The 265,530-nt window shown below is 44.2% G+C and overlaps 6 protein-coding genes and 1 long non-coding RNA gene across 13 annotated transcripts; 2 read left to right on the forward strand and 5 right to left on the reverse strand.

The window, feature by feature from the left end:
• Positions 1-4,187: 4,187 nt before the first annotated feature.
• On the reverse strand, positions 4,188-14,031 carry SFXN4 (sideroflexin 4). The gene is made up of 14 exons (XM_032695302.1): positions 13,941-14,031; positions 13,780-13,845; positions 13,406-13,480; positions 13,030-13,056; positions 12,886-12,940; positions 12,071-12,096; positions 10,604-10,654; positions 10,453-10,518; positions 10,299-10,367; positions 8,932-9,022; positions 7,899-8,014; positions 6,854-6,939; positions 5,666-5,780; positions 4,188-4,570 (listed from the first exon to the last, which is right to left on the reverse strand). The coding sequence occupies exons 1-14, from the start codon at positions 13,977-13,979 to the stop codon at positions 4,493-4,495; spliced, it is 960 nt and encodes a 319-aa protein (XP_032551193.1). The 5' UTR covers positions 13,980-14,031; the 3' UTR covers positions 4,188-4,492.
• Positions 14,032-15,270: 1,239 nt separating this feature from the next.
• On the reverse strand, positions 15,271-21,060 carry PRDX3 (peroxiredoxin 3). The gene is made up of 7 exons (XM_032695179.1): positions 21,010-21,060; positions 20,861-20,939; positions 20,634-20,775; positions 19,765-19,900; positions 17,533-17,636; positions 16,529-16,694; positions 15,271-16,056 (listed from the first exon to the last, which is right to left on the reverse strand). The coding sequence occupies exons 1-7, from the start codon at positions 21,043-21,045 to the stop codon at positions 16,003-16,005; spliced, it is 717 nt and encodes a 238-aa protein (XP_032551070.1). The 5' UTR covers positions 21,046-21,060; the 3' UTR covers positions 15,271-16,002.
• Positions 21,061-21,099: 39 nt separating this feature from the next.
• LOC116790324 lies at positions 21,100-27,418 on the forward strand. Its single transcript, XR_004358312.1, has 3 exons — positions 21,100-21,149; positions 26,162-26,215; positions 26,448-27,418. It is a non-coding gene; the product is annotated as an uncharacterized LOC116790324 (long non-coding RNA).
• A 1,659-nt stretch (positions 27,419-29,077) lies between these two features.
• Positions 29,078-185,966, forward strand: GRK5 (G protein-coupled receptor kinase 5). Of its 3 annotated transcripts, XR_004358258.1 has the most exons (17): positions 29,078-29,258; positions 93,940-94,035; positions 127,518-127,630; positions 136,014-136,091; positions 153,949-154,049; positions 156,851-156,943; positions 159,067-159,130; positions 159,666-159,806; positions 160,906-161,096; positions 165,479-165,516; positions 166,364-166,453; positions 167,802-168,010; positions 175,470-175,607; positions 177,904-178,041; positions 178,861-178,992; positions 179,565-179,655; positions 179,815-179,930. XR_004358258.1 is itself a non-coding variant. In XM_032694742.1 (16 exons), exons 1-16 carry the CDS (start codon positions 29,207-29,209, stop codon positions 179,911-179,913), a joined length of 1,773 nt encoding a protein of 590 aa, XP_032550633.1. In that variant the 5' UTR covers positions 29,078-29,206; the 3' UTR covers positions 179,914-185,966. The 3 variants fall into 3 exon arrangements, 2 of the variants coding, with proteins under 2 accessions (XP_032550633.1, XP_032550634.1); XM_032694742.1 differs by lacking the exon at positions 179,565-179,655 and having other exon boundaries at positions 179,815-185,966; XM_032694743.1 differs by lacking the exons at positions 29,078-29,258; positions 93,940-94,035; positions 127,518-127,630; positions 136,014-136,091; positions 179,565-179,655 and having other exon boundaries at positions 156,847-156,943; positions 179,815-185,966.
• A 2,986-nt stretch (positions 185,967-188,952) lies between these two features.
• LOC116790243 lies at positions 188,953-192,791 on the reverse strand. Its single transcript, XM_032695026.1, has 2 exons — positions 192,109-192,791; positions 188,953-190,429 (listed from the first exon to the last, which is right to left on the reverse strand). Exons 1-2 carry the CDS (start codon positions 192,322-192,324, stop codon positions 189,923-189,925), a joined length of 723 nt encoding a protein of 240 aa, XP_032550917.1. The 5' UTR covers positions 192,325-192,791; the 3' UTR covers positions 188,953-189,922.
• Positions 192,792-203,714: 10,923 nt separating this feature from the next.
• Positions 203,715-223,791, reverse strand: RGS10 (regulator of G protein signaling 10). Of its 2 annotated transcripts, none has more exons than XM_032694297.1 (5): positions 223,701-223,791; positions 217,854-217,972; positions 216,353-216,439; positions 210,717-210,860; positions 203,715-207,087 (listed from the first exon to the last, which is right to left on the reverse strand). In XM_032694297.1, exons 1-5 carry the CDS (start codon positions 223,747-223,749, stop codon positions 206,941-206,943), a joined length of 546 nt encoding a protein of 181 aa, XP_032550188.1. In that variant the 5' UTR covers positions 223,750-223,791; the 3' UTR covers positions 203,715-206,940. The 2 variants fall into 2 exon arrangements, with proteins under 2 accessions (XP_032550188.1, XP_032550189.1); XM_032694298.1 differs by lacking the exon at positions 223,701-223,791 and adding an exon at positions 222,684-223,427.
• Positions 223,792-233,710: 9,919 nt separating this feature from the next.
• On the reverse strand, positions 233,711-252,922 carry TIAL1 (TIA1 cytotoxic granule associated RNA binding protein like 1). 4 transcript variants are annotated; one of them, XM_032694294.1, is made up of 12 exons: positions 252,700-252,922; positions 246,145-246,241; positions 242,789-242,887; positions 242,440-242,494; positions 242,041-242,128; positions 240,066-240,141; positions 237,644-237,752; positions 237,264-237,359; positions 237,093-237,177; positions 236,678-236,801; positions 236,063-236,202; positions 233,711-235,324 (listed from the first exon to the last, which is right to left on the reverse strand). In XM_032694294.1, exons 1-12 carry the CDS (start codon positions 252,726-252,728, stop codon positions 235,207-235,209), a joined length of 1,116 nt encoding a protein of 371 aa, XP_032550185.1. In that variant the 5' UTR covers positions 252,729-252,922; the 3' UTR covers positions 233,711-235,206. The 4 variants fall into 4 exon arrangements, with proteins under 4 accessions (XP_032550185.1, XP_032550184.1, XP_032550186.1 ...); XM_032694293.1 differs by having other exon boundaries at positions 242,789-242,938; positions 252,700-252,915; XM_032694295.1 differs by lacking the exon at positions 252,700-252,922 and adding an exon at positions 240,609-240,981 and having other exon boundaries at positions 246,145-246,212.
• Between the last annotated feature and the right edge of the window lie 12,608 nt (positions 252,923-265,530).

The following is a 265,530-nucleotide window of genomic DNA, read 5'->3' on the forward strand; positions in this document are numbered from 1 at the left end:
TGCAGTTGCTGGTTTTGCAGTTAGATGACATCCTTTCTTCCTCCTAGAAGCAGAGACCATGTAAAATGAAATTTGTATCTTCTCATCTTCCTGCCTTCCTGTTCTGGGTTAAATATAAAATGGTGAATGGTTCCTGTGGCACAACATCTCCACTACGTCTGCAGAGATTGGAAGGCAGATAGTGAACAGACAGAGGCTTGCAAAGGGGAGCAGGGTCAGCACTCAGTGCCTTCAGTTGAGATTTTGCTGAGGAAATTGGGTTACTTGCTTTCAAGCTTTCACCCCTGGGGTTTTAGTCCCTGGTATGACCTGCCCTGCCCTGTTTCCCCCCCAGGCAAGTGTGGGGGAGAATGTTCTGATGGAGAGCAACATAGTGCTTTGTAACCTGGAAAAACTCGACACAGGACATGTGGCAGCATCCATCTTCAAACTTCTGGCTGCTTCTGCTTTTAACCTCTGACTGCCACTGAAATGGCTACTGGGGGTTTGTTAATGGTGTGTTGTGAGATGTCAGTGGAAGCAGCTACATTTCTAGACAAAAAACAAGCCGTAAAGCTCAGTGGAGGAAGGTCACAGCTGCCTCACGCTGCTGCACACCCTTCCCTGGGGTGTAAGGAAGCTGTACCCCCTTCCCTGGGCAGCTGTCTGGCTGGATCTGAGTCAGAGGCATCTCTGGCCAGGTGAGGTCATTCTTTGTAGCTGCGAATGATGTGAGACTCACTCCGGAGGAGACTCCCAAGAGTGGCAGCAGCCCCTTCCCCAGTGTCACTGCAGCACATGGCACAGTGTTTGCTGTCTGAGGGGGAAGGAGCTGCAGTGCAGGACTCTGTCCCTGCCTGCATCCTTCCTTCCTCCACCCCAGGGCCTGTGTGGAAAAGCAGCATGGCCGTGTTACAGGCCTGGGGGTAAAGCAGGGGCACAGCTCTGGCTGGGAAAGCCTTTGATCTCAGTATTTCCTAATAGGGGAGTGGCTGAAGTTTTTTGTTTTGTTTTGTTTTAAGCTACATTAAAGGGACCTGGAAGTCTCATTGTATATTCCTAAATTTCAAGAAGACAAGCTGAGTAGGTGGGGCACAGATAGCATATTGTGCTGTACTGAGACTTAGTTTTCCTTGAAGCAGGAAGCTTCCATCTGTTGTCATTCACCACACCTTAAACTGGTTCCACCACTCATGCACTGTCACTTCACACAAGGGTCAGCACTAAGGCAGGAGACAGACCTGCCTTGGGCTGGTATGTTGTTAATCTATTCCAGGTTAGGAAGGGGAAGGTTTCCTGCAGTTGCTGACTCTCCTCCCAGGTCCCTCACCCATGATGCTTTGCTGCTTGTCCCAGTCTTGTTCCCCTCACTTGTACCTCTGGACTAGGAGTCTGGTCCTGGCAGTTCCAGTCTCAGTGACTTTAGTTCAAGACTGAGAACACTGGGGCCTTTTTAGGGTATTTTCCCAGCCCTGACTTGGGAAGCAGCTGAATCACCCAGGCTGACAATTTAAATGGCAGGCCCTGCCCTTCTCTTCTGGAAAATTCTGGTTAGGGCAATAGAAACATTTATGGGAAGGGGGGAAAGAGATATTTAATAATCCTGAGGGAGCTGTGTTTAATATGGCAAATTTCAACTAAGTATTCAGTAAGAAGCTGGTAGGGTCTGAGAAGGGGCAGCTGTAATAACAGACACTGTTACCAGACCTATTCCAGAAGCCTTACTCACAGAGCTGTAATGACATCAATTTGCTTAAAACATGCAAGTGTGGTGCCAGTGAATTTATAGCTTGTCTAGTTACCATGACGACTCAAAGTTCACCAATATATTATCTTCTATTTGTTGGCTTGGCTCTGCTGTTAGGTTTTGGGCTTTTTTCCTTGTTCCCACTGTGGTTCATGTAACTAGCATTTACTTTAGCCATTCCTAAATTAAGTTTAAAAAAGATGTGAGGAGAGGTGCAGGTCTTCATTGTAGTGCTAATTAATGTTTACTGAGAGTGGAATTAGACCCCATCTGCATTTACCTTCGGTATGTGACTGAAATAGGATTAACAGAGGAACAGGGAAACGGGTTTAGAGAATTTAACTGTAGGATTTTGGCTGTGCCTCCACTCTTAAAAGTTTGGAAGGAAATAAAAACCTTCACTGGGAGAGGCAGGCTGAGGCTTAAGCCTGTTCTGCCTGACCCTGTGGTACCTAAAGAGCAGGGCCAGCCTCCTCCCCAGCATCCTCCCAGCTCAGGAGAGCTGAGGGTGATGTGATCCGGCCAACTTGTGTCTCCTGTTGGCTGCTGTCAGAGATAGAAGCATAGAACAGAATCGTGGAATGGCTTGGAAGGGACCTTAAAGATCATCTAGTTCCCACCCCATGCCACAGGCAGATGACATTTGGCTCAGCAGACCCTGTGTTCTGACACAGTACCTTCTGTTGTTGACTTTGATGGGATTTTACAATGTGCTGAAGAACATAACCCACAGAGGCAGGGCTAAGTGAGCCCTGTGGAGCTCAGCAGGTGGGAATGATCCTTTACCTTTAAAAAAATCACTCCAGTGCAGTAGTGCAAACTCTTTGACACTTAGGGTTGCAACTTGCAGACAGTATCCATATGGTCTTCCTGGAACAGCCTTACAGCATGCTCCCCTCAAGTTCCAGGGCCTTAGGATGTGCTGTCCCTGTCCTCTTCCCTTGCCTGACCTTTCCCTGCAGTAAGTTGTTAAAGGCTCAAAAAAAGGCAGAACTCAAACAAGAAACGAAACTCAACCCCCACCTTCCTGCTTTTGTTCAGAGCCAAAAGCACAGAAGGAATCCTTTTCCTGCAAGAGACCAGGCCTGCTATTTTTCCTTACTTTGTTCTGTGCTGCTGCCTTCCTGTAGGATAGATTGGATTGGGAAACCATTGGTTCCCCCACACCATGAAAAGAACTCCAATCCCCCAGCAATAGGAGAGCAGTGACCTGTGCATTGCACCCTAAGGAAGTTACATTATGGCAGGGTTTGGAGGCTGCACTTGTGATAATCACTGTCACAGAAATAATTTGACATTATTTAGTGCATTTTTCCATCCTTGTCACACACAGCTTTAGCAGCACCTCACGTAAGTATAGGCAGGGGTCAGAGAAGAGACAGCTCAAAGATCACTGAAGATGTCACAGAGTCTTCTGCCACATTTATGGAGCTTCTTTCCACCTTGTTCCTCCAGGAGAAGGTATGACCTGGATTTTGGGGCAGGTCACCAAACCAGAGGAAAGCAGCTGTACTGGACCAGATCAAAGATCTGTTCAGCCAAATGTCATATCCCAGTGGCCACCAAAGGCAGGCACAAGAGGCTGAGAGCAGGTAAATAAGCTCTTTATTCCTTCTACTCACCCACACTACAGAGCTTATGAACTTCTGCTGCTGTGGTTTCCATGAACTTAGTATCCTTCAATGGATTCCTCTGATGGAAATGTCCAGTTTCCTCTTAAACTCATGTTGGCTTTTAGTACCCAAATGTCCTTTTAAGTTCAACTGTGTGTTGAGCTGCTTGCCACCACCTTAATTCCACTCCTGGTGTTAACAATCAGCTCACATTCATTACTTTTCACTCAGCCATGTGGTGTTTACCCTGGGTTTACATGTGGTACTATAAGCTCTTTCTGCAGCTCTTCCCAGACAGCTGTAGGCCCCTGAACAATGTTGTAGGATCAGCAAAACGTGTCACTGCAGTGATCAACAGGGTAACCCTTATGCCACATATCAAAAGAGCTTTCTTTTGTTTGGATGAACACTGTCAACCTGCAAAAGTGGGAATTCCTCACTGTCCACAAGGTCAGAAAGATATGGGATTTCCCAACGGCTTCAGTGTGAAAAAACCAAGTTGTAAAGCTCAAAGGGCATCAGGCCTCACAGCTCCTTCCAGGATGTTGAGAAAGCCAGGAATTAATTGGTAGTCAAGTTTGACACCCATTTCCTGAACACTTCTTAAACAACTAAATTTAGCCAATATTACATTGCCATCAGGGTTGCTTTTCCTTAGTATCACTTTAAGGGCTGCCTCACTCATGTCTCATCCTTGAAATGGGTGTTGTTAAATACACTGAAACACACAAAGTGTTCTGAGAAGAACCAGCTTGATTTTACCCAAAGGAGTGTTGTTAAAGCCTTCCCCAGCTGTGTTCCTGGAAAGCAATGTGCCAAAACCTGCAGCAGCAACAGGACAAACTTGGGTACTCAACAGTCTTTTAATGAAGGAATCAATCACCTGAGGAAGCACAGAACACAGGCTGTGACAAACACTGTGTTATGGTGCTTTCTGGTACAAATGCCACTTCCAGCATCAAGTGATGGGTGTGTTTCTGCCCCCAGGATGGGGCTTGCAAAGCCCTGGTGCCAAGTTCTGCCTCATCATACACCAAATCTGGTACATAGGCCACCACAGATCCACCACTCGGTCCCAAATGCCAGTGGGGTTTGTTGGTGCATCCATCACTCCCTTCAGTCAGAGCAGATGTTCAGAAAGGAAAGCCAATCTCTAAATCCCCCTGTTGTAGAACAGCTCTGTTTCTTCTGTAGATGACAGAATCTCTGGCTCAAGGTCTGCTCTCTTTATCTGCAATGGACAGGAGAAGGGAATCAACACCACCACAGCCTGGTAAACATATGTGAAGTATATGTTAAGCCCTGGTTACTGCATTGCACCTTGCACAAATTCAGTATCTGGGATTGGGGCTCTTTGTTTATTTGAGGGATTTTGTTGGTTTGGGGTTTGTTTTTTTTTTTGCTTCTCCAGCATTTTCTACATGTGCACACATAAGGGAAAAAATACCTTTTATTTATGAATAGTGACATTATCTCCACTTACTATAGAATCATGGAATCATTTAACATTGGAAAAGACCTTTAAGATCACCCAGTCCAGCCATAAATACATTTGGGTGACAGCCAGAAGAACTTCTGCTGTGGGCTGAGTAATTGGGAAGCCCAAAGGGAACCAACCAACCAACACTATCAGTACATCATTTCTCACAAGTCCTCTCATTTATGTTCTGTTTACCCTTACTGTTGTAAGAAATTAAGAAATCTTAAAAAAAAAATTTAACTGCCAGAAACTTTAGGCAAATAAAAGAAACCTGTGAAAATTGCAAGGCCCCAGTCTGTGATTTTCTGAGAATGTTCACACAGTGCTGATAAGAGGGAGGAAATAAATGCTTAAGGAACCCCAGGCTCCTCTTTCCCAGGGAACAGATTACACTTCCCATTTGAACAAGGCAGAGTGAACAGATTCACAGGTGAGTTAATTTACCTCTCCACTGAGTTCATACTGACTCTGCATGAAAGAAAAAATTCTCATCTACATCCTTCCTTTCTCCTGCAGGACTGAACAAAGTGCTGGAAGAGCCTTGGCTTAAATCTTCAAGACAGTCCTCCTGACCTTGCTTGCTTCAGACTGTTGTGAAAGTCTGTTAAATCTACATTGAAAAGTGTAAATATAAATAACACACAATGCAACTCAGAGCTAGAAGGTCCTGTGAGCCTCTGCCTAGTACATGGACCTTCTCAAGCAGCCTTTCCACTGCCCATTTTAGATGTACCACATCAATCCTGTGGATTTTTCCATACGTGGCCCTCAGGCTGCTGGCCATAGCTCTGGAAGGACTATTTAATACCACAATAATCCTAAATCAATTCCTATGAAAGGACTTACCTCCCCACACTGTGGGAACATACTGAGTGAGACTGGCACCATCCCTGCTAGGACTGATGTAATCAGAACCATTCTCACTGCAGCCAAAGCATGAGGATTTTTCACCAGTTTTGCTCTGTCCAAGACATTGAAAGAGTATGTCAGTTTGGGCTTGAAAAATAATCTGACAGTGACACAAAGAGCATTAGCCACTATTTTACTGGTTGAAATTGCACTGGAAGTAGTAATAACCTATGCTTCAGATCCTAAAGATGTTTCCTTACTTCACTTCCTATGTTCTTATTCCTAACTTCCTGTGCTTTCCCCTTGTTTTGTATTTGGCTGCAGCGTTTTCCAAACCCAGACTGTCAAAATTAAGAAATAAGCAAGACCAAAGTGAAGAAAAGGAGAGAAGGTGCATTAGTGCTTTGAAGTGTCTCAGTCCTTTGATTAAGAGTTTTCTTGCATTACCCTCTTTCCTTTCACATTTAGCTCCTGTGGGCAATCCTACTTTGCTTTGTGCAAAAATTTATTACCTGACATATATTTAAAATTTTATCTTACATCTCTATTAATGTCTTTTGCTAACAGGAGTCTCATAAGGTAAAAAAGGGGATAGGGAATCAATTCAGGCAATACCAAATTATATGCCATAGATGATCCCTACCTGCACTATTTACACCACAGAGATTATCCCTACCAAAAGCTCATGGCAGGCTAGGAATTTTCTCAGAAAGCATACAATGTATTCTTCTTAGAATACAGGGGTTTAAAATGTTGCAAAAGCAAGAAGTGTTCTACAACGTACGGAAAACATTTTGAAAGTTGAAATCCAGCTTTAGCTGGATCAAGTGCCACACTACCTCTTCAAAAATACAAATCTGAGCTACGTGCTGGGAACAACCTTGACACAGACACTGGGACTCAGACCAAGGTAGGGAATGTAGGTGCTGGGAAACAGCCTGTCAGGAGGGCACAAACATGTTCCCTGCATGGGAACAGAGAGGAAAACCTCACAGTCTGGCACAACCTCCTGCACACCCTCAAAGCACAGATGCAAACATAACCAGATTCACTTGCTGATCTAAAAGAACCACAGCAGCTGAGCAGAACTTCCCAGGCAATCCCTTCTACCAGGGCACACAGGAATACTGCAAACCCAAGGAAAAACTGAGCAGGCACCCCCAGCCCCTCTGCAGTGCCTCTTACCTTTGCACAAAGTGCACAAGCACTTCTGGCAGGAAGAATGTTGTCCCAAACAAGACTGCTCTGGACAGGGCTGTTTCCCTAACAGCCTTCAGGGAGAGAGAAACACAAATACTGTTAAAGCTCTCTGCAGCTTCAAACACTGCCTGCTTCTGGGAGCACCTTTTTATCTAATACCTTGGAGTTCCAAACAGCTGAATGGGGGATAAAAACATTTATTACAGGAATTCTTCCTTAAATGGAAACTAAGTGGCAAATACTCCACTTATGACTAAGAAATACCTTAAAAGGCAGGTAAAACTATTGGTGCCATAATGAGTTTTCTTGCTGTGATAATAATTTTGCTGAGACTTGCTTTTTTAAGTTATGCTGAACTTCACACAATTGGTTATACCTTCTGGGCATCCTAACTAGCCTGTGTCAAATCTGAAGTTCTCTCTCCAGCTGTCCACAAATCTTTATGGTCATGCAGTTGTTTCCTCCCCTCTGGAAAGCACCATAGAAAAGGAGGGTCACTGACAGCATCTAAAACGTGTCTCCTTGCTCTAATTCCTGTGCCAGACTGTAGTGGATGTTGATGAGCAAAGCAAGGAGCAAATACAGAGTCAGCAACTGCAGCCCAAAGATAAAATGCAGTATCACACTGTAGATCAGAGCATTCCCCTTAGGGAGGCACAGCTTTTATTCCCACTGTAGAAGGTGCACATGATGTGCACAGTACAGGGCTTTTCTCTGAGGTCTCCCATCAGAAGAAGGTCCAAGAGTCTTGTCTTCTTCTGAGGTGACCAGGGAAAGCAAAAGTGCCTGTGCCAGCATGACCGTGGCTCAACTCTGGCACTCAGTACATTGGTCTGGGAGGCTGCCAACCCTTGAAGACAAAAAGGTTGTGGAACCTGGTTCCAGAGACCTAGTCCATGCCTGCCCAAAGGTTCAGCACCTGATCTGGGATTCCTCATTTCAATATATCCAACTCTTCTCTACTCTCAGCATCACATTCCATTCTCAGCAGGGAATGGAAGCAAGCCCAGGGAGCCCTCCACCCCCTTACCTTCTCACCAGCATTCCGTGACACTCCTACAACCTTGCCATTCCTGTCCATCACTTCTATTCCATTCTCAAATTCTGGGCTTCTCACCACTGCTGCAGTAAATGCACTCATCAGACCTGCAGGGTTAAAGAGGACTTTGCTTTAAAAGATCCAAAAGGACTTTCTTGATAGTAACATTCATAACTATGTGCATTTTACATTTCCAGTTCAACTGTTCACAACTGAATAACCTGGTAGCTTAAGAGACTGCCCAGGAAAAATCTACTTGGGATCTTAGTCTTTGTTTCAGAAGCTTGAGCGAGATTGTAAGGCCCCAAGCCTAAAAGGTGCTTTGGAAAACTCTGGGTGGACATCTCATATAAGTCAGAACAGAGGAGATGACATGTTTCAATTTTCCCAATTTCCCCCCCCCCATGAAAGGCCAAAAATTTTTTTAATGCCAATAGAAACATAATAAATGACATCAAACAGTTAAACTTGCCCTGGTGCAGTTTCACCATGGCAGCTGAGCTGTCCCAGTAATGAACCGAGTCCCACTTCTTTGCAAGGTTAATGATATTCTGGTGTTACACCTCTCCCTTTCTGCACTCTCAGCAGTTTTGCAGCCCCAGCCTGAGTCAGGAACTCTGCCCCCTCTACCCAGGCCTGTGTCACACTCCGGTGTCACCACACCAGGTCATGGCAGTGCCAGTGCTACTGCCCTCCTGGCAGTCCCGATGATTTCAGGTGTATGTGCGAGCCAAAGAAACATTCGAAGTGCATCCCTGGGGATCTCTGGAGAAACAGTGGCATGTCATGTGTGCAAAGGTCACGAGGGGGCTCTGCAGCTCTGAAACTGAAACCAGCAAGACTCAAACGAGGTCAGCAACACTGTTCAGTGAGCATTAACCTGCACGGAAAGGAGGGGGCCCAGCAAAGGCAGCCAGAGAAGAAACAGCAAGACCACCCCTGTTCCAGGGCAAGATAACTCTACAGTCAGGTGGGCAAATGGCCCTCAGACCAGCTGCACAACGCACAGTTTCTTTCTACTCACCAAACAGAGGAGCAGGTAGAAGTTTTCTGACGATTAGTTGTGTCAATGGACTCTTCAACGTGTAACGATTCATGAAAACAAGAGGGAGAGCCTAAGGCACAGGGAGGAAACAGGACCTTTATTAAAAATGTGCAGCATTTCAGTATGTGCAACAGGTCAGGAAAATAAATCTGTGACTTAGTACATAGTTACCACCTATGAAAATAAACAAATGCCCTGGTTGAACATTCCGACAAAATACACACATGTTCTCTAGTTACTGAAGGTGCTTGTAATCACTCTTTAGATAAGAATACAACATATTATAATAAAAACAGCATTAAACATTATTATGTAGAGGACAGCAGCAGTGGGAACACAAAAAGAGAAAAAAGAAAACAGTTACCTCTGACTAATATTCTTTGGACATTTGTCCAACTGCCTCGTGTCGCATATTGCTCTCTCCCTCAAACAGGAAACCTGGCTTGCTTCTGTATTTTTCCTGATTCTCTGCAGTTTCAGCCCAATTCTATAATCCCATAATACAGTTGCAGAAAGTTTCATTTAGGAATGAATGGCCAGGACACCAGCTGCCCCTCAGAGCCTCCCTTGGAGGACAAAGGGAAGAACTCCCACCATCACCCAGGGCACAGCTGCCTCCCCAGACCTCTGTAACCCTGAGCTCTGCTGGCCCAACTGCTTTGCCCAGTGGACAGAGGTGAAAATCTTTCTACCAGAAGCAGGAACAGTTGCATTTTTCTGCCAGAAGGCTTATGAAAAATCACTGCTGCGTGTGGAGAGTGAGGGGGGGCATTACAGGGGCATCTACACTTGTGATGAGTGTCAGGAGGATACCAGAGTTCATTCTGATGTAGCAAACTCCAGAAACCACAAATTCCTATTCTGGCAGAGAGCACAGCCCTCAGCTACCTAACCCTCCTGGAAGGCCAATTTAGCTGCATCCAGTGCAGTATTTTCACAGCTATGCTGCTGCTGGGATCTGAGCAAACTCTACCCAATACAGATGCCTGCAGATTTCACCACATTTAGAGCAAGACAGATCTCTTCCACCACATCAAAAATCAACTACAACAACCCAGTGGCTTACTCTGTTTTTGTCAACCCTGGCCAGTTCCTCTCACCACCTGTTTGCTAAGCTTGCTGAGTAATAAAGAAAATGATATAAGAGAAAGCAGCAGAAGAAGCCAATCAAGATCTTGGCTGATAGATGATCAGAAAAAATTCTCGTTTGGAACAGTTCTGTGGCAGGACATCACAATAGAGCATCAGAGCATGATTCTGAAGGGCATCTGGCAGTGTGATTACCCCAGTGCCTGCTCCTTCTCAGGAGAGCTTATTAGGAAAGCAATCATTGAGCAAATACATACCCCAACACAGGCTGCATAGGAGATGGCTCCCAAGCCAGAGAACATCTGCTTTTGGTGAAGTGAGTACTCCTAAGGAGGGCAGAAAAAACACACTGCATAAGTACATCTGCAAAACACTTGTAAATCAAGTTCCAAACCAAAAATTGACACATACTTCAGCCTTTGGGGTTCCATTTCCATTCAACAGGGTGAATGCTGTGGTATATGTGTGAAACACGAACTGCAGAAACAAGAGATTATAAAGAAAAATGAATTCAGCACTGAGACCAGAAGACTCATAAAAGTAAAAAGAAAGAGGCAATTACCTGGAAAACGAAAGTTGACTTTGCCTCACGCTGAAGAGATGAAAAAATGACCTAAGAGGAAAACGCCACAAGAAAATTAGGTTTGATGAATGCAGAAGTTTTTGGTGCAGAAGCACCAAGGGAACTGCTGTGGTACCATTGGCAGCAGTGTCTAAGGCTTCAGTCAGTGCCCAAAGGCATTTGCTTTGATTCTAGGCAATGTTTTCTTGTTACAGTGGTGACATGCTCACTTTTTCTGTCTAATATAAAACACAGAAACCTATATAAAACACAGAGAGACAGTTGTTAAAACACTATGTGTAAGAATATTTGAGCAAGATGCCTTCTTACCCAAAATAAAAAATGTATTTGTAGCCATGAAGCTTAAATAGATGCAAATAAAATAACTCAGGTAATAAAAGTGTAGTTAAAAAACAGAATGACAAAGGGTCAGCTTGGTTTTGGTGGGACTATAAATACTAGACCTAACTGCTCTAAGAGCAAAGATTTTAGCAGTTACTTGCCAACTCCTTCTCAAATTCAGACAGTGAATAAGAATTCAGTTTTAATAAACTACAGCCTTTCTTGAGTTCTGACCTACCAAGCTCAAGGTGTGGAGCACTCAGAGAGTCAATCAAGATAAAGCAAATATTGAATAACAGGAAAGCAGAGAATCTCCAAAGCCTCAGAGGAGCATCAGCAATTCATTTAATATTAGTGGATCAACTGTCTTTATTATTAGTACCACCACTGAATCCAACCATACCTATGAAGGAGCATTAAGCTGTAAACATCATAAAGAAGTATTTCTGTTAATTTTATTACTGCTCTTAATGAATTTATCAGCCATGAATACTTTCATTATACTTCCTAGCAGCAGCATGTAAGTTCCTGCTGTAATCTCTACATGGACTGATGTATCTCAGTATCTATATCATTGTCCAAACCCAAAGACATCTGAATGAATAAACATGCATATCACTCCAGCTACAAGTTTTATGAAACAAAATGGTGCAATTTTTGAGCACAGCAACAGGAGTTTATTTTTATATCTTTGGTAATTTATTGACAACACCATTTCCTACTTGCAAATGCACGAGCTGCATAAGAAAAAACTCGTATTCTGGGCCTGAAACACAGAAACACGAGGCACCAAGTCCTTCCTACTGCAGTTCCAGATTTTTGAGTTTAAACAGACCAAAACTAGGCCTTTCCCTCGATGCTGAATGGTTTCACCTTGCATCAGGTGAACAATCTCTTGGAATGCTGCTGAAGGAAGGCAGCTCACAGGTTTGGACAAGGAGGATTCTTTAAGGGCTCAATTTCCAGGTTACTCAGCACTTCTCATAAAACAGATGTATTTTAAACAGCTTGTCCTGAAAGTACAGTGAAGCAGCCCAAAACCTTCCACTCCCTCCCTCCAACCCCTGGCTATGGAAAAATATAAGCCTTGCCAGATGCACACTGGCCTCTGTCATGGTTACTCACCCACGGAAGAGCTACGGGCACGAAAGCTGAAAATTAAAAAAAAAAAAAACAAAGGAAACTTTATTTCAGTAAAAATAACTGCTGTGAGTCTAGATGGATGGTCTTGAGCAGAACATTCCCCTAACTTCCCTCTCTAGTTTCAGTTCCAAGTAAAACCCTGCCCACAAACCCAAGCATCAGCATGAACTTCAGTCCTAACCTTTGTCTCTCATTCAAGAAGCCCCAACACCTGCTCACAGCTTACAGCCAAAAGGAGCCCCCAGGAACTCCACTTCCATGGCTACTTGGAAACTAAAGAACTGAACAGAAGTTCAACTTTCTGCTCAGAGAGAGAGAGAGGTGGCCACAAAGGCTGCCCCAGCTGTGAGAGGTTATAGGAGATAATGAGTAAATAGCCTAAGTATGGTTGTATCTGATTAACAACCTGTGCTGCCTTGGCTCCCTAAACAACACCCCAAGCACATTTGATCTGCCCCCACAGCAAGTAAAGTCATCAAGCAGCCACATCCATCAAGGGAAAACCTACTTTATAGTACACTGTTATGTGTGGAGGGGTTTGGGAACTCATTCCTGACAAGAAACAGAGACTGGTCAGACCATTTCCATCTAGATGGGCAGATAAATCATGAGAAAAATTCCTCAAGAGGAACACAGGAATAAATAAATCTTCCACAGATATGACAAAAGTCTACAAGTCTACTTGCTCTTCTATATGGAGAAGAGTATCTCTGTAGCATCACAGCAGCTATTTACTACAAGCTATTCCCCCTTGAAGCTTCAGTCACATACACAAAACTTCATTTAAGGGAATTTACCTGGAGGTCTAAACAAAACAGGAATTATGTCGTTGGTATCAGGATGTACACTGGACTTCAAAAAAAAAAAAAAGGCAAATTAGAACACCTTTGCCATACTTGAATAAGGAAAAAAAAAATTTTCTAAATATTTTGTAAACTTACCAGGCTTAGCAAGAAGGCTTGTCTTGTCTAAACAATTTGAAAATTCGGTTAATAATCAAATTTTAGAAGAGACTGCATAAAAACTTCTTTCTACATTTATTATATCTCTTTTTCTAATAACTTGCTTTTATATGAAGTGCTGTACCTTGGTACATTTAATTATTTTTTACCTAAAATTTCTCTCCATATACTCCTTGTTGAACATAAGATACTCACACCCTGTGTGCTGTGTGACAGCACCAAAGCACACACTATGGTAGAACAGAAGGTTAATTTTAAAAACTTTAACTAATAGGTATTTTAAAACAAAACCCAATTTAAATATGGCTAAAACCCTAAGCATTTATGTTAAGACTTTAACTGCACTCCAAAATACCTGATTATTGTCTATGGGCTCACTTAGGGTCTTCTCCTTCATCTGTAGTAATAACCTGGCTCTTTTTATTTCATCCTGCATTTGAGAGAAAAATCAGAACAAACAAAAAATACCTCAGGTTTCAATATTCTGAAGTGCACTGTATCAGTTTGAAACCGCTCCCCCTTGTCCAATCACTCCGTGCCCTTGTCCAAAGTCCCGCTCCAGTTGCCCCGCAGCCCCTCCAGGCACCGAACATCCCCTTTCCCGACACATTTCCCACACTTCACCTGCCCTCAGCAGGCTCCGCAGTGACGCGGTTGGCCGGCCCAGCACAGCGCGCTCCGCCGGGTCGGTCCCTCATGCCCAGCACGTTCCGGGCCCCCGCTACTCACCGAGGACTTCAGGAGCAGCAGGGGATCCAACACATCCAACCAGAGGAGAAACCTCTGGAAGAAAGACTGAGGGAGACACGGTCGGGAAAGACAAGGCGTTGTTTAGAGACAGCCCGGCCCCTCCATCCCCCCCGTCCCTGACCCGTGCCCCCGTTCCCGACCTGTCCCTCGGCCCTCCACAGCCGCAAGTTGGCGTCCATGGAGCCGCCGCACCGGAAGGGGGCGGCCGGGCCGGTCCGCCCGCTGCACGCTCCGCCCGGGCACGGAGCCGCGATCCCCGCGCCCGGCCGGGCCCCGAGCGGGGCCGGGGAAGGATGGATCGCCTTTTCCCAGTCCAGCGGTTTCCCCTGGCAAGGCAGAGCCAAGGCGCAGCGCTGCAGGGAAAGCGCCCCGCGTCCTCCGCGATGCGCTGGGGTGAGCGAGGCAGCGGGAGGACACGGCCAGGCGAAACCGGCGTGTGGCTGCCCCGCGGTCTCGCAGGCACAAACCGGCCCCCGGCACCTCCAGGGCTGGATTTGGGTCCCTGGACTCTGCACGGAGTTAATTACAGATACTGGAGAGCCAGAATCACAGAATCAATTGATTGGAAAAGGTTGGAAAAGACCTCTGAGATCATCCAGTCCAACCCATGACCCAACACCACCTTGTCACCCAGACCATGGCAATGAGGGCCACGTCCAGTCTTCCTGGGCAGCCCATTCCAATGTCTAATTTCTGTGGAGAAATTCCTCCTCATGTGCAACCTAAACCTCCCCAGGTGCAGCTTGAGGCCGTTTCCTCTTGTCCTGTCCCTTGTTCCCTGGGAGCAGAGCCAGACCCCCACCTGGCTAAACCCTCCTGTCAGGGAGTTGTAGAGAGCAAAAAAGCCTCCCCTGAGCCTCCTTTTATCCCGACTAAACGCCCCCAGCTCCCTCAGCTTCTCATCATGGGACTCGTGCTCCAGACCCTTCACCAGCTCCACTGCCCTTCTGTGGATTTGCTCCAGCTCCTCAATGTCCTTCCTGCACTTAGGGGCCCAAAAGTGGGCACAGCACTTGAGGTGCAACGAGTATCAGGTTTATTGGAAAAATTACATGGTTACATTTTACCAAACAACCAAACACTAGGATTGAAAACAGATTTGCCTTGGAGCATCACCAGGAACTGCACCACATCATTTTCCCATCCTTTGTCACATTGCAGCATCAATATCCATTACAAAACTAACTTAGGACAAAACCCCTTGGCCAAGGTGGTTCCCTTGTGCTTCTTTGCTCAAAAGGATAAAGATGAAAAGCAGACACCCACTGAGCCTGGTACTGATTTATCCAGCCCTCCAGCAGCACACCTACTACTGACTGTCTATGGCCTGCTCCCCACAGGCAGCTGTGAATTGCTGGCTGTGAACAAACAGCAATACAGGAGAGTTCCTAAGGCAATGCAACGCATTCAAAATAGAGAAACAGGACTCTTAGGGGGGAAAGTGAAAGAAAAGCGAAGCAACACACCTGCTGCTAGTCAGTGTTAAGATTATTTTATTATAGCTAGAGATAGGCTACATTGGTTTCAAGCAATATAAGAGTCAAGCAAATTCAAATGAGAGGAGTTGCCATTAAGCTCCAATAAGGACACTATGGGGTTTCAAGTTTTTACCATCTCCCAAACAAATGAAAGTTCTTCATGCTTCCTGTGTAGCTGCACAGCATTTTTTACTATATGCAGGATTAAAATGGCATATATTTACATTCATGTTTTAGTGCATTTATACACAAACCCAATGATTTAGTACCTTGTTACATTCATCTCCTTCTCTGCAAAATTCATTAAAAACAAACCATGCATCAAAATTTTATCTTCTGTTTTGTCCATATTGTTTCAAACCCTTGTTACAGAACTTAACGTCATGTGAGAAAAGGAAATGCAGGACACTTTCTGGTCCAAAGCTAGATAAGGAAAGAGGAAAAGCCAGTGTAAGGTAACTGTACTTTGTGTATTCATCACATTGAGGAAGATGACTAGTGGTCACAGAAATTCATGAAGCTGAAGCTGCAAAGTGGGGGGAGAGCCTTAGTTTTTACCCTTCTGTTTAAAGCAAGACAAGGGAGTCAGTAGATATTTCAGCATTTAATTTCTTCATAAACATGAGAAAATAAGAACTTTTATTTTTAATTTTTACAATCACAGCTGCTTTCCTAATGTCTTCAGTTTATGGTAACTAAGAGCTTTGTCCACATATTTAAGTGCTTATGTATGCACCTTCTCAAAATATTCTTTAGAACCTTCTGGGCTTGGTTTGATCTGGAAAGAAAAGAAAACTTAATTATTATTTGCTACAGAGAAGATTAAAAAAATCACAGACTTGACACTTCACCCAAGAAAATCCATGCATATTTTACAAAAAATAATAGGCTGTTTCTGCATTTGGTTGAAAGATGAAAGCCTAAATGATATACAAGCTGCTATTTGAAAATTTAAAGTAAATAACACATTTTTCCAGTTGAATTACAAGGCATTAAATCAGTAAAAAATCTGACGTCAGCGGAGAGTGCAAGTCAAATTTAGAGTTTTAAATACAATTTGCATCTCCTAAACGGAAACCAGTGATTTTCATCGCCGAAATCCCACATTTAGTACCGTGCAGGCAGACTGAACCTCAAGTTTAGCCACAGACTGAGTGAAGCCCCCGTGCTGCAGCAGCTCCCAGCCCTGCAGACATGCACACAGGGGCCAGTGTCAGTGTTCAGAGCAGGGGGATTCAGCAGGCACTTACCGTCGGGGAGTCTGGAGTCCAGTTTGCCGGGCAAACCTCTCCGTGCGTTTCCACGAACTGGAATGCCTTCACCAGCCGCAGGGTCTCCTCCACGCTGCGCCCCACGGGCAGGTCGTTGATGCTCAGGTGCTTGACGACCCCGTTGGGATCAATGATGAAGAGACCTCTGCAATCGAGCGGGAATTTAGGGAACGCGAGGCACATCCCGAGCCCGAGTACAAGCAAACGGATGGGCTATTCCAGCAAGGTGGTTATTCCTAGGTATCACTTAAGAGCAGCAATACAGCATTTGGTATCTTGTTTGTCAGTGACCAACAGCCAGGAACCAGCCAACTGCTGTGGTACTGTGAAATCACAAAGTATGCATAAAGACCACTCAATCGAGACAGATGTACAGCAAAGGCAGAACTCGTAACTCCACCTGTACTTCAAAACTGGTACCTGGCATCCTTCCCATGTCTTTCTGATCAAATCTGAAGGTGTTCAGCAAAGAGCTGATTATGCATTAAGCTACTAAATTAAATCCTGTTGCATATAAGCACTTGTGAAAACCAAAGTCCCAATCTTACCATACTATTTAACTTAATAGGTCAGCAAACAAATGTCAGGAGTTCCTGATCCAAAGATGGAATCAGGAACTGAAAGTCCCCAGAAGACTGCTACCTAACCCATTGTTTCTTGGGGACTACTATTGAAAAAACTTTAAGAAACTGCTTTTCTGTGCTACTCTTGTTTTCCTTAGAGCCATGGAGTTCTCCCCCTCTCTCAGAACTGTCTTTCCCCTGCATGCACTGTCAGAGAGGCTGAAACCACTCTGAGCTTCATGGCCATAATGGCCACATGCCCTTTTCCTAGGGAGGGCTCCAGCAGCTCTGCAGCAAAAGTGACATCTGTGGGTCTTCATTTGATCCTTGTGCTGTTTCCCACACAGGAGGGGACTGGGCAGCTTTCCTTGGTTTAGACTGGGCTGCGTCATAACAGAGTTCTTGGAACTCATGCCTTACCTTAGTGCTATGCCAGGTCCTTCTAGCAGCACTCCATAGTCACGGGAGATTTGTTTGGTGAGGTCTGACAGAACTGGAATATTCATTTTGCCCAGACCGCCGCTCTGGAGGAGAGTAAGATTCCATTTGGTTACACAACACTTGGATACTCTTTAGGGTAAACTCACTCAAAACACAATCATTCCATTTGCTCCATGAAAGGAACCAGGAGCGTGTGTTGTTGTTTGGGTTTGGTTTGTTTGTTTTAAAGTAGTCAGAAACATTTGGTTTCTTTGCAACATGAAAACCTGTTTCGCACTGAGCATTTTAGAGCTGAATATTTTGGTGGTAAAAGGCAACCAATGGCAACAGACACAAATTTTCAGAAAAATTTCCATTGTACTCTAATCAGAAGCTTTCAATACAAAAATTTCTACTGCATATTTAAATGTTCAGAATTAAATAAGATGAATATGGTGGGGAGGGAAGGGAAAAGTGCATATTGTGAACAAACATATGTTGAAGCACAAGTCTTTGGGCACAGGTTTTACAAGGAATGGCTGAAGGAGCTGGGGCTGTTTATCCTGGAGAAAAGGAAACTCAGGGGGACCCTGTCACTCCTTAAAATTCCCTGACAGGAGACTGTAGTGAGGTGGGGGCCAGTTTCTTCTCCCAGGTAGCAAGTGACAGGACAAGAGGAAATGGCCTCAAGTTGCACTAAGGGAGATTCAGATTGGATATTAGGAAAAATTTCTTCCCAGACAGGGTTGTCAAGCATTGGAACAGACTGCCCAGGGCAGTGGTGGAGTCACCACCCCTGGAAGTGTTCAAAATCCATGAGGATGTGGCACTTGAGCACATGGTTAGTGGTGAACATGGTGGTGGTGCAAGGTTGATGGCTGGACTTTATAATCCTAGAAGTTTATTCCAACCTTAACGATTTTATGATTCTAAGTACACATGCTTGGTATGTCAGAGTTCTGCTGCTCTATTCAGTGCATGCAATTTTTTTCTTCTCCTCCCACAAATCAATTTAAATACTATTTGGAGAGTCAAACAAGATTTCTTTCAGTTTTGCTACATACTGGAACTGCAAGAGAAATAAGCTCTCTAACCTTGAAACAAGGCTGGAGTTTGTTAGCTTTGCTATTCCTGGCATCCCCAGTGAATCACTCTGTAATCTCAGTCACTCAGACCCTGATCCTGAAAACACTTGTCTGCAACAGAGTTCTCACAGGCAGAGCTTTGAGCACAGATGTCAGAGAAACCAAGGCCTCAGCTTCTCTGGGTGTCAGCTTCCCTTCAGCACCCTCATGGAATTCCTTCCCCCCTGTGCAGGGTGTTTTGCTACACATGCACTGAGCAGCACGGCCGGCACACACTGAGCAGCTTTCCAATAAACCCATGAAGTCAGTCCACACAACCACATTTTAGAGCTTCGAACAAAGCATTCAGAAAATAAACATTCTCGATAGGCTCAGCCAAGCTGTATTAAATCCAGCAAACTTTCCTGGCCCCCCTGCATGTCACAGCAGCACCTGAAGGCACCCAGCCTGTGAGCACTCCTGCACACTGCTGCCCACACGGGTCGTGGCTGATGGCACAGCCTGCACCTTCCTGTGACACTTCTGATTCTCTGCAACCAACTCAGCTGGTGAGGTCCTTTATGCAATTAAGAGCATGTATTTCATATACATCTGAAAGAGGCTTCTCTCCAGTTCAAGGCTGTTTTATCACTTTCTTTCCCTGATGAAAGCCAAAACCCTCCATTTACACTGCAAGAGCAGAACCCTTTCAGCAGGTGAGAGTTAATAATACAAGTGCTCCAATAAACTGGTGGTTCTTCTGCTTCCCTTCTGAAGCCACCACTGTTAGGTACTGCATAACAATAACAACTAGACAGCTGCTGTTCATTTTCTGGGATAGTTTCTGTGCACTATCAGCTGTAACAGACACCTTAGGGCTGTGACATGTACACTGAGCATTTGTTTTTTGAGATAAATGTACAAGAACAAGCATTACTATCAACAGAGCAAAACATGTTAAAAAAAACCAAGTAATTAAGAAAAAGAGAAAGAAAACAAAGATTGATGTCAGAATTATGTCAATAAATGTAGAAGTTAATCACATACCACTTTAGGCAGTCTATTAAAAAATCAGTGTTGGCACAATTATTTATTCAATTCCTCTGGAGCTCTTGTGAAAAGAAACCAAACCAACAGAAAAAGCCTGAGACAGATGGTTGATTCATACCTTTCGTGGTGTATTTATCCAGGCCAGATGACAAAAATGAGAGTCCACCGAAACTGCCACCACTTCACAGTTCACATCACGAAATTCATTTGCTTTGTTGCTGAAAGCCACGATTTCCGTGGGGCAGACAAAGGTGCTGGGTGGGAGGAGAGATCAGGCTGTAAATGGTTCTACAATCCTTTCCGGGAATTTTTTAGAAAAGACTCTCATGTCTGTTTCTAGGCACTAACGCAGCAGAGCGTTTTCTGTAGCCCGGTAATTTTAACCATGTTTCCTGTTCAAGATTAGTTTCAGTCTCAAAGCAACACTCATAGCTGTGGAGCTGGCGTGCCAGTTTCCATAACAGATTCTTTGCAAAGATGGAGAAACTGCCTCTGCTAGGCACTCCCTAAACAGAGAGATTCTGGAAACTATAGCAGGAAGAACTGCGGGTTAAACCCTCCCCCGTGTGCCTACCAGGATGCTCTTCGAGATTTAAGTCTTCTGACAGACTTAACTCCATCGGGTCACATTTTGCCTCGCAGCCATGAAGCTGCAGTTCTGCTGCTGTCGAAAGGAGAGTCTCCAAGGCAGCCCCAAATGCCCTCAAATCAAACACCCTCACCCCCGGGGTCTGACCGTAAGAGGAACCACATCCACCTCCTGAGGCAGTCCCTGCAGGCAGAAGATGCTCTCCTGCCACCATATCCACTGCTTTAACACACAGTGGCCATTTGTCCCCAGTCTAATCACCCACGCTCTAGAAACAGGCACATCTGCCTCGCAAGACCGGCCCAAATCGGGTAAAACCAGCGACGACCCGCCGCGCCTGCGATGACCTTCAGCAGGGCGGGAGGCCCACCGGGACGGGGAGAAACCCGCACACTCACAAGTCCAGCGGGTAGAAGAAGAGAACCAGGTATTTCCCCTTGAAATCATCCAGGCTCAGCTCCTTGAACTCTCCGTTCACCACGGCCGTTCCCTTGAAGAACGGGGCGTGCTGTGTCACGGCGGGGCCGAGCCGCGCGGCGCCTGCGGGGCAGAGCAGGGAGCTGGGGCTGGGGCCGGGCCCGGCAGCGCCGCGGGGCGCGCCCGCCGCTCAGCCCGCAGCACTTACCGGCGCTCAGGGCGCGGCGGGCGCAGGGCGGGGGCAGCGCCGGCACCCTCCTCCCGGCGGCGGCGGCAGCGACGGGCACCTGCGGGGGACAGGGGTCAGAGCCGGGCCGGGCCGCGCCGGGCAGGGCCCGCGGGCGGGCGGGCACTCACCGCGGCCCGCAGGAGCCTCCCCAGCGCGGCGGCCATGTCGAGCGGCGGGCGGGACGGAGGGACTGGCACGATGGAGGGACGGGCGGGCGGGACGGAGGGACGAGGGGGCGGGGAGAACCCGGGATCGCGGGAGCGGTTGGGTGAGAAGGGGCCTCCGAGGGCGGCAAGGCCAGACTGTGACCGAGCGCTGCCTTGTCAGGGCACCAAGCGCCGCTTCCAGTCTTGCCTTGAATAACGGTGACTCCACCACCTCCCTGGGCAGCCCATTCCAATGTCTAATCACCTTTGATGAGAAGAAATTCTTCCTTATGTCCAACCTAAACCTCCCCTGGCGCAGCTTGTGGTCATTTCCTTCTCGTCCTGGGAGCAGAGCCCGACCCCACCCCCGGCTTCCCCCTCCTGTCAGGGAGTTGTAGAGAGTGATGAAGTTCCCCTGGAGCCTCCTTTCATTCAGACTAAACAGCCCCAGCTCCCTCAGCCGCTCCTCACGGGATGTGTTCTCCAGACCCTCCACCTGCTCCATTGCCTTTCTCTGGACTCGCTCCAGCCCCCCAATCTCCTTCCTGCACCGAGGGACCCAGAACTGGATGCAGCACTCAAGGTGTGCCCTCACCATTTCCAAGTGTACCTGGTGCTGTACCCGGGCTGAGCCCCCCAGCCACGCAGGCTGTGCTCAGGTGCTGGTGGTGGTGCTTGCTCAGGGACCTGGGTTTGGGTTTTGTGCTGGTACGGGCTGGCTTGTGCCAAGAAGCCTTCCAGATACAGACTTTACAAATGCAGTTGGCTCAGACCTCGCTGAACTCACTCAGATTATAGTTACAGAATCACACAATATTCTGAGTTGGAAAGGACCCACAAGGCTCATGGAAGTCCAACTCCTGGCCCTTCACGGGACACTCCAACAATCCCACAATGTGCCTGAGACATTGTCCAAACACTTTTAACTATGACAGGCTTGGTGCCGTGACCACTTCCCTGGGTCCTGATATCCAACCTAAACCTCCTCTGGCTCAGCCTCATGACATTCCCTCAGGTCCTGTCTCTGGTCACCAGAGAGAAGAGACTGGTGCTGCTTCTCCTCTTCCCCTCCCAAGGAAGTTGTAGACTGGAGTGAGGTCTCCCCTCAGCCTCCTCCAGGCTGAACAGACCAAGTGACCTCAGCCGCTCCTCATATGGCTTCCCCTCGAGGCCCTTCACCATCTTCATAGCCCCTAGTTGTTTAATCATAATTGAACAATTACAGTGAGCCAGCCACGTGCCTGCTCATCTTCTCTGGGCTGTGAGCTGATGCAAACCCGAGCCACTGTCTCATTTCCCTCACAGGCACTTGCAGATCAGCAGCACCTCTGTGTTAACCTGAACGCGTGTCTGTGTTTGCCTTGGGGATTGTCCCAGTTCAGTTGGCTGCATGGACCATCCCTGTGAAGCCACACGGGTCCATCCCTAGGAAGAGCAGTCTGGGTGTGTGTTACCTCTGCAAGATGTAAGAGAGTCACAAATTCCCATTGCAGGCTTCCCACCTCCTGCCAGGGAAAGCAGTGCGGGGAAGGTGTATGGCTTGTGGAAGGGACCACACCTGACATGTGTAAGACTTCATTTCCTTGCAGCTGTGGTTTTCAGAGAGTCTGCTGTTGAAGCCCAGCCCTCCACAACTCTTACTAAATGAGCAACTTGAACAGAGTCACTTGGGCAGTACGAGGTTTTCTCAGGCTGTTTTTGTTGAATGCCTGATGGTGGCAGCACCAGAGATCATCTTCATGAAGAAGTGCCAACTGCTTTCCTGTTTTAGGCCATGTACTTTGGAGCAGCACCAGCAATGTGCACAGCCCAGAATACTGAAAATCACTTTCCAAAAGTCCATTTTTCTTTACTTAGCTTCTTTCTGTGTGTTCTTTCATCTAAATAGTCAAACTGAGTTGAATCCAATTTCCTTTCTTATAGCCAGAGTGAGATGAGAGGGAAGAAAATGTGGACACCACAGGATATGGATACCCCAGCGTGGGCTCCACCTGTGTAGTAGTATAACTGCTTCCTGCATCCATTGGTTTCCTTGAATTCAAGTAGACATCACAGTTGCTTTTGATTTTGAGGCTGTTCCCTTCAGGCTCAACACCTGCTGTCAGGCTCTGAGTGTGTATTTGAACATGTGTGCACAAGTGCAGCACTGGGTCAGTGAACTACCAGGCTTTGAGTTAAGGAGCCTTCTGTACTCCTTGCTTCTCATTAGTGCTTCATTAAGGGACATCTGAAGGTCTGTGAGAGAGAAGTTCAGTTTTGTCTCTTGCTGATAAACCAGGGCTGCTGAAAAGTGCCAGCTGGATTGGGACTCTGCTGGGAAGGTCACTGGCTGAACAAGGAGAATTGGCTGGCTGAGCTACTCAGTTTAATTGCACATATGTTGCCTAAAATTTAGGGGCATTCTTGCTTAAAAACTCCTCAAAACCCAAAAGTGGAAGCAAGTAAACTATTTGTACATTAGAAAGTATGTCAGACAGACTGTGGGTGAGCTGTGCCATAGGATGGAGATGTGCCATGGATTTGGAGAGGAAAGGAGCAATTATGGAAAGTCATGACCACGGCAGAGGTGTTGGAGATCTTTGTGCCGCTGCTGAGGGCTGAAAGTGGAGCAGTGAGCAGTGAAGCTGGGTCAGGACACCTGTGGAGCAGTGCCTGTAGATAGAGAGCAGCAAAAACATCAGCCATTCCTTGGGCCATTTCCTTAAAGGGCAGTGCAGGATGGCATGTCTGCGTTCAACCCTGCACACCGGGACATCACTCCGATGAACAGACGTGCTCACCCAGACGAGTCCCCCGGGGCTGGGCAGCAAATTGTGTGCCCAGGGGTGGCTGGGCCTCAGTGGTTGCTTTCCCTCAGCTGTGGGAGCTGCATTGTGGCAGCAAGAAAAGGGTTATTGCTCGGATTTCCTGAGGATGGCTGTCTCATCCACACATGATTATTCACAACTTCTAAGTTAACGTATTCTAAACCGATGTCCTTCCCCCCTCCCCGGAAAGTTATATTTGTTTAAAACTCTTTGTTTAAACACTTGGCTTGCAGGTGGGGAAATATTGCTCATGCTTTGTTATGAAGGCAGTGTAATTCAGCTTCTCAGGCCTCTGTGCAAAAGCTTGAACTACTGCCATTTAGCAGGGGGGATTTTCCACTTTGCTCTTTACTGAGCATCTCTACAGTCTGAAGATGGACCTTGTCACTGCCAAAGCGCACCTGGTAAAAGCTGATATTTTTCCCTCAGCTCTGGGTCTGGCATGGGCTAAAGCAGCTGCTAAACCTGGTTCTTCTTGACATCAGAAGTTCAAAATAAATCTCCCGAGTGATACCATACGCACCTCTTTTTCCAAATCTTGTTGGTTGTCTCCTTTGCTGTCTTTAAGCCTGATTCAAATGGAGACATCTGAAGCTGGGGAAAGAGTCTCCAGGGGTTTTAGCAGGCTTTAGGGAGAAGTTGATGTACAAGGTGGATAAGGCACCTGAATGGGAGATGTAATTGTTATCTTTGGTTTAGGATACTTGTGCTTCTCCTTTCCTATCCGGAAATAATTAACTATGTCTTTCTCGTGAAAAACTTCAAGATCTCTTGATACAAAGTACTAGAGAATTCTTGTGTGTTGTTACCATTATTGATTTGTGAGAGATTTTAAAGAGATCTTTGGAAGATCATCATTAACACAACAAAATATTGGGGGAAAAGTAGCTCCTTCTCTCCAACCTTGATGAAAGGGGTAAGCAAATCCCCAATCAGATCTGCTGCTATGGGTCACTGAATGGCAGAGTCTGAGAAGAGTATGGGATGCATGTGTCTGCTTGTTTAAAAAATTAAAATCCACTCATCTTCTAGAAGGTTTTTTTATCCCTGGGCTCAAATGCTATAGCAATCATTTGTGATCTACCTCGAGGAAACACACAACTGAAAAACAGGTTCGGAAATTGAAAGAAACAACAGAGGGATAAACAATTTTTATCTAAACCAAAGCAAAAAGTTTTCCTTAGACAACACGGTGCATCACCCCGTGGCTGTTGGTAGATGGCAGCCTCTGTCCTTGCACACAGAGGCGCTGGAAAATATTCCAGCTGCCTGCAAATGCTCTCACAGGCCTGTGTGCTCCCACCTGCTGATACCAAAGCTCAGCAGGAGGAGAAAGAATTTGCCCGTTTGTAGCAATAAGTTTCAGAAGCAATTCCAAACACAATGCAGCTTAGAGCTAATCATGAACGGGCTTGACTGCATTAATTGAGTGTGTTATAGCATGGATTTAGGAGATAGGGTATGTTAGGGTATGTTTCCAGTTGATAAGTATAGGCAAAAGCCTTGCTGACATCTGGTTCACCGGGGGTCTTATCCTGGCATTTCGAGCAGGCTGTGCTGAGGCCAAGTGGTTTTTCTTTGGTGGCAGGATAAAACTGGGTGTGTTGCTGCTGTGTTTCTGGCTGGAGCTGTGCGAGCCCACCCTGCTGATGACTCATCCTTCGAGTGGCTCAGAATATCAGACTGCCTCGCTGCCTCCCTGTTCCTATTGCACTGATGCATTTGGGTCTCGCACGGTGTTGGCGTTTCATTTACAAACCTCTCTTTTCCCATAAAGGAAAGATGGCTGCCAGCCCTTCTTTATCCTGATGTTCAGCACTTTCAGGTGTTTTTCTGAGCCTTTCCTGAATGACTTCAGATGGAGATTTAAAAGCAGAACAACCAGACACATTAAGCACCTTAGAAAGCACATTTTTCAGAATTTAATTGGGATTTTTTTGGTAGCTTGTCTTTTTTTTTTTTTTCCCTTCTAAAATTGGCTGCTTCTGCACATGATTCAGACTAAAATTTCCCTTTTCTCCCGGCAAGCACTGAATCAGGAGCTTTAGGCCAGCAAAAGGGACCTGTGTTCCTTCCCTGCCACCCTGTTTTTGAGTCCATGCATTTCAGCACCGGAGTTTATAACAGTAAATGGAATAAGATAAGCACTGAAACAGATTTATAGGTCTCCTGTTTCCCTCTCCCTCACTCACAGAAAACCTGACGGTTCCCCACTTAATCAGGTGTGGACATGCCTTGAAGTTAAAGGACTGTGTTGTCACAAAAGAAAATGGATATAAATAAATCTACCTCTTCCTAATTTTTTTTTGGTTGCTTTTGTGAACCAGATGTTCCAGGTGACACAAAAATGAAGATACCAACAGCTATGAAGAAGTCACGAGGTAAGACACCAAAAGCTGCAGTGGGTCTTGCAAAGACCAACTGATGGACTTTTAGGCAAGAAGGTCTGTGCACTGGCACTTGCTCTGGCAGCACATGGGGGGCCACATCAAGAAAGGGGCCATCCATCTCAGGCCAGTGCTGGAAGCAGACCCTTGTCATGTGTCAGCTTAAAAAACTGCAGTAGAAAAGAGAGAGGCAGTGAGGACTGATCATCTTGATTTTGTTTTTCAGAGCAGTGCTGGTGAGTGCTGGTGAACACACCTCCTTCCATGTCTTGGTTGTACCACATCGACTCGGACTTACTAGAAACGAGTTTCATTTTGTTAAGTAACATAAGAATCATGAAGAAAACCCTCTCCATTGTTCTTACCAATAAACGTGGGGTCAGAATCGCTGCTCTTAGTGTAACTGAGACAATCATATTATTGCAGAACCTCAGCAGTCCGGGAGCAGAGCTCAGCCTTCCACTCCCTGCACTGAGCCACATTTAAGTTCTGGGACTCCATTTCAATGCAGTGTCACCCAGCTGAGCTGAAATAACCCCTGTGGCAGCAGCACACACAGAGGTTGATTGCTGCCCCTGTTTCTGTGTAACTGTGCCTTTTGGTTGCCAGGATCATGGAGAGCTCTGGAGCTGCCCCGTTCATGAGCACTGGGTAGCTCCGTGGGATTCTCGAACTCCGGAGAGATCTGTCGTAACTCTTTCGATAAATATATTTACCCTTTCAAGAAGTAAATATTTGAAAGCATACAGGACAACATCAGCATGCTGGAGTCATACTTTTGTCCCAGGGGTGACACTGCAGATGGCTCCGTGCATTTAGAGGTACACAGAGATATCAGATAAAAGAGGAGCAGCAGAGCTGTCAGGGGCACATGCTGAATTCCAAGTGCAGCTCAGACTGGAGACCTGCAAGATCTGTCATCTTCATTCAGGCACCTCTGTAAAAGTTATTCACCAAACACAGTCAGTGCTCCCTGTGGAGTCTCCCATGAAGGTCAATCCCTCCCCACTGGGCAGCCTCATCCTGAGATGTGTCAGACACAGTGATGCCCCATTGCTGTCAGCAGAAGTTGAACTTGCTGCTGCAGTGAGTGGTGCTCCACAAAATGGGCACTTAGACACGTGCCTTCATTTTTCCTATGGAAAGAGGAGTTTCTTGTAGCAGTTAAAAACATTCTGTATAATAAAAATTGTCTTCCAGCATCGGCCATGTTGTGATGTTGGTGTTGTCCTTGTGCTGACCATCAGTGGGAGGCTGGGCAGGATTGTGAGATGCACTTACAACCTGAGCATAATTTTCTGTGTACAAGCAAGCACCAGTGCTTGCACAGAAGTGTCCAAACAACAGGCAGGGCAGATGGTCCTTAGGAGCCTCCTCTCTGTGCTAAGGCTCTGGTTTCCAGGAAGCAATTTCTCCCTCAAGAATTATTTAATCAGAGAAAAATCTTCCGGTACTTACAGACACAACTGCTGCTGTATAGAACTTGGCATTACAGAGAAAGTAAGCACAACATGGCACAGCTCTGGAGGCCAAACATTTTCTGAAGCAAAAGGAGAGAGATGTGGAGGACTGTACATAGCAGTGCTGCCCGCTATGCACAGTAACTTTCAAAGTTCAAACCTCTGGCACTTAATCAGGTACAAAAGGCATTTATTATAGCAATTTTACCCTAATGCCCTAGGTATTATTCATGAAATGCATTTCCCATTTATTTCCTATATTCAGAAAATGTGTTCTAGACAGTCTGCAAGTTATGCTATTGCAAGTCATTTCTGCCTGACTGTGGAAATGGATCGGTACAATAAAAAAAGAAGAAAAAAGTAGTGTCTATGCTCCACTTACAAGAAGGTGCACATTAATTTGATTTACTTCATGGGGATTTAATCAATGCAAATACAGATGGGGGAAGAGTGTCAGTGGGAGTAATGGGTCGTTTTTATCCTCTTTCTTTGCTTGACCTGCTGAATCGATCTACCCCGTTGCTAGGAAAATCAGAATCAAGCTGACACGAGCATCTGTGCTACACAGACAGAAGAGAATTTATGTTGTAATCCAGCGCTTAAAATTCACAAACTTTCCACAAGTGGCTGATGTCTCACACAGCTGCTTGCAACAGTGAAAACAATGGTGCAGCAGAAGAGATGGGATTCCCTCGGGTACTTCCCGGGGGGACTTTTGAGATCCCAGGAAAGCCGAGAAGCCCGTGCCCCGGCCCGAGGAGAAGGGCGGGGGCAGGAGGAAGTCTGCGGGTGTCGGCGACCCCTTCCCATGGGAACGAGCATTTGCGGGGCGGTGACGAGCACGAAGACCCGGGCGGGGGAGCCCTGGGGACCCCGGGCAGGGCAGGGGAGCCCCGGGCAGGGCAGGGACCGCCGCCACCGGGTGGCGTCCGGCAGCAGGGCTGCGGCGGGACCGGGGCCGCGGGGAGCTCCGCGGGGAGCTCCGCACATCGCTCCGCACATCGCTCCGCACATCGCTCCGCACATCCAGCGCATCCCGCGCATCCCCAGCGCCCGACACCCACCCGCGCCCGCTCTGTCCGGCCCCTGTCCGAGCCCCTGCAAGCGCTCTCGCCCTCCCCGTCCCCGGGGACACTCCGCGGGTGCGGAGCCGGTGCGGGGTGCGGCGGGGCCGCCCCAGGACTACAGGTCCCGGCGTGCCCGGCCCCGCGGAGCCGGCGGCGGGGCGGGGGCCGGCGCCTGCGCGGGGCTGCGGGGCCGCTCCGCGGTGCCACACCCCCGGGGGAGGGAGGCAGGAGCGCCCGAGCCCTCAAACCACCGGGGGAGCCGGCGGGGCGGAGGATGGAGTAGCGGGGCGCGGCGGTGCGGGGAGCGCCGCCTCCGCCCGGGGAGCGGGGAGGCAGGCGGGGATGATGCGCGGGGGGATAACGCGCTAGGGGCAGGAGGCGGGTGGTCGCCCGGAGACTCCGCACCTCGGAGTGACGTCCTGCTGCAGTGCCGCTGCCTGCGCTGCCCGAGCTCGTCAATGGAGCTGGAAAACATCGTTGCCAACACCGTTTTGCTGAAAGCCAGGGAAGGTGAGAGAGCGGCGGGAGGGGAGAGGGGGCTGGAGCATCCTTGTCGCAGTCGCCCCTCCGCGGAGCGGTGCCCGCGGGATGCGGGCGGGCACCGGCGGGGATGCGCGCCGGTCCTGCCGGCGGCGGCTTTCGGGGTGCCATGTGGCTGTGCCGGTGTTAGAAACGGCTTGTTGGAGACAGAGTCGCGGTGGAAAGGAAAATACCGCTTTTTCCCTGTGCGCCGGGGTTTGGGAAAGGAAGTGAATGAGATTGCAGAGATTACAATATTCACCCATCTCTTCCTTCCCCCTTCCCGCCCCCCCCCCCCCTCAAATCTGGTCCCACAGATTGTGCTATTTCAGCGTCTATTGTTAAAGGTCAGCTGCAGATGCATTCATTCAAAAGGGTTTAGCAAATCTGCAAATAGCTTTCCGCGCCGTGTGGTGAGACCGGCAGGATCGTATCGCTTCCCCGTGCAGTCATTGCCTTATTCGGCGCTATTAGGTGAGATCATGTTGCTGCAAACATGCCCATTGTTGAGAGCCTGTTTGTCCCCAGCCGGAGCCGGGCAGAGGGGCTGGGGGGCTCAGCGGGTGCCCCGGAGAACCGGGGGGTGGCCGGGCGAGGGTTGTGCCCGGCGGCAGCCGCCGCGCTCGGGCAGCGGGATGGGATGGAATAGGACGGAATGGGATGGGATGCTCCGGGCGACGCCGGAGCCGCCGCCGTTCGGCGCCCTGAAAACACGCTGGGGTGCCGGCTGCGGGCTCCGCGAGCATCCCCGTCCTGCCCCCGAGCTCCCGCAGAGCCGATGCCCAGTGACCGCCGGCGGATCGGGCTCACGGGGCTCTTTCCTCCCCGGTCGGGAGCGGACCTGGTCTCCTCTCCCCGCGCAGGCGGGTGTCTCCCCGCGGCTGCGGGGCGCTGGGCACGGCGGGGCCGGGGGCTCAGGGCTCGCCCCGGCTCCCCGCGGAACCCCCGTCCGCCTGGGAGCATCCCTCGGGCTGGAGGGGGAGCGCCACGCATAAGCAACACGTCCTACGGATGCGGCATCGCTGCCAAGACGCGAGCGCTTTCTGTCTGTTCCAACCCGGTTTTCTGTTTGTATTTATTTACTTGCTTACTGCTTAAAATAAGGCATTTTTCCAAGCCCTTGCTCAGGCTTTCTTCTCTGAAAGCACTTGCTAGACTGGGCGATTTGAGGTGCGGTACAACCTGCAGCCTGTTTTCCGCTGTCCTCCCGAGCGCTGGAGCTGCCTGCGAGCGTGGCTGGGCACGGCTCGGGTGGGCTTTAAGCTTCGGTCGCTCCTGAAGCTGTGGAAGTACGAGTAAGGCAACATTCATTTCGTAGAAGAGATCGCTCAGATGGTCCTCCCCTGGAGTGCTCCTTTTGCTGGGAAAATAGTTCAAATTGTAAAATAATGTTTATATAACTCCTGGGCTGTTGAACTTGCGAGGCTTAGCTAAAGAGTAAAGTCCTGAGATCCTCCCAAAGAAGCTCTACAGATATTAAGGGCAAAGGTGTTATCCCATTCAGCAGATTGGTGAATTATACCTTTCTGACTTCTGATGGAGAGTTTTTATCTTCTGTTGTAATTTTTAATACTGTTTAGGATGCAGTTGTTGCTACCAGCCATACAGCACTGGTTTGGATTTCAGTAGACTTTAGGAATACTTTAAAGGACTGGTATTAATTACAGTTATTGTGTGTTATTTACAGAGAGACAATATTTTGCAAGTAATTTTAAATGTGCCACTCGGTTTTACAGTCTTTTTCTACCACCCTCAGGAAGATGGTTACAGTAATGTAGTCTTATTATGTTAAAGTCTTATTAAAGAAGCCGTCAGCTATAATCCAAAAGGCAGAAATTTATCAAGATTTACTCCAAACTGCATTCCAACTGTTCTTTAAACCATGTATGAACCTCCAACAACATTTTTTGGAGGCCTGGTGCTAATTTATTTTTAAAGCTTTTTTAGAGGGGATGAGAAATTTTTTTAAAGGAAGAACAAAGGGCAAGTGCTGTACCTGACATCAGAGCCACAAGTGTTATACCTGCATTGAGTGTGTTGCCACACTTTTAGTTATTGTTGCCAGCTGCTGTGAGTAAAGTGGTTTTAAAATTTGCAGGGGGTAATGTAGGTGGTTGTCATTGCAGATGAAGAAGACAGACAGCATATGGAAGACCAGGAGTAAAAGCAAGTTAATATATTGAGGATTATGGTATCCAAAAATAAGTTTGTTCCAGGTCCTGCAGACTCCATCAATAGATTTAGCTGGGTGAACATGTAGCCAAAGCCAAGTATGTGCATGTGTGTTTCCACTTGTTAAGTCAAAAGTCAAAGCTCAACTGCTTGGTGCTTAATGTCAGAAGAAGGAAAATGGTGGGACCTACTCTGCAAATGTTAGTAAAAGCAGAAGTTTTGTCACAATTGCAAGGGGAGCACAAAGCCATTGTCAGCAGCAAAAGGGAAATTTCAGGTTGGTTTCAAAAGGACATTCAGGTAGACCTGCAGTGTAAAGTCCAGCAGTGGGGACGTTTATGAGGGAATCAGAAGGAGGGCTGAATGACCATTACAAATGTTTTATAGCAAATATTGGTTTAAATTTTGCAACTCCTTTGCTCTGGCCTTGGTAGCGACTTTCCCAACCCCCCCCTCCCCGTGGTCTCTTTTGTAAGTTCCTTCACCCCTGATGAAAAGTGAGCTTTTTAGCTGAAATACCAGGAGGCAAGTTTTATAACTATTATGCAAATACTTGCACTTGAATCTGATGATCACAATGAGAAGCACACCCAGAATTAAATGATGCCATGTCATACATGAGTAATCTTATTAGAGCAACAAAAAGAGTAAATGCAGTTCACATACAAAAAATGTATTTCAGTGAATAATTTTGAGCAGAGAATAAATTTCAGGAAATTTTAATGGTTTTGCAGAATATGAGGCTTTTGACACAAAATTACAGATAATTTACTGAGAAGCCTGCCAGTCTGAACATGTAAAAAATGGAGTTTTATTGCATTTGAAAGTTCATTCATTATTTATTAAGCTTGAATTTATGCTGTTTCTTCAATTATAATTTCTCATTTCTTGAATGCAAAATCCCATTTCACAAATCACTACTCTCTTTTTGGACTGACTAGAAAATACATCTGGTTTAATTATAGGAACCAAATAGGTATTTGGGAACTATCTCGTGTTGCCTGGGGAAAAGAATAAGCAGAGAAGGAAGACAAGAAAAATGAGAGTCATAAAAAGAAAATCAAAATAATAACAATTGCAGTCATTTGGGGTTGAGTAAGAATCCCAAATTATGAGGTGGTGAAACATTTATCTGGATCTTCATAGAATCAGAGAACAGTTTGGGTTGGAAAGGACCTTAAAGCTCATCTTATTCCACTCCCCTGCCGTGGGCAGGGACCCCTCTCACTGTCCCAAGTTGCTCCAAACCCCATCCAACCTGGCCTTGGACACTCCCAGGGATGGAGCAGCCACAGCTTCTCTGGGCAACCTGTGCCAGGGCCTGACCACCCTCACAGGGAAGATTTTCTTCCTAATATCCCCCTAAACCTGCCCTCTGTCAATGTAAAGCCATTTCATTGGCCTTCCTGTTCATTAGCCTTCTTATTCCTGAGTCTCAGCAGCAGTGCCTGAGCCCCAGGATCATCTCTCCAGGAATAATGGAGATACACCACACTGCCAGCTGGGAATCCAGGTTGGGGAATGAGTCCCAGTCCGTTTTCCCAGTTTATGGTTGTTTGACAGAGGGCATCATCAGAAACAAAGAACCAGGAGAGACCAAGAACTGAGTCTCCCAACATTTCAGAGGAACTTTAACAGCCCTAATCCAGAGAAGCTTTAAATCATATCCACAGGGTCATGAATCTCCCCTTGTGTGTCAAAACCAATAAAAAGACAAGCCTTTCAAAGAGGCTGGTGATTAAACTGTGATGTTTGTATGAGAAATAAACAACATGGTCAGAAAAGCCTGACCAAGGTGTGGTGATTACCTGGATACTCTTCCTCAGGAGCCATTCCTTCCTAGCCATAAGATCAGCCTTCCCTCCTCTTACCTGCAGCTTCTGGGGGTGTGAGCTTTCTCAGACAACCTGAAACACATTTCAAAACACAAATACAGCTTGACTCTGAAATTGCAAAATCCTTTACAAGTTTGTACAAACAGACAGACAATTGTCACCACTTAAAAGTTTTAATAGGAACTGTGATGCCTAATTTAGTTACTAGTTTTAAAGCAGCCAATTTGGAAGATAAACAATTGTTTTTCTCAGACTTGGGGTTTCTATAGCTCAAAGTTTACCATGTAAAAGGAAAAAAATCCTCCAACCAGTAAAACACAATGCAAATGCTTTTTTTTCCTTTTTAGGTAGACTGGAATTCTAAAATAAGCTTATTTATGGTACCCAAGCAGAGCCTTTGATTGGCCTGGCCAAAAGGAGAGACCTTCTTTTGTACTGTCAGAATTTTTTGATGAGGACACACTGATGCTATATAACATGCAAAATGTGCCTGTTCATAAATTGCTGTATTTTTAGCTTGCTTTTCCAGGATGATCAGAGGAGAGATTTGTGTGTGTCCTTATTGGCAAAAGACTAGCAATAAATCCTAAACAAGAAGCGTGATTGCTTTCCAAGAACTTGGCTGCAGAGCAATTGGAAAAAGGGCAGTAGAACAATGAAAAGCATATTTTGAAGGAAAGAAGGTGTCTGTAGTGACAGCCAAAACCCCATGGAGAATATGATTATGGCAACTTCATTAACCAGTGCATTGAATGCAGAATATAAGGTCCTCTCCTCCATCCCTTGACATAAAAACAAAGTGCTTTGTAAGGAAAACATTGTCTCTGTAAGCAGAGGAAGTATGCATGTGGTGTCTCAGTTTAATTTTCTTTTTAGAGCTCAAGAAAAGCTCACCACTGTAATAGCTTTAAAAATGATTTCAAGAATGGGCTCAGCCATTGCTTCAGATATGCCACGCTGCTTTCAAGCAGCAGTTTAAAAAAATTAGATTCCTTTTCAAGCCTGTAATCATTTCTTTCTGGGGGGGGGAAAGCATCCAGAGGAGTCAAGAATATTTCATTGTATTTTAATCAAGGAAATTCAGAAAAGAGGATTTTTCAGGCCTTGGTGAAAAGAATGTGTAAGTTCGAAAGACTTCAAAATCTGTTTTTACGGAAGGAAGTTAGTTCTGTAGCCATACCTGGCTTAGAGAAAATGGGTGTGTGTGTAGAGCTGGCTTGAAATCTCTTTCCTTGTGGTTGTTTTTTTTGTACAGAAGACCAAGTTAGAGGTCCTGTAGCTGTGTCCTTGGTGGACTCTCTGTTCTGGGGTTGTCCCTGTAGCCGGTTTGCAGCTGTGGGCACATCTTGGGGTGTGGCAATGCTGGAGAAACCAAGAGCTCTTCCACCTGAATGTTATTACTGGAGATGGGACTAGACCCCTTCATGTGTGCAGTGGAACTGTTATGGCCTAATTTCTCTCTACCTTGTTGGGTTTGTAGGCATTTGAAAAATACTGAGCAGTGAGCCATGATGATCTCTCAGGTTATTAACACACTGAAGCTATTAGGTAGTAAAACTTTCAGTACAAATGTTAACTGTGGAGGTTTGAGTAGAGCTACTTACATCTGTTCCATTAATCTCGTGGGATTGCTTTCCTCAAGTGCAACATAATAAATCTGGGAAGAGACTGCCTGTCTTCATTATCAGTATGTTCTTTTTCTGAGAATGTCTTAACTTGGTGTTGCTGAAATTGTCCATCACAAAAGAATTTTCTGTATTTATGGGCATAACTTTGTGACTCTATCTAGCTTTTTTTTGTATTAATTAAGAATATTCTGAGATAACTTAGTCAAAAACATCTTAGTCAAAAAAGAGGTGGTTTTAGGGGTGCTCTACTGAGGGTGTTACCAGAGCAGCAGCACTTGGACAGAACTAACAGCTCCAGAATGAAAACCTCAACCACAGTCTCACCCTGAAACAGGCCCTAGCACAGGTGTCCTTGCCTCTGTCCCCAGGGAGCTGGTGGATGGGGCTGTGCTACCCCATTTTGAAGGCAATGAAGAAGAAACAGCTTAAGAGGAATTCAGCAGCTCTGACCTGGCTGTTTTTAGGCCCTGGGGGTATGTTATACCTGTTTGGTGGCTGGAATTATTTCCTTCTTCCTTTGTGCCTGTGGACAGTACAATGGGTTACTGCTGGAAAAAAACCTCTCAACAAACTCCTCACACCTGCATTGTTTGGTTTGACTTCTTGGCAGATGAGACCCTTTCCAGGTCCTGCTTTTCTAGCTGGAATCTGCTCAGGATCTCTCCTTCCCCAACTCAAAAGGTGAAGACCTGTGTGCTGAGGACTTTGATACTTGCAGAGAAGGGTCTGAAGCCCAGGTTGAGAATTGAGACTTAATGCAGATGTGCTCTGATCCCCATAAACTGACTGCTAGGATGTGGGCAGGGTCCTCTTGCATATGTTGAGACATATTTTTGTTGCTTGGCTGACCTTACATACTAAGGCATGTGACTGATTCTTCTCTCCACTGTTTTTCCAGTGTTACTCTGTGAATGACTTCTGGTTTGTATTGCTCCAAAGAAAGCTGCTGAAGCTCTTGTTTCAGTGCAAGTAGTGGTGCTAAAGCCAGTGGAATTATTTCCATGGCTAAAATATCCACAAAATCACATCAGGATCCAGAGTGTTGCACTGAAAAAGTTTAAAAGCAAATTGTTTTATGAAAGCAGTTACCATCTTTATAAAATATTAATCAAATCCTACCAAATAAACAAGGGTTCTGGGTAGAAAACTGAGAGCTAAGGTTTTCTAACTCGTGCTCATCTGTGAGGTCTTCCCCTGCATCTCTATTTTGAAAATGTTCTGTATGCTGTATGAGTTTTCTGTGTGGCAGTGGGTAAGAAGAGAATCAGTTGTTCCTTATTTTTACTGGCACGTGATCTAAACAATAACAAGATGATATAATCCTAATATTTCTTTGAGACCACAGGACGTGAAATTAAATTAAAAGGCCAGAAAAACAAAGAACCCTGCAGTTTGATTACACTCAGCTGGATTATCTTTGTAATTATTTTCCTTGGAAGATGTAAAAATGCATACAGCTTTGTGAGAAAAGATTAAGCAGGGAAATCAAAATTAAAGTAAACATTCTAAAGAAAATATTGCAAAGCTGATGGGCATTTTACTTAATTAAAAAAACTGCATCAAGTTGCCTGTTAAAAATGAAAGGATGGAAGAAAGCACAGGTGAGGGGGAAGATGGATGAGGCTGTGAAGTCTGTACAATTGGCTCAGCTGCTTCTGGTTCATATAATGTCTCTTTGGGTGTAGTTAAGAAACTGTCAGAAGCATTTATCCAGGGAAGAAGGGCAGACTAAAAGGAGCAGGAACTCACACACAGGTGCTCTGGGTGGGTGTCTGTGAAACAGCCACTCGCAGCCAACTGCTCCGTGGCACAGCCCGGGCTGAAAAATTTCTGTATCCATAATTTGCAGCCCCTAGGGATGCGTTTGCTATGCCTGAGTAGTCCCATGGAGTTCACAGGGGGAGTGCTGTGGGTTGGGAATGCAGCCTGTGTGTGCTGGGGGATCAGCCAGCCCTCACTGCAGCAGTGCTGCTCCAGACAGCAAAGCCACACAGGCAGAACTAAAGGGAACCTACTGGAAGCCACTGGGAAAGGCCTACTGCATCATCTTCTCCCTTGTCTGCCATGTACTTTTTAAGGTAGGAAACGGTTTTGGTGTAAAAATTACTCCACTTATTGTCTCTCTAGAATTTTTTTTTTATGAGCCCAAGAAATTTTGATTTTTCTCCTGGTGAAATTTTCCTTACTCAAATCTCCTTTACTCATGTAATCCCTTTTGTACAGTTTTCATTTTTTTTTTTTTGTCAGGTACTTTCTGATCCTCATCAGTTATAATCTCGCCAAGTTTAGCAGGTTCTGTTCTTTCCTTCTGTCAGCTTGGATGGCACACCCGAGGTTTTGTGCAGCCAGTCCTCAGGACAAGTTCCTTCCTCGTGGTGGGTACCTCAGGATGGACTTGGCTTTGCCATCTGAGCCAACTCCTCACCCTGCCCCACCTCAAAATCAGCCAAAATAGCTGCTCAGGTGGGGAGGGGCCCTGGGGAAGAGGCAGCACCCCAGAGGGGATTTCATCAGGGTATTTTTGAGTACTTTCCAGCAGTGAGGTTGCTCGTGGGGCTCCCTGTTGTCCTGAGGATGTTAATAAGCTGCAGCAGCTATTTTTTGCCTTGGTTGAATATTCTCTTGGGCCCCGTTGAATGCATGATTTCACTATGAGCCTGGCTTTTCCTGGTAGGCTGAGGTTGTGTTACAAGTTCTAGAAGTTACCATATTTTTGGTACAATATCTCTTTTTCTTTGCTGCTCAGGGAGCCAATCTTTATCTTGTGTGGGTGTGTAGAACAATGACTTCCTGGATGTTGTTTACCAGCTCCCAAAGCTCCTGGACCAATCCCTTTTTCCTAGCATCGTTCTCCCAGTGAATAAATCTGGATGATTTTGTTTCCTCTCTTTGTTGCAGCAGTCTAAACTCTTCTAGACCAAAATTCCCATATTTTGTTCTTCCCACTTTTCTAATCTGTCTCATTTATTTTCCTTGCCCTCTGTTTCTGACACCACCTTTGAATTTGAGAAGTCTTTGATGTGCTGTTTAAAACACACTTAATTAGTTTGGATTAAATGTCGCTTTCCTGGCCACATGTGAGGCTGTGTGTGTTTTCACTCTTGTATTATCCTCGGTTGCTCTTTAGTCAGTGTTTAGTCTGTGTGACAAGGCTCTTCTTTTCCCCCCTCTGTGCATGTGTTATGGGAGACCTACATGACTCTATAAGAAGTCTGTACCTCCAATGAAAGCTTTAGGCTCTGCCTGCCTCAGTGTGCTCCCCCAATTCTATCTATCCTTCTAGTGTGTCCCAGGAAAGGGATTACCTGCCAGGAGAATGGAGACACTCTGTGACATCACAGTTGTGTTCACTTGGCAGCATCTGCAGAAGGCACTGATGGAGGATCTTATCTTGTGGGGGGAAAAAAGGTAAAAAAAAAAAAGAGAAATGCAGCTGAAAGAAGAGGAGATCCAAAAACAAAGGGAAAATGTCAGTGATGCCAAGTGAAAACAGCACCAGCGAGTCCTCTGTGACACTTCTGTCAAAATATTCCTGTAGGCAGTGCAAGGGAACTGACACCTTTAACAAGCAGATGAGTTGGAAAGAATGGATGCCAGGCTAAATCATCATTTAGCCAAGGTTGCCAGAATATCTGTTGAGGATATATATCCATATCTATTTGTACTGGTGCTGTTTAATGCTTTCCATTCAATTGTGTTGTAGGTTTCTGCTGATTTCATCTTCCCATTGCTTTCCTTCCTGTTCCCTCTTAGATTTTGTTTCTTCCTGGGGATAAAGGTTACGTTGGTAATTTCTTTCAGCCAATGTGCCTTCTTCCATGTTCTTTAGTTTTGGTTGTTATAGAGTTTATTTATTTATTTTCCCAGTGCTCAGGGTCTCTATGAAGGAGGAGAGATAAGCACTCTGGAAATCAATAGGGTTGCTTTCTGTAGGGGAGATCTTGCTGCTTGCATGGCAAACCTTTCTCCAGCAGAAATCAGTGGAACAACCTACCCCTCCTCTTTTGTTGCATGGTGCAAAAATGCCACTACTCACCCTGTGCAAGCTTTACAGAGGAGATTTTACTTGGCTAAGAGTTACGGAAAATTAAGAGAATCTGGACACACAGCTTTAATCTTCTTACTGTGAGAGGAAGAGCTGTTGCCCAGTGCAACATTTGGAAGCAGTGAAAAAAGCTTACAAATACAGGAGTTGGGACTAATCTATGAATAAACCCTTTCTGTCTCCCTCCTTAGAAATTCCACATCCACATTCCATCTTTGAATCATGATTTTGTGTTTTCTGAGGGTGCCAAATTTATAAATCATACGTTGACTGAGAATTCCTCATGAAGCTCACATCTGGGAAAGTTTGTGCTTTGTTTATTCCACCAGCAGCAGAGCTTTAGGAAGAACTATCCAGCTGACTTAAAATGATAGAGGGTTCTCTCCAGATTACCACACACCTGTCCAGGGAGCCTTGTCATTCAGGGTGCATCTCCTTTCACTCTTTGCTGAATGAGAGACATAGGAATGGTTCAGGGATCAAAAAAAAACCCCAAAACTTTATCTCCCTGGTTTGGAGAGCTGGTAAAAGAACAGAAAAGCAATTGAAGTAAAGGTCCTTCTTGTCACATGTCATTGATGGACACTGAGGAGCAGCAGGTGCCTGTGGAAAGGCGTGGATAGAACAATCCTTCCCCGAGCTGATCTCCTGGGACTTCCTGAGCAGAAGGTGGCTTTCCCCTTTTCCCCCTGGTACTTAATAGAGGGATCTATCCCTTATGAATTTATTTAATCCATTTTTTGGACCACATTTCTGATTTTGGCCTGAGCAGCTCCCTGTGGCCATGAGTTGCATCACGGAACAAAGGCATGCAGCTTCCTCACATGTGTACTTCATGAGGGACTCTGGGTCCACGTATGACTTGTGTTCTGGCAACCTCAGAAAGCAGTCTTTGTGAAGATGTGGACGTGTCTTTGAGGGGAAAGAAAGGGAATCATCTGTAAATCAATCAAATACTTCTGATTTTTTGTTATGTTGGTTCGGTTTTTATTTTTTTTAACACGTTAATATTGTTGCTTCTGCCCTAATTTCTGTTAGACCATCCATAGTTTATCCTTTATCACATCCTCTAAATAGGTCCAAGTCTCCCTCTGTCCCTTTGCATCTCTAACTCTGTGTCCTTTTTGGAATGGGTGACCAAAGCTACATGGTGGGTCAGCCATGCTGACCACTGCGTCCTTTATTCTGTTCACCATCTTAACTTGATGTTTGTTTGCTTTTTTCCCCTACTGCCACAAGTATTCATTACTGGGCCTACCAACAGTGACCTCAGAAATTTGTCTCCTGAGCTGTAATGTTTAATTTGGAGCCCACTGTTTGGTGAATATAGCAAGAGTTGTTTTCCTTCATGTGCAATACTGTGCTGTCTAACAGAGAATAGAGCATTTTTTGCCTCCTAACTTCTAAGTGATTCAATACTGCAACATACTCCTGCAACTCTTCACAGGCTTTTTTTTGTTACAGCTGTCCTGAAGAAATTCATCTTGGCAGCAGATGCCATCTTGCTATTTATCTCTTTTCCAGACCATTTATAAATACACTGAATAGTCTGAGTCCTGTTGCAGATATCTGTGGCACCCTACAAGCAGCCTTGCTCCACTGGCAAATCCTTATCCCTGATTTTCCATCTTATCAACTGCTGCTGGCTCACAACAAGGTCTCCTCTCCAGAAACAGTTTAGATTCTTAAGAATTGTTGGTGAAGGTTGCTGCCAAAAACCCCCAATGTTCAAAAGGGTCAAAATCCACCTGCCCAGGCAGCTTTGACTACAACCAATTCCTTCCAGAGGTGGAGAGGCAAAGGGAAAACCTGTGAATGAGAGATGTAGGAATTTGCCAGCTGATGGCAGTGTTTGAAGGAGCCATTCCCGAGACAACTGAGGATTGGCAAAGAAATCAGGGTTGCACCAAGGGCTGAAGGATGAGGTCCCAGGTGAACACCGTTAAAATGGGCACTGCTTGAATTTACCCATCACACCTTTGACCATCTGGGGCTGTTGTAAGGTCAGTGATCACTTCTAATGCCCAGAGCAGCGTGGTACCTGCCAGTAGACCACTGGTCACTGGTACATTAAAAATAAGCCCAATCCAAATCTTCCATCCTGCCCCCAAACCCTGCCAATCCTGGGACCAAAAAAAAAAAAAAAAAAAAAAAAAAAAAAAGAAAAAAAGGTACTTTCAGGTAATTATCCTTAAGGACCTGAACAGTAAATATTCTCCTCTGTCCACACATGCATGCACAGGATGAACCCCTTTCATGAGGCAGCCTAGTCTGAAATCCCTAGCAGGTCTCAGGACATTTGTTATTCTGGCTCACGCAGACCTCCAGCTGCAAAATGTTTATTTGGCTGTGAAAAGTCTATGAAGTAACAATCTTTGATGGATCCAGCATATTGTTTTCCCTTCCTTTTTTGGGATGCTGTTTGCCTCCAGCCCTCACGGGGAACATGTCTCTCTTTTCTGTGTGTCATAAATACCAGAGGCTGTGAAGGGCTGCCAGTTGTGTGTGGCACAGGTAGAGCCCTGCTGTGCTTGCAGCCTGCACTGCACACAGGTTGCCCAAAAAGTGATGGTGTAATATGCCTGCACAACATGTCAATGTTTAACCTTGCCATGGTTTCAGGTTGCTAATAATTGATCCTTGCTTATTAGCAGCTCACGGGTTGATTAATGCACTGGGATTGTTGGTGGAGTCAAGTGAAGGAAGCAAACTCTGCCTCCATGAGCATAATTGGGAAAGCAGATAGGGAAATATATTATTTCTTGGGTGACCTCTCTAAGACCTCCGTGTGGTGGGTTGGTATAAACAAACTGGTAATTGCAAAGGTTGAAACAAGCAGAAGGCAGCTTTTTACAATTTATGGATGTGCTATGTAAATGACCCTGCCCAGCCAAAGCCCAAGTCTATATGTTACAAATCCTTTGCAGAGGGATTGTTGGAATATATTTTTAAGCAAACGTTTACCAGCTGTGTGAAGGCATGAAGCTTGTGTAAAAGCCCAGAAATATTTTACAAGGTGAGGACAGAGCATGCTTTTGTTCAGAATCCGTGGCCTAAATTTTCAAACAATCTTAGTGAATTCTTTTTTTTTTTTTAAATATATTTCAGTTCTTAGATACAATGAGTTGAGAAGGAAATAAAATAGGGAGTTAAACATTGGACACTAAGCTCTGTTAAAATGCATATTCTCTGCAGGGAAGAGCCAAATGTGAGAGGTCTGGCATTTTTCTAGGGCCAGATACTGAGGAGGGCAGGCAGCAGAGCTTTGATCTCTGCCCTTTGCTCATCTGCATGCTCAGTTATCGCTCAGATGTTGGATGCAGCATCACATCTTGGACGAGGGAATGTGGAAGGCTGCAGTGCTGCCTGGGTGAATCTCCTGGTGCAGGTGTCAGCTGAAGATGCCATCCTACAGACACTGGAGCAAAGAGTAAATTTCAGACATGAATAGTCCCATAAGGTGAGCAGTTTGTTGACAGAGGCAATTTGAGCACTTGTTCATCAGTGAAAGTAAATGCTTCGCTTCCCAGCCTCTCGTCTGCTTGTGTAAAGAAAGTCACATTTTGTATAAGCACTTAGAGGACCCGACGCCTAATTCCAGCAGATAATTGTTGGAAGACTGTTTTTTAAGGAGGTTTTGCTTGTTTCATTAAAAATGTGATGAGATCTGCAGATGCTTCTCTAGCATAGACCTGCATATTGCCATTATCTTTTCATCTGGATGGATTGCAAATCACAGTGACCATGTTTTAAAAAACACAACAAGTGATGTACTAACTCCTCTAATATCTCACTGCAGATGAAGTTTCATTTATCTTAGTAGATGAAGTCCAGCTGGAGGACAAAGCTAATTTTTAGGATTGCATAATCTTACACAGAAGTGAATTTTGCTTTTCATAAATCTTACTGTTCTCCTCCAGGGAGGGGGAAGAGGGAGAGATAGCTTGACAGGAATTGGTTGTTTTGATTTAGGAGAATGTGAGGAAATGGTGTCTTCCAATAAATACACTTTTTATTAAAGTTGAATACTGTGACAAATAGTTTAGACTTAGAACATCAGATTTGGTATGTAAGCAGAGCAACTCCACTGAGATTTGAGTGCATTGCTAAGATTAATGAAATATACTTTGTAAAGAAGGGCAATGATTCACTGAGTAAAAATAGGCAGCATCTTAAAGACTTTGTAAACACAGCTATTAATTTTACGACTAGGATCTCACACTCTTTGTCTTAGTCTGAGAATAATGCCACTGCACTCCATGACACTATTCAGTGGGTACAAATTCAGCTCTTAAACAGATTTTAAAAGTGGCCACAGTTGCATTTGTGTTTGCATGTTTTGTCCATACTTTGGCATATCTTCGTGACACTCTTACTGTATAAAATATTAATCTCTTTTATTTTAAGCCATCACCCACACCACAAATCCTGCTTGATATACTTGCTGCAGTCAGCAATAACAATACAAAAGGAGCCACAACTGACGTGCCCCTCCTTTTCTACCAGCTTGTTTCAGGGGGTTGCACTCTAGAAAGTACTCCTTGGTGTGAGGCACTAACTCCATCCCCCAGTTTTGATTGTGCTGAATGCTTGGTTTGATGCTGTACTTCACCTTTGATTTGAGGGAAGGGGAATGAATTCCCCCTTCTTCCTGTAACCTCAGGTCTTTTGATTTTTAGTCATTCTTTTCGGCATCAGAAGGAAGCTTGCTTTGGCTTGATGCAGCTTTATGGTGATCTTCCCAACAGCTCCTGTCTTATTCCACTGGCTTGATCTTCTGCATGAAGCATATATTTGTTTTCTTTCAAAAGAAGGAAGCTTCAAAATTTGGGCAGGAGCCAAAGTCTCAATTCATGCTCAGTGGTATTAATTTTTTCTTTAATGGAACATGGCAAAATCACCATCATTTTCTATTGAACCCACTGGCCATGAGTTTCTTTGTTTTCTTCCAGCTAAAAGCACAAGAAAACCTATTTAGGTGCCAGCTCCTTTCACTTTGGACAAATAAGCCAAAGGCCAAGCTTATTGCTTATGCAGGAATATTGGTAATCACTTTGTATCAATGGGGTGAGCATAGACATCACAAACACTAAAACACCAAATATATCTGTTTGTTTTCCTTCAGAAAGCGGGTAAATACAACCTGAGCTGCAGAACTGTAGGGTTCCTTTAATTTGCTCCTCACCTTTTCTATTTACTGTTTTTACCATTCTTGCAGGGTCCCGAACCTCTGTTTTTTAGACTAAATAAAAGAATCCAGTAACTCATCTCCATACAGCAACATGCCTCCAGGAAGAATCAGTCCAGTTGAGCAGACTGGTATCTGGATATTTATAACATAATCAAATACTTAGACTTCCATGTCAACCTGTAACAACTGGCACAGACCTAATGGTAATTTGTGCTCTGACTGTACCTCGTTTTTAAAAATGAAGGAGTGTTATTTGACAAGCAGCTCCTTTCCTGGCCAGGGTTACCCACAGAGCAACGCTTACAATGTGGTGAGAAGTGATGGGATGTGACCTGTGATGGTGAAGGTGCTGTCATTTATAAATGTCCTGTCTGTAGCTATCTGTGTCTGCCTGTGGGCTGACTGGACATGTTTTTCATGAAGACATAATAATGCCGTGTATCTTCTGGCATTGCAGAGGCCCTTTGCTATGCCTGGCTGTGATCTGTTTGGAAATTGTTTGGAAATGGTCTTTGGTAACTATTTAGTTGGAATTGGAACTCTGATCCCATTGCTGTGCAGCTGTGCAGGGGCTGTAAGTGCTGTGGACTCGTCACCTCTGCAGTGCCTTGTCCAGTGCAGGTAACTCACTGCCCTGCCTCCACAGGGCAGAGAAAACAGAATTTCACATGGGCCACTCTGGCTGACACAGGGGTTAGCAAAGACCAGGCTGTGATTTGGAGCTTGTCCTCCTCTGCAGCAGCTCCACAGCCCCTGCCCCTTCCTCTGGCTGCACATTGCAGTTGTAATCCAGCCCCTGGTGGATCGAACTCCTGTTCCTTTGTCCCAGCTTTGCCTGCAAGGGGGTTGTCCACTGCCTTGACTTGTTTGGATGTTTGCAGCCTGCTGCAATTTTTAAGTAAAGCCCCCTGAGAGGATGCTGTAGCTGGGCTTTGGGCAGGGTCAGTGGTGGAAGTTACTTTCCCTCTGCTGTGTCCCAGCTGTTGTGCAGTGCCACGGGGCTTGGCCCCTTCCCTGGCAGCCAAGGCACTGCCAGCCTGGCAAGGGGAGGGGAGGGCTCAGGGCATGGCCCCTTTGTCCAGCCCCTGAGAACAAGAAACTTTCAGGCCTGGGAGACGTATCAGGGGCTTGCAGCTGTTTAAGAGGGGCTGGGATCAGTTAGAAAGTGAGCAGTTTCTCTAACTGTGAATAAATCCTGCACCTGGAAAGAGAAGAGGACTCAGGAGACTGAAAGTGGGGTGGAGCAGGCCACCAAGTACCATTCTGAGTTGTGTATCCCAGCACTGGCATCCAAAACTGTGGTTTTGTGTCTTGTAAGTCATGACAGATGAGGCTGGAGAACAGGAGAATGGTCTCTACCACCAGTCAGCTTTATGCATCTGAGTCAACTGTTTAATCTTTCATGGTCAAAATCTCTTCTGCGAGAGATTCTGTAAAGCAGCTGAACTTAAGGATCTAATAAAGGGGGATATTAATGCAGGTGTCTCTGTTACATGGAAAACAGACTATGCAATGACGTTCCCTTCTTCTGTGGAACTGCATGTGGTTTTTATTTTCTGTGTATAAAACAGCATATTTTAATTGTTTTGTAGTAATTTGTGATACATGGATCATTGTATTCTGCAGTAACTTACCCTAATTATTCAGGAATTGTCCCCTATTTAATTGTTATGGCTAATTTTTCAGCCTGATTCCTCAATTAACTGTGCCATATAAGCAAGTAAAAAAAAAAATAAAAATGCATGTCATCATTAATTGGGATGTCTTATGGAGGAATCATGATTAATGCCACAATAATGTCCAAGCAGATCAAGGAACATTGCTATAGCTGACATTCAGGGGACTTTCTCTTTGAAGATTCTCTTTGGCTGATTGAAAACCTCAGGACTGTGTCCATATTCGTCTTTTTTCTCAAAATTCTGTAAACCAGATGAATTCCTTCTGCTAATATTTTCTGATGATGTTTTGTTTTGGAGAATTCTTTCTGCTGATATTTTTCTGATGATATTTAGTTTTGGAGATGACTGCATGTCATGTTCTTTCTGAGTCACTGAAACCAAGCATGCCTCACATTTTCTTAAGTATCCTTATTTGACCATCAAAATTTATTGGAATGGCTTAATTAAATTCCTGAAAGTTTTCTGAAAGCTTTTGAAAATCCTGGTTTGCTTTCTCAGTTTTGGGCTGCTCTTTGCTGACATGTGAAAGGGAGTGTGTACATACCTTAAAGTTGATAACATTCCTCCTACAAAGTCTATAACCTCACAGTGAGCTCACACAGGTTGCATTCTGCAGTAGTTAAAAGCATAGAGGGTATGCTGAAGTCTTATGTAGGCACTTAACCATTTCTCATGAAGTTAGTTGCTAGCAGCTGTGTTGACAGCTCAGTGATTTCACAGAAGTAACCATCAGTGTTTCCTGTCCTCCTTATGAACTCTAAAAGTATTAATTGTTTACCTCTGGTGATAGTAGCACTGCAGATGCAGAGCCCTTTAGTGCTGCTCGGTATTGGCAAGCACAGGGAAAGATGATGCAGCCTCTCCTCTGAGCCACACAAAGGTTGACTAATCCATGGGCCCAGGTGGGCAGAGCACCAGGGTGAGGAGCAGCACCTCGCCTGTGGAGCCCAGGGAGGTTCTGGGCAAGCAGAAGGCAGGTCCCTGGAGACTGTCAAGCATTGCACTCACAAATCTCAGCTCCCCACTGTAGGCATTTGCAGCCCATGAGGTTAATTCACGTTATTTCACCTCACCTCTTGACTATAACCTGCAGGGAAAGTTGTCCTCTCGTGCAGCAAACTTCTGCTTGCTTGGATTCTTGCAAATATTTCTGCAGTTGTCAAAGTGTCTCACCATGGTTGCCGTGGGATGATGATGATGATGTAGGGAAAGAAGTGTGCGTTGGTTGTAGAGCTGCTCATTTCCTACAAACAATTTACCCAGGCTGATTAAGATCTGAGATTTTCCCAAGCACAAGTGCAGTAAAATACAGTGGAAACCAAGAGCTCCTGCTCTAGTGTAGCTGCCTATTAAACTCACAACTGAATGGAGATGGAACATGCTGGCTGCCCCACATGAGAGCAGTGGGATTCAAATCTCGGTTTTCATCAACGAACTCGTTTACATTAAAAACAAAAGAACTGCTCTGAAAAGCGTTGAAGAAATAACTGTTGTATGGGAACACACAGCTTCCCATGACCCCTTTTTTTTCCTTTATTTCCTCTTATCCACACCTAAAAATTTATCCATACCATTCATCAGTGATAGTATGCTCCAAACTATAAAGCTCTTTCCTCCCATTGAACTAAGATTAAATATTTTGGTTCTGTTGGAAACATACAGGTAAAATGTTAACTTTATAAAAAGAGTATCTCAACTTTATTACAGAGGTAACAGAAACAAGTACTGTGTTGAGACACTGTTGCAAGTGGGAAGGTCTGCTGAAATGTCACACCCTCCCTCCAGCCAAACAAAAAAACCCCAAACCAACCAAACCCAACCAACCAAAACAAACAAAAGATCAGTGTTTTTAGCGTGTTTAAAAGAGTCAATTGTTTAAAACAAATGGTTTCAAAGCTGAACTTAATAATTTAATGTTGTGCATGAGTTCCAGCAGCACAGGAGTCACTATGAAATAGCAACGTGGGCTTTCACCATCAGCTGGTTTAAAATGCCTAGAGCTTAAGTTGTGTTCATGCTGCATTTTTCAGGTGCATTTGAAGGTGCATTTGAAGCTTGTGATCAAAAAGCTTGGCGGCAAATGAAGATTAACAATGCAAAAGTGAATAATAATTGTGACAGGGTTTTTTTTACTCTCACTGATGTCTCTCCTGGTCACAGCAAATGGCCACTGGCTCAAAGTGCTCGTACTGAGCTTGGGAGTGACCCCTTGCATCAGACACAGGGGGAAATGAAGAACAGGTTGGTCCATTAACAGCCTCATTTCTCACAAGGGATCTTTGGAAAAAACCAGAGCTCTGTGAATCCCGAGGGAAAGGTTATGGACAAACAACATGATCTCTGCCATAGCTGACTCAAAGCATGATAATGAGTTCTGCACTTCCATCAGGCATTATGTTGTTTTACAGGGTCTGCAGAGTAATGACCATGCTGCTGGTCGTGCACTTACAGGATGTTTAAAACCTAGTGAAGGTGGGCTGTGATGCCAAATGTGGTCAGGATCTCCTGATCCATGATGCCAGGCTTTTGCCTTCTCATGCAGTGGGATGTATGGCACAGAGCCATTGCCCTGAGCTTCTCTCCTCATGTTGTGTGCTGGTCTGTGAGCATGGACAGTGCCAGCATTTACTGCAGAGAGCCACAACTTCTCCTCTGCTCCCTGGCACAGGGCTGGAGCAAAGCCTGGCCAACAGGGGGGTCGGTGATGGCCTTTGGGGCAGCTGGGAGAGGAACAGGTGAAGGTTGGAGGGTAGGAGGTCTCATCCCCTGGGCTTTGAGGAAGGCAACCTAAGTCTCCCAGTTTCTTGTGTGCTGCAGTTTCTGCTGTGCAGTGAAGTCCCTGCAAGGAGGGGTCACAGCCCCCCAAGGGGATCAGACTGCCCAGGTCGGGGGGAAGGAGTACAAAGCAGGAAGAGAAACCCTTGGGACCTTTGCTCTCAAAACTGAAGACTCCACTGGTTCCCTGTCTGGGAGGTTTAACAGTGTCACAGTATCAGTGGGTTGTTCCAGTGCTCAGAGCAGTGAGGGGGTTCCCTCTGGGTAAGAACAGCTCCAGCTCATTCCCAGTTACAGCTCACTGCCACGCTGCCTTCCCCGAGGCTCGACCAAATGCATGTACTGAAAAAAACAGTGCTGATAGTAAGTTTTATTTGCAACCCGCTCTTTTAAACGAGGTGAAGGTTTTCAGGCAGTTTAGCAATGTTAGGTCTGGCTGAGCTTTACATCCATACAGGTGCCTGCCTGTGATCTGTAGAGGCTGTGAGTGAATGGCTCCCAGCAATAGTTGGTGCTAGTGAAATGTGGAACTAATAAATGTCTGCAGTTAGTTGCAAACTGGAGAACATATTTTAAATAGTAAGAATAGTGTTTGAACTCCCATAAGTGTAACAACGTGTAGCTGTAGACTTTGTTAATAAATAATTACTGTGTAAAATCAAGCATATGGAAAATGTTTCCATTTCTGTTTTCTGATTTATAACTTACCTTAAACGCTTGGGGACAACGTTCTTTCCTGCAAAGGAAAATTACTGGTGTATGGACAGATTATTAAAGATATTTGGTTTTTCACCTGTGGATATGACTTTATTCCCCAAATCCTTATACCTGAGGAAATGTGTATGGATATGAATGGTTCACCTTGCTTCAAAGTAGAGCACATGTGACTTCAGAGTCTACCTCTGGTGGGTGACTTACAAACAAAACCTACAAGAGTTTCATGAATTCATCTTAAATTGTTGTACCATGAGGCAATCATCCCCAAGTCAGTCTGCTTTAAGGTCTAGTCTGGGACCTGTTTCCAAAGTATATGAACACCAGTAGGTTTTGCCAGTTGGCAGCCTGGGATCTGAAATATGTTATTACTTAGTGCAAGAACACCATGCTACAGACTGTGATTTAGAAGGCTGGTGTTTGCAAATCATTTATGAAAACTTTCTTTTGTTTCATCTTGTAAAACTTTGTAATTCAGCTGCTGACCAGGGTGTTTTTTAGCTCGAAGGTATTAAGTGCTGCAATGTCTCTGTTTTTAAATCACAGTTTTTATGCATTTTGGGAGTTTTGAACTCCAAAAGCATTCTCAGAACATGGAACATTTCTCATTACCAAAACTGGTGCTGAAATAAACTGTATTTTTTTTCCAAAAGTAAGTAACCCAGCTCAGTCTGTGGTGTTCTATAAAACCTTTCCAGTTGAGGGATGGAGTGTGCAAGTAACAGGCTTCCAAGCTTAGGACAAAATGTTTTGATGCTGCTGCTGAAGAGGCAATTCTTTCTTAAATACTTCAACTTCAGTTTAACTGGCATTCTGGCATCACTACTTTACATCACTCCACATCAAGTCAGGGTATTATTTTATTTGGTTTAATATATGTGCTTGTGCAGGTCACTGCTCCTCCTATTTATGAATGATACCAAGACTGAGTTTCTCAGCCTAAGTGTGGCTAAGACAAGTACCAGTGGAATCTGATGGAAAATGTACAGCCTTAATAGATGTGCTGGTGTGCCCTGTTGAATTTTGTTGTTGTATTTATTTTGCTCAGAAAGAGAAAACAAGTAATTAGCCAAGAAAGCTCACAGCTGCATAGCATACTCCCTTCTCTCCTATACACACACAGTCTATGGGTATATACAAAACCAGCACTAATGAAACATAAATAGATCCTTTTCCTGTATGGAAAAGACTTATAGCACTGAAAGGGAATGAAAGCAATGAGATTCCTTGGAAATCCCAGTTATTTGGGTTCCCTGTTTGGATTTTAGGCTCTAAAGCCTTTTGCAGTTCCATATGTGGTGCAATGTCCTCCTGGGTTTCTTATTTTTTGTTGGTTTGGTTTGGTTTTTTTCATTTTGATGTTGTTGTTTTGGTTTGGTTTTGTTTGTTTGGCTGGTTTTTTGTTTGTGTGGATTTTTTATGTGTTTGTTTAAACCCACTGGGAGATGAGCTCCTGCTTCTGGATTTCTAGAGCCACATCATTTCCTGCTTCCAGCAACCACCAGTTTTTCTGGAATCCAAGCTCCTCTTCCTCCCAACAGCCGTGGAACCTCCATCTGTCAATCATGACTTTCACCCCTAAGATAACAACTAGCTCCCAGCTTCTTTTATTGTTATCTGACTCCCATTTTAACTTCTTGCCTCAGGTCCTAAAAACAGCCTTGTGTAAGAGGCTTGGCAGGCTCCAACCCGTGCTGTTCACACCCTGCTATCGGCCCTGCTCTCCTCCACAGCACCTACACCTCTCTCTTTCTCCAGCTAAAATAGACACCCACTTGCAGATCTGGCTGCACACCAGCTCTTGGCCACTGGCAGTCACGTCTATTCTGAGCTCTGAGAAAAATGCCATCACATCCTCTGTCTTTTCTTCACCTGTGGTTACTCTCTGGTTTATTGTTTTGAGCAACTAAGCAGCAGTGCAGTGAAGTCGTGGCATTTATCTTTCTGCCTCCATAACATCTCTGGTCAGACATGCCCTGTGTTCCAGGAATGGGAGGGTCTTCAGCACGGTGAAGAGCACCTGTGCTCTTCGAGACTTTGAATAAAAGTCAAATAGGCTTTCTGCATTTTATTTTAAAAGGGGGGAAGGCGATTTGGCCTCAGAAAAGACAGGATGGATTGACTTACACAGACTGCACGAAACATAGCAGGATCCTACCCTTCAAAAACCTCCTTGTAGGAACAAGCTAATGAATTCCCCATTACTGTTCTCAGAGCAACTCAGAAGACAGTTTTCTAGTTTAGTGAAACACATTTCCTGTCTAGTTCTTCTGTGCTTTTTTGACAATTACTTTTCTGTTCAGGCAGTCCCTTGACATCAGTAGAAAACCTTGTCTTTGTACACCTTTGAGAAGTTCATGCAAGTGATTAGGGAAGTCCTAGCCCAAGCTCAACCCCAGCTTTCCTGTTATCTAGCAGAAACCCCACCTTCAGACTTTCTGCACGTTGTGTGGAATTTCCTCTTCTGTCTGGCTGAATTTTTGGAGAGCCTTAAACATTGGCAGTGGCTCTGCAAAATTTTTCTGGGGAACTTGGTAGGAGCTGAGCTGAAATGGTGAATTATAATGAAAGCAAAGAACGTAACATCACATCGTTCCCTGGGAGACTTGGTTTCTGCTGTTGCTTGTGGCTCTGTGTGCATACCTGGGGCTGCTGGACCCCCAGCTCTGCAGAGCTGCTCTCAGTGAGTCCCTCAAGGTTTGGGCTCTCGAGGCTTAAAAAAACCTCACGCTTGTCTCAGAAAACCTTCCTTTTCCAGGACTGCATCAGGGAGGTGGGGGGAAGCTTATAGACAATGATAAATTTTTAAGGGGTTTCTTCTTCCTATAGGCAGGGGTTTGTATACAGGAATCATTAAACTGCCCCCCCCCCCAACTGTTTGCATTTTGTGGTGACAAATCTGAAATGTACCAGTGACTAAGTTAGATAAACTTTTTGAAATGCCTAATTGTTCTGTTTTCCAAACGCGCCCTCACAGTACTGTTCAGTGCTTTAATAACAGTTTCCTTAGAAAGTTCAAAATGTTTTGTATGTCACGATGCCAGAAAAATTAGCTCGTAGGGAAACAAAACAAATATGCAATTCTTAATGGGAAAGGTCACTTTTCTATCCCTTCCTCCTACCGTCTGAAAAGAGTTATTTAACCGTGTGCGTTTGGCCATTTGAAGCGGTGCCCCCTCCCACACCCTTTCTGTCTGCGTCCCCCTTTTGGCTCGGGGGAGTTCAGTCTCTTATCACAGCCCTGGGTTCCTTTGTGATGTGGAAACAGCTGTTGCCACACGTTTATCGTGCAGCCACGGAGCAGGGGAAGCCTCTCTGGCCGTGCCCGGAGCAGCGCCCCGAGGGCATCGCGGGCGCGCCGGTCCCCGCACGGCTCGGGGACCTTATCTGCCCGCGGCTCTCGCTTTGTTTTCCCTCCTCAGAGGGCTCCTGTCCCCGCCAAAACTGCGGGCTCAAAGTGCAGAGGGCGGTCACGTCAGAAAAAACATCAGGGAAATGCCGGAGCGGGGATAGGAGGAGGACGGAGGCTGGTGATGGGATGTGCATTGTGCGTGCTTGGCAAGCTGATAAGGTGGCTGAGCCTAATCAGAGACCGGCCCGTCGGCTGTTCGGGGGACAATCGGTGTGTCCCCGGGACACAGTGGGAGGGGAACTACGTCCTCGCACGCACACAGAGAGAGGAAGCCTCCACTTGACAGAGTGGATATTTTTGCATGTAGTTATTTTGTCCAGTTTCGTCACTGCATGTTGGCAGAGAGGCTGCAGATCCCTTCAGAAGCAGTCAGAGGAAGTGAAGTTACAAAAAAGAATTAAAATGGCTAAGCACTGAATAACTGTGTTTCCATGCTGTCTTTGTGTGACACATGCTTCATACACACACACCCAGAAACGTGCAGTCACCTGTGCAACACGGAGTTGCAGAGAATTAGTGCCCTTGCACTACTGGCTGAAACCACTCAAAATTCCCTGTGGAGTAGCCAGTGATTCCTTCCTAGCTGTGATTCCTTTCCCTTTGCTGCAGCCTTTCTTGGCACTCTCAGCTGGCCTCTCTGCAGTAAAGTCTGGTTCTTTCTTTTTTATCTCAAGGTCCACAAGCTGTTCTGCCAGTGCCATCACCTCTTGTTTGCCTCACAGTAGGGTCTGGTGTGTACATAATATTCTTCTTTGCCTTGTGCCGTTTGAAACACTCGATTCCCATACAAAATCCCTCTCTCCTCATTTCCTCACTGGGGTCTCTGCAGGGAACATTGTCTTTTCTGCCGCTTGATATCTTCACAGTTTAAAAAAAAAAATTAAAAATTGATGTTTTGCAGAATGCTACAAAAGCCCATACAGCTTTAGGACCTCTTGTAACTGTTTTATGATAAATACTACTCAGCAGCCTTTTGAGCACACCTGCACTACATCTGGCTCTCCAGTGAAGGCTTAACTTGTTTGCCTGAATTATTTTACTTTTTAATTACATATATAGTTTGGACTGTTTATGTGCTGTATTAGGCACATAAGAATTGCAGGCAATTGTGCCTGAAACAAAGTCACATCTTGGACCATACTATTGGTCTCTGCAGTCTGGATTTTTTTGGTGACAAGGACTAGTTCCATATGACTGAGGAAGGCATAATGATTTGACTGTCCCATGATAAAATATTTGGGAAAGGTTTTTTTGTTGGGCTAGCCAGGCATCACTGGACAGCTGAAGTCTGATGTTTGGCACTGATTTTTGATGTATTTTGCCCAAACACCCACACATGCTTTCACATTCTTCATAATAATTTGCTGGAGATCCAGCCCAGTCGTGTCATCCCTCTGAGCAGCCACACCAAGTGATTTTCTGCAGGCACCTGGACAAAGTAGTTAGAGAAGCAGCTAATCCTATTCTTAGCTCGGCATGCTGGTTATCTGTAAGAGGACAGTCTGCCAGAAATGTCTGGTGACATATTTGTCCAAGGGAGGGAGGTTTGTGCCAAGATGCTGTGGGTGCTGCTGTATGGAGCTGAGTTTAGAACGAGAAAAATCTGTGAAATGTGAATTCAAAAACACAGCTGTTGTTAAAGAAACAAGGAGCTGTTCCCAGCAACACAGATATATTCAAGACACAGATATTTTTGAAAAATTATTTTTTAAGTATCAGGAAATTAAACAGTAAATGCTGCGGTGTCAGCCAAAGTTAACTCTACCTAATACTTTTGGCTTAGCCACCAGAGGTGGTAGCAGGCTGTATGTGCAGTTAAATGCTGGTTTTATTTCATTTCATTTTAAACTTAAAGCCCTTTATGCAGGTCAAACATTCTGGGACGTGTGCTTGACTGTCCCCCAGCAGTTTTGGCCGTGTGTGCGTACCCCGGCGGTGAGTCCGTGTTACAGTCCTCCCTCTGTGCCTGGCCTGGAGCAGTTATAAATTTGTTAACAGCTTCAGGAGGAGAGCCTGGCTGCACAGCTTGCCCAGAGGCAGCCTGGGCTCGAGGGTCGTCCTGCAGTGCCTGTGCTGGCTTAGGGTGGCAGCTGCTTATGGATGCCCATCAGATTTCTGGAAGCACTAAGGAAAAAACCAAATCAGCCCTTTAAGAGCAATTGCAGTACCTGGCAAACAGCTGCTCTCTGTTGTCTGAAATCAGGGCTGCTCCACTGCGGGGCATCCAGTCTGCTCCAGGCTCTGCCAGGCGTCCAGGAGGTCCTTTGAAGCACCCATGTGCAGGCACCCACCCCACACCGCCGGGGATCCCTGTTCCAGGAACTCCCCGACGGCAAATGCAGCTTGTTTGCTCCGTGTGTGTCCAATGACTCCTAAGTCAGATGCTTAAATGAGGTGATGTGAAGCCTCCCCTGAGGTGCCTGAGCCCATTTCTGCCCAACTCCCTTTGGCTGGGTTCGGGGGAACTCTAATGTCAGAGCTTTCTCTGCTCCCCTCCTTCCCTGGGGAGAGAGCTCTCCAGTGATAACTCCACAACATGGGTGGGAATTTTTTCTCTCCTATATTTTTTAGCAGTGGATGCCAGTCAGGCTTTAGGCTAAGGCTGTAGTGGTCAGGATGACCCTGGTGGGCACTGGAGGGGATTTGGCTCTGGGAATCCCTCAGTGGCAGCACTGTCTGGGCTGGGGCTGATGCTGCCAGGATCTCCTCCTGGAGGACCTCAGTCCTCCAGTGCTTGAGCTTGAAAACTTCAGGTCCTGCTGCTGCTGCAAACTAATTGGGATTCTGGTGCCAAGGGTGACACAGCTATTTAGGTTGTGGTGCCCTCTGAAAGGACATCAGCGTGGAGACAAGAGGGACTGTGGCTTCTGCATTGTTTGCTCTAACCATGAGCAAAGGTGGAAGCTGATCCCTGTGGACAGGTTTCAGCTGTGCTCATCTGTGCCCTGAAGAATGAACTGCTTTGAGTTCCTAAAGCCATGAATTTCATGTGTGGATATAATATAAAAAGTCACTTTAGTTCAGCAGAAAAATATTTGGACCCACGAGGCAAGGAATTGTTTTTTATTATCTGCATCTTGGGTAACAAATCCGTTCTGATAAATGCAGACAATATCAAGTCCATTGTTGTTGGCACCCAAAAATAATAGATAAGTTGTCTTGGGCAGTTCTAGTGGATGATGTCCAAAGATGACAGGCTTTTGCTGCTGATAAGTTCAAAGTAAATGTAGTTCTTTAGGTATATTGGAGAATTGTTGTTACCTCTGGGTACTGAGTGTTCCTAGTCTGGTTACGTAAGAACAAACAGTGACGAAGTTGGCTTGGAGCCTTCTTCAAGGTTTATTTGGATCAGAAAGAGAGTTCCCTACTCTGTAAAGAGAGAAAACTGGGTTGATTTCACACTTGAAACCATTCACTATGAATGTCTGTAGCAACACCTGGCAGAGGTCCCACTATCACAGAATGAAGGCACCAAACTGTGTATCAAAAATGCGAGAAGAGCAAAGCAGCCAGGCAGGACATCTCTGTCAAGGAAAATGATGCCCCATTCATTCAGCCCTACAGTATGTTTTTCTTAGACATCCTGTGCCTCCTTCAGGGCTTTGAAATGAACCATAACAACTTGTTCTGGTGGACAGAATCTGGTACTCATTTGTACTTGCCAGGTCAAGCTCTTCGCTTGCATGAGGGCAGAGACCCTCCACTGAATCAGCTTTGCAAGTGAAAGCAAGATTAAAGAATTGCAGTCCTGTTGATGCATAAAAATGAAATTAAATGGCAAGTGGCTAGGCTGTAGAAGTCATGGTTTGTGCTTGTTGGGGTGATAAATTTTCAGGCAGCTGACATTTCTGTGGTTTGCCTGTATTATAGCGAGGTCTCATCTAGGGCAGTAATGGTGGTACACAGGGAAGGGGCTGGGGAGAGGCACAGTTCTGCTTCATTCCCAAGCTCCATCAGTGTCCTGCTGAGCCTGGAGCAAGGCATCTTGTCACCTTGGCTGCTGTTTCTGTTGATAAATGACAATGAGCCCGGATTCTTACCAGGATGAATGCATCATCAGATATTTTGGATGGGCTTTAAGATCTTCATAGGCAAGCTTTATTCTAACAGAGCAATGAAAGGTATTTACTTCCGTGTGTTGCTGTGATACATTCTTCAGCTTTGTCTACCTTTCTCATGCTTTTTACAGCAATCCCTGCTCATGGCTGCTTCTCCTGTTTTATGTCCCTGCAGGAAACAGGGCCATTCCATGCTTGACAGTCATTCCCTTCACCCAGGAGTTTATATGCAATTTAATTCAAATTCAATTCAATTGTGTATGATCTTCGCTTCCTTCCACTCAGTTTTGGTGAGGCAGTGGGAGATGAATGGAAGGTGTCTTCATCTGCATACATGTATGAATGGAAACTTCTGAAAGCAGGTGGCTAAAAGCGATGGGGTCAGGAGCAGGTTTCAGCACCACAGTAGCATGAAGGTTCTTTGTGACACCTCAACAACAGTACTTAATAGGCATTTTTGCTCCAGCCTTTGAATTTGCTTGCCTAGGGTGCAGGTACTGCTTCTCTGATGTGCTGTGTAAGTGCTGCAGTATTTGTGGCCAGTTCTGGTATCCACAGCATCATCCCTCGTTCCAGCATTGTGAACATTTTCGGTGATTAACTGGCAGAGGGAGCCCTGGCTGGCCTCAGAGCTTTCCCTTGCTGTTTACTATCATTATAATAAGATATTTGACCCATACAATAACAGCATTAGTGTTGAGTACAAACCAAAATCTTTGGATTGAAAAAGCTCTAAACTTCGGGAAATGGTCAGATCCAAATTTTGTGGCTTGGCACAAGCTCTGAATGAAATGAAACCAAACATGCCTAGGATTAAAACTCCTTTAGACTCAGAAGCTTTACTTTCTTTTGAAAGAGTTTAATGTTTTTAATCTCTGTTGTTTGAAGTGTTTCTTAGACTTTGGAAACGCAAGTCAGATTTCTCTACAGATTGTTTTCCCCAAATCCTTTCATATTTGTGGATTATTTTCATGGATTTCTAGTACAGAGGAAGCTGATATCTTGTCCTTTGATTTTTTTTTGTTATGTTTTCATCTCTGTAGCAAGAGGAAAAATTAACACAGTTGCAGACTTGATGTTTATAAGCTTCAAGCCTTTTTTTGGTGCTGCATAGGTAGATGTACACTTTTATATGCCATACTTGGAAAAATACTGGTGATGTGATTTTAATTTTAAATTGGTCTAACATCTGAAGCTGAAAATCTTAATTGTCCATCTAATGCTTTCCCTTTGGAGACCTGTGTGCTATTAAATCTTTGATACTCAAGGTCCATTGCCTGCCAGACTCTGTATGCTACAGAGAAATCCTTGCTTCCTGTGCAATGTTTAGGGAAAGCCTTAACTGGAGAAAGACTTGAGGACCCTGGGTTGAACTCTTCTGTTTTGACACTAGTTTGTTACTTGACAGATGACAGCCTGATTTGCCTGACTGTTTATTTTTGAAAGGAGCGCGAGCATTTTCAGCGCTCCTCTCAGCAACTCGCTGCTGCCTTCCCAAAAAGCCAGATCCCAGGCGTTTCTCTTAACTTTTCTGTTTACTCCTTTTATAAACAAAGATTAAGGGGACCTCCCTGGGAAGTTGATGTTTAAATCCTTTGAGGACCTCAGCGCCTGGACCTGCCCGAGGGGGAGGTGGGATGTGCTTGCACGTCTCAGGGACGCTGGAGGCTGGCATTGGCAAAGAAATGTGGAGTTGATTTTCCTCTCTCCTCCTGGGTCTGCAGCGCTGCTCGTGGCTCTCCTTCTCCCTGCCAAGACCCTTCCCATCAGCCTGCCTGTCCACGCAGCCGTGCACAGCCTGTACCTCAATTTTGGCGTTCCCCTTTGCTGCCCCTGCTCAGCATCGGGGTGGTGAGCACAGCACCCAGCCCCGAGGTGGGCTCTGCTCTGCTCTGCCAGCCCAGCTGCCTCTCCACCATCCCCTCTGGGGTGGCACAGAGCTCAGCAGAGAGTCTGGAGAATGCTCCGTGGTGAGGGGAGACCGCGGAGCTGCAGCTGGAGGCTTGTGGGTTGGACCTGCCCCGCCTGGCTCTGTGCCTTTTCCTTGGAGAGGATGGGGAACGGGAGCTTGGGCACAGCAACCCCACTGCTGCTTATTTGCAGCAGCTGAAGACCTGGCCTGGGGAACTGAAAGGAACACAACACATTCCTGAGCCTGGCAGGGTTCCATAGCCAAATCTTGGGAATAGGATCCTCTCCATAGCCTTTACTTCGGTGTTTGTGAGGTTCATATTTGTATTTACTTCAGAGGGACGTCAGGAGAGAGCCAGATCAGCTCATGGAGAGTGTGGTTAGTGCTTCTTATAATGCTGAATCCAAGTGCTCCAGCTTCTTGACATTATCACCACTGAAAAAAAAGGAAAAATAGGGAAAAAACCAGGGTTTAGTACATTGTGTTGATAATATGAGCGTGGTAGACATCCACAGGCATACCTTTATATGTCGTGCCTGAGGGGAAAATGATTGCACAAGTGTGCTTCCTAATGCATCATCCAAACCTTACAGTCTGAACAAAACAGCAAAGGCTCACTCAACTAATCTTCTCCTAGAGATAATACCATGATATTTCACGCCTTTTTGGGGTGTTTTTTCTAGCAAGATTTGTATGCATTTGTCAGCGTTAAAAGGCTAAGGTAAATTATTTTCCTCCAGAAATGCCAGCTGCAATAAATCCTCCCTCCTTGCCACTCCTGTAATGGAGGGCTTGGCATTTTAAAGCCCTGAGCTGTTGACTCACCTTGCTTGCAGAAGTGCCCTTCCTGCCAGCTCACCTTCCCAGTCACCAGCACCTCTGCTGCTCTCCATCGATGGTTCTTGGCTGCTTCACCAGGGACCCTTCCTGAGCCTTCACATGGGGCTGTGTTCCCATCCTGTATTCTCCAGGTGATCCTTGCCAGCACACAGCTATTCAGGGACCCAAACTAGCAGCTGTCCCGTTAAACTCCTCTCTCATTGTCTGCAGCCCCTGGAAACCCTTCTTTCAGCTGACTGACCCATATGTTAGGTGCAGGCCGTGCCCTGTGAGTGCACGGGGTGTGTGTGTACTTTGTGGTGTGTGCTGGTTGAGCTCTGCACGGCTGCTCTCTGATACTGCTTTATGACATTAGAAATATTTGCTTGTGTGTAGTGTCATGTCCTCAGTGTCGTGTTTGTTCTGTGGCCAGCACTGCCAGTGGGATTCAGGCTGTACCTACAGAAGTGCTTTGTGCATCTGTACATTTTAAGAACCAAGTGCACATGGCTGTTTGTCCTTGTCCCGAGGTCTCTGCCCAGGTCTCAGTGGCTGGAGCTCCCTTACACCAAGCTGCCTGCCAATCAAATCTCATATTCTTTCTCCAGACTGGAAACAAAATTCCCAACTCCTTTTTTTTTGAGCTACTTGCCTGATTTCTGTTGCTGCAGTGGGTGAGGGCTCGGTAGTGCTTCATGGACTCACCCTTCCAGCTGTGGCTGGTGCGGGCGCTTCACTATTATTTAAAATAAAAAAGAGTGGGAGTAAGACATCCAAGTTCTGCAGTGAGGCTGCACGGACAGTTTGAAGTGCTTATTTGTGCTGTATTCTGTGTTACCACTGGCAAATGAAAATGTGAGGGCGGAGGAGGGCACAGCCTTGTTCAGCGGCACCGCCCCTGTGCAGGCTCCCGGCTCGAGGGGTGGATCCAGCCTGGCTCTGCTGTGGTTGAGCTGCTGGGTGCAAGTGTGGCTTGGCCACCACCAGCCCTACATTATGGAAAGGTTGTCTGGCCCAGGGATAATTCTATTGCTACCAGACTTGAGCGAAAGTAAATGAGCAAAACGTTATATAACCCGAGGGGGAGAAGGAGGATGGAGGTTATGGTGCCCAGAGATCGAGTGGGGAGAGTTATGGGTGTTGGTAATGAGTAATTTAGGACATCTGGAGACTTTTTATTATTACATTTTATTTTTTTTTAGTGTTTTCCACTTCCCTGCTTTGTGGCAGTGCCTTTTTTAAAAGACCAGAAGGCAATGTCGTATCCGGCCATAGGTGAATTTAAAGGCTTGGATGCCTTTCATTTATGTTCATGCTGAGATCCAGTGCTGAGAACAAAATTTTGCTTGAATAATCTCCATTTGCCATGTCTATGTTCCCAAGGAAACTTACCCTGCCTCTTCCCAACACCCCTCTTCCTTGTGTTCCCCCAAACTGGGGTGTGTGTGTAGGGAGAGACCTGCCATTTCCCACATCAGCATTGTGGGGCTGGTGAGGTGGTGTGTGTTCCTCTGTGGGGGAACCACAGTGCAGTCACCAGGGTGGACACACCTTCTACAAGCTGGTGTATCAGCTCTGCCTTTGAGTGTGGTCATGCAAAGACCCCCAACCTCACTCTCTGCTGACACTTTCCCCCTCCATCCCCACAAGCGCAGTAACATCAGTAGCACTTACAGTGTCCTTTCCATCCAGGAGAGTTTGAGGATTTTTTAGGAAAGCTGTAGCGTAGCAGATCTACCCTGCTTGGGACAGGGCCAGCTGGACCTAGTTAATATTAAGCTTTCTTTTTTTTTTATTTTTCTTTTTCAAGAACTGATGTGTATGAGATATTTGAGTGTTTCATTCCTTTGTTATATTTCAAGAGAGGAGATATTTCTTCTTCCACATTCTCAGTTTAATCAGAAGGCTGAATATAGGTATTTGGGGATTCCACTATTATTTATTTTTCCCTATTAGGAAGTGAGTCATGAGTTAGTGACAATACTGTCTCCAATCAGAGGGAGTCAGAGCTTATGGATGCCAAGGATTCATCTGCTAATGATGACTTTTAACTGCAGCCGTTCTCTGAACCTTACCCTGTTGCTTTTGGCTTTTCTTATTTTTCTCCCCAGCAAACTGAAAAGGGCATTTCACTCTTTGTCAGCGAGCACACATCCTGAGAGGTCCTGAGTGCTTTTTCATCCCAGTAAATGGAGGGGGTGTCGCAGACGGTCAGCATTGCTCGGCTCTCCCTCCATCAAATACATCACAGAAGCATCTGTTGGCAGAAGCACTCACGAAATTACCCATCAATATCTCTGCATTTCAGCTGTCACACACTCACTGCACTGATAGAAAGTCACGTGTGTGGGCCAGGCTGGGATGGCTTTACTGGAAAGATGGCTAAAAAGGCATTTCTCTTCCCTGGGAGACAGGGAGTGCTTAGAATATTCTGCTTCATGCCAGTGCCACAGAGCCAGATCTTTGAGTCCTGTTCAGTTTTAACATCCCTCTCAAGATGTATACCAAGTGCTGCCTTAAGATCCTACTTATTAGAATTGAATGTAAAAAAATCAGCTCCTAGGTTTTATTTGTTGCTCAGGACCTTTACTTCAGTGCTATAGTCCTTTTTGTTATGGCATTGCTCTGATATGAAGTCATTTGTTCTCTCTTCAGTTCTACAAATTATTTTTTAAGAGCAGAATGAACTTTATGCTAAAAGATGTTTGCCTTCTGCATTAAAAGGTGTAACTGACACTAATACTAGGGGAAAATTATGTTGGTTTTAAGGGAAAAGAAAGGTAATTACAAATAACTGTATGCAAAGCCAGATGAGATTGGCTGGATTTTTAGGAAAATGTATCTTAATCCCTTGATCTGACAGTGGCCTGGCAGTCAGATCAGGAAAAGAAAGTCACTGGGCTTTTTTTCCCATCTCCGTGAGGTGGGAAATACACATCCTACTGCAGGGCTGGAAAATGAACTAATAAGTCTGCTGGGCAGCATGACAATCACACACACATTCTTTTCCTGAGAAATGGCACACGGTCAGGATATTCTTGGTTTCTGGTGATAGGAATATCACAGGCTCTGCCTGAGTCTCCCCTGGATCTCACACGTGTGTTTACAGGAGTGCTGTGGTACTGGATTGTGGAGGGGTTTGTTTTGTGCAGTGTGTTCATCAGAGCTGTCACTCCGAACCCTAAACAAAACTGGAGCCTTGCCATCCTGCTGCTGTGGAAAAAACAGGACTAAAATGTTTATGAGCAAATAGTTTGAAGTCTGAGGCAATAAGAAAATAATCAGTGGAGGAGAGGGGTAGAATCTGTCCAAGCATCTATAGGTCTGTGCTTTATGTGTATATGGGCATGCTTTGTTTGCACAGAGGAGGAGCAGATGCATTGTAAATATCATCTCTTTCCTATTTTTTATTTATTTTTTAATGTTCTTATAATTCAATGGCTTGAAACCGTGGCAGAGCAAGGTGTACATTGTCCTCTCTTCTTTTCAAATCTCAAGGCATTCCTTACCATTCTTGTTTTGGACCAGAGTTTCTTCCTCACCCTCCCTGGCCCCCAAACAGGGAATGGAATTGCATTTCCCCAGTTGTAGGCTACAGGCACTTCCAGATCCTGGAGAGCTTCCCCAGAATTAACAAATCCATGTGTGTCTTGGGGCTACAGAGCTAATTGCCACTTTCTAAAGCTTCGCTTCCTCTTGTAAAGAGCGAGGCTGTGGTCAGGCTGTAAAACAGCAGCTTGAACAAACATGTTTGAAGCTTCTGATGTGCACAAGAGTTGCCTATAGAAACACACTTGAGGAAGACACAGGTTTACAAAAATCAGGGTAGTTTATTCGGAATCCTTTCTCAACTCTAACCCAGCAAGATTGGCACTGGTGACCCCTCAGCCCTGAACAACTTCCCTGTGGTCAGTTCAAAAAAGGCAGACCTGGAGATGGACAAAACTGGTTTTATGGATAACAAAGATGTGGCATCTAGCACACATGAAAGCCATCATATATAGTAAATGCAGATATAATGTGGAGCTACAGACCAGTGAAGAAAGAGTGAAGGTATAAAAGCATGTCAGCAAACATATAAAAATGACCCCAAGTGCTTCCCAGCATGAGGAAGAAAACATCAATATGAACATTGCCTTTCTTTGGAGGGGGGGACTCTGGGACTCTGGGTGTTGGGGATTCACTGGAACATCCCCAAATGCCAGAATGAAACCTCTGACCTTGGGACACAGGCTGAGAAAGGGAGAGGATAGCACCAGGAAACAGAGTAGAAACTAAGTGTGTATTTAGCAGTTCTCACCATGCTAATAATAATAACTTTTCTGTAAGTAAAATAAAAAAAAATAGATCCTGACTAATACTGGTTAGAGTCTTAAGGCTTCAGTTACTCTAACAATAAATACTTGGCCTTTTATATATATATATGAATATATACACATACATTTATATATATGGTGTACTTCCTCCTTACTGATAAAACAAGATCTTCAGTATAAAGAAATAATCATTAATTGTGTGACATCACCTTTCAAATTAAGGCTTGGGCTGTAGCCTTACAGCCTAGAGATGATAAAGGTCCACAGTTTAGTGTGACACACATCCCACCTAAATGATTCACATGCCCTTGAGCCTGGCCTTGGCTGCCCTCAGACCCCTGGCTGTGAATGCACACGTCGGGTCTCGGTCCAGGAATTTGTGTGTGTACAGTGGGGGAAGTGTGGAAACAAAAGACCCTTGAGAGGCTTCCAAGGAGGCCCTGGGACCACGCTAGGGAAGTCTTTGTGCTAAGACAGAGTAAGGGGCCTTTTCCCCAAGTGACATCTAGATGATGTGTTGAAGTTTCTCGTCTCGTGGCGATCAGAATAAAAACCAGTGTGTTCTGCTGGTAGGTGTGAGCTGGGCAATCTGCTTGTGCTCTCACACCAGATGGGTTGAGTGTTCCCCACCCTAAGGGCTGTTTTTCACAAGGTCAGGTGGCACAGGAGGGGAGGGAGGCATGACAGCCACGGAAAACACATGTGTTGTGAAATGGAGATGTGTCCACGCTTGCTGTCCATGGCTCTGCTGTGCCTCAGGTTCTGGCTGTTCTCACTTTCTCACCAAGTCTCCTGCAGCTAAACAGAAAGTGGCTCAGGCTGGGAGTCAAGAAGTGGTTCTCCTTCAGCAGCATCAGGTTTCTATGCTGCAGGCAGGTGAGGATTGCAAAGCCAGCTCTCTTTGGAACACCTATGAATTGGTCACATTTTTGTAACTCCTTCTCTAATGAATCTTGTGTCATTGCAGTTGTGGGTGAGAGAGGTGGAGATGGCATCTCACACATTTGATCCCGAGGAGACTATCTGCATCCTCTTAGGCAGCAGAATAGGACAGGTGGAACTTGACCACGGTGGTGGGGTTTTCTGGGAGAGCAGGTCAGACAAGAACCAACCCCCTTCCAAAGCAGCTGAAGGGTTCCCTTTGGCTTCAATACACATTCATCTCACCTCTTCAGAGCAGGCCTCCTCTCTGAGGGCAGCCTGATGCTCATCTTCAGGACAATCTGAAGTGCCTTAGCAAAGTGCTTGAGTAAACCTGTAACAGGATATTCTCTGTTACAGGTTTCTTCCATTCCTCCAACTGAACAGAACAGGGAAACTCCCGCTGTAGTCTGTGCAGGGACAACACCAGTGCAGCTTCTTAAAGTTCCCTGAGGTCTTTACTTGGCTCAGGTCTTGTCCTGGACGGCCATAAAATTGTGATGTTTGGTTTTAGGACTTTTGCTGCATCCTGCACTGCCAGACATTGAGGCCCACAGTGACTTGTCTTCACTTACAATGTTGAATGTTAAAAGGAAATAACAATTCCTGTACTTCAGGCTTTAAAACAGCCTTTAATGCAGGAGGAGAACCTCGGGTACGTTTAATGCATTTCATCTACAAGAAGTGCTTTTAAATGATGACAACATTAAAAATGTCTCCTAAAAATAAGGTAGAGAGCACTGGATACTTATCAACAAATAAAACTGCAGATGAAAGAGGTGGCTGGTTTGAGGTTTATCTCTGAAAATTACTGAAGTGTTTAGAGAAAGGTTTTGTCAGGTAATTTGCATATTCATGAGTAGTTTCTCCAGTTGCTGTATTTAGGTGATAATGCCTTTTCTAATACTGTAATTAAAAATTTTTGATCTAGGTTATACTTCAGTTGTTTGCTCAGGTGCACCAAAACAATTGGTGTTTTGTTTACTTGTTGTTTTAAATACAGCTATTACATGTAAAACATTTCCATACCTGACAAATTTCTGGAAGGATCCCCTGGTTAGTTAGACTCTTGACACTGTCCTTTGAGAACCCCACAGCTAAAGAGATGCTTAGCCCAGACCAATGTAGGCACTCACAAAACTTAGTGGAGAAAACAGTATTGAAGCAAATGGGATTCCAATTTAGAACAAGTATAGAAAGCTGTGAAATTTCCCATGTGCAATTTCTTTTTAGAAAAGGTTTCTCTTTTCTCACATATTAGTTATTATTTCAGTGAAATATTTTACTGAGACTCAGATATTTAGCTTTCCACCTGTATCAGCTGGTGTCAAGTTATATGACTTTATGATAATGTAGAAATCTAAGTGATGAAGCTAAGATGATGCATTTTGACCTTATCACATTGCAGTATTCCAGACCAGTCAAGTCTGAATTACCATTTTTAGTGAAAATGTTGACAAATTGTGTACCTTCTCATGGAACACTTGAGTTTAATGGAAGCATCATTTCCCAGTGGGAAAATATGCCATCAAACAAAATGTCAACAGCTGCTGGGCTGGAGAACATGCTAGTGGACAATGGGAGGAGAGGGGAAAAAAAAGACACGTGTCATTGACACAAACATACACAGTTGATGAAACCAATTTCAATTTACTCAAGTTGCTCTAGCATCACTTTGAATTACATATGCCAAGGAGAAAGCTGCAGCATCCAGCTGTGGGAATCAACAAGACAATTGCACGGCAGTCGTGAAAAGAACAGTCAGCAGAGGAATGATTTGCATTTGTTTTTCTTGACAGCTGATATTTTCCTGATAAATTGCTGCCCTTTGTTGTTCCAGTTGCTTTGAAGAATCAACCCACTCAAGGGGGTGGTAGCTGTGCCTGCATTCCTGGCTTTCCATCAGCTGGCACAGGTTGGGGAGGAAAACAGGAGACTGAGAGAGGAGGAGGAGGTTGGAGACCATGTAGTAGAGATGAAGTTGGCACAGTAATTAAAGATGTCCTGTGGACAGGGTGCTGCTCCAATGATGGGGCTGTCTAGAGCCGTGAGTGCTTAGGATCATTCATGATCAGTGCATTCAGGGCAGATTGATGGTAGGAAAGACACTTCCATGGCTTGAAATAAGGTGGTGGCCATGAAAACAAGTAGGCCTGCAAGGCTGCAGGCTGCTGAGGGAGACAGAGGGACCATGAAGTTAGATATCATCTGCCTGTGGGGGGTGGGCTTGTGCCAGGGAGAAAGGAGGACGAGAGACTGTCCAGGCAATTCCCATTTAAACTCTAAACAGCATCTGCAGCTCTGCCCTGGGATTTCTGTCCTTAGCGAGCCCCAGGAAGGAGGAGGTAGAGGGAAACTTTGGCAGCAAGAGATGCAAAAGGTGCCCGTATCAAACATGCAAAATTGTTCCCCCGGGATTTCCCTTCAGTGGGGTCATATTGTTGTTAAATGGATTGTTAAATAGGATTTAAATAGCTTATTAAATGAGGTCCCCAGCTGGGTGGCTCTTAGTGGGCAGACTGTTCCAATTATTCTGGGTTTGCCCTCTTCCTGCAGCAGCCCTGCCCTTTCTAATGCCAATAATTCAGCAAAATTCATTTTTGCAAGAATGTTATTCCAGCCTAGGATCTGGGCCAGGCCTTTATTTCTGTTAATTACAGATCAGTCATTCTTTTTCTTTCCTAAATGTTGAAAAAATGTGTTTTATGTGCAAGAATGGCTGATAAGTGATACACCCACAGGAACATTATATTTTTCTAACATCCTCCTCTGTGCTCCTTCTCTAATTTGCCTGCCACTGTCTTTGTAGAGGATCTGTCTCCTTCCCCTAACGCCCTTCCCTGCCTTTTAGATATTTCCTTTTTCTTCGACCGCCCTTAATTCCTACCACTGACACGTCACAGTTTGTTGGGTTTTAGTGATTTATCAGTTTGTGAGTGTGAGTTTTCTCTTTATTTCAGGCATTCTTTGTAAATCTTCACTAGATCCTTAATGGTAAGACCTCCACCCCCCTTTCTACTTCATGAGTGGGCTCCTGGAGAGTAATGGTGATCCTGGTGGGACCAGGGCAGTGCCAACAGTGACAGACCAGGAGTACCAAAAGTACCATCCAGCCCCTTTCAGTAGGTGATCCTATTCTTAAAGCCTGGTTAGGGTGCTTTTTATGTAGCATCTTCAGGATGTCTCCTGTTTATTTCAAAATAACATCTTTGGCCATTGAATAAGACTTTTATGAAAGCAAATTTTCCCCTCAGGCCCAGGATTGGAAGCAGATCTGGAGGGAGCTGGGGCACTGGGTGCAGCTTGTCACAGTTGAACTTTACATGTGGGAACACCACTTTGCTCCTCAGGCTTACCAGGCCAGCAGAAGGGATGTTCCTTGCCCAAGATGACTGTTTAGGAACACTGTAATAACTTGTTTTCTTCGATCTTGTGCCTGGAGCCTTTGTATGCCAACAACATTTCCCTTCAAAACGACCCCTGTAACCTCGGGGTGGTAATCTCATCCTGCCTGAGGGGCCAAATTCCTTGGGTTTGGCAGGTTGAGCTGGTCCATCTTTGCTCTGTGTGCTCCACTTCTTCATAATCAGCCCGAAACCTCCCCAGAGAAGGTCCACCTGCATTCACCCTGCCTACCATTTCAGACCTGAGGCTTCACTGGTTTTTCCGAGTCCCATGTTTGAAAATCTCCTATTGCCTGGGAGGTCTGAAGACACATCATTCCATGGGATGACATGTTTGCTGCACACGTGTGGGAGAAGGGGCATCACTGTGCTGTGCCATGAACAAGAGCAGTCACATCCACCCTGGCATGCCTGGCCAGGGAAGGGCCTGAAGCCAGCTCCTGAGCAGGCACCTTGCTGTTCTTGACAGCAGGCCTCAGCACAGGCTGCCAAAAAACCACTGAGGAGTGTGAATTCTGTTTTCTGGGGAAAGAGCTCACACCTGGGGCTCGAAACACAGCTCTCCTTCCCATTCTCTTGGAGCTGTGGCCCATCACATGTCTGCCTGAACTTGCTGCTGTCCAGCAGTGCCTGTGCCAGTCACTTCTTCTCTCTCCTGGTTTATCTGTGCTGCCGAGGGGAACTGTCACAAATTCTCCACAAGGCTCTTTGAGCCTGCTGTGGGCAGCCTCCCTTGTGTCTGGTGGCAGTGAGTGCAGTGTGGTGATCAACAGTGTGGAAAACTACTGAGAGCTTCTCAGGGTGTCCTGGCAAGGTGGGTTAAGAGAATCCTTGGGAGTACTCAACACAAGCATATTTGATTCTGTACACAGGTACATCTTGAAGTGCTGTAACTCCCATTTCCTGAGGCAGTTATTTCTTGGCTGCACAGTGCTACACTTCACTGTTTGATTTACAGCAACAGGAGAGAATGAGTCTGAATGAGTCTGAATTTCAACATCTGTCTTTTGGAGGCCTGAGAAACTCGTGTGATTCACAGAGAGGATTTTCACGATCAATACCTGCTAATCCCTGAGCAGGGTCGAGGGGCCAGCTTTGCATTTTGAAACTTTATCTCCTCTGTAGTGGCTGTTCAAACATGGCCTTCACTCTGCAGTGGGCATGTTCCATGGCACTGGCCAACGTGTCAGGAGAGAAGCTGGGGGAGCCCTGTGAGGAACCTGCTGCTCTGCCAGGAGTTGCAGTGCTTGCAATGCAAAGACAAGGGCACTGGAGTACAAAGAGTGTAACCAATCAAGTTAATTATGGGAATTATTTAAATCAAGGAGGAACCCATTTTACCCACTGTCCCTCCAGCTGTCACTGTCTGCAACTGTCATGTCCTTGGGAAACAGGACCTCACCTATGGCTGAGGGGTCTTTAGAGCAGAAAGAAAATGTGGAGATGGTTACAAGGGTGATGATGCTGCGCTGGTGTGAAAGCTCTGTGTCCTCCTGAGGTCTCCATAGGTGAATCTCTATAGGTGAGGTAGATTTTTCCACTACAAGGCAATCCAGCTTTTGGGCAGCTTCTTCCCATGCCGTGGTGCACACACTGCCCTCCTTCAGGGGCTGGGCTGGCCCTGGGTTTTTAAACGTTGAAAACATTCGTCTTTTATTTCTGTCGCTGTTCAATATTATGGGAAAAGATGTTATCACAGCTAATCCGTGCGGTGTCTGTGGAATTTCTTGGCCTGGGAGGGTTTATATTGCATTCATGTATTCCATGAATTGGGCACAGGTTTTGCTTCCGACAGCAGGAGTTTTTTTCAAGGGCATCCCAATAAGATGAAAGTGTGGTCGCTGACAGAAACCACAGTGTCAGACTACGGGCTTGAGGATGTTTTGAATGGCTCTATATTTTAATTCTTGATTTCCCCTGGCATTTAGACAACCAGCAATTTATTTGAAATCCTAAGGGGAGGGAAAAAAAGTAGGAGAACGGGAGGAAATGCCTTAATTTAATTTATCGAAATATTTTGGAAATTCACATGTGGCCTATTTTTTAAAAAAAAGAGGTAACTAGAGAATAGAAAAAATACTACATAAAATCATACTGAAGCCTTAGCATAATATTTTTCCTTGTTGTTTTGGGCCTTCTAATTATATTCCAATATGCAGAAAAGAACAAAATGATACTTATTGGTTGAAAAAAATAGTGCATAAGGGCAGTCAACCTGGGGAACTCACTGCTGCAGCTTTTGGACAGGGAGTCACATTTCTTGTAGGAAGACTTTGAAAATCCTTGGTACTATCACGATTTATAAAGTTTGTGGTTTTGTGTAGGACGAGTAAGAAAACAAAGACAAGATCTTGTGCATCAGGATATGATGTATCCTTTGTCTCTTCCCCAGCTTCATATTAAACACTTCAGTAGGCATTTTCAAAGGTGGCTGGACGGAGTATCAAGCAGAAACAATGGCCAAATGTGATGATCGAGGCTGAGAAACCCTAACCAGCAACTTGCAGCTGTGCATGGGAGTTATCTGCAAACCACATCAGCATTGTCTTATGTATATCAAAGCTGATCATTTCCTATGTTGTTCTAACACACCTGCCCTGGTCTGTTGAGGCTGGAGGAAAACAGGAAAGGAGGAGGCTCTTGGCTGTAAATGAGTATCTTGTTCCTTCCTGTGAGATGCCAAAACATTTATGAATGAGCTTTGACCCTGAGGTAGGCTGAGCTGGTAAGGAACTTCATAAGTTTCTGTCCATTCATGTTTCATTCATGTTGTTTACCTTTTGTTTAAACAAGGGATTTTTTATTTTTTTTTCTGCTTTGTGGAGTATGATCCACCTGTGAGCCCAAACCAGCCCTTCTTCATGGTCCTTCCAGCCTTTGACAGCACATGAGAGGTGAATTGTGCTGGTGTCTAACAGGAGAAGGTCTGAGAGGTCACATTGAAGATTCACTCAGGCTTAAAGTGTACAGTCACTAATATTTCTAAATTCTGTAACGTGATACACCATCTGCACAGATGGGCATCACTTTCTTCAGAGGTCCCACCTAGACCTCATGTACAGAAGCCCCAAGTACAATGTTCCACCAGGTATAACAGTCCAGCCATGATAATCACTGGCTTCATTGCTCACATACTGACAGCATTCCTTTCCCTCCAGATTTGGCATTTAGCTATTTTAAATGCATCTCTTCAAACCTATGTTGTCTCTTGCTTGGGACCAGAACTTGCTGTTGGTGTGCAGCCATCATTATTTTACAGCTACAGCAGGGCAAAGGTGGCACATGATAAATGAAGGTAAAGCATACTGTACCAATCCACTGCAAAAAAACCATAAAAATAAGAATTAAGCAGCATTGTGCGTGAGAGTAGAGGAAAGCTTACACACAAATGTGACTTCAGATAATCCTGGTTAAATGTACCCCGTGGTGTAATCAGACCGTGCTGCTGGTTTGTGTTGCTGTAATGGTATTTGCAATAAGCAGCTTTTCTCCAAAGCCTGGTGTCTCTGTGCAGAGTGCTGCACTCCCTGGCTGTGTTTCTGAGGGTGCTGGGGTGTGTCTAAGCCAGGCAACTCAAGGTTGCTTCTCAGTTCTTGTGTCCCAGAGGACCCAGCAAAGCGAGGCGGGGACGCTCTGCCGCAGAGGCAAAGCCGGTGGCAGGCGAGGCTGTCGGCCCTTTGCTGACCGTGGGAATGCCTTCACATGGAACAGAGCAGGATCCAGAGGTCCCTGACCCCGCGCAGTCCAGGTTTGCTGCAGACATGCAAACAGCAGTGCCACGTCGGGGTGGCATTGTGCCCAGGCCAACCAGCAGGGGCTCTCAACTAACCCTGCTCCTGGGGAGCCTTCCCAGGGAGCCAGCTCTGCCCCGCACTGCCCTACCTGCTTTGGCCACTGGCTCAAAGAGAGCTCCTCTGTGGCACTATGCTGAGCCCGACGGACATCCCCGGTTTTTCTCTCAGGAAAGGAATGCATAAAACTGAGTATAAACCTCCCTAATTTAACCCACAGGTCCGTATTGCTTAAAATCTGCACCACAAGCAGGATGGATGCAGGTTTTCTGAGCGCTCCTCAGAGCTCACAGGTGTGAGATGCCATACAGAGAGCTGTCTGTGACTCCCCCTCTGGCACAGCCCTTTCTACGTCTGACCTGCTTTTTGCAGATAACGGTGGGTTTTGTCTCGCATGAGCAGTCAGGGTGGGTTAACAGCAGAGAGCCCTGCGTGCGACAGATTTCCAATAGCCGGGACTCGGCAGCTGAATTTTTGAAATAATCCCACCGGCTTTAATCGAGAGAGGAGACTGCTTGTAAATTCCTCCAGCAAAATTCCCGTTCCCGAGGCAGATCCTGCCTCCAATACGCTTATCTCCCTCCCTGTGTGTGCAGAGCCCTTGACGTCAATGGAAGATTCGCTCTCTCGGGGAGAGCAGCAGGCTGAGGTCACGCTCCGCCCTGCAAACAGCGCAGCGATGGCCCTGGCGCTGAGGAGAGAAGGCTGCATGCTTTTGCACAAAAAGCAGAAAGACTCGAAACAATGGCATGCCTAGAAATATGAAAAGGTAGACTGAAGGCAGGGGAGATGTTTGGAGCTGTACCAGCAGGCTGTAGGAGGATGCGGCTCTCGGTTGCGTTTAAGGATGTGCTGCTTGGCAGCCATGAATGGCGAGGAGGCTTTTCATTCATTCATCCCCTTTCCAGGCCTGGGAAGGGACATCTGTCAGCGCTGAACCCGAGCAGCAGCACGCTGTGCTCATAGCCCAGCACATTTAAATCAGCAGCTTAGAGGTTAAACTCCACGGCTCGGGCACCGGTGGCCTCAGTGATATTTATAGATTGCATTACACTTACTGCAGCTTTTATGAGCAAAAGGTACTCTGCCTGGTTAAATTATCAGAGGTTAAGTGTGACCAGTTGTAATTAACCTGATGATGGATGTTGCTATTTTGATTTTTTTTTTTCCCTCGTATTTAAGAGGGCTGAGTAAATGGGTTTAAGGACCTCTGAAGAAAATATTAGATTTATTGTTATTATAAAATTCCATTTATAAAGCTGCTTTTGTCGAGGAAGTGCTTTGCAGAAATTAACATTTTACCTAGCTTAAACTTTGGAATAGCATCCAGCTCATAAATTAAATGCTACCATTTCCCTCAAAGAACTGTTTATTTCTTCTCTGCAGTAAGGGAAGTGAGTTCCTAACTCTGCGGGAAACTTATCGCTCTGCAGATGAGGTCTGTAGTTGCACAGAAATGCAGCATAGTTCACCGAGGCCAAAAGCCAACTGAGGTGACCAAGGCCAGGAGAGGTGTCCCTGGGTGCTCCCCGTGGTGCTGTGGGGGAGGATGTCTCCTGCAGGACGGTTCCTCCTGGGGCTGGAAGTCAATCAGCACGTGGCTCACGCCGTGAAGCCGGGAGCGTAAACGGGGAGTTTGTGTTGCTTTCATCCCGTCTCATGTTGCTGCCAAGGCTGTTATTATTCACCATTTACCTTCTCAAAATATTGAGCCAATTAGAAAAGCAAATCTCTCTTTTGGTGAATGCCCAAGGGTGAAGCTGTAACGATGTGTGCTCTCCGCAAGCCCTAATTGCGGGTGTCGCAGCTGCGCCTGGGACTGCCGGGCTGAGCGAAACCAAATTCCTCTCTGATATATTTTACACCTCGGCCAAGCCACACTGAGTGGCTGCTTTTGTCCAGCTTCATAAACCGAGTGGCTGAGGCTGGGCAGCACTGGGATGGGAAAAGCAGCAAGAGGGAAGGAAGGGATGGTGCTTGGAGAACATCACCCCGAGCGGATGGCAAGCGAAGGTCCTGGGTGTTGGGTCAGACTCTGTTGCTTTACAGACTGTAAACTGCTCTAGTGCATTTATTGAAATGGTGGCTGTAACTCTGAGTGTGAGATACAGAGAGAGGTTTCTGGGTTTTTTCCTTGTTAATTATCATACAGGTGGGTTGTGAGCATTATTAAGAATAATTAAGACAGGACTGTGTGCCATCAGTTAGATTAGATATGAATCTGAGGTCCTGGTGTTAAAATCCTATGCTTTTATTGCTTATGTTTTCTTTATTTGTGGTGAATTAAGTAACATACTCTCAAGGTTTGCATGCATGAAGCTATACATGCTGATTGTGAGATTTGAAGCATATGAAGGTTTTAGTATCAGAAGTCCAAAAAGCTGCTATACTTCCATTTACATGCCAGGATTTTTGACCCCCTGCATAATGAGAGCACAGTGCTAACTTAGTGAAGCCCTTTATTGAACTCATCTGATGGCTCAGGCTGCCTGCCATTAGTACTGTTTCATATGTGGTAAGTGGTATTGCTGAGCCTTCTAAAATGAGTATAACAATCTAACCGGTGCCCAATGGGATATCCATCTTGTGTCTGACTACAAGGAATAAATTGTGCTCTCACACTGATAATTGCTTGTGCCTGGGTTCGAGGATTACAGTCCTGTGATGCTGATGATTAGAACTGGTCTCTGTCTCTGTGCACAGATGCTCCCTGTGATCCACTTCAGCATCTGCCTCAGCTTCTCCAAGGTGATTGCTCTTTGCAAAAGGAGGAAGGAACAATTCTGCAAAAGCCTTGCAGGCAGCTAGGACCTGATTTAAATTCTGTACGAGATGGGTACTGGAGAATATAACTTCTGGTGTCTTCTAGAAAGTTTAAAGAGGTATTCTTGGACATTTTTGTGGTTCTGAAAACTGGGTGGGTCATAGAAAAACAGCATTCAGAAAGAAATAGTTTCAGAAAATTCTGAGGTATTTAAAAAGAACTGTAAAAGTTCACATAAAGTTAAGTCTATTCTGATTGGAAGAGATAGAGATAACGACGAATTTTTTTTCTCCTTAAAATAATTTCCTTGAGCTCCTTCACAAGAATGGTGACAAAGCAACGCACGAAGTTGTGCTCTACGCTTCACTGCCTATTTTCTCACCCTCAGCTTAAAAATAACAGCTCTGTAGCACCTTCTGTTTTCTCGTGACGTCTACACACACTTCATGAATAATCTGTAGGGGGAACGCTGCGCTTGATCTCTGATTGGGATTTTCCCGTCTTAGCCGGTGTTGACTTAACCCTGCTTCCAAGGAGTCAGGAGTAAAACGCCCATTGATTTGGGTGCGAGCAGATTTTGACTTTTCAGAAATGCTCAGCCATATGTGTTCTCCTTTTGGAAGTATCATGTGGTTGCATTTGGCCCATGTCGTGTTTTAGTCACTCAGAAAGAACACGCAGAGTTCCAGCCTGTCCTCACCTGCCCTCAGCACTGCAAGAGCTCAGGGCCTTAGGGAGGCTTCGAGGGCCAAAGGTTTTGCTCTTGTCCTGTTTTGGGGTTTTGCTTGTTTGTTTGTTTTTTCTTCCCAAATTTCAAGAAAACATTCCCTTCTTCTAAGACAAAGGGAATACAAACATTTCTAATGTGCTGTGAAAACGAAATCTGAGAAAAAAAAGTGCTTGAACTCAGCCTATATGTTTCATTTGGGGATAAATTATTTTATTCCTTGTGAAATAATGCAGTATTTTAAAAGGAGTAAAAATAGTTTGGAATCAAAAGTTGAAACACTGTTTTAACCTTATTGAAGACCTTCTGAATTTCCTTCATTTAAAAATAAAATGTCAGAAGTGACACATCTGTGAAACATTTACTTTTGGCTGATTGGTATTTTCTGAGGGAAAAAATGTTTCACTGAAAATTTCTATCTGGCTTTAGGGTTTTTCAGTCTTTAGTGTATTTACACCCATCAGTATCAAAGGGAAGCTTAGGAAATCCTCTTGGTTCATGTGGCTAGGAGCTGATTGAGGGCAAGATGAAGGGCTTGCCTTGAGGTGGTGTGTAGCTTTAGTGAGGATGTGTACCTGCAGGCATGGTTTAGAGCCTGATGTGACATATGAGTCTCAGCAGCTGTGAATTAAGAGCACAGCCCATTAAATCTGATGTTCTCCAACGGTAATAGTCCCTGGCAGAGGGGCTGGGTGAACAAACCCATATCTGCTTCAGCCATCTCACCCAAGTCTGTCTGTGATCATGAGCCTGAGTTTCACAAGGTATTTACGCAGCCTGACTCTTTGCCTAAAATAACGTCAGAAATCTGTGCCAGATGAAGGACTTAAAAACTAATCCTCCCTGGGTCCAAGGTTAACATCCTTTCCTCTGGATTGTCTTTACTGGTAGCATGTCTGCTTAGTCATCTGTAAGGTGAGCTGAGCATGCTGGGGAGAGCCCTTCTCCAGCCAGGGGTATAAGCAAATTAAAAAGACACAAATGCAGTTAATCTGTGCTTTCTCCCACATTCCTTGTGTCGTGGCCTACTGTCCCCGTGTGTTCTCCACTGTAGTCAAAGAGGGATTTGCACTGGACATGGCACAGCCTTTAAGCACGTTTCCTGATCAGGATCTGCTGCTTAAAGGATTTTCTGTCCCCCTCGTAACCGCACGTGCCATCAAGGTTTTCCATGACTTTGTGAAAAATTAAATGCTGCCTTCGTGTTGAACGGTTGTCCTGCTTTAAAAACACTGGTTTGAGCAATATGAGTTGGAAGGGGAGTCAGCTTGTGACTTTGGAAATGTTTAAATCACCCACAAGAAATTTGTCTCAGACGTTTTTATGGTATTTCAGCTGAAGTTCCGTGAAAAGTACAAAAAATAACACTTCGCCTAAAAACAAAGTCCCAAAACAAACAAACCCATAATAAATAAATGCTTGCCAAGAGTCATAAAAGCCTTAAACTGTGATTTAATATCCTGTCTTTCTTTTGTCTTAGTGGAAAAGGTCATATAGATGAAAGACATCTGCTGTTTTATCTTGGATTTCAGGACAAGACCGAAGCCCTATTCTTGGCTTTTTTTTGTGTGACAAAATTGCCATGAATTCCTTCTATTCTGTTTTTTAATATGTCAGCTTTTGAAGAGGATGAATAGGCCTGTGGCCAGTGATTTCAGATGCCAGGGTGCCCCCCCTGTATTTTATTCTTCAGAGGGATGCGTGGCTCCGTCAGCGCTGGGTGAAGGACATCCAGGTATGACTGGGTTCATCGGTGTCACAGGGAGGTTCTGGCCAGAGCCAAGGCCTGGTGGCAGCTCATGGTGAAGCTTTGGCCATGATCAAGTCGGCCAACATAGGATTTCTTCTGTATAGCACAGAGGACATGTCCTAGTGAGCTAAGTAGAGCCAGAGCAGGAGGGTTGAGTGCTGGCACACAGCTGACACACAACTGTTTGGACAGTTTTTTGCTCAGGTTTGGCCTACACCAGGTCTGAAGAGGACTTAGGCACAACTTGGTGCAGGGACTTCTTGATACAGGCCAGGAACTGTTTCCAAACCCCCCTTACTCATGTATCCTAATTGATGGCCCCCACGCAGCAAACATGGGAGATACCTTTACCCTGATGGGATACCTACATGTCCTAGACATGATGTCTGGTTGGTCTGGTGGTGCTGGTAATGAGGGTTTCCAGCTTGCTGAAGGTGTGCAAGCATGCAGGAGAGAATTTAGAGCTCGTGGAGCAGAGAAACAGAGAACAAGTGAGAGGGAGCAGGACACTGCAGTCTACTCTAGGAATAGTCTGAAATGAAGGAAGAGAAGAGCAAGAGGCTCCAAGCCCCTGTTCCTAGGGTTGCTTTCAAGAGTCAGAAGGATGTGGAGGTGCAGCAGTGCAGTTTGCAACAGGTCAGAGACAGAAGGTGGCATTGAAGGCTCATGAATGCTGATAGTAAACAGGAGGTGAAAAGAGGAGAAACTTGGAACACAGAAATAAGTGGTCAATGCTTGAAATGATAGAGATAGGCAGAACTGAGGAAGACAGAAAGACAAGAGATGTCAGGGAGAAAGTGAAGGAAAACACCTGGTCTGACTTGTTCTTCAATGTTCTTTCCATCTTTATGTTTTTATTGAATCTGTTTGAAACACAGTCAGTTCTGGACAACAGTGCATTTACAGTCCTTGATTGTTCCTGGCAACTTTCAATGTTTTTTCAGTAATACCACCCCTTTTTGAAATATGGGCCTTCCTCAGAAAGCAATTGTGTTGATGAGTGGGAAAACTGTGACCCTCTGAAGCCTCAGGGGATGAAATCCTAACCCTTGCTGAAGGCAAAGGCAGCATCCCCAGTGACAACAACGGGTTCAGGATGTCGAGGGGAGTGATTTTGGCTGCCCTACTGTGAGCTGGAAACTCTTCAGGGATGGGATCTGTGTTCGTGCATGGCCTTGTACAAAGGGGTCCTGAATTTGTTGGCCTCCAGGCACTGCAGAAAAGCAAATGCTAATTGTCCTGTGAGCAGTGGAAGTAATGAAACATCTGTGCCATTGGGTCCTTTGGTGTCTGGCGAAGGGCAAGTATCGGCCTTTTTTCAGCAGCCCTTTTTGCTCTCTCCAGCTGCTTGTTCCCTCAACAACAGGCAGGTGATGTGCAGCCCCCTGACCTGCCATTTGGAGTTGGTGGAGGGGATCCACACCACACCTGTACGTGCATGGTGCACCCAGCAACACCCTGTGCTCCCTCTCTCTGGAGCTGGGCTGCTTAAAACACTCAGAGTAAAGAGAAATTGAAGAATACTTTTCCCTCCAGTATCTAGCAACATTAATTTTCTTAGGTCCTCTGACAATATCAACTAGAAAAATTACCAAGAAGGATGGGTCTGGTTTTATTTTGATTTTTTCTTTTTTTTTTTTTTTTTTGTTTTGTTTTGGTTTTTTTTCTAATTAAAGCCGTGCATTTAAGCTGCATGTGATAACTTCTTTTCCCAGTTGCACATGTGGAGTGTCTCAACAGGACTGTAAAAGTCATGCTATTTTATGTGAGGGCAAAATTCATCTTCGAGCTGGAAAAGCTTTTGCTATTTTTGATTGCAAAAGTGCTTTTAGGTCTTTAAGTAGAGGGCACTGCTGAAAAGCTAAGGGATGTGTTGGTTTTATTATTTTTATTAATATACTTTAAAAGCAACGCTGAAATATTTTGATATCTGAAGCCAAGGCAGCAAAGTGCAAACCACTTTGTCATCTACTAACGTGGAAAATGTGAAACAAAGTAGATGTACCTTCTACTGTTTTTCTTTCCCCTGTCTTTGTTTATCTACTTCTGGGAGATAAACATTTCTTTTTTTAATAATTTAGAACACTGCCTTTTTTGGCATAAAATACAAATATTTTATATTTATTTTTGCTATCACTGTAAGCACTCTTCCACATCTCCCATGTTATTCTCCCATGAAAAACTTCCTTACCAGGAAGCCTTGGAAAACAGTGCTTCTCCAGAAACACCCTGCATTTATAATTTTGTGCAGAGGGGACTCTTCAGTTAGGGTCCTTTTCTCCCCGTCTCTCAAGGGCCTTGCTGAAGGGCTTGTTGGCATGTGTGGTTCCCAAAGAAATCAGCTGAAATTGTAGCTTGACATAGCTGGGCTCGAGGCTGTTATGGTTGAGAACTAGTTCTGCTCTTGAGACACTGGTCAGGCTGTAGGGCAATCATTGCCTGCTTTTCAAGAGGATTAAATATAGAAAAGCATGGAAAATAACTGAAATTCCTGGTATGGTAAGACTGACCAGTGACAGGAGCTGAGGGAATAGCTTGAAGTTGTGTCAGGGGTGTTTAGGTTGGGTATTGGAAAAAGGTTCTTCCCCCAGAGGGTGGCTGGGCACTGCCCAGGCTCCCCAGGGCAGTGGGCACAGCCCCAAGGCTGCCAGAGCTCCAGGAGGGTTTGGATGATGCTCTCAGGGACAGGGTGTGACTCCTGAGGATGGGCCTGTGCAGGGCCAGGAGCTGGACTGGATGATCCTTGTGGGTCCCTTCCAACTCGATATATTCTGTGACACTAGGATTCTGTGAAAGGTGAACCTTCAGGTTGAAAAAAACCCCCACGTCTTCGTGCATATGAGCCACTCGTATATTTGCTGGAGGTTGTTAACCCCAGTCATTCCATTAAGGGTGGAAAGCACTACCAGGACAATCCTGCTTCCCCCTGCTGGCACCCCGTGCCCCCTGTTGCTGTGGCAGAGGCTGAGCATGGCTCTGTGCTGTGCAAGGTCCGTGCATGCCCACGGGCAGCTGGCGAGCCTGTGCCCAGGAGCGGAGGGCAGCCAGAGCTCCGGGCTTCCTGCCTCCTCTTGTTCCTCCATGTCTCTCCAATGAGCACTGTTTTCAGCTGGGGTCCTGTTTGTGTTGTGTCTTAAAACATCATTAGGAATGTTACCTTCAGCCAGCTGAAACTATTTCCTTTTTTGCCCCCTTACGGAGAGGGTTTATAAATATTGAGTTACGCAGGAAGCAAATTCTCCCGTTATCAGATTGTTCTGCAGTCACTTTTCCTCAAAAGCATAATGGTGACCTTTATCAGTGCTCAGTCATTTGTTTCCTATTAAACACAAGTGATTAAGATACTGTTTGGCTCACTGGGAAGAGTTGCTGACCTGTTTTGTCTGTAAATGTATCTTTAAATTAGGAGACACCTGAAACTGGTAGGAAACGGGCATTAACTGGGTTCGAGTTCCATAAGCACAGCTTGCAGTTTCCCAGTGGGATGTGGTTAAATAGCCATCACCAAGATAATATTAATTACATTATCTCCCAGAGTGGTCCCCAGAGGTGCTAAAATAGCACATGTGCCGCCTGGGCTTAGATGCTTAGACATGAAGATCAGCGTTTGCTGCGTCATGGGGGGAAGTTGGATGAGATAAGGAGGCTTGGATTTTCTGGGTAGTTGCTTGGAGTTTTGCTCTCGTGAGTTTAAAAATCAGAATACCATCTAAAGCAATGGCTGGATTTCTTTTTTCTTCCCTGACACCTTAAAAGGAATGATAGTAGCAACCCAAAATATGGATTTCATAAAACACCTGGACAGAAATGGTTTCTTCCAGCAGAGACTGTGTCTGCCTTGTAGATTTGTTCAGCTCTTGTCTGTCCGGTGGATGCCAGGTGGGCACATGCCCACATGCAGATCAGACCATGCTCACATTTTTTAGCCCCACAGACCCAGCAGCCTTTGTCCCCTGGGCATTGATGAGTGGCAGAAGTGAGAAGCAAACAAATATCCTGTTCAGTGGTGGCTTGTCACTAACTTCTCCTTTGTTAATGAAGCTCAGCAGGCTGGATCCGTGTGGGATGGAGGTGCATTGGCCTCGGAGGTGGAATTGACTCTGACCTGATAACCAGACTTTTCCATCTGGGCTGGAAAAACATGAACCTGGTGGTTTGTTAGGGACATGCTGGCAGACACTTAAAGACAGCAATGCTCAAGGCACCATTATAATTAGCTCAGTCAGAGACTGAGCACATAGATTTGCTTGAAAACCAGCGTGTCTGTTCCCTGGTCATCATGACCTCTGTGGAAAACACTGCTGAAAGAATACTTACACTTTAGTCTCCTAATGCAATGTTACACGTCCTTGTTGTCAGAGTTACATATTACCACTATTAATTAAAGGTATCAGCATGTCCCATAAGGAGGGGAGTGACTTATGACGTAAGAAGTGACTTTATGGTTCTCAGAAACTGACTGGTAGGTTGATACTGTATTTTTTAGTATTCAAAAAGTACTTTTTCCTTGTTTACAAAGCTTAAATTAGGCACCAGAGGGGTTCACATGTATTTGGATGAATGGGAAAGATGTGCCCTTCAGTCTCTTTCACAACAGCTCAAAACTAACATAAGCACCTTAAAACAAAGGGAAGCTTTCATCCTTGTTCCTACAGCTACACATGAAAATCTGAATTGAAGTGAGATTGAGCAACAAGCAGAAAGTAAATAAGCAGACCTGATTCTTGACTGTGGAAGAAGTTGTTTCAGTAGAAAAGAATTAGCCAGCTTCACAAAATGTCACTAACTGGATGAAAGTGGTCCCCTTGTATTTCCTGGTTTTGTTACTCTTCCCATTGTGACACCTTCCACTCAGAGATGCGTTGCTGAACCGGGGTTGTACAGGACAATAACAGAGGGATGTTTTCTGGAGAGGGGAAATGTAAAGAAAAATTTTGCTTTTGTAATATGTTCTGGTTTGGGGGTGTTTTTGTTTGGTTGGGCTTTTGTTTGTTTGGGGAGTTTTTGTTTTGGTTTTGGTGTTTGTTTTTTTTTTTCCTATTGCATCCAGTTTTTCTTCCAAATGGGAGGAAACAAGCTCAGGTCGATTTTCATGGTGCAATTCACACTCTTCCAATTTTACTTTATTTTTTATGCTTGTATGTTCAAAGATCTGGATCTGAGGGTTTTTTTTTAAAATATAAGCCAACAATCTTTCTTTCCAAAGCGAGAATAATCTGTGGCTGCTTGGCCAGGCCCAGAGGGTTCTGGTTTGTGCTGGAGTCAGCAGCAGTTTGCTACGGTGACTTCGTTTGACCTGCGCTGCTCTGACAGGCTGGGACTGGCAACAGTCTCAGCTCCAGCCATCAAAACATTCCTTTGTAGCCAAGTGTCCTTCTACTTTCTCTGAAATATCTGGTGTCAGTTGTAACAAGAGGGGAAACAGACATTCGTCACCATTAATTCGCCGGACAATTAAGCCGCTGATCTCTGACCTCCTGCCATTGTTGGCTTTCAGAGCCAGGGTAAAGACCCTGCAGATATCTGTTCTCTGTCATTCCCTGCGAGCTGTCCTAGTATTTTATTTACTCAAAGGCTTAGCTTTTGCCCACCACCAGCCAAATGTATATACTTTGTAATAAAAATGGCTAATAAGCTGTCCCAGGCAGTGATATTAATCTCTGAGTGACGATAACAGCAAGCAAAGGGAACAGCTGGCTGTCAGGGGAGCATGGGAGCAGGAATTATACATTTATTTAGATTTATGTACATATTAGAAGTGTCTGTCCCTGGCTGCAGCTGGTTTTGGTGCTTTGGGCTACGTTGGGCATCCAGATCAGAGGCAGGGGCTTTCCAATGGGAGGTGGAGGACTGGCGCATGGTGCTGTTTTCTTCTTCTTTCTTCATCTTCCAAGCTATGACAGTACCCAGCTTTTGCTCTCTCCTGGAGATGCTGGTGGCAGGATCATTGTTCTTCCTGGCCTGTTTCCACACTGCTCCCGGGGGGCTGATGGCCCAAATCAATACCTTGTTTTAATTCTGGCCCTAGGGCTGCGGTGAGAGCCGGTGGAAGTGCAGGACTTTGTGAGCAATGAGGAAACAGTTAATCCATCCCTGGCACAGAGCTCTGTTTTGTGTTTATTAAGAGGTGCCAGCTCTCGGGGTCGTGGTGGGTGGGTGGGAGGCGAGGCAGAGCGGGCCAGCTGCTTGCATGATCTGACGCTTACGCCATGCGGCCTTCGAGCCTCATTTTTCAGTCGCTGCTTTTGAAGCACTTCATTAGCTAATCAGAGGAACCCTCTGCCTTTGCTTTACAACAAGTTTCCTTGTTTTTTGTCTTCTACCTCCTGAATTTCTTTTTTTTTTTTTTTTTTTTTACTTCTTCTTTTTTGTGTTGAGTCCTTCAACTGGTAGCTATAGTAACACCCGTGAATGAGTGACTGTAGTGCACCGTCACAGCCCACTCCCCTCAGCAGAGCTCTGCCAGGCTGTCACACACCTGCAGTGGCTTGGCACCCTCTCTTGTAGGGCTTTCTCTGAACAACAGACACAGTCTTAGTTAGCTTGGGAGCCAGCTCCATCCTCCTCGCTATTTGCAGCTGCAGCCCACAATATATTGTGGCAGGAGGAGTGAGTCACTGGCAGAGCAATCTGTTGCAACAGATAATCACAGATTACCTCCATTAACCTGAATCCCTTCTGTAACCTTTTACAGTGATGATCCCAAATGCTGACGCATACAATACTGTTACCATCGTGTCTTGGGCTGTCAATAATTTTTGAGGATGGTGTTTTCTATGATTTCAAGAGTGATTTATCAGGGTGTGCCAGCAACATCTACAGAAAGCAGCTGTTGGTACCTTGTTGCTGGACAAGACAACGGGGCCAAGGACAGGCTTTGTAGCTAAGTAAGGGGGAAGTCCCCCCTAAAGCTGGCCATGTGCTTTCACCTCAGTCCTGTGCAGCCCTTACACCCTCTCCCTGGCATATACGTAGAATCTCTTCCCTCCCAGTCAAAGTCTGCACCAGCACCTTTTCCCCTCTGCCAACCACGCACTGCAACTGGCAAATTCTTGCTGTAACCAGGCATTTCAGAGGGGTTTCATATCCCTCTCCAGGTTTCCTCTACAGCATATTTGAAGAGCTGGTCATATATGTAGGGTTTAATTTATGCTTTATGCATATGTCTCAGAATCTGATGTGTTATTGACCAAGGAGAGCAGGGAAGATGGGCTGGGTCATTATCTGCTTTTGTGGTAAAGAAAGATGTGTGTGATCCTGATCCCAGGCAGAAAGTGACCCGTTCTGACACATGTTATGATGCTGTACTTTTCTTCCTGGCTGACTCTGGAAGCAAAAGGGCTGAAGTGTCACAGAAGAGAAGTTCCTCTAGAACAGTGTAGCCCATACACATCTACTGAGGAGGTTCCCAGCCTAGTTTTCACAATTTTTAGCTTTTTTGTATCAGCTGTCTGAGATGACATGTTGAGATCTGTTGTTGGTGTGTTGAGAAGGGAGGTTAAATCCAGCCAGACATAATTGAAGGACACTTCTTATGGCTGTTGGGTTATCTCCCTGCTCTGTGAGACTGACTGAATGCTCCTCCAGACCATTGCAAAAATATAAGAACACCACAAGATCAAAACATACTGGGGACCTGATGACATTCCCTCAGTGCCCTTCTTCTCAAGTGCCCACATCAGCTCCTTTGCTGGGCTTGTATCACTGGTGGGATTAAATGTAGGAGGAGAGACTGTGGTAATGCAGAGATTTGGTAGAATATTTGCACATGTAGGCAGCACAAAGGGGCTGCAGAATTGCTTTGTATCAGGCTCTAGAGCTGAGACCTGTGTTGTTGCATTCCTGAACATCTGGGGTCTGCCAGTCTGCCTGCCAGAGAACAGGGCTGAGTACTCAGGTGCTTGAGGGATTTGCTCTTCTGCCTCCCTCATGGAGACTCTACACTATTTCTTTCTTACTTTCCTGGTGGCTGTTTTCCCAACTCAGACATAAGCCATCAAAACTGAAAGAGTGTGCCGTGATTTATGTATGGAAAGCAAACCACATCTGTATTTCTGGGTTCTTGTCAGAGCACCTCAAAGCTTTACTGATTCTACCAGTTGGTGGAACCAATAAATCAGTCAGGCCTAATAAAACAGCCTGTCTCAAATAATGAATTTGTCATGGCGTTTACTAAAAGTCTTTCCTTTAGCCTTGTTGGTAAGTTCATTTGTGTGGGGGCAAAAAACCAGAATAGAACATAATTCTCAGAGCTTGGCTACAGACTGCTGATAGGAACACTCGAATTCTCACCTCCCATCCAACTGGATCTCCTCCCCACAGCTCAGAAGTACTCCTTATAAAACTCAAATGTCAGGAACACAGAGGCTAAGTTCTTATTTTAGAGACTGCAGAACTATTTGTGGGAGAAAAAGCCCACACAGCTCTTTGACAGGGACAGTCAGAACCCGCATCGTTCCTGGCTCTGGAGTTTTTGCATGTTTTTCCTCTGGAACTGGCACCATAGTTTTCAGGAGAGCTGAGCCCCATATATTTCCCTGTAGCAGGGTAGGTTTCCTGGTGTGTTCCTTCTACCTGTCTCGTGCTGCCCGTTGTGCACTTGTGTTGGTAAAGGTCAGAATTGCACAACGTGGGGCAGCAGATCAGCAGAGCCTCCTGAGACTTCTAGTAATTTATCTCAGTGTCTAACTAGGACCCACACGTCCCTACAAGGTATTTTGGATTTAGGGGCCAGCCTTAAGAACATTTGGGTTGTTTGAGGAACAAACTGAGTCCTGGGGCACCACACAGACTCCTGGGCAGCCTACACGGGCTGCATGTGGGTGATGAGTTCATGGAATCATGGAATATGCTGGCTTGGAAGGGACCCACAAGGATCATCAATTCCAACTCCTGACCCTGCACAGGAGCACCTCAAGTTGCATTTGCAGGTTTGGGTTTGGGGGGCATCAGTTGGCAGCTTGCAAACATGTTACTAAGCAGGGCAATAAATATATGGAACAGGTTGTAAGTTTAAAAAGGCACTGCTTAAAGAGGAGTTCCTTCCTGGAAAGATGTTATCGAGCCCTATTCAAGCAGGATTTCTGGAGCACAGGCTTGCATTCTTACTTTGGAAGAATGGGAAGCAGGTCTCCTACAGTCAGTGTAATTCACAGCTGTGCAAATTAATTTGAGGGAACTGGTAAGGAATGTGGGAATTTAGAACATTCAGATATGGGGAGGCCACGTTCTTTCTTTAATTCTCATGTACTTCAAAGTGTGTGACAGTTGGGAACATTTCTGACAAAAGAATCTTCCTTTTGGAGAACGAAGTTTTGTCAAAAATTAAAGGGTTTGCAAGAAAGTGTCTTCCTAAAAGAAGAAAAAAAAAAGATTTGATTTTTCTAACTTCTTATTGACACTATAGAAACATCACTTTAATGAAGTAAAGAGTGTCAATTTACCATACCTGCTCTGTTCCAGTGATACAATATCTTAATACTCTATTTGATATGTTCCATGATAATGTTTTGACGTTAAAGAACTGAGATGACTCAAATGTTATCACAAAGAAATGGTTTAATTTGTTTAAATCAGAGTTTTTGTAGAACTTTGGGATACTGACTCTCAGCTCCAGTTTGGAGGAAGGTTCCACTGAGAGCTGCAGTGTTTTCAGAAGGGTGATAACCTTGATTCTCCACAGCTCTGTTCAAAAGGTTGGTCTCCCATAGCAATCACTGATGCTGAAGTGTTGCAGTCAGTTTTTTTCTATCAGCTACACCACTGATGGACAAAATCTCTCAATGCTTCCCAGATTCAGACATCATAGCCTCTGCCTGTTCCTCCAAGAGAGCTTAGAGATCCAGAAACAGCTTCCAGGGGAGCACAGTGGCTCCACATTCACTTGTTGCATGGTCTCTTCTATTCTTGTTGCCAACTACAATGTCAAATATTATCCAGGCACCTTTCAATTTGAAGCCTCAGTTCTTCTGAACAGCCTGTTGGAATACCCAAGACATGGGAATGCATTCTAAACACACCAAAACTGCCTGGATTTGTGCCAGGAGCGTAGTTTACTTTGAGGTCAAGAATAAGAAGTTAAAATTTTGGGCTGCGCTTAATTGTACTATTTTAGATAATAGCTGGTTTTATTTTTGTAAGATTTACTGTTTTTTTTTTTAATAGATTGCAAATCTTCAGTATACTTTGTATCTCCTGGATTATTTTTTTTGTGACGTAAAAGCCAGCAACCTCTACTTGCTCACTCATCAGCTGCAGATAAACACAATACAGTTAAATACAAAGCATAAAGGAGAGAGACACCATAATAGACAAACTAGAGATGCTTATGCAGGGGAAAACTAAGATGCACTGAGGGAAATTACATCACCAAACAACTCCCTGTTAGCATGTGCAGCAGTGAATTGTACACCCAGTACATGTGAACTGGCCCAAAAAACCCAGAGACAACTTGTTGGAGTAATCTCAAATATGCATTAAGAATACCCAGGGGAGGATTGAAGGCAGAGTTGTATGGAGAATGCCACAGACTGGGGGTGCCTACTGGAGACTAACAGAAAAAGTAAAGGCCTGTTTTTTCAGTTTGGTTAAGGTCCTTTGAATGTGCTCTGACTAGGCATAAAGGTAGCTTATGTAAAGACTTCTTTATATTCCTAGAGTGGTACCAAAATGGCCTTGGCATATGATAGTTAAGCCCTGAGGATCAATCTTCAAAGACTAATCCCTTAGTTTCCTCTGTCCCTTCAGGGCAGTGGATGTTATTAAAGCATACTATTAACAGTATTATGAACATATAAAATCTGTTGTTAAAGTTATGTTTCAGCCATTTATCAGTATTTACAGCACTACTTGGTCTCTTATTTAAATCATAGGTAGACATCTCTGCAATTAAGTGTTTGTTTATGAACAGTGACTTCTGTAAGCCAATGTTAATAGGACTTTAGATGCCAGCTGTATACAAAATATTTTGCCCTCTGGTCCTCTCTCTGGTAGCCAGATTGCAAAGCCAGCCTGACTCTGCTGGGGAGAAGCTTGCATTTTTGCTTATGAAATTCCCCTCTCTGTGGTTCTGAAGGCTTAAACATGAAATACATCTGCTGTTGATTTCCAAAAAGCAATGGGATGTTTCACACAGCGGTTGTCAGGCTGAGGTATTCGTAGGAACATGCAGATGATTTATGAGCAAACACGCTGTGACAGCGGGGAAGATGGGCACAAAACTCTTATCGTGGTCTGGGACTATTTGGAGCCGTGTTCAAAAAAAGGCTGTGGGAGATAAAGGCAGATTAGCATTGATAAGAGGAGCTGTGTAACATGATTCTCTTTTGAGGGCATGTTATGGACTTTTTGTTATATTTTATAAAAGAGAGCCTCTCAGAGGCATTGCATCCCAGTGGATGGTACACACCCACCTGCTTTGGAAAACCCACCCCTCATACCCTGCACATTTTCCTTGGGCTGACATAGAAGGGGATCCATAAAGAGGTTCCTGATGGTCTTGTAAGTGCTTGTTTTAAGCACAGGTTGGTCAGGAGCATCATCTAAGATCTTGTAAAAATAAAACAGGGTTCATGGTTTGGGTTTTTTTTCTGCTCTGCCAGAGGAGGAGGGCAGGATGAAGGGAAGAGAGCAAGCAGTGATTTTAATTCTTTGAAAACAAGCTGGTATTATTTGTTAGTGCAGCTGAGTGTAGGTGGCACTAATATGAAAGAAGAATAGTGAACCTGGGAGAACTTCCATGTGAAACAGGTCTAATAAGGGTGAAACTCTTTGCCTCGGGGTCTAAATGTGTTAGACATGAAAAATGCCTAGGGGAAAACAATGGGCTGATAAGTTTTATTCATGCTGTCTCATTAGGAAGAGGCGCTGTAGGAAAATAAGCAGATTAAAATTGGTATTCTTTTCCTTCAGAAATACATGGTTAAACTCTGGGACTCCCACCCACATGAGGCATGCAGGTACCCAACAGTTCAGGGCATTTGCCAGGATCATAAGAACAGCCTGAATTTAAGTAACATAGATTCTTAAAAAGAAGGAGAAAAATTGTTTGGAAGCAGTACACCTTCATGTTTTGTTAACCATGTCTAATTAACAGAATGGAGAGGAACATTCCTGCTTTTCAAATATATTAGAAACAGTTTTCCAAGATCTTCCTCTGAAACTGCCTTTGGTCTGTCCTGTACTGGACAGACCTTAATGTAATATGGCAATTCCATATATACTCTCTCTCTATATATATATATATATCTATATCTATCTGTCTATAACACCTTGATGGGAGAGAGTGAGTAAAAGAAGCATGGCAAGGGGAAGAGGAGAAGAAACATAGATATCTTTTGAGTTGAAATGGGATGCTAACCATGATTTTTTGACTTTTAATATTTTTTTGAGTTTGTTTCACTGCTTTCACGTGCTGTGCAATGAAGGCCTTGCATTCCAAGCATACAGAGCTCTGTACTCTTGTTGGGAAGGCCTTGGATGACAACCTGGCTACTGTTGCCAAACAGAAGACACCAGCTGTAGTCATCCTCCAGTGATTTGTGGGTAGTTTACCTAAACTGGGTTAGCTAGGTTGCAGTTAGTACAGTTGGAGGCATTGAAATTTTAGGCTGTCTTGGGTTAGGGATGTGATGCTGGCTTATCAACTTGAGCAAGAACAGAGCAACAGTAGGAAGCCAGCTTAGCCATGCTTAAAAGCCACCTTGCATGGTGGTGTGAGGCACAAATGCAATATGCTACAGGCATGATGCTGGAATGAATTCACCCAGCAATATGTTTTACCCTGTGCTGTGAAATATCTTTAATCAGCAGAGCAGGAGCATGGCTTGGTGCTGTCCTCAGCAGTATTAAAGGGCTCAGCACCTTGGCTGCTTCATCTTCTTCTTCAGCTCCTTCCTCTTTCTCTGATTTTTCACGTAATTTTGGACAAGCCACTTAATATCTCACAGGCTCAATAATGTGCAGGTATTTTCCTGTCTCCTGTCAGTGATAGGAGAGTAAGTATATCATGAATAATGGAGGGGGAAAAAAGCAGGCACTTTAGGCTACGGGTAGCTCCTGCTTGCAAATGTTTTACATGTGTGCCTCTGGTTATGTCTCTCTCCTTGCAGGCAGAGATCAGAGCTAGATTTGCCATGTGGCATCACAAGATGATATGAAAAAAGCCATGTATTTTTCAGTAGGTAAGATGTAGAGCAAATGCTTTTGTTTCCTGCAGGACTGGTTGACATGTTGGAGAATTAGCTTCAACCCTCAGTTTGCAAATGCTGAGTTGTTAAGTGCATGCCAGGGAGCAGAGCTGAGATTTCCTGCTTTTGCTGGCAGCTCACCTTTCATCAGCAGCAGCAAACCAAGATTTTAAAGCAGTCAGACCCTCCAACCCCACATGATGGAACTCACATCTAATACATGGCCCGCCTGTCAAGTCTTGCCCTGAGAAGCTGCCTTGAAGATTGCAAATCCTGGACAGAATAGGTGGTGCAAAGGCAGCAATCAAGACAACGTGTGAAAAGCTTCCCTCTGCAACCTGCACAATGACTGACCTATTCAGAGAAACCTCCCCTTTTAGCTTTTAGCTCTGCTAGACAATTTACTCTGTCTCAGCTGTCTCACTGCATTATGTCCTTCAAACCCCCCAGAATGAACGTTTGGAGCCAGCAAACCCTGCTGGCTCCACGAGAAGAGCCGGGAGCGGAAAGGTCAGGTCGATTAAAGCACTTGATCAGAATCTTTAACATAAAGACGTCACAGGCAAAGCAGCAACGCTACTTCACGCTCAGCTAAGAGCAAATGATTCATCAGGCAAGGCTGCTTATTTTTGGAGGATGGCCACAAAAGAGGAGAGAACACGCTGGCTGTATCGATCACGGTTGTAACAGGGGACCGCAGAGCCCTCCTCCGGTTTGGATGGAAATTTAATGTCGGAAATACATCATCCAATGTAAATGTATCGATATGTGTTTTACGTCGAGTGGATTTTAAAAGCGTTCTGGCCCAGCTTAGCGGGATCCTTTCGCCCCTGCACAAATCTCAGAGCTGTCACTTCGAGCCAAGGGCTGTTTTGCAATGGTCTGCACTGCTTGATGCTGTGCTGAGATGCAACCATTTTGTGAGGACTTCTGTGACGGTGGCTGGAGAAGCAGGTGTGCTCTGAAATCTCCAGTGCTTGGGCCCGGAAGGTCCCACCTTCAGTGGTGAAGATGTACCAGTGTTGAACAGAGGCACCCTAAAGGATACTTTCATCTGGCTTACTCCCACTGCCTCCTGTGTCCAGAAATGTTTGGAATTACTGTTGGAGCAGGCACTGCTGCCCAAGCAGCTGCACAGCCCCAGAGCAGAGAGCTCCTGGCTGTCCTGCTGCAGCACCCCTGTCTGTCAGATCCTTGGGAAGAGCAGAGCAGGTCCCTGCAGTGGCAGAGGCAGCAACCAGGAATGAGTGGCACATGTTTGTACATGGAGGTGGGATGATTTACTCTAGAAGCTGACAGCCTGAGGAAGGGATCCAGAAATCCAGATTCAAACCCTGTAACTGTCAAAGGGGGATCATTCAGCTCTAACACCAGTCCAGCAGTTTCCCTCCTTGCTTTCCCCTTCCTTCCCATCCCTCCCCGAGTGCTAGATAATATGTACTTAATTCATTTAATTCCCGTGGAGCTTTGACATCAATGCACAGAACTCAGAGTTTATAAGAGTTCTTAGCAGCCAGGAGGGCCAACTATGTCCTGGGGTGCCTCAGGCACAGCACTACCCGAAGAGGAGAAGAGGGGCAAGCAGAGGGGACAGCCTGGCACACAGGAGCTGCTGGGCAGGCTTGCAAGAGTGGGCTTTTGGGAGATGAAAGTCAGTGAGGACCCTTTGGGCTGCTGAATCCAAGCCCTGTGGTCACTGGCAGCCAGAGCAGAGCCACGTGCCTCAGGAACTGGTGAACAGATGATCACAGTGCTCACCCCAGCCCACAAAATGCTTCTCAGCACCTTGTGTGCGTAAGACCCTCAGCGTGCAAGAGCAAGGGAGCAGGACAGCCTCTCTGATGCTGTGGCTGGAGGGATGGGAAAGGAAATGACTTTAGCAGCACTGTTTGGGATGCACTGAAGAGGGGGGGTAGGAGCAGAATTCATTACAGACCCAGAGGGTACATCTGTGTTGCATAATACTATATGGTGTGAAGGCAGTCACAGCTCTCTGTGCTTTGCTGGAGTCTAATTCCTGGAAAGGGTCTCAAGGTTGTACTTCTGATTGTCTAAACAAGCTACTTCCTTTATGGCTAGTGCAGGTAACTCTGCTCTACACTGCATACTGTAGAAATGCAATCAGTTTCTGTGATTAAGAAGTTTTAAAATAACTCAAGGCAGGCTCTGTGATGGAAAAACCATGGGCCACCAAATGCAAAGGAATAAAATTGACATGCAAAAGAAGCACTCCTATGCCAAAGGTTCTGTGTGATCAGAAACACCCCACAGAGTGCAATACTCGGCATTTTTTTCTGAGGCTCAAGTTTCCTCTGTGGTGGTCTGCTACCTTTTGAGTCAATTCTCTCCTAATTTAGCCTGCAATGTCATGTGGGACCTAACACATCCTCAGCCTGCAACTGTGACTCTACCAGCCCCTCTACAAAATTAACTCAGCTCTGAATTAGTCATTTGGTGTGCCAGTGCATGTAAAATAGACTCAAGTGAGTCAGATTTTGTGTGCAGGGACTGAACTGCAGCACAGACAGAGACTTGGAGAATCCCAGCCTGCAGCTGGGCTGTCTCATCCACAGGGATAGTCCCAGCAAGGAGCAAGGTGAGGTTTGCTGGAAACACTGCCTTTGCTGGTCAGAGCCCCCTGGGCAGCTCAGATGTGGCACCCAGAGATGCCAGGGGTGCCTGCAGCAAGGTGTTTATGGAGGGATGTTGATGAGGGAGATTCATCAGCATGGAAAGGCTCAGGGTCTCGTTCAACCAGAGCTGGAGGAAACCAGCTGGGTCATGCCCCTTGAGAACAGTTCAGTTCAGGAGATCTGGAGGAGGACTGAGAAGGAGGAAAAAGAACCAGTAAGAGATGTTTTCCTCATGAGACCATTATGTTAATTTTCTCCCACTGTTCTCCTGTGGAAGCAGCAGTGGCCAGAGTGTGTAACAGCAGCAGTAATTCCATGTTATCAGTACCTGTAATGGGAGGCAGGGGGGATGGTGGTAATTGAATTTTTGTCTTCAGTCTCCAGCACTTCTTTTGCGATGGAGTCAGGACTTATCCCAAAACCAGAAGGGGGATATCCAGGTTGGAAAGGTGTGGGCTGTAATTTTACAAGATTATTTGACTTGTGTGAAATGGCTGTTGGTTGGGGCAGAGGTGATGTTGGAGATGCTTGGTCAGCACTGTCATCTGAACTGGACCTGGTGGGCCACAAACCTGGACTCCCAACTTTTAGCAATCTGATCTTCTGCCAGATGCCACCTCCTTGGTCTGGTTAAGGCCAAACAAGCTCAGACTTATCTGTATCATAGAATCATAGAATGTTTGGGGTTGGAAGGGACCTTAAAGCTCATCATGTTCCAACCCCCCTGCCATGGGCAGGGACACCTTCCACTATCCCAGGTTGCTCCAAGCCCCGTCCAACCTGGCCTTGGACACTTCCAGGGGTCTACCTGTTCATGAACCCCCAGTGTCTCAGCTTTAATTATTACTGGTATCCATAAGAACTGTGACTGGGCTGGTGAACTCTGGGTGTGACTATGGCCCCTAAAGCAATCTAATCCTGACATTTCTTTCTCTGCAGGGGGTGGAGGGAAACGCAAAGGCAAAAGCAAAAAGTGGAAGGAAATCCTGAAATTCCCTCACATTAGCCAGTGTGAAGATCTCCGAAGAACCATAGGTAAGAGCCTTTCCCTTCTTTGGAAGTATTGCACAAATAAAACTCAGTACCTACCTACCAGGACCGTTGTGGCTGTAAAAAGACATTCAGAAATGAGTCCCCTCATCACATCCTGCATTCCCTTCTAATAGGGAGCTCTTTATCAGGGAGGAAATGAGACTTGCTGATTGTAGTTGAAGGTCAGTATTAATTATAGTCTGGATATGATGTTTGAAGCAACAGGCACTACCTCTGCCAGGCTCAGCAGCACCATCCTCTATTCAAACCACGACCATGACACTGCTTTATGTAGGTTTTTATAGGACATGTACAAATTTTTTTAACTTAATTTGTTTTATCTGCGTGGGCCAAACACTGCAGATTTGGAAGGGAGCTTGCAATGGCCATTTTCGTAGCACTGCCTTTCTCCTGCTCATACCTGCCAAATTTTAGCATTTTTTTGGCTGCTGCCTTGGCAAACAAGGCTAGCAACTATCTCCTTGTGCATTCTCCTCTGGAAAGCCCAGCATTACTGGTCTCACCACAAAAGGTTAACTTCAGCATTTGAGGCTTCTTTTCTCCCCTGCACATCAAATCCAGCCACTGGCAAGGAATGAATGAAAGGCAAGAATCTGGAACAACTGAGATAAGAGGCAGCATAATTTGTCTAACTCGGGTGAACTCCTGGGGTCTGAGTGACAGTGCCCTGGCACTATTTACCTTAGAAATTCACAGTGTGTTTATGCAGAGAAAATATGTGGAATGTTTTGAAAGTCTTTTCATGGTCTCCTTCAGTAAAATTTTCTCCCCTCATCTTGTGCTGCAGACCTAAAAGGAGGTAAAGAAAAGAGGGGAGGCAGCAGAAGAGGGTGTAGGTTTTCCCCAGTTTATGGTCAGTCAACAAACACACAAACCCTGACCAATTTCTGAAGGTACCGAACCTGCTGGAAGCAAATCTGACTTAATATATTGTAATCTGCAAAAGGAATTCTCCCTGTAGTTCTATTAGCCATGGTTTCTGCAGGGGGGAAATGGCTCCAGATAAAATGCTGCTCTTTACGAAGGTGTAGTATCCTAAAATGAGTGGTCTCAAAAAAGTTAAGTCTGCCAATTATTTCAGTTTCTGAAATGCTGTTTCTGGCTTTTTTTTTTCTCTTCTCTGTGTGTGTGTGTGTGTGTGAGCTTTGTCCTAAATGTAATTTAGTTTGAATTTTTTGCATGAGTGATTTGGTGAAGTAACTGGCCCTTGTGTGATCTCTGGATGGACTTGGCTTCATGACAATGATTACCTGTTGACTGGGAATTTTAGCAACTGACTTTTCCACAGTGGGAAATAAGGTCCAAATCCTTGTTCTGTGACTCTGATTTTTATTGAGTGGCTTTCCTGCTGAGCTGGATGTGATTACACAGGGAATGAGGCACTGCTAAGCCTGAGTGAGGTCATCTGCCCTTGCTGGCTCTACCATTTTCAGTTGATCCAGCTGAGGTTGAAACATCCCAGAAAAAGAGTTGTCTGAACTCCTCCTTGCTCACACGGGGTACCTGACACACCTTGGATGGGTGGCTCTATAGCCTTAAGTGGTTTGCATGTGTGTGGTTGGTCTGAGGTGCTCAGGAGGGATCTGTTCATGTGCAGATCCCTTGCTCTGGGCAACCAGGAACAAGTACCTGTCGTGTCAGTCTGGTCTTAAACTGCTTCTTTTACTGCCTCTGCTGAGGAAGAACCATTTCCTTGGCTTTAACTCTTCATTTTCTGCAAGTCATTTAAAAGGTTCTCAGGATTTCAGATCTCACGTGTTTCCAGAGGTGATTTTATCAGGGAATGTACCGAAAAATCTTCCTTGGACCATCAGCTGAATTACTGTGTGGCTTGCAGGGAATTCAGCTTTTTGGTGTGTCTGCCCATCAGTCCCTCCCCTAACAATTTCTTAACCCACTAGTCAGTGCTAATAATGAAACAGAGACCCCAAAAAGGCTTTTTCCTCCAAGGCCAGGTTGGATGGGGCTTTTAGTGGAAGGTCCCTGCCCACGGCAGGGGGATTGGAACTAGGTGATCTTTCCAACCTTCCAATCCAGACCATGATTCTATGATTCTAAACTTTGTACAAGGAAAAGGCTGCAGCCTAATTCAGTTTGCTTAGAGACCAAGACAAATATGGGCAGGTTCTGCTCCTCACAGACCTCTTTGCTGCCTGTTCACCTCCCAGCACTTTTGGTCAGACAGAGTCTTGCCACTTTGGTTAAAAAGAAAATCACACCAAGTCTTGGAGTGTTGCATGAGCTGGAGCTCCAGGCTGTTGAGGTTTTGTTGTACTCCTCTTCTCTGGATGCTTCCCAAGAGCCTCCAGGGAAAGGCTCAAGGCAGGGGTGGGATGGACTTTTTGATTCAGGCTGAGCATGGGCTGCACAGTGTGGTTTAATGCAACCCTAAGCAATGGGTGGAAAATGCTGCAGTTGTGATTGTGGCAGTGCAGCCTGCATGTGTGTGTAGCTGCCCACATTTGGGTGTAAAAACGTGTGTGCTTTTGCACCCCGCTAAGGTGTACTGAAAAGAGTCTGTGTCTTAAAAAAAATAGTGTAGTGTGAAAAGAAATCTGTGAAAAACAGGAAGGCTGAAATAAACCAAGGGTCTGCGACCTGTGTTGACACAATTATGAGTCAGTTCATACCTTTTGGTTACCTCTGTGTTTACAGGAGACTCTGTGTTTGACTATCCATCATCTGGTGTCTTACTGAAAGACTTGCTTAGTAAAGCCCTTTTTTCCCCTCCTTCTTGTGCACAGAAATAAAAATCAAAACACCTGAGAGAAACACTGCTTTTTGATAAATAAACAAACACTGGAAACATCTTTATTAAAAGTGCCATTTAGCCAAGGAGCTATTTTTTTGGATTGCACTTAAAAGCAACCTCTTTTCTCCTTTCTTTTTTGTCCAAAGTATGCAACACCTTTTGCAGGGAAATTCAGTGGCCTTCATTGTGTGCTAATTAAACAGGCATGGGGAGCAGGGATGCTACACTAATACCTTGACTGGGTTGAGTGAGGCTTGTATACCATGAATGGCTGATATATGTTTCCACTTGCAGCCCTCTTCCTGGCTGTATTTAATTGTATTAAAACAGCCAGCCCTTTCCAGGTGGGAAAATTTCCATATTGGCATTAGAAGCCTTTTCAAGCGACGAAAACTGATGTTTGAGACACTACTTACCATGACTCATGTGATGGATGCTGCTGGTAGGTGAGGTTCTGCTGCCTTTAAAGCTCACAGCTGATAGCTCAGCAAAAGAGGGATGTTTCAGGGGAAGAGAAAAAAATATCAAGGAGCAGCTTTAAAAGCTCCTAGGTTTGGCTCTGCACGAAGAGATGCCTCAAGTTTGAGATACCCACTAGTTTAAAGGACACCAGTAAGCAAAAGTGTAAGAAAAGGTTGCAATTTTAAAGGCCAGAGTGTCGTTTTGATGATAAAAGATTCTGGATGTCTGTAAATACTTCTGAATGACGCAAAAGGTTCTCTTGGTTAAAAGTGTGGAATTTTTATTTATTTTGCTCAGGCCCATTCTGTGCTTTTTTCTTCCGTAAAAAAACTGCTTGGGTGAAAGAGTTGATTATTCTGATCTTTGGCAAATCTGCTTTCACAACTGTCCAAATGCTATATAATAAATCAAGATTATTTTTTTTTTTCTTCCCCCAAACTGCCACAGAATGTGTCTGTGTTTGTTACATAGAGTGATTTGTTGCATTATTGCAGAAAACTTTTTTAACTCCTTCAGTAAATCCATTTCTGGTTGTGTGTTGTGCTCAGATAGAAGAGAAACTCTGAGGATTTCTCGTGTTAAATGTTTATATTTAGTGAAATTTCACAGTCAGAAAGATCAGCCCCATTAATACTAATTTGTCCATTCTTGGTTTAGAAAGAGCAAATAAATCCTTCCTGTGCCATTTAACCTCTTACATGACATTTGCATCCCGTATATCCAGGGTAAAAGTAGCTTGAGCTTCCAATTCTGGCAGGTTCTTTTCAGTGTTGTTAAAAATACAGATCTGTGTGAGAAACCCTTTGTAGAGATGGTGAACAGAGCAAGTGGGACAAAATCAAAACCACAGAGTTCACATGCTCTTTCTTCACACACAACTTTTTACAAAAGCCAGCTCTTTTTTTTCCCCCTCACTTTTTTCTGGGGTATTGTACTTTCTTCAGACGTGACCAAGACCTTCCCCTACAGGATTTTTTTTAGTCACAGTGGAGTTTATCTACCCAGAGGCACACTGATGGTGCAGGCTCTGCAGTGGGACTCAGACCTACGTAAAGGAGGTTTTCTGAGCTGCCAGATGGGTGCTGATGGCAACCAAGGAGCTGCAGTGTGGACATCAACGACAGAGAGACGCCTGAGTATTTATCAGGCTTCCTAGGAATGCTTTGCAGCCTGCACTGAGCTCCATCCTGTGGCAGAAAGGCTGCTGCTATCCCCGGGTTATCTCATTTAAAGGCAGCTTGGGCCACCCTACTCTGCTTCATGGTGCTGGGATATCTGTCAGGAATCCCCATCAGCGGTTTTTGGGCTTCTTGGCTTCAGGGGTTTGCCAGCACTGCAGGGATAAACACAAGGGTGAGGGGTCTTGGAAAAGCAAAGTGTGATTTTCCAGGCTTGCTCGTGAGGGAATGTTGATTGAGGGATCATGAGCCTCTGTGGGACCCTGCCCTGCTCCGTCTGGGAACGGCGACAGACCCAGGGCTGTGTCTGCTGGGACATGGAATGGGGATAGGATTGGGAATGGAGATGTGGCAGCAAAATACAGCTCCACATGGAGATCCCAGAGCCTGAGACTGTGTGGTGGTGTCACATATAAAGTTCAGGCACTGAAAGTGGGAAAGAGAAGTCATCAAAGACCAGGCTGATCAAAACCACGAAGCAGTAGCCCATTTTCTCTCCACTGACTCCTTCACTCCTGATGTTTACAGTGATTAAAAAGCAAGGTTGGGAAATGTAATCCTGAAGCCAACAAATAGATCAAAGGAAGGAATTGCAGCTTGCCTTCCACTGTAAATAACCAAGCTCAGGTGGTTATAACTTCTGTGATTGTTTTGTAGTATTGGTCTGAATACTACACCTAAGGCTGGTCTCATGTTTTTGGCTAAAACTAGAGTTTAATTTTTGAGAAATTTTTTTTTTTTTAGAAAGCATCATCTTTCCTTGGAAAAAAACCCCACATTCTTATTGGAAATAGTTTTTCAACAAGTAGTCAGGATTCCATGGCATGACATAACAGCAAGGGGAATTGTGTCCTGTTTGCTTTCCAAATATACATTCTATATAATTGTTACACTGTTAATTGAGATGTGTCTGTAGGGAAATTCATATCATTTAAGGCCCAAGCTGATAAATGGGCTCACAAAGAATTATCCATCTACAGAGGGTGTCCCTTTAATCTGCATCAGCCCTGGGGTCACCAGGCTGGTTGTGGCAGGGCAATGTGGATAATCCCATGGATGGTGGAGCAGTTCCTAAAGAAAAACCTCCCTGGATGAGTTATCCTCCGTGGTGGTTGTCTGCAGGGCGAGTACAGAAAGAGCAGAGAGAGAGGAACCCAAGAAGGACTGAAAACAAAGTTGGAAGGACTGCTGAGAGCTGTGGAGAGGATTTATTGCTCTGGAAAAACTTATGCAGATTTTTTTTGGATAAAGTTAATGCAGAAAAAACCCTCGAACTGATTCATTTCTAAAGAAGAGAGAAAGTCCTTCCCCTTGACAGTGCCCATTCCATACACTTCTCTTCCCCTCACTTTATCTTTCCCTTCCCTCTGCAGCAGACAGAACTTTCCCCTCTCTTCCTTGAGCCAGCAGGTCTCTGTTGCTCCTTGGAAGCACAGTTTATGTAATCTTTCCAGCATAGACCTTGCCTTCAGGGTTGCCCTACAGTTTCTTGGATGTGACGTCCTGTCCCATATCATGAATACATCTAAATTAAATTAGATACTCTTCAGGGGCAGGAACTGGCCACATGATAGAAGCTGTTCCAGCACATGAAATGATATGGCTGACGTCAAAACCATACTGTTTGTTTACAAACCCACAGTTGGTTCAGCTCCTTTCTTTAAAATCCTTCAGATTCAACTATAATTCCATCATAAACATAGGTTTCTAGTGCTCTAATGTGGACAAACAGAGCAATGTTTGGTGCCCTTGCAAGATTGGCTGCATCCAGTTTATAGCGATGGGTGGAACTGAGAAAGGTTGGGGGGTTTTTTCCTGCCTTTTTTTTTTTTTTAATGCCATCACAGAAAATATGTGAAAAACAAGCTGTTTTATGCATCTAGTGAGACTCAAGACTAACACTGGGAGAACAGGCTTCTTGCAGGCTGCTCGTGCTTGACAGCTTCCAGGCCGGGAAGGGGACGCAGGGGAAATGAGTTGAAATGATCTCAGTCCACGTTCTATTTACAGAATTTATTTCACAAGACTTAATCCATTAAGTATTACCTTGGCAGGGTCAACCCAGAAAGAAACCAAGAAAGATGTTGCTATTCTCCCATAAAGAACGGGCAGCAAATCCACATCTCCCTACCCAACAGCGAGCCCACCCTCGTCACCGTTCAGCAGAAAGCCTCCTAAGGAACAAATATTGTCACTAAACCTCTGTATTTGTGTTTTGTGGCAGAGGCAAACTAGCCTTTGCAAATTGAGAAGGAAAAAAAAGAAATGCCACGACACACTTGGAATTACTTTCCATGCAGTGTTACGCAGGAAAGGAATTAGAGGAGGATGTATCCTTTAAAAGATCCATTTCATCTCTCACTGAAAATAGAAGTAGATATTGTGAGCTGCAGGGTTTTTCATTATCTTATTAGGTAACATGAGTCATTAAGCCTAATTAATACTTATGCAGTGATTTGGAATTGTAAAATGGTATAGAAGTGCTCACGGGTCCTGTTAAGTGGTAGTACTTGGTTGTTAGGGAAATTTATTTGGAAAGCAATTTAACATTTGCTGGAAATGGGGGATGAGAGGTAGGGCTGCATTTATGGTGAAAACTTGCTCTTCTCTCTGCTGGACTCACTTGTAGCTTTGCTCCTGGTAGTGATGGGGAGGTGGTGGCTCTGCTCAGCTCTGCTGGAGTCAGTGAGAAAGTTTCCCTTAAATTAAGTTGCACAGGAGCCCTCTTATACTGGAAAGAGGGAACTGCAGGGAGGGAAAAGGGAGAGAAAAGATCTATCAGACCTGCATTATAGGGATGCTGTGAAGTGAACAGCCTGGAATCCTCACCTTTGGGGATGCACTCAGGCTTTTAGGGAGGGATGGGATTAACCTCAGTTAATGCTTCTTGAGGAAAAGAACTCATTTGGTAGTTGGGAGAGGAAGCATTATTTTGACTTGGCTTCTGCTGGTTATTACAGAGGCCTCTAGGATTGTGGCTGGGCTTTGCTTTGGGCTTTGCTGGGAACAGTCATGCTGCAAGTATGGCAGGCAGAAAATGCTGCAGGTCAGGGTACAGGAACATAAGAGACTGAGCTCTTGATGGAGACATTTTGTAGCAAAACAGCTTTTTTAAAAAAAAAGTGGAGCTGTTATTCTGGTTAAAACTGGAAACCTAATTTTTGTCTCTTTTATTTCCTCCTTCCTTTTTTTTTCATGGAAGAGGGGCAGGAGAAAAAGAAGCATCCTATTCTTTACTTAAAAGCAGAAGATAAGTGGTAATCTTAATTTATATGAAAGTCACCCAAAGACCATAAAATATTTGGACTGAAGCAAAATTCACATTTTTCATCTATTTATCTATCTATCTATCTATCTATGTATCTATGTCTATTTTGAATATCTGCAAAATATAAAAGTAATGTTATACTTCTTTTTTCAACTTTGTCTTGGTAGCACTGCTTTTACTGAAGCACTCTTTTTGCCACAAAGTGTAATTCTTTAGCACGAGGTGCAGTTTTTCCTTTAGTTATGAAGGTCCTTGATCAGTGCACTTCAGTTCCACTGGTTTGTTATCTTTTCTTGACAGTACAAGCATAAATAAATGGATATAAATTCAATATCTCACTTTCAAATATAACTTAGGGCACTGCAAATTATTTTATGGGTCAGCAGGGTTGGGATTCTTACTCCTTGTAAATCTGTGTCTGAGGTGAGACCCCAGATAAAGTGTCTTAGTGGAATTAAGGCCCATTGTTGTCCTTGTGCTGGTGATTTCTGGCTTTCAAGGAGAAGAGAGGTTGTATGCTTTTAGGATGATCCCACACCTAACTTTTAGTTCTGGTTTTAAGGCAAAGTGTGAGAGAACTCACCTGGGAACCTGATTTTTTTGGTGGTTTGGCTGAATCCTTGGAGTCATTGAGAAATTCTATTTATTTTTCAGGAAATCACTATATGCTGCTTTGAAAACACTTTGGAGGTGATAATTGGAAATACTTCTGTGGTCTGTAGATCAGAAATCAGGGCATGGCCATGAATTCTGCTAAATATTGCTATTAAAATAGAACCCCCACTTGGCAGGATCAGAGCAGGAGCTATGAAGCCACTTCTGAATAGAGCTCCTGGTTATGCCAGTACTATTATTTCCTTACTAATCACATTTTTACCATGCTAAACTAATGCCAGGGAATTCTAAGACAAGTAAAATAAAATATTCTGTACCTTAGACTGCTGTCTCTTAGTGGAATAATGGAAGGGATGAGTGAAAGCCCAGTGTAGGGAAGGGAAACAAAATCATAGAGCAGGATGGTATAATCTAAACTATGAAAAATCTCCCAAGTTTGGACAGGGTGGTAGACTGGTATTTGATTTTGTTGAAGAACTCACTGGTAAAGCTCAGTGCAGAAATGGTTCAACAAATAGTCTGAACTCTTATAATCCTTAAAAAAATACGTTATGGACCAAGACATTGAAGTCACAATTAAATTTAGCACATTAAGAAAAACAAGAAGGTTTTACGTTTCCAAAAGAATTACTGATTAATTTCAGAAGATGGGAAGTCTCTATGGTATTCAATGACCCACAAAAAAAGTAGAATCTCAGCAGGTAGCTAGGAAATTCTTTGTACCTGCCAGATTTCCCCATCCTCCAGCCCTGCACCAGCATCATATTTATACAGTGGCACATTGAAGGTCTCTTGACGTCACACTGATTTTCTGAGCTCTCCCTTGGACAAGTTAGGCCAGTGTTGACAGATTGGTGGAGGCTGTTCTCAAGAGCAACAGGACCTGGCTCCACTACATACAAGTATTTGCAATGTTGAAACAGCCCTCTATAAGTAAGTGCTTTCAGGCTTTCGTAACTCCTGCTTCAAAATATATTTGGCATTTGTAAACACGGCTTATGGAGAAACACGGTTTTGAGCACAGGAAGAATTTGGTGTAAGTCACTTCAGAACTATTCTGATCAGTCCAAACAAACAACATTCAGCACTCGAGCACCATGTCCATCGCATCTGACCTTTTGGTGTAGGTAGAGTTTGTCCCATGAGCAGTGACTTCAGCACACTGAGCTTCAAGAGGGGTCTAAGAAATAAGTAGGGACATCCTGCAAAGGTACAATCCTGACTCTAAAATGCCAAAGAGAGAAATGTATGGTGGGGAACTTACCAAATAGCATAAAATATTTATTATTTAATGTGGCAGAGTATGGCATGTTTGTGCTGATCAGCTCTCCAGCAGCTAAAGCCAACTGGCATCCACGCCACTTCAAGCGAGATCCTTTCCAGATCTCTTTGGCTGAACCTGCTAAGCCTGAGCATGAGTAATGAGGTGGGATATCTTTGGGAAGGACCTCTGTGCTGGTGACAGGTTGGGGTCCACGTGGGAGGGAACTGACCTGTCCCTGGGGAGGGAACAGGCCAGCACTGTTGGCTCCTGGAGGCCTCTGTGTGCCCCAGGTCTGTGCCCAAGGAGGACGGAGAATGGAAGACAGGAGAGTGGGTGAGCTGGGGGGAGCAACTGTAGGTAAATAAAAACACATCCCCTTTGCATGGTCAGTAGGAGCATGCCTGAGGCTTGTTCTGCCTGTGAGAGGAGAAAAGACCCAGCATGAAAAGAGCAGCTGTTAAGCAGCCCTAGTTCTGGGAGTGGAGCTCATGACTGTCCTTAGCTCCACGGAGGCTTTCTTCCTCCAAGGTAGGGACTCACCCCTTCAGAGGCTGCTTTCATCCCTGCCCAGGAGACTGTGGGTGTCTGTGGGGCGCCATAACCTCATTATCTTCTGGGGGGGGAAAAACCCAACTTCTAAAAATATTGTCTATGCCAGTATTGTCTATGCCAGTGTGACTATGAATCAGTGGTCAGAGCTGCGAGGGAGAATTACAGCCTTTTCTCCCAGTTCCTTGCCATGGACAACCCCTGGTCCTGTGACTAGGACTGATGTCTTTTTTAGAATCTACTTCAAAGCCCCCTCGGGGGCCAGAGCCTTTCTTATGAGTTAAAAATCAACTTGTTTAGGTAAGATCTTAAGGAGTGGAAGGAGGCAATGCAAAGTTTCAGGCTCGGCAGAGGAGCTGCCAACACAGAGGTCACACAAGGTTGTGGTTACTCCCACTGTGCTCTGCCATGGGCTCTGTGCATTAGCACAGACTGGGATTACAGCAGGGCCAGCACAGAGATAGGGAAGACATGGATCCACCCTCTAGCCATGTGGTTTTCACAAGTTTTCTGGCACTGGCTTCTGTTCCAAATCCTAAAGGAGCTCTGATGGAGACCTGCCGTCCTGGTTCAAAAAGAGGGATAGGATTTTATTCTCAACAGCACCACTGAACTACGTGGCAAGTAACCATCACCCACAACCAATTACCAGTAAAGCACCTACAGACTGCTTGAAATTTGTAAAGAACTCCATAAGTGCTCACTGTAGTTCACAGCATAGGTAGGATATTCCTTTCTTTTCTCTTTGTTCATATCATATGAAATCAATTGCAAACTTGTCCTTCTTCATCCCCAAGGAGAGATTATGGCTTTCATTCCTAAGCCCCAGTGTTTTTCCCTTCTTCATTGCAGGGGGGTTGGATGAGATGACCTTTAGAGGTCCCTTCCAACCCAAACTACTCTGTGATTCTATGATTTTAGCCTTCTGTCTCACTCATTGCTGGAGTGTGATGATGCTAAATCACATCTCCCCAAAAGCCTTTATCTTTTGTGTAAATTAGCTGATAGCTTCCTTCTACTGATGCAAGCCAAAACAATGCTCAAGTTGGCAGAATTATGTGGAATTCTGCCTCATCTGTTTTTTGCCTCCCATCAACAAACTAGTATTTCCCTAACAAGTCCTCAGATCTGGCAGTTTTCCAGGGTTTCCCTTTTTGGTAGACAGCAATAAGGAAGGGAATCTCATCTTGCTGCCAACTCACCCACTTCCAGCATGTACTGGGAAGGGATCAGAAGCCCTTTCCTTTGCCTCAGAGAGAGAAAGCACTGGAAGTTCAGCTGGAGGCTCTGCCTGTGAGATGTGGGTCATCAAGTCTTGAATTAGGGAGCAAATAAAACACTCCTTTGCTTTTCTTCCTCACTTTTTTTACCCTTCATTTAAGCAAATTTAAGTCCTGGTGACAGTTAATGCACAGATAGCCCTTGAAAGGGAGATGATGTGTCTCCCAGGCAGGTGCAGTCTGACTTCCCTCTCTCTGCTCTGGTCCCTCCCAGGGTGGAGGCACAATGGCAAGAGAGAGACTATTTCAGTGCCCATGATCTCTTGCTCTTGGCTGGCTCTGCCAGCCTGGGTGCCGGTTGTGGTGGTGGGTTTTGCATAGCTGTGGGTTTGATACCAGTTTAGCTGCCAGCTGGCAGTGTGAGCTGTGTAACTTTCAACTCCACAAATGCCATGCCAGCATCTGTTTCTCATCCTACAGCGTTTTAAATAATGCAGATTTCCAGCTGTCTTCCCCTTCCTTCCCAGTTTCAGGGCACAGTTTGCTGGTTTCATGTGCTGCTCTGAGGTGCATTTCCAGGCTATGCAGTTTGTGTGCAAGGCAAAGCTGCTCAGGGGGCTGCAAGATGTGATGTGAACTGTCCATACCCTCATCCTCCAGCACAATCCTGCATCGAAGCAGAAGAAATCCTCAGCTGTGAGGAGTCCTACAGCTCGTGGAATGTGTTAATTAAACAAGCATCTCTGGAAGAGGTGAAGTGGTGGAGGTCCTCTGCAGATAACTTGGCAGCTTCCTAATACAGTATTCACTGCTTCAAGTCTCTCAGGGGAAAAAAACCCCCAGCTTTAGAGAGGGGTTTTTAAAGCCCTACTTTCCAGTAGGAATGTAATTGAAGAATGCAGTGAGGACTGTGGAAGCATGCTGCTCACAAACAGAGGGAAGATTAAATTCCAGTGCTTTGTTTGGGGCAAATTGCTGGCCTTTGTCTTCAGCATTAAAGCCATCTGAAGAAAATCATTCCTAGCATACAGCAAGACAGTTGCTTTTGCTGGATTCTTTCCTGCATACAACGTAATAGTTTAATGTGAATGTAGCAGGGAACAAGGAAAATGGAAAGCATGATTCATTTTGAGTGGCATGATGTAAGAGGTGATTTCTTTTAAGGAGATAGAAGGCAGAGGGATCAGCATTAAATATTTTAAGTGGGCTCTTGGAGCAATCCCATAATGGAATTCCCCACATCCCCCTCCTTTTATGACCGTAAGTTCTGTTTCCTGCTAGTTCTCTTTTTGTATTTATAGGCTTTAAACCTAAATCAGAACAATTTTATGAACCAAGTTATAAAAATCCTTTATCTTATGTCCCACAAAGTCATGTGTTTGTTTCTTCAGTTCAGTAATAGCTCCCCATTCTGCTTTCTGGGCAGATTTACTCAATATCACTGCAATTTCTACCCACTGAGTCGATGTCTCAAGGCACCAACTCTTCCTTCTGGGTTACAACTAAGCATTTCCTACAGTATCCTTATAATTTCTCAGATTTCTCCTCCCCCTCCAGAGCCTGGGAAAGCAGATGGACCCTACAGCATGACCTGGGGGGTCACGAAATCCAGGCTGTTAGAGCTGAAGTGGGGAAGTGCATTCCAGAGGAGATAACCTTTGTACCAGGGGTGTTTGCAGCTCAGGCTGCTCTCCAGCCCACACAACACCCGAGCTGATCCTGAGCTCTTCAAGTGATTGCAAATGGCATGGCCTGGGGCAGGGAGGCAGCAGATGTCTGGGATTTAGGATGTTGAGGCTCAGTGTTTTCCACTGGAGCTGGGACTCAGCTGCTGGCTGATGACAGTCCTGGGCACCCTGAACAGTGCAGTGTGGGGCTGGGCACCCAGGAAGACAAATCCATGGAAAAGTGTCCTGCTGCTCTCAGTCATTTGAAAGGGGAACTGGGGAGCTGGCAGAGGCACAGGCCACTGCAGAGAGGTCCATATTCAAATGTCAAGCCCGCAGTTTCCCCATCAGTCATAAGGAGAAAACCACTTGGCAAATCCAACCCATCCCTGAACCTGAGTGACAGAACAGCCTCCTTCAGTTTGGCTTCTCATAAATGCCGACTTTTTCATTGTGTTGAAGTAAATCAGTTTTACTCCTCACCCCAGGCTTATAAGCTCAGTTATGTCCCTGCATCCTATTGGGTTGGCCTGTCACTGAGCTGCCCTAGAGTGTACCCAGTGCTGTCCAGAGGTGATGTCCTGTCAAAGCTCTGCATGTGAAATACAGCTGGGAATGGTGTGGATCTCCCATGGAAGTCCTTGGGGTCAGAGAATCGGTGCTTGGCATTGCTCTGCAGCTTCTGTTGCTGAAGAAGGGGAAGGCCATGTGGTCAATGTGCTGTAATAAGTATAGCTGACCTATCTGAGAGAACTGCTGTGGGCTAATAGTTGTCTGTGGCCTGCAGGAGGTTATCAGTCAACACAAGGAATGTGGACTCTGGGTTGTATTCAGCCCTGCAATCAAACAGATCAGGCTTAAAGAGTCTGAGAACAACAGAGCTATGGTCATGGCAAAAGATCATGCTCTAATTCAAGGCAAGGAAAAGTAAATACAGAAACTAATCTGTCTGGCAGCACGAGGCTGGGATGAACAGAACATTAATGCCACCGTGAAACACGTGGCAAAACAAAAGGCAAAACCAAAGCACAAAACCAGCACCAGAGCAGGCTCCCTCATTTTGTCCTGGTGGAAGTTCTCCTGATCTCCTGGCTGGGTCATAAGAAGCTGCTTGCCCAGGGCCCTTGCCAAGCAACCCATGACCTACAGGTGTGATTGCAAGTGGTTTAATGCAGCAGGCAGGGGAACAGCCTGAAAAGAGTGGCAGCACAGGTTCATTAGGAAGTAGCAGGAGCAAATAATGCTTCTGAAGGGCTTCACCCAAACTAGATGAATGTGCTGTGGTGTCTCATGCTGTTGCCCGTTGCAGCTGGGATAGCCTTGTAGGCCTTTGTTATTTCCAAATGTATGTGCACTGTCATTTCATGGTGCTGATCTCTGCTACTTTAAAATAGGATGCTTAAAAAATAGCTCTTGCTTGGACCTCCTGGTCCCTAATTTGCAGCAAGTGAAATTTGTGCCCCCATTAATTTTAGAGAAAGGTTGTTTTAAGGCATTGTTTCAGGCATTTTTTATTATTGATGACCTACTGTAGCTCTTTGAAACTACTGCTACTATCTAGAACTCAACTGCCAACTACTCATGGACACAGATTTGTTGGATCCAGAAATGAAGCCAATGCCTGCAGTACAGCTGGACTGATGCAGAGCTGTGAGAGATGATGTGATACCAGACACAAGAAGTAAAAAGTGGTCTCTGTCTTAACTGTGGGCAGTAACAGAGTTTGTTAATCAGTGAGTCTTCACCTTCCCCATTTTTTTTCCTTTTTTTTTTTTTTTTTGAGGAACCTAGATGTATTCCAACTCAACTGTGGATACCTACATGGAAATTTTAAAGCCCTGGCCTTGCTTACTGAGCTTTTCAAAGTCATTGGGCCCCTCTGAGGACATGCTGAAAGACATGGTCTGTGTCAGGTGATTTCAGTTATTTAATCACAAAGTTATGTGAAGGTTGGAGTGAAAAATACAGGAAAATCTGATAAGAAAGCGGGGAAGATAACAAGTTAAAATGTCTCACGAGAATGCTGAATTGTGAAAAAAAGAAAAAGAAGCAAAGCTTTTCAATTAGATGAATTCTCTGATTTGGAGAATTCCACGGTATCACAGTTCCCGTTGAAATCCATGGACTCTGTATCAGAGTTCCTTGCAACATTTGTAAAACTTTTCACAATGATGGATGAAGAGGGGAATTATCTGAGTAATATGTTACAATACCTTCAGTGAGGCTGTGCCAAGGGCAGGACCAGGTGACAGAATGGATGAAATGCCAGTGATCAACACAAACAGCTGAGGAAAATGGAGGTTCTGGGTCTGTTCAGTGCAAATATCATTTGTGAGAGATGCAGGCAGAATATTCCACACTAGAGCCAGGTCTGGCCACTCTTGCTGATCTAATCAGTCTTGATTGATGAGAGTAACCAAAACTTGTTTTCTTAATTGCGCTGGAAATTTTATGTCTTCCTTCTGTCATGTCTTTGATGACTTCCTGCCAGTATTTGCACAAGCTGCTGTCACTGAACAGTGTAGAGTGATTCTGGGGAAAGTAAGGCAAGTCAGACATGTTGACTCCCTGCTTCAAAAGTGGTTTGGCCACTCCTAAAAAAAGCGAAGAAAAAAATTCTCCTGGTCTTTGGCAGAGGGTAAGGTGACAACCTTCCAAACACCCCAATTTCCTTTTGTTTAAAGTCTGATATCCAAAAAATGGGGAGGCTGTCGCCACATTATGAGCGAGTTCATCTGAGAGCATGATGATATACTCAGGGGAAGCTGGCCAGCAGGACAGGGTGGAAGAGAGACTTCTTGCAGGCACTTGGTTTTGTTTTTCCTGGGAGATTTACCTGGGACACTCCAAGGCAAAAGATGTTTGCTGTCATCCACAACAGATGTTCTCCAAGTGCTCTACCTCATTTGGCACTTACAGCCAGGGTTGACTCAACACTTGATGTTGCCCAGGACTGTAAATTCTGGTCTATGTAGTTTGTTGTGAGGAGGATTATCAGATGAGATCTTTTGCTTTAGCTTGTGTCTGCTCTGCTTGAACACTGAAGCTTGTATGGCATTTCTTATTTAGAGTAGGATGTTAAATGTAGTGTCCTGGCCAAATTCCAGCTTGGGTGTTTATTTTCTTCTCAATTAAATGGCACTCTTGATCATTACATGAGAGGAAACGGTGGTGCTTGTCTTTTGCTAGTAATGTATATACCCTTCAGAGCTGCTTTATGGAGAGGCACATCTGCTCTCCTCTGAGGACCACGAAGTCATGATTCTCATTAATAATTATAGCATGCACTAGACCAGACCTTGTGGATTCTTTTTCTTTTTTTTTTTCTTTGTAATCTCAAGGTTTATTTTCTCACTCTTGCAGTATTGTTGCTTTTTTCTCCAGCGTTAGTGGCCCTGAATTATCACATGATGTATCTCCAGCACGTTGCTGCACCGCAGCTCCACGCAATGGGTGAAGGATAAAAAAAACAGACCTTTTGAATCAGAGTAGTTTCTCAAATGCATATTTCTTCAAGAGGCTTGTTTAGTCTGTTCCTGTTTTGCCAGAATGTGTGTTTTTAGGAGTCTCCTCCTTCACCCATTTAAGTCATGGTTCTCTTTTGCTACATCAATAGTAGCGGTTGAACCTGAGCAGACTTGGAAGGTGTCTCTGACTGGTGTCCAAAAGCAATGAATATTTATTCGTATTCTCTAAACCTTTCCACTCCCTGGGTAGGACTGCCTTGTTTTTCTGTGTTTATTCAGTGCCTAGCACCATGCTCCCTCCATATGTTCTTGGTCCTGTGCCATGATTAGGCATTAGCACAGTAAAATAATCTTTATTAGTAATTATGCTACAAGTTAATAACAGGAAGAGTGAATGAGGAGATATGACTTTGCTTTCTCTGTGTTGCTTCTCTGGGAGAAGGTATCTATTCCAGCAAGGCAATTCTGCAAGGGTGGAGCAGAGATCCACTCCTGTCTTCTCTTTAAGACTTGTATCAGAGGCATAGCCAGAGTTTTCCCCTCTTTGCAAGCCAAAACCAGGTATTTATTTAGTTTTTTAAAGTGTCGGTTGAAATATCTTATTTTCTCAGTGCAAAGAGTGGTAGGAATTACTGAGCTGTAGGGCTATGTCAGGTGTACTGACCTATTGAAAAGGAGCAAGATTCCAGGTTTTGCTTAAAAGAGATGTGTGCTATAGGGTGGAGAAGCAGTTATAGATCTCATTAAGGCCAAGTACATTTATTTTATTTTTACCTGAAGCGTAATTAATTCAAGAAGCTTGTTCCACACGTTATATTTTTAGATAGTCCTGGGCCCAGATGAGAAAGAGAAAAGCTGGTCATTTCCTCGTTGTTGCAGCAAACAGAACAAGAACAATGGTTTCTAGGGGGTAACTGGTGGCTCCAGCCTTCTTGCATAGTGCAGCTGGAGGCTGGAGTTCACACATGAAGAACATGTCTTTGTGTATGTTCTGAAAATAGCACAACAGAAATGCTGTGTTGTAACTTGCATAACTTGTAGCTCTGTTCCCCAGCAGTTCATTGCACACTGTCACCAGCAGGATCCAAGACCACAGTTGTGATAGCAAATCCACATGTGAGCTAAACACGCCCAACCAACCTCAAGCTGCCTTCAGATCCCTTGTCTGGGAACAGTGGAGCTGCACGTCTGTCTTTTCACACGGGGTTGGCCCCATCCAGAGGGTCAAAGCTGTGCTAGGGATGATGCTGGTCATGCACAGGCAGTAAAATGATCTTGCCATGCAAGTGCTGCTTCCTGAGTTTTCCTCTTGACTTCATCTCCACAGATGAGATCAGTGGAAAGGAAGATGGGGAGGGAATAGCATGGAGATTGCAAAACATGCTGGGAGAAATGTACTTTTCCATGCATGTCTTGCTTGCTGGGCTGCACATTCCTCTTTCCCTGATGACAGTATTATGTGCTGGGTTTTGCTGGTAGCTAGGCAGCTACCCAAAGCAACAAATCCAGGTGCCAATGAAACTTTCCATTGACTGAAGTGGGTTCAAGGGCAGCAGTAACAACTCACAATTCAGTCTCTTCTGAGGCCACAACACAAGGTCCCATCCAATATTTTTAACTGCAAATTATTCCAAAATCTCTCTCAAAACATAATCTGTGCTTCATGCTGCGTATCTGTACCAAGGATTTAGAAGAAAAATGGGTTATTAGTACCTAATTTACATTTTATGTTTTATGCTTCCTGGCAAGTTAATCCTGTGGTCAATGGTTCGGCCCCAAATGGCCTTTCATTACTCAGGCTGTCCAGACATTCATAACCTTATGAGTCCTTACCAAAGAGGCTCATGTTGGTGCCAGAAATATTGAGAGAGGAGAGCGCTCATGTGGAATATGTATAATGTAAGAACTAAATGGAATTCAAGGGAAGTAAGGTAATACTAATCCCTGATAAGCCGCCAGAGGTGCTTAATTATTAAAAATCATAAAATTGAACAAAACATGGCGTGAAACTTAGGCAGTCTCTCTTCTTTATCCTCATCTTCTGTTGGTTTATGTTTATCTATTTAGGCTGAAAAAAAAGTCTTTGGAAAAGAAAGTTGCTTGTGTTTTGATTCCCGTATAACCCTCAAAGATAGCATCCTCTGAGTTTTCCAGTCAAGCCTTCAGCATTCAGTGAGACTACTTGCAGGTCAAGGCCCTAAAACATCAGCAGGCAGGGCAGAACTGGCCCTGTAACACATAATAAATAACAACGACGCGTCTGCGAAGCCAAACCTTCTGAGTAAGGGTTGCTGTTACCAGTGGGCTGGGTAGCACCATCCATGACTAAAGTTGCCTAATATTGCACATTATAAGATTAGGATTTTGCCAGAGTTATGTAGACTGAAATTTTCCATGCTGGATGTTTTCTGTGCTACGTTTTTTCTTTTCTTTTTTTTTTTTTTTAATTAAAAATAACAGGCTGAAGATGGGAGCCAGGATTGATCAGAGAGGCAAAGAAGCAGAGTCATTGCACTGAAGGAATGAACACTGGTGAATTAACACCACCATAGCTATTCCTTAAATATCCAGGCTAAGTGTGAGACAGTTTATTCCCCTTTCAGAGGTTGGTTGCATTGCACATGGCTGAGGGAGTTCACAAAGGCTGACAGGATTTTGCTGCAACCCATGTACCTGTCCATCTTCTCAGTCCCAAGTGAAAGAGGCCATCTAGGGTACGTTTCAGGGAGGGATCCCACCCTGAGGACCTCTCAGTGCTTTTCCTTCCAGTGAAGGAAACAAGCCACTTCGGGCTGAGATGCAAAGTCTTTGCAGATGTCTCCCAAAGGATGTCCACTTGGAGAGCTCTTGCAGAGCTGCTGGTGTGCAGTAAATCCCTATCCCACTTGTACTGCTGCACATTACCTTTCCTGCTGCACATTACCTTTCCTGTGTAGGACAAGTGCCGGGATCAGATGTGTGGGGGATTTGGGACCCATTATCTGGAAAGAGTGAGATTTACTGTAGAAGTGGAGGGAACTTGCTCGTCTTAGGGGAACTAGAATGGAGCAGCAGTACTGCTGGGAAAGAGGGCAAAAAGTTAGGGAGGGAAGGTGAAAGAAAAAATATGGGGAGTCACAGTCCACAGAGACCCTGGAACTGAGGAGGATCAGCTAACACAATTTACAGCTCCTCTCCCAGCAGCACAAATGGATACCCTGACATCCCTGTTTCAGCTCTGCCAGTATAGGTATCAGTATGAGAGTCATCATGATGGAGTTTCTGTTTCAAAGAAAACTTAGGAAAAAGTTCAGGAAAAACTGTGATGAAAGGGCATTCTTCAAGTTCAGTGTTCCCAGCCTGTTGTGTAAGCTCTTCCTAATGAACAAAACCTTTTCTTGATCCACAACAATTTTTTTTCTTCAGTTTTCCAGTTCCTTAAAAGCTTAGGAAATTAAACATGCAAAAATATGTGTTAAAACAACGATCACCTAAAATAAATTTTAAATTAAGGCTGCCTGTGCAGCTTAAATTCATGTTTCTGTAAATATCAAATGCTTAATTTTCTTCCCCAGGAGCCCTAATGCACTCAGTTCAAAAGCCTGAGTTAGTCTAGGATTGGAACTGGGTTTTCTAATAAAGGAGGATAGAATGACTGACTCATTTATTGCATGAGGTAAAAGGTGTGTGATAAATTTAAATGGGGATTTGCAGCATCAAAGAAAATGGTCTCGTAGCCAAAGTGATTGAATACCACACTGGGGAACTGGACAGGGATAGATCTTACGAGATGACAGGCAAGTCACTTGAAATTAGTTTTTCACAGTTGGCCTCTGTTTGTGCTTTTTTTTTCATTTTTTGAGTAGTGGTAGTTGCCTTGAGATTTTTGGGTCCTGGTTACAGACATCTGCAACTGAAACAAGCAGAAGGGTTGGCCTTGGGCAGAGAGAATGGCACATAAAGCTAAATACACAGCAAATCAAGCCTCCCCAGTCGGTGGATACTTTTTACCTCTATCTTTATATGTTTAAGTTCCCCATCTGTAAAACTGGGCTCTGTCTGCCAGAGGTGGGGTGCAAATAGATCCACGTGAAGTATTCAGAGGCTGCAGTGGAGAATGTCACAGCGAGGTCCACGGGAAAATGAACCCCTGTGTTCAGAGCAGGCCTGCCTGGGTGCAGTAAATACAGTGCAGGGCCACACATTGCAGCAGAGCAGAGAATGGAGCCCTGAATAGCTTCTCATTAAGTAAGCACTGTCAGTTCTGGGCTTTGAATGAGGGGAGGGTCCGGGGGGAAAAGCAGTTTGCAGTGATGTAATTAAAGACTGCACCAGAACGCACACACAGTCAGGACTGGCATTCAGGCTGCACCAGCCTGCAACTTTAATTTAGGTTTTTCCTAGGCTTTGAGGCTTAGCTTTGCAACCTCAATCACGTTCCTTTAATAATTTGGGGTGCCTTGATGCAATGCTCCGGCTGAATTCTTCCTTGTGGGATATGATGTCTTATAAAAAACATATTCTGTGCTCAAAAGTGAATGTGTTGCATTACTTCCTGTTTGCTCCCCATGCTGCTACGGATAATTGCTTCTTTCCTGCGGGTGGAATGAAGACTGTTGAAGTCCAATGGCCTCAACCATGGGCTGCTTATTCCATGTGGCATGTAAGCAGCAGGGATTTCCTTGTCCCTGGCTAGAGACCTGCATACTTTACCTCTTCCATGCAAGTAGGATGGAATTAATCAGTGTTGGTTTTCTCAGCAAGCAATGAAATTTCAACCGCTGCAGTGTCGGAGGAGGAAGACTCCTCAAAGGGGACCAGGAGAAAATGCATGAATGAGAAGTTCCTGCCAAGACATGAACACTACGCTTGAGTGTGTCTGAGACGTTGGGCGCAGAGAGTAAATAAGCCCCATGACAGGTCTAGCCTAAATACCCAGCACTTCCATGGCAAGTAGCCCATACTTTCACCGCCCTTGGCATGGAGACGAGGATAATATTTTTGCAAGGATGAACTGCCCTCGAACAATGTCTCTAATGTTTCAGTGTCGTTGCAAGCACGCTTTCCTTTCAGATCAGCCATGTGGCTCTTCTTTTCCATGCCGTTTCCCTTCATAGGAGTACATTTTATGTGTCTGCTGAAGAGGAAATCCCTGTCTTCTGTACGGTTCCTGGGCTGAGGACCCAGAAGACAGCGCACCTCAGTCCTGGGGATGTAGCTGTTAACCCTTAGCTGATGGTTCTCTTCCAGCCAAGCTCACTGGACTTAGTGTTCTCCTATCTCACTTTTATAGGAGAACCTTCACATCTTAAGGGGAGAATTGCACGTGTCAGTCCTGACTTCCATGTTTTGAGAACTCCTCCCAGCTGTTGGACTGATTAATGAAGTAGCAGGAGCAGTCTAGCTATGGGACACAGAATGTTGCTGGTGAAACCACAGCTTGCTCTAAACACCTGAGCACCAAAAAGCCATATACAGCATCTACCCTCTCCAGTCTGGAGGTCAGCAGGAAGGTACGAGCACAGAGGCTGCTCTGCTTGGCAGAACTGAAAGGGCAAATCTATGGCTGCCCCATAAGTGATCCTTTTCTCCATCTCTGAGCACCTCTTGACATTTATGGACACACAGCTGATGCTTCACACGGAGAAGGCAGTGTCACCCAACTGTTAAGAGGCAGTGGGAGCTGTTGCAGAGTTCTTAGTTTTAGCCTCATCCACCCCACCTCCCTGTACATTCTTGATCAGAATAACTTGAGGAGAGGTTTCTCAAAGGACTAATGGCATCCAGTTGTGATGGAGCTAGTCCTTGCCATGTATCACTCTGGTATAGAAGTTTATGAGATAACCACATTTAATTTCAGTAGGTTTTTTAATACTCTGCTTATTTTCTGAAGCAGTGTGTGCAGATATGCTGTTGATATGCTTGAGTGAAGCGGTGTCTTAGTGGATCAGCAGCTCTCTGGAAGGGTGCTGGGAACACTTCAGACAAGCATTAGGATCTCATTTTTTGATGTATTTCTTTGGATCTAGAATGTAATGCAAGGGGATGTTGAAGTATCCTCTTCCAAGTGAGAGGTAAAATGTCCAATTTGTTTTTTTTTCAGCATCTAAATACCATATCACTACTTATAAGGTAGGCAACCCTAGCTGGAGTTCCTGTTAATTTTGTCTTCTGTGTGCTGAAATTCTTTTAGTAATTTTGGAGGTGATAGACTGGGCTTCTTGTTTTGCAGATCTGAACACCATTATTTTGTGTTCTTGAATACTTGTGGCTGTCTGGTGAAATGTAGGAAACAAAATGTTACAGGGGAAAAAATAACAATTCAAGGGTAAGATGGTTTTCATATGACAGCGTGAAACTAAACTGAGAAATAACAGGGGGGAAAAAAAGGAGATAAACTGGAAAAATGCAAACTTTAGAATAACCTTTAAAACTGCAAAAGTTCTCCGGTAATTTCCCTATGAAAACCTAGTTTTCGTAAGAATGAAGTGGAAGTTCACTCAAAAATTGCCCTTTTTTTGTAGATCTAAGTACGACTGTTCGTGGTTTTTGTGTCTGGGCACAACCTGCCACACTCTCTGCATCCGTCGCAATAATTTGGTATGAAATGGTTCTTGGTACTGCAGACTTCTGTCAAGGAGAAAAAAAATACTTTCCATTGGCAATACCCTTTTGTACAAGTTCCTTTCAGTGCATTTGGGTTTCTAAATGACTTTAAAATCTCTTTTGCACTCCTCCTATCAATTTTACTCAGCAGCTCAGCTCCTTCACGCCCACTCGGAGGGGGCTGTCACTCAGCAGGCAGTGAAATCAGCCTGTCAATTTAAACCAAGGCAAAATCAGTGTCTGTATTATAACAAATAAACCACTTGTGGTTGAGCAAAATACCCAGTTAAGTGGTAATTTAGCAGTGTTGTCAGAGGTCAGTGATACCCTTAAAGTTGGTGTGGGTTGATTATGTTTTCCAGTGTATTATTTTCTGTGATTATTAAGGTTGGTGGTTGAGCTTATTTTGCAATTTTTTAAAGGCTGGAATTGACAAACACTTATAAAATAAGTGGAGTTTTACCAGCGTGGAGTTTTGTTGTACTTGAGGTTGGGGGTTTCAAAACACCAGGAGAAAAATTGGAACAAAAAGGAACAAACAAAGGGAAAAAAACCAAAAAACAAAAAACAAGAAAATTTAGCAATGAAGTAACAACTAATAGCATCTGGTATTTTTTTAGAGGAATCACTAATAAAAGGGCTTAGGACTTGCAGTGAGTATTGAACAGCATGCAGAGTAAGTAATCCCTGTGAATAGTTTTATTATGTGCCTGGGAGTAACGTGTGCTGCTTAAATATGCACTCACAGAGTGAGTGCTGGTGGATCTGTGCATTCTGCCATCCTGCTGACCTGGTAAAAGTTTAATCTTGACAGCTGCTTCTACCTGGGCTAGTTTAGGAGTCAAAGAGTAGTTTTGCAGAAGTCTTTTCGCCTCGAGAAAGCGATTCACAAGATGTCTCCGTTGGTTTCCTGGAATCGAGGTGTTTATTTTGTGCTATGTACAACAGCAACAGCTCTGTAGATTTCATAACCTTAAACATTCAAATCGCAACTTCTACTGAAATTTTCTTTCAGCCGGTGTTACCCAGAATTTCACCAGGCAGGAGTCTAAATAACAGCACTAGACAGAAAAAAAGTTTGGTGCTTCAGTTTAAATCTTTCAGACTGGATGTGAAAGTTCCAAACGAAAAAATGTCAGTAGCTACTGTCTTTGAGAGCAAATCATCCGGTTCTGTCGTTCCCATCCAGAGCAGAACAAAATGAGAACAACCAAGTGTTTGTTCCCCGAATTTCCCAGGGCGTTTCTGAGGTGAGCTTTCACATTGCTTTGAGGGTTTGGTTTTTTTCCATTCCTCTGGCCTTGCCACAGAGACATTGTTGAAAGTTGTTTAGGAAGATAAGGACAAACTCCTTTTCCAGCCAGGGTGGTGGTCGGGGTTATGCTGTGGGCAGCCCTTCCCCTGGGGCTGCACAATCACCACATTAAAGTGCTGGGAAATTGTGGTGGTGGAGCATCTTCTGTGATCAATGTGGAGTAGTTTGGAAGCCCACCATGCCCTGGATACCTTTGTGACTGGCCACGAAGGCACCATGCCCAGGAAACCTCACCAAAGGCATTGATCCCAGGGCATGTGCTTTTCAAGTGTCATTTATGGGAATGGAAACCAGATTAGTACTAGTAATGTGCATTTTTTGACTAGAAGTGTAACACACCTGCCCATCTGTCTGTCTGTCTGTCTGTCAGCCAGTCAGTCTGTCTCCCTGCTCTATTTTGCTTTTAGTTCCCTTTCTATGTACTGTTATTCCAACTGGCAACCAAATGGAAAAGAAAGGATGTGTTTTAAGAACGTGGTGCCTAACAATTTCAGTTGAGAAAAAGCTTTTAAAACGTTCCCATTGCACATTCACAACCCAGATTCCCTGGTGGTTAATCCTGGGGTGTGCATTTCCACTGTTGTGCTGGTGCTGAGAAACTGAGAGACAGACTCAGTGGTTTATTCATGCAAATTGTGCTTGACAGAGGTGGAAAACTAGGCTTGATCCACTGGAATTGATGGGAATCTGCACCCATATCAGCTGGTTAGAGCAGGGTGCTGATAACTCCAAGGTCCAGGGTTCAATCCCATATGGGCCATTCATTTAAGAGTTGGACTCGATGAGCCTTGTGGGTCCCTTCCAGCTCAGAATATTCTGTTATTCTGTGATTTCAGCAGGCTTAAAGGTTGTCTTCATTATTTGTAGCAGTTATTTGTTGTCTTTCCCTGCACCCCATTACTTCACACAAGATATTTTTGCTTCTGTGATCGAAAGGGGCTCAAACATTAATGGCAAGCTCCATCTTACCCTGCTGAAGCTGCTCTTGACCCTGCAGGATCTGCAGTCTGCCTTTGAACACGGGCTGGCTCAGTGACCCATATGGAAAGGATGCTGTTGCCTGAACCAGTAACTTTTAGAAGATACCATAAGTGTTTGGGGAGGGCTGGAATAACTCAGCAGAGTAACTCAGATTTCGTTGGGATGAGGATTGTCTCCTGCTGGTGAATAGCCTGTCTCAGGGCAGAGCATTCTCTCTTTGCTGTCTGACTGTGCTCCTGGCACAGGGCTGGGTGACCAAATGTCTCCTCTGACAGAACTGAGGGTCCCTCCCAGGCTCTGGACCCCACTCATGTTTTTCTGTGTGGTGACAATGTTGAGCTCACAGGATCTGGTTTGATCCTCCTGCTGCTGCTGCTAGAGAAAGAGTGGGTGGGTTGTTATCCCTCCTGCCAAAAATCTTTGTCCAAAATCAGCAGAGCCACATACGCCTTCTGGTTCAAGTGCAAACATATTTATGCAACTGTTTGTGGGATTTGACTTTCAAATAGAATTGCATGAGCAAGCTTCAATACAGCTGCTTTCAGAAAACAAATCAGAAGATCCATGTATATCACCAAACTGTGTTTAACTGTGAATCTGTTACAGTATTCTCCAAACATTTTTTCCATATCGGTCCAACTCTAAGGTTTAGACTGTTTCCATCTTCAGTGTAATGCTGCTGTGATGTGTGGAATTCATCCCTGTAGCCTAATAACATGAAAAGAGTGGAAATAAGGAAAGTTATACAAAGCAAATGCTGTCTGCATCTGAATAATTACATTAGATGTTCGATGATCAGGAGATTGAATTATGTTTGTTTTAAAAAAAAACAGCTGACAAGCAGAGAAAATTAAGTTGGCAGGACTTAAAACCAGTTTGGGGTAGTTCCATTGTCTCAAGTAAGCTTGATTGCATTTGTATTTTTAATTAATTAAACTTGGATAGTCAGTGCCAAAACAACGCTTGCTGTAACAGCACAGGCGAGGGTCTCCAAGTATTTTGTAGAAAATCCTAAATTCAAAGGGAAAAAAATCGACCAAGGCCAAAAAATATGTTCTCCCCCAGGACTTCTTATGTTAGGTCTTGAGCTTTCTGCAGCGATGAAGGCCTGGTTTGAACTGCAGACGTAGAATAAGGAATCTAAAAAGCCATTATCTTGTCATAAGTCATAACAATTTCTGTATCTTATTAAAAATAAGGAAAGCAGATGAAATATTTATGGTGAGAGAGAGTGTGTGTGCTTTTTGCCCCCAGCAAGAGAACTTCATCAGAGCCCTTGGCTTCAGAATCCCCGTCCGGCACCTGCAGGGCTCTGGGCCTGCCAAGGTAAACACTCTCCAAGACAGAGGCTACGCCATCATTTTTAATCTCTGTGAAGTGCCAGGTGAAGTTCTGGAGCAGTACAGTGGTTAATGTATAAAAAGACTCTGCTGTGCTCTCTTGGACTGGATTTCCGCTCCGGGAGTTTGCCTTGCGAGTAAATAGCAAGGAGCCACGGGGCTGTCCAGCAGCACTCTGGGCTCACACACCCCAATGGACTTATTCTGGCCACGCTGCTTTGAGGGAGGGCAGTGCCCTTAGCCCCATTTTATGAATACAATGTGCCACTGAGATCTGCAGGGCACAGAATATTAGTTGTGCCGGTAACTGAATTCCCACGGGAGCCTAGAGGCTTGTATCAGGTTTTTAGAACATCACTTACTGCCACAGTTCCTAGGAGTTTTTGAATGAGCTGAAATGTGACGTTTTTGTTCCTGTCTTGTGTTCTCTGACCATCTGGCTTGCCTCACTTCTTAAATGCATTGCTGGAGACAGGGCAAGTGGAGAGTCCTCAGCATCTCAACATCAGGTTTCCATCTTAAAACAAAGCCCCCCAAACCAACAACAAAAAAACCCCAAAGGAAACAACCCCCAAACCCCAGAAAACAACCGACAAGAAGGACAGGAAATTTCACTGTTGTTGCTTCAACCCATTCCTGCAACATTCCCAAGTAAGCATCACAGAAAAGAGATCCCTCACTGTGTTACTGTACTTGGCCAGGTTCTACAGTTTAAACAGCAATATCCATGTTTCTTCATCAGAAATGGTCCTGTATTGGCAGTTTCTCAAAGAGAATTGCAGTTTTTCACTGCAAGTGCATGTGTTCCCAGCAAAGTTCATGAAGTCCTGACTGGCCATGGCACCTCCAGGGCTGAAAACCACTGAAAACCAGGAAGAATAAGAAGGTAATAAGTGGGTCTACAGAAGTCTTGCTTTTGAACACAAGGATTATCTTTTGTATTGAAGCACATTTATTAGAGATGGAAAACTGCCTTTTGTAGAATGCAAGAGCTGATGTTCCAGCTTTCCAGATTATTCTGAAATACAAGAGCAACACAGACACTGTTAATAATGCAATCAAAGCAATTTAAATCCTTTTAAAGCATCCACAAAGGGTCCTTTGATAAGAAGCAACTTTCATCAACCTGAAAGACTAGGCAGCTTAGTATGTGCTGTTGATTAAGTTTATACGTAGAAAGTGGTAATTCCACTTTTGGCTGGAGAAGAGCAGCAGTAAATTATAAGACATCTTTATAAGCACCACTGTTAGACTTGCTGGTTTAAAATGAAAAATGCATTTATATTAATATAGCTCTAAATGAGGTTATTCAGTGTTTAAAGATGCAATTTGTTTTCCATTAGTACTCTGACTGGACACAAAGCAATTCTGCAAACTCCAAAGGCTTTGGTGTTCCTTTTTCGACAAAAAGAAGGAAATTGCTGCAAGTGCACAGTGTATGATGGGCTGTGAGAATCTGTTTAGTTCAGGTGTGCTGCATATATTTTAATCTTGCTTTTAGTTCTTGCCTTTGCCCTCCATTTCGTTGTGTGCCCCTGTAAGGGAGCTTACATGAAGAAGGCAGAGATGGGCAAAAAACCCCAGAAGTGGTTTTAGATTTGGGCTGAGCTGGTTAAGATCTCTTTTAGCACCATTCCCCCTGAGTTGATTGAGGAGGGAGGCATACAATTCTGGGACATCTCTAGCTGAGGTTTCCATCCCAGGAATGGTGGGAACCACTTTGACAGGCCTCAGCCCTTTGGAAAAAGAAAGTTTTTCTTTTCTTGGGAACTGACTGCTGACTGCTGGCCCCTCAGGCTCTGATGCTGCTCCTGTTGTCCAGCCTGAATTTGTATTCAAATGCTTTCTTCTTCCATTAATTTGGTGTGGCTTCTGTTGTTCTGGACCAAAGCAGGTGAGAGCAAGAGAGCAGCAGACAAATAATATAGACTTGGAACAACATCTAAAGGACTTTAATTCCCCTTAAAGAAAGAAAATAGTGAGGGGGAAGATGAGTTCTTGTCTTGGGTCATTGAGCATGAGCGGGAAGTGAACAATTAAGTCTTCCTAGATCCTCCTTGGGGTTTCCAGATGTCAAAGAGGATTTGTTTGGTTTGCTTGTGGGATTTTGTTGTTGTTGTTTTCTGGATGGTTTATTTTTTAGGCAGCAGAATTACTTTGCACTTGGATCTTAGTTTTCTTCCAGGCTGATTTAATGCCAAAGATAGCAGAGAAGGATGGAGAGACCAAATGTTCCCATGCAGCAGCATGGTGCCTTGTCTCCTTGGCCATTCTCCATGAATTTCTTTGAAATATCTTCTCCTGGGATTCCAGTGTGTTGGAAAATAAAATGCTACTTAATAGATAGTACAGAAGTACAATCATTGGCCGCACCAGCAATGGCTAGAAAGCCAAAAAGATGTTCCTGGCTCCTGTAGACCAGAAAAGTGAGATTTAAACTGAGTTCATCCCTCCCCACAGACGTGTACAGGAGGAAGCCTCACCAGCTGACTGCAGGGGTTGGATTAGCAGCCCTTCAGAATGAGTTGCAGAAGTGTAACTTTTTATAGCAGTCTCACTTAGACACCTACAGTTTACACTGAATATCAGAAAAGCCTGGTTTTCAGCCAAGAGTCATCACCCAGTTTTGTAGCTCAGCACTAACCCATCAAGACCCACAGGTATATTGCAGATGTGAAAGAGGAGGGGGGACCTGGTCTCTCTGCAGACCACTGTTTATCTCCAGAATGGCTAAGGGGGTATTTTGAGCCAGCCAGAAAATGCAAGGTATTTAAATGGGAAATTAAGACAAAAAATCTTCACGAGGCACAGGGTGTATTTTATCTAATTCAAATATTAGATTTTCCCCCCCTTTAATTGAAAGTCAGGGATTTTGTCATGAGCAGCTTTCGTTACCTTGTGTGGTATTTTTCACTTCATCAGTGGTATATTTGATCAGTATGAAATTTTATTAATAGGATTATTTTTCCTAGGCATGTGCTCAGATCTTTTTCTGAACCTTTCCAGGGTATCTGTCGGGGAGCAGATCTGGCCATAGGCTTTGAATGGTGATGGAGTATTCTGGGCAGGTGTAACTATTTTGGTATGTTCTCAGTGCTGGGTGCTCTAAGAAATTAGTATTTCAGTACATAAGCTATGAAGTAAAGAGGGAAACGAATCATTAGAATTTAGAATAAACACCATTTATCTTTATTTATCTTATGAATGTTTATGACGGCATTTTGTGTAATACTTCTTCTATATTAATCTGTGTTGTTACTCTGTCAGAAAGATAAAGAACTCACTTGCATGTGCACGTTGTTTGCCAGTGATATTTTCTAAATAAAGAGTTTGGCGTCAGTGAGAAGTGTCTGCTTTCCCAGGGCTTTGACCCACCCAGCTTTTCACCCATGTTTTGGGTGACTTTGCAGGTGTTAAACAGGATTTCACTGAAGCAGGAGGGTCTGACTACCAAAGATATCGCTCTCAGAGCTGTTTTAGTTACACCTCATCATCTTAAGCATATGGTTTCACTTCCAAGTGTTTAACATTTCCATTTCCTCAGGAAATCATTCCTTCTATTTTTTAAACTTTTGAAACTGGATGGATATTTTTGCTGGCAGGCAGACCCGAGAGCGACACGGCGACCAGCCCCAGCCCCAGAGAGCCCCTGGCTGTGGTACCCACCGGCCTCCCCATCCTTCCCCTCCTGCTGCAGCTCCTGAGCACGGCTGGGGGTGCTTCAGCCAGGTCCCTGGGGTGCAGCCCGCTGTTAAAACACTCCTGCTTTCCTTACTCTAGTAAAACTACCCACTCCTTTTTTCAGCTTTAGCCGCGAGAGATGTTTTTCTTTCTCAGCCCGCTCTGGGCCCATGCATCCCAAGAATTAGTTGAGCACAGACTGCTTTAGCTGACTTAGTGAGGCCAGAGGCAAGATTGGGGCCTAAGAAAATAGTTTGTGTCACCTACAAGGAATGAAAGCATTTTCATCCCGTGTTTATTATCTGTGTTGGTATATCCAACAGTTACATGCACATGACAGAGGAGTGATGGCTCCAGGGGACTGCTCTGGCCGTTGTGTTTTCAGAGATTATTTCTGGTATTTCCTTCTTCCTCATGATGAACGGGTCACCCCTCTCACGTGTTGGCCAAGTTCTGTGCCATAGGAGGAAGTCTGTGCTCACATCTTCTTTATGGTGCATTTACCCACATATGTCACAGTGTTTAGCTGCTGGTTTTCTTTTCCTGCTGTGCTATGCAGTGCAGTTACGGATGTGCAATCTGCACGCTCATTTAGCTGGTGTCACTGGCCCTTTTGTGAGAGGATCATCCTCTGCTGCAGTGAGTGTCACCATGTCAAACAACTCTGATAAACTGACTGCATTCTGTACAACGAGCGTTGTCGCTGTGTATCAAATAGTGCTGTACAAGAGAAAATGTAGAGCAAACCAGCTGATTAAAGTGTTTGTTCCTTTCTGGTTTACTCCTGTTACAAATACAGACAGTCACAGTCTTTGCTGTGCTTGTTTAGCAGGAGGAAGCTCGCTGTGGGTTGGGGCTCCTGGAGGCATTGAGTCCTGCCATGAGCAGGCAGGGCCTATATTTTATTCTTACCCTCTCAAGAGTTAGTCAAGGGAGCAGAAAGCATCGTCAGACAGATGTAGTTAAACCTCCAGACCTCCCAGGAGAGCTCTCCTGAGCTGCTCAGCCTCTGGCTTCGTGCTGGCCCCTAGGGCTCTGTGAGTTGCTGTTTGCATCTGCTGACTCTTCCCTAACTGTGTCTGCATACCCCTTCACCTTCTCACTAGAAATGCTACTCAGTCAAGCAGCACAAGCTTGCACCACTCCCAAGGACACCCCCAAGGCTCCTCCACGTCCCAGCAAGCCCACTGGCTTTCTAGCCATGTGGATCTGTGTCATGATGTTCCGAGCTGAAGGCTCCAGCTCATGCAAACAAACCAGTGCCACAGGGTTGCTGCTGATAGTTAGACTGGAGGTCAAGGTAGAATTTACACTGATTTCAATCCAGTTTTACTTGCAAGAGAGTATTAAAGCATTGCAGCCTTCTGGATATATTGGGTGATATCCTGATCCAAAATGGACTGGCAATGCCAGCTAAAAAAGTTATGCTGGTACGTTGTCCCAAATTGCTTCAGAAGACCAGACCAGAGCAGAACCACCCTGAATTAAAAGCACAGTTCAGCTGGTCCCAACCCATGTCTCCAGTGGCCACCCTGTAAGTGCTTCAGGGGCCAGTTCCTGCTGTACAGCCACACCTGCACCCTGGTGCAGCACTGGGCAACTCCCTCCTTCCTCTCACGAGAGGAGGCCTTGGGTGCTCCTGCCCTCCTGTCCCACAGGGCAGCGAGTCCAACATCTCATACAGCATTTTGTCATTAGGACAGATGTACTCAGAGGGTGGTGAAGCCCTGGACCAGGTTGCCCAGGGAAGTTGTGGATGCCTCATCCCTGGAAGTGTTCCAGGCCAGGTTAGATGGGGCTCCAAGCAACCTGGTCTAGTGGAAGGGGTTGCTGCCCATGGCAAGGGTATGGAACTAGATGATCTTTAGGATCCCTTCCAACCCAAACCATTCCATGATTCTATGATGTCCTGTTTTTGGAGAACATGATCCCCATGGACCTGTGATAAGTGAGCCCTTTGGCGTGGTGCCTCCATGGCAAAGGTGAGCTCCATCAAAGACATGTACCTGCATCCCTGGAGTGCAGAGAGCTGAAGGGCAAAGGGGGAATAAAAGGCATTGCAGGAGCCACTCCAGGCCTGAGAGAGAAGTAACCAAGGCACTGACAACTTGTGTGGGTTTCGTATGTCTGTTTGCAGGGCTGTGTTATGTGTTTAGAAGCTGGTTGTTTCCATAATAACAGCAAGTGCCATATGGCAGCGAGGAGGGTGGTGAGAAGAACGCCTAAGGAAACACAGTATGTTGTTTGACATGTGTGTATTTCTAGAGGAATAACGTGTCTCAAGCAAGTAGTGCTGTTCCAAGCAGGCTGGGGGAATTTTCTACTCTCACCAGAAAAATATCCAAAGCCCTCAGCATTTGTCCTGGTGCAATGCCAGCTAATGATGCCTGGCCCTTCGTCCTTGTTTTCCTGCAGATAGTCCTTGTGATGGGTAAAGGACCTCTTGCTTTGCTGCAAATGATGGTTCTGGATGCACCAGCACAGGACAATGGCATTTAAACATGAAGTTTTAGAGGAAATACTGTTCTATAAGGAGTGCTGTGTGGAACTGAAACGAGCCAGATGCCATATGCTCCATCCGTTCCTTAGCACTGAGCAAGTAAATAGCAGAAATTTTAAAACCTTTGAAAATGCATAGTTTATACTATAATTGTTTAGTAGAGAGTGAGCAGAGAATCTTTAGAGATTAGGGGCACTTTAGTGCGTATCTAGAAAGCATCCAGGAAGGTCTCCACAAATTACAAATTTTCCTGCCCTTTAATGTCTGACTCACATTTCAAGGTCTTGTAATTTGCTCCCCACATTCTCACAAACATCACCAGTACCTTTGAATACATTTCCACTGCAGAAAAATATGGAACTATTTTTTCACGAGACCTGAATGGCTTTTGCCTTTTGCCAGAATGAGTTCCACAAAATTCAGCCCCTCTTATCTGAGTCTTAAAGCCATTAATTATGTTTGTATTTGGATACCTGAAATGTGGTGGCGGGGAGAAGGATGTTGTTCTGATTTGAGGTCGTAGTTCTGCACTCATTTGCAATTCTCTAAACTCCTGAACAGTCCAGAAGACAAAGCTCTTCTCATTTTCATGCTTCTCTTCTTCTCTTTATTGCCTCTAGAGAGAGATTACTGCAGCATATGTGAAAAGCAGCCGATCGGAAGGCTTCTCTTTCGGCAGTTCTGTGAAACTCGACCCGAGCTCGAGTGCTGCATTAGGTTCCTTGACTCGGTGGTAAGTCAATTCTTGTGATATTTTGGGGTGCTTCCCAATGCTCTCCTGACAGAGGAGACTCCTCTGACCCGTAGGAATCCCTGTTCCATGGGGTGTGAGGGCTGGCCCCATCAGCAGCCCAGCATCACTGGCAGTAGAGGGGCAGTGCTGCACATGGGGTTGGTGCCAGCCTGGAGGGACACCAGGGTGGGATGAGGACAGGCACCCCCCCAGTGCTGGTGTGGCCTCCCTTCATGTCAAGCCCCAAGCAGCTGAGCTGCTGTGAGTAATGTCTTCTGATGTGGGTGAAGCCTGAAGTGCTGGGAGGCACTGGGAGGAAAGGGAATGTGATGAATGGACTGACAAGAGAGGATGAGGAATGTGATAATGCTAATATCTCTTACCAAGGCTTTTCATCTGTAGACTTCAGGGTGATTTACAAAGGATATCCTGAAAATTACCTTGTTTTTTCAAATAGGAGAGCAGAGGCACAAGGTATAGAAGTGACTTGATTGAGATCACTAGGAAACAAATCTCCATTTTCCGTCCCAGTGAGCCACTGAGCAACGCCCCCCAGCCCCAGGGGGACCTGATGCTCTTTCCCAGTCTGGCAGCACTTGGCCATGTGCACTGCCAGCTGTTCACAGTGGAAAAGTCTCCCAGTGACTTTCTTGCTGGGAACCTGTGAAAGGGGAGGTGTTGATCAGCCAAAAGGCTAAATCATAGCAGAGAGGAAGATGAACTTGTCGCTGCTGAGTGTGAGCGTCCACGGGGCTTCACTCCCTGGCTAACACTGACAGGCAAAAGCAAAACAGTGCATACCAACAGGAATACAATTGGTGTGTTTGTACTGTGGTGGTGAAGGTATTCTGAAGTATAGGGAGATGTGAAGATTGCACTTAAGTTGTAAAAGTAACAGTCTGGAAGGGGACATGTGGTCTCTTAAGGTTTATGTCAGTACTGCAGTAACTACAGCAAATCCACAGCGTCACAGAAAGTGTTGGATAAAGTCCTATTCCAATCAGTTTTAGGCAGTCATGACTTCTGCCTGTTATTCCTAGCACTGGCTATGATTTTCTCCAGTGAAAGGTGTAACCACCAAGGTACACGAAACATCTGGCAAATGCTCTGTGCAGCTGTGCTCAAGGCCAGCAGGCAGCAGGGGGCTTCAGGTACCCTGGATGTGTTTGTCCTGCACCAAGCCAGCATGAGACACCACCCACCCACCTCGGGGAAGGCACCCCACAGAAATGCCACACAGGGTGTAACACCTGCAGCCCCGAGGAGGTGGGTGATGGCCTTCCCCCTAGGAAGCTGCAGAAATCCTTCGAGAGACAGTCACAAAAGGCTGCTTGTAAACAGTTCTAATTTCAGACAGAAGTGACGGCGTCGCCCTCAGTTTGGGGAGGGTTGGCAGGGCTCTGCTCTTTTCTCACGCCTCCTCGCAGCAGCAGGCGTCACATTTTGGTTCCAGCAGCGCCCAGGGGCGGCAGAGAACAAGCCCCTGTTGTGTGAGCCCTGCATACACGCTCCGGGCATCCCACTGACAGCAGCAATAACATCTGGGCACAAGGAAACATCTCTGTCGGCCCCGGTGCCCCCCGAGCCCCGCGTGATCCCCGCGGCTGCAGCGCTGCCCGCAGCCTCTCCCGCGCCTCTCCCGCAGCCTCTCCCGCCTCTCCCGTCGCGCCGGCTGCCCGGCCACCCTCGGGCTCTGGGAATTGAGGGCACTGTGTCATTTCTTTCTCCCAAAGCCCTGTGGAGCACTGACAAGCACTGACACTCCGTGTCCTCTCCTCATCCGTGCGGCACAGACAACACCGGTCCTGCAAAAGCTGGTGGTGGGACTGGATTTGTTTTTCAAAGGTTTGTCTCCAAGCAAAGCCAGACTGATATTCCCAAATCCTTTTGCAAGGGGGTGCTTTGCACCCAATCCCATGTTGCTTTTTAGACCAGAGCTGCCCTGTATACCTTTACTGGGCTGGTGGTCTGTTCCCAGTTAGGCTCAGACTGGCAGTAGGATTTTGAGGATTTGATGAACAAAATGCCTGACTGTGTGGAGGTCTGAATATTTATCTTTCTCTCTTCTTTTTAACACTAATTAACAGCAGTCTCCTTTGTTTATTGATTTCAGATTCTGTACAGGCTTACTCCCAGCCCGTGAAAATCCCTGCATTAGGCAATGTTAAGGTCAAACAACACAGTCCATGGCCATTAAATTGGATGAGCGCTACTGAAATTTGCCCAGCAGGGTCACACTGTGTTGAGTGAGCAGTGGGATTCAGGCCAAGCCCTGTGTTAGGCAAAAAAGTCCTGTAATGAGACCAGAAGTTTGACTTTACAGCCCTATTCTGGGACCACCAGGAATGTGAAACCTTTTGGAGACCACCTGCTGTAACAAGCCCCAAGCAGGAGAAACCAAGAGCCTTAATTTTCTTTTGTCTTAGTTACTTTTCTGACATGAGATGCAAAACTTAGCTTTTGTGTAATATCAAACAAAAAGAAAAAATAAGGGGATAATATTTAGCTGTTCATGAGAGATTCACAGAGCTTCTTGCACGTAGAGAGGTAGGACCACCTCTCTTTTTCAGAGCCCATCTAAGTGACTTTACCAGGTCACACAGTAAGCCATTGGCAAAAGCCAGTAATTGATGCCTCCCCGTTTTTAGTACATTTGTTTTTAACCCGCTCAACTGCCTGCAAAGAAAGGAATGATCAGGACTTATGGGAAGAAACCAGAAGCTGAGTCAGACACTTAACAACCCACCAACATCCTTATGGAAGACTAAGTTTTGCAAGCTCTCTTACACCTGTGCTTCCAAAGGCTGGTAAAATCAACCAGACCCTGCAGACCAGAATCCGTAAAGAGACAAAAAAAAAAAAAAAAAATCCGTCTTGGCTGGGCATTTATATGAGCTGTTGTGTGAAATAACTAACCTGGTCTGATGTAGTCTCCTGAAAATCTAATTATGGCAGCATCTGGGGGTTTTTGCCTGTGCAGTACAGCAGTGGTTAGGCTGCTTTCTGAAGAAAAAGGGTTTGTATTGTTCAATTCTGTGTGCGTGTGGGTGTGTAGCTGTCAGTTCCCTCTGAAACCTGAAACCTTGGCCACTTCCAACCAGTAATTGTGATGAAAGTGCTCAGATGCACAAAGTTTCTACCTGCTTTCTGAGGAGAGTATTTGAGTAATAACTCACAACCAGCTGTAGCACAGACTATGACGATATATAAGCAGGAGGCCCCAACATTAGATGATGAGAGATCAAAACTAAGAGAGAAAATATTTAGTAAGAAGTACTGATGGCTGCAGCTCATGCCTCTAAACTCATCTGTGTGCCTGTAACCACAAAGATCCCATGGATAGCTCACCAAACCCTCCTGTAGCCATTCAGATGAAGGAACTACATGAACATAAACTCCTGTTGTTAAACAGAGACGGTTTAAGATTAAATCAGCTCCTCTATAAGCCCTTCACAAGGCATTCACGCACAACCCTGAAGCACACTTTGCTCTGCTTACAAATATTTTAGCGACATCGTACAACTTTGGAGCTGTTGAAAGACAACCATGAAAATAAAGTGCGAGTGGATATGTTTCCTGTGCTGAAAGGCAGATCAGTGAGCAGGGAAAGTGCTAGCAAGACATGTTTCCTTCTCTGCAGCCAGTGCTTCCAGGACAAGAGAGCAGCAGTTCAGTTCAGCAAGGACTTCTTGCTCCTGTCCCCTCCTCAACAGCACATTCCCAAGGTGCCAGCTCCTGACATTTCCCTCTCCTCTCCTGTGATTTTTATGTGCTGTTATAATGAAGACTTTAGCTTCTGGACTCCCTTTCCTGTTTCATCTACTCACATGCATAATTTTATTTTTTTTTTTCCAGGGGAGGGCTTTTAACATTTTAATGCAGACCAGATTTATATTGACTAGAGGAGAACGTGGCCCATTTTGGTCAAGGAGAAAACAACCTGACATTGTTTTCTCTCTAACCTGACCAATGTTATTTCTTTGCACTGAAGTCACACAGAAATACGTCCTCTGGAGGCAAATGGCCCCTGCTCGTGATATCTGGGCTCAGGGGCTGGGGTGACAGGCACATCTCCTCTGGTGGACTTTTCAGCTGAACGCTTCACTAGACATTGCACTTATCTGGGGTGAAAGGACGAGTGAGCATCCATTTAATGCCATTTATAAAAACCCTGTCTTGCTGTTAGGGAGACTTCATTCGGTTAAGTCCCTTACATGGTGTATAAACCATCTGTGTGTGTGTGTCTTAAAGCTGTTCAAGGCTTTTTCCATCAGAAATGCCAGTTTGTTGATATCAACAAACTCATTAACTCTAAACGTGTTTTTAAACAGTCAAAAGGGCTCTTTTTGCCCAGCCTTTAAGTATGAAAAATGTGGTTTCGAGTTCACTTTTCATTTAGAAATGTGAGTTATTATGAATCCCAGCTGTCTGGGGTTTGCCTTCCAATTTTTAGTCACAGATTTTAAATCCCCAGCGGAGGCAAGTGCAAGGACAGCCATTGAGGACAGAGCAATAACAGGGCAGAGCCTGGAGTCCAAGGAGGGAGTGAGGAGGAGCAGAGAGAGATTCTGGGGATAACAGAGGAGGGAGCTGAGAAAATGGAGGCGTAAAATTGGGACTGAAGTGCCACTAGCCTTCTGTAGGTGCTCAGAAGGTGACTTCACTGCTCCTGACTTGACCAAGAAGCCAAAACTGCTCTGGTGGGAGTATCTATTCCCATTTCCATCTCCTGGCGGGTACAAGGGACAACTCCTGTGGCTGTGCCACGCTGCTGCAGGCAACCATCAGCTACCTGCTGTGGGAGAGTGTCCTCCCAGATCTGCAGAGACATCTCTTTGGCTCTGTTTGTCAATTTTCCCATATTTTTAAGCCACACAGTTTCCAGATCTCAAGCAATATTAAGATGAAAATAAAATACGAGATAAGTTGGTGTGCCAGCATTAAAGCTGCTGATGCAAGTGCCTGTGGGGTCCCTGTGCCATTGCCCTGGAAGCTCTCCAGCCATCACAGGCAGCCTCCAAACCTCTTGCTCAGCTGTCCCTGAGCCCATGGCCCCATCCCACAGCCAGCCATAGGCTAGATGTTTCTCCCTTTCCCAGCTGAACTGCATTTTCCCATCCAATCCCACTCAGCCCATCCCAAGACCAGCTGCTTCAAAAGGAAGGACACTTCACACCCTGATGCCCCCGTTCAGCTTCTAGGGGAGAAGGAGCCACCAAAGTAAGTACTACCTCAAAAAAAAAAAAAACCAGCAGCCAAAAGAAAAGTTAGCAGTAAACAGCAGCCAGCCCACATCCTCTGGCCATTTGGACTGAAGGATCTGCTCCTGCCCACAGAAAGAGCCTTCCCTGAGCCCGTCCCATGGAGTCAGGGTGATTGTAAATCCTCCTCTCGTTTATGAGCCATGAATAGGGCCCTGTCTGACCTAACTGGGGCATGGAGAAGCTATTAGACTTCAGAGCAGGAGCCTTGAAACACATGCCTGGATTCATCAAAGGAATAATGGAAAATATTTTGTTCCACGTGGATTTTAAGCAACGCTGTTATTTCTAGCAATTAGGGATTTGCAAACTGTAGCTGTGCTTTTGAGTATTGTGGAAGAAAGGGATGGATCTTGTGATTTAAGCACAGGACTCAGAGTTGAGGACCTTGATGGCTTCCCAGGGAGGTGGCAGGGGGAGCATGGGGGCATCCCTGTCTATCTCCTGTAATAACAGTTCATGGCTGAAAATATACCAGTATCTGTTGCTGAATAGCTTGAAAGTGGCACTGAAGGGAGAAATAATAATGAACTAAGAAACAAAATTAGACAGGCTTCTAGTACAGAACTGCAGTGAAATCAGCACTGTTCACAGTTGGAGCTTGTGGTTCCTTCTCACATCCTCACTTGTCTGTCACTTCCCACCTTCACCACCACTGTGTCACATTTTCTGGGAATGCAAATGCAAGTATAATTAAACTTTCCTTTTATTCCTTCCTAACTATCTTGAGACAGAATGAGACACTCTGTATATATGTGTGTGTGTGTGTGTGTGTGTGTGTGTGTGTGTGTGTGTGCCTTTAGCTCTACATATGTTGTATCCCATCAGGAATTTTATTTCAAAACACTGATCCAATCCCTGCAGAATTTCTTTCTTCTGGACTGTCCTGGTTCATTTCCTGTTGTACAATTTGGGTGGGATGTCAATGTTATAGGTTATCTGTAGCAAAAAGGATATCAAATTTTTTGACATCTCCCTGGTGCACTTCAAATAGCAGATGATGACTTATAATCAGGTTTTATTTGTTAGGAAGCCAATATGTTACCAGGATCCAGAGTTTAAAACCAAATAAAGGAGAGAGAAGTTGTCATTATTGGATAAATTGTAAATAGCATTGAGTGGAGGACTCAGAAGATCTCCTAGATGCTTCCATGCTGAGACAGTGCCAAGCAGTTTCCCTTTCCTTGCAGTCTTCTGCATGGACAGTTACATTTAAGTACAAATGTTTTCTTTCACTAAAATGCATTATTTCTGTTTTCTTTTACATGAAAAGCATTTAGTTTGTCTGTGAACCTAACCATAAGCTGTAAGGTCCAAATAAGAGGCAACTTTCAGCTTTAAAAAATCTGTTCTTTTGTTTCACTTGCTATTCCTCTATTCCCTAGCAAGGAATCATAGAGAAAGATGCTGTTAAGATGCTGTAAACATTTGAGAGTATCTGTGATCTAAGAGCTGAAATGACACATACTCAGATACCATCTAAAAGGACAGGAAATAGGATGATTTTTTTTTTTAAACCTTGATATTAAGTTTTATGAGAACATAAACAGTTTCATGACCCAAAATGGTCACTAAAAGAGAAGTACTGTACTTGTGGGTTTTAGGTTTTGGTGTATTTGTCATCAGTAATACAGTTTTTTTCTTTTATTTGTGGTCATTGTCATTTCCCAGACAAAATCAGGTCGTAATTCCAGGTTGTTCAAGCAACCTGCTCTGTGTGTGTGTGTGTAAATATGCAGCTTCAGGCTGGAGCTACAATAGCCAGCTGAGCACTGGCTGGATAGATGGGGAATAGCATTATTACTACATTGTGGTTTCCATGTCATTCCTGGGTTTGCTTAGCTGGGGTATCCATTACAGCCTGCCTTCAGATTTATTGCACCCAACTCGGAGCAGTACATACATCTTCCAGTGGGCAAGAGTTCTGAAATTTGTTCTTCCAAGTGTTTGCCAGTTCAGTCTGATTTACCTTCTTTTTTTCTTTTTTTTTTTTCTTTTTTTTTTTAAACTTCCTCCTCATTTATCACTGCAGACAGCTTGTATTGGACCAGGTTATTTAATTGGTTTGGCAGGATTTTCTGGGATCCTCTTTTTAATACAGTCATGAAAGCTGTTAGGCTCTCTTCTTTTCCTTTTTTTTTTTTTTTTCCTTGAAAATACTCAGATCCAAAGGCTAAAGCTTTATATTCTGGGCAGTGCCAAGCAGGAATGTCATTAAGAACTTGTTGTCATTTAGCCACTGGGGTCCCATGCAGCACGTGTTTCCTTCGAATGCCTGCCATGGATCCAAAGCTTTAACTGAAGTGATTAATATCTTCATGGTGCACAAATAGTGCTTCTTTTGTTTGTTCTGTAAATATGGTCCTGAAACTCATCAAAAGTCAGTAGTGCTACAATCCATAGGATAATCAGAATTTTAAAATGTAGGCAAACTTTATGTGTGAGATGCTCCTTTTTTTAATGCGCTAGGGAAGCCAAAGAGAATTTGACTCACAGTGTCTATTCCTCTAAATGGCCTCTCTTGTTTAGTCTTGAGCCTAAAAAATCTGCCTTCTGAAGGGAATGGGTCAAGGATCACTGAAAGTGATGGGCAAGTGTCTGTCTCTGCTTTGCACAAGTATTGTTGGACCAAGGGGAAGATGTAAATACATGGGAGAGACACGTTCAACCCAAAAGACAATATATTGAAGGGATTCACCTGGCACTTGAAATACCACTGTGGCAAGAGTAACAAACATTCACTTTCTCTGCTACTCAGAGAAATAATTTTACCTTCTGTGCCCACCTTCCTTTTGAGCAAAACCAAATGAAGTCGACGTCTCTTGTCGCTGAACGCTTTCTGAAAGCTGGTTTGGCAAGGCTATGAAATATAAATGAATTAAATTGTATTGGTGTTAATTAAGAGACACAGCCTCAGAAAATGCACCACTAGGATTTGGTCAAAACAAAGTGGCAGGTTTTTAATAAGAGTGTGTATAGAGGTTTTACTTCCACCAGAAAATGATATTTATCCTTTGGATTTTTCATACAGAGTGTTCTGTTAAGGCCACATCCAAAATGAAGTTATAATGGTGAAATATGAGTGCAAATATTGACTTTTATTTTTTATATGTCTGTTCCAGGCGGAATATGAAATTGCTCCAGATGAAAAGCTGGGAGAGAAAGGAAAGGAAATCATGATGAAATACCTCACCCCAGAGGTAAGGGGCAGCCAAAGTGGCATTACTGAAGGAATGCTGCAAGGCACACCTTTGCTAAACAAGGTTGTTATAGGCTTTGTAAGCCAGACTTCTAAAATTTATGGTGGCAATCTCCAGTGAATAAACCTGCGAGTCTTATACAAATAGTCAGAGACAAAAAAAAATTATAATGCAATCCAAAAATTGACTTCTAAGGACGAACTTGAGCTTACCAGGGGCTTAATTCATCTGTGGACAAGCAGGGGACTTCTCTAGTTTCTTAGTGTGGGAAGCTCTGTGTCTGTGGTGTAATGCAAGAGACCTCAGTGCTACCAACAGATGCCCCAATTATTTCCTGTCCAGCTCAGGAGTGGTGGTGGCATTTCATGTACTGTTGTGTGGAAAGGACTGGCAAAACATGGTCTTTCGTAACACTGTGTTTTGGTACAGAAGTTCCCACTCCTCCCCCAGCACCGTTTTCCCCGGGGCATCCAGAGACGTGCAGGACTGGCAGGAGACAGCAGGGTTTGGAGCTGGGAGGTGCTGTGCTGGTTCTGAGTGTTGCCTCTGGGGGCTGTGGGCAGGACAGGAGCTCATGGGAGCAGCTGTGTCCACAGGGTGGCACTCCAAACAGACGTACAGATCCGCTGCTGGAATTTGGGACAGGCTGCGCTGGGACTGACTCTGTTTTGGGGCGGTTACCATCATTTCCTGACCGCGTTTCACCTTTGCAACAAAAGTCGCTGCCAGGAAGCAGTAAACATCCGACTTCAAACACAAGAGCAATCCTAGGATTTTTCCTAAGTTGCTTTCGTAAGAGTAATCAAAGATGCACAACTGCTGCTTCAACTGTTTTACAAGAGAAATATGTTTGACCTTCAGGAGAATTAATGGCATTTTTGGCAGATGTCTTTCTCGAGTGTTTAAATGGTACAATGTGTTTTGGAGGTGCAGGGGCAGAGCAGACCACTCTTTTTCCAGTCAGTCATTTTCCTACAATAAATTTCGGTGCATACTTTCGGTTATCTCAGGCTGCACTTTGGGATCTGGTTTCATTTACTGAGCCTGGCTGGTTTCATGTGCAGCCATTGAGCACTGCCAGTATGAGTTCCTGCTGCCCATTCATTAGGGGCATGAAGTTCCACTGCTTTTTAAATCCACCAGAGTGACCTTTTGTTTTAAAATCTCTGTCAGCGGAGGAACGAGGGACAAATACCGAGGAAAAATGTTTCCCACTGCTCCAGTCCCCTTCTGGAATTGGGGAAAGGCATTTTGCTGATAGCAGAGCCGGTGAAGTGAGAGAAGGGTAGCACTGCTTCTCTTCAACCAGTGATGGTGAGGGTTTCCAGATGCCACAGCCCTTCCCTGCTGTCCCATGGCACTCCTGCCATCCCTAGTGCAGCCAGAAGCACATGGAATAGCTTAGTGAATGTGCAGTGAAGACCAATCTGAGAACAGTTGCTTCTTCATCCAGAAAAAGTGGTTACTGGACGGTAAATTGTGTTACAGGAAGGAAAAATACTGGGGCTCCAGAGCTGGAGTTTCCATTCTCTGCCTGTACTTCTTATTTGACTTGTGCCTGTTTTTTTCAGTATGTAAAATTGGCACAGCATATTTTCAGTCAGTCCTGGAACTTTCCTGGTACTTGCAAGTTACCTTAACAACTTTGGGCAGAAGGAAACTAGATGACTTCCAGTGATCCCTTCCAACATGCTCCTTCATGTGTAGCCTAAAACTGCCTCTCTGGTGGTGGTGCTTTAATGTCTGCATTGGTCTTGCTGCACTTTTTTTCCTTAGTGAGAAACTTCTGCCTCTTCCCAGAGCACTGTGTAAGCCCTGCATAGCAGAAAATACTTCCTAGAGGCAAGGTTGACTGTCCCATAACAGTGGGTTGAATCCTAGATTTTCTGACAGGTTTCCCACACAACAGATGCTTAAAAAACTAGAGCAAGGCCTGGATTAATCTAATATTGTTTTGGATACCTGACTAAGGTACTCAGGTTAGGAGTACAGTTGGCCTACTGCCCTTTCTTGCAAGAAAGAGAAATAAGTATCTCCAAAGGACACATTTCAAGCCAGTAGAAGTCAGTGATTCAAAACCAGGTTAGATTCTTGCAGTCCAAAGGGATGAATCTGGACCCAAGTACCCTAATGGAATATCATCCTGGCCAGCAAAGAAACCTTATTTTCATTAGGATCTGCATTTCTCCATTTGGTTATCAGTCTCTTGAAAGACAGAAATTGCCACTGATTCCACAGGCTTCTGCTTTCAGCTGAACACTTCTTTTAAGTGGGTGTATGTCTGTGCTTCAAAGAACCTGATTGTCTTAATATAAAAATAGTGTGACATACAGCTTGACTGATAGAATAAAATTGTAGGTTTAGTTCTTGGACAGATAATTTAGTCTTAGAATGTGAAGAGTATTTTTCTCAGAGTGCAGGATCAGAAGCAAAATTAAAACAAAAAGTAGACTTCATGCTCTTTAGTATTTATAAATAGTTTTTAGTTCTTTCTAAGGTTTTTAAATGTCATACATATTTAACATACAATGTGTCAGTGTATCATCATTCTAAAGTGTGTTCCTTTGCATAGGGAACATGAATTTTATTTAATCAAACATATACTACTTGCACAGCAGAAAGGACAAGAAGGTCCTTTCCCAGGTGAACAGACATCCCACCAGTACTTACAGCCCATGTGACTCATGGAGTCACTGCCTGGAGATGGTGCCACACTGCACCATCACCACACTCCAGCCACTGGGAGCAGTGAATTCCCACCTGGAGAGCTCTGGGTGAGAACACTCAGCATCAGCCCCGAGGCCACTAAACAAACCCAACACTTGCCAAGATGGTAGAGTGTGGGGTGGTGCTTTTTCAAGTGATCACAATTCAGGCTCTTCACAGCCCTGACATCCTGAACTGCTCCCTTGTGCTCGCTGGGGAGCTGACAAGAGGCCAGAAACATTTTGTCCCATTTGGCGCCAGGGGTGGCACGAGCAGGCTGGGCTTCCACCATCTCCCTGACCCACAGGCAACAGCCATGACAAATACTGAGCATGTCCTGGCACCTGGAAGGGAACATGGGTGGTTCAGGCCTCTCAAAGAGGTGGCACAGAGGAACAACCTCCCTAAGGATGTGGCAGAGTCCTCATCACCGGAGCTTTTCAAGATGCCATTGGACAGGGCACTGGATAATCTCATCCAGGCCCCCTTTCCCATGACAGGTTGTACCAGACAACATTCAAAGGTCCCTTCCACCCTGAGCTGTTCTACAATTCTGGGTACTCAGGTCCTCACCTAGGAAGACATTAGTATTCCCTCTCTCTTGCCTGGAGTTCTCTGACACAGTCACGTCCCCCAGCCCGTTCTGGAGTGTTTGATGGCAGGGAAATGTAAGGAGCACATGTGATCTTCATGCTGAGGATGCCTAAATATGAGCATTTTTAGGGCTTCCTTAGCAGCTTCACTTGAGTGGTGAGCAGGAGAATGAGAACCCACAGAAGAGTTGTCCTGTAACTGGACACACCCTTGAAACCTCCTCTGCAGAACTGCTCTTTTTTCAGGCACAGGAGCAGCTCAATGGCTGCCACACCAGCAAGGCCAAAGGTTTTTTGACTGGAGTCTTGCTTCTTTAAGCAATTTGCTTTATGCTTTAACAATTGCCATGAAAAAGGCACTTAAAGCTGCCTCCTTGACTTAATAAGCCCATAAGGCAAAAGTCCAACCCACAGGAAGTCTAAAATTTCTGAGGTTGTGAAATATGATGGTAAAACTGCTAAAATGAATTGGTCACAAATATTTCTTCCCTGTTTTTTCCTAATCTCAGCAGTTGAGTGGAAAAGGTTTAGGTTCCAGGTCTGTCTGTAAATGACCTCAGTGCTCCATTGAAAAGTTGAGTTAAACTGAACCCAACCTGGCTTCATTACCTGGCTGCTTCTTGTACTGGAAGAGCAAAGAGATATATTTAGCTTTGTCCTGCTTTTAAATTATAGCTTTGCATCTCCATGCAGCATTTTTGCCTTCCTGCCTGACAGCTGCCACACCTTACTCTACTAAATCACTAGCCCACTATTTGCTTTTTCACTGTAAATCACCTTGAGAGACTTGGAGAGACACTATATAAAACTAAATTGATTTGAAATGGCTCTTAAGACAGTCTCCATATGCCATTATAGTTTATATTTGGACTCAGCTGGGTACTAAAAACGTTACTGAACAGGATGTCTAATGTGTATTGTTATCCCCATTAAAATACTTCACAGAATATGAAGAACAGCAACAGCATTAGTTTTCTTATCTGAATTCCTGTCCGGTCTCCTTTCCTCCAGGAAATGCACAGAATAAAGGCCATGTTTGCACTTTCTTTGCTGAAAAAGGTTAGCTGGGCACAGCTATAACCTCCTTACTCCAGTCTAAGGCTAGCAATGGGTATTTTGATAAGCAAAAATATGTCTTTGTTTTTATGAACAATTATAGGATAAGGAAGGGAGGGAAAGGTCCCCTGAAAGGGACACTGGCTGATCAGCAGTGCCTGGCCTGGCTAAAACATGCTCTTCGCTCAGATCAGTTCTCTATGGAGAAGAAAACATCTATGTAATATGGGTGAGGTGAAATCAAAATGACATATGAGCCCTTCTGCTGGGCAAAGCCACGCAGCTGAGTCAGGCTCCTGCTCCCAGACACCATCTCTCAGCTCTGTGCATCACCAGAGGATTGGTTTTGCACACCACTGCTTTAATCTTGACAACAAGGATCTTGGCCTTTTGTTGCTTTCTCCTTGAGATTTCTTTCCCCCTTCTTGTTTTCATCACCAAAATAAATGCAAACTTCAGCAGTTGTGCTTTTGGGTGAGTCATCTTGGCTGATCACTAAATCCTTCCATCTCCCAGAAGGAAAGTATCACTTAATGATTCTGGCTGAAACCTGGAAGGGCAGGTCATACCGTACCAAGAATTGGATTCAAGTACTGAGACCTTTTCCTCTAACTGTTTAGTTTTACTAAAAGCCTTCTAGGGAACATGTTATAATTAGTTTTTGGAATGGCCAAAACAAAAGCTGAATGTCACTCCGAGGGGAAGCACTGAAAGATAGAAACATTAAGCTTCTGTAAAGCAATCTGCAGAGTTTAATACGAGACAGAAGCTTTGTGTTTTGAAAGGTGAGCCTTCAGGGACTGTTTTCTACCTCATTACCTTTCTCCTACAAATTCAGCTTATATCACTTATATCCAGAGAGTCTGTCCCCCTGTAAGCTTATTATCTTGCTGATAAAAGGCCAACACAATATCACTTTTCACTGGCTACAGGGGATGGTCCCTAAAGACTTTGTCCAAGAGTTGTCTCCACAGATAGTTTTCAAATTTTTCTAAACACTATGCATTTCATTAATGACCCAGTTAGAGCAGGCAATGAATGAAATGCCTGTCTGAACACAGTGTGTTACGTGGGCTCAGGATGGGCTAGAATTATTTACTTGCTCAAAGCTTTATTCACTGTGTCCTTTGGGTTCCTATTAGGAGACTTTTCAGGATGCTAAATACTTAAGTAGAGATCCTGGCATGGCTTGAGCCAGGGAGAATTTTGCCATTTAATTAATTACCCTGGGACTTCACCCTTTACCTCAATGGATTTCTCATCTCCCCTTTCTATTGACTTCACTACTCTAGGAGCAGCATTTCAGGCAGGGATGATAGCATTACTTAGGCCTGTGCTTTGCAGCTCACATAATCGATACGTAATCCAGTCTCCAGAGAAATCAATGCGTAATTTTGTTGTTGTTGCCGAGACAGCACGATCAATATCTCCACTGATCACTATGTCTTCTTAGTCCAGCAAAGTACCTTCTCACTGTGCTTTCTGAATAAGCTCATCTTTCCCAAGTTCAATTCTGGGAAAGTATCTGAGCAGCAGAACGGCAACCTTGTTACTCACATTGATGCTTTCTAGTCAGAATTTATTTTAATAAGCGTTTGTCTGTCACTGGGGCTAGGCTGTAATATAGTGTGGCAGAGGAATCTGAAAAATCACAGGGCTGCCTTCATTAGGAGTCCCTTTGCTGTGGTCTCAGGCAAAAAGGCATTTTCTCACGGTTTGCTCAAGTCCTGTTTCCTCATCCTTTACCCACTGTTTATAATACAAATGTTAGTTAACTAAACACTTACTGAGGGCTTCTGTCTCTTGCAATGGTGCCAAACTGCAGAAAAGCCTATGGAAACAACACAGAGCCTACCCTGTCCTGAGGATGCTGCCCAGGTCCTTGGGAGTCCCATGTCCTGTTCTTTAGGCTCACAGAGGGCTGCATTTGCAATGCATTTGCTCAAACTGGTTGAAAGTTTAGACCAGAGCCATTAACTCCACTGGGTTTATGCTGATCAGTGCTATTAGTTGAAGCTCTGCTTTTCCTTGTTACTTTGGAGAGGTTACACTCTCTGGTTCACATGCTTCTTAACTGTTTGTCATTTGTGGTCAGGGAAAGCATTGGGATGCTTTGGCCATTGGGCAGAAGCCTTCTGGCTTCCCTGTGTTTGCTGGAATTACTCTGACGTGACCCTTTAGAAAATGGAAACTTGCTTCTGCTAATTGATGTCAACCACACAAGTAAACCTGGCTTACATCTGTCTGCTGAGGCAGGGCAGGCCCCCCAGGCTGCTCCAGCTCCTCTCCCAGACCTACCAGGGCATCCAAAAGGACACTGCAAATAAACCAGGGCGTCCAAAAGGACACTGCAAATAAACCAGGGTGTCCAAAAGAACCCTGCAAATAAAGAGCTGCCTGCTCAGGATTATCTGGGAACAGGAAGGATGTACTTGTCTGCCCTTGGCTAATGAATATGCTCATTATAGTTTCCTCCTCTCCATTTCAGGGGTCATCTGTTCCCTATCCCCTCTGCATACCCCTCACAACTTACCCTTTAGTTTGTAGGCATTACCCAGTGGCCAGGGCAGTTAATTCTAACAGCCTTTAAGGTCCATTCAGCTTCCCCAGAAACAGCCTCTTCTGCCTGAAAACTTTACCCATGTGGGGAAAAAAAGGAATCAGCCTTTTCCAGCTGTCTGGAACACTGGCTTGCAGAAAATCCAGAAATCTGCAGGAGATGGCATTTGTGTGTTTGCACAGAATGACATTAAAATAGACCTCTGGTGAGTCCAGCCTCTTATGCTCCCAGCACACACATTGCAGCCTTGGAGGCATCTGGATTGGAGAGATGACGTGGCTCTTTCTGCCCACTGGCTACGGGGAGCCTGGGAAGACTCTGAGTGTCTCAGCTTTTAGATGATAAAGTGTGATGAGGTGAATTCCGTGCTGGTGTAATGCAGAAAACTTTAGATTACATTGCATGGCATATCCACACAGGTTTCTGTGCACCATTTCTCAGTGCTACAGGAGCTCTTTGAAGACCTGACCTCCCCAGCCCTTCCATCCCTGCCTGTGACTTGCAGCAACTTTCCCTGGTTGGCTCAACTTCAGATTTCTTAAGCTAAAAACATAATGGGTCAACAAACGTCTCCTGAGCTCAGGATCCATTGTGCTAAACTCAGAAGCAGTAACAGGGAACCACATGCTTGATTCCAGCAAAGAAGAGAATGAAGAGGCACATGATGAGAATGCAAGTAAAACACAGCTTATTTCTCACCTGGCTCCCTTGTAACAGGAAATTAGAATTCTGGAAAAACATCTGTAGGCTTCAGGATCTGAGTAGCCTCACAACAACAGGGCCAGGCAAATTCAGATGAGATACCTGAGGCCGACACCTTTGACTGGGATGATGCAACCAGAAGAATCACTAAGCTGATAATGTTCGAGTGTGCTGTTTTAACTTGGAACCAGGAATCACCGGGTTACCATAGGGAGTGCTTTAAATTTCACATGAAACAAATGTATTTCCATTCATTAAAATGTCACTAGATAACTGCAAAAAATAATATTTAAAAAACAAGTCTTTTGATTACAAATTTAAGTTGTGGATATGTGGCACTTCCGAGCTGTTCATGTGTAATATTTTTTCCCGGTACTGCCACAACACTTACAAAAGTCACTTTTACCTGCATGCTAAGCCTCAGCTTGTATGTTAATTTATTATTTTTTGGTCAAGTCAGACTCTGACCTGAGTCAAAAATCAAGCATATAGCGATTTTATTATCGTGGCACAGATGCTGTTTGTCCAACAAGCAAAACTGAGGAAGAGTGGAATATGCCACTGCAAACAGCTTGTCATCCCCTACAATAAATGTCTTCCCCCTCAGTCATTTGCAGATGGCTGTTGCCATATGACTGTTAATGGGCCGTGTGACCCAGGTGATTAGGGAATGCCCTGTTTCCAGCAGTGATTTTGTTTGCTTTCCTGGGTGTTTCCAGTCTTTCCCGTGAGTGGGCCACTGGTTCCTGCCTGATGTTTGTTTAATTCACTTCCTAATTCTTCTCAAGACCATCCTGGGTTATCTTTTGGATTTTTCGTTTCTTCGTTCAAGCGTTTCCTCGGGATTTGACCATTTGCTAATGGGAAAAGACAAAGGCAAATTCTACAGAATCCCCCCACAGCTGGTGGCAGGACAGCCTGGATGAGGCTTTGTGCATGAGCTGCCTCCATGCAAAGCAAACAGCTCTTGGGCTTCAGTCCAAGGATCGCTTGCAAGGGAAGGGTTACTCATGTTTACAGGCTTGTAAGTCTCAGAGGAGTGAACTCAAGCAGAGATCTGTTTGTTTTCCTGCAGGAAAGCCATTCAGTAACGTTGAGGTTGTAAATGAGTGTTTATAGATTTAGGGATTTATTTTTTTTTAATGGAACAAATGACATTTGGTTTACCAGAGGAAGCCAAGTTATGACTGTTGCAATATAAGATTGCTTACTAATGTTTAGGCTATCCATCAGTGCAGGAGCATGTTAAAAGGTAGAAAGATTCTGATAAGAGGCTGAACACTGGATGCTCTCCAAACCTATTAAGCACACGTGATGAGAGAAAAAAACTTCCTGGGAACAGAAGCTTTCAGAATGGTCCTGTCATCTTTGTTGCTACTAATAGTGATAATAGTGTTGTTTTCCCAGAAAGCTTTATCAAACATCTGGCTGTTTGTAGTAATGCACTGTAGCCATGGCTCCTCTGGGTTGGTAAAAAAAGTGGTTATGTGACACTTCCAAGGGTTGTGAGTAGCCCAACTTTGGGGTAGGTAGAAAATCCTGCTTCTTTTATTCTGTTTCTAAAGCCACCCTCCTCATCCTGCTGTCAGCTACTGGTACAGGTTATTTCATCTACTTTCAGCCCTTAATCTGTGTGCAAAGTGCTTTTAAGGTAGAAAAAAAGCGCAACAAGTAAAACACAGTTTCCCTTCCCCCACTTTAAAGCAAGTTTATATGAAACCATTTCAACTGGCTGGTTTATGAGCACCCCTCCACCAATAAACCTATTGTCTGCAGAAAGGAGGAAAAATGTGTTTCTTTGGCAAAGAAACCTCTATAAGCAGGTTTCTAAAGAATTATTTTAAAAGTATGTGTGGGAAAGGATGAGGGTTCAAAGATACTGGAAAATATCCTGCCAAGCACTTCTTGTGAGGCCCAATTTCTCACTAATTGAAGTCAGAAGCATATCTTCTGTGCTGACCAGTTTAGATCCTTAAAATGAGCTGTACCAAAAAAACCCATGGCTGGTTGGGATTGTGGTAAGTGTTTCTATTTAATTGAAGAGTATGAAGTCTGCAGCTGATTCACTGGACTTGCAAAAGAAGATGATGAAGCAACTAAATTTTGTCTCATGGGATAATTTGTTATTTCAAAATTATTTTCTATGGGGCTTTGAGTGTTTAAGCTCTGGTCACCTATAGGACCAAGGAAGAATTTTGTCCTTCTTGATCTAAGCAGTCTTTGCTCTTCTTTTGTTGCTCCAAAATTCATGTTGTGGTTATACCCCCCAAATTTCTCTGAATCAAATAAGTCGAGATTCCAATGAAACCACATTTTGGATTGAGGAGCTTTCTGTAGGAAACATGTTGACTCACACCATTTGCATGGCTGTTGCTTGTTTGCCACTATCAGGAACAGAAATGTGGTTTCCAGAAAGGAGCAGCTACAAAAATGTCTAATGAGAAGAGAAAAAACAAGGTATAGCCAGATAGCAGGCCCTGGACTAACAAGAGATCTGTGAAAAATATTTCTTACCAGAAAAATATTCCACTTACCAGAAAGGAAACCTCGGTGGTTGCAGAGTTTCTCCAAGGAAGGGCATAGTTCTGGACTATGACTTGTACCCCAGCACCAAAGAGGAAGGAAACCTAGAGAGGAAACTTGTCCTTTTCCTACTGGTGGGTTTGATGAGGCACAAGAGGCACCCTGGGGAGTCTGGATCAAGTGAGTGGGCCTGAAGCTCCATCAGATCTCCTGCAAGAGCTGAGGTGTTGAACAAGGCCTTTTGTGATGGATCAGCACAACCCCTCCAGGCAGAGGAACACACTCAGCTCTTTGCTCCGGGCTCTGTTGCCTCCAGTCATTGTGTTTTTCTGTGTGTCAACCTGTGTTTTGATAGTTTAGTAGAATATGAGGGAAAACAGATTTGTCATGACTCCAGATCAGCTTGCAGCTGCCAAACAAACCCCAGAGTTCAGAGGCACTGCTGATTCCCTTCACTGATCTGCCAGCAAAGGATCCTACCCTCAGTACTGAAGATACCATGTGGTCAGAGAACAGGACCAGGTTCAACATATTCTCTGCCATTGACCCACTCTGTAATCCTGGATGGGATATTTCATGTCTTTGTCTTCTCCTCCCACTCTCAGGGCTGGTGAGATTGGTTGGCTTTGGAAGCTCTAACTCTCATGACCTGTGTACATAGTGCCTGGCATTACAGGCCCCCATACTTAGGTATCATGTCTACACACTGTCGTAATAGATAAATTGCTACTAATAACACAGCTGCCTTCCATGCTCCCTGTCCACCTCACTGCCAATTCCTACATCTGTCATCTCAAAGCAAATATCCTGAAATTATGAAGCCTTTTGCTTTACTGGTTTGCCTCATACAGACCCAAATGACTGTGGTAGGGGGGAAAAAAAAGTAAAAAGAAAATGCAGAAGTTGATGACTTCAAGTGTTGCAGCTGCTCCTGATGTAGAATTGGCTGTTTACTACAAACAGAGCTAAAACTGAACAGATAAGATCAGACACGGGGCAAGGCAAAAGAATGTTCCAACATATTTGTGCGTAACACCAAAAAGCATCAGGAGACTGCATGTGCTGTGACAGTGCTGGGATCCTTTCTCTCACCAGGGACTTCCCAAAATCTACAACCAAGACACTCTGTCTCCTCCTCCTCTGCGTTTCTCAGTTGGACTCGGTGATCTTGCAGGTCTTTCCCAACCCAAAGCATTCTTGGATTCTCACTGTCAGCCCCTTCGTGCTTCCCCTCTGTCAGTCCCCAGCTGCACAGTCAGAACTTCCCAGGCTGTAAATGGCACTGGATCTCAGGTGGCACTGGCCTGCCCTGACCCCCCAAAGTGGGGAGGTGAGGTGACATCAGGCACCCAGAGTGGCTCAGATGTCTCCCTGCAGTGGGGAAAGCAGAGCACATGCTGTGCCCTGCACTGGTGTGTTCCCTGCTCTCGGGGCAGCAGTGCAGACCCCAGTGGAGACACCACAGGCCAGTTCTTGGGGTGAATCTCCTGCCCCAAGGAGCGGATAAGCCTCAGAGGCACAAAGATGCAAAATTTTGTGGCCTCTGTTTTGCCTTCCATTGTCTTTCGCCTTTGAAAATGTGCATTATCTGAGCACGTGAACTTGTCTCTCCCTGATTTTGTGCCTACCAGCGTGACTTTAATACATCTACCCAGTCTCCCTTTTCCTAGTAACCTCTCTGCTTACTGTCCTCCTTATGACTCCTTATGAGGTTTTGCCTCAAAGGGCTGAGGACAGTCACCCCTGACAGCCACACCATTGCTACCTGTCCTGGTAGCTGCTCCCCCTGCCAGCTGAGCCTTCCTCCAGCATCTGGGGAACGATGTGACTCTGCAAAAGCCAGAGCAGAAATGGCATTGCATGTGTCAGACTTCCCAGCCTGGACACAAACCATTGCTCCCCAGAGCTGCTCCTGGGTCACGGCCGTGTGAGTGCAGATCAAATGCAGAAACACAACAGCTGGAGAAAGGCAGAACCTCCAGGTTTTTGTGTGTGAGCTCTTCCCATCCCATCGTGCACCGTCTCACAAGAAAGTTCATTTTAGCCTGTTTCTTTCATAGTTTTGAGGGCTCTACTGGTAGCAAATGTGGAGATTTGTAGATAGATTATATGTGGAATGTTGCTGTCAACATCTGAAAATACACATATCATTAAGACAAATGCTTGGAACCAGAGACAGCTCAAGAAAAGTTATGCCCTTGAACTTTTGTCCATTGATGAAACATTTTTAATTGTTTTAAGCTAGTTTGTTGTGGAATGTTTTCATAACCTGAAACATAACATATGCTGCACGTTATTTATTTTACGCAAATGACTTTTAAAATAACTCCTCGTGTTTCAGTGTCGTGGCTGCATGCCTGAAACTTGCCAGGAAAGCAATTGTGTTTATGACAAAAGTTTGCATGAGGTCTGTTCAGTCTAAAGAGTGCCGTGTCCTTCTGGTTCATATGGCTTTTGTAGTGATGAACAGTTGTGCTTTAAGGTACTGTGATGACTCACATCCACTGGCAAGAGCTGGTAGAAAATGAAAGCCTGGATTTCTAGGTTTCTGTTCCTTATTTACTGATTGCAAGCTACAGTTGGACTGGTTTGTGGAATCTGAGCATCTCCAGCTTTCATTTATCTCAGTGAGGCTTCTTTGATTCCATTTAGAGATGATGATCAACCCCTCTGCGAAACACATCTCTTAAACCTCCCGTTCACTGCTCTGTAAAATATTGTGAGATTGCCACCTAGCTCATGAAGACTTGATCAGGCAATGAAGCTTTAATATTTGCAGGTTCTTAGATGAAAGGATCTGTGTAAGGGTAAAGAATTACCCCGTTCTCTTTCTTGCAAAGTCAGTCTGACTGAACTCGAAGTTCTCCTTTTTTCTGATCAGAAGTTCAGGGTTCTGCAAGCTACTTCATTTATTGCTTTAGGAGACAGTGACAATGGAGACAAGTGTCCTTGAAGCAGGACTGTTCATTTGCAAAGAAGATACTTATTCCCTCGCTCAGAGCTTCAGGTTTCCTTTGGTGAGCACTCAGCACACAAACTCCCTTCCTCAGCTGTTCTCAGGGCCGTGCCATGTGCCTGTGTTTTATGGAGCCCAGTGTTTTGCAAAATCATTTGTACAAAGGACTGGGAGAGGGCTCAAGAGCCTCTTGCACTGAACAGAGATCAAATACACTTAGATGATCAACAGATGTCTGAGTGCCCTTGGAGGTCTTTCAGACCTCTGAGAACAGATTCCACAGTATTCATATGCCTGTTCTTCTGCTTCCCTGTGTGAAAATTTTTCTAAAAAAGCCTTCATATCCAATTAAGTGGATTTCTTCACATCGTTCCCCCAGTGTAGAGCAGAATATGCAGAATAATTGATCCCTGCCCTCGGTATTAAAACCATTTTTATATTAAAAGACCTTTGTCATGTTTCCCCCTTGCTTTTCCAGACTAAACAGATTTAATTCCTCAATGCTTTCCTTTGGGACTTTTTTCCCGACATGTTTCTCAACTCTGCAGGCACTTGGTGCTCTGTAGCTTTCTGAAATGGTGGGTGAGTGTCTTTAGCTGGGGTCTCAACAAATCCCTCTCAGTTCACTTTGTCATTTGGGCACTTTTTCCATGGAAACAGCAGCGTTACACACAATAAACCTGCTCATGCAGGTTTGTGCTGTATGTGCAGAAGTCACTCAGAAGTAACTGAGCACCCTTTTCTTTTTTTCTCAGATAACCACTACTGCAATTCCTAGTTACGTTCTTTTCTTAAAAATTAAGCAAGAGGCATCATAAAACTGAGATGTTGCTTTGCCAGCAAAATATTTATACAAAGGTTTTCAGTTTCTAGTCATAAAGGGGAAGATGCAGGAGGTAGGAGATTTTGGTTAAAACCTGGTGAAAGTACTGTGGACTTCTGGACTCTTATTACATTGTGTGGTCAAAGAAGATAATGTGATGAGAGAAATTTTTGCTGTAGGATCAATTTAAGCACTTCTTGTGCTGCCAGAGTCTGGCCATTAACCTGGTTTAGGTTCCATCAGCTTTACCCTGGTGTTACTTTGTTGAGTTGACTGGCATAATTTCTGATTTATGTTATTGTAAAGGAGTTCAAGAATCACTTTCCTTGCCTTCAGGAAACAGAATAGCCATTAGAGGAAATATGGGACTGTGCTTGTTAAAACTCCCCAGTGTTTTGTTTTGAATGCAAGAAAATGTAACTGGTTTCTGCAGGTGTTTCTGAAGAGTTAGCAGAATATTCTTTGTCACAAGCTCAGATGTAATGGTCTTAATCGTGGTGTATTGCTCTCCTAGCTGCCACAGGACATTTAATATGCTGGAAAAGGTGTCTCTGTTCCCCTGTAAAAGCTGAATTTGCTTTTACAGCCATTGCCCATAATGCAGCAGGAAAATGGTGTTAATAACCGTTTCACTGGAGCTGCAGAAATCTTCTGCACCTCTCCAGGGAAGAAGCAACTTTTTCATCTGTAAATGGCCAGAGTGTTACCTTTGGAAGCTTTCACTCTTGGGATCCAAATGCTTCCTTGCACTCATAACCTGTGCTACCTAATTGTTCTCTAGGGGAGCAAAAGTCGGTTGGTGGGTTGGGTTTTGGCTTGTAATTGTTTCTGGCTTTGTTTGAACATTTGAAGGCTGTAGGTATGCACAGTACTCACACAGGGAAAATGGCAGCCATGGCTGTTTAATGGGAGCAGTGGGAACTATGAAGTCTCAAGGAAAATTTCAGGAAGGATCACACAAAAGCTCCCTAGAACTGTGTGCAGGATTAGAAAGGGTTGGGTGTGCTCCTCTCATGCACGTGGTGCCCTGAACACAAGGAAGGGCTGCAGAATGACATAAAATGTTTTGCTGGGCCTGCAGAACCTTTGGAAATTATCAGCCTCTGGAAAAAAAAGAAAAAGTGGGTTTTTTTGGTTATAGAAAATGAAATGGTCTAATAAAGTGTTTGCACTACACTGTAAGGCTTTAGTCCATGTCCAGGATGTCAGTGTGTTATGTCTTTGCCTACCTTGATATTGTTAGCTGGCTCTAGATTTGTTCAGAGGAAGCAAAGATTCAAAGGTCAGCAATGACTGGTTTTGAAAAACCCAAGTGGTGAATGTATCTCCCACAAACTTGGAGAGAGGAGTCACAGTTTGTGTCATTCTTAAATGGTTCCCACATTGTCTTACCATTTCTTGTTCTCATTCTTCCCCCTGTTCCCTCTAAGAATTTAATTTCTTCATTATGAATAAGAGTTAGCTAATGCTTATAATTTTTTTTTTAAATGTACTTTGATCTCAGATAAAGTTTGATGGATTTAGTACTCTAGTAATGCATCCTGGGCATGATCTTCAACATTAACCTCAAGGCAGCTTACCTTCCATTGGGAAATGAATTCCCATAGGGACATGAAGTTGCCTGGTATGAGTAAGAATCAGGTCACTTGGTCTAAATGACTAATTATGCAGTGTAGTACTTAGCTTTTGGATTCCAGCTTTGACCTATAAATGTAGAACAAGTTCTAGATTTAGGTACTAGTAACTTCAGTTACAGGTTCTAGCGTCAGTTTTACTGAAGTGCTGCTCCATTCACCTCAGACAACATTCCTGACTCACAGCAGTACAAAGACTGTGGAGTTCAGTGGTGTTTCAGTACCCTGTAAATCAGAGAGATCTTCATCTTGAACTGGGTCTTGGACCAGTGGGTTCACTCAGCCAAATACCAGCTTTGGGCTGCCCATGAGCTTGTATGTGCAAATGTTACCCATTGAGTACACAAACGTACACAAACATTCACAAACTATACATTAAAGGTATTAATTCATCTATCTCTAGCCAAAACCAGCTGAAATATTGCTAATCATTAGGCTTTGGTTCATATCTCAGTATTGCTTTAAAAGGCTTTTTTTTAAATCTGTTTCCCTTTTTCCCCCCAGTAGATTCAATGCTTTCGGACTGGAAAACAGGACTTCTGAGGTTTTTTCCAAGTTCTTTCACTGCTTCACTCTTGCCTCTACTTACTCTCTTGAACTAAAACTGGGACTTAGATTTCATCATAGGCATCTGTAGTTAAGGATTTCTGTAAGTTTTCTGATTTACTAAGACTTGTTCTGCAGTTCTCAGTTCCTGTCAACCTCAGTGGTCAATCAAGCTGAGAATATCTGGCTTTGTCTCAGTCTTTCCAACTTCTAGGTGATAACATGGGGGGCTTATCTGCCTCTCAAGAAACTATGAGACTTCTTAATTATTAATAATCTACTCTGTGATTAAAAGTAGGTGTTCCCTAGATATCTTTTGCTGAGGAAACGGAGGAATATATTGAGGAAATGAGGAAACATTTGGGTGAGGTCAAAGGTATCCCCAGCACGTTCTGCAGATGGTCTGTCAAGGCTGAACAGTGAGGCTGCATTACACAGCATGCACAGACAGTTCTCTAAACCACATTCCTATTTGAAAACATTCAAGTGGAACAAACTTACTTTTTCATGTCACAACCAGGATCAGATTCACATTTCAGCAGCGGGAAGGAAAAGATAAAAGACTTAATTCAGCTTTCCCCATGCTGGGGATTTTCTGTGGCTCCACCTCTGCCCCTTCCTCTGTCCTTATTCCCAGTGTTTTTGAACTCTGCCTGCACTGCCTTTCAGTGCTTGCCAAGACAGCTCCAACTAAGGGTGAGTTAATGAGAACATCTGGCCAGGAATGAGTGATGATGCTCTGTGACCCACCCACTCAGCACATCTGGTGGTCATGGCCACGGATGGGGGACCTTACAGAGTGTAAAGGCTTCTGCAAGGAAAGAGGATTTTGTCATCTGTGGCTGGATTTATTGTAAATACCCGAATTAAATTGTTTATATAAAGGGACTTTCATGTAAATGGGAGAATTGCCTATAAATAGGTGCCCAAGCACACACAAATATACACTTTTTAATATAATTACAGTGTGCATTCAATGAGTAAGAATGTGGACTGCCTAAAAACTGTCTTTTTAGATAATTAATCCCGAACATCTTAAACTGGTTAACCATCAAGGCATACTGTATGAGACCTCTCTTTGGTAAGGGCTTTTTGAAGGGGCTGAATGTACATTGTCTCCAAAGGGAGGAGAGGATGAAAAGAGTTTATGCGCTTGGTTGGCGAAGTTCCTCTTTGAAAATATTATTTTAAAGCTGCTGAATTATTCTTTTTCCCTTTAAGGATGAACCAAGGTGTTCGTCCAGGTACTTTTGCGAACATCTTTTTTTGTATATATATATATATATATACACCAATGCTCTGTTCTTGTTTTGCTTTGCTGGTTAAAAAAAAAAAAAACGATGGATTTTTCAGACAGCACAATGAATCGCCCATGAAGTGAAAACACTGAGCAAATTCTCTTTTGTTTAATAGAATGGCCTGTGCACAGTTCAGGCCAGCACATTTTTCATGGGATGCAAGGGAGCAGTTCAAAGAATTGGCAAGGAGTGTGTCCTGCATATTCATGAGGCTGGGCAAGGAGGTGAAGGTACAGGAGAAGGCAGAAAAGCAATGTGAGGATAGAGTGGAATGTGGAGCGAGTTGCCACGGTATCCTATTTTACTGCTGTTTGACGTAAAGCTCCTTTGCTTTTACACAACCGCTGGAATCGAATGGAAGCGGCTCAGGGCATAAATAATGAATGTGCCTTTTACACGTTAAGAGAGGAGAATCTGCACCTCATCACTGAGTTAACGTGCCCCTCTCTTCTCTCTCCAGTCTCCAGCCTACGTTGCCGAAGTCAGTCAAGATCTTATCCAGCAGACAGAGGAGAAACTCAAAAACAGCCCCTGCAAAGAGCTATTCTCTCACTGTACAAAGTAAGTATAACTCGATCCTCAAAGATCACAAGGAATGTGTCAGGTGGGGAGAAACACTGCAGCTCGAACCCGAGGCAGGTACCTTTGGCTTCTGCTCGTAGTCCTGGAGGCATAGCTGACAAGCAGTGAAGTCATTTCATCTGAACAAAACATAACAAATATTTCCATGCCATTATATACACTACACACAGGCACTTACTGTTTCAGGTATTTGACAGTGTTCTAGCCAAGTAAACCAGCCACGGATTTCATGCTGTGTGAAAAGAGCTACGATGATAATGTATCCAAAGAAAACATCTCTGTTTCAAAGTGAATAAAAATTAAGTGGCTATACGGTCCATTTAGACGGAGGAATGTGCAGACTTGCTCCGCGTGGCTTTTCCAGAAAATCTTCACCAGGAGAATGGGGCTTTTTTAATGCTTTCTGTCTGCCCTTGGCGTTGGAACGAACGGGCATTATTTCACCCTTTGTCTGGGAAAAGGCTTATCAGTTCCTGCAGCGGGGAGGCGATTTGGGCCATTATGTGCTAAAGCTCCAGGTATGCGATCTGCCTTTGCAAACGCTGGCCAGGAGATCATAAACCAACAAAAATATGAAAAGGAGGGATCATCACACGCCGGCCCATGTGGTTTCTGGCCGAGCGCGGTCTGTTTTCCCTGGATGATGTAATGGGGATTTGTAACATTCGCTCCGCTGTCATTCATTGTTTTGACTCATTTCATTGACCTTTTCTGTTTTCAGTTATTCTTTGCGTTGGTAGGAGCTGTGGGTTATTTCTGGCCCTCTCTTAGAGCGTGGCCGGTGCCGTGTAGAGATGCTCTGCAGCTCATACCACTGGTGTGTGCCAGTCCCAGCGACAAAGGCAGAGCTGTGCTCCACACAAAACCCCCTGATGCCTGCTTCCAGTCCTCCAATCGCTTTGAAAGCTGACAGTTCCCTCTAAAATGCACTTTGTTGTTGCCAAAGAGGGGGAACTCAAAAGCAAACAACTGCTGAAAGGCAGCTATTGTTCTTCTAAAATACGTGGGGCTTTTAATTAACTGAATGGAACAGGCAAGCATTGGACAGCACTTAATGCAGGCCCCTATTCACCCACGGCCATTCCTTCATCTCTGGAACAGATAAATGAGCCAGGTTTGAAGCCTTGGTAATAAATATGCTGGTCATTTCACACGGACTAAAACGAGGTCAAAAGGAAGTTTTAGAAACTTGCTGTTGGTATTTACTGGCATTGAATAATGTTAATTTTGAAAAAGTTCACAGACCAAAAAAAGAGAGGTGTACATACAAATATGAGGCCTGCTGTCCTGTACGGCAGGGACAGGGATGAGTGTCATTCACATCTTTGTAAATAAAAATCAATCTGCAAGAAAAATTCATGTGTAACTCTTAACTCCTGCTTTGACCTTTAATATTTTGACTGTCTGCTCCTGCCTCCATTTAAAACTACACATTTAAGACTCTACTTTTTATTTTATTTTGTAAGCTTGAATCCATTAGGGGAACTGTATTATCTGTGTTCAGTCAAAGCTAATGAAGACAAAAATTTGACTTGTTGAGAGTGTGCCATTACCTGCCTGCTCCAAACTAATGGTGCAAGAATTAAAAAAAAAAATAAAAAATTAAGAGCTGAGAAATTTCAAAAATAGTAACTCAGGAACAGGGGATACACATTATCCATGATGACTTGTCTGCTCAGGTCTAGAACTGCCTCAGGGTAAGACATAGACTATCCATTCCCAAACTAGAGTAGTCCTTCAGAGAGGATTTCCTCCTTCCAGCAAAATCTGGAAATGTGTCTGTATACCCTTAGACATGGACACAAAAGTGTCTGTATACACCAAGACAGAAATATTCCTTTTTTAATGGGCATTTTTCACCCCTGTCATGGTTTTTGTCCTGCCAGTGCTTCCAGCAGAGGTGGGTAAGCAAGGCAAGGACCAACAGCAGCAGGTGAACAGCCCCCTGGCAAACAATGCAACCACCTTCATTACAGTCAGCTGGCTCAGCTCAGCCCCTCTTTGCTTAGTTCTGAACCCTTGGCCTCTCTTATGGGATGCCTGATGGTCTCTGGCTGCCTGTCACAAGCAACAGACTTTGTTCTCACATTTGCAGACTGGCCTTTTTATTCCTTTATTCCTTTTCATTATGCAAAAGATTTTGCACCCACTTCGTGAGCCCCAAAAATGCTTATTCTTTGTCCAGAAACAAATCCATATCCCTGTTCAGACTTTTTTTTCCTCTGTTTTACTCTACAAAGCACATAGCTGTTGGGAAAACCCCTTTGACTTCAGCCACATGTACTCCTTCTTCTGTATAGCAGGAATTGAAATTGATATTTTTACTCAGAATGGTGCCTCTGAGGGAGCCTCTTTGGCAGAGATGGGCTTCAGCCAGAAATTCTCTATCCAGATATAAACATCCCCCAAGGTTTAGGAGCTCAGTTCCTGAGGGAGTAGTGTTAATTGAGTAACAGAAGTAAAGACATTTGTTGTCTAGTGGCTAACAACCTCTGGAGAAGTCCATTGAAGCCAAGGGGAGTTACCCTGTTAATTTTCAGCAAGCATAACCAGTGTATGTTACTGCTCAGCTTGTATAAGGCCTCCTGTTATGAAATACATCAAACATATCACTTTGTTCCCAGATTGAAACTGGGAGTAAAATAAAGTAAAAAATAAAGTGAAAGTAAAATAATCCTAGCAGACAAGAAGTCTGGATTTTTTTTCCTCTTGTTTTGTTTCTCTTTTGCCTCCAAGTTCAGGATTATAAAATGCTTATATATCCTTTTCATCTGAGATAGATCTGTCCTTGACCACCTCAGTGGGGAACCATTCCAAGAATACCTGAGCAGCATGTACTTCGACAGGTTTCTTCAATGGAAGTGGCTGGAAAGGTAAGCTGTCACAAGATTTTTTTTAAAATGAAAATACATAAAAATGTTTATTTTTACTTTCCATGCAAAATACAAAGAATATGCTCAAAATCTGATATGTTTGCTTCTAAAGCTCGAGTGTTTGGCCCTTTAATGGTATTAGGTGCATAAGGTGTATTGGGTATGATTAGTGTACATTCAGCAACTTCAGTTGTCTTTTCTGAATATGGTGACTTTTTCTCTGCTCCAGTTGTCACTGTTATTAAATCACTCTGAACAGAAAAAAATACAGCATATAGGTCCTCAAACCATATGTATGTGCTCGACATTTCTGAGCACGTTTAATAACCGAGCAGCCTTAGTGGTTATTAATTTGCAAGGAAAGGGGGTCCTGCCTTTTCCCTGTCAGGGAGGGCTGTAGCAGACGTTCACTGCTGGGTAACAGTGACCTTGAGCTGAGAGGAGACCCGGTTTCCACAAATGGGATTAATTAGGGCGGATGAGTTGGGGCCGGAGCCACGAGCGGTGCGTGTCAGCGGGAGGCCTCGGAGATCAAAGGAGCTGGGCCAGTTCCTCTCCCTGGAAAGCTGCAGAGCTGCTGCACAGGAGGGGTGGGCAGAGGGGCCGTTCTGTGCCAAGGCGTGCTCCACGTGCCATCTTCACAGAGCCCACCATTTACTCTTCCATTTCAATTAAAAAAAAACCCATCGGAAGATTCATCTCTGGTCGGGCTATTTCCTGCCTGTTTTCACCTCTGGGATAAGGAATTTTTTGAAATGCTTTGAGGATTTTTTTTTTTTCCCCATTCCCCCAACAAGTATGACAAGCCATTGGATATGCCTGGCTTAAGAAGCTGGGAGAACTGCTTTTGGGGTTAGCACAGAGATGTGTAGCAGCATGGCATGATCACCAGCTCCTTCTGACAGCCTGCTGGCTCCAACGGAGCAGCCACACAGTCCATTTATTCCAGGGACATTGCTGAACATGTAGTTAGCACTGCTAATTGTTGCTTTTAACCCCAACAGCATTTGCAGCAGCCTCGCAGAAGCCTGAAAATAGCATCTTTTCCTCTTCTGGCTTTGACCTTCTCCATTATTTTTCTTCTTCCACTTTGAAAAACAATAATGGACATTAATGAAACGATTCACTTTAACATTTATTCCTCATTGTCATCAACCTCATCATCCCTGTGGTGGGAACAGCCACGTTACTCTGCTCCCTCTGCAGGCTGGCCACCCGCCAGAGGGGAACAAGGATGGGAGGAATATCCATTTCCACTGCTCAGATAGCTGTAAAACTTTGGAGATGGAGTGGTGGATGCAAAATCGGATCTCTACGAATCTAGAATTCTTCTCTGTCGTGTTATAAAACTTCAGCAGTAGCAAAGTAAAAGTTAGATGTGGATCTGGAGCCATTCTCGTGGAGCAGATTTTGTGGGAAGCCTGTGAGATTGCAGAGATCATGTCTTGTGGTTGTTAAGGAGTGCTCTGCCCTCAGAGACAGACTTATTTAACCCTTAATTTGGCTTTTGCTTCCTTCTTGCTGTGATACTCCCCCAGGAGGCAGGTAGCCCAGGGGGGACAGGCTTGGAGCTTGGCTTCCTCTTCTCCCACATAAATCCACCTCTCCTGTTCCCAGGATTGTTTCTTTCCTTGGTTCACATCAGTTTCATGTTTTATTTTCTAGTGGATTGAATTTTGGATCTCTTTTTCTCATCTTGCACACCAAGCAGAGCCATGTGTTACACCATCCTATATATCATGGGAATTAATATCTTGTTGGAAGCTTTCAGGCCCTCTCTTTGCTTAACAAAAGCCAAAGCTGTATAATGGAGATTCAGAACCCTCCTTGGTCTTAAGATGCTAGCAGAAATTATCCTGATGACTCACTAATGTGTTGTATTTTATTACAGCTTAATATGTTGGAATTGAAAAGTTCAAGCCATACATAGTATTGAAGTAATGTAATTACATAATTATATATTATATTATATTATATGATTACCCTGAGATAATGTGATTATGTAATATTTATCTATTTTGCTTTTCAAAAGTATGCTCTGAAATAAATAAATCACAGAGAGTGCATTAAATGTAGCGTGCCTTTTATTTATTTATTTATTTATTTATTTCCTTTTCTTCCAGGCAACCAGTAACAAAAAACACGTTTCGGCAGTACAGGGTACTGGGGAAGGGCGGCTTTGGGGAGGTGAGTGATTCTGAAACTTTCTGTTAAAGAGTGTTTCTTACTTTTTAGGCGCTGCAGGTACAGGAGCCTGATGCGACAGAGGCTGATTTTCATTAATTGCTGACAGTTTTACTTAACCCCTCGGGACACTGTAACCTCAAAAGAACACTTCTGAGGGGGTTTTTTGTGTTTGGATGTTGCACTCACAGTGGAATTAGGGTCACACCCTTAATTGTGTTTTACTGGTGGCTGGAGGTCGCTGGGGAGGCAGGGGAGGTGCAGGCGGGCTGTGGCCGAGCAGATCACAATCTGCACAGACAAAAGGGGGCGGGATAAGGAAGCAGGCGGAGGAAAGTGAAATAATTAAACCAATATTACACAGCAGGTTTGGAAACAGTAGTCGGTTCCCCCTGCTGCCCCCGCCTAAGCCTTATTCGCTAAGCCTCGGTCTCTCGCCTTAAAAGGACTAAATCAGATGAGATTGTGAGGAGCAAAGTGCAGCCCAGACACAGCGTTTGCTTCGAATTACCCAGCAATTGTTCTCTCTAATTCGCAGGTCTGCGCCTGCCAAGTGCGGGCCACGGGGAAGATGTACGCCTGCAAGAGATTAGAGAAGAAGAGGATCAAGAAGAGGAAAGGCGAATCCATGGCGCTAAACGAGAAGCAGATCTTAGAAAAAGTCAATAGTCAGTTTGTAGTGAGTATCGAGCTCCGCTCCCTGCTCACCTGCTGAGCACTGCTCTGGTTGGATCCGGTGCCTCCTGCATCTCCCGCTCCTGGAAAGGTGCCCTTTGCTTTGCACCTCAGTCCTGCCCCCTGCACCTTCCCCGGGTCTCATTTTGGTCTCTGGTGCGTGAGAAATGCACCGACCAAGGAGCCTGTGCCTGCCATGGGAACGTGATGCGTTTGGCAGCCTTGACTTGCATCAGAGCCGCATCAGGCTGAGCTATTTTTATCCAGCGTGATTACCTGAATTCCCAGGGTCTGGGAGAGAGGAGCTCGGGAGAGACTAAAGCAGGTTCAACCTGAATAGATCAGAAGAGACTGGCTTGTAGAAGCATCTAAGCAGTGAAGTGGAGCTGGTCTGCCTGATGTAGGGTTTTCCTGGGTCACACCAGCTCTTGTGACTCTTTTAAAACCTCCCTTAGTTAAAAAAAAAAAGAAAAAAGATAAAGGTGTAATCTCAGCATCTGCCATGTTCTTTACACTTATTTCAGGAAACACTGTGTATACAATAGATATTTACTATACAAGATGTTTACTTACCTCTGGCAGAAGCCAAGACAATGGCATGTATTTAAAAGTGATGGCTAGGTTTTAGTTTCTCTGATTTTTCCTGGGGCACTCACAAAAGCCTCGAAGGAATAACACTGACCTTCATGTCTCAGTGATGGTCCATTGGGTCCTCCAGGACTGGTTTGTTTGGGCCTTCCAGGAAACCTCCTGAGATGCAAAACAGGGCAGCAGGAGGTGTAGTTTCCCTTCATTACTAAGGTTTCTCTTACATCGAAAAATATGCCTGGAATTAGTATGCTTGTCCAGCCTGTGAGGCTATCTGAGCCTTGAGGGTTTCTGGTGATAAATAGGCTGGATTGAACAAATTAATCTGCAGAATCCTAACATCTGATTTTTTTGTACTTTTAAATTGTGTGTTTGCCGTTGTGATAAGTCCCATATCGAATTCAGTCAGTGCATTTTTTAACTTTTCTAGAAAAAAAATTCTTTAATGAAAAGCCAGCTCCTCCTCCTTAGCAGCTAACTGAACTGTCACAACTGTGCCTCAAATGTTTTTCTAGGTCAATTTAGCCTATGCCTATGAAACAAAGGACGCCCTGTGTTTAGTTCTGACCATAATGAACGGAGGTGACCTGAAGTTTCATATCTACAACATGGGAAACCCAGGCTTTGAGGAGGAAAGAGCTTTGTTTTATGCAGCAGAGATTCTTTGTGGCTTGGAAGACCTACACAGAGAAAATACTGTGTACAGGTAAGCACTCTCTCGAGAGCCTTAGGAAGTCTTTTCTGGGTAGGAAGGTACTGCCTGCATCCTCCCTGTGCAGCTTGGGTGCCTGAGTGCTTTGGCTGAAATTTCGCAGAGCCCTGTATAAATACAGTATATTATTCAGTAATCATGGAAGGAAACAGTTCCTCCACTAAGTACATCCTGTCTAAATTACACAGAACTAACACAAAGCTCCCCAAACCCTACCTCGGCGTGCACTGGGTGACATAAGAAAATGATGAAAGTTCCTCTGAAGAAATGTCATTAAGGAATCTAGTTCCTAGTTGGCACGAAACGGAGATCATTCTACCCAAGCCTCTTTCTAATTGCTTAGATTATATTGCACGAGGGGCCGCAGCATGTCAGACGTGGAAAAACCCTCCTTCCTGGATTTTTCCCAAGGGGGTGTCTGAGGCACAGGGCGTGGATTTACGCTCTGGGACGGGAGCTGGTGTGATTAGCTAGATTGGATCGTGGTGGCCGCAGCGTGCCAGCCGTGGAAGGAGGCTCCTGCTGGCAGCATCCCACCCTCCGTGGGTGCATCCAGCGGGCACGGCTCTGCCCGGCGCCGTCAGGGCAGCCAGCCCCGAGGAGGACACGCTGCAGCTTCTCAGCTTCCACTTTGGCTTCCAGCTCTGAGCAAGCACTTTTCCAGGGCACCACGGGGCTTACTCGCTGGGTAAGCAGGCTGATTGCAGACGGAGTTCTTGTGGCTCCACGAGGATTTATTTTTTTAATCAACGACCAGTGTAGTTGTAAACAACAGTTAATGTTTGTCTTCATCATCCCAGCTTGTGAAATCATTATGGCTGGCAGTCACAGCAGAAGAGGGCCTGTAAATTGATGAAAGGACTTCCAAGGACAATGATTAATAGGCAATAATATGTTATTTTTAAAAGCCAAGCCACGCTTTAAATCACTTGATGTGCCCATGTGCAATATGCATGATGCACGTGCTTGTATGGATAGAAATTACAATATTGTTGTTCCTTGGAGGAGATCTCTAGCAAACTGCCACTTGGTTGCCTCACTGTGCCTCAGCTCTTGCTAGCTGGCATATGGAGGGCAGACAGATAACATGCTGATTTAGTTGGTGCTGGCCCAAGAAGGAGATTTTTTTTTTCCCAAGGAGCAAAATGGAACCAAGTGTGTAATGTCAGTTGAAAAATCAAATTGTGAGTGAAGTGTCTGACTTCCCTTTTCTTTGAAAAACAACCTACCACACTTAAAAAAAAAATTAGGAGGTAATATAGTGTTTCTTTTAAAAATACTAGATTACAAGCATATTTTATTGAATAAAATGACTGGTACATTCATAACATGGCTGATACAATGCCATACTAATGCCATTTTCTAATAGAACAAATCAGATGTGGCCACCTAAAAAAGTACATGGCTCTGAGAGAAATGGCAGCCTACTTCTTTAAGCAGTTGTTTTCATGTTGCTCTTACAAGAGCTGCTAGTTTACACCTCAGAAGACACATTCATCTTGGTGATGAATGATATTATATCCTTGCAGGTGACATTTTCTAGCAGTACTTTAGGAGCCTCTGCAGAGACCCCTAATTTGTAATACCACAGCGTGTTTTGGGACCCGGGAGAAGTGCTATATAGGTCAATAAAATACAGCAGCTAAATGCTGCCGCTTTCTCAGGGCAAATAATTCGTCACAAAACACTTATTCCTCAGACTTAATTTCGTTTTCTATAAACAAAATGCTCGTGAGTAAATCACAGCATTGGAAAACACATCCCCATCTCCTGGGCCGTGGTGATGCACATGTGACCCAAGAGAACAGCCAGGCTCAGAGGCAGATTTATCTGATCCAGAATTCCCTTGGCAAACGTGGCACTTGTGCTACATTTCTCAACTGCATCATGTGGGTGAAGGTCAACGGGTCGATTGTTCGTGGAAAGCAAACATAAAAAAGCTGCTGGTTCTCCCTGAATTATTTTTATGTATGTAAATATATATGTATATGAAAATTTTTTTAGGTTTTTTAGATGTATATACATGCATAGAGGTAAATAATTTTTGTATGTACTATAGCCATGTCTGGAAGCTCCAGTCAGCATCCAGGTCACATTGTCCTAGGCATTTTGCACAAATTTAGGGTAAAGCCTTGTCCACTGTGATTAATTGAGTTCTTTAGGCTTTCCCATACAGCCAAACAATGCACCATTGCCTTCAGAGCACGGGCACAGTACCAGCAGTTTATGTTTCAGTATGTTTGGGCAAGGCTACTTCACATGTGGGAAGTCATACCATTGGAAAGGAGCCTTACATGTCACTGTGTCCACCAGGGACTTTTATTTCTCCTCGACATTCCAGTCTCGAGCAGCTGGAAGTGTTGGCTGTGCCAAGGGAGCCAGCCTGGATCCTGGGGAACCAGGAATCTGAAAACAGGAGTGACAACTGATGCCTGGGGGGGAGGAAAGCTTGCTCTAATTGCCCTAAATCACAGGGGACTGTAGGGACCCAACTGCTGTTCTCAGAGTTCTCCTGGAGTCTCTCATTTTCTCATTCAAAGACAGCATTTCCCAACTTGCATGCAGGATCCTTGTAAGTGGGGCCCAGTTACAGCTTTAAGTGGGACCAGTAACTGCTGGAGCAGAAGATTAAAGTTACTGATGAAGGCTGAGTTCTTCAGCTAAATAGTTCTTATAGGATTTAAGATAAATTTTTAAAAATAAGTAGGAGATGCCCTTGACTGTGTTGCTCCAGCACTGGAAACCTTCTGTTGATAGACAGGGAGAGCTCACAGTGGTATGTTAAATAAAATCACAGCTTCTCCTCAGCATTCAGCTGCCTTTCACATATTTCAGTATTATTGATTTGAAAAATAGGCTTGGTACCACTGGGCACCCAGTGAGGTTTATCTTGAGAGGTCAAGAGGGTATGAAGCAAGCAAGAAGAGGAGATTATTCACAGTGCCGTGTTCTTGCTTGAAATAGTAAATAAAACCAAGGCAAGTTTTGCAATTTTAATCTTGGCATTGTCAGAACTATAAAATACCCCTCTCCATTCATGGGAAAATTCATGACACCGGAGCTTGAGGCACAGGGGGGGCTCCTGCCCAGGCTCTGTGCAATGTCCTGTTTCCCTGGTGCAAGGGTTTCTTCTGTGCCCCCCCTCTCTTGGCTCTTTGCAAAGCAGTGCCTCTTGCTGGGAAGCTAACAGGATCAAGCTGGTTCACAAATGCAAGGAGGCCTTACAAAGAGAAGAGGCCAAGCACTGCTTGGATTTGCACCAGACTGAGCACTGTGTTTAGATAAAAGCCAGGGCACGGTGTGGTGAATGGCAGCAGTGCTGTTCTCCCTGACTCACCCACCCACAGCCCTCCTGGGACACTCCCTGCCCATCTCCCTTCCCTCTCACACCTCTGGTCCCACCTCCCAGGCAGGAGCAGGAAGGGAAGGAGCCTGTCTGGCTCCCACCTCAACAGCAGCCCAGGAAGGGCAGCAGTGGCTGCAAAGTTGTGCTCAGCTGCACAGGTTTGGAAAACAGCTGTGGCCAAGAGAGGGGGCTGGAGCGTGGCTGGCCTGGGCAGCATCTAGAGGGAGCAGCTGGTGGAGTGGGTTTCATGCAGACGAACCTTTCAGAAGAATGATCTGCCAAGGCTCTGCTAAATATATGAAAACTGAGATTATTTATTTCAGAAGTTTAAAACTTGGCCAGATTTGGGATTTTTTTTTTTTTCACAGGAGCAGTAAAAGGCACAGCTTTGACATCAGAGTGACCACCTTGCCAATTTTCGTGGAGTTACTCCAAACCACATAGGCACTAGAGTTTCACAAATGTTTGTATGAAGAGTCCTGATCTGGGCAAAGCATTCCCCCCCGCCCCTCTTTTTCCAAACGTGGTGAAATTATTACACATGTGTGCAAGTGCATGGGCACACATTCACATATTTGGTCTGAGTCAGATGCTAGGCGTGGAAAATTTGAGCCCAACAGATTGCTATTCCCATTTTCATATGCAAATAAAGCATTTTAGAATTTAAAATATTTTTCTTTTTGACAAAAGGTTTTACAACAGAAAATGTTAACAGAGATTTAACAACACACAGGACTACAGGGTCTGGTTTACAGGGCTTACAGCACTAGATGGATGAGTCCATTACGGAGCGGATTAGGAACTAGAAGCTTGGCTTAGTGAAAAATTCTAACTCCGGTTTAGAAAAAGACATATGGTTTCAGTCTCTCTGTGAAGTGAGTTGTAAAAGGTTGTATTGGTTTCAGGCGTTCCTTGCTGTTTGAGTTGACACTCAATTGGTTTATTACTAGTAATAAATGCACTCGCACAGTTGTATGGTTATGTTATCAAAACCAGCTTCGTACCAATGACTGCTATCTTTCATTTTCAGAGATCTGAAGCCAGAAAATATCCTGCTGGATGACTATGGTAAGTCTCAGAGGTTTACAGAGATGCTTTCACAGTAAAGCAGATTAAGTTAGTTTTAGGATATATATTGCACAAAGACAAATAATGCTCTGAAGTGATTAAGGGGCTCAGCATACACTGATATTGCTGTGCAGGGGAGGCTGAGCTGCTGGAGCTCCCTGCACAGATGGAGCGGAGCAGCCGGGGCTGTGCTCGAGCTCAGCAGGGTCTGTGCTCCAGAGCACGGCTTTGCTGGGGCTCTCTGCCTCCTTTGCATTGTTTTTCTGTCCTTCTTGTTGCAAGGCTGATGCAATACAAAGGAAGTTCTGATTTCTAAATCTGTGCTTCTCACTCTGTTTTCAAAAGTGTTTTCATCCTTTGCTGAGCCAAGTCTGGCTCTGTGCAAACCCAGGTACCCGTTTGCTGCTGAAGGCAGCGATAATCGAATCTCATGCTGACTTACAGACCAGATGTAGCCCCTTCAGCCATCAGAGGGTTGCAGAATTATGTCAGCCCATCCATTCTCTGTGATCAGTTCAAGATACTTCCCCACAGCACGCTTCTCATTGCCTTTTTTTGTCGGTTTTAAAATGTCTAACGCAATCCACTCCCGTCCGTAGCCTCACTGTTAACATTAATTTCACTGCATTGTAGTGCCCTTAATAATTCCTCTTTTCCTTAATAATTCCTCTTTTCCTTATCAATGAAACTGCTCTGATTCAGTGATTCAGAACACCTCTTTCCTTAAAATGTCTGAGCAGTAAATTGCAAGAGTATTGTAGCAATGACCACAGCTGGGGGGTTTGGATTAATTTGGGTCATGTTATTATATCTGCTTTTTGGTTTTCTGTTTCTGTTTTCCTTCCAGGCCATATCAGAATATCTGATTTGGGTCTAGCTGTTAAAATCCCTGAGGGTGAATCAATCCGTGGAAGAGTAGGGACAGTAGGGTATATGGGTAAGTCCCCTACAGCTCATCTTTTGTATGATTACTTGACTTCTAGTGATATTTCTGCCATGTAAGCTCGAGAAAAAGCATAAAAATATTCACATTAGGCTGGGTCCAGGTCCTTGCAGCAATCCACACAGAAATCATGGCAGGGGAAATCAGAAGGAGGGACCACAGCAGCTCTCAGTGAGTCTGGTCTATAACCTTAAATCAGCAAAGGAGATGAAAAGGGGTGACAACAACTGGGATTCTGGTGATTTAAGCATAGGTTTATTTTAGGAGGGTTATGTGCTAAAAGAAAAGTTTCTTTCTAGTTGCTACTTTAAATAATAGTAAGTGATAAAATGATAATTTGTGATGAAATGGGTAAGTCCACACCTATGGTCTTCTTGACCAGAGTCATCTTGAGTCTTCCCCTCTGTGCAGGGGAGGCTGCACAAAAGAAGAGTAGAGATTTGTGCACTGGTAAAGTGAAAACACGCTCCCTGGTTCAACTAGATCTGTTTTCTAAATTCAATGTAATTATTTTCATGCATTCTCTGGGTGGGCATATTTCTTGGAGTAAAAATTTGCTTGTGCTTATTTGACTAAATAGAAACTAGCTGATGTGAGCCACTGTTACACCATGTGGAGACTTTAATGAAAGCAAGCAAATCAGTTGTCATGTCTAAATTTTGTTATCCCAGTGTAAGTTTGCGTGCACACTGAGGCTCTGTGCTTGTGAGCACGTGTGTGTGTGTGTGTGTTTGTACCCCTGCATGGCAGTGAGGGGGCCTGCAAGACAGCGACTGTATGCCCAAAGCATTGTGTAGTTGCAACACAAAATAAATGGATTGTTCTTTTTAAAGTGGGAGAGAAAAAAAAAAATAAGTTACCAATTGACCAAAAAGACAGAATTTGCTTTTGAAGAAATGTCACGGCCGTTTACAGGATGTGTGTTTGCATTTCATTTCTTCCCTAAATGGAGAAGTATGGAGGGACTCTTAAGTTTAGGTCCCTGCTTAATATTTAGCTTCAACTTCTTTCTGGGTTTTTGGTTTTTTGTTTGTTTTGGTTTGGTTTGGTTGGTTGTTTGGTTTTTTTTGGTTTGTTTTTTTTTTTTTTTCTAATTGGACTGAGTTGGTAGAGAAGTCAGAAGGCAGCATGCACAAGGCATGTAGCATGTAGAGAAAACAGCATGGCATGTAGCATGCTGCATTCTCTGTAATGCGATCAGCGGAAATCAGGAGGTATTTTTGTATTTTACCCACCATTCTCTGTGCATGTGTGTTCAGTCACCAAAATGAAAGTTCTAGACATCTGTGTTGCCTATCTAAATACTGAGCATCTCCACAAGACGTATCACTCTCCTCCACAGCTCCAGAAGTGTTGAACAACCAGCGATACACACTCAGCCCTGACTACTGGGGGCTAGGCTGTCTCATTTATGAAATGATTGCTGGGCAATCACCATTTCGTGGAAGGAAGGAGAAGGTGAAGAGGGAAGAAGTGGACAGGAGGGTGCTGGAGACAGAAGAGGTGTACTCCCATAAGTTTTCTGAGGAGGCCAAGTCCATCTGTAAAATGGTAAGGGGCTGGAGGGCCCGGTGTGGCAGCGCCGTTAACAGGCTGTGTGTGACACGGTCTGAGCAGTAACACTGTCCCACAGAGGGGCTGCAGAAACAAGGACTAACCAAGCTCATCTGTTGATGGAATGACTGCATTCTCTATTGATTCTAATTGTGTTTGTTTGGGCTTGCTTCTCCACAAGATTCATCACGGTCATCTTGAGCCCTTTCCAAAGTTTTAAGGCCAAGGGAGCGGTATCTATTCTCGTGAGACTCCGAATGTTAGTTTGCAGTCAGGAATGCATTTCTGTCTTTTATAACATTGTAGAAAAAATAAAAAGGACTTGATGATGCAAGACTCTGGTTGTCTCCTGCAAGGAACTGAAAACCCCAGGCTTCCATTGTCTTTGGTGAGAGCTGGGGGTAAGCAGGACAAGGATTATGCAATGAAATTATTGTGACACTCAAATGTCCCAGCCCATCTCACTGAGTTTGTTAGCAGCTTTTCCCCTGGGGTATAGGGTATCCAGCTTTTCTTAATACTGTTGAGCTGTTCTTCAAAATGTTTTCTCACTCTTTCAGCTGGGAGTCATTTTTGTAGCACAATAGCCGTGTCTGACAATGGAAATCCTCAAACCCTCTGAGAAATCTCAAAGCTGTGTCTGAATTCATCAGTGTCTTGTTGACATCCATCTTTAGAAGGCGGAATTGTAGTTTGGAAAGGGCTGTGGCCTTTCTCTTGATGTTGTTTGCTAACGAGTGAAGTCTCCTTTGGGGGCAATGACATATCTGTGTATTCTGGTAGAGGGAGAATGAAGGGAAGGAAAGGTCAACAAATAGGTAGTGAGAGTTTCACCAATGTCTTGTGCAACAGGCAAGCAAACAGCAGGTCGATGACATTCTGGTTGGCTGGCTGCAGGAAGAGACACTGAAGTCTCCTTGCAAATAATAATGGTAGCATTGCCAAGTATGGTGCCTGGAAGTTATTAACTCACAGTGCACCAACTCACTGCTGAATCCCTGGGTGGTAACTAGCTGACATCACTCTTGATAGATATTCTAGGCCATTCACTGCCCTTAACTGGAGATTCAGAGCCCCCAGTGAAGCTGACACAGGAAACTTTAGGACAGTCACAGGCTCTTACAAACCATCTCTTGTGCTCAAACAGCCTTCTCTTCTCAGGTGGCATCTTAACTGTCTCCAGGTGAGGAGTAGAGTCTGCTGGAGTGGCAGAGGGTTTGTGCATATCCTGCTGTTCGTATGGAATGGAAATGTAGTGGGCAAAAATTATATCCTGTTGCTTATTCCCTAGTTATTTGCAGGCATGAGGCACAGAACCAGAACAGTTTGGGTTGGGAGGGACCTTTAAAGATCATCTAGTCCAAACCCCCTTTTCTGACTGACGTACCTGTAGAAGCCCTTCTTGTTACTCTTTATGTCTCTTGCACAACAGAATGAAAGCATACGTTGAAAATAAACAAGCCCAGAAGAACTTAAAGTGGAGAAGAATTAAATGCAGCATTGATGGGACAGTGCTGTAGATGAGCTACCACTCCCAGGGGAGCAGACAGTCATTACACTGTAGTGGTCATTGTCATCTTCAAGCCATGGAGGCTTTGGTTTCACAGAGGTGGGACCCTGGGAGGTCATCTAGTTCATTCCCTTGCCTCAGGGAAGCATGGACTATATATAAATCACCCTGAAAACTTGATCATTAGCTGCTTCCCTGTCCAATCACGTGGCATGTTTATTTAGGTGGTTTCTGCAAACTAGTAATGGATCCAAAGGTAACCCTTCCCTTTTTGAGCACTAATGCCTTAAGGCAGGAAGTACCTTAGTTCTGGTACCGAGTGTGATGGCATTTGTGGTTTTCCATGCAAAAGTGATTTATTTTATCAAGATTTTTTATTTTAAAAATCCATTATTCAAATGCATTTTCTCAAATTCTCTTTGCTCTTTGTGCTGAAAAGCAGGACTTTTTTGGTTTGTACCAGCATCTTAACAAGGACACAAGAAAGTAACAATTAATTACCCCTCATGTCTGCAAAATGAAACATAAAGTTTCAGTACATGAGCCTTCACAAAGATCTGACACAAAAAGGCTTTCCCACAGCAGACTCTTCAGGGTAGGAGTGGGGAACAACATGTTTCTCACCACGTCTCTTAACCTTCTCTTCAAAGCTTGCTCCATGAGCTAATAGCGTCGCCATCAGGAGATATATTGTCTTTATTCATTTGCTCATATGAAAGCCCTCTAGTGTCACTCCATGTCAACCTTCCCCTGCAGGATGTTTCTGCCCTTCTGCATTTTTGCAGGCACATATCATAGCTCCCATTAATCATCATCCATCCCATATTTCCATGTTTCATTTTGTAAGCAATTTCCCATAAATCAGACCTCATTTTGGACTGAAACAGAGATGAATAATAAATAATTAGGAACAGGGGCAGCTGGCTTTCTGGGAAGCTCCCCAACCCATAGTTCCCATATAACATAACTGCTTCATGGTGTGTTTTTTCTGTGAAAAAAAATCGTCTTTCTAGGAAATGCTCCCTGTTTGTTGTTGTTATGACTTGTACTTCATTGATGTACATGCATGTTTTCCCTGACAAGTGCAGTCATGCATCCAGAGATGTGACTTGAAGAGCATTCAAGTCAGCAGAATTGGATGGGCCCATATTTCTCTGTTCTTCTGACACTGTGTCCCGCTTCTCTACTTTTCCCGCAAAGTGTCTTCCCTCGTGCCTTTTATTCCTGCAGCTCCCATTTTACTCCACAAAAGGGATCTCTGGTTGGAGGGTGTAAAGAAGACAGAGCCAAACTCTTGGTTTGCTGCCCAGTAAACGGGACAGGAGGCAATGGGCACAAACTGAAACACAGGGGGGTCCTTCTGAACATTGGGAAACACTTTTCCACAGTGAGTGTAGTCAAATACTGGAACAGGTTTCCCAGAGAGGCTGTGTGGTCTCCACACCTGGAGTTATCCAAATCCCAGCTGGACAAGGCCTGGAACAACTTGCTCTAAGTGGCTGTGCTTTGAGCAGAGGGGTTGGACTAGGCAATCTCCAGACATGGCTGTTCCACCATTCTGATCTCCATTCCTTTCCCAAGGTGCCTCCCCAGCCAACTAAAAGGTAATGGGTTCTTTTTTCCCCTAAAAGCAATTTTTTTCTCAACCTCACCGCCAGAAAATGTCATCACACAGCTACTCCTGCCTGCTTTCATCCCTCCTCTCTGCTCTCATCCCTAGAAACCAACTTGTTCACACATAATGACACCTTCAAGTTTGTCAGTGCTGCCCGAGGATAACTGCTCTTCCATGTGTCTTGGGAGGAACCTCGTACACGTCAGGGTGCTCTTCAAATGATTATCATTGCTATTGAGAATAACAACAGCAACAATAATAATAAATCTTCTCTAGTAAGTCTTTGCAATGAGCTTGTCACCCACGCCTGAGAGGGTTTTGTCTCTTCAGTTGGCCAGATGAGGCTGTGATTTCATAAGCAGGATGATATACAGCCATTCGTGCCATTCTGGCGTCTTCAGTTCCCACTCCACTCTCTTCTCTCATTTAGTAACTGAGAGGGGACCATAGTGCTGCTTTTCTATTCTCTAAAAATTGCTGAAAAGAATATGCTTACCTCTGTGTCAGGGTTGAAATTTATCTAGGTGATTCCTTAAACTATTTGATCAGCTGGGTCAATGGAAATGGCTTTACTGTTCCCCTTGTCTCTTTTCATGAGCAGCAGTTTCTTGTTTCCCCTTACTCCTATAATTTTAGGACTAACATCCTAGGACTTGGAACTGTTTATTACATGGTATGATCTGGATATGAACTGATTGATCACAAGAAGATAAAGCAGTGCTTTGGGGGCTGTTGGCTTTTTTTAGCAATCCTCACAACAGTTGTTTCTTTTTGTAAAGGAAGCAAAACAAAGTCATGGAAAAAGTCTCAGACATTGCAGAGTTTGAATTCCCGGGGGGATCAGATGAGTGACACAAAAGTATCAGAAAGCTCTTTATATCAAGATCTTGATGTAACTTCACTGCTGCTACTCAAGACTCTCTTTGAAAGTCCTGTTCTAGTCATGGTTTGCCCATAACTCTGTAGACTAAACCTTAAATGTCCAGTGTCATCTGGAGCATTTGCTACCAGAACATAAAGCTCTACTGCTTGGTATCAACTTCATGCATGGTTGGGTGGCCTAAGAAGTCTTCAGATTTGAAACTCTGTGAATTATCTGCAGGCTTTGGCTGTAAAATTACACTGAAATTATGTTTAATGGGGTCACTTGCACTGCTGTCCCAGGAGAGCTTGTCACCAGCCTGATGTAGTTGCTTTTGTTCTGCTCTCTGTTCATATTAAATAAACCCTTTGAAGCTGAATTAAACAAAAGTGTAGAGGTGGCTCAAAACATACAGTTGTTATCTCCATTTTCTTTTCCAGGTCAGATTCCCAAATGGGATGCATGTTTCAGGCTCTTGAACGGGTTTACTATTGCAGAAAGCTTCTGGGGCTGCAGGAAATGGTAAAAGACTCATTATTCATCAGACAAAGGAAGGGTTTTTCCTTCTGGAAAATGTTATAGTCCATGCTATCTCTTGATATCCACAACAGAAGCCAGAAAAATTGTCTGGTTTCACCTGTTGCCATCTCTAGAGCTGGTTGCATCTACAGCTTATCAAATTCCATAAATTTCTTACATTTTTCTCCATTGAGACTCTCCTGGGACTCTCCTCAAAAGGCAGGCGAGGGTTTGCAGGAGAATCCTCTCCTTTCTGTGGTCTTTCAGTCCCAGCCTATTCCCACTGGCCTGTTCCCTTTTGTGTCTTTCAGCCTGCAGTGTCCAACCACTCACAACCAACTGCATTCATGCTCCAGAGGCTTCCTTCTGGCATCTGAAATTGCTGAACACTCCCTTCTTTATCATAGAAGAGCCCAGGAATACCCAGGCAGCCTTTTTCTGTCCTCAGCTACCCTATCCTCTGACCACACACTCCAAACAACTTACAGCCTGACAAGGGTAAATTCACAGATTAGTTTGGTCTTCCCACTTAATCCAGAGTCCAGATTACATAGACAGGATGTACCCCCCTTTCATCCCTTCACAGCTCACTTGAGAGCAGAAACTGCAGAGATCTCCTTTATCATCTACAGGCAGTTCCAACCTACCCCTTCCTACTGCCTCTTGCTCCTCAGCTGCACTGTTCCTGAAAGCTTCAGAGTATCATTTCCAAAAGTATATCAGAGCCAGGGGCCATAAAAATGGTCTTTCTGCCTTCAGATTCTTCTTTCCACCTGTCAGGAAAGCCCTATCAGCATGAGAATAGAAGACCAAAAGTCCTTCTGCCTCCTCTGCCAAACCACAACAGAGCAAGCCAGATTCTGACTGGAAATTCCAGAGCTATCTTCTTCACGTAGGCTAGAGCATGTGACTGTTGGGATTTAACAAAAAAACAAACAAAGAAAAAAAAAACAATATGGAAATACTCGCAACAAAAAACCTTTCCTCAGGACTGAGGGAGCTCAAAGTCTCATGCAACAATGAGCACTGGTGAGGCCACCCCTGGAGTGCTGCGTCCAGTTCTGGGCCCTCAGCTCAGGAAGGACATTGAGGGGCTGCAGCAGGGGCAGAGAAGAGCAGCGAGGCTGGGGAAGGGACTGGAGCACAAGTGCTGTGAGGAGAGGCTGAGGGAGCTGGGGCTGTTCAGCCTGGAGAAGAGGAGGCTCAGGGGAGACCTCCTCACTCTCTGCAACTCCCTGACAGGAGGGGGGAGCCAGGGGGGGTTGGTCTCTTTTCCCAGGCAACCATCAGCAGGACAAGAGGGCTCGGTCTTCAGCTGTGCCAGGGGAGGTTTAGGTTGGATATTAGGAAGAATTTCTTTCCAGAGAGGGTGCTCAGCCATTGGAATGGGCTGCCCAGGGAAGTGGTGGATTCTCCATCCCTGGAGGTTTTTAGGATGAGACTGGATGTGGCATCAGTGCCATGGTCTAGCAACCACGGTGGGATTGGGTCAAAGGTTGGACTTGATGATCTCTGAGGTCCCTTCCAACCCAGCTGATTCTGTGATTCTATGAATTGGAAAACAAAACAGCCACAGCTGGGTCGGTCCAAGACGAGCCTCCCGCGGGCGGGCGGGCATTCCCTCGGCTCGCTGGGGCTTTCAGTGCCCTTCACTGAGCGCAGCCCACCCAGGTAAGGGAGAGAGCTGCTTCCCGGCTCGGCTCTGAGGCGACAGAGCCGGGAGAGGGACGGGAGCCTTGCCCCGGAGATGCTCCCGGGATGCTCCCAGGACCGGACCGGCGGCGCTGCCGCTCCTCTGCTGCCTCCCGGCGGCACCGGCACGACAGACACCCCTCCTGTCAGTGCCGGGTCACTGACAGCGCCACGGAGAGACTTGTGATGAAAGGATCTAAAAGAACATCTAGTGCAACCCCCTGCCGTGGGCAGGGACACCTTCCACCAGCCCAGGTTGCTCCGAGCCCCGTCCAACCTGGCCTTGGACACTTGCAGGGATGGGGCAGCCACGGCTTCTCTGGGCAACGTGTTCTCTTGCGGTGCCTTTAGGTACTGGAAGGGGCTTTAGGGTCTCCCTGGGGCATTTTCCACCGCTGTGGAAAACGTAGAGCACCCAGCAAAGCCAGCCTTGCCTGTTTGCAGTGCATGTTTAGTTTGCTGCTGAGCTAAGGCATAACTTGCACATCTCTTGAGTAGGCAGCTGAAATCTCTGGGCAGATAATGGTGATTTTGGAGTTATATTTTCCCATCTTTATCTGAGCATAATGCAGACTTCCTTGAAGATGAATGGAAGGGAAAACAGGGAAATAAAACTGTGAACTTTCATTTTTCAGCAAAATGCCTTTCAAGTCAATGGTACATTTAGACAAGTCCCTGTCCCAAGTGATGGTCTTTTTGAACCAGTCACTTGCACAATAAGCTCTGCCTCTCTTCAGCTGTTTAGTTGTGATCTCTTAGCCTGCTTGATTCTATGCATATGGTTTAAAAGTAGAGGCATTTTTGTGAAGATTTGGCTACATATTGTCTACTCATCCACCAACTAGTCTGTGCCAGAATTATTGAATTGTTTCCTTGCAGATCAATTAGTCCATCCATACAAAAGAAAAAAAAAAAAAAGAAAAAAATGAGAAAAAGCACATGGGACTTATGAATGTGCATCTATATAAGTTATTAAGGAATATCAGATCTTTTCTTGAAAGTGTTCACTGAAAGTAAGCAGAAGCAACAGTCTCTATTTTGACTGTAAATACTTTACAGCAGGTGATTTTCAAATGGTTTTACCAGCATGTGGAACAGTGCAGTCCTAATCCATTTAACTTCAGCCTTTAAGTAGCAGCAATTCCACCTCCCCTCTGTGCTTCCCTCTGGACACGTTCAAAAACAACTGGAGATAAAAGTATCTCTGTGGAGCTCTTGCTTTTCTGACATCCTCACCACTCCTCTTGGCACGTTTCAGCTCCTCAGCAAAGACGTGAAGCAGCGGCTGGGATGTCAGGGGGAAGGTGCAGCAGAAGTGAAGAGGCACCCCTTCTTCAAGAGCATGAATTTCAAGCGGTTAGAAGCAGGAATGCTGGATCCTCCCTTTGTCCCTGATGTAAGTACGACGGGAAGAACCCCCACTGGCCTCTTTCTAGAGATTTGTTCCTAAAATAACTTCTCTCTCTCAGGGCTGTTGCCACTCCCTGCATGGGAAGGTGTGAGAAGTGGTAGGGCTGGAGTGGGGATGCTGGGAGGAAGAGGAGAGGGAGCTCTGTAGGTGTGTGTGTGCAGGGTGGGTGAGCCTCCACACAGGATGGTCACCTGGGCCTTCATTCACTCCCACTCATTTTACCACAGCATTCCCATGTGACACTGGAGGCACTGGAAACCTTTGTATTCCCTTATCCACGGTGGTGGTGTGAGGACCAGTGTGCTCAAGACCAGGTGGAACTATCAGCAGTGGAAGCCACATGTATGCACACAGATTTATAGATTTATAGATATACATGCTGAGTGAAACCAGAACTACAAAGTCCAAAGCTCTGTGGAGCCAGCGGATTAACCTGGTCATCATGAAATCTGTCAGGTGTCACCTCCAGCAGAGAAGGTGACTTGGACCTGAGAGAGCACTTTGAACTTCTTAGTGTTCATGGGGCATGAAACCCAACGTTGAGTCCTTACTCAGGTTTACACCCCAGACTCACACATACTCAAAGTCTTTGTTGCATTGGCAACAACACAGCTTTTTCCACCCTTTTGTGGTATTAATTTCTACCCCAGTGCACAGAGTTATCTGATGATTTTCCTCCCGCAGGGCTCTCTTTCTGGCTGGACCTTCTATCCTTGAAGTTCCCATATGGTTCTAAGTAAACACTGCCATTTTAATATATTAAGGAAAGTAACATCTTGGCAGCTCTCATTCACGTTGCTGCAAACTCCACCAAACCAAAGTGGTTTGAATGCTACGAGAGTTTACTTTAGCTGCTCTGGTTTCGCTTTACATTTTACTATGTGGCCTAGTTACTCCTGCCAATTAGCCCATGGTGTTACGACCTGCTTTAGTGGGAAGAAGCAGGAGACAAGCTACTATTTCTTTCTGATGTAGAAAATTAGAAAATTCTGGGCTCGAATTTGGGATCCGCCAGAGTGTGTTATAAGCTTAGCTGAGGCACGAAAGGCCCAGAAGGCACCTCTTAGAGACACATTTGCTAAAGCAAAGGCACATAAATTTTTATGGCTATTTATCAGGAACTCAAGAGCTGCCCCTAATTTGATTTGTTTGCCAATTCATCCATAGGTTTCCCAGTCTTTACTGAAGTCAGCTGAATCACCCGAAGCCATATAGCCAATGGCAGAGGTTGGAATCCAACCCGTGTCTCTCCATCCTCTTCTAGATTACTCTGTGTCCACAAAATTGCTGTGGATTGCAGCCATCTGGAATGCAGAAGGATGCAGCCTTCAGCACACAGGACCTCTGTCAGGAGTCAGCTCTGTTTGTTTGGTCACGGTGCTCAGACAAAGTGCTGCACTGTTGGAGCCCTGGGCTGTCATGGTACCATCTATAGACAGTAGGATTCCACACGTGCTGCAGTTGAGCAGGTCAGGCTGGTCCCACCAGCCACCCCTCAATTATTCCTGCACATCAGAGGGTGGCTGTGAACTCTCTGGGCACACAGGTGCCCACACTGAGGGTGGCAGGTAGCCAGTAATGACCATTTCTGCTCTCTGTGGCTGACTGCTGGAATAGGAGCTAAAAACCATGTCACTGCAAAGAGCTCTGTCTCTGTCATCCCAGAAAACTAAGTAGTTCAAAAAGGCAAAGCCATTTGACTGTTTCTTTGAACAAATGCAGACAAGTTAGAAGAGTTAATAGAGGTGCTTCTGGACAGCTTCCAGCAGCAGAGCTATTAATAAAAACAATGGAAAAATGCCAAACCTCCTCTGTTTTCTTTAGCAATTAGTGTACATTCCTTTAAATTTTTAAGCTGCAAACCCCACAGCTATCTGACCAGGAGGGCACTTCTATTTGAGGCCTCTTTTCAGAGCTGTCTCATAAACATTCTGGTTTTCTGTTGTTTCCACTCTAAAAGAAAAGACTGCTGAAGGATTTGATTTTTGTTTTCTTGCTTTCTCTGTTCTTTTCCTCTCACCTCTTAACCAGATGGTACATGGATGACTAAAACCTCCTTTGACTGATGCTTTAAGGACTTCAAAATAGGAAGCTTAATGTGCTTAAAGTGAAGTCAGCCTTTGATGATGAACAGGCAGGCAGAGCAAGTCTAGAGAAAGAGGATGCAGACACACACTTGTTGTTAGACATCCTCACTTGACTGAACCTGTGAATGAAAGCACATGATCCGACTTAGAAATATTTTTTCTCTTGTTGTTTCTCTTTTCTTTGCTGCTGACAGCCCAGAGCAGTGTACTGCAAGGATGTGTTGGACATTGAGCAGTTCTCCACAGTGAAAGGAGTTAACCTGGACCAAACAGATGATGATTTCTATTCCAAGTTTTCCACAGGATCAGTGTCTATCCCATGGCAAAATGAGGTAAGGATGTATCACAGTAAAATTACTCCAATGAAATCCCAAATGCAGATGGTTTAAGAGGAGCAGTATGTTTCCAGTAATATATAGCTACTGGAGAACCTGCCAGACTCTAATGCTTTCATGAGTTACAAATGGCCCCTTTCAAGTTCTGTAATGTACCACAGATGTCAGGTTCAGGTGACTGTATCTGTTGGCTCTGGATATTTGTGTAAATTGGCCAGGATCCTACTGTACTTCCTTCTCCTGGATTTCTGCAGAGGTGTTTCGACAACAGCTCTCAGGAGCTTTTCTGGGATAGTTGGAAATCTTAGTAGAAGGCTCCTCCACTGGTGATCCTGGTGTCACCCGTTGTCTGGTACCTGCAGTGGGTCCCAGCTGCAGCATTGACTCTGGACCTTGAACTGCTCTGGGGTTCCCAGATCTGTCTTTCTTTCTGTTTGCTATCAAAACACAGCCAACAGTAGATTTCATTATCCAACTCTGTATCAGACAGCAGATCCCCTTGGGCAGAGGGGTGCTAATAACTGGGGTTTTGTAAGTGTGCCTGCCTTTACCCAAAATATTCTCCACAATGCTAAAGACAGGAACGGGAAGTTTCACGGGGCAGTTTTTGACAAGAGTGATGTGCAAAGGTGCAGAGCAGACTCAGCCTCTCCTTTTCACACATCCTGTTTGCCTTCCATGGACACCAGCAGGAGCCAACTGCTAACTCTCCCAACATATTGCTGACTTTGAACAACCCAGAGCTACTGGAATTTGGTTAATGCAGTTGTATCATTTCTTTTTTTTTTTTTTTTCTTTCTCATCATGTTCCACTAGATGATAGAAACAGAGTGCTTCAAGGAGCTGAATGTGTTTGGACCAAATGGTACTATTTCACCAGACCTAAACAAAAGCTACCCCCCAGAGCCACCCAAGAAAGGATTGCTACAGAGAATATTTAAGCGACAGGTGAGATCTTTTATGGCTAAGACAAGGGAACTCCCACAGATGCTCACTGCCACAGCCATGTTCTGCTGGTATTTTTGTTAGGAGGAAGGCAGAGTGTCTTAGAGAGGGCTGGCTGTCACAGTTACCTGATAATTCCCTGGCTAATCCTGCATGTCTCAGGTTTTCCATTTACCTCTTGTGATTTATATTTTTTTTTTACTGCCAGAAGTTCCAGTGTTGCTCATGAGTTTTGTTTCCAGCAGTTGAAAACTTCTTACCCAACCTATTTTTCAGTGGTATGCTGACATGCCTTTTGAAGTGATTCTCTAGTTTTAGGAAGTTCCTTGTGAAAATCCTTGAAAAGAAAAGAAAATGCAAATTTTGAGGGAGGTGGTCATGGCAGGAAACCAAGACAGTAAAAAGAGAGCAGACCAGATCATGCATGATATACAGGTCTTGTGAGGCCCCATGGCACCCCTTGCAAATCTCAATAACATTGTTAGACTGATCTGTTTCTGTAGTAAAAGCCATGCCTAAGCATTGGCAGGTATCCTCTGTATTAGCCAGATTTAGCAGATACTGACATTTTGCAGTGAATTGATTTGACTCCTGGAGCTCGAGTGAGTCTTCTTTGCTTCATTCCTCAAGAACTGCCATGGTCCTGCTGACCTAGAGGGAATACAGGTAAGAAAGTAAAGAATATTTTGCATCCAAAGATCTTCAAACAAAAAAATCTTGCAGTCCAGTCAGTACCTTATCACCATAAAATGAGCAATGTTGGACTAAAAAAAAAGCATGGCATATTTTGGAACTCTAATTGTCATTGTCTTCCTCTTTCCACAGCATCAGAACAATTCAAAGAGCTCTCCAAATTCAAAGGCCAGTTTAAATCACCACATAAATTCAAATCACGTAAGTTCAAACTCCACTGGAAGCAGCTAGTTCCAGCTCAGTTTTGTGAAACAACATCTTGCATCCTTCCACTATAATCTCTGGAGCTTCTGTGGATGAGAGAGCCTCCACCGTTGAGTGAAAATTATCTCCCAAAATGGAGATTTTCTATCCATTCCTTCCAGTGGAGCCTCGCATTTTAAGAAGAATTTTCCACTCAGGTCTGTTTTTGGAGGTGGCACTCAAGACTGTGTGAATCACATTTGTCTATTTAGAACATTGCAATAGAAATTCAATGAACATGACTACTTGCACGTATTTAAATAGCATCATACTAGAACTGAATTTTGTCTTTATTATTTTTAAAGAAAAGTTTTGTAAATTTCTCTATTGTCTCAGTTTACATTTTGTACATTTGTATTTAAATGAAAGTCAGACTTTGGAGGTGTATATTTTCCAAGCAGCAGCTGTAAAGCCATGTGTTTTAAGACATTTTTTTAAAAGAAACAAAATGTGACTCAAGACTTCCAGAGCCTCAAATGAGAAATCATTCTTTTTAGCAATTCTAGAAAATTCTTCATAAATCACTTTATCAGACTGGGGTTTAATGACATGCATTTTTATGGAACAGTTTATTCTTAATTATTTTACATCTGTATATTTGGTTTACAGCAACACTGCATACATTTCTCCTCTTCATTAGTTTGTAGTGTCTCGCATTAAATGCTAACAGACAAGATTTTGGTGCATTCAAGAATGCTACTTGCTGTGCTGAAGGTTTGTGATGTCATGGGACCAGCCCAGCTGAGATTTGCACTTCCTTCTGTTGTTGCTCCATCAAGTACTTTTTAGTTAGAAAAGCTCTTCTCCTTCACTAGTTTTTGTGCTATTTCTAATGACAGATAGAACAAAGCTGAGTGAGAGGTGACCAGGAAAGCAAATGTTCATTTATTTTTCAAGGACTTCAAACCTGCACCTGCTGAATGAGAGCAAAACTCAAAGTATTCTCTGTGCTGCAGTCAAATTGCAAGGCCTTTCCACGGTTACTCATATCAAACAGGTAGCAAGAGAGAAGTTCAGCAGTCTGGTTTGTGCTGACCCTGGGATTTGTGACGACTTTTAGAGCTGAGCTGTGGAGGTTCAGAGTGGCAGCAGCAGAACCTACAGGCTGTGTCTGCACTTAGAGTCCTTCCATGTGTCGTGCAAGCACCCCATGACTCCTGCCCTCGGTTAGATCCTCAGCTGAATAAAATATCAGTTATGAAAGAGTACCCCCCACTTTTGGCTCCATCATCCTTTGTCCAGGATCCTTTAACCATTGACAAAAACATTGTCCCTGCTGGCATAAACCAGGACCAGTCAGGATCAGCAGCAGAACCTCAGGCATCAGAATCATGCTCTTCTCAAGTATGCCCCTATCTATTATTGGTAAGAACACCAGAGTAAAAATGTGGTTACTTCCCTTCAGCAGGAATTGGAAGACCTTTGTCCCCCCAGCTGCAGGCAGCATCTCTACAGCCCAGTGTGTTCTGTAAAGCAGGTTGGTTCCCCATGCTCTTTGCAGTGTTGGCTGCACTGTACTGATGATTTTACACCTTTGGGTCATCAGGAACATCTGAAGCCAGCTGATGTGTCCAAAACCCTGTTAGCTTGTAGTGCAGCTATCCCAGGGTACAAGGAAGTTCAGTGGAACTTTTAATAGTCAAAATTCATTAGACTGTCAGGTGTATGTTCTATGTCTCCAGTGCTGAGGGGGAAAAAGATGCAGGTTAGTAGTGGCAACTGTCTGAGTGAGAAAGACACTGGAATACACAGTAAAGCAGCTTGAGGTCATGAGGGAGAGAGAAAAGACAGGGACGGGACTTGCACAGAGCAGCTGACAGAGAAAAGTTGAGACAGGGAGACGAGGCTTGAGCCACTCTCCCATGGCAGATGATGGCATTGCAGGTCTTACAGAAGATGCAAGATTTTAGGCAGGTAGTAATAGACGAGAATTATAAGCAACTTTATCTCTCTGAACCAGCTATAAATCAAATCTGTAATGGTTTCAGCTTCCTGATGAAGACTAAAATTTTCTTTCTTTACCATCTAATAACAACAACCCCCTTATTGAAAGCTGGTGAACAAATTGCAAAGATAGGTTGGAGCTGGCCTTATACATCTTAGCTGCCACCAGCCTTAGCTAGTGGTGGATGACTTCTGAGTGACAACAGTGAAGGACAGTGTTTGTGCCTTGTCCTGCTCTCCTTTCAGCTGGCACAGTTCCTCACTCAGCACCTCTAGGACTCTACCAGTGGAGACACAGGGACAGTGCAAGGTCCTGGAAGGATGAGAGCTGCATTCATTGACTCCTGATACTTGGAGGACACTGTGGTAGGGTTAGATATCCTGAATCCTCCAGGTGTGCACCCAAAGGCCTAGGATGGACTCCCTCTGGATTCCAGCTCCTTGGGAGCAGTGAGTGAGGAAGGGCAGAGACACAAAACAAGACCATTGAGGGAGATTTCGTGCTGCATCCCTTAAGTGTGTCCATCCTGAATGACAAACTATAAACAGTATTACGATGCTGGGGCAGCAGAACTGTTGTGCTTTTTCAGTGCCCAGCAGTGAAAGACCTAATATTGTACATCTCTAGTGCTGATGAACAGTCTTAGGGATCTTCCTACCAGGGTTTTCCTACAACAAAACCTGCGGGATTTCTTTTTTATTGCTTTTTTTTTTTTCCTTTTAATTATTCAGCTCACTTTGCACTCAAGGCTGGAGTAGGACCACAGTCCTCTCACTTCCACTGTGTGATCAGGTGCAATTTGGGTTGATGGATTTTCTCTGTCTCCTTTTCAATTACAATCCAAATTCTTTCCAAACAAATGTGTACGTTTTGATCTGGTTGCTTGTTTTAAATAGACAGATAAGCAAACTTAGCTCTTTTTCAGAATAAGAAATCGTGCAGTCCGACCCTGAATTGTGCAAACGTTTTTTGTTTTTAAATTTTTACTGAGTAGTCAGGTGAACACTAATTAGTTTACAGGCTTTTGTAAGTCAGCTGTTTGCTATCCATTTTCTACAGTGTCTCAAGGTTCACTTGAGTCTTGTAGCATTTTTTCCCACTCTCTGTTGGATGGGAGGCTTTTTTTAAACCAAGGGATAATGAAGGAAAAAATAACAAACTCTTGAGTGTGCACCCTTGACCTGGATTATCTAAAAAGAGATTTTTCACAAGCATGGCCATGACTCAGATGTTGTTTCTGAACAAAAAGCTGCTTGTGAAGTTCAGAAAGGTGTGAAGATAATCAAGCCAAGCAGGTACTGGAGATCAAGCTGAGCATTAGGAAACTGCAGAATTCAATATCCCAGTGTCCATCTGGCCCTACTGATTAGAGACTCCTGGTAACTGGCAGTTCAGAGACAGAACAGCTCTCTATAAAAACAGTTTAATACCATCTCAATTTGCAGTCATCCCAGAAACTATGACTGAGAGTGCCATCAGCAGTGGGAATCAAACCTGGCTGACCCAGTAAAGCATCTGATTTGAAGACACTGATTCTTAAGGTCATTCCCCCAGACCTCAGGATCCAGCTCGAATTCTTTGCTTCAGGTGTCAAAGCCTCACATTTCAAGTTCTTGCTGCACCTTCTTCCTTGGTTCATCACATGTTGGTCACAGTTTCCTCAGTCACCTGGGAACTGCACACATCAGGCCATATCACACATACAGCCTGGTCTGGGGCTCAAAGACAGGATTGTCTCTCTGAGGGCCAGAGGGAACAGTTTGATGAGGCAAGTGAGAACCCCCTCAGCCTGCATGAACAGCCATCACACAGGTCTCTGTTCCCATGTGTCCCTGCCTCAGTCAGGAGTTCCCTGCACAGGCTTTTCTGGAAGAGCAATAAATGCCCCTCCTTATAGCACAGCTGCTTCTTCTCACCAATCTCATGGAACAGGAGGCTGCAGGAACTGGCTTTGTTGTGGACAAGATATGTGTGTTTTAACCTCTCTCCACACTTAGTTGTGATCATTCTTTTTGCTCAGTTGGTATTTGTAATCCTCAAGTTGCTCAGTGTAGAGGAGATCATTCATGAGGCATTTCTAGGCATTTCCCTTACAGTCTTTGGAAAGACTGGATTTTTCTTTCAAGGAAAATCTTTGGGTTGGTCTGTCCCTTGGCATGTAGTCCATCTTCCTTCATGTGTGTAGCATGAAGCACAAAGTGGCCTGCAGGAGCTTTAGAAGTCCAGACTTAAAGGTTTTCCTGCCCAAGGAAGGTCCTAGTCTGGGTCAGGCTGTGGGGAGGCACATTTGGCAGTGAAGTTTGGGAGAATCTGTCCAACAGCTCCATGAAAAACAGGAGATTCCAGAATTGTCTATCTCATGCCTTTCACAAGTATGCCCTGACACTGAAAATGCTACTAATTATTTAGAGTAAAACGAATGACTAACACCCTCGTGCTAAAGTTGAGAGAAAGTCTGCATAAGTTTAAAACAATTCTTCTCTTTTGTGTGCTGGGCAGGACACAGTGTCTTTTACACTAAATAATATTACAATGCAGGCTGGTAATAATTGTCTGTCCTTAACTGGAAAAAAAAAAAAAAAAAAGATAAATAAATTGCTTCAGAGAATTTTAAAGTTATTTCCTTTAAGGAAAATAAAAAATTTCATCAGAGAAGGTGAAAGCCAACAACATGCTACAGTGTTATACACTCACCTCTCCCAAACTTCTCTGTGATAACACAAATACAAGCTGCTGCTGCTGGATCAGCTAAGCTGGGGTACTGACAAATGGGATTTATGAAAGAAACAATTTTAAACTGATTGCTGCCTATTCACTATAATGAATATTACTGCTGGCACATACGTCTTCTCCTTGGTTTATGTACAGGAGCCAGGGGTGATGGTTTGGATTCCTGTTCTGCCCGTGTTTTTCTTCACTGCCCTGGGCAAACCTCTGGGCAGTTTTGTTTTCCCACTCTTAAACATGGAGGGATGCTCTCTGTCTATCAATTGAAAGCACTTTGGAGTCTGTGCATAAACCAGATCAATATCAACTCTTTGTATTATTATTTCAGTGAAATAGGCTTAGTATAGCTGCTCTTATTTACATGACTGGGGAGATGACTCTTCTAAATTAGGGCTCTTTTGTTATTGGTTTGTCTTAGTTCCTTAGAGACACTGAAACAGAAAGCACTGCACTTCTGTGAGACATCTCCAACAGACAATGAGGTGACAGTGCAAATGTTAAAAGTATTGATTTCTTATTTAAAAGCTGGCCAGTAATGATGGCATGCCCATGAACACTTCCTCTTCTTTTAGGTAGGAGATAAATAGTTACGAGGAAGGGAACAAAATAACATTCATTGGTTCAACTTTTTTGGCCGAGCCTGCGAAGGATTCCCTGCATTAGCAGTTGAGAGAGGTGCTGTGTGAAGCCCCAGAGATGCATTTGTGGCCAACACTGGGTCAGCTCTGCCCGGCCATGGAAACAAAAGAGGCAACGTGCCTGGGATCGGTGGGCTCCGAAGGGGAGCTCCAGGTTTCCTGGAGAAGATTCACTGCCAGAGAAGGAACACCTCAGGTGGTGGTTGGATGGCAAGTGTTCTCCTGCCTCATCACCCCACCCACAGCTGTCAAATACGTTGATTAGCAAGCTCAAACGAGTTGTTTCGTGTGTGTTGGATGCGGTCTCCCTTAACTGCATTTCTTTTAAACACTGGACACTCTTCTAAAAGACTGAACATTTTAGCCTTTTGAAGGTGAAAGTTGTAAAAACTTTATTTTGTGTTTCTGAGCAATGTAGATAGACCTAAAGATTTCATGAACTATCATGTGGTTGCCCATATCTGACTAATAATTAAATTGTAAAATTGCAGTTTCATATTAGGGTTAGTCTTTTCACCTGCTTTAAAAATTAAAAATCATATTTGGTATATAAACACACACAGAATATCCTGATTCAATTTCAAGAGCATATCCAGGATTAAATGTTTCTAAGCACTTCTAATACTGTAGTCTATAAGAGGAGCAGACACTTCTAAAGCAATGTTAAAAGTTGTCTTTCATAACTGAGTCAACAGATCATTTTTGTAATAAATTAAAGCAAGTGTTCTCAATTAGAAGAGCTAGTGGCTGTCGGTATTGTACAAAAAAAATCATTCTAATATCCAAAGGGTTGGGGTGGGGAGGGTCTGTTTGGTTTTGTTTCTCTTTCCAGGGAGATCTTTAACATTGTTTGATGAAGCTAGTTTCATTTTGAGATTGTTACTGAAGATAAAGGCTTCTGTGTTCTATGGCTGCTTGGATTCTTCGTACATAATGTCCTAGTAATGTCACAGTGCTGCTGTATCTAGATCAAACCACTGTTTTGATTGGGTTTTTTGGCTTTGGTTTTTTTTTTTCTTTTCGTTTGGGTTTTTTTTTTTAATAAATCCCTTAATTTAAATACATGAAAATTATATGTTTTGCTTTAATGAGGCATGTAATCAAACGGAGACTCCTGAAGTCCTTGGGATCCTGAAGATGATTACTGGGAGAGTGGGATGCAGTCCATACCTTGCTGGATGCTTTTGTGGCTTCATATGTTTCGTATTTTCTGTCCCATCACATCTTCAGGAAGACTGAGGGAACCAAAAACCAAACTTTGTGAAGGTTCAGATTCTCATTTGAAAGCAGGTTATGTTTCCCCTGGCACCTCCTTCCTCTGCCTTCCATCCTCACCTCCCCAGCCTCTCTCTGCTCTTTACAACCTTAAAGGTAAGTCCAAGGAGAGGATGACAAACTCACCAGTAGGGACACAGGCTTGAGAAGACATGAAATATGTTTTAAAGTAAGGTGAGCGCTGATTTATGAGGCCCTGCAGAGGACTTTGCTCCAGTCTGGCAGAGAGAATATGCTTACAGAAGGAAAACAACATCCAGCCAAGTGTGCTGTTCAGTATTCCCCACAGAAAGATCTAAAACAGAGATAAAGAGTGGCTGCAAAGTCTCCAGGAGGGAAGTGATGCACTGCTTTTGTTGTCGAGAGGAGAAAGAAGAATTTTTCGGGGAGGCATAAAGAATATTTTTATGAGACTGCTAATGGCAAGCAGTGTCTGCATCGAGTTTCTTGAAAGAACATTGTGAAAATAGATTGTCTGCATGAAAGAAGCAGCTGCATCCAACAGCTAAAGTCAGTGAAACCTAAGGTAATAGACTGTATAAATTCAGGTCGTGCATATCCTCACTTTCCAAACAAACCCAGGCCATTTTTCACAAGATTTTAACAATCTGAGAGGAGATGAGATGAAATTTTATTCCTTCTCTTAACAGTTCTTGGCGGGGGTTTTTTCTCTCTGTAACTTTATGTCTTTTCTGAACATCTAGATATGTTCCCTCCTGGGAGATGTAATCTTCCTCAGACTTTTCCACTACCTCTGACATGAGATGGGTAACTTCTCAGAGGGAAGTCGTGACACAGTTTTGAAGGAAATCCAATTTTAAAAGCATGTCAACTTTTTTAATTCCCTAGGGTGCTTTACAGATGAAAAATACCATAAATGGGCCTGACTGTGCAATTTAAAGTCTATGGGGTTCTTCTGAGTGAGTAAACAGCACAAGTTGCTGCCAAGTCAAAGCCTAATTTTTTGGATTTTGTGATTCTATTTCACTTTTGGTATTCAGTAAAAGTAAAAAAATAAAATTATAATAGGGCCTGTTAAAAGCTGTTGCTCTACCTTGTCCTGAGTGGAGAAGAGTGACTGCCTAGAGGCTGAGCAGCTTGAATAACCCATTTACAGATGCTTGGGTAAATCACAGCATCATAGACTTACTAAGGTTGGAAAAGACTTCCAAAAGACCATGGCAACTAAACCAGAGCACTGGGTGCCACATCCAGGGATAGTGACTCCACCACCTCCCTGGGCAGCCTGTCCCAATGCCTGACCAGCCTTTCAGTGAAGAAAGTACCTGGTTTTCTGGGTTTTATTTTAGTTATGGTCTATCACTGCTAATTTTTTTCTTAATTCAAGAGAAGTTTTCTCCTTTGCTGTCAGCAAATGTGAGTGCAAGTCTCCACATACCTCTGTTAGTTTATATGGCAGAGGTCTGCAGAGACACTCAAGATGCTCCAGGCCTGCTAATCTGGGGTCACTGCAGTGTGATAACCATTAAAATATCAGGAGCAGGAAGGCAGGCAGTTTGCCTTTTTTTTTTTTCAAAAAGCTTGTAGATAGGAAATTATTTGCAAAACTAAACTTCAAAAGCACGCATTCAGGGGTGCTAAGCCACATGTTTAAGGAATGAAAGAATTAAGGTTGCCTGTGTTCCATTAATATTGTTCCCTTCTCCTTACGCACTGTTATTATTATGCCCTCTCATAATACTCTGTTATTACTATGCAGTCACTCCTAGAGGAGAAACTAACCCCTGGCAAACTCACAATGAGAACCAGATGCATCCCCTCAATGGCATCTCCTAACACATTGTGGGTTTCAGACTTTCATTTAAATCTGAAAAAGAAAAATATTTTCCTGCAGGGAAAAATCTCACCTAATTGGCTGCTCCCTCCATTTGCAGCAGGAAGGCAACTGGGAATTCTGAAAAATTCATTTGGCCTAAGTGTGCAGTGCTTTCTCCCACACACAAAGGGCTGAGAGCTCTCAGGATCCCATCTCGGTTGCCTTGGGTCATCTTGATCCCAGGACTGGGGAAGGGGTGTGGAATTACTCTTATATGTTCCATTTCCATTTTAGGGGGGAAACTCTTGGCTGTTTCCTGAGGGAACTGGCAGGAGGGGTGTGAGAGGTTCCTTAATCTGCCCTCTCCTTTCTGCATGTTCATCCACACACTCTGAAAGACAGAAAGATGTGGCCCAAGAGCTGAGGAGACACTGCAGAAGAAATATTTCTGCAAATAGGTGTTGGGAAGAAGGAAAATATGACCTGCAGAAGGGACAAGGCACACCTTGGGGCAAGTTTCACAAGGACTGAAGAAATGGGAGGAACAAGGAGGGAAAAATGATGGAGAGGAGTCAGCACTGGAAGGGATTAGGTCTAGCCAGGGGCATGGCTTAATTGTTAAATCACAATAAAACAAGTCTGAAAGGAAAGAGAGAAGACATCAATTCAAACCAACACTGCAATGAATTTATTGCCAATGATACCACAGGCAGTAGTAGATGTTTCTGGAAACTTAAAATCATTGCCCCACTTTGGGTCTGGTATTCAGTCAGTGCACTGTGGAATTAAACACTGACATTTCCCACAGTGAAAAGCTTCAGCTGCAGCTGACATTGTATACTTACACCACCACGATAAATACTAATCCCATAAACAATTTGAAGCTCAGATTACATTAAGAATTTGCTGTGTTGTTCTCATATTTACAGTAGCAAAGTAGGAAGGAGCCTTCTTTTATGCTTAATTCCATCATTCTGACTTGAATCTAGCATTTTTTTCCTCTTTGCCCTTGCAGTGTTTTTTAACTCAATGGGTTTTGGGCCTGCAAATGAAACCATAATAGCTGATCATATTTAAAAGTAAATCTTCTCTCTGTGTTTGCTTCTTCAAGTGTCAAGCTCTTACAGTGATCCACCTGGAGATTACATGTGGCAATGAGTGAAAATCAATAATTTCTCATCAACTATTTGCATCTGTGTCAGAAATAAGTCAGAATAAGACCATAAATTAGTTGGGCCATGGTGATAAATCCATGAGGCTTAAAACAAGCAAAGTAACTAGGCTGAACACAACATTCATTCTTCAGATTAACTAACACAAACTCCACAACAGGAAACAAGCTACTCCTCTGACACTTACCATCTTTTTTGAGGCCATATAAGCATTGAAGTAATATATGCACATATTTAGAACACTGCTATGAGTCACACCTATGGGGCAATTATGCTGATTCTCTGCAGAAAATAGTTGAAAACAAATCTATGCAATGTAAATCAAGAACACAAAATGAGAGACTATTTCCTCCCCCAAACAAGCATCTTTCTGTGTCAGAGGGGGCTGACATATATGAGCTAAAGTGGGGATGGTGCTGAACAGGAACAATTTTCCCTGGGAAAGCTGTAACCAGCCTCGGCGTCATTTCTTCTGCACGAATGTTTCCAGGGGGGCGGTGATGTGCATTGTCAGAACATCCAAACAGTCAGTTTTATAGAGCTTCAGGACGTTCTGGATTTTGTCCTGACCGTTCCACTGGATCCCTTTCTGGCTGCCCTGGTTTGCTGGCACACAGGACCCCTCCCTGTCCTGCCCCGTCACCAGCACGGCGCTGCAGCTGCTCCTGCGCCGGGAGCCTCGCTGGGGGCTCTGATCACCAAGTGCTTTTGTTTTCCTGTTGGATCTCTTGCTTCCGTAGCTCCCCAGCTCCAGCAGCCTCTCATTGAAATACTCCTGCAGTGGTTTGTCGTGGAAGGCAGTGCTGGTTGCCAGGGGCCCTTCCAAGGAGCCTCTCTGGGAGCTCCCCAAGCAATGGGCTAACGAAGGTCTCCTTGAAAAATCGTTCATCTGGGATGAGGAGTTCTTTCCTCTTTCCAAATCCTGGAAAAGTTGGTTGAAGGCTGGAATTCCCACATAACTTCTTGATAGCTATTTTAAATGGAAGGGGGGGGGAGAGAAAAAAGCAGGGTTGGGGGCAGAAGAGAGAAAGAAATCTGAATTAAAATATGCTGGCTTAAGCAGAAAAAGGGTCTAAAGTGTGTGATTCCATACAGTGAAGAGCTGTTAGAGAACATTTGAGCTTCTTAATCCAAATTCCCTGAAGACCATGCATTTTGGTAGCAACCCCTCTCTGAAACAGAAGTCTATTGGGCTGAGCTTAATTAATGCTGAGCTTAATGAATGCTGATCATTTTTACCTCCTACCAACTCTGGTGTACTGCCACAATTTTCTGTAGCCTCTGTGAAAATCTAACTTTCTGAAAGAATCTCTCACCTATCTGTATCAACAGAATTTTAGGTTTATCTTTTTAAAATCCCCTTAGCCTGTAGCTGCTCTTTCCCAAGGTAAAAACAGATCCCACTTCTAAGAGATTTTATTTTCCCCCTTTTCCTTAATCCCAGGTAAATCTGTGCTGAACTTGAGTGTATTTTTACAAGAATTGCAATTTTCACATACAATTTATTTCTACATCTTAAAACTACAAACTTTATTATTGTGGCACCACATCATAGCATACATGCGCATAAATTTTTCTCCTCCTTTCCCCTTTGCAGGCCAAATTCACACCTGAGTTATTTGAATAGTCAAAGAAAGACCTGATCCAGCCCCCACTGGATGTCTTTAGGTTGGTTTCAGGGGAACATCCATGCTGTGAGTCCTTTTATGGACTGCAAATTCACCATGTAAAAGGTTGACTCTCCATGTCCACAGTTTAATGTCTCCTGGGTTTTCCAAGTCACTGCTCTGCCGTTCCCACCTTTCTCACAGGTATTCCAAGACACCCTGGCCTGTCTCAAGCTACCAGGAGGGACAGCTGGTTTCTGTACAGCAAGTCAGAGCAGAGCATGGCTTTTTCTCTGAAAACCTTAGCAGTTTGTCTTGAAGGAAGAACTGGTTTACATTATATTACTGTTTCTAATCAATAAAAAGAAACACTATATTGTGTGTGGGTGACAGCCACAGTGGGATCGTGGAACATTTTGCAACCATTTATTATGCCTGACAATGCCTTTGGTATATGAAAAAACCCATCACTCATGCAGTTTTTGACAATCTCTAATTAAGGCTGGGTGCTCTCTAAGGGTCCAGCCACAAATCTGGATTCAGAGCCCAGCAATGTCTCAACAGGGCACTCCATCATCAGCCTTTGACATGTTGCCTACTAGTAGTGAATGAAAAACATTGAACTCAATTGAGAAATAGGGGGTTGGACATGTCATGTAAACTGAAAAGCAATCAAGTTTTTGATCTCTCACTCTTCCATCACACTTCATTCTGGAAGGGACCCAGCAAATCAAATGCCCCTGCAAGGAGTGGTTGTACTTTTGGAAGAAGTTAGGTAATTGGAGAACACTAAAACTTGACTAAAAAGTAGTCTTCCTAACTAAAACTTCTTAAAATCGTTTAAAAAATAAAATCAACTTAAAATAATAATAAACTTTAAAATGTAGAATAAAACTCATTCAAGTTTTTCTATATCAAACCACAGTGCAAACCTTATTATCATATCAAATATCAGCTCTCCAGGACACTGGGGAATTATTCCTCTAACAGAAGAATAGGTAGCATTTATCACATATTGTAAAGAGAGGTTTTGCATACAAACCTTAATATCCTGGAAGCCTGGATATTCTGGGATGATGGGCAAGGCACGCTTGCTAACAGTGTTTGAGTGCCTTTTTTGCACCATCCTGTGAGAGCAACTGCAGCTCCTGGAGAGGTGGGATTGTCCCAGCTCGGGTGGATTTTCAGTGGCACGGAGTGGTTTGCAGTGTTTTATGTAGCAGGTTCTCAGGCACAGCACCGAGGCAGGTCCCTCCATTTCAGCACGGTTCGGAGGAGTTTGGGAGCAATGCGTACTCCAGAAAAATTCTCTCTCCTGGTTTTCCTCTAATGTCTTGCACTAGTGAGTCCCCTGACAGGCTGCAGTGCCGGGTGGCAGCAGGCACAGCTGGCACAGCTGGCACAGCTAGCACTCAAACAGCTCTGGGCAGTGCAGCTCCTGCTCATCAGCTCGGGTTCATCAGATCACGAAGGCAGGTGATGCCTTCGCTGAGGTCTGAAACCCTCCGACCATTAACGCTGCTTTTATCCCCTGAGAGCTCCTCGCAGACGGTCGGTAAATCTTCCCCACGGACGCAAAGGGTTCAGGTGAGGGGGGAATTTGCAGGGATTACACGCTCTCCCACCGTCATCCCAGACAGTCTGATGTGGCTGCTGACGCGGCAGCAATTAGAGGAGATCAACAACCTGCATGCAGGAGTCGTCACTGAGCCTATTTGGGGCAGGCAGATCTCTGCCCTTCTGACTGGGCATCCCTGACACCAAAACATCAAGGGCTTTAGCTCAGCAAGGCAAAAGGGGAGTTAAGTCAACACAATGAGACAACAGGGCAGGACTTTCCTGCCCTGACAGTGTAGAAAGCTGCAATAAAATATTCCTCCCTGTGCCACTCGGCTTCCTCGGTGTGGCTGGAGATGAGGCGCAGCCCTGGAGGTCGGAGGAGATCTGAACTGCCTTGCTGTGTGTGGAGCTGTGTCGGGAGAGGGATGCGCTGCCTTCAAACAGCCCGGCACGGGTGCAGATTTGGCAAGAGACCGTGGGGACAGCAAGAATTCTTTCAGCCAAAGCTGTGAAAATGTTCACAGCAAGAAGCAATAGCTGCCCTGAACAGCTCACAACTGACACATCACAGATGAGGGGCAGGCAGGGAAGCAGCTCTGCTGTTTTGATTTGGAGATGCAGTGGTGGTATCATATGCTAGAAACAGATAAATGTACGTAGTTGCAACAGTTGGCACCTGTGAACTTTGGCAGCACAGGGCTCTTTGTTGTCCCCAGTGACTGGGGACATGTCCTGCCATTTGCAGGGCAGCACCTCCATTCAGTGCCCCACTGTGGCCAGTTTGCATGCAGAGCTTTGGCCCTGAGTGATGAGCTGCTTCTTTTCCATCACATGCTGTGAAGTAATTACTGGCCTCACTGACGCCTGCGGAAAGAATACAGAGACGATTTGCCATCCCCTCAACCTCCAGGGCTTCTGGTTTATTCAAGGTATTCATAAAGGTTTGCCCACTCTGAATACATGCAAATATTTGTGGATGTCCTGGATGAGCTAGAGATCCTTATGGATCCAGGGTATCCAGAAACACTCACATGGACGTATTCAGAGCACTGACTGTGAGCTGAAGAGCTTTGGATCTTATCCATGAGACCATCAGATGGATTCAGGTTAGTGCTTTAGACTCTGGCAGATGGCAGCTTGGCAGGCTCAGGGCAGAGGTCACAAGAGCAACACCCACCCAGCTGCTGGACCCCAGCAGGTCAGGCACGAGCAAAGAGCCCACGTAAACACTTACACCCAGGTCAGGTGTGAGCAAAGAGCCCACATAAACACTTACACCCAGCCCTTCACTATCCACGTGCAAAGGTGCAACAGCCCTTTTTACCAGCTCTGGTTCTGGCATTTTTTTTTAATTTGAGGGTAAAACGATTCTCAGACAGAGAGTAAAACTCACACTGAGAGTTGCCATTTTGGCTACACCGCTGCAGTGTCTCATGGATCAGGGTCTGTGTCCACAGCTCTGTGTGAGCCACACACAGATTCAAATATGAGGCTGATGGCAACAATTTGCATGGAGAGATGTCACGACGCTTACAAAGTAATAGAGCTATGAGTCATCCAAGATGCAGCCCTGATTATTTGCATTGCTGGTGTATACATAATGGTACCTTCATACAGAAACACAATGTGGCCTTGCTAGAGGTACCTAAGAGAAATCTAAAAAGCATTAAAAAGATTTCTTGGCACCAAATTTTCCACTAAAACACTTTCCTTGTCCTATTTGGCAGGAAAAAAAAAAAAAAAGTCTTTATTTTTTCACTATTCCTCTTCAAAAATCTTTCAGATACTCTCTGAGCCACAGTTGTTCTGGGGATATGTTCCAGGCAAACCTGGACCAGAAAGTCTCTGTGGAGAAGCAGGAGGTGGGTCTTGTCTGTGAGCCTTCAGGCCAAGTCACAACCTCCAGGTCTAAATGGTTCAGGCACACAGAGACAGGTCATGGGCACTCTCAGAGATGGCAGAACGTGCCCTACCCTGCAGCAGCAGGGGTCAAACTGACTTCACTGGCGACAGAGAGCTTTATTGTTTCACAGATCAGGGTATTCACGGTGCTGCCCACAGCTGGGATCTGACTCAGAGAAATAAGAGCAGTGTGAAATCCCTGCCACTGGCACAGCTGCTTTTGGGGATGTGAGTTATTGTAAGTGCAGAGACTTTGGGGATCTGCAGGTGTTCTGTTATTGGCCACACCGTAAAGAGTTCCCTCTTTCCATCAAAATTTGCAGCCTGAAAAACCTCTCACTATCAGAAATCATTCCCCCTTCTCCCTCGAAAACATTTTTCTGGTGGAAGTGAGACACCAGCAGCTTTTAAACTGTAACTGCGTGTTGTGCCTCATGAATATGCAAGTGCTACACACAAAGTGTGACTTCTACGGAGCTGTAAAAAAAAGCCTCATGTTCCTGTTTTAATGGGAGGTTCTGATTCTACTCCCACGGTCTGAAACTGGGGTTCATGGAGTTTGTCCTTCTGTAATCCCGTGTTCCTTCTTGTTCCAAATGGTTACTGCGCACAGAGTGGCCAAGGCAACTCTCTTCAGCAAAGCTCTCCTGTTTAGTATGAAACTTTATATTATCCTTTCAACCTCTAGTGAAAAGAAACATGACTCTCAGCAGTGGGTAGGCTTCACTAGTTACCCACCTTACCTACCTTTCGATTCTTTTAAAAATAACTTTTTTTTTTTAATGGAGAGTCACATTATTGTACCATTCCTTGTGTCAGATAAGGCACTGGGGATGTGCACAGTCTGCATCAAAATGCAGAAAGATGCTCTCATGTAAGACTGGGAGCATAAGTAAATGAGAGGAAACATTCACAACAGAAGCAAAATTAACTGCACAGCAAATCTCTTCTTACATGCTGTTAAAGGGATAGCACTGCTACAGTGCACTGCCCTGTACTATAAACATTCCAGAGCCTGCCAGGGGATCAGCAACAGTCCTGCTGCCACTGCCCAGAGCTCAGCAAAACCTCTCTGAGCTGCCACATTGGTGCCTCCAAGTGCTTCCCTTCAGCCATCAATCCTGGACCAAGAGCACTCCAGCATTACATGACGCAGAGCTTTTAAATTAAAAGGAGTTTTTGTTAAACTGTGAAAACTGTTGGTTTATAACACTTAAAAACAGAGACAGAGAAGTCAGTCCCAAATCCCTGGTGGTCCAGAGCCGGGTGGGATTGCAGGGTAGCCAAGCAGTGCTGAAGCTCCTGGGGTTTGAAGCAGTGCCAGGAGGTGGGAGGGGTGAGAGGTGAACACACACCAGCTCCACCACTACTGACCACGGGGGCAAAGTGTGCCAGGAAAAGGGAAGGCATGAGCTGTTCCTGGCCCAGGCATGAGTGCCTAAGGGTGGGAGCAGAAGTAGAATTGCAAAAAGCTGAGTCAAAATTTTGCCTTCTGAAGTTACTCACTTCCTCATTTAGAAAAAAAGGCCTTGTTCTGCCTCTAAAAAGAAGCCTGGGCTGTATCACTGCCTCTGCACACTGACTTCCCCCAAATCTGGAGGTATGTACTGTGTGTCTACTGCAATTATCTCTTTTCCACTTGCAAAAAAAGAGCAGGGGTGGGGGGTGTGAATCTATACCCTATTTTGCTTTGCAGCCAAAACCCTGATCTCACTCACACTCTTTTGACCTCAGACCAAGTTTCATGCATCTCTTTTCCTTTCTTAGATGGTTAATACTCTTAAAAGAAGAAACAGATGGCACCCATTTGCAGATGTCAAACGCTTGCCTCACATGGCATCTTTACTATTGGATTTTCACCAGAGGCTCATGGCCCAGATAGTTAGATTTCAATCATAATCACCAGCTTTAAACCTCAAGCAAACATTCACTGACTAGGTCGAGCAGCAATTACACTCACATCTCTCTCAGTGCTTCTGATTCTTTTTTAAATTGATTACAGGTTGGAGTACAGGAAAGGGATTAGAGATGCTTAGAGATCAGGAAGAAGAATATTAGAAGTGGATGTTAAATAAGAGATGGAAAAACAATAAAAAATGCAACTCCTGCACTCCTGGGAGGGGAAGGGTGACCTAAGAGCAGAACTAAAAGAGGAGAAGACCCACATGCCTCAGTACATGTGAAGGTAATTTGGGAGCGATGCTGTGTGTTTGTGAGGAATACTCTGATTTATACTCCCCCATCCTTCTGCACAAACTTTCCCACGTGAGCATCCCGAGTGGAGCAGACAGGCACGACCTTTTGTGTCACAGAATGAAGCAGCTGTGAAGCTGTGAGGTTTGCCGCTGCTCTCCCCAGAGCAAGGCTCTCGGGGCTTTTCTTTCTTTGTTTCTTTTCCTGTTTTTGAGCACAGGTTTCTGAGCTTCCTGGCTGAGCAACTGAGAGCACAGAGAACGTGCTGTTCCCTCTGGGAGAGCGGTGTTCAGCATGGGATGTCCTTGTCTCTGCTTGCAGCTGCTCTGTGCTAAGAACGAAGACACCTGGACCTGTTGACCCCCGTGGCAATTTTGTAGCACATTTACAACATGGCACATCTCCAAGAAAAGTGCTCTGTAAGGTGTGAAAGCAGCCTCCTCCCTCTATGAGGGATTAATTCTGGAAACTAAAGAGGGACACTTAACGACGGCGCTGGCACTGCCAGGTGTTTCAGACACATTCAGCCAAAGTGCTTATTCCACAGGCCCAAAGTGCCTCATCTACCCACCTTCATCCCACAGCAGCTTCTAAAGCACAGAAGGCATTAGCAAATCCCCAGCTGAGTAAAGTCCAGGGTACAGGGAAAACACAGTAAAAGTCAAGTTAAACGTCATACCCGAGGTGACTGCTTGTCACAGGCACAGATCTGGTCCCATTTGCTCCACCAGATACACTCATTTTGTCTGTGTTCAGTGCCTGAGCTGTGCTGACCTGCAAGCTGTGCAGATGAACCACACTGAAGCACAGTGTCAGCAAGGTGCCTTCCCAGGCTCATTCAGTTCCTCCACAGGCTCAGGAGCACCACTTTTCTGTCCCTCTGCCCGCAGCAGGTGGTGCTTGTTGGGGACAAACTGAGAGCAATGAAGAGTCCACAGGTTCATCACCTGCCACCAAATGCTGGCAGCAACACAGAGCCAAAGGAGTGGGAAGGTACAGAACCCCTCCTGGGATCCCTGCATCTTCAGCTGGGGTAACTTCTCATTTTGGGACATTCATAATAACCCCCCAAACACAGGTGATTTCATGTCTCACCTGTTTCCAGGTGTTCTGATTCTCAATCTGCTTTTTCTCTTGGTGGTATTTACTTGGTTTCCCTGTTGCTTGCACACTGTGCTTGGTATCAAGTCTGGATGCAAACACATCAGCTCGGTCTCCATCGCCTTCTCCATCTTCCCTCCAGACTCTGCTTCTTGTTTCCTCTCTTCTTGCACAAGCTGCCTCCCCACCCTGGTTGCTGCTGCTCTCACAATCCCTCTGTCTAGCACACCTTAGCCACAGTTGACCAAATTCTACACCTGAGGAAATGATGGCAAAGAAGTTGACAGCACATGAGCTCAGCTTTAACTCTCCACCTCGGTGTGGAGGTGCCTGCAGAAGTTGCTTGTGTGAAGAGGAGAGCAGAGAGGTGAGTATTGACCCATGAGTCACACCACAACAGGTCAATATTCTGCCCTTGCCCCCACGCAGTGAGTGCTGGGTGTTCTCATCATCTGATCATCTCTGCCAGAGCCTCCCCACCCTCACAGGAAAGAAGTTCTGCCAAATATCCAACCTAACCCTGCCCTCTCTCTGTTTGAAGCCATTGCCCCTTACCCTGTCACTACATGCCCTGTCCAAAGTCTCTATCCAGCCCCTTTAGGTGCTGGAAGGGGCTCTAAAGTATCTCCAGAGGTTTCTGTTCTCGACTAATAACCCCAATTCTCTCAGCCTTTCCTCACAGCAGAGGTGGCCCAGCCCTCTGAGCATCTTTGTAGCCTCCTCTGGACTCACTCCAACAGGTCCATGTCCATCCCATGCTGAGGACACCAGAGCTCCATCCTGCAGCAGGGTGAGAAGAGCATTTAGAAAAATGTTACCTCTGGCCCCAGCAGCAGTTTTAGGTGCTGTTTGAGCCTCTGAAATTCCCAGCATTAATTTTGGGGTGGAGATTGTATCTCTGGCTTCTGTCAATTCAAACAGGCATCTAAGACAGGTCCCCAAAAAGCAAATCTATTAGTGGTGTTAATTTAATGAACCTGCAGCAGATGCAAAAGCTGTGACCTGACCAAATCACTTTTAAATTAGTGCTGTTATCTGTAGAAATAAATGGGGTTGGAACCTTGGTAAAACATGTGTTTGCAAAGCACCCCTAGATGAGCCATGGCAGATGTACTTTTGCCATAGCTCCATCTATACCAGGAGTAAACTGAAACCTTGGTTTCCAGTCTCACTGGCAAAAAATAAAACCACAAAATGTTTTTGTTTTAAAAGCAGCTCTCTTCTTGTTACCAGCCCCAAGGGTCTGACCCATCCTCCCAGTAACTTTCTCCTACATGTTAGTGCTCCACGTTGCCCTGTGCCTCTTTTGCAAGCCTGAGGATGGCTACCAAAATCCACACTGCTGGCTACTGCAGAGGTGCACCAGAACTGTGTAATACATCCAAGTGCTAGGGGAAAAAAAATAATCATGGAATGCTTTATGGAACAACTTACATGTTGTAACAAGTTAACATGCTTTTCAAAGGAAAACGGTGGTGGTCACCATACTGTGAGCTTTGATCTTGCCTTTTTTGAGCCCAGTAACAATTACTTTTCTTTCCCATCACTGTCTTTTTTCTTGTGTTGAAAATTGGTGATTTTATAAGGTGTTTAGGGGGGCTTGTGATCCATCAGCCTTCCAGAGGTACAACCACCCCTACCCACTGTACTTTTAAGCTTTAAAGGAGAATATCAAGGGGGGAGAAAAAGGAATAATCCTGGTGTGGGTTATACCTGCACAAAATGGAAGGCTGAAGGAGCAGCATGAAGATCACAAAAAGCAAAGAAAGGGTGGGTGTGATGTCTGCACATCCTCTGGGAAGCAGGTGCTTCACTCTGCTACAGTCCAGATGCCAATAAATCTTCCAACCTGATGAAGCAAAATGTGCCTTGAAGCAAAATGCTGCTTAATATGAGATTGCTGCCACACCAGTGAAATTAAAATTGTCAGGACATATGCATCTCATGATTTTGGAGACCTTAGTTCAGCTGAACCCACCCACAGGCAAATTAAGAAACAACAGTGAGGTGAATAATGGTTTTCAAGGTGTAGCTATAACTCCCCTCCCCTACCACACTTGGTCCCACAGTCATTTCACATGGGACAAAACTGGAATTACTCTGAATGCAGACTAATGCTTTTCTTCATCTGTGTCACTTTGGTCACTGCCATGGTTATCTCAATTTTTATTTAGCACACCAAAATATACTATTTTTGTATATAGACTGATTTTCCGCCCTCTCTTCCTACCCAGTTTGAGAGCTCAGTTGGGATTTCAGTTATGCACACAAGGACAGCTGACCCTTAGCACCATTACCTTGAACAGGGTCTACTCTTGGTAGCACTCAGCTGTGCAGCTTTCCCTTTCCACCCACACCCAGTGGGGGTCAGTGGTGTCCTTGGGCATCCCTCTTTGAAAGTGCTGAGCCCTGGAAAGCCTCAGCACTTCCCAGTTCTCTTTTTTTTTCTAACTTGAAGCCTCTCTTCTGAAGTGGGGGCAAAAATGAAAGAAGAAGAAATAAAAAAAAGGACTGATTCAGGTTTTGGCAGCTCTCCTGTCACAGAAGAACATTCCACACTTGCACATGAAAGGGAATTTTTAGCAAACCAGAGCAAAGAGTCAAAATAACAAACACAGACACTTACCAAAAGAATTGCCACACTCAGTGGTTTTTCTGACTGCTGCTACTGGCTCAGCGAGAGGCTGGGCCGTTGCCTAATCTTGAGCTCAGAAAGAGACAGTCCATCTTTAAGTTTACAGTGTTATTGGCCCAACTACAGAGGATGGGATTTCCCTTAAGCCTTTGCCCGAGGCCTAATGGCGACTCCAAAAATAACAAGCAGCCTTGAGGTTGGAAACTTTGGTTCAGGGAGAGATTTCGTTCCTGTTCCGTAAATGACACACAAATATTCGTCTGAGTGGATGGAAAATGCTTAAAAAGCTACATAACGCAGCGAACAGGACCGATCCTGAAATGGGAATAATTGACTTAATTCCTTGCAGCACTGCTGTCTCTCCCAGCCATCTGCTAGCTGGGATGCCAGCGATAATCTGCGGAGCAGCTTGGGCGAGGGAACCTTCGGAAAGCAGAGATCACAAAGAGTTCACTCATTTCTCTACAGTAGGAAAGGAAGTGGGTGGGGAAAAGGGATGAAAGGATAAAACACCCAGCTCGCAGTCTGCTGGCTTCAGGATAAAAGCTTTGCTCTAAAAAAGCCCTGGTAATTCCATACTTCCTCAAGGAGAGGTGGTGTCCAAGATGTGGAGTGAGCAGCAGTCGGAGATGTTCTGTGAGCCCAATTATCTTCATTATGTGGTAGATGGTAATTTTAGTGTCCAAGAGGTCTCCTCTAGGCCTGGGGATTTTCCAAGAAGCCCGGTCAGGATGTCAAGAACAGTTTTTAACAGTGGCTGACTGAACACTGCAAGAAAAGCACCAGAGGTGGATTTCCCATTCATTCAGGGAGTGATTTGCACCAAAACTCTGCCCCTGGGATTTCACCACAGACTGAGCTTCTCAGTCTCAGTGATAGCTGTGGCAGTGTTACCTTCTGTCCTTCAGTTTTTGGGGTTTCATATCATTTGGTATCTCTTTGCAGATTAAGGGGCATCAAGCTTGTTCTCTACACTCTTCACTGTCAGATCCATCTCTGTGGCACTTCAGGCATGCAAAAAGGACGCGTTTATGTCATGTGTGCTGTGGATGTGAAAGGATGTCTAAACCCAGCATTCAAACCGTGGAAAAACTGCGAAATCAGTAAATACAGAACAGGAACTGAGAAAAATTTGTGTTCAGCTGTTTCCCTACTGTAGCTTGGAAAAAGAACCCGAGTGGTTTTAACTTGCCTCCGAGTTAGTGTGTTTTTTGTAATTCTGGGAGAGGTTTGCTGCTGGGATTGTTAGCATAACTTGTTCAAATATTCCGAGTTCCCACCTCCTCTTACTCATGACATGGAAAAACACTTGAAATCTATCTAATCAAATGCTCACAAGCAGCCATACCCCACGGGCAGCTCAGATAGGCCTGATGGAAACCACATTTGCCAACAGCTTTAGCTCAGCTCCTGCCAGCTGAACTGCAGCCTGGCACATCATCCTGTCAAAGCCCCGCTGACCACCACAATGTCTCCCGGGATGAGGGGTCTGGCCAGGCAGCACAGCTCGCAGAAAATCCTGGGATTCCTTTGGGAAAACATGCACTGAGAGGCTGCTGCAGCCGTGCTCTGGTGCGGAAACAAACTGCCAGGTTCTGCTTGAAATTTAGATGGCAAAGCAAACAAAGAGCTGTGGGTAATGCTCCCCCTGCCCTGCGCTGCTTTTCTCAGCCAACCTTTCTTGCTGGTTTGGAGATTTTTCTGTAAAGTGAAACAGGATTTACAGAGCCTAAGAGCAACAGGGGGATGCAGGCAGGTAATGGTTTGGATTTTTAGGTTCGTCACCTCCGGCAAAGCCGAGGCAAGAGGTGAGTGTGGCAGAAAGGAGCGTGTGAGAGCCGCGGCACTCAGCATGCCGGTCACTGCTCCCCTCGCACAGCCTCTGCCTCGGGTGATTCAATGAGCGCAGCCCGGGGCCCTGGGGGAAGGGACAACCTCTGGCCCCTCTCTGCAGATTTGTAGCTCGGGAGCCTTGTGCGCCCTGCAGTGCCAGCTTTCAAAGCCATTCCGATCGGGTTTCTTCCGCAGGGTGATGCCCTCAAGTCTCGATGGGAGCAACGGCAGCTGCCTTTAGTGGCACACAGAGCCACCCTGGCATTTCGGCAGAGTGCTTCTTCGGCTGAGCTGCACTTACGGCTGGCAGGAGGGTCGCCAAGTCCCTCGTATGTGAGGAACAAGCAGGAGTCCTCCTCCAAGCCCAGAAACCACGTTATTCTGCCAAGAGCCGGGAGAGGGTGCTGTTAAATTTGGCGATCGTTCCATTCCTCTCCGTGGGCTGCCTTTCCCCCTTTGTTCCCCCACCCTCCCCAGCCCCTCCGAACCGGGCGCTTTTTAACTCCTGGCTGCAGCGGATTTGCGCTTTGATCAGCCAAGATATAACAGCCCTGATGAAAAGCATCTTTCACTTCGTTACAGTCAAGCTCCTAAACTGGAGGGATCGGAATTGGGGCTGCAGCTGCTGAGCACTTGTGTGGCAGCGCAGTAAAGTCCCACAGGTCCTTGGGGTAAAGGATGCCCCAGAGCTCGCTTTGAGCTGGGGCTCTGCCAAAGGGGCCCTTAAAGCCCTCGGCCATGAGCTGTGAGGGATGTAAAACAAGAGGAACTGCCTCTGGGACAGGGAAATTATCACTGTCATGTAAACAACCCTTTTGTTTTGTCAGGGGCAGACATTTGTTACAACTGGGTGACTTTGTAAGACTTTCTGCCCTGTTTTAGGATTAAAATAGTTATAAACTATTTACAAAAGGGAGAATATATTGCTTTTCAGCTTTGAACCAGCCATGGAACCATAGGACCTCTCTGCATCATAGACCTAGTTAGTTTTTAACCCAGATGCAAATGCTACCCATTTAAAATAAGTCTGAATTTTCACTAAAATACAAACAGTTTCCAAACTGTTAGCCAAACCTGAACATTCAAGTATTTTTCTCTCCCTCACTCTGATTTTTCAACCCCATCAACGGGTTTGCAAGTGCCATGGAAGAAATGCAGCAGGAACAAAGAAATGGGAGATGCAGAAGGTACAAGAAGCATCTTTCACTGCTCAAGGGACTTTCTGCAGCTTGTTCAGGCAAGGGCTGGCTCAGAGGTGAGCCCCACTCCATCACCCCATCCTCCAGGAGAAAAACACACCAGGACAGGCTGTGAACAACTGTGCTAACAGGGGCTGAGAGCAGAAAATGGAATAACTATGGGATATGAAGTGATCTTGGCCCAAACTGTGTTCAGAACACAAACCAGCTGTCAGCACACGGACATGGTGTATTTGTAGAGTATTTTAATTTTTTTAGCTGAGAAACACAAAACAAGGTAGAGTTCAAGGCATGCAATCAGGCACTAAACTTCTCCAGCTTGTTTTTTTTTTGTGCTCATACCTTCAGTGTAAGTTCTATGAAGAGCAGCAGGTCCTATCTTTAATCTCTACACAAAGCAACTGAGCACCCACTTACAGCCTGAGGTTTTATGCAATGCTTACAGTTGTTCCTGGAAAGCAGGATTTACTTGTAGGGAAGCAGTTCTTTTTCTGTTTTGTTCTATGCCACATGGAGCAAATGTCATCTATTTCCCAAAGTAAGTTTGGCCAGTGACAAAATCAACAGAAGTAAAATAACTTTCTCCACATAGGTACATGTTGCAGTTACAGATATCTGCTTGCTAGGTTTTAATTTGTTTACTCTTTTACTGAAAAATACAGATAATCTAATGAATGGGAAAAGGTCTTTGATTTCTGTACCTTGCAAGCCTACTTCTTGGTGTTCTAAAAAAAAAATAAAACAAAACCAGATACCATAAACAAGCCAGGCAATGGGGCAATCCACTTTTTACCTCTGAGGTAAAAGAGCAATTCAAAGATTAAGAATTTTGTGGATTTAGGCATATTAGAATCGTAACAGGTGTTGAAATAAACATCACAGGTATTGAGAGGCTGCTAAAAAATACATTTCCATTTGAGTAACTTTAGTCTGGCAATAGTGTAAAGCACCTTGGTGTCTACTCATATGGGGCACTTGCTTTTAACAAGCAAAGACAGTACCTGGTAGGCAGCATAGTGCCAAGGAAAATGTTGTTTATAAGCAGCTACAAACATTTTCTCTCTTTAGTGCCCTACCTTTGTTCATACAACTCCTGGTTTTATTCTTTATATTTATTTTAAAACATGCATTGCTTGCATGTTCTCCCTTGCTCATGCATTTTTAAAATCAATATGATTAAAAATGAATCTGCTGTGCATCCGTGTGATGAATGTGGTAAGAGCTCATTCTACATTTTTCCCATAAAGATCCCCATCCTGAAGTTTTCAACATCACTAAAACTTCTGCAGCAAATACTGGGGAGAGACAAATCCCGACTCCTGAACTGGTTAAACTGCTCACTCCCAAGGAATTCAATGCTATCAGAAGTTCCATCCTGTGCTGTGGCAGGCACTAAGAGATCGTTATTACAGTGGATTTTCAGAAGAGGTAATCCTGAGATTACAGAATTGGCAAGTCCAGAACTGGATGGTCCCATTTCCTAGGACCCCTCAGAAAAAAAAATAAAAAATAGCTTCATGCACGTGTGTAACTCATCCCTATTTAATAAAACACTGAAATACAGCTTAAACATGAGGTCAAACACCACAGAAAGTGCCTGAAGAAATATGACTTCACCATTAAATCTTTTGAGAGTAGAAAAGGAAAAATAACTCAGTGCATAAGAATTACACCTTACAACAAGCACATGGAGGCACTGACCTCTCCTTTGATTTCCTAAAAATGAGCAGGGCACGTAGCTCTGGGGGAAAAATCAGAACTTCCATTCCCACTTTTACATCTAACTAGGGAAAAGCCCATGGAAACAACTTTCTTTGCACATCACCTGAAAGGGTGGCTCAGAGTTAAAGAGAAATAATCAAGTCTAGAAAGTGAGTTTGCATTCTCAATAATGGTAGCCTAGATTTAGCTTAGAACACTGATGGTGACAGTAACATGTAAAACATATCTGGCCTTTCTGACAAAAAAAAAGAAGTATAAAATGTTCAAAAACTAACTGTGCATTGAGATTAGCCAGCACATAAACAAAAGCTCAAGACAAGCAGTGCAAAAAATGAAAAAGTAAATAGTGAGAGAATGTGAAACAGCTAAACTACAAACTGAGAGGCTTGTAAATAGAGTGAGTAGTTAATACACTTTCTCAACTTAAGCTGCAATTCAGTAACACTGAAAATGAAATAATTAAAAAAAAACTATTTCAACACCTGAAAAACTGTGCCCCAAGATGTGCTTTGGAGCTCTGACACATTCCCAGGACAACATGGGAGCTCATGGGGAGTGTCTTCCTTTACCCTCCCTGACATTTCACCTTTCCTGGCACTGGGCAGAAATAAATTCCCCTTCCTCTTAAGCTTGGTGTGGGAATGGCTGAACCCCAATGCCAACCCCCTGTTCCACTGCAGCTCTCCAAAAAGTCACAATTAGGGGAAAAAAAAAAATCCCTGAAATACTTTTCTGGAGCAAACAAAACAAGGCAGGGTGACTTTAGTGGAGAGATTTCAGTAAAACAAAACCAGATTTGGTTTGTTGGTCCTTTGCCAAAATGCTCTTGCTGCAAAGAGCAGGATTGTCCTGGAGACCTGGGAGAGACCAGATGCTTCCCAACACCAGCACCTGACACTGATGTTCCACTGACATGCAGGACATGCCCCAGGTAAGGTTTGCTGGAATCAGTGTGCCCTAGTGGGATATTTACTGTCACATTTCCTAATGGCAGTCAGAAGTTCTGCAGAGACACTGTCTATTTTAGGGCTTCTGTTCCCAAGGGAATAAAGATTATTCCACCTTCTGAAGAAAGTGATTGTCTACTGCCAAAAAAAAAAAAAAAAAAAAAAAAGGGAAAAAAAGGGGGAAATTTAGGAAATACAGAAATTAAAATCATGACTAGAGAAGTATTTTGATTGAACAATGAAGGCAAAGCTAAACAGGTATCACCATGAAAGAAAGTTACATAGGAAGGGATTGGGTTCTACTGAGCTTAAACCTGAAAGATGCTGTCCCTTGGTGATTAGATTTGCTATGAATGACTCATCCACAAAGTGATGTGAAATGTACTCCTCAGTAGCTTCTCCCAGCAGTTCAGGGTGTAAAAGCTAGTCAGAAATAAAAATTGCAAGGCAAAAATAAAACAACAACCACCCTGTCTCCCATTTCTCATCATCATTGGTGACAGAAGAAAACAGAAGAATTGAAAGCATTTTAACCTGTGAAATATGGATGGCAAGTCATGCTCTGGAGGAACATCTCAGCCTTTTATCCAGGAAACAGTCTTTCCATGGGTGCTTGGTTAATAGCTATCATGCAAAAACAATTAGTCATTCAAGCAATTAAGAAGGTAATCTCCTAAAAAGGTTTGGAGCTTTCCAAGCCCTAAATGCAACTGCTCTAACCCTAGACTGTTCCTGAGTGTAGTTTCATTACTGTGTTGCCTCTCCTGAAGAGACCCGTTGTATCATGTGTTGTAAATTCTTGATGCTCTTTTGGCTGCAGTCTGAGCCTCTGGTGAATTCTCCTCTTGCTCCTCACACTTCTGGTGGTTTAGGAATATGTCTGACTTCAGGAAGCGGCTGTAGCTGTCGTATTTCATGAGGTTGAATATCTGGTAAGAGAGGGGGAAAAGAACACAGAACCAATGACCTAAGGAAAGGAAAAGGAGGTTTTTAAATGAGAAGGACAGCATCAACTCTAGGGGACTTTTGTTCTGCCGGTGCTAAAGCACCACTAAAAAAGCAAGACACTGAAAATACACACTTCCAATATTGTAGGTTCCACGGTCACTGTTTGGCAATAACACCCATATTTGTTTAAGAATCAGATTACGTTTTTCACAGTAGCCAACTTTGCAAACCTAGTGCTGAAGGTGGGAGGTCCCATGCCATGGTCACTCTGTAGGATGGTCAGAAGCACAGGTGAGAACAAGCAGGACAGTGCCTGGTGCCCTCCCGAGGCAGCTTTAGCCCTGCAGAGCAACCAGGAGTGAAACCCAGCAAGGGTGTCCTCCTGGGAGGGGGTCTGGAAGATACTCAGAGGGACAAAGCAGAGTTGAAGAAAGAGAGGGGCCTTTTATGCACCTTTCTGGCTGCAATTCCTCTTGAACATTACAGAGCTACTCATGCAGAGCACTGGATAATTGAGAAAAGCCTCTAAATAATTTACACAAATACTGAAACTTCAAACTGAACCTAGACTGAAACAACTGGTTTGACTGAGGTTTCTTAAACTTATGCCAGTATTCCCATCCTTTTTAGACTGCTACATCAAGATTGGTCTCAGGCCAGCTCAGAAATGTTGCAGGTACCTTCCACAAAGAGCTGATCTGGTGCAGACATAGTTTACCAGATAAAACGTGGTTTTAAATTGGTGATGGATTAAAGTAGTGCCTTTATGCTTTACACTAGGCCAAGAGCTGCCCCTCTTCTCATGGTCAGCATGGAAGCATGAAGTCAGCACCAAGTACAGCTTTTCTCTCCCAGGGCTTGAGTTCAGGCTCGTCCCTCAACGTCACTTCTGCTCCTCTATTTGTATCCACCACAGACAAAAAAAAGCTACAGCTCTTTTGGAGTTTTCTGAAAACAGAAAGGCTTGGGAGAGGAGTCTGGAAACTGTTCAGGTGTCAAGGTCAGGACTATATATTTAAGCTGTCTTGTAACAGAGTGGAAGAAAAAAAAGTTAACCTCAGGACTGTAACTGAGGCCAAACCAAAGCCAACATCACCCTCAGCCTATTATTTCACTGGAGCCTCTCTGAGTCATGTTTCAGGACTGATTACATTTTATGGTACTCAGAGTAACTCAATTTCCAAGACAAATTTCTGGATTCTGACCTGCATGTGTGGCTAATCCACATCTGGATAACTGCAGCTTTACCTTTACAGTCTCCCTTCTAATTGAGAGTACAACCAGGTAACACAACTGTTTGCTAGGAGGAAGAAAACAGCCTTAAACTGCTTTTTCGTTCCACATCCTCGAGGAACCTGGACAGATAAAGGCAAACACCCAAAACTTGACTGTTCTTGTCTGTGTGTTTGCTGAAATAGCTCCCTTACAAGTAAATTACATGGTGGATTTTATCAACCACTGTTCATTTGCATATTTAAATATTTAAGTTCATGTTTAGAGCTGTGGAAATACTGTTATATAAGCTATATATTGGAATATGGACAATCCCAAGCACCCACTCCATGCAGACCCTAATCAATGCAGACCCTAATCAATGCAGACCCTAATCAATGCAGACCCTAATCAATGCAGACCCTAATCAATGCAGACCCTAATCAATGCAGACCCTAATCAATGCAGTTAAACAAAGCCAAGTCAAATTACACCTCCAGGCATTGGCCAAATACAATGTAATTAAATTTATCCAAGCAGCTCGAGGGAAAAGATAGTAAGGAAGACCTTGCCTGTTAAAACATCGTGTCAGTGTTAAGAACTTAGACTTCTCTTGTTCCTGGTATCAGTTAAAGCATCTGCCAGAGAGACAGAGCACTGTAAGATCAATATCTTCTGCAGCCTGGTCAGCCAAGTGTACAGAACAGGCAGATTTTATGATCATGTGCAAAAGCAGAGCCCTCTTTTGCCCCTCCCCTCCTCCCATTGCCTTTGTGGAGCAGCAACATTCACCCTTCAAGTATTTTTAAGCACACAGATTTCTATGAACCCTCTGTCACCACTTCAGTCAGCACCAGCAACTGCCCCCAAGCCATTTGTTTAAGGCCACCCCGTGAGCACAAACCCACAGCCCACCAGTAGCACCAGTCAAACCAGTAGGTCTCTGGAGAACCCAAGTGCTGGTTCCCAGCAGTGCTGCAGACCAGACTGTGGCTTTCCAGCTCTGCCTTTTTATGCTTCAGACACACAGCTCCAGCAGTAGTTAAGAAGGTTCTTTAGAGAACAAATTACACCACTCTTCATAACTTTATAAGGATTGAAAACTAGAGAAGACCATAACTCTTCTGAACTATTATCTAACAGCAGTAAACAGTAGCTTCAAGCAGTGGAATCCTGCAATGACCCATAAACGTTCTGCATTTGTTTGTAAAAGTTCCCAGACTGTCTTCCCACACTAGTGGGATTCCTCTACCATTGGTCCAGCAGGTTTCCAGTTCAGGTATCACTAATCCTTGGCTGCCCACGTGCATGTCATTTGTAAAACTGCAGAATATTCTAACTCCAGTAGTCTCTCCAGCTTCCCTCTCATAATCACCCACCCTGAACTGCAGTGCTTAGATTTACCAGAACATTTCTTTTTCCCTTCCCCCCCCCGCAGTTAGAAGTTTTTCCATGAAAAAATCTACTTCCTCACATGGAAATTGAGTTTCAGACATTTCCACTGCTGATGACTTGGAACCTGCTTGAAAGACAGCAGAGCCTTTGCTCCTCAGACTCCTTCAACTGACCCAGCCAGCCCCAACTAATGTGTTCAATACCTGACTGAAATGGGTTGAAAACATTATTTATATCAGTCTGCTGTTTCTCCACAAAAGGAAAGAGCCAAATGGAAAATGCAGGTAGTCCTGAGGATGGTACAGGATTTAAAAATAGTACTGCAAGTGCTGGAAAGCTGCAGATAAGAATGACTCACTTCATAACTTCAGCTTCAAAATCAGCTAAATATCAAGGAAATTTACCACCCAAGACATGCCTGCAAAATATCACCTAATTTCTACCAGACCTCCCAAGTTCTCTGGGAAAAGGCAAAGCAGATACCAGCTTCTCTAAGTTAGAGAAGAGGAGGCTTTTCAGAAAATTGTGTTATGTTCATATCAATATAAATACCAAAACAAAGCAAAATGAAGAATCTTGAGCTCTCAAGGAAACCAGTGGCAACTATGGAAACAAACACCAGCAGTGACTCAGCACAAGTGAACACACAGGAAAACCGAGGCACCCAGTTACTCAGCTGGGGGAGCCTCAAACTACCCACACAGGAACCCCGGAGAAAACTGCACCCAGTTTTCCAGGAATGTCCTGGACTGGAATTAGAATGGCTGCATGGAGTGTCTTAATTAACTGGCCTCAGTTAGATGGGGCCCAAAACCTGTGGTACCTCAGAGCAGCTGCATTTAACATCCCCAGCAGGGAACCAACCCAGCTCTGTGCCCGCCTGGCCACAGGTAGCAGCAGGCAGGTTCCCAACCTTCCTACAATGACTTGTGCTCAGAAAGCAGAGTGCATTAAAACCAGGCAAAAACTAATGAAACTGTGTTATTGGACAAAATAACTTTACCTGGTCCTGGAGCTTCTGAAACATGAGAGGGTGAGGTGTCTCTAAGATGGTCTCGCTCAAACGGGACTGCCCTTCAACGTTGACCTGGGAGGAAGCTTTACTGGACAGGAAAGTCATGTAAATCTCTTTAGCTTTTTCTTGCATCTGCAAAAGGACATTTATTTAAAGCATTACTTGCTGTGTAGATAACCTCTGTATTGATTAATGTGTTGTTGGAGACAGACCTAGGTCACTTCTTGAGGTCCACATCCTAAAACTAAAACACGTTCTGAATTAAAAAAAAAAAAAAAAAAAGGTAAGAAAACACATAGGTCAGCTTACCTGTGTGTGTTCATTTGTACTGGAAGAAAAACATCTCTGCAGGCAAACATCTATATTGACATCAGTGGAAGCACTTTGGTTAGAGCAAGATGTGGTGTTTGAATCTGAGTATCCAGGATGGAATTGCTCAGCACCATCAACTAGGCCTTGCCTTCACTACTTAGAAGGCTGTTTTTACTAACAGATCATCAGTATGTGCAAGGAACCCAGAGGAAAAACACTGTGGAAACTTACTGCAAGGCAAACCTAGGCAAAGGTAGTGTATAGTCTGTGCCACTGTTAGATTACTTGTCATACTGCAGGCTTTGTCTTAGCTACTACCTCAGGGCAGCTCACCTACCACACTGACTACATGAGCAAAAAAACACCAACAACTTGACTAAATGTTGGAGATAATGCTCCCAATAGCCTCTGAAAGCTGATAAATAAGGGTAGGTGTGACTTGCATAAATCTGTTTGTTGGTGTTTGCCCTGATTTCAGAGTTCTTCCCTTGGCAAACCAGTAACAGCAATAACATCTTGACCCAACCAGCATCTTTACACCTCAGAGCAGTGAGTGAGTGGTCACAATCCTCTGAATGCAAGCTCCTCCTTGACCAGAAGGTTGGACAGGAGAAAGCCAGAGGGGTAGAAAGAGCCAAGCCAGGCAAGAGCCTGCTACAATCCAAATTCTGCACACTGAAAAGAGGAGCTGTGTGATCCTGAGCCCGGGGTGCTCCTCAGAGTTCCCCACAGCACCTCTGAGGAGTAACCACAGCCCCACACCAGCTAAAGGGCTGTGTCTTTGATGGGAAGGGGGCTTGAAGAAGGAAGCATTTAAACCCTTGCCCATGAAGGAGCCACAGAATTTCTTTCATGTCTTACAGCTGAGATACATTTGCATTTGGGGATAATTAGAACAAAAGCTGCATGTGTTTGGGAATTCAGGAGGCCTAAAGAGTTAACTCTCTTGCTGCTGAAGGGGACACACATTTTCCAGTATTTTTAAAACAGATTATTCATCTGATGGGCAGAACATTACATGCCAGGTGCATTAAGTCCCAATGAACTGTTTTTAACAATTTCCAATCTTTCCAGTGTCAGATCAGAGAGGACCGGGTCAGCCACATCTGTTCTACATGAGCAATTAGTCCCATTAATCAGAGGTATGACTGCTTTAATTATCAAAGTTAATGCCCTAATGTAGACACAGCAAAGCTGCCTGAGCTATTATGGCAAGAGCAAATGATTGCACTGCCAGTCCTACCTAAATAAGCTTGAACCTGCTGTCAAAATTCCAACAACACTTGAGAGAATGGTAAGGGACTGAGGAAAAAAACCTGCCCTCCTACTGAGTCAGTGGAAAAGAGGAAATAAAGGGAGAGGAAAAGCAGCACACACACTCAGGGAAAAGCTGCAGTATCTACTCAAAATTATCTGCTCTGCTCGAACTGCCAGGCTGTCCTGATGCAGCTCCACAGCAGCCACAGCACAAGGTGCTCCTTGCCCAAGGACTCAGGAGCAAGCTGGGCACTGGAGAGAAAGAGTAGAGAAAGGCTGGAGAGGAAACACAAAACTAGAAGTGACTGTGAGGAAGTTTAAAGAGCGAGCAGGGGAACCAGAGGACTGCGTGGGAGGTTGGTGAAACAGGGAGGCTCTCTGGATTTTGTGAGGAAGAATAACAAAGAAAGGAAGTGAAAGAGCTGTGGCAGGGAGAGGGGGCCCTTGGAGAGGCACGGGGGACCTGGCTTTATAGCAATGGGAAAATATGGAAATGCAGAGCTAAACCTCACAGGCTCAGCTGCAAACAGAAGTGTTGTGCCACGTCTGTGCTTCAGCAGGAGAACATCAGTGTAACTACAATTTATAATTTGTTTTTTTAAGGGAAAGTGCAGTTAAAGCTGCCAGTGTGTTTATACACACCCCAAATGTGATTCAGGGAGAGCCAGGTTCGGGTGGAGGAGGCAGGGTTGGCCCCCCTTCAGTCAGTGGCATTCCTTGTTCTGCATCAGCCTGAAGCTGATGGCCCAGCACAGGGGACTCTGCTCTGGAACTGAAACAACACTTAAACTGGGATCTTGTTCACAGGTGGTTGTTAAAGGATTTTTGGCACTTCTCACTCCCATCTGTGTGCTCTCCCCAGCATCCGTGCCAAATTCCCATTTGGAGTACAAAGTCCTGTCTGCAGCAATCCCCCTCACTATTTCAAGTGGATACAATATTATTTCCCACTTCCTTTCCTAAGGTCAAACTCAGCTCTCAAGCATGAGTGTGGTTCCCAAATGAGGTGGATGGAAGCCCCAGATGCTCATCAGAGCAGGCTCCAGCAGACAGCAGCTGTGCAGCATTACCCAGTCCTGCTAAACCCTTGCTACATTCCATGTGGGAAGAGACAGAAGGAACTCCTGAATATGTAACTTTGTTCTGAAATCGTTCTCTACAGAACTTCCACGTGGATATTTTGGTGGGCTTTAGCAATAGCTGAAAATATTCCCCGTTGCTGGAAGCATTTATTGCAATCTGTAATTTATTTTAGAAGCTCAGCTGCAAGAGCAGAAACACTGAAACCCCGGGAAGCAGCACGAATGACATGCTGTTTGTTTCATTAGCAGTCCCAAATGCAACAACGTATGACTAACTCCAATAAAATACCTAAAGTTAAATGTTATTCACTGATCTCCACCACTCCCATCTCAATTATTAAATATGTGCCCTATGATGAGGAACATATGGGTGGCAGAAGAGCTCACTGCTACAAGTGGACTTGACCTAATTCCTAATTCTGGTCCCGTGATCCAGCACTCCTGGCTGCACACAGGCTCTCAGTCAAGAGGAAGGGCACAGAGAAGATGTATCTGCACAGCATCTTGCAGGATCTGCCTGCGTTGGCCTGACCTAAGTCAGCTCCTGGTAGAACCCACGTGACTGTGGTGAGAGTAACAAACTTATTAAGCCACGAGGAAAGGCCCAGGATATTTTCTTAGAATGGCATTAATGCTGCCAGTTTGCAACCAAAGGAAAGCAGGAGCAGAGTGAGCCTGCAGCTACCTGCCAGGACCAGAAATAACACGAGGGAAGGACAGAACAGCCACTGAGCCAACCAACCATCCTACTGGAATAGCAGCCCATACAAAACCAAACCCTGCTCCAGGCTGGCACAGAAAGGGTAACAATGAGCACCCCTGGAACAGTGGTACCTTTGAGCAAGTTTAAACTGACCAAGAAAAACCCCACACCAGAACTCTCATGTCAAGTAATGAAAGGTTTATCTTATACTTTAAAATAGGGGGAAAAAAACCCCATTCATAGAATCATCGACTGGTTTAGGTTTGAAAGGACATTAAAGATTATTTAGTTTCAACCCCCTGCAGGGACAGGAGACACCTTTCACTCCGTGAGGCTGCTCAGAGTTCCATCCAGCAATGGCTTTGAGTGTTTCCAAGGACAGGGCATCAGCCACCTCTCTGGGCAACACCTTCCAGTGTCTCACCACCCTCACAGTAAAGAATTTCTTCCTTATATCTGATCTAACCCTGCCCTCTTCCAGTTTAAAGCCATTTCCCCTTGTCCTGTCACTCCAGGTCCTTGTCCCAAGTCCCTCTCCAGCTCTCTTGGAGCTCCTTCAGTCACCAGAAGGGGCTCTAAGGCCTCCCTGGAGCTTGTTCCAGGCTGAACAACCCCAGCTCTCAGCTGGATTCCACAGCAGAGATGCTCCAGCCCTCTGAGCATCCCCGTGGCCTCCTCTGGACCCACTCCAGTCTGGGTTATCTGATACCAGCTTCATTTGGCCAAAGGTCTAAGGGTCTTTGAGTTAGTTTCTGTGGTAAACCACTTTTAAGGAGAAACAGGTTGTAAAACAGGTAAAAATTTGTTTTTAGAATACTTTGCTCACAGTAAATAGACACAAACTGATTTCTAGAAGAATCACTTTCAGAAGACAAATTCAGGCTTCATGCTATCATAAACACTGGAAATATTTCTATTTTTAGTGCTTTTCCCAGCTTTGTCAATTATCTAAACAAAGACATCCACAAGCAGTAGCTATAAAAACTCACTGTAAGTCTGTGTCATTCTAAAGCACATTTATTCCAGCCAGTTAAAATAGTTTGGGCAGTACTGAATAATTAATCCAAACAGAACCTAATTCAGTCTCTGTCCATTCATTTGGCAATTCATTCAAGGATTCACTAAGCTCTTATCTCTGTACATCACTTTACCATTTCCTGGCACGTGTAATCCTAAAATAGCTAAAAATATGGAAATTATTTAGCAAGGGAAAATACAATTATTATCCCACTGCAAGGTATGGGACCTTACAGAAAAGCAGACTGACCAGTTGTTCTTTTCTGAAGACCATCTGCATTTGTGGACCTCTAATGAGGGAGGGAAGCAGCTGAAACAGTACTAAATGTTACAAAGTGCTCAGTCAAACCCAACATTTTCCTCTTCTTGCAAAATATATTTTTGGGGGGGGGGGGGGCTGTGGATTTATCAACACCAAAAAAATATTCACAACTAAACAAATTTGAAATTCCTCAAGAAAATAACAGAATTAACAAAAAAAAAAAAAGAAACCAGTCACAAAACACTTTTTCAGAAACAACAAAACATGATAAATATTTTAGGCCTGACTTTATAGGCTTCAAAGTCTAAATGTGAAAGTGGATCCTGTATTTCTGGTGGGTCTAAGCAGTGGAAAAAAACTTACTGGAGGTGGCTGCTGAAAAAATTTCCAGAAGAGTATTTGCTACTAGAAAGATACAGCTTTCATGAAAATGAAAATTGTCTGCAGGTATGTATTGATTTGGATAATATATTTAAATAAAAAAAAAGAGTTTGAACAGGCCCTCGCTTTTATTTGTTTTGTAACTTGGAATTCAATAAGGCAAAATGTTACATTTTGATACTGTGAAATATTTTTGTTTGTGCTGCGTGTTATTTTTATGTTTCACTAAAGAATTACAGTGGTGTTTGTTGCCATGTAATAGCTGCTACGCTTTAAAAATGTCCTGAATGAAATGTCTTTATATTTGCAAGCAAGATGATGCAACATCATTAATGAATCACTGAATTAATAAACCTTTTACTATTCCCAAGCAATTACAAAAAGTTCAGAGGTTTCAAAACATGGGAAACTTGACAATTTCAGCATTTTGTTTTGATTTGAAATAGAACCAGCTTTGTTTCCAAACAATTCCACCACCATGATTTTAGTGCAATTTCTTCAAACACATTGATTTGCATTCACACGGAGCACGTTATACAACAGGAATGTTTTAGCTCCAGCTCTGCTAAGTAAACTTTGTTGACAACTGAAATCTATTCAGGAAACATACCTGTTTTTTTCCCTGTGTTTTCTTAAGTTCTTCACACGCTAGCCAGAACAAAACATTTTCTTCACTAAATTCCTTCTTTAAAAATTCCTAGGAAAGAGAAAAACAAACACAGAAATGTTCGGATTCAATTCCTCAATTGTTTTTCTCTCTTCCTACTGCAGCTATTAAAAGTAGAAGCTGCCTACAGAGAATTTTACCACGAGTTCACACAACTCAGTGTAACAGAACCACTGCATCAGTGCATCTGCACATACCAACACACAGAGGAACAGCACATATTCTGCATTTTGGAAGCACATTCCAGGAGGATGATGGGCTACATTTAATCTCAGAGCACATCAGTAACTAACAGGAATAGTTTCTTCAGCCTCCCTTAAATAACTAGAGCACTTTTACAGCCACTACTCAAAGGGAAATCCAAAAATATATGAGCTCATTAGCTGGTGAGTATAATGAACTATTTTAATGAGAGTCACAGATCACCTGAGATTCTCATTTGGTACCTTTCTGATTTTTCTAATGAGTAAGATCTCTACAAATAAAAGTGTTTCTAAACACGATCGTCACTGGCAATAAATTCACTTCAGTAAACTAAAGCAGAAGATATATCTGCATTCTCTACAGTGTTTAATACAGCACATTGCTCCAAAAGTGAGCCATGCCTTAAAAGGGGAAAAATGAGCATTAAATTTATTTATGAAACATAATGGCTGAAACATTTATAGCTCCAAGATCATCAGTTTTCTCTTTCAAGTGTTAGAAAATAGAGATCAAGCAGTGCCAAGAATTAAACAGCACTGCAATTACTTTTTTTTTTTTTTTTTAAGAATTCAGAATCAGTGTTTTGTAATTCTAGTTTACATCACTTGTTAAACCAGTCTGCCAGGACACCACATTAGCCCAGAGCATTTTATCAGTAGCATTTTCAAGTGGGTAGTTCCTATTTTTTACGTCTAATATGGCAAGAAACCTTGAAAAACCAACTCACCACCCTCACCTAATTAAACCTCAAGCCATTTTGAGCTGCACAAGCCCACACTTGGTAGTAAAGTGACAGGGGATACTTTTCACTACAGCTGCTAAACACAGATTAAGAGTTGTCAGGCTCAGAGACTGTCAGTGGTAACTCTTTGCTTAATGTCTGAGAATAAAGAGCCCAGATGAGCCCTCAGTGATAAATAACCCTTGGCAGGAGGGAGCAGGGGCTCAAGGGCTGCAGTTTATCCGACAGTAACTTGTCAGGAGCAGACAGATCCCATCAGGAAGATGCAGGCAGGAGTCCTGCAGTGCCTGGCAGGAGGGAGCTGCAGGGGCAGCAGGAAAAGGCGCTGCCCCAGGAGCTCAGCTGGTGGCACAGCTCCAAATGTGCCACCTCTGCTCAGGGCACGGACCTAAAGGAGCCACATCTCTGTGCTCACAGCCTGGCATGGCTGCACCCTGACTCATACAGCTTTAAATGCTAACTCTGGTCTGTAGAAATACCCATAGCTGATATAGCCACCCTAAATCGCTTCACTCCTTCTGGGTCCTCCAGGAGGTTCTCCAGCGACGTGGCCCATTTTGAGGTTCCTTTCAAGGTCTGGTGGCTGCTGCTTGGGTGACCCTCGCTGTCATTTATCTCTGGAAAAATAAAAAGAATCGAAAGAAACATCATCTTCTTTAGAAATGGCACAAGTGGCAGTCACACGTGGATGTCTCCCACATTCCCCCCACACCCTGGGATTACAGCTGCTGTCTTTAAAGGAAACACCACAAAACTGAAAATAAACACACACACACACACACACAGAGTTGAATTCTGCTTTGCCTGTGAGGAGGCAAAAATTCCTTACAGTCAGATAATTCATGAGCACTGTCACTGTTCTGCAGGAGGTCAAGCAGCTTCTGCCTGTGGAACACAATGACCACAGCCTGTGTCATAAAAGAATCATTTGGTCTTTTTCTGACACTGTCTGCAGCATGGGCTCCTATAAAGCAATTCCTGGTCAGTCACACGTGTGACATTTATTTTTAAGAAAAGAATCATCACTGGGGGCTGGAGGTTGGGTGATAGCAAAGAGAGAAAGAAAAATAATGCTTTGTTCAGCGGGAGAACCAGTCCAAGATGTTAACCCAGTCTAACTGGGAGGAAAGACAGCTGGCAGAAGAGCCTCACTGAAGCTGAGTCAACCTGGTTTGGGGCAAGGGGGTGGGTTTTCTCTTTGTTTCCAAGTCCATTGAAATTCTCCTTTTATAAGGTGCACTGGGCTGTGCCCACATCTGCTCTGCCAGCAGCCTTCTCACAGGCAGGAGAGATGGCACACAGGTTATATTTTCCCTATCCCAGGGACAAGTGCATTATCTGCAAGGCTGGTAATGAAAAAAAGAATTTTTTGCTGTCTACCCTTTGGAAAACCCATTACTTGGAGGGACTCCAAGGATTTGCTCATCTGAAAAACTCTAAAACAGATATAAAGTGCTTGGCCTTCTCTCCTCTCACACACAGAATGCCCTGGGAAGGCAGGAGGGTAGGGCAAGGGAAGTCAGGATAAGAGCTCCATTTCGGGTCACTACACACTGGAGAGGGGCACAAAATCCTTCCTGTAACCAATACAGCCTCCACTTATTTTAATAACCCCTTCAATCCACTCTACCAACTTTTTGGAAACATGGATCATAGTAACTTCTGCTTAAGCTCTGTTAAAAAACCCTTCTTCCACCACGAAACTAAACCTCAGGAAGTATCTCAAAAAACTATCAATGCAGAGCTGTGCTATCAGATGCCCTTTTCAGCTGGTAACTGGAATCAATGCTAAGGTTAAAGCCCTGCACAACACTGGCACGACAGCAAAGCCTCCGGGGTTTGAGTTGGTAGGGACCTGTGAAGTCTGCCTGTTTTCCTAAAAGTGACACGGAGAACTGTTCTAAATGAATGAACATCCCTTCTCCTGTGGTAGGAGTGGGGTTTTTGCATGAGAAGCACAGTCTGTGAGCTAAAGGCCAGCAGTCACAGCCAGGGGATTGCCCCCAGGCCACTCCTGCAGCCCTCAGACGTGACACGAGCACAGCCAGTTAAAGCTGCCTGGGTTTGCCCACCCCACCCTCCCCTTTGTGCAAAAGGATGTGGTTCTTGATTATCACTTGCAACATTTATTTTAGCAGCCTGACTCAAAGTATCTGGGCTCCTAATCTCAGTCAAATCTGTGAGATTTAAGTGGGAATAGCCAAGTACATTGGACCAGAACACAGTAACCTCTGAGGAGTTCAAACCTCTCGTTACAGTCGTGCTCACCTGCAAGCAGAAGGGCAGCTCTGTGTGTGCAGCTGCTCATGGCCTGAAGAACCAGGCCATTCCCTTATTTAATACATGATTTAGAACAGAACACATGGAAATGAGATTTTATTTCTAGCGTTTCTGTTCCAGCCAAATCTTCAGTGGACATTAATGATTATTTTGAAAAGCACGTATTTCAACGAGCCAGTGCACCAAAGGGCAGACCCAGGGCCTTGAGAAACTGAAAAATATAAATTCTGGTGAGCAAAGACCAGAATAAGTGCTCCATATACCCAGGATACACTGATCTCCTTCTCCTCAGCTGCTTTCACTGGTCTCTCATTTTACTGCTGGCTATTCTGCGTCCTCCCTGATCATCATTCTCACTTCCAGCCTACCCAGTACAAGCCAACTCTATTCCCTACGTTTACATTCCCCTCCTGCTCCTCCTTGTCAACATCCAAACTCTTTTCTCACTTATGATCCTGTTCCCCTTCTCCCTGCATTCTCCTCCTACAGCATTAATAGAAAAAACATTTGGTTTTGAAGGGAAGACCTGCATGGCTTCTTCCCAGTGTCCACTCTGCTGTACCTTGTGCAGGGCTCTGTTACTCCACTTGTTTCCTCACTTCACAAGCTCCCCACAGCCCAGAAAGTCCTGTGGTACCAAGATGAGGCCTTTTTGCCCATTGCAACCCTTCTAGTTACCCCTTGCCTCACTCATTCTTGTTCAAGCTGGGAGCTCCCCAGAGCAGACGCTGGGGGATGTCTCAGGTGCTGGGCAGCTCTGCTGCAACCCCAGCTCAGCCCAGGCTCAGCCCACACCAAGGCAGGGGACACCAGGCAGACCCTCAACCCCCCTGTACATAACAAATACAAGGGGTAGAGAACAGGCTTAGGTACTGCAGCACCACCCTTGTCTTGAGCAGACCCCCAAAACCACAGAAACTGCCCCCCAGCAGCCTGCTGAGGACATCCCCTGGCTGGTACCACCCTGCCAGCAGTGGCACAACTGTGGCACAGCTGGCAGGGGCCAAAGCTGTGACAGGGAAAGTGCCAACAGCTCTGGAGGGCTCAGGTCTGTGTGCTGGGCATGGCACTGCTCAAGGTCTCCCTCTGGGCTGAGCACCATCAATCCCCACATTCAGTGTCCCTCTGCAACCATAAAACATTAACATTCCCCTTCAGTACAAACATAAATGGGCTGCACGTGATACATGACAGTAGGAAACACCCTGAAATTTTATGAGGACATTAAATACTGCTGGATATTTTTATTATACCCCATTAAATATGCCATCACCAACATATATTCTAAAACAAAAGCGACCCAACCCCACCCCCAGTTAGGATCATAACTTCCCACTCCACGTGCTGGTTTCATTCAGCAGATTTGAAGTGTGATTTCTAGATTCTTTTTTTAAAGAGTTTAAAAGACAGGAAAGAGGTTTTCCCCACAAATGACTCCAGAAGCTGATCCCCAAATCCACCTCTCATAACACATTACTAAATTACCTTAAAAATTATACATCCACTGAAGTACAAATTAATGAGTCTGAAACGATTTATTTGAAAAGGCAAGGCACCAATAAGTGTAGTTATGTGAATGGTCTCCTGAAACCTATTCAACTCTGTTTGGTATCTATAAAGATAACTTTCTCCTTTTAAAAATCCTCTAGTGACAAAGTTAGGTAATATATGCTTGGAAATAACAAGCTTGATCCCAGTTTTTAACAATACATATACATTTGTAAGGTCATTTAAATGAGGAAGGTAGACATCTGCTGATACTGAAAACGGGGAGATAATTTTGTGCATCTAAAAGGCTGTTACAAAATGGCAGTCCTTCCACCAGCATTTCTGTAAAAGTAACACACAGGATGCACAACAGGTGATAAATACACTAACTACATTTCTTACATTGCAATATGCTAATTATATTTCATAGCAGAGCTTGCTGTCTTTTACTGGGGTTAGAAACCAAGAGGCAGAGAAAGCCAGCAAAGCACACACACGGCAGGGCACAGCTGTAAGAGTTTTCTGCTGAAACAAACTTTCCACCCAGTTGCAAATGTGCTTCAGAGACACAACTGCTCTCAGGATGTGCAGGGAGCAGCCAGCGCAGCAACTGACTGAGTGCTTGTTTTAACATCACCCAACTTCAGAGGGCTCCATGCTAAGACAACAAACAGGCAGCTACATTAGCTGGAGCATTATTGCAGAGGAGACTCTTATAGGAGCTGCCTTCCCATCACACAATGGCCCTGCAGCACCAGACTGCGGATAAAGGCTCTTTGTGTGAGAACGGTAAGTGCAGCACTAATAATGCTGTAATTATCAGCTGAAGAGTGCTATCAAAAACGGCAAATGTTTGCATTCTCCAATCAGGAACTTGGACTGAAACCACAGAAAGCGTCAATAACATCAACATGCACAACTTTGCAGGTCAAAACTCGCAGTTCTGGGCCTTGTTTTTGACCGAAAAAAAATAAAATAAGTGGAAAGCCGTCAAACTGTGAGTGATTCAGACCCAGCTAATTGAGTTAGACATGCTGATCGCTCTGCCTTCCAGCAGCACCACAACGGTTTCCCAAGCTGCTGCCACTCTCCAGCTGTTGATATCGTGGCCCATATCAAGCAGCACAGACTCACACCCTTCACGGAATCCCACGGAGCACGTCCCTTGCTAAACGCCTGTTCCAACCATCTCTTTCCCACACACGCCTTTTGCAAACTCCCTGGCAAACAAATGTCACACAAACAGTCAAAATGACAAAAGCACCACGTAAACAGCACGTTGCTTATTCTATATTCAAGCATTAACGTAAAACAAGAAAAGCCACCTCAATTTCTTCTCGAAGAACTTCCGACCGCACCTGCCCTTATTCACCTGGATCATAAAGCTGCAAGCCATGAACCTTTATTATCACTTTAAAAGTACTCTGAATACCTTGTCTTTTCCTATGCTCAGCAGAAAGCCTATCCAGCAACAATCCCCAGTCCAGAATTAATAAATCCAAGGTATGAAACAGTGGGAAACTTCACAAGCAAGCAGCTGAAAGGGGGAAATTCCCTTACTTTCCATGCATCCAAGCATCACCAGATGAATCCTCGCATAACAATTTTTTCCAAGCAGCAGCTGAGTTTTAAACCTTTTCCTTACAGCAGAGCTGCCCTTCACATGTGTTGGTTGTTCAGAGCATGAGCCTCAACATCCTCTTTTGACTGTCTCTAGCAACAGATGGCTCCTGGATTCCACTTTTAACTATAAGGAAGGAAGCTAAAGGGACGTTCCGCTTTTGTAGCATCTCTGGGAGCGTTCACCAGACAGATATCCTTGAAAAAAACAACCAAAGAACCCCCAAAAAAACCCCAACCCAAATCAAGTCTAGACAAACACCGCAACTGGCTTTTCTTAGAAAGATTGCAACTTCTTCCTGCACATAATAAACTGTAGCGTTATTTTCTAGGATTCGGAGATTGCTAATTTTACCCCAGTTGTTTCAGCACCGACTGATACCAGATATCACCGCCTCGGAATGGACAGACTGGCAGCAGCGCGGGCACACAGCACACAAACACGGCGCAGCGCCCGCCTGCAGAGGGAACTGGGAAGTCCCGCATTATCACTCCTTGGGAACTTCCATTCCAGCTTCAGACGCTCCCTCCAAAGGCGAACTCTTCAAAGTCGATTCACAGAGCGCCTGACTGACCGCGCTCTGAAGCTCTGCGCTGTTACCTCGCCCCCAGTAAGAGCAGCCCGCAGGACTCGGGCACCGAAAAGCGGCCGATGAGGCAGAAGCCCGAGCAGAGCTCAGTTCCCTGTTCCGCGGGAAGCGCCGCTCCCCTCCCGCACGGTCCCGGCACGGTCCCGGTGCGCACCCCGCCGAGCGGCACCGCCGCCCCCCAGCCGGACCCGCCGCGGGGCAGCTCCGGCTCCATCCGCAGCTCCCGGGGCCGGGGGGGAGCGGCGCGGCCCGGGAACCGCCCGGGGACAGCCCGGGGACCGCCCGGGAGCCCCTCGCTCCCCCGCGGCGACGCCGGAGCCCCGCATCCCTCCCGCCCCGTCGGTCCCCGCTGCCCCGGCCCCGTTACCTGAGGGCGGCCGCTTCCTGCTGAGCCGGCTCACGGCCCGGTTGAACATCCCGGGCGCCGCTCGGGCCGCGCTGCCCGAGCCCCGGGGCGGCCGCGCCTCCCCCGCCCCGCCCGCCCCGCTCCGCTCCCGCCCGCACGGGGCGGCCCCGCCGCGCCCGCACCTGCCCCGCCGGGAACGGCGCTTCCCACGTTATCCCGGGGCACAGGCACGGCCAAAGGCAACGTGGCGATACCGGGGGTTCACCCCCTCGCCGGTGGAGAGCGGCGCCTCCCCCTTCCCCGCGGGGCCCCCGCTGTCCCAGCCATCCCCACTGTCACCCCTTTTCCAAACAACGCTGTTAAGTCAGTTCGCCCAGATCCATCTCATCCCTCCCTGTTCCTTCCTCCTCCCGGCTCAAGCCTCCTACTCCTCCGTGGACTCCCGACCAGCCTTGAGCCACCAGCCGCCCTCGTGTCTTTGCCGAGCAGGTGCAAGAAACAAAAACCTCCCCCAGCACGGTCACCTTCATAAAACCGTGCGCTTTCTTACCAAAATAGACATGCCAAGCTTTTTGTGCTGAGGTGACTCATTTGCTCTTCCAAGACTCGGAAGAATAATTCTTTCCTAACAGAAAAGAACAATTACAATTTTAACAAAGGTATTTTCACTTTCAGAAGTACCTTTTTTTACCAAAATATTTGATCGAAAATCCAGCATGTGATAAATTTGTGTAATTCTGACAATGCTGTAAGCCATCAAGCAATTAACTCAGGAAGCACAAGACAACAGTAGTAGGAGGCAACGGGAGTGTTTAAATCCCACTGGAAGCATCACTGATACACAAAAAGCAACAGAAACCACTGTTAGCAGACAAGTCAACACTTGTTTTATTTCCACCTAAGCCAAATCCCAGCCTTAACACACAGTAATGCATTGCTAACTAGCTCCATTCGCAGAGGGAACTTGGATGGGCTCCCCATCCCACTGAAATGTATGGATATTTTCTACTTACATGCACAAGGCCAAGATCTCATTCCTGGGAATTGGTGACACCAGGAGACTCACACAAGAATCAGTTGCATCTGTGCTTCCAAAACAAACAGCAGCACAATACCTTCCAGCTGAAGGGATTTGGCCTGAGCATCCCTGGACTTCTGCCTGCGGCACCAGGGCCAAAAGCTGCGTTAGCTGGTAAAGATTTCTTGGCTTTTGGTGTGGATTTAAAAAAAAAAAAAGAAGAAAAAAAAAGAAGTTTGCTGCTTTGCCGAGGGAACAGCACAACAGCTGCACATGGCATTTCCAAGCAGATGTGTGAGGCAGGCACAATATTGGGAATACAGCTGGGAATTCCGTGCAAGCACCAGAAGGGCACGGGGTAACACCACGGCAGCAACAGGGCCCAGGTGAGGCACACGGACAGGCACCTGTGACAGGGATGCACAGGGTGGCAGTTCTGGGAGAAGACAGCTTGGGCACGAACTCACAAAGGTTTTTTTTAGTCAGATCTACCAGTGCCAGGTATTTCAGGCAGTACATTCACACCGAAGCAGTACAGACAGCACCAGATTTTATTTTTGTTTTTTTTAAGAACCAGGTCACAGATCCCAAAGTTTCTATTTTAAGTGTTAAGAACTAGTACTCCCAGGACAATTACCTCATCTTCAAGCCAGGGTATTGGCAACAGGTAACTTGGAGCAGTTTTAAAACTTAACATCATGGATTTGGAGGTGGGAGTACTTAAGGAATATGAATGTTGGAGGCCAGCAATTGTGCCCATGGTCCACGTGCTGGTGTCTCCAAGAAGCCACAGGGAACTCAGCTCTCTGTCCATTCATATCCTGGGAAACCTGACCCCCAGTTTGCCACAAATTAACCTGTGGAAGCAGACACTTTCTGTTCCTTTCCTCCTCTAGACAGTGCTCCAAGGTGGGCACAGCAGTGCCTGCTCCAGCAGGGTCATGTTCCTGATGCTGTTCCGTGTCTTCTGCTCTCATGTTCAACACTCGGTGCTTTATCAGACAGAATGACACGAGGGAATTTTCCTTCCAGATGAATTTGGTGGAGACATCCAAATACAGTTCCTTTGCTGGGGATTTTTCCACCTTTTTCCACAAATAACCTGCAATACCCACATATAACCACGTGCAGTTTATGACTTCATTCACTCTGTGCCAGTGTCCACATGCCACTTCTACACATTTTTACACCTTGCATGAATTTTTACCATCTTTTCCTTTACTTCACAGGGCAAAGCTTCCCTTAAAAACGAACCAATAACTGTGTCTCACTACCTTTGGCTGCGGCCAGGTCAGGCCATACAGATGATGATGTTCTCTGAGTACTTACCAAGTCGTAGCACTTACACCTAGAGAACTGTGTACCATTAAAAATTAAATGTATGTTAAAATAGTCAAGTTCCCTCAAAACCGAACAGGAAAACTTTTGCAAGCCTTCCAGGCCCTGCTCCATTCCATACATCCATGACTGGTTAGCACAGTGTGTGGCAGCAAGTTTTGGACTGCTCACCATTCCAAATCCTGGAAGGTTTGACAACTGGGATAAAGGTCCAGCAGATTTCCCACTGTCAGTGGCAGGAACAGGTGTGTGTGGGGGGATGAGAACGTGCAAGACACCCAAAAAGGCAGAAATATGCTTGACAATGTGATTTCAGACAAAGATTCTATTTTAAAGTTTGACTTGTATTCTGAAGAATAATTTAGCTTAAATTTAAATAGCTGGATTTGAAAAGAAATGGCAGGAATTGTACTTAGCTGTTGCCACTGGAAAAAAACCTATTCTGGAACATACTGAACCATGAATAACTCCACAGAAAGTTCATAAAATGCACAGCTCATTTCAATGCCTAATTGCAACTGAAAGACTCAAAACTAATCAACAGAATTATGAGAAACACAACTCATGGTTTAAAGCTCAGGTTTCATTTACACCAACATAATGCAACTGGTTTCAGTGGAGGTGGTACTTATTTACATGGAAATTGGAAATGTTAACAATGAGGAGAGGCCTTCAAAGCAGGAAAACTCTCATTTCTCTGAAAACCCCCCCAAAAAACGAAACCAAACTAAAACAAACAAAACCAAAACCAACAAAAAAACCTCCCAGCCCTTCAAAATCTGATTTTAGACTGGCAAAGTTTATTTCCCTATTATACTGCAGGTGTTAACAGAAACAGCAGAAAATAAGACTAGATGCTGCACTGCAAACTGCATTCTGGCCAGAGAATGAGGCATTTTAATCCACGTGTGCATAAAAATCACAGACTGTCCATAGTACCATCAGGTTCAATAAAACCAGGTTTCAAACTTCTCCAACTTTCATCTTGATCACCTTGATGTTCTTGATGGGGTGGCAAATACAGAAGTTTTTCCTTCCAAATCAGGCAATGCTGAAATGCACACAGTACCGTGAGCCTTTAGGGACTGCAATTTATGTTTTTTAACCTAAATATTTCAGCACATGTGTTTTGACAGTTTAACCACAGAGAAATGAGTGACATGCTGCTACAACACGCTGGTGTGGTTAAACCTACTTGTGTTGGAGAAAGCAACGTGACTTTATGTTGCTAAGATCCGGGGTAGTTTTTTTCAGTTCAAAGCCAAGACTCACTTTTTAGTTTTATTAACCTTAAACACTTTTTAGTTTTATTAACCTTAAACAAGGCAAGCCATCTTAAGTTTCAAACCAAGTTTCACAAGTCTTAGCTAAATGCAGTTCCTGGCTGAAGATTCAGAGATACCAGAGTAAAAGAGCAGATAATAAAACACGTTTTTCACCTCTTAATAAGGTACACACGGAATAAAGCTAAACATAACCTTCCTGGAAGGTACACAGCATAAAACAGCCTTGAAGAGAATTCTGGTAGAAAACTGCATTCTATTTCAGGCTTGCCCAAATAAATCAGAGGAATTTGTCCAGCACTCCTCACTTTGAACTCAGAGAAAGCTCTGACTCACTCCTTTGTAATACTTTCTAGTACAAGGAGGTTCACAGGGTCAACTTTTATCCCTAATCTTGTGGAACATTCCTCAGTACCTCCAGCTCCACAGCTTTATGCACGCCAAAATACAGACTGCAGAGCTCTGGCAGAGACACTTAACCATGTAGAAACTGAATTACAGACTAAAGAACTCCAGTAATGCTCCCACCTTACATTAGCTACACCTATATCTCTTCACAAACTGCACTCAGAAAAAAACAAGACCAAGTGTTCCAAAGCTTGCAATTTAAGTGTGTGATTTTTCTTTATCAAAAGCAGTTTTATGTTCTTTGCATCTGACAGTGGAGAAGTAAAAATGTTTCATTAGTTTAGTATGAAATGTATATTTGAGCCTGATAGAAACCTTACTGCTAAATCAGTCTTCTTGAGTTTCTTCAGCTTTGTTCTATAAAGAGGAAAGAATTATGGTGAAGGAATTTTATTATCCTTTTATATTGCAAATGTAGATTTTTTTTTTTTACCCACAAGATTTAAAACCAGTTTTCAGAAGATAAAGCAGTACCATGAATTAAATCTTGAGATGCAGAAATACCGTTTTCAATTGCCAATTTTACAGCAATAAAAAACTTGATAATAAAATATTCATATATTGAACTAGACATGAATTATGAAATTGTTACTAAAAATCTTAAAAGCATTCTAAGCCCGTCTGGACTACACACATGTAAGACTGACTAGGAGGTACAGCGAAGAAAACTCAGCTTTTGTGAATTATGTTCAGCCTGGGATGAACCTGGAGATACAAAAAAAAAAAAAATAGTACTTAACACGTGCTTTCAACACCCATCTGTAAATATTTAAATATTAAACCAAGTAGAGACAACAGAAATCAAAGATTTTTGTAGTACAGGGGAATATTAAAAATTATATGAGGTCAGTGTGTTTTTGCTAAGAACCAGAGGCAAATGTAACAGACTGTGCATGAAAAGCAAGTACAACTCGACTAGAAACACACATAACTAAAGTGAGAAACAGAGCAAAATAGACAGGGTATGGAAAATGGTCATAAAAACTCACAATTCAAGTATCCATGTGAATTTTCTACTATGAAAACCATGATGAGGGAATGCCCGTTTCTACAGCCTCAGTAAAATCAGATTTGGACACATGTGGATACTTCTGAGGAGACAGCATCGTGCCTTCCTTTGGAGGCTCCAGAAATACCTTCCAGTAAGATTTTGCTGTAGAAGCATTTCGCTGAAATGTCAATTTTCTAAGTCATGCAGCTTGTCAGACCCTTGTCACTAGACATTGTGACCTTGTAAAACGAATTTAAAGCATAGCATCACATACCTTGCCAAATTTCCACGTATACATCAGGCAGGACAGGTTCTGCATTGTTTCTCGAAAGCCCACAAAACAAAGGGATGATGGAAGGAAAGCTCTCAGAATTCCATGTGAACACAGCACCACCTTGTCTACTCGCCTTAAATCCTCTCCAAAAGGCAAAATATATTCAGTAATATCTGTTGGTCCTCTGATCTCAGGTATTGACCATTTTAAAACATATTAGCAATACATAGGAACAGCTGTTGCTCTCCCAGAACAAGGTCTTGCTATATCCACACTGCAAGTTTAGAGTGATTTGCTCCCTTCTGAAAGTGTCCATTATAAGTGATATGAGAGATGATTTTGGACCTTCACATCCTTGTTCCATAGAATACACAAACCCAAGTAGGAGGCATGATTCACCTAGGAACAGTCCTAGAAACAGTCACACTTTATTTTTCTTAGTCTGAAATCAGCCATGTTTTTAGATAATTGTCACAAGCACAACAGAATTTTCTCCTACAAAACCACACCATGTACCTGGTAAATGAAAGAAGTCCCAATTCACAGCAAGAGTACAGAAAATACTGCACCTCAGCTTTCTCTGAGCATTTGCAAATATACAGAGCAGATTTATTCTCTACAGAACACAAGAGGAGCAAGGCATAAACGTTTCCAGCACTTGACTGTACAATAGGGATCTGGGACAGCAGCTCCAAGCTGTTCATTCCAAGCTGTATTAGTGTAGACTCCCTGTGCTTTCAGGTGAGGGTAAAACTCAATTAGAAATGGTTCCACAAACACATGTTGCAAAATTAAATAGTTCTTTTAATAACTAAGAGGGTGATTTTCCCCACTGTCAGTACCTGAGCTGGAAGATTTGAACTAAGCAATAAATTATAGCAATTGGTCTTTCCCATCATGCTGGACAACCCAGCATTAAAGGAAATAAATCATTAATGGAGTGAAAGAGATCTGCCTCACTGAAAGGACCAAAAAAACCACAAAGAGTATTTTTTTGTAGAACAGCAGCCCAGTAATAACTCCCCATTTATTAAGGTCAAAGAACTAGCAACCCAAATGGAGGATGGCAGCTTTTCATCATCCCCTGTAACATTTATTCTTCTACAGAGTTGGCTCCAGTAAGTCATTTTCCATCCAGGAAATGTGAGCATTATCCAGTTTCATGTGGTAGACCCAGGATTCTTATCCAATTCCTACCCACCCCTGTTCCAGAAGTTGTAAAGAATGGGAAGATGTTCAACAAGCAGCTGTGCATATCTGAAACTACTTCAGTTATCCAAGCAGAACTGTCAATGCAGACACAACACAATGCCAAGCTAAGAGGTCTACATTCAGTAAAGGTCTATAAATTCAAATGCTTAACTCAATTTGCTCCTTCAAGTTTCTTTGTTTAGTCACCTTGGGTGTTCTCTCTGGGCTGTTCAATGTGCATCTGTTTTCTCAGAGAATGGCCAGAGGGCAGGTGGTTTCTACTTTTGTAATTTTAAAGCCACATTCTTTTAAGCAAGCAGATAAAGCAAGTTTGTGTCTGAACGGCCACAACACTTTGGGTGCTGCTGTGGTATCTGGGTAAGCCTGTCACGAACTGAAATGTGTTTGACAACCTGACTTGGCACCGGTGCTGCTGCACCACACCCGGGGCTGGCACAGGTACCACCTCCCCTCACCATCATCCTCTTTCCTCCTCCTCCTCCTTTCCCTGCCAGCAGCTGGGAAAGACAGTTGCTGAGGATCTGGGACCAGTGGGAAGCTGGGTGCACGCAAGGAATGGTGACTGAGCCCTTGTTTCCGAAGGTAAATATTCAAATGCCATCAGCACAGGAAAGTCAGCTTACACTGAATTCCCCGACACAACGCCGTTGTTTTTCTTCTGAACAAAACAATGCTGTCTGTGCACCTGTGATGCCTCACTGACAGCTTCAACACCAAGAGAGAAGGCAAAGCCATGTTTCTTCCCACTGCACTTCAGGAATACTTTAATAGCCAGTAAGATTCAGATCAGCTTTAATCAAAGCATGAGGAGCTGTGTATTTAAGCAAGAATAATTTGTATTTAAATAATCATTACTGATGTCAAATTAAAGTTCTGAGTCATTACACCTTAAATGTCAGTGAGCAGAGCATGTCATTCACATCCATGGTCTAGATGAGCACACAGCCTCAGACAGATGACAGAATCAGTGTTCACATAAAGTCCTGTTTCTTTTCCAAGTAAAATATCCAGTAAACACTTCAGCATTTTCTTTGATTTGAAATTACAGTAAAGGGGGAGGGAGGATGTTATCCAGGTGATACTGAAAAGCAGAACAATTTTTAAATTTTTTTGTTTTTTTAAACCATCAACTAGATTCACAAAAGTTGCTGAAATGAAACACAACAAAGACCTTCCCAGCAGCTACTGCCTTGCAAGTTGCCTTTTTATGAACAGAAACTTCATTACATAGTGAAATCCTTAAACCAGTGCTGGACAGGCACCACATATGATCAGAACAAATGAATTCTCACTCATTTTTAAAAGAACAGCTTCCCTTTGCTATTACAGCAGCAATCCAGACCCCAGACTGTACCTATATATGAAGATTCATGCTGGAAACAAGGCAGTTCTTCGCAAACCCCATCAATTTTTTGGAAGGATACTGAACAAAAAATTGCCTGTATCTTGCAAAGTAAGAACAGTGCAACAAAATCTTTTATTGCTGACCAGGAAACAGTTTCATGTGAGTAAAACAAACACATGTGCCCTTGTTCAAAAACAGTCAGATAATTAAGAAGTATCAGACACTAATCATGTCCATACAGTTTAAGTCTGCTTCCTTGTGTACAAACACAAGAAAAACAAATCACTATTTTTTTTCTGCAAAACTAAGCCTTATATTCACTGTGAGACTTTTTTGAGTGAAATGAAGGCAATGGTTCTGGTACAGTGAATAGCTTCTCATGAAGTTATCTTAGCAAGCAAGAAGGTTCTGCAGGAAGAGTATGCCTGGACACTGTTAAAAAATATACACAAGGAGGCAGGACTGATGAGAAGCTACATGTAACCTTAGATTCACAGCCTTACTACTGCAACTCTGCAAAATACAAAACGATTTCATAGGAAAAGTTTTAAATAAAACATCTTTTACATGATTGCAAGTGCATAGTTTACAAGTTCAGCCTTGTCTGCCTGTTGTCAGTTTTACAGCAAAGAGGGACAATGCTTTGACAGATGACAATACAGGATAAGCCCTTTATCATGTTTCACTTTTATTGAACATCTTCTGCAAAGGCAGATTACAACCCTGGGTTAGGTTGCACGCATCAACTTAAACCATAAGAAATCAATACTTTTTGAAATCCAAATCCTAGTGGTGAGGGGTTAGGTAGTGGTTGGTTTCTGCAGTTAGAGAAATTACAACAGTGTTAAGTGTCACTCATAAAAGCAGTATGGTGCAAGAGGCTCTTTGGTGCCAAAAAATCGTCAGTGATGCATTTATGAATGCTACTGAGTAGAAAGCAATCTAATTTACAACTCTTCCTCGCAGTGCCATAGAAACATTAAAGGACTCTGGAGACTCCCCTACCTTGAACATCTGCGAAGAAATATCACCATTACAGAAAAGCTGTATAAAAATCAATGACAAAAGACTGAAATCAGAAGGTATATCCTATCTTTCATCCTGAAATACAGGTCAGGTACGGCCCAGCTCTACAGCAGGCATATTAAATAATCAGATTTAAAGTGATCTACACATTGAGACCTGAAAGATCACTGCCTTAATCTCACACCCAGTTATATGGGCATTTAAGTGGCAATGTACTTGCATCATCTAAATCTTCAGTAAGAACATACTGCTTATATACCAGCATGCATCCAGAGCACAGTCTATGTCAAACACCTACAGTTATGTAGAAACCCCAGATTTCAAGTGAAGTCTAAGAAACCCTAAAGTAACTCGCAATTTATACCTCTACTGACTCGTGATTTTTTCAAACAGCTGAGTGTAACAAAAACACAGACTTACTGGTGAGGTTTTTTTTTCCCAAACTACAATGTATAGGCCGATCCTCGCGTAGATATTCACATATATACAAAATTTATAGAAAAACAAGAGTCCTGCAGACAAGCTCCCTATCTTGAGTGGAGAGACACTGGGTACAGCAGAAAGGAGAGCCAGAGATAAAGGGTTGATTCTGTCCCCACGAGCACTCGTGGTTCCACACTCCCTTCAGCCATTATTGCAGGCATGAGGTGCCCAGAGCCACAGGGACCTCTGGGTACAGCTGAGCCGACTGACTGAGCTGCTCTGCCAATATATCTCACCTTCTACCCGATCCTAAAGTCAAGGAACTACTTCACATGTCAACAGGAGAGGAGGAGAAGCCCCCTCGTGTGATTTGCTACAGCAATCAGGGTAGTTGTTTGCACAGCCTGGCTGGGTTGGACATCACTGCAAGTCTCCGTTTCAAAACAGACTATTCTAACTCACAACACCTGCATGGTGAGAAACAGAAAAGGTAAAATGTACAGCTCCTCAGACACTCACTTAGAAACTACCATCTCCAAATTAATCAAACTTTCTGTTTCTTTTAAAATGCAAGTTTGCTTCACTGAACTATCACTGCAAATCCTACTCCTCCTGTTCCAAGGGTGCTGCCTCGGCGTGTTCCAGAACACAGCTGAGACATTTGCACCCTCTAGCTGTCATGGGGAGGACACAGTACTTATATCTAACTTACATTCATTTTCAACTTCAAATTTATTGAGGCAGTTTGTATCAATGTATCCATAAAATAATTCAGAAATAACCCAAGTATACCATTGAAACATCTTCATGATTTATCCATTTACACACTCAGTACACAAACAACCCAGCCTCTGTACAGGTTCATCACATGCAAACCACCCAGAAAGACAAAAACTTTAATTAAAAATAAGTCACAACTCAGTGTACTGTTTCAACTGCATCTCCGTTTACCAAATGGCACATTGAATAGTCTCTAAAATAAGATGTTTTTAACAATCTTGTTAAAAAATTCTTGGGCAAAATATTTCTAGACTTAAAAAACATCAAGATTTTTCAAAACACTCAAGATACTATACAACTTATAATAACCTTGAAAGAGGTTTACAAGGTTGTTAACCAAGGTATTTACATACCAAATAATGTAAAGCAAAAAATTTGTATTTCTAATGACAAAAAGGTGATGCATTAAAGATTTATGAAATTAAAATTAAGGCTCTTTGTTATAGTTCTTTATGTAACTTTACATATTAGCCAACTTTGGAAATGTCAGTCTTGCACATTCTTGTCAATCTACTGCATTTAAAGCAGTAGAGTATATTAAGTATTACTTTGAATAATTACATTGCTACTTCTATGTTTGAGCATGCTTTTGAAACACTGTAATTATGAAATATTTACAATGTGTAGCCTTCAAACTTTATGTAAAAGCCCAAGTATGACTGTCTGATTTCAATACAAACAACATACTTGTAAAAACGTTTTTACTTCTCAAAATTAAAAGTAAATTACTACAGTTTTAACAAGCAAACCAGCTCTGAAAAGTTTTAACGTGTGCCTGAACGTGGACAGTAAAAGTTAGGCGAAATTTCTCAGACAGTACTGTTTTTCATTTCAGACTGAACTATTTGTTGTATCAGACTGTTCTCTTTAAGCATGTAGAAAAATTAAATATTTTTTTTAAAAAATTCTTCCAAGACCTACATACCCTTTTGAGCTATGCCCACAGGTTTCTTGAAAACTCAATACTGTCTCCCAGCTTGTGGTGATTGGTCCACAGTTTATTTCAGGATGTGTGTTCAGCTAAAAGCAACTTGCTGTTTTCCAACCTCATTTCTCTTTTAAAAGCACAATGATATAAAACACTGACGACAAAACAAAAAAAAAATGGAATGGTAACCTAAGGATCAAATTTGTTAGCCATTTCTCCTACTATATCAAAATTTGTAGTCAGAATTGTCTTTATTGACTTTATTTTTAATTTTTGTACACAAAGAAAAACATGTTCATATCCATCATGAACAAAAACTTAAAAAGGCAGAACTAGAAGACATTTGTGTCCTTCACCAAAGCAAAGCTGTGCTAAAGGTTCCAAACATTTCCATTTTTAAAATAAATATTTTCTTTTTTCATTGTCTACATTCCAGTCTTCAGAATGTCACTGGAAACTGCAGCCTATCATGAAATACACACTTTAAAACAGAGTCCCAGCTCACTGTGTTTGGTAACTTGCCATGCCATATCCAGCTTGGTTAGGTATTACAGGAGCACCTTGTCCCTGGGCAGGCTGAGCACCAAATCCACCCATCCAGGCAGCAGATGGAGATTGGCTTAAAAAGAAACAGGATAGTTAAAAAAAGGGGGAAAATTATTTACTAGACAACATGCTAAAAAAAGAACTTAAAAATATATTTCCCACACAATCTTTGTACCAAAATAGAACAATTTCTTCTTCTCTTCAGGTTAAAGCACTACAACATGTGCTTCATGAAAATATCATGAACTTTTCAAGAACAAAGGAAAAAAAAGCCCCACAAACCTTGGGCACTGGCTGCATAGGGCACCCACCTCCAAAGGCATGTACACACACAAGTGGCTGGAAGTGAACATCAGTGATCCAGAAATGCAAAAAATACCCAGTGCCTCACTGGCATGAATACAGTGATAGGTTTATCAGGTATTAAGATGTTTAATTGGCAGCAGATAATGAAGATAACTTGAGTAAAACAAGTTATTTTAAAATACCCAGGGTCCCTGGCTCACACTCTCCAGTACTCACCAGTTCAAGTCAGAATCCACCACGTGTTTAGGTATCGGACAAGACCATCCCAAACTCCCCCACACGAGGTGGTGTTTGTGCCTTCCCCACCCCCATGGAATGTGCCACCAGGTAGCAGCCAGAGGGACTCACCCGGGTGTGTGTCCGTGGAAATCACCAAACACAAGCTCTAAGCACACAGGAGCCCACCCAAGGTTTGACACCTTGTGCAATCCTTGACCTAAGCGAGCCCGAAACTCAGATGCTGCAGTTCTTGGAATAGTCTACGAAACTAAATAAAATTACTTACTCTACTCCAAAACCCTGTTGATTCCATGCTTGGCCATACATTCCATAGGATGGTACTTGCCACCCGTTAGCCATATATTGCCCGTACTGCTGGGGATTCCCATAGACTTGGCTCCACTGCCCCCACTGGCTGTAATCCACCTGGGGAGAGAACAATCCATCACACTTCAGCCTCCACACATGGTTTAGGTTGCATTTGTGCTGCTGAAGGCAGTTCTGGCTCTATCAACCACAGGGCTAAAACAGGCAATAATGAGATCAGAAGAATAAGACAGCACTCTGATTTAAGTAGATCCTTGTACTGAACAATGTATTTGGGGGTGCTTGAAATACCAAAGACTATCTGGTTGGACAGTCCCCTGGTCTGCAGTTAGAGAAACAGCAAGAATCAGAATTACCTCAAAGTTTCTCCCTATCTTGAATCATATCCAGAAGACAGTAACAGATATTCCATCAAAATCACTAGCCCAATTTGATGAACAACTGGAACATAACTGAGACAGAACATGGACTTTCATAAGAACTCCATAAAATTTACCCATTACAACTGGGATGGCATTACAAGTATATAAACAATTGCTTCTGTAATGCAAAGAAAAGGTTAAACTGCAGTTACCTGTTGGAAGTTTTTAGTCATATCAGGGGATTCTTTACCCCAATAACACTTAACAACATGTCCTTCAATTGTGGTTCCATTAACTGAAACAATAGCATGTGCAGCACTTTCATGGGTTGAAAATCTAAAGAATGTAAAAACAAAATAATGTTATGCTTTACAGGACTTCCACCTTACTGTTAAAATACACTGACTCCATACATACAGCAAATCCAGGGAAAAACATCTGCTTTCACAAACATTCATCTTCTCGGGTAAAAAGACTGGTGGCCACTTTTAAAAGTTCCAAATTATTCTATGAACATGTGGTGACAGCTTTTAATGCATCAGGAGAAATTCAACCAAGTGAAATTACAGAAAGATGAGACATTACTACACGCACAGACCCACAGATCTGACTTTTCTTTGTCCATACCTGACAAATGAGTAACCTTTTTCTGGAAACACCCTTATTTCCATAATCTGTCCAAATGGGGAAAAAGTCTGTCTCATAAGTTGATCTACAACATAAAAAGTTTTCAAATTAGTAACTGTCTTGGTGTCCAAGAAGCTTCAATAATAAAAAAAGCAATAAAACAGTTCATACCTGTTAGCCCAGAGGCAATTCCTCCACAGTACACAGTACAATTTTTTGGACTTGACTGATTTACTACGTCTTCAAATCTCAATTGTTTTGTGTTATCTATAAAGAGAAAAGGCTGGTTTTCAGCAGTGGGACAACAGTAACCCAAGAGTCCCAGATACTCACCTTGTATACCAGTATGAATTTCACATTTAACAAAAACATTCAATATTTTATGACAGACCTGTATTGCCACCACTCTACCAAAAAATCTATTCTTTTAAGATCTGGAAGGCAAGCTAGATATGTAATTTAAGTGACATGAGTTTGGCTTATGTTTCATTCCCCCACTGAGCAGTGACATGCAAGCAAAACCACAACACAGCATGACATGAGGGTCTTACTTTCTTGTGTACTTTTGGGGGCTGGTGGTTTCCGCGTTGCCCAGTTAGTTCTGATCTGGCGGCCTCCCAACCACTGGCCTCCCATGTGTACAATAGCATTTTCTGCATCCTGGGGACATCAAAAACAAAGGTTACAACACTTCCAAGCAAGAAGCTACTTCTAAGAAAGACTTGGTCGTCTGTTAATTCTGTTGAAAAAATCAGTAACGGTACTAAGGAGTGTAGGAAACTCAGAACAATCCCAGCAAGCAGCCAAAAATTAACTGACATGAAGGCAACTGGTTATAGAGAAGGCCCTCAGAAGTCATCTCATAAAACCTTCCTCCCACCCATTTTCTAAACACAGGTTAGAATCCAACTGCAATCACACACATACTACCTGTACATATGCCACATATATATATACACACATACACATATCTATACCATATATATGTATACTATACAAGCACCTCTATTCGAATATTCAAAAGCTGCCCAAAAAAGTGCACAAGTCATGCAGATGCCAGAAGCAACTACTGAAATAAAACAACTATCACTGAAAAAAAAAATAAAAAATTTGCCAATTGACCATACTAAAAATAAAGAAGTATATTTAATAGTAACAGAAGAAAAGTCAAAATACTTGAATCGTCGAAATCCCTCACTAGAAAATATTTTAGATATAACCCAAGTAAAATTTACACCATGCAGTAGGTGTCTGCAAAAGACCTTGTATAAGATCTAAATGTGGGGTTTTTTTCCAGAATCTTACTGTGCACTCAACATAACAGATCAAGTTTAGGTAGAAAAATTCTAAGTTTGGGAGGGCTAAATGGTAGTTACAAAGCAGCTGCAATGCTGAGATACAAACGACTGAGTGTTGAAGTTTGCTTTTATTTATTATTTGCACACATCCCCTGTCTGCTCTCTGCAGACATGCAGTAGATGTCTGAATAGACTGCTTTGTAAGTTCTCTAAATATTAAAGTCATTGCATGAACACATACAAGAGTCTGTGGCCCACGTGGCTTAAATTCTTATCTTGAACATGACTTAGAAAACTATCTAAGTTCACAGTGGAAGCAGAAACATTGAGTAAGCAAGGGATAAGTTGGTTAACACCTGCAAGAAGCAATTTTTTCCCCAGCTGCTTTGAAAGAAGAGAGGCAGAGCAAATAGTCTATGTTTGGAATGCTTTTCCAAGGGCACAAAGTTACAGCAAAAATCTGCCAAGCACAAGGGCCAAAGGAAACAAGGACCAGCTAAAGGTGAGCTCTCAGCATCGTCCTGCCTCACACTGAAGGCTTCTCTTCTCAAACTCACTCAGGACCTTGATATTTTTAAGTTGTAATTACACAGAGTGCTCATTTTGAAAACTATACAGAAGTGAAATTATGGAAGATGACCAATAATAATAATAACAAAACCAGGAAAAAACCTAAAAGACAAAACCAAATCACCAGACAATAAAACCCCCCTATTTATTCAAGCACCCTCCTCTCCCAAAACATAGTGAATAAGTTACAAGCTGAGTAGGAAAGAAACTACCTCTAATGAATCTTGCTGCTAGTTTTGAGGATCACAGCTGTGACAAAAATGGAACAGAGCCCAGGTCACAACTGATCCAGTTTAACGTAGGAGTTTAATTTGCTCTTAACTGTGGAATGCATTAAGACCTCAGGCTGGAGTACCTGAAGTCTGGGAACATACCCAATTCCCCAAATGTAGAAGAATGACAATAAATTCTCAAAAACAGGCCTTAAACTACAAGCTCAGGACGGTTGTACCATAACCCTCCAGGTACAGCTGCTGTGTGAAAGAAGAGCAACCAGGACATAAAATTTAGAAGTACTTTTTAGTGCTACATTTAGAATTCATGCAGCAATTCTCTAGAATAAACACAGCTTTTAAATCGGAGTTTTCATGGCTCAGTCTGAAAAGTATCCACTGACTTCTGTAACATTTCCCCTCCAGTCACAGAAGCTGAACACAACTGTAAGGTAAGGGAAGAGGGTACAAGGAAATAAAAGAGCTATGCCTTATCTATTGCAGCTGTAACAGGGACAACAAAACATCAGTGGGAAAATACCCTAAATCAAGGCATCCAATTGCAGTATCTTATGGCATCTGCAAATCTGAAGGAAAGAAATTCCAACTTTTTCTTCTGATTACAACAGCTTCTGTTACACAAGAGCCAAAGACATTCCTTATGACTACACAAACAGGCTTTATATGCTAAAATGCTGAACTGTGTGTGCTTTTCCTATACATAATATTTAAGGAAAATGATTAAGCTTTCCCATGTTGTCCTAATTGTACATACAGCTCCTGTACATGTAAATTGATTTCCCTTGGTGAAGTTAATAAATAGCAAATACGTAAACGAGCAAACTAAAAGGGGAAAGTAGGAACTCTTTTAAATCTCCATTGTGATTACTCACCAGTTTGTTATAAAAAGATACAAAACCATAGCCTTTTGACTTTCCAGTTGCCATATCTTTAACTACCCGTGCATCCCTGTGAAAAGAAGCACAGCTATATGAGGGTAATATTAATAACCTGCAAAATAAAAACTAAAAGGAACCACACACACTGTATTGTGAGCATAATTTTTTCTTATAAATTCAGTTAGCCCTAAAACTACAGTCATTCCTGAACTCTCCCCTATTGCTTCTTTACCTGTTAGAAAAAAGCAGTAGGACAAAAAAAATAACATGTAATAAACATGCAACCTATGCACATAACCTATGCTGGCTATAACTAGAATGTTCAAATTTGAAGTATAAGAGAAACAAAGTTTCCTTTTCTAATATTCTATTGGCTAGGGTCCTCTAAGGTTTACTGTTCTATAAATTACTGTAACAATTCTATCTAATTTACCATGCATTTTCTAAATAGTTAAATGTCTTCTGCCTAGTGATACAAAATATATGAAATATTAAAAAAATCGAAAAAGAGGAAAAAATAGGAATTAAAAGGCATACATGGCCTGTTAACAGATTTCTTTATTTTTCTTGGTCAATTCTCTACCATCATTTTGGAGTTTGGGTAGCTGTAAATTTTGAAAAATTGACATTTTCAGAAATTTAAGAAAGGAGAATAAAACTAACAACAATGCTAAGCACACCAGTACGAAAACAACAAATTTACACAGAAATTTTAGTGAGTAAGTTAAAATGATTGGAAATATAGAACTGCACTGAATATAGAATGTTAAAATGTAAATACTAAAATATGTATATATAAATAATGTATAATAAGAATAAATAGAAATGAGAAAAAATCTACAACTGAGTTCCAGTGTGCACAGTTCCTTGCAGTTAGCCTTCAAGATCCTGTCCATTCTTATGAGCAATTCTGCAAAATAACCAGAATGCTATTACTTTTAATTGTGACTTGGACTTTAGAAAAACTGCAGGTCTCAGGTATAAATATAGATCGAGAAACAGAAACCTGAATTATTCTCTTTAAATTGATTTTTAAAACAGTACTACTTACCACATTAAGAGACAAAAAGCAAAGTAAACAAAACAGCAGAGGTAAGAAATAAGATTTATGATTCATTTAAAAATACGCGTACAGAACAAGAGAAAAATAAGAATTTTGTTCTTAGAAATATATTCCTGTAAAGTAGTACAAAAACCTTCATGTGCAACTTTTAAAGATTTTTATAAAGATAACGTGATAGAAGATTAACACTTTTTTTTCCAGAACTCTTAAGCACATATATATATTTTAGCACTCACAAGGATTCTTGTAATGTTCAGTATGTTCAATTAGGACACCAGGTGATTCAGCATCACCTGAATTGTCTATGAGAAGTTTAAAGAAACATTTTCTTAACTGGCAGAAATGTGCACATATTATAAAGCCACCATTCTTTAAGATATTATAATCTTAATTCATCCCACTATTATCCAAAAAAAGGAGATTTCATTCTCATAAGTACCAGCTTTTTTCAAAACATTCACAAGTTATTAACTGGCTGCTTCACAGAATTATATTCCAATTGCCCAATTTTCCATACTGCTATGAAATGCAGTATGAACCCATAAGACACACACAAGGATACAACAGATACCAGTTTTTAAGTCACTGCTCTGTACATCAAACTCTCAACACCAAAAAGTCACACTTAGGAACAGTAATTAAATTTTAATAAAAAGTTGAAGGACATCAGCATATAGATTAGGTTAAAAGCACATTGCTTGCAGCAAATCAGAGAACAATTACAGTACTGTATTTACAACCATGAGAGATACTGAGATACAACCCCTCTTTACTACCCACCCACCCACCAGAGCAAAATTAACATCAGAAAAATTATCTCATTAGATAACAAATAACATTTCATCTTAGAAACAAATTCTATCACATTTTCTGACTGCTACTGGAAATGTTTATGATGATACTTACGATATTTTACCGAAAGGAGCAAATGCTGACTTGATGTCTTCTGTTGTTATTTCTGGACTTAAATCCCCAACGAACACATGGAAGTGATCTGAAAATAAATAATTTACTAATCAAATATTTAACTGCTATCTAAGGTTGCAACTCCTGAGAAGGTGATGTTCTGCACACGGGACTGGGAACCAGGAACGCTCAGGATTCCATTTGATGAGCAGCAGCAATTTAATCTGTCCACTCCTGTTTCCCCAGTTGTAAAGCACAAACAGAAGAATTAGTTTGCAAAGTTCTATTAAACACAAGATGGGAAGGAGAGAAGTTATGTTTCAATGCATTTATGACAAATCATTACCAGGCTGTGAAGTATTTGTGTAGAAGTGATATTTGTGGCATTACATTACTTACTGGATGTATCTTTTTTCTGGCTACTTGGTGTTGTTGCCCAGTTTACTTTGACCTCCTGAAAACAAGTATAAGATTTAGTATGAATTCACAAAATTATTGCATCATTAAGTTCATTCAAGGGTGGGTTACAACTGTCAATGTTTACAAATCATTCCATATAAACCACCATCATAACTAAAACATCACAAATGATACGTTTCTTAAACAAGACACACTTTTTTTAAAGTCAGTATTCTAAAAATATTATTCTAACAGTACTAAAACTCGGTAAACATCTTCAACAGCTTTATTAATACTTTCACACAAATCTATATTGTTTAAATCTAAGATTACAATGTAAGCAACTTACCTTTCCCAAAATTTTTCTCCCATTCATAGCAGCTAATGCAGCAGCTGCATCTCTGTGTTCATAAAATTCCACAAAGCAATAAGGGTCATTGCTTGTATGCTGCAAAACAGAAAATCCAACAGAAGAGTTGACCCTTCTGCTATCGGGTTGCTGAGAAGAAAATCCAGGAAAATATATTACTCATAGCTAGAAACTTTCAGAATGATTTGCATCAGATTTATGAAATTGCCTTTGACATTACACTTAAATGCAAGAATTATTAAGGTGGACTTTTTCTAGCAATTTCTGAAGACAGTTTACTTTGAATGAGGACTGAAGTTTACTGAACTAAAAATAATTCAAGTACCAGAAAAGTGATCTGCAGACTGGATGGAAGGGGGGATAGAAAGGGGGAGAATGGAGAGAAGAACAAAAATGATCAACTGCCTCATGTGTACACTCAAAGCTTGAAAGGTTTGTTCCCCAGATACATTTTCACCAATTTTCTTCTGTCCTATTTAAGAAGTCTTTTCTTTTATTTGACTGAAAATCACTAGCAGACAGCAACCTAGAAGTTGCATATTCTCAGTCTCAAGTGAAAAATGCCACACCCAACAACTGGAAAATAATCTTTTTAAAAAAAACAAACTCAAAACAGTTTGACTGAGGGAAAAAGGTACTAATCAGGCTGTCAACCCTGTTATAAACCTCAGGTACCACCTGTTTTTGCAGGATGGGCTATCAAATCACCTTTAAAATACCAACTGACAGAGATCACTGAAGGCATTAATGTACCAGAGTATAAAGTGCAAAGACCAGAAGAGTTTTCTGAAAAATTGATCAAGTGGAAAGGGTGACTAGAATGCCAACATTAACACTGCCTTTGATCTACCCCAAAGATGTAACAAATACAAAAACTCAAACCAAAACATCTCCATTAACTGCTCTGCAGCTACAGGGACCAAAAGTTGATAAACACTAATGTTAAACTAAACAAATTATTTCTCACAGGGACAGGGAAGGGTCGAGCACTTGGAGAAACTGCTTTGGCATCAGTGTTCATGTATATCAAGCTGCCCCACTGCCAGGATGAATGCATCTCTAAGAGGAGGCCTTTTCCAGTATCACTGTGTATCTTCTGACAACTCTAACACACTCACACTGATGAAGAAATTCTAACCCTTCCCCCTAAAACTGGATTGTACACCTTCAAACGTCTACATCTGAACAAGGGAAGCTATTGAGATGCAACAGTTGAACAGGTCACAAGCCCTTTATACACCTAAAATGATCAAGCAGTCTGAAGTCAACCTTCTAAACACTGTCAGTACCTGATGCACAAGGAACAGTTGGGAGCAAATGTACCTGACATCATAAAAAAAGAGTTTCAGTCACAAAGTGCTCTACAAGCAAACTCACCTCAGATGCCCCAAAACAGAAAGCCTTAATTCATCCCTCTTCCCCCAGCACTTTGGGAAACCCATTTAAGGCCTCCTCAGCAAATTTAATGCCGTTTATGCTTCAACTGAAGTGCAACTTTACTTTCAGCTTGTAGGAAGATCTTTAGCACTGAGAATTTGTCTGCAGACAGTCAGATCTTTTGGTGTTCAAACTACCTTCAAATGCTGTCCCACCACCCCCTGAATATTATATACCCCCAAAACAAACACTTGGAATCTCTAAACACTTGACTTGCTCATGGCACATTTCTGCAAATGAAAAAGAATGAGTTGATACAGCTGCTAAAAACTGAAAAAATCAAAAAATTCTTAGAACATTCAGGTACAAACTTGGCTGATAGTGGTAATAACACTGGACAGGTAAGAACCACTTGAACATGACTCAGTTCCCAGGAAAGGTTTCCCACCCACTGGCTGGAAGGATGAGCAGCATGCACAGGTAGTTTGACAGCTGCAGGCCAGTCCCAGTGCAGAATCCAACCTGCACTTGCTGAGTGGTTGGTGGCAGGGGCTCAGCTCAGCCCAGTGCAGTCACCTCTGTGCCACTGAATACAGCTGGAGCAGTCTTTGTTTATCTACTTACTTCATAAAGATGTCCCACTTATGTATATCTTAAAACCACAAAGCCTCAATCAGGGTAAAGTGAGTGTTAGAATTTCTCCTCTGGGTCTCAAGAAACCAAACTGATCTAACAGCTCTCAGTCAGCCTGAGGTTGGAGCAGCAGCACCTTATTTCTGGAGAGTGTGACAATCAAAACTGTTTCTTCAGAGAAAAACAACTGTGCTCTCTCTGCCAGCCTTCTGTTACCTTTCTCCAGCAAACTTACAGGAAATGTGGCACAGCTTAGTGTCACATGGGAAATTATTAGTCCAGACAAAGATGAGAGTGAATAAAGAAGCAGTAAGTGGTTAATAAGGAGCTAAAAACCAACTAACAAAAAGCTGTGTGTCACAGTGAAAGGAAAACAAGTCCACAGAGGAGTTTCTAGCAGCATTCCTAAAGAAGTCTGGGCACAAGACTTGCCTTTTAAAATTTTCATTAATAATGTTAACAAAAAACTAATGTGACTGTCCTCAGGAAATCTGTAATTACCAGTTAGTATAAAGCATAAGAAGCAGTAGAAGTGGGAAGAGAGCATAGAAACCAGGGTTGAAGGACCAAAGATTGAGCCTAGCAGAGGTTCTGATTAGTCCCTGCCTGCTCCAAGTTTATCAGTTATAAATGCAGAAGGAAGGAAAAATATCAGGGAGCCAGAAGTTTTCTAGGATGTGTCAACCACAGAAATGGTCACCAACCCATTGCAAACACCAGAGTATTTGCAATGGAGAGGAGAAAGTATCAATACTTACCAGCACTTTGTACAAAAGAACTTATCTGGAATTCTACAAAAATTTTGTCACTTTGTTTCAAGGAAAAATTAATTTAAGAACAGACAGGTGCAGATGAGCTATTTTTAATGGCACAGAAGAGGCTCAGGAAGAGCCAAACTTATTTTGAAGGGTTTTTTACTTTTCATCCATAGCAAAGTAGCATTTATTGAAGAGGGAGAAGAATTACTGACAGTCATGTTCAAATAAAGTGAGAAATGTCCAAAATAACCACGAATAACACTTGGTACAACAAGGTTTCTGATCATCAGAACAATGTGGTTCTGAAAAGAGGTGGTAACAATCTTTCAGATGAAGTGGAATCTCATCACCAGCTGATTAAAGGTATGTCAGGGCTACAGGCAAAAGCCCAGGACTGCACACAACAGGTCTCTCCTGCACAGTCATCCCCAAAGCCAGCACAACCAACCTAAAGAAACCCATCACCAGCAAGGCCAAAAGAAGCCCTCAACTCACTCCATTTATTTTGGACAACTCAGGACAAAGTTACATTACATTTGTTACCCCCCTAGATGTGGAAGGCCTTACCTCTGTTATCATTTTACAGCTTTTGCATGGTCCAATCTGGCTGAATAACTGAAGTATGAGAACTTCAGTCACATCTCTGGAGAGGTTTCCTACATAGCTACACAAGGAAACAAAACAAACAAACAAACAAAAAAAAGAAAAAAAAAAAAATCAATATTTTAAACCAGAAATTTTCACCTTTTCAAATGTAATTACAATTTTAAAATCTTAAATGACTATGAAAAAAATCTCCCTTTAAACATCACAGACATCTTAAACACAGTATTTACAAATTATTTCCTATAGTTTTAACGCAACATTCATATAGTTTCTAAATTATAAAGCTGGCCACACAACTGAGATCCTGAAGCTTGATTCAGACAGAATACTGGACATCAATATCTAGTGCCAATCATTTCCTTGGCAAAGAAATGTCAAAAGCATGAAGAACATTGCTCAAGAAAGTTGGGCAGAACAAGCAACCAAATGGGCAAAGGTATTTTAAGTTTCACTTCCCACTGAACATCTAATCCAGAGCACTTCTGAATTTGGGGATGAACCCACATCCAACTCCCAGGAGCTCAGGAGCAGCTATTGGACAAACTGTGCTGCCTTGCAAGCAACCAACTCAACTTTTCTGTTTTCCTGAACATTTGGAAAACCAGCCCACTCACCAACACACACAGCAATTTATGCAGCATTATACCATAGGAATGCTCTGTACAGCATCATCTGAACAGCTCCCACCTCTGTCACACTCCCCAAAATTCTGACAGGGTTATTTCAATATCATGCAGATTTCTGTGTTGTTTGTTTTTTTTTTATTTGTAAATCTTGAGAAATAATTCCAAGTTTTGAAATACTGATCAAGTTCAGATAAGACTCCGAGATTTCCCAGGTCAAAGATGGCTGAGAAAGTCATGAATGCAAAACTAAATTCTTTTTTAAAATGTGACTAATTTGTAATCCAATTGTAACCAGTGATCATTTAAGAGAAAGGCTTGTCACACTAACAGATGTCAAAAGCCATCAGCAGAGGGGCATTCCTCATCCTCACAAATAAGCCTGTCAAGACAGAAAGTATTCAAATGTAACCAATAAAGTGAGTAGAACTTTTTGTGATTTAGCTGTTGAAAGAATTCAGACTTTACTCCTTTTGCTCTGATTTGTTACAGAATGTCATAATACAGTAAACTAAAGTCAGTCTGAGCTGTTAAGACACTTCAGTAAACATAAATGTGAGGCAGCATTTCTTAATCTGTGCACAGACCAACTTCTTTTGAGTCAGGTAAGAGCTGGGCACTGAAATCACTGTAACAGGCACCCTTTAACATCTTGGAAAAGCAGTTCCTACGTGTGACAACTGGACTTTCATCTGCCTTTGGCAGAATTAGAAAGGACTCTGTTTGTTTTCATCTGAGCACCACACAACGTTATCTACAGATGTGTGTTTATGTCACTCTTCTTTAAACACTATGAAACAGTTCTGCAGTTTCTCAGTCAGGACTTCAACACTACACAAGATCCAGAGTGAGTTTCTTACATACATCACATCACCTGAATATAGAAACAGCCATTAAACCTTTCACATACTCAATACTTTCTTACTAAATACACAGGAGTTAACAGAAGTCATTAATAGACGTGTGTATCATTAAGAAGCATTTCAGTACAGAAGTTAAAAACTGCAAAATTCTGTAAGACTCTTACAGGACAAACTGTCCATCTCACTGACTTTTCAGTTCTCTATTCTGAAACTTAGCAGTTAAACATTTATCCCTACCTTCCTTCTGAAATATTAACTAAATTTTTGTTAATCATTCACCAAGATTGAATTGTAAATCACTAAAACTGCAAGTGAAAATATTAACCTTTGCAGAGGCTACTAAAATCACACAGAAAATATAATTGCCAGTGGGAATTCCCATATAAAGGGTCAGCAGTGCTGTGAACTTATTACTAGTGCTTGTTTCCTTTTTACCCTGTTGAACAGTATTAATCAATACCACGCTTTCACAGCACACTGAAACAAGCACCTGGACACTGGCAGTGACATGGAATTAAATACAGTGAAGTCCTATTAACATTATTTCTACTGCAAAATCAGATGCAGTAAGTAAAATTAATACTACCAAAAACCCAAATATCCTCCTCTTCTGTATAATATTAATACGTACTTTGGAAACACAAGAAGTCTGAAAAGCAATCTGAAGAAGTCTTCTTGTTCTGACCAAAAAAAAAACCCCAAAATAAAAAGGCCAGGAAAAGCCATTCCTCAGAAATCTATTCAATTAAGGGCAGATAAATTACACTGACTGCTGGAAGAGATTACCAGCTGGTTTTCCAATACCACTACATCTTCAGCAAGGTAGCTGTGAGTGAGGCTGTTGCATCACAAACCTTAGCTGTGAAACAGGCTGCCTCTTCATAAAAATCAGCAGTGTAAATCTGGACCACCTGCCTGCTGCATTCAGATGGGATGTGAGGACCTACCAGTCCATTAATTCTCCAAATGCAATGATAAATACTGCCTTGGTGTTTAACATCACCACAGTCAGAGGCATTCCTACCTTTCACAAGTTTCTAACACTCCAAAACTTGAGTAATACACACACTGAGAATAGTGCACACTAAAGGGTCATGTCACAAGGACAACATCCAGAGAGACTCAAATCCCTCAAAATGCACGTAAAATACGGGAATACAAACATCTACAAATCTGAAAGAAACAGTACACTAAAAAGTAAGACTTGATGATTACTTTAAGCAGGTTGCAGTAACATCATCTCCTTCAGTACAGTCAGAGATGACTTTAAAAACCAACATTCAAGCAAACACCTTCAGTGTAAATGTTTGAATATCACAGAACTGTTGAAAAATGTATATTCAACACATTAGGAACAGAGAGCTTACCTTTGTGGAAACACAACACCTGGCTGAGCTGATGCTATCACCCACCCTCCCCAGCCAGCCTGCTGCTGCACCAGCTTTCCCTTTCCTAACTTCATTCTACTTTATGAAATCAGAATTATCAGAACCACACCCCAAGAAAACATAAGACTCTCAACATGCTATTGTATGTTATTTCAGTATTTTTGGACTGATACAGTCTAGAGGATATATTGTGCAAGCTTAAAAAAAATTATAAAACCCAACAAAAAAGCACTTACTATACTTTTATAGGCTGTTGTCATGGTTAATGTGACAGGGCAGCAAAAGTTGTGGCTTTTTGCATACAGGCAATAGTGTTTGCTCCCTTCTGCAAGTCTGAAGGACTTAAATACCAACTAAGAAGCAGATACACAAAGAAAACCCAACCCATAGACAGATATCCTGATACAAATTTCAATATATTACACTAGAATAACAAACCACAGAGACCTTGTAGAACTATCAAAAGAATACAAGAAGCACATTATCAGTAAGTAATGAGTTTTAGAACTAAACTCTTTCTTTCTACTTGAGTGCAAAAATCCTCTTTGTGAAGGTAAAGAGGTTTGTATGGTATCCTAGATGGGGAGGGAAGCAAGGGACAGTTACAGCCACTACTTTTAGGTCCACAAAAGTCCCCTACATACTTTTTTGAGGAAACACAGTAAATGTGATTTCACTGTCACACAGACAACATGCAAGAAATGGCAGTTCCCATATTTAAAAGAAGAAATCACGATAAGCAATAAGGTAGAGTGATGAAGAGCCCAGAGAAGTTCTAGCAGCATCTCTGCCTAATGCTAGTGAGCGACTGGAAACAAAATAATGCCACAGAAAATCCACTCTGGAGCCTCCACTGGCAGCCAACATTCCTCTGCAGGAGAGCTGAACTGAGAGAAGGGCGAGAGAAGTGAATCCCAGCAAAGTCTTACTTCTGCACCCCATCCACATTCCAGGACACTTGGAATACTCCATGGCAAGGCTGATGTGATAGATAACAACTTGTAGGTATTCAGTGACTGCTTGTGAAGTCATTGAATACCTACAAACCACACAAAACATTCCTAAAACCATTAACAAGAAGAACATTCAAATTTGGAACTTTTCTTCTGGTTATCAGTGAGAGCTGATAACAGCAGCAGCACATCAGGTTTCCAATAGTTTAGTTTCCACTTGAAAGTAGAAGCAGGACTTGGATAGAGCCTGTGAGATCTGATAGCACTCAGAAAACAGAGCTTTCAAGTGCTCTATTAAAAAAAAAAATAGAAATCAGAAGCCCACAGTTCATCTTAGGACCAGCTAAAAAATTACATGTGACAGATCCTACAAAAAGGCCCTCCTTTCTGGAAAGCTTTTTGGCAGAAAATATGGAAGGTTATTCTTCACATTTCTATAAAGGCCTAAGAGTTATGAAATGTGAGAAATAAAAATGCAAATGGTGCCTATTTTCTATATTAAGCCTGAGAAAATATTCTGAATTCTTAGAGGTTCATGACAGACCTCTCGTGATTGCAAACAACGTAACAGTCCTGTAACTATTGCAAAGGAAATGATCCTAATTCCTGAGATATTCAACATGGGCATAAATGTGAGGTGGTTGGGTAAGTTTGTCTTTCTATAATTAAAAACCATTGCTTGCAACTGTTAAAAAAGAAAATTCCTTCCTAACTTACAAGGTTAGTTTTTCGCTCCTGAAGGAATAAATGAAAATCCAAAGACATTCATAATGTATTGCTTTAATTATCAATCAAGTGCTTCTGCACATGGTCAAATGGCTACTGAAAGAATTTGTTCTTCCCTCCCTCCCCTCCCTAAAATAAAAAAAACAAACAAAGAAAACTTAGAAGTTCAATTTACAGTATTTTCAGTGAGTTTTATTTATGAGATCACAACTGCTCTACATGCAAAGCATTACCCAGGATAATAAACTTTAAAACACAACTTGCAATTCTAAATTTAAAGATATTTCAGATGAAAGTAGGGACAAGAGGGTGATGTAAGAAATGCCACAGTGAAATTTTTGTCTTCCATGCAAGAAGCTTTCAGATAATTACAGGAAAGCAACCCTATGTGACTGTGGTTACTACAGAACTACCAGGAAATTAATGTATATGCTGTTTATTAGTTTGACAAATTAAACAGTCACATGTGCAATAAAACATTTTGGGCAGCTGCAGAGCTGCTACTTTCAGACATCTCAGTACAAATGTGTTTTGTCCTTCTTAGTGACAAGTGGGCTAAGTCACCCATCCTTGATGGATGTGTTAGTGAGCAGAACCCACTCCCAACGTGCCACCAAAACTTGTTAGCAGTAAAAGAACACTTTAAAACTTAGTGGAGATATAGCACTTATTAAAAAAAAAAAAAAAAAAAAAAAGAGCCAATCGTGAAGAAAGGTACCTTGAAAATAAAACTGAGTAAAAACACTGTGTGACTTTGCCCTTTTCCCTCCTCCCCTTCTGCAGCAACACTCAAACCTATGCCCACTATCAGGGCCAAGCAAACTCGGACCACCTGGGTAACCAACACAAAAAGCATTTCAGATTTACTTAACTGTGCATCTCAGGGAGCGAGGTCTAAGTACTTTATACTACACCACGAACAAGTCAAAACAACTTCTGCAGACACAGAAAGGAGAAAACACACAAACAGCCCGGAGAAGCCTTAAATGCCAAGTCATCATTTTGGTAGCGAAACCGATGAGACCTTTTACTCTGTTTCAGTAGCTTCTTTCAAGTGGCCTTCAATCCAAACTATCTTTGATAGCTTCTCTGAAGGCTACTGTGCCAAAAACTAAATAGACAAAGATTTCATTTGCGCTGTCCCGAGCTGTGTTTGTCATCCGGGCAGCCCGGGCATGAGACCGCCTTTCTCACAGGGGCAGCGGGGCTCACACAGCCCCGAACACCCTCTGGCAACCGGGACCGAAACCCCACGAACTGCTTAAAATCATCCACAGCGCAATCACAGGGGGCTCCAGCGCCCGGACACACGTACGAGCCGACGGGACAAAGAAAATTCATCAAAACCGTACCTGCGGAGTTGAAACGAACTCAACACCACCCCCTCCAAAAAAAAAAAAAAAAAACAAAAAAAACCCAAACCTCAAATTTATAGTTTTAAACAGAAAGCAGATGACAGCCGCCGAAGGGAGTGAAACTGCCCAGAGAGACGCGGCCAGCACAGTTACTCCTTTCCCCAGGGCCCGATACCCTGTTACTGAACCGCACCGTGACACGCCGGAGGGAAAAGCGATCCCTCCCGGCTTCCCGGCGCTCCCCATCCCACCCTGCGCCGGGAGAGCACAAAGAACTTCCCCAGCGCCGGGACCGGGGCGGCCCGGCACCCCCGGGGGGGGCCTGGGACCCCCGGGGCACCTCCAACACCCCGGGACGGCCCCCCCGGGCCTCCGGGGATGGGCCCGGAGAATTCCCGGGCCCGGCTCCGGTTTTCCCGGTGTTTTCCCCGGATCGCTGCAGCGCGATCCCCCCGCGGGCCCCGCGCTCCAGCCCGGACCCCGCTCCCGGCCCTCCCAACACGCTCCGCCGCGCTCAGCCCCCTCCGCTCCCCCAGGGCCCAGCGGGACCCCCCGGGGGCGCATCCCCTCCCTCAGCCCGCCCGCCCCGCCGCCCGCTCCCCACTCACAGGGTCCTGGGCTGCCCGTCGTCTTCCATGATGGTGGGCGAGCGCCGCTCTCCGCAGCCGCGCCCCTGGGGCAGCGCCGGAGGGGCCGGGCCGCGCGGGGAGGCGAAGGGAAGGCGAGGAGGGTGCGGGCGGCCGCGGCTCGCCCCGCTCGGCGTGGCCCCCACGCCAGGTCCCGCGGCCGCGGATCCCGAGCGGGAGAGGCAGAAGCGGCACCACAAAATGGCGGCCGCCACCAGACGCTCAGGAAGCCGCGCTCCGCGCATGCGCCGCCCGCGCGCGCTCCCGGACCCGCTTCTCCTCGGCGGCGCCGCGGGGCACGATGGGGCTCGTAGGCACGGCTGGGCGCGGCGCGGTGAGGGGCCCGGGGGGCGATGGGAGTTGTAGTTCTATCCTCGGGGCATGGAGCAGGAGGCAGCGGGAGGAGAACTACCGCTCCCGGCATGCCCCGTGGCGGCGGCGAGGCGGGGGCGCGCCCTGGTGGCCGCGATTGGCCGCGGGCAGCCCGGGAACATTCGCTTCGCTCCGGCCACCGTCCTGATCCATGATCCTGGTCCCCAGCCCGGCACTGAGCCCGATCCTGATCCTGATCCTGATCCCGAGCCCAACACTGACACCAGCCCAGCCCTGAGCCCAGCCCAGCCCTGAGCCCGATCCCGGATCCTGGTCCCGAGCCCAGCACTGAGCCCGATCCCTGATCCGGGTTCCGAGCCCAGCACTGAGCCCAGCCCAGCCCTGATCCTGATCCCGAGCCCAACCCTGATCCCAGTCCAGCCCTGATCCCAGTCCAGCCCTGATCCCAGTCCAGCCCTGATCCCGAGCCCAGCCATGATTCCGAGCCCAACTCTGATCCTGATCCCAGCCCTGATCCCGAGCCCAGCACAGCTCAGTCTCGGCCCCAGCCCCGACCCCGATCCCAATCCCAGCCCTAATCCCAGCCTCCACCCCCGCCCCAGCCGAGCCCCGATCCCGATGCCATCCCTAATCCCAGCCCCTTGGATGGACTCTGAGCAACCCGGGCTGGTGAAAGGTGTCCCTGCCCCTGGCAGGGCACTGGGACTGGATGAGCTTTGAGGTCCCTTCCGACCCAAAGCATTCCATGGTTCTGTGACTCCCGAGCCCACAGGATAATTTCCTACACCATCCACACCCACGGGCACTGCCCGGGCACAGCCCGGCGGGCTCCGGGGCATGAGCACGGTGCCAGATCATTGTAAAAACCGGGAGATGGGGGAAGCTTCGGGGGCTCTCCGGGAAGAGGCATCTACCCCTTTCCACTCCAGATCCCTCATAACAAGGTGTTACAGACACTGCAGGACTTCACCTGCACTTTCAGCAGAAGCATCAAGCAGTGGTTTCTGGAAACTCCTCTGGAAGCCCTCTCCTTCTTATATATCAAGCATAAAAATCCCTGACTGACATCATTAAACTGTTCTTGCTACCAAAAAAAAAAAGGCTAAATGGAAGAATTTTTATGGCAGCTTGCTTTTCTTTTTCTTTAGCTGGTGAGAAGCTAAGTTAGGAATTGTCAGTGAGGAAATGGATCAGAATAGCACAGGCAGAGTAGGAGCATCTTCACATGCAGTTGCTGCAGATTAATCACAGCACTCTTATTCTGGAAGAAATTCAGTTTGTATACATATGGAATATTCAAGCACTCTTAAATACTCCTCCTCTTCCAAAATAGTAACATCATAGAGAAAACTGCCTATATACTTACCAAACTAGATATTTTCGTGCCTGCTGCTCACACAGTAATGTTTTCCTCTCTTTAATTTAAACAGGCAAGACTGTTGCCAGGCACAGATTTCTGGAAGAAATTATTCCAGCACATGGATGCAGAGAGAGGTGGTTTAAGTAACTTTTTAAAATGCATCAAAACCACAAAAAGCTGAATATATAAGGACTTACTGGGATACTCTAACCACGGGTTTTGAAAAGCCAAAGATCTGCGTGCAAGCCATCCACGTGGATTTGGGGAGCTGCAAATCAACCCACAGCACTGCTCTGTGGGTCCCACAATCACTAGTGGATCTGTGTAATCCACAACTGGCAGCCTGGAGCCTTGGCACAGAATATGTGGATTAGGAATGCCTCCTGTGGGCTAAAAAAGTGATTGAAACCAGAAGGCATCATTTATATATATATTTATATATTTTTATATATACGTACAGATCGTGTAATTCCATTTTGAGGGTTGGAACCAGATGACCTTCAAGCTCCCATTCCAACCCAAACCATTCTACAATTCTTTGATTCTCTAATTCTGTGATTCTGTGATATGCTACTCTGAGAAGAGGAACTTGATTTACAGCAGCAATATATAAAAGTCATCTTCTCTTTCAGAGATGTGTGGTTTCGTAAAGGTGATGTTACCAAAATGTTTTAATTATTCTGCCATATTTAAAATGGCCAGCTACCTCCAAAAAACAACCAGAAGAGCACTAAATGTTATTCTCCTCTTACCATAACAAAGAATTGCACTAGAGCCTTAATAAAGTTTCACCCAAACCTCACTTCATCCCCTTTAAACTTTGGAGTTTTCTGCCTTTTTTTTTTTTTTTTTCCCAGCATTGCCTGGGAAACTTTTTGAAAAAGTAGCAAGTGAGAAAAGTCATGTCAGAAGATGCATTTCTGAATATATAGGTTTTTATATATACATTTTTATATATTTTATATTTATATATTTATATATTTTATCTACATATGTATGTATATATATCTATGTACATCACTGGCCAGCATTAGGAATGTGCAGCACTGTCAGAGCTGCCAAGTCCCTGGCAATGCAGGTATCTTTGTTTAATGCAGCAATAAAAAAACGTTATTTTTTTAAAAGCAGGAAAAATTATTTCCTGAGTTCAAGCTTTCCAGATTGCATTAATCAAAACTCAGGGCATTGGTGCCTCTATTTTATTTTGTTAGTCATTTGAGGGTGTAGGAATGGCGTGAAGGGCTGACTACAGAGATAATTTGTGCCAAATGACTCCAAAATTAATGACTGCAAAAAATGCCTAACAAGTTTCTTAAACCACACCACGTTTTTCCATCCCTGAAGCCAAAGAGGCTTTTGGTAGGACCCCAGCATTGGTTCCTTACACCAGCCCAGGCTGTGGCAGGAAACCTTCACCAAAATGGAGAATGAGAGGAAAGAAATGGGTGGATAGTTTACTAGAAAATGGAACTTCAGCTGAAACGAAAATTTTCTTCTTGATGTGAGTTTAAAAAGCAACTAAGTCTTGTTTCAGTTGCAGAGATATTCAGGGTCCCTGCAAAATGTGGGTGTAGATTTAATTACACCAAAATCCAAGGAGGGAAGCACTTTATAGAGCAATCAGGCACGGACTAAATCCTCTCCAAGTGCACCCTGAAAGTGGAGTTTTTCTGCTGGGTTTAAAGACTGACAGATTTGCAGTGTTCCAAGTGTTGGATAGCACTGATCCCAGGAGAACTTCTCTGGAAACTCCACCTATGCTTTCCCATGAACAAGTGCCTTTTCAAGCTTTGTTAACAGGGAGACCAGTCCCAGCCAACGTGGGTTTAGCAAAGGTAAGTCCTGCTTGACCAACCTGATGTCCTTCTATGACAGAGGGACCTGCTTGGTGGAAAAAGCTGTGGATTTGGTCTATCTGGACAGCAGTAAAGCCTTTGACACCATTTCCCATGGCATTCTCCTGGAGATACTGGCTGCCCACAGCCTGGACTGTGGCACTGTCTGGTGGATGGATGGCAAAGCCCAGAGAGTTGCCCAGTGGGCAGCTGATGGCACAACAACATTCCCTGAAAACAGTTTTCACTGTTTACTCTAGCAAAGGAATTGTTTTGGACCTGCCTCTTGATTTATCTCTTTGTCAGAGCATCTTATCTACTAGAAATCATTGGCTTTGCATACCTTGTCCTTAATTGCAAGGTATTCATCTGGCAGCTGTACTGTGGCAGTGAAATCTCACAGAGATGGTTTGCCAACCTGTCTTCACCTCAGCTCTAAAATCAAAACACTTTTAAATTACTTTTTTTGCTTTGTTTTATTCTACAGAACCTGCGTTTCACAGATTTGTGAAGAATATCGAGGCACAAGAAAGGCTGGAGTTCCTAATAGTCACCTCAGACTACTGTGGGTCTACCCTGAAGGGAGCACGAGCTACCCCTGGAGGGGAATGTGGAATTAGGAATAGGGACACCCCAGGAGGCAGGAGCCAGCACTGCTTTCCCAGAAGTGAGATGGAAAGTAGGGAACAGGAGGGGAGAAATCTGAATGAGCTGTTCTCATCCAGCACAACCCAGAGAAGCAGTGATGCTGTGAGATGCAGGAGGAAGGAAACTAGACTTAAATACAGTCTCTTCTTGCCCTTTGTCAACCTCACTTCAACAGCAAGGGAGCTAGGCTTGATATCCAGCCTCTTTTAAATCTAATTACTCTGATTTGTCTTCCAAATTACTCTTCCAAAGAACAGCAGGTGCAGTGGGACTTAAAATAACTCTTCAAATATGGACATTTTCAGATGTGTAATAGAAATACCTGGGGCAAAGTCTGGAGGTCTCCTCACAGCTTCTGCCCAGCCCTCAGTCAGACTTGCCAGGCTCCTGTGAGTGAACTGGGATGCAGCACAAAATTATGGAGCACAACCAGGAGAAGAGCCTGAACTTAAACCACGTCCTGAGAACATGCTTTCCACTCCTGATCTCGATTTTTTGTTGTTTATTTTACATGTTTACTCTCCCCCAAATCACGCTGCTTCATCTGCATGAAATGTATTCATGTTTTACCTGATTTAGCTTAGAAGGAGTCAGGGCCAATAGTCTGAGCTATTTGAATTTTGCAGCTGCTGAACACACACATACAGACACACCCAAGTCTCTTCTCTCCCAGCAGACAGGTGGGAAACCAGACCCAGGTCAGGATGGGAGCTGAGCAATGTAAACTAATTAAATAATAATTCAAAAGTAATTGGAAAGGAACTGTCAAATTATTAACATTTTTAAAAATGAGAAAACATGAAGAAGGCTCAGTTTGCTGCTTTAAAATGCTCTTTTATTTTAGCTGCACCAAAATGTTTTTTTTATTTTACTATCAGTTACGTTTTACTAAGAGGAAGAAATCTTACCTGTAGGTCAAAACCAGAAGAGTCAGTCAGTTCTCTTTTTTCATGTACCTCATCAACCCCATCAACTCTTCTAAAACATCAGGTTGTAATGACAAATTGCAACCAAGAAAACCCAGAAAGAGCAGATTTCATTGCAGCTTTATATATCAGATAAACACCCTCCCTCTACTTATCTTAAAATTTGAGCAGGAGACTGTGAGAAGGCAGAAGATGTCTTCATCAACTGTTCCCATATAATTCCTCTCAGCTGGAAGTGTTTCTCACATGGAAGAATAACTCAATCAGGAACTATCCAGGGCCTTTACACATCAAAAGGTCATTCCACCAAAAATAGACATAAAGATGCTGCCAGTCTAATGAAAGTTTAGTTCAAATGCCATCCAGAATTTGTCATCTGTCAACGTTCTTGCTTGCAAGAGGAAAACACTCATGTATTCTTAAATACAAGAGCACTTTCTGCTATGTCACACTGTTCCTGTTTGATCACAGTCTAAACTCTGGAAATGCACTGGGTGTGATCCCACAGGAGCAAAATGGGATCTGGTAAAATCAGTGAGCTAAATACACAAATAAACTGAGGCAGCGTCGCTTTCCTGAGGTTAAAGAAAATAAACTTTGAAGGCTGTGTCTCTGCCTTCACTGGAGCTGCTTCCAAAAGCTGGAAACTCCACAGCATCTTTATCTCTGTTGTTAAACCAAATAAAAACAATCCCAGATAATGTGACTCCCTGGCCATAAGAGGAGAGCTCTGCTTGGTGAGCACTGAGTGGAGGATGGAGCAGGTCCCAGCATCCCTCCTGTTGCTCTCCAGCTCTGCTCGTCTTAACCCCAACACTTCCAACAATTCCAACACTCTTTTTTACTCAGGACTTCACTGAACATGGAATTTGCAGGACCTGAGTTTCAACAAGCTCTTGACTGATGCACTGACAACTGTTGCTTTGTTTTTCTAACCAAACTAAAACACCACACGGTTGCTGTACCTTCAATCTGTTGAAAATTTCCCACCATCTGCTCTATGTGATGATTTTCTCAAATCTGCTTATCACAATTACCCCAATTTTGATTCTTGCAGTTCAAGAGTTTATTGTAGCAAAGCCATGAAGCAGAACTGTGTAAGATGTGCCTTTATTTGCCTGTTCAGAACCAAAAGAGATGTTATTCCAAACTACTGTTGTAGGACCTAAGTTTTTAAAAATTAACTTCTGCCCATTCTGAGTATTTCATAATCACTCAACATCTTTGTTTAATTATGATAAATGATGATGGACAAGAATACTACACTGGGTTCCTGTGACTTCTTTACATTCTCATGGGTTGTACAGTTACAGCATAATTTCCTGCCACCAGGCTACGAATGCACAACCTTGCACCAAAAACTCTTACAAAGATTTTGTTTCTAAGACCTTTGCCCTGGAACAGACAAAAAGGGGAACCATGTGCACAGACAACTGTGTATTATAACAACAAGACAGGGTTTCTGTGCAAAATTCACCTGGATATTCCTTGGCTAATGAATGAGTAAACCTGCAACCTAAAATCCTCTTAATGTGTTTTCTTCTGGGAAATCTTCTGGCTGCTTTCATTTTAGAGAAGAAAGGAAACTATATAGGATATAGATGTCCAGACACTGGCAGCTCACAGCATCCTTGTGCTGTGTTCAGTCATGCAAGCCTATCTTTTAAACTGTTCCTTGCCCTGCTATCTTGCTGCCTGCTTGATATCCCTGCAAACTTCACGTGCTCCTTCCCCTCACTTTGCAAATTCTTCCTGGATGTTCAGACTTGGCACTGCTCCCAGAGAAGATGTGGAGCTAAAAAACGTGGTGGAACACAGAGAATTGCAATCTCAGAACTTGGTTCTGCCCCTGTGGATCAAAGCAGCGGAGGGTAAAGGCTTCATACATAATTCTCAAAGCAAAAATCTGTACCTGATGCAGGATGGACTTCAGCAAACACAGATATGGAGCCAGCTCTTTGCATATATTTCCATTTTGGATGTCTTGAAAGGAAATTCATTAAACACATAAACAAGGAGCACCCTGACCTGGCAGGAGACAACCTCAGCATTGACATTAAAAATGTGGCTGTGATTGAGATTATCAGGAGGGGGGTTATTTGGTTGTTTCTAGTCAGCTTTGCTCTCCCAAGTTCCTGTAACATCTTCACTGAGCAGCTGCTTCTAACTCATCTTTCTGTTGCAGGAGTTCTTTCCTCTACCCAGCTGTTGCTTTCCATGGAGTGTGTTTGGATGCAATGGTTTTGAAAGGTTCTTCCTGCTCAAATTAACGAGAAATTAATGGCCAGGGATTCAAAGCTGTGATAGACAGGCAGCAGAACTGCCTAAACATCTTTTCACTGGGAATGGGCTAAAAAAGAAAAAGAATTTATTCAAGAGGGTCCAGGGAATTAAAAAAAAAACCAAACAAAACACCACAACAGGCTTTCTCAACAGAATGTGCTGACTCCCTGAAACCAAACTGTCCTCAGGACTACAAGCTCTGACAGTAAAATTTTCAGACAAAAGATAAAAGAAAAAGCACATGCAGTGATCTTGTGGTGTGGAGCTCAGCTGGGCTGTAAGAAGTGAAAGTTAGGCTCTGGTTTTGGTAAGAGCCACGAGACTTGACCCACAGTCCTGGACTGCCCTAAGCATGAGATTGTTCTGGGATGGTATTTTAATTTTTCTACACAATGTCAAAAAAAGAGTGAAGATTTCCTTCTCAATGAAGATCACCAACAACTAAGAAATCTCCAAAAGTTTTATGTGATGGAATAAGAAACCAGGGCAGCATTTCTCTGGCTCCCTCACCTTGCCAAGGCAGACTATTTTGGCAGGTCAGGATTTGCTGCAGACTGGGAGTGATCTGCTCCAGTTAACTGCCAGGCCACATTCCCAGCACCAGGGAACACAAGGCTATCCCAAAGCCTACCAAGGATCTTTCCATGCCAGTAGAACCCTCTGGAAATCAGATCCACTGCTTTTGTGTTTTGCACTGTCTGTAATTTTTTTATATAATAGAGGTGGTATTTAAACCACAGAATAGAAGATGTTCAGCCAAAAATAAAATAAAATAAAATATGAAACTTGAGAAAGTTACAAGAAAATTTGCAATGTGCACTTAGAAACAAAAAACCTAGGTTTTTCAGTGCCCTGAACTATTTAGAAATATAAGCACTGGGAAAGAAAAACAGCTTTGTTCTGGTTAAAACGAGCCAAAGATTGGAAACAAAATCAAAAGGGGGGGGGGAATGGTTACCATTTAATAACAGCAGTTCTGTAAACTCAGATAAGCATCATCTAATCTTCTGTTTCAGACAATTGATTACATTTCCCCTACAGCTGCCCTGAACTGCAGGTCTTATGCAGGTTTTATGGATTTTCAGTCTCCCTCTTAAACTCTGGGGATGCAGCTCTGACTCAGCCACTCGAGCTGAAGCGGAGTCCCTGCTTTCCCACCTCTCTGCCCTGTCAGGCATTACTGACCCTGGAGCAGGGATGGCAAAGGCAAAACTGTGGTCAAGAGCTGCAGATTAGAGTTGTGAGCTGTGATTTAAGCAGGAAGGCAGTGGCAGCTCAGTCTGATGTGCAGAGGTGCTTCATCAGTGCCGGGTCCTGCCCTTTGGCCACAACAACCCCCGGCAGCTCCAGGCTGGGCCAGAGTGGCTGGAGAGCAGCCAGGCAGGAAGGGAGCTGGGAGTGGGGATGGACAGGGAGCTGAACAGGAGCCAGAGTGTGCCCAGGAGGCCAAGAAGGCCAATGGATCCTGGTCTGGATCAGGAACAGTGTGGCCAACAGGTCCAAGGAAGTGATTCTTCCCCTGGACTCAGGGCTGGTGAGGCCACCCCTGGAGTGCTGTGTCCAGCTCTGGGCCCTCAGCTCAGGAAGGACATGGAGGGGCTGGAGCAGGTCCAGAGGAGAGCAACGAAGCTGGGGAAGGGACTGGAGCACAAGTGCTGGGAGGAGAGGCTGAGGGAGCTGGGGGGGCTCAGCCTGGAGAAGAGGAGGCTCAGGGGAGACCTCCTCACTCTCTGCAACTCCCTGACAGGAGGGGGGAGCCAGGGGGGGGTTGGTCTCTTTTCCCAGGCAACCATCAGCAAGACAAGAGGGCTCGGTCTAAAGCTGTGCCAGGGGAGGTTTAGGTTGGATATTAGGAAGAATTTCTTTACAGAGAGGGTGCTCAGCCATTGGAATGGGCTGCCCAGGGAAGGGGTGAATTCTCCATCCCTGGAGGTGTTTAAGGTGAGACTGGATGTGGCATCAGTGCCATGGGCTGGGAACCACAGCGGGGTTGGATCAAGGGTTGGACTTGATGATCTCAGAGGTCCCTTCCAACCCAGCTGATTCTGTGATTCTATGATTCACTCTGGGTGCTGCAGGACACGGAGCTGATGGGGATGAGCAGGAACCTCAGAGCCACACTATCCAACATAAACCATCCCCTGAACACGAGTCAGAGCCACTGCCAGAGGTGGGATGTTTACCCAGATCCATTAGCAAGGAAATGAGAGGAAAATTATTCCAGTGAGTAGGATTCGCTCCTCTGATCAGGAGCATTTTATTGTTGCTTTGTTTTTTTCAGGAGCATGCAGACGAGGATTTTCCACTTGGATTTCCTCACTGCTGAAGACTGTGTGTTAAAATTCACCATGGCAAAAACTCACTTTTGCATAAGCATATCTAAAATCATGGGTTTTTTGTATAACTACATCTTCTGGAGGTTATTGTGCCAGTGAACATTTGTCCTGACTTCTTGGCTGGGTCAAAGTTCAGCAGAGACACAGTGATATTCCTCCAGTAAAATAACATGTATGTTCTGTGTCACCCATGAGTCTTAGTTTTTAGTTTTAGTTTTTAGTTTTCCCTGCTTGTTTGCAGCACTGAGCAGATGTGTAAACGTCTCTGTGGATCAGACAGCTGATGTGACAAGTAACACTGTCCAGACACTCTCCAACTCACATCTGCCCATCTTGCTCAGCTGTCCAGACCCCAAATGATGGATTTCCCGGGTGGGTAAATAGTGATGATGTCAGGGCAGCCCTGGGGTAGCTTTGGAGGGGGCCTGGAGTGAGAGCTCAGCGGGAAGAAGCTCTCAGGAGGAACTGAGGGGAGGCACTAACGCTTCTTCCAACACTTCTCAACTGCTCTTATCAGTGAGCCAGCCCGGAGCAGCCAAACTGCACCCCTGAGTGGAGGGGCTGCATTCCTGGCACAGCCCCAAAGAGCTCTTTGTATGGCTAGAAAATGCACTTCCAACGCTGAATTCCCCGGCAGACGCTGCTCCAAGGAGAGCCAGAAGGAGCAGAGACTAAAGGACATGCATTTGTTTCTCTTCCCTCTCAGTTGCCTCCTCTGAGGCTCCGCTGTGCCAGGGAGGGAGCCAGAGATGCTCTCAGCTCTGCATCTGCTCCTTCGAGTTAAAGCAATAAAAATATGTTGAAGGGATGATTAGAGACAGAGCAGCAATATAATCAAATCAGCTGCAGGACCCACAGAAACTGGAGAAATACTTCTGCCAACACATGTGCCATGTTCTGCTTATAAAAGGATCAATTTGCTCGTGAAAGAGGGTTTTCAGGTTCCCTTTTCAGTTGTTTTTTCCAGGCTCTGGGCTGCGCCTGCTATTGGGCACACTCAACTCTGGAAATGATTCTGGTTTGGACCGAGATTTGCTGTTAAACCTCGGAAAAGTAACCCAGATGTTCTAAAGCACGTTTGGGTCACGGCAGGCTGGAGCACAGCGGGGCGGATTATCCACTAGGTGGAAGCCTCTCAGTGCTAATGAGCGGTGGCCACCGCGGCAATTAAACCAGCCGGCTGAGTGTGACTCTAATTCACTTTATTTCCAGTGAAAATAAAGTTATCCTGCTCCCCAGGCATCTCTTGCACCAAAGACCCGACCCCTCAGGCTTCTGCCCGACTGACTCAGGAAGAAAAGGGAATGGTCAACTAAAAATGCTTATTTTGGAAACATTAATTTACCTTACCTGTGCCATTCATAACATGTTAGGAGAATGAGGAGCTCTAAGTATTCAAGTTGTCTTCTACTGCCCGTATTCAGGATTGAATTTTGCTTTTGCTGCATATGGATCACAGAACTTAAAGCTGGTTTTGCTGTGCTCACAGCCACATTTCCTCCCTGATTTGTGGCAAATTTCATTCCAGGTGGAAGTAAAAAAGGGGGGGGGGAAAGGGGTACTGGAATTAGTTTCTGGAATTTTTCTCAGGTTCAAAAAATCTGAAGTTTGGAAATCTGAGCGTGTGCTTTGTGAACGTCCAGCTCCAGTACAGTTGCTGTGTGATTGCAACAGGCACGTTTTAAAAGCTTTTCTCCATTTCGACAGTCCATTTAGCACTCTATTTTCTCATTAATATTTTGAATTTTCTATTAATGTTCAAAAGAAATGTATTTATCTACTAAATAATCTGGCTAATACTGTGACAGATGGCACAATCAAGCTCTATGAGCTCTGCAATATCTGCACCTCAGTCATTGTGAGATCCATTTGCTTCATCCAGAGACTTCTACTCTCTCCTTCATCAGCAGTTACACTGAATTATGTACCAAACACTGAAAATCAAGTTAAAAGTTGTCTGTGCCATATGCAGCAGATCAGTACAAGATTAGGGTTTGCATCTTTAATTTTCTGACAGATGGGATCCTGTTGAATCAGTGGCCCTTTTTTTTTGTACTGTTGATACAGACAAGTCCATGGTTCTGGACAAGCAGTGAAGCCAAACATCTCCATCTCTCTGGTTATAGTTACAGAGAATCTACAGATGAGACCTTTTTGTTTTTAGCTGAAAAGGTTGTACACCTGGAGCAGGATATTCAAAATGTGGCCAGTGAAGGTCTGGGCTATTCAGAAGTGATGCTCTGGATCTGGATGAAACACCAGGCCATGGAAATCCTGCTGTTTGAATTCACCATGTCTCTTAAATCTGAAGATTGAGAAACAGTGTGTTTGCTGCACTTGTTAACAAAGTGTTCATATGACTCAATCTTAAATACATCCAGCAGAGAATCTGGACTGGAGCCTGCTTAGAAATACAGCGCTTGACACGTGCCAGACACATCACTCACCCACAAGGTTCATCAATAACCTTTCTGCAATCCCTGATCCAGAACAAACATCTGAACCCCCAGTCCTGGCTAACAGGGCCTTTTCTGGGCAGGTGACCTGCTAAACTGCCGCAGGTACTCAGGAGGCAAAAAGCCAGTTTAGATCTTATCACAAGACATGTTGTCTCCTGACACACCGGAGACATCTGCTTGTTTAACAAGCAAATAACAATTACATTCCAGCAGTGCTGTGTTGTACAATCTGAGCTGGAGCTGACAGGCAGCTGGGAGGGAGCTCCCTGCAGCAGGACAGTCCACACAAACATGCAGAGCCACCTCAGATGGACAGATCTGTGACCAGAGATGGTGTGTGAACTGTGGGTGAAGCGATCACCTCTGCAGACATTTCCTGAGCCAGCCACCGAGGGAGATGTGGCAGCAGGCAGTGGCTCCCCAGGATGGTCTGTCTCTCGCTGCCCTGAGGTTTCTGGAAAGCATCTCCACCTCCAGACTAAAGTAACCACTGGCCATCATATAACTCAGAAACTGAGGCCAATTCTCTACACAGTTCTGAGGTCAAAATAGAGAAATGATGCAGTTGATGGCTTGAGAAAAGAATGGCTTTGCTTTGCTTTGATGTCCTGGGTTATTTCTTGGAAATCCTGT

This window comes from Chiroxiphia lanceolata, chromosome 8, assembly GCF_009829145.1.
Source record: "Chiroxiphia lanceolata isolate bChiLan1 chromosome 8, bChiLan1.pri, whole genome shotgun sequence".
Classification (NCBI taxonomy): Eukaryota; Metazoa; Chordata; class Aves; order Passeriformes; family Pipridae; genus Chiroxiphia; species Chiroxiphia lanceolata.

Bases quoted from the DNA above. Each gene is read 5' to 3' on its own strand.
- SFXN4 (XM_032695302.1), bottom strand. From the start codon at position 13,979: ATGGACGCCAACTTGCGGCTGTGGAGGGCCGAGGGACAG. The intron at 13,057-13,405 runs GTATTTTGGAGT...CAAATTGTTTAG, and splicing joins AGCCCATAGACAATAATCAG to ACAAGACAAGCCTTCTTGCT. The intron at 5,781-6,853 runs GTAAGAGGCACT...TGTCTTGGACAG, and splicing joins CTTGTGCACTTTGTGCAAAG to AGCAAAACTGGTGAAAAATC.
- PRDX3 (XM_032695179.1), bottom strand. From the start codon at position 21,045: ATGGCCGCCGCGCTGGGGAGGCTCCTGCGGGCCGCG. The intron at 19,901-20,633 runs GTGAGTGTGCGG...CCTCCCACCCAG, and splicing joins TTCTTCTACCCGCTGGACTT to CACCTTTGTCTGCCCCACGG. The intron at 16,695-17,532 runs GTAAGGCATGAG...GCTCGATTGCAG, and splicing joins GGACCTGGCATAGCACTAAG to AGGTCTCTTCATCATTGATC.
- GRK5 (XM_032694742.1), top strand. From the start codon at position 29,207: ATGGAGCTGGAAAACATCGTTGCCAACACCGTTTTGCTGAAAGCCAGG. The intron at 156,944-159,066 runs GTAAGCTGTCAC...CTTTTCTTCCAG, and splicing joins CAATGGAAGTGGCTGGAAAG to GCAACCAGTAACAAAAAACA. The intron at 159,131-159,665 runs GTGAGTGATTCT...TCTAATTCGCAG, and splicing joins GGAAGGGCGGCTTTGGGGAG to GTCTGCGCCTGCCAAGTGCG.
- LOC116790243 (XM_032695026.1), bottom strand. From the start codon at position 192,324: ATGGAGGGACCTGCCTCGGTGCTGTGCCTGAGAACCTGCTACATAAAA. The intron at 190,430-192,108 runs GTTTGTATGCAA...CATTTAAAATAG, and splicing joins CAGGCTTCCAGGATATTAAG to CTATCAAGAAGTTATGTGGG.
- RGS10 (XM_032694297.1), bottom strand. From the start codon at position 223,749: ATGTTCAACCGGGCCGTGAGCCGGCTCAGCAGGAAGCGGCCGCCCTCA. The intron at 217,973-223,700 runs GTAACGGGGCCG...TTATTTTTCCAG, and splicing joins CAGGAAGCGGCCGCCCTCAG to AGATAAATGACAGCGAGGGT. The intron at 210,861-216,352 runs GTATGTTTCCTG...GTCCTTTTGCAG, and splicing joins AAACACAGGGAAAAAAACAG to ATGCAAGAAAAAGCTAAAGA.
- TIAL1 (XM_032694293.1), bottom strand. From the start codon at position 252,728: ATGGAAGACGACGGGCAGCCCAGGACCCT. The intron at 237,753-240,065 runs GTGAGTAATCAC...TGATGTCCCCAG, and splicing joins TATCTTTTTATAACAAACTG to GATGCAGAAAATGCTATTGT. The intron at 236,802-237,092 runs GTATGGACAAAG...TACATTCTTTAG, and splicing joins AAAGGTTACTCATTTGTCAG to ATTTTCAACCCATGAAAGTG.